The 243,290-nt window shown below is 42.4% G+C and overlaps 2 protein-coding genes across 3 annotated transcripts; one reads left to right on the top strand and one right to left on the bottom strand.

Moving 5' to 3' along the window:
• Positions 1-15,182: 15,182 nt before the first annotated feature.
• Positions 15,183-86,894, bottom strand: TDP1 (tyrosyl-DNA phosphodiesterase 1; the record flags this gene model as incomplete). 2 transcript variants are annotated; one of them, XM_079700226.1, is made up of 15 exons in its annotated part: positions 15,183-15,467; positions 22,240-22,348; positions 32,984-33,086; positions 56,853-56,960; positions 58,746-58,812; positions 60,801-60,849; positions 61,470-61,652; positions 63,735-63,813; positions 64,272-64,439; positions 69,537-69,629; positions 74,323-74,357; positions 79,221-79,317; positions 81,754-81,809; positions 82,992-83,035; positions 86,348-86,894. In XM_079700226.1, 15 exons carry the CDS (start codon positions 86,892-86,894, stop codon positions 15,394-15,396), a joined length of 1,812 nt encoding a protein of 603 aa, XP_079556352.1. In that variant the 3' UTR covers positions 15,183-15,393. The 2 variants fall into 2 exon arrangements, with proteins under 2 accessions (XP_079556352.1, XP_079556353.1); XM_079700227.1 differs by lacking the exon at positions 22,240-22,348.
• A 6,459-nt stretch (positions 86,895-93,353) lies between these two features.
• On the top strand, positions 93,354-236,514 carry EFCAB11 (EF-hand calcium binding domain 11; the record flags this gene model as incomplete). The annotated part of the gene is made up of 6 exons (XM_079701009.1): positions 93,354-93,428; positions 94,107-94,202; positions 97,883-97,928; positions 110,827-110,928; positions 111,797-111,887; positions 236,439-236,514. 6 exons carry the CDS (start codon positions 93,354-93,356, stop codon positions 236,512-236,514), a joined length of 486 nt encoding a protein of 161 aa, XP_079557135.1.
• Positions 236,515-243,290: the final 6,776 nt, after the last annotated feature.

Genomic DNA, 243,290 nt, shown 5'->3' with positions numbered 1-243,290 from the left:
GCTGGCAGCAGCGGTGGCGACTCCACCCCGTCCTCCGCCTCCCGGCCGCGCGGAGCCGCCCCCAGCACTAGTCTCCGCCTGCTGATGCCCGGCTCCTTGCTGGGCCACCCGGGGGCTGCGGCGCTTCCATCCCGGACGCGCAGATCCCGGGAGTGGGTGCTCCAGAGGAGGGTCAGGTCAGGTGCTTAGTGGGCCTGTGTGGGCCCCTCCAGGGCCAGAAGAGGGCGCTCCGTCCCCTTCAGACACATCTCGCCCCCACCTGCGTACCCAGCCCCACACTGCCGCTTCGGAATCACCAGCCCCTGGCATTTGGGAGTGAATATGAATACAAGAGGGAAAGATGCATGGGCATCTTCGAACTAAGAATTTCCTCGCCTCCCGAGAGTGACCCCAGGCTCAGAGGCCACCCACCTATACTCCCCAAGAGCAGAGAATAAAAAAAACACACTTCCGGGTTCCAATACATCTGCCATCAGAAGCCCTGATGCTGCTAGGATGCCTCTCCCACTCCTCTCCCGTTATCCACCCCTGGATGCCCCTCTTTTATCTAGCCTATCGAGGACAAGCGTTTTAGGTGGCAGCGCTTACAGGAGGCGCATGTGTATACACACTGGGTGAGTCCTGCAATTACTCCCCCATCCCATTTTATTGTGAAAAATTTCAAACATAAAGTTGAAAGAATTTTATAGTGAATAGCCTTATTCTCAACGAACATTTTACTATACTTGCTTTATTACGTATCTATCTATCTCTCTTGCCATCCATCAACCCATCTTGTTTGGATTCATTTTTTTTTTTTTTTTTTTTTTTGCGGTACGCGGGCCTCTCACTGTTGTGGCCTCTCCCCGTTGGGGAGCACAGGCTCCGGACGCGCAGGCTCAGCGGCCATGGCTCACGGGCCCAGCCGCTCCGCGGCATGTGGTATCTTCCCGGACCGGGGCACGAACCCGTGTCCCCTGCATCGGCAGGCGGACTCTCAACCACTGCGCCACGAGGGAAGCCCTGGATTCATTTTGAAGTAAGTTGTAGACATCACTACAGTCCCCCTCCTCACCCCACCCCCCAACTTCTCCCTGCATATTACTACCTAGAGTTCAATACAACCCTATTTACTTCCAGATTTTTGGGGGGAGGATAAAATTTACATACTATGAAATGCACACATCTTAAGTGTACCATTAAATGAGGTCTCGCAAATGCGTACACTCTTGCAAATTAAACACCTACCTATGCAGCCTCTCAACCAAATATTGTATGTCCCTTCCCAGCAAATCCCTACCCACATTCCTACAGAGGAAATCACTGTTCTGGATTTTTCCGCCATCAACTTGTTTTCACTTTGTAGAACTTAGTCTTGCTTAGTTCTAGATCTTCATATAAATGGAATCATACAGTTATGTATTCTTTTGTGTAAAGCACTGTATCTCTGAGATCTATCCATGTTATATGCCTTAGTAATCTGTTCTTTTATTGCTACTTTATTGTTTGAATATTCATTCTCTCCTTATTGATAGAAACCAGGGCTGTTAAAAATGTTTGCCATCATAAATAATAAAACTGTTAGCAACATTCTCGCACAAGTATTTGCGGATATATGTTTTCATACCTCTTGGGTAAATACCTAGGTGTGGAATTGCTGGGTCATAGGGATGGTGTGTATTTAATTTTATAAGAAACTGCCTAACATTTTTCCGAAGTAGCTATACCAACCAACAAGATACAAGTCTTGGATGTCCCACATCCTTGTGAACATTTGGCAGTATCAGTCATTTTAATGTTAAACATACTGGCGGATGTGTAGTCGTATCTCATTGTAGTTTAATTTGCATTTCCCTGATGACTAATGTGCTTGTTGGCCATTCGTATATCTGTTTTTATCTTTTGAAATATTGTAAAATCTCTGTTGAATATACATTAAAAGATTTGTTTCTCTTTTTTACTACTGAACTGTAGGGATTCTTTATATAGATCCAGGATACTAGTCCTTTCTCAGATATGTATCTTGGAAATATTTTCGACAAGTCTCTGGATTGCCTAATTGTCTTCTTAAAGATGTTTTCTGATGTTTATGTTTTTAATTTTGGTGAAGCCCAATTTATCAATCATTTATGTTTGGATCTCTTTGTGTAATAAGAAATCATTATCTCCCTTATGGTTGCATAAGTTTTATGGGGTTTTTTCCTGTAGAAATGTTATAGTTTTAGCTTTTGTACGTGGGTCAATGATTTATCTTAAGTTTGTTTCTGTATGGCGTGAGGTAAAAGAGTCGAGGTATATTTTGTTTGTGTGGCTGTACAGTTATTTGAGTGTCATTTGCTGAAAAGACAAAAGTGAATTTATTAGAGGAATCTGTATCCTGCTCATTATTTGTCCACCCTTATAAGAATACCACAGTATTTAGATTACTTGTAGCTTTATAATCGGTCTTGAAGTCAGGAAGTGTGAGTCCTCCAACTTTGCTCTTCTTTATCAAGATTTTCTTTGGGTATTATAGGATCTTACCATTTCCATAAAAATTGTAGAATCAGCCTGTTAATTTCATCAGAAAAAACCTTGTGAGAACTTGATTAGGATCGTGTCAGATCTATTTTAGGGAGAACTGACATCTTAATTCATGAATGAGGTATAGCCCTCAATTTATTTCAGACTTAGCAAATTTTCATGTAGAGATCTTGCACATCTTTGTAAATTCTAAAGTATTTTGGTTTTTTGATGAAATTGTAAATGAAATATCAAGATCCTATTTTCCAACTGTTTGCTGTAGTATGTAAAAATACAAATGATTTTTACAAATTAACTTGGTTCGTGCAACCTTGCTGAATTCACTCATTAGTTAAGTATTTGATTCCTTTAGGATTTTCATTTATTTATTTATTTATTTATTTAGGGCTGTATTGGGTCTTCATTGCTGTGCGTGGGCTTCCTCTGGTTGCGGTGAGCAGGGGCTGCTCTTATGTTGCGGTGTGTGGGCTTCTCATTGAGGTGGCTTCTCTCGTGGAGCACCAGCTCTAGGCGCACAGGCTTCAGTAGTTGCAGCACTTGGGCTCAGTAGTTGTGGCTCGTGGGCTCTGGAGCGCAGGCTCAGTAGTTGTGGCGCACGGGCTTAGTTGCTCTGCAGCATATGGGATCCCCTGCATTGGGAGGCGGATTCTTAACAACTGCGCCACCAGGGAAGTCCCCCTTTAGGATTTTCTACGTAAATAACCATGGCATCTGAAATAGTGTTTTGCTTCTTCTTTTCTGATATTTACCTTTTTTTTTTTTTCTTGTCATGCTGCAATGGCTAGGACCTCAGTATAATATTGACTAGAAGTGGTGGAAGCAAACATCCTTGTCTTGTTCATGATCCTAGGGGAAAGCCTTTAGTTCTTCCACCATTAACTACAGTGTGGGTTTTTCATAGATACCCTTTATCAGGTTGAGGAAGTTTCCTTTTACTTTTGTTTGAGTTTTTTTTAAAACATGAATGAGTGCTGAATTTTATCAAATGCTTTTCCTGCATTTAGTGTAACGATCATATAATTTTCTCCTTTATTCTGTTAATATCTTGAATTTCATTTATTGCTTTTCTAATGCCAAGCCAACCTTGCATTTCTGGGATAAATTCCACTTGGGATTTCTACTCGTATTTCATTCTTCTAATTCCTTTTGGGTATACTTTACTTCTTTTTACAACTTCTTACAGTGGATGGTAAGGTCACAAATTTTAGATCTTCTTTTCCAATGTTTGCATTTTTCAGCTATAAATCTCCATTAGCCCTGGGCTAGCTGCATCCTAAAAATTTTGGTATGCTGTATTTCTACATCATTTTGTTGAATACATTTTCCAATTTTTTCTTCTTTGACCCACAAACTATTTAGCTGTGTTAATTTTTTTTTTTTTTTTTGTGGTACGCGGGCCTCTCACTGTTGTGATCTCTCCCGTTGCGGAGCACAGGCTCCGGATGCACAGGCCCAGCCGCTCCGCAGCATATGGGATCTTCCCGGACAGGGGCACGAACCCGTGTCCCCTGCAGCAGGCAGGCGGACTCTCAACTACTGCGCCACCAGGGAAGCCCTAGCTGTGTTAATTTTTTAAGTCTGTTTTTAAAGACAAATTATAACATTTTCAATGTGGTCAAGTGAAAAAAATGCACATCCTAAAAGTTAAGAATTATGTTTTGTCAGACTTTCTGAGGATTTCAAGCCCAGGACACAGCTTCTCAGATAGTTCTGAGGGACTGCTCTGAAGAGGGAGGGGAGGAGCCAGGGTATATAGGAGTTTTCCAGCAAAAACCAGGTAGCTGGAACACCAAAAGATTACTGGTAAAGAAAACTGGGTATCTCAAGTTGATGAATTTAGTGCTTTTCTGTGTATGGGAAGATGCAACATCTGGGCTCACTGAAATCATTCATTTGATATGCACCTGAGCTATCTAGGGCCAGTATCCTGTTCTTTCCCATCCTGAGTCCCCTCAGGGTGCACCACTGGGAGTGGCTGCAGTGGCTTGATGGCTGCCACATCTTTTGTTTACTGATAAGGCAGGCAGTGTTTTTCATTCACAGGTCAGAGGACCATATTTGGTATGTTTCAGTATTCCTAAATTTATTGAGACTTGTTTTATGGTCCAGAATATGGTCTTAGTGAATGTACCATATGCATTTGAAAAGAATATGTATTCTGCAGTTGTTGGATGTAGTGTTCTATAAATGCCAATTACATCAAGGTTGTTGATAGTGTTTTTCAGATCTTCTGTCTTTAGTGACATTTGTTCTAGTTATTCTAACAATTATTGAGAGTATTAAAATCACCAACTATGATTGTCAAATTATCTATTTCTCCCTTTAATTATGTCAATTTGTGTTTCACGTACTTTGAAGCTGTTATTTAATATAAGCATTTATGATTATTGTATCTTCCTGATGTAGTGACCCTTTTATTTTTATGAAATGTCTGTCTTTATCTCTGGTAATACTCTTTGCCTTGAAGTTTATTTTGTCTGATATTAATCTGGTTACCACAGGCTTCATTTACTTAACATTTGCATGGTATCTTTTCCATTTACTTTTAACCTATCTCTGTCTTTATATGTATTTAAGGTGGATTTGTTACAGACAGCATATAGCAGTTCGGTATTCTTTCTTTCCATTTTTCTGGTCAGTTCTGACAATCTCCACATTTTAACTGATCAGATAAACACTGTCCATCACTTCTGTGATGAGGGAGATATCCCATATCTATGCTGTTCTATAAAGTGGTCCATCGTGGTGCTACTGGGCACTTGAAACGTGACTAGTACAAGTAAGGAACTGAATTTTTAACTTTATTTGATGTTAACAACATATTTAAATATCACATGTGGCTAGTGACTGCTGTATATAATTTATGATGGAGAAATTCTGGATTCTGTTCCTCTAAAAACAATACTTCTTAAACAGGCAGTAAACTTGGCTGAACTCAACTGCAAAATTATCTCTACAGTGGGAAGTATCTCAAATTCTAGTTCAGTTCTTTTAGCCTTAGCCACGCACGCACAGTTCAGCGGTCAGCCAGAGATTTGAGCAGAGTTTACAAACACATTGGGAATCCCCCCTCTGGCTCTTTCTTCTATTATTTTCCTCTTTACTCTCAGAGGCTGTAGATGCTCCAAACCCTGTACTCTGGATCTCCAAGCCAAGAAGACTGTAGCTTTCCCACTGGTGGTTTACCTGCCATGTGTAAACCTGACCTCAGACTAAAACCTGACCTCAGGCCCAAAGTGGTGAAAAGACAGGAAGCTCACCCAGTGGAGTGCCATTCTTTCAGTTGTTGACTCTCTTCTTTTCTGCCTGCTTTTGGTTGCTTTCAGTAGCTGGTATAAGCTCCGCCCCAGAGCGTATACTTTTATTTGTGAAAGAATTGGTTCAATAGGAGCCATTTGGCGCTGCCAGAAACCGGAAGTTACGTGGTTTCCCCACAACGTTTGATAATGAAATTTTCAAACATACACCGAAGTCGAAAGAATTTTAGAGTCGCAATCTAGATTGTACAACTGAATCTTTCTATACTTTATCATGTATCTACTCGTCCTTTAATACACCTTATTTTAAAGCATTTCAAAATAAACTGCAGACATCAATACACTTGCCCCTAAATACTTCAGTATATATATAAGTAGAGTTCAGCTCCTGATTTTTTCTTCTTATGTAGAATTTACAGACAATGCACATATCTGAGCTTGTACATTCTTTGAGTTTTTAAAAAGCAGCTTTATGGGGCTATAATTCACATTCAATAAAAATGACCCATTTGGTGTATAATTCAAGGGGTTTTGTAAAGTGTAACCAATGCCACAATCATGCTAGGAACATTTCCATCACCCCTAAAAGTTCCCTTATGCACTCAATCCCCTCTTCCCACAGCTGCACTTATTTTTAAGGCCACCCAGTTCTGCTTTGGGCAGGGGCTGGGTGCCACACCAAGAACAGGAACTAGAGACCCAGGGGAGAGGTCATCCACTGCCAAGTGTGTCCTGGAATGCCAGAGAAGACTGGAATGGCAGAGCAGAACCAGGGCTAGGCTGGGCTCTTCCTATGTGCTTCCTCCCAGGTTGTTTCTAGAGAGGTGTTAAGTGGCTGAGATCACAGAGTTCATTCCTCTCTCTTAAGGAAGATTCTGCCAGTCCAAGCACAAGTAAAGATGCCCATTTCTTGAGGCTATTGTGGTATCAGAGGCGTTCAGGAAGCAGGAGCTCCCTCTGTCTTCAAGAAGGCAACTGTAGGCAGTTCACAGATCTCTTTGCGCCTCAGTTTCTTCATTTGTAAAATGGACTTCCTCTCAGGGCCGAAGGGTCAACTCACATGTGGGGTTCACATGAACATAGACTCCCAACCCCACCCTCAGTCCCAACTCAGCCTCCACGAGGACCCCTCTTTCCCAGAGGCAGGAGGCAACATGGATCCGTGCTTTCAGGGCAGGAAGTATGTGGGTCAGCTCTGCAGAGTTGTTCAGGGCGCGTTTGAGAGCCTGGGTCCCCAGACAAAGACTCCCTTGAAAATAGAGCCCCCGCCTCTGGAATCCAGAGGCCTATCAGCCACCCTGCTGCACCCAGGACTCTTCAATCTACCCCTGTCTGTCAGAAAAACCTGCCTTTAGTAGTGGGTGACGGAGCAATATTTGTGGCAAGTAGCTAATTTTTCAGAAGGCATGCGTTTTATTTTTTACACTTGAGTTACCATTCTCTAAATGTCCCAGGGAGAGACTGCCAGTTTGGTACTTAACAAGAATCGTTCCGATTTACATCGGAAGGAGCTCCATTTCATTTGATTCTTACAACAATCCCACGAGGCAGGACGGATAGCTATTAGCCCCACATAACAGATGAGAAAATGAAGACTCAGAGGCATCACATGACTTGCCTAAGGTCTCATGGGTGGAGGGAGCACAGCTGGGGCTAGACGATTCTAATGAGGAGTGTCACTGCTCAGGCTTTGGTAAAACCTCAAGTCATCACCCAGGTGACCACCCGTCTTCATTCAGAGTGGGTGAACTAGCAAACCTGGGAAAGAATACAGTTTAGATCGTAACCCTGAACCCACTCACACAAATTGAAACAAAAATAACCTTACTTTGTGCTACACACAGATAATTTCTACTATCTTTCATTTAAAAGTGCTGGTCATGACACCCTAAATTGATTCATGATTCACTAAAGGGTTGTGACCCGAAGTTTGAAAAATCACTGCTTTAGCACACTCAAGGTACAAGGGTTCACTTATATAACCAGCTTTTTTGAGAAATTTGGATTTTAAAATTTCCTTCTTGGTTTCCTTTTGCTTTTATTTATTTATTGATTTATTTTAAAATTGAAGTATAGTTGATTTAGAATGTTAATTACTGCTATACAGCAAAGTGATTCAGTTACACATATATATCTTTTTTAAAAATATTCTTTTCCATTATGGTTTATCATAGGATACTGAATATAGTTCTCCGTGCTATACAGTAGGACCTTGTTGTTTATCCATCCTATATATACTAGCTTACATCTGCTGACCCCAACCTCCCAGTCCATCCCTCCCCCAACCCCCTCCCCCTTGGCAACCACGAGTCTGTTCTCTAGGTCCGTGATTCTGTTTCTGTTTCACAGATAGGTTCATTTGTGTCACAGTTTAGATTCCACATATAAGTGATATCATATGGTATGTGTCTTTCTCTTTCTGACTGATTTCACTTCGTATGATAATCTCTAGTCGCATCCTTCTACTTTTAAATAAAATCTGCATGCTTGCACACGTTAGTTAAGAACAAGGCATACTGGCACAATATTAATACTTCACCTAGAGAGACTTCTTGCTCTGGATTGGACCTCAGGCATCTTCCACTGGTCTTTGGTGAACTCTGCACCTGGCCCCTCCTCAGCAGGGGCAGTCCCTGATCTGGAGTGCTTGCATCATGGATGGACACATGACTCAACCTGACCAATCAGATGTGTCAGGGGACTTTGGCCAGCGCTGTTGGGAAAGAAGTATTTTCTTTTCTCTGAAATGACGAGCCGGATATAATATGGGATCCTGGAGCGTGCGGTGGTGGTGAGGGAGTGGGAATTTCAGCCTCCAGGTGGAGAGACCTTGCTTGAGAATGATGTCCAGAAACTGGAAAGCAGAGCTGAGACTTGAAGGTAGACTTGGTTACATTATGATCCTCTGGCATTTGCTAGACTCATGTTAAAAGTCTCTTTCATTGCTTAAGCCTAACTAATCTGGTTTCTGTAACTATAAAAGCATCCTGACGAATGTAGTCTTTCATAAAAATGTTAATAAAGTATTATTAAATAACAAATATTTACAGAGGCTTTTAAATTTTAGTGATGTCAATTATCTGAAGAAAACAAAATCAGCATTCAGCTGTCATAATGTTAATTTCTAAAGAACCTATGAACACAGAGCCACCCAGATCACGCACAGTGGCATCATCTGTGTCCTTGGGGCCACAAAGGGACACACACACATAGTTCTGTGACATTAAACCTTACTTTTCCCTCTTATAAAATGAGGTATAACCTGCCCCACATGTGATGATGTATATAAAGTTACTTACTATCATAACCCATAATAAATTCCCTACGGATGCAATTTCTCTTTTGCCTTTCCCTTCTGAGAGTCTCTTTGTGCGTATTAAGAAAACTGGCCATTGCAATGGGGCTCTCCGAAAACCTTGCTACAAAGGGAAGAGGAGAAACTGAGCCAAGTGCCTTCGACTGATTAACATTAATCAGACTGCAGTTTCAGTAGAGCTTCTGGTAGACCTTAAGAGAATAAAGTGTAATTTATAAACAGCAGTTGGATTCTGCGCCGAAAGACTTGCTTGGAACTCTGTTGTAAAAACTGGGCTACTAATCGTGCCCAGACTTGCAATGCTTTGGCCCCGTGACTACTCATCACCCCTCCTTAAATATATGAGGCGCCCTCATTTCAACACATCCCTGCTCCCCACTTCCTGGGCTGCCTCTTGCCCTCCCCCCTCCAGCATCCTCTACGCCGGCAGTTTTCTGTGCTTTAGATCTACTGAGTCAGTGGAAATGCCAGGTTTCAGAGAACTGAAGAGAACATACTTAACAAGGCAGTTTTCAGCCATTGATGTTCTCTCTTGAAAGGAACCGGCTCCACTGCCAGGTTCTGGCTTTAACACTGCAGTGGCTCAGCCCTGCACGCTAAGGCAGCATTTAGTGGCTGATTTTGTGCACTGCCAGCAGGTCTGTCCCGCCAACCATGCACTGTCACAGTGTCTGAAAGTGCACCTGGTTTTGTAGCTACAGCTACAAATCATGTATGGGAGCCCGCTCCTTGACTGGAGCATTGGCCACGCCTGCTGCCTGGCTCCTCCCAGCAGTCCTGCCTGGGTTCAAATCCCAGCTTTGCCCCTTGCCAGCTGTGTGACTCTCTCTGGACAAATCATCTTAGTTTCCCCATGTGTAAAATGGGGATAATAATAATGCCTCCTTGATCAGGTTCTTATGAAGATTCAGTTAGTTAATATGCATAAGTCACAGAACAGTACCCAGGACACAGCAAGTACTCAGTACTTGTGGGTCAGTGTTACTCCTCAGGGACTGGTGGACAGAGATGGGGCTCAGAGGTGGTCCCTGCCTCTACGCTGCTGTGTTGGCATCTCCCAGGAACCCGTTTTCTGGCCTCATCTTTTGTTTCTGCCTGTGAATCCTACTATGTAAGCAACGGCCACTTAAGACATATAACTTACTAGTTGATAGAAATTCAGTAAGAAATTGTACTGTTTTGTTTGTAGTACTTTTGTCCTGCATATTGCTTGAAATAAGTGGGCTACTAAACTTGGCAAACTCCGCAAAGATTTAATCATAATGGGATGTGACCTATGTATAACACGTGTTAGCACATCATCAAAAGAATTTTAGATTTAATTCTATACAATTGTTAAGCTAATTTATTTCTGCCAGTCACTGAGTTCCTGTACAGACTTCTGTCATTATACTTTGTCATTACAATTAATATCATTCATGCATCAACACAATTGCTACATTTTACAAATGTAAAAAAAAGAATGCCTACCTAACCTTTTCTTTGACATATTCAGTCAAAAGCAAGTATTCTCAAGGAATTCTCGAGGATGGGGTTAGTTAAAGCTCTAACTCTACAGTAAGGGGGGGAAAGTCAAAATGTCTTAAGATTTGAATCAAACACTTAGATCACCCAAAAATGGTTTCACAATGGATCAAATGATATTAGACATTGTTTCTTAGAAAGTGAATTTTTACTGTCATGTGGGAAAAAAAGTTGCAACAAAATCAAATCTAAGATCCTCATTTTAAGCATACTGAATCTGATGCAGAAACCATGTTCATTTGAAAAGTCATGTGATATTAATAAATTCCATTAAGGACAACTATGTAACTTCCACACAAGAAAACTTCCACACTAGGAAAATGAAGCTTGGTGCTGTTGCTCACTGTGGGATCTTATGGATGTTATTTAAGAGAAGGCTGGAGAGGAAGTGGAGAAAAGGGAACCCTCCTGCACTGTTGGTGGGAATGTAAGTTGATACAGCCACTATTGAGAACAGTATGGAGGTTCCTTAAAAAACTAAAAATAGAGCTACCATATGACCCAGCAATCCCACTACTGGGCATATACCCTGAGAAAACCATAATTCAAAAAGATACATGTACTACAATATTCATTGCAGCACTATTTACAATAGCCAGGACATGGAAGCAACCTAAATGTCCATCAGCAGATGAATGGATAAAGAAGATGTGGCACATATATACAATGGAATATTACTCAGCTGTAAAAGGAATGAAATTGAGTGATTTGTAGTGAGGTGGATGGACCTAGAGTCTGTCATACAGAGTGAAGTAAGTAAGAAAGAGAAAAATACCGTATGCTAATGGACGTATATGGAATCTAAAAAAAAGGTACTGATGAACCTAGTGGCAGAGCAGGAATAAAGACTCAGATGTAGAGAATGGACTTGAGGACACGGGGCGGGGGGAAGGGGAAGCTGGGACGAAGTGAGAGAGTAGCTTTGACATATATACACTACCAAATGTAAAATGGATGGCTAGTGGGAAGCAGCCGCATAGCACAGGGAGATCAGCTCAGTGCTTTGTGATGACCTAGAAGGGTGAGACAGGGAGGGGATACAGGGATATATGTATACATATAGCTGATTCACTTTGTTGCACAGCAGAAACTAACACAACATTGTAAAACAATTATACTCCAATAAAGATAAAAAAAAAAAGAGAGAAGGCTGATGTGAGGATTAAACAAGCATTTAAGTACAGGAGTTTAAACATAGGAAGAAGTCAGGAAACATCAGCTATTACATTATGTAGAAAAATACAGTCTCCAAATCAATGAACTTCTAAGGCTGATTTTTATCAACTATGGTTAAAACTAGGTCTCCTTTCCCAGGAGTATGAGGATAAAACATAATTTAAAAATCCCATCTCCCTCCCTCCCCCAAGAAAGAAGCTGGTGGCAGATCATTCCTCTCTTCACCAGAGAGTACCAGAGAAGTGAGGGGACATGGAATCCTCCTGCCTAAATGGCAAGTGACTTCCTTTAAGTCACCAAGTGTCAGGGTTGACAATTTCCTGCCTCCAAAAATTTGGGGAGGGTCTCTTAAATGCTTAAGCATTTAGAATACTGTTGAAATTCATTGTCCAATATGAAAATCTCATTTAGATTTTTGGCTACATGTCCATCTCTGTAAAAGGATGCTAGGTAAGATTTCAAAAGAACAAGATAAAACTTTTTAAGAAAAAGAGGCAGCGGTTCCTTTCGTCCACATGCAGAGAAACTCCTTACTCAGCAGATGAGTCTCCTGTATCGGGCAGCTTACGAAGAAGAGGGTGGATTCTTTTATACGGAAGTTTGCCCTCAGCAGGTATAAAGTCACTGGGTAAGTGTTTACATGAGATCTGAAAGGACGGAAGGAGGTGGGGAAAATGGATAAAAAGTGGCCCGCAGCTATGGCAGACAGAGGGGAGGCGAGGGTTTCCTGAGTTGGGGAGAAATAATTGTTGAACCCCGACCTGAGAATAACAGAAGTGGTTTCCTCCAACATTAACAAGTGTTTGGACTTCCCTGGTGGTCCAGTGGCTAAGACTCCGGCCTCCCAATGCAGGGGGCCCGGATTTGATCCCTGATCAGGGAACTAGATCCCACATGCCGCAACGAAGATCCCCCATGCCGCAACTACGACCCAGCGCAGCCAAATAACTAAACAAATATTAAAAAAAAAAATTAACAGGCGTTGATGATGCTTTTTTGTGGCACTTTGGGTAATTTAGCCAGTCACATTAATAAAAGGACCAGATGGGGTTGAACCTCTTGTTTTGTTGAACCTCATGGGATTTAATCAATCCCATGTTGATTACTCTTGAGGCATTACTTTATTTTCCACATGTGCTATCAACTGTGCCCAGAGAGCTCGTGGTACTGACCTGGTACTGCGCTGGCCTGGCCTAGCCCTGCCTCGCTGAGCCCATGCTGACCAGGGCAAGGGCCGCAGGAGGCAGCTCTCCGGGACTGGGCATGCACACCCACTGGGTACATGCCCCTTGACCTTGGACTTCCCTTAACTGTACCTTGATGTACCTAACCAGCCCATCCTACAGAGATTGTCTCAGCTTCCAGAAGGGCACTCTGGGTCCCTGCTGGGTCTAGGGTGCCGCTCCAAGCGTGGCTGTGGACCAGGCCAGCCTGTGATGAGTACAGAAAGTAAAAGTGAGCATTTAGAAACTTTCTTAGCAATCTGACAGTGCTGTGACATCCAAGCACCTGATCCTGTATCCTATAAAAGTATCTGTCCACAATGGATTGGGGGAAAATGGTCCATCTCCTCAGATACTGTCCACCACACTGCCTGGGAACCTGGGCCACCTGGAAGTACAGAACAGGCTCTGGATGCTGCCAGACCTGGGTTCAAACACTGGTGAGAGCACTTTCTAGAAGTGTGACCTTGGACAAGCACTTCACCTGAGTCCAGGTTTCCTTATCAGGAAAATGAGGATAAGCCTAATGACTCAAGGGTGTCCCCTGTACAGTCCCCACTCTGTGCAGGCACTTTCATGTCCTAACTCACTGGACAGTCTCAATGAGCCTCTGCAACGGGAATGATTATGACTCCATCCCTATCTTACAGGTGAGGGGACCAAAGCACAGAGAAGTGGTGGCGGAACTGGGATTCAAAGCCCGGCAGCCTGACTCCAGCTCTGGGCTCCGACCCACTTTGCAGTCATGTGGATCAGATGAGCCACATACCCGAGTCCGCTATCCTTTGACTGGCTGGGCCCCGAGCAGCCCAGGCTTCCTGGGTCCTGCCCGGAGCTGGCCGACTACTTGCGGCGGTTGTGATGCTCCCCTGATGCCTGGAGGCTGGCACTCCCCCCACGCCCACCCAGGACGGACCACTGTGCTGGTGGGAATCCCAGGTCTTTGACGGCAGTCCCCTGGACACCCAGCTCAGACTCCTGGGCTCCCGCTCTAGGCCGGCCCCACCACTACTACCAGTCCAGGGCACCTTCCCTGTTGCCTTCCAAGGCAGCTGGGCTCATCTGATACAGGGTCTGAATGCCCCTGAAGTAGAAGGCAGCGTGCGAAAAGGATTAAGCCTAACTTTTCTTACCAGTGGAAGAAACTGGTTAAACGAATTCAGTGGCTTTTCAACTTTATGTTTTTAAGCAGAATGCCAAACAAAAAGCCACCCAGATAGTATCCTTTAGAGAACCCAATATGTAAAAGTGGTGAAGGAAGGCTCCTCTGACCCGGGAAGGAGAAGGGAGGAGCCCCGGCCCCTTACCCACCCCAGCAGCTCTCTGATGTGAACATCCTCGGCCTCTGAGGAACAGTCTGGAAAACTAGCATCTTAAAAAAAATCTTTCAAAATTAACATTGAACTCTATTCTAAATTCTAGGATGAAGAAGCTGATGACAACCTGGAAATGAGCCTCACGCAGAAGAAAAAACGAGAAGGCTCTAAGTCATCTGAGGAGAGCGCGATCCTGCGTGTGAAAGGCAGGAAGATGCCCCTCACAAAGCAGGACACAAAGCAGGATGATGCTTGTCGCTCTGACCCAGGCAGCTGGGGCCTGGGGGACGTCCTGAACCTTTCTGGGCCTCAGTTCCCTCACTTGTGAATTAAAGGCACCCAATCAGTCCACCTTTCAGGGGCTCTTCTGAGTGAAATACTTGTGTGCTTTTGTATGATCCTGCGAGCTGTCTTTTGTGGACATTTCTGGGGATGGAGGAGACACCATGTACTGTGGGGAATGCGTGAGGGGCGGGCAGGTGGTCCTTGAGCGGGAAGGCAGCCAGCACGGCCGGGGGCGGGGGATGAAACGTCGTCTAAGGCTGCAGGGTGACGACGGTCAACACGGCCCACGGCGTCGGGGCAGCCACGCCAGCCGACACACCCCAGACTCCCCCCAGCAACCCCGAGACACACTAAGAAAGCTGAGAGAGGGTTGGGTGAGAGGTCACGTTCCTGCTCTGAGAAGTTTCAGCTGAATCCAGAGCACCTCTCCTGACAGAGCACAACTGACACAAGTCAATCTTCAATCCACAAGCGCCGACACCGCCCTGAAAGTTCTCATCGCTAGGAAGGTCATTTTACACCTATATATTCTTTTAACGTGGTGAAGTTTAATAGCTTTCATTCCAAAGCATAGAAAAGGGAATTACGAAAATATATAATTTTTTAAAGTGAGAATGTTAACAATGGCCATTAAAAGGATAACCAACATCTGTGCTTGAAAGCTCGACCTTTGCAAAGAGTTTTGTAGGGGGGCAGATAAAACACTAAGAAAAGTGAACACCCAGTGCAAACAAGGACATCCAATGTTCGGGGTTCAATGCCTTACACGTCAACTTCACAGTACTTTACTGCTCTCAGGAGGGAACCCACATGTTCCCGTGTGTATCTGGTGCTTTGACATAAGGAATGTTCCAAATCCAGGGCCGATCTGGGGGAAAAAAATATTACATAAGTATAATACTGATTTAAATAGGATTACAGAAAATTCACCCACCTGACAGGATAAAACTACTCATGGGCCGGAGTCTACAAATCATGAAGAGCCTTTTCTGAATCAAGCCCCGACGAGAGCCCTTATAGGTAACAGCTTGTAGTAAAGGTTCATGTTAAGACATGGGTGAGTGAACATGGGAGCAGGCTGAAGCCCGGGGTGAATGCTGGCTTGCCACTTAGGTTGACAAGTCACTTCACCTCTCTGAGCCTCAGCCTCCTTATGTGTATCTAAGTCTGGAGCTGCCAGGAGGATTAAATGAAATAAACCCGTGTAGTGCACAAGACGCAGTGTTCCACACAGAGAGAATGTAACAAATGAGGGCAGCTCATTTTCTTCTTTTAAGAACCTGCAGAAACCAACAGTGACAATGGGTTCAGTCAAAGGCCATTTTTCTGCTCTCAGCAGCTGGTCATGGTCGCACAGAGCCAAGACGCCCAGCGTCACATCCCTGAAATGGTTTTGTTCTGTAACTTAAGGCTAGTGATTGATAAGGCATAAAGGTCTCTGTATAATGCCCGTAGACCAACACTGAGAAAAGCAACATGCCTTGGAATGGTACAACGGAAAGGTGACCTGGGTTCAAATCCTGCCTTCATCCTTCTCTGCAGCCTGAAGAAGGCATGGGGATTTTGGCCTCAGGTTCCCTATCTCTGAAATGGGAAGTAATTACATTAGCAAACTCCCAGGATTATTGTGAAGCATGAATGAGAGAACATCTGTGAAAGTTCCTGGCATGTTGTAGGTGCTCAATATGTGTGAACTTTTCTTCCGTTTAACTGATGTTTCACAAATTGAAAAAATTGGAACAAATCTCTTTTACCACACATGGCTACTGCCAGAGTCAAACCATTTCAAAAAGAACCATAATAATATGGGTAGGGTGTAGGGACTTCCCTGGTGGTGCAGTGGTTAACAATCCACCTGTCAATGCAGGGGACACGGGTTCAAGCCCTGGTCCGGGAAGATCCCACATGCTGCAGAGCAACTAAACCCGTGCGCCACAACTACTGAGCCTCTGCTCTAGAGCCCACGAGCCACAACTACTGAGCCTGTGCACCACAACTACTGAAGCCTGAGCACCTAGAGCCCCTGCTCTGAGAAGCCACTGCAATGAGAAGCCCAAGCACCACAACGAAGAGTAGCCCCTGCTCTCAACAACCAGAGAAAGCCCACGTGCAGCAACAAAGACCCAATGCAGCCAAAAATAAATTATTTAATTAAAAAAAATACGGGTAGGGTATAAATACACTACAAGGATTAAAAAGAACCCCCCATATTATTGTCCTGAGAAATACAGAGGATGGAAGGGTTGCATGCTTATAGTAAACTGGCCACTTGGCAGGTCAGCTGAGATGGACCATCCGCCTGCAGCCCCTGGGGGAGGCTTTCTCCTTTTCCTGAACAGAGGCAGATGGTAGCTTGGAGGCCGACCTGGCAAACAATGGTATCTGCTGCTCCTTCCACCCAGCCTCGCTGTCTGTTTTGAATAATCACAGGGCGAGTGTGCAAATGGCAACTCCCAACAGGAAGTGCAGGAAAAGAATGCCAAAGATGGCAACAAGTTATCAGAACCCCGTTCTCTCCCCTTTGGCCTTGAGATGGTTTGAAAGCATGAAACCACACTTTCTGGTAATTAAGTTTCTTAAGAGGTAAGGGACTAGCAGGGCTGGAGACTTGACTCCCTGGCTACTCACTGGCCTTAAGAAAGCACGCACTCTCTTCCATTGGAAACACCATCTTCTGTGGCTGGACTTCCCCTTATTTACCTCTTTCCCTGCAAACTGCTCTGTTGGGCAATGTCTGCTCTGTTTCATCCCCCAGGCAGAAGACCCCCTGATCCCTGCTATATGAATAGCCATTCGAGAGATTCTTCACCAGTGCAGATCTGTGATACAGACACTTGCCAGTGAGGCTGTAACTTAAAGACCACCACGGCATTTACAGTGGACCCTTGAACAACTTGGGTTTGAACTGTGAGGGTCCACTTATATGCGATTTTTTTCAATAAATACACACTACACGATCAGTGTTTGGTTGAATCTGGGGATGTGGAACTGCGGATACGGATGGCTCACTATCGGGCTTGAGCATCTGTTGATTCTGGGATCCAAGGTGGGTCCTCGACCAATCCCTGGCAGATACCAAGGGATGACTATTCCTTTCCCTCAAATTTAGCCAACGATGACCAAGCGAGGACCTGGAAACCACGCTCCTGGCAAATCCCCCTGAGGCTCTGCTTTATAAATGAGCAAATGTCTGCACCTCCCGGACAGAACCTTTCCATGCCAGCTGCAAGGCCTTCCACTACAGTGGGGGAAGGCCACAAAAAGGGCCAAGAGGAAGGTGAAAAGAGGGGGGTTATGATTCTGTTGTGTTTTTACACCCATTACTACTGGAAATCAGCCATTACCACTCACTGGCTCAGATGAAGGCCTGTTTTAGGCAATCCTCCTAAACTGTCCCATGAGAGAACAACTTGCCTCACATGATACAGTCACATGTGTATATGAAATACTTGGTCGTGCTGGTTAGATGCCTGGTACTCCGCTAGCCAAACATGAAGGCCTCTCAAGTTTACGGTCCAGGGGGCAGGCAGACAAGCAGGCACGCCCTGCTGCTGGGATGCTGAACCCCACTGTGTCTGTGCAGCAGTTCCCTGACTGGGCTGATGTGGGAATTGCTGGCACGTTTTTCTGGGACCCACCCCTGGAGAGCTCGTTTCAGTAGGTCTGGGCTGGGGCCTGGCAATGTGCACCCTTGTCAAGTTCTAAAGGTGATCTTCACAGAATCTATGTGGGATCTGAGGCTAAAGGGGATGAAAAACGTCTTTTTTTTTTTCTTTTTTTTCTGGAATACGATGTAAGGATTTAAAACAGGAGAGGGAATGACCAGATGAGCCTGGCAGCAGTGTGGAGGATGGCATCCAGGGGGTGGAGCGCAGAACCAGGGAAATGAAAGAGCAGCACAGTCCGGGTGAGAGTCCGGGTGAGGGTCCGGGTGAGGCCTGAGTTAGGGCCACGGTGGGGGAGGACCAAGGACAACCTGGGGGGCATGGTTCCCTGTGTGTGTCCCTGTGGTCAGGGACTACATGCTACAGTGCGTGATTTACAGTGTTAGTGATTTTGCTTTGTAAAAGTTTTCTTTTAAAAACACAGTTCCTGTTGTAAAATGGGTTTGGGTATGTGTAACTTTTCATGGGAGGAGTAATATAAACTCAAGGAGGGCAAGGATTTGTGTCTGTCTTGTTCACTGATCTATTCCAAGCACCTAGCTGGTATCTGTGCACAGCAGGTTCTCAATGATATACCTGTGGGGAGAGAATAAGCAGCAAGCATAAAGCAGGTACCCCTGTAGCTAAGTCTTTGTTTTTGTTTTATTTGATCAATTTCTTGGTGTCAGGATGTGTGGTGGTCTCTTGTATCCAACTGTGATTTGTTCACATTAGTATATTTCTCTGCTCTTCTTATAGTCTCCTGACTTAAAAAATACTGAACAAGATCTTATATATGTTAAAGTGGCTTGAAAATCACTTATTCAAATGCAGTGCTTTTTTTTTTTAAATTTATTTATTTTCGGCTGCGTTGGGTCTTCGTTGCTGTGTGTGGGCTTTCTCTAGTTGCGCTGAGCGGGGGCTACTCTTCTTTGCGGTGCACGGGCTTCTCATTGTGGTGGCTTCTCTTGTTGCAGAGCACGGGCTCTAGGCACCCTGGCTTCAGGAGTTGTGGCTTGCAGGCTCTGGAGCGCAGGCTCAGTAGTTGTGGTGCACGGGCTTAGTTGCTCCGCAGCATGTGGGATCTTCCCGGACCAGGGCTCAAACCCGTGTCCCTTGCACTGGCAGGAAGATTCTTAACTACTGCACCAACAGGAAAGCCCGAAATACAGTGCTTCTGAAATGTTCTTAACCACTCAACTTTTCCAAGCACTGGTAAGATGCCTTTGTTTTTTTTTTTTTTTTTTACATTTATTTATTTTTGGCTGTGTTGGGTCTTCGTTGCTGTGCACGGGCTTTCTCTAGTTGTAGTGAGCGGGGGCTACTCTTCGTTGTGGAGCGTGGGCTTCTCACTGCGGTGGCTTCTCTTGTTGTGGAGCACGGGCTCTAGGCACGCGAGCTTCAGTAGTTATGGCTTGCGGGCTCTAGAGTACAGGCTCAGTAGTTGTGGCACACGGGCTTAGTTGTTCCGCGGCATGTGGGATCTTCTCGGACCAGGGATTGAACCTGTGTCCCCTTCATTGGCAGGCGGATTCTTAACCACTGCACTACCAGGGAAGCTCAAGATGCCTTTTTAAGGTGCACATGACTCCCCAGAATGTTGCTTTACAGGAATGGTGATATCTGAATCCCTGGCATTATTCTACATGCTAGTAAAGCAGTGTGGAAGGTAAAACAGTACTGATAAAAACAACTAAAATGTTCCAGTCTCTCTCGCATATGTCTTTCAAAGGAAATGCGTAAAAATTAGAAAACTCACTTAAACAATGGAAAACTTCTGCTTGCTGGTCACATAAAAGGACTACCATTTTCATTACATGGTCTAAGACACTACCTAGTTTTAAACTTTTAAGTTCTTAGGAATGCTTTTGCTAGCGGAACTGAGGGAACCTTAGGATAATTCTAAGGCTCCTCTATCTCTTCCATTCTTGCTTTTATAGTCCTTTGGAGATTAGGATTAAAGGGAGGGGGTGAAATTACAGCCAAGGTTCCAGGCTGTGGGTGGGAGGTACAATGCCTGGGGCCAGACCGCAGGAGGCTAAGCCTAAATAAGGCTGTCACAGTTAGTCCTTCCCACCTCCAACCTGTTTATTCAGGAGCACTCAGGTTGGGGGTAGGGGTGAGGTACATGAAGAGCAGAGAATGGGAGAAAAGACAGAGGTGCAGCGCAAAGCCAGAAGGGGGGCAGGTCACTGGGTCATGTCCTGGGTTAGGGACTGTCCTGCACAAGCCTCAGGCTCTTCTGAATGTCAGTTCATGGGGGGAGGGGGAGGGATGGCCATCAATCCACTGTTATAACTGAACTGGACATTTTAAATAACAGAAACAATGGCTAACCGAAATCAGCTGCTAACTCTGAGCTGGACGCTGGGTTAGATGCTTTCTAGACCATATCTCAGTCACTCTTCAACAGTGAGCTATGCACTCTCATGTTCTCATTTTGCAAACAGAGACACTAAGGCATAGAGAATACAAACCACTGCCCAAGGTCACTTAATAAGTTGTCAGGCTGGCACATAAACACGGCCTGGATCTAAAGCATCTGTGGGTTGGAGGGTGGGGAGGAGTGGTCATGGATTTCTTGAAATTCTGGTAATACCTCTTGCTAGTGAAAAATGAATGTGTGTGAATTTACAACACATTTAGAGGACTCAGAAAAATGCACACGGCTTGGAAGGAAGGGAACAAGAATACCTTCCGAAACAGCATCCACACGACTGATCAGAGAGAGATGAAGTCACCTGGGCGAGGCAGGATGAACTCTGTTAGATGTGCCAATACAATCTGAGAAATGGGTCCATCAGAAGGGCAGGTTTGGTTCACCACGAAAGCCAAAAGGGCGAGTGAGGGCGGGGAGGTAGCTAGAACCCAACCAGCATCGCTCAGGGAAGGAAGGGACCCACTGGGGCAAGGCTGACTCCATTAGGGAATCTGAGAGTTTGGAATATTAATGGGGTGGCATCATCAAAACTTACCAATCAAAAACCAAATTTTCCCTGTTCACATTCAGCCTTCACTCAAAAACCATAGATTACAATCTGGCTACCTGTGTAGGCCTCTACCCTCCAGGGGAAAATACGCCAGCCACAGTGATATAAGAATCCTCCATTTTAAATTAATAAGCTTGTCCCGATTACGGATCTTCTCCGGGGTGAGCTTGGTGAAGTGTGAACTCACCCCAAAGACAGATTTTCTGGGGCTGAGCAGAGCAGCCCTGCGGCCGGTGGGGCTGGGTCAGAGCTGGGATGAGGTGGTGCCCGCATCCCAGCCAGCCTTCCTCCCAAAAACGCTGGGAACCTGGACCAATACTCCACTGGCTTTCTCTTGTGAAAAATACCTGGTCACTGCGCTTGAAGTCCTCACCTAGCGCAGCAGTTCTCAGAGTGTGTGGCCTGGGGACCTACTTTTTAAGGGGGTTGGGGAGGGGGAAATACCTGTAAAGTCAAAATTACTGTCAACACTAAGCCATTATTTGTCACTTTCACATGAGTGTACAGACGCTACACGACCTGTGTGATAACACAACAGAGCAGCCGTGAGAATCCGGCTGTTAACCCAGATAATAAAGGGGTCTGCAAAAAAGGTAAACAATGCCATCTTCCAAACTAACTTGTTTTTGGGAGTAGTCATTTTATATATTTTTAAATATACAAATGGGATTATTAGTATCTTTAAATAAGTTAATAAATATTTAAAAATTTATTGGTTTTAATTGCTGATATGATACGTATCAATAGCTATAAAGCCCACGTAAACAAAAGCCCTTTGTGGTCCTCAGTAATAAAATGTAGAGGGGTTCTGAGACCAACCAGTTTGAGAACTGCGGCTCCGGTGGCCACATACAGGGCAGCAAAGGAGCCTCTGCAAAAACCTGCGCTTCCAGGGCCACCCACGAGCCAGGCTCCCAGGGAGAGCCCAACCCAATGGCTTTCCCTGAGCCCTGTTTGTTTCTGCTCTGGTACACACACCCAAGGTTTTCCTTCACTGGTGTCTCACCTTTACTTCCATACAGTTCTGGAGGCAGGTCATACGGCACGGGAAAGGAGGCTGCTGGCTCCTGGCTTCCTGAGAAGAATTTCTGTTTCACTCTGAAACTGTCCAGGCCCTGCAGACACAGAGAATCTATAATTGCATCTCATTTTCTGGAAAAAGATCGCAAGAAGCAATTATATTTTTATGATACTCACAACAAAATTCAGAGCTATTTTTGTTATTTCAGTGCTATTTTTGATATTCAGTGGGTCAAATATATTTACAACACTCCCCCAAATATTCTTTCTTAAAAATAAGAGAGGTCCAAAGGTCAGAAAATAAATTATAGCAAAGTTTGCAAAAGTCTAATAAAGGATATAAACACATAAGAGAAAAACAATTTTGGATGTTACAGCCCATTTCTACTAACCTCTGTGTACAGCAGCAGGTAGTGTGTAGAAGACACTGTGTAAAAATACCTCTGAATACTTTCGATATTGCTATCTACAGTCATGGGCTGCTCACTCTGGTGAAGAATGAAAGTTGCTTTCATGTATCGTGAAAGTGTCCAATACAATGGGAGAGGAATATAAAAGTGAGAACTCTTCAAGACCCGTCAAAATGGAAGGTTTATCCCAAGAACTCGAGAATAGGCTACTATTAACTCCGGATCTGAATCAGGGTGCAACTATAGGTGCCACACCCAGGCCGATGTACACACTGCACTGCCTCCTCACACAGGGCCTGCCCGGTAGTGGGGGTGCCTACTACGTCGGCTTTGCCCTCCCCAGGCCTCCACGCATCCATCATCTCCTGGCCCCCTTCCCGGATGATCCTGGCATTCTGTTTTTGCCTCATTCCTCTGGCCACCCATCCACGCACAAATCCACCCTTCTCATCCTAAATACCCACATATCAAACAGCGCTAACGTCTATGAACCCTCATAAAGAGCTACAACTACAGTTCTTCGGAAGATGAGGTAAGTGTCAGGGCTGTGTGGACCTGGGCTTTGGGCAACCTGAGTTGAGTCTCTGTGCTGGTATTTACGGGCTGTGTGAATGGCTCACATTTGCATTCATTCATCCCACACATTATTTCTTGAGTCCCTCTTTTGTGTCAGGCATGGGTGCCGGGCACTGAGTGCACAGGAGTCAGAACAATTATCATGGTCCCTGTTCTCGTAGTATGTACAGTCTAGTAGGGAGACATTAAACAAATGCATTTATAGAAGTAAAATAAATAACTACAATTTTTGATAAGCGCTATGAGAAAAACAGAGTCCTAGAAGAGAGAATAGTAGGCCTGTTTTAGATTTGGGGGTGAGGAGGTGCTCAGCAGAAGCCTCCCTTAAAAAGTGACATTTTAATTAAACTCTGAAACGTGAATAGTGTTTGGTCAGTTGAGAGTGGAAATAATAACGTTCCAGGGACTTCCCTGGTGGTCCAGTGGGTAAGACTCCGCACTCCCAATGCAGGGGGCCAGGGTTTGATCCCTGGTCTGGGAACTAGATCCCGCATGCTGCAACTAAGAGTTTGCATGCCGCAACTAAGAAGTCCACATGCTGCAACGAAGATCCCGCATGCCGCAATGAAGACCTGGTGCAGCCAAATTAAAAAAAAAAAAAAAAAGTTCCAGGAGGAGGGAACAGCAACTGCAATGGCCCAGAGGTGACAAAGAGCTTGCGTGTGCTAGGAACTAAAAAAGATGGTCAGTGGGACACTTGGCCACTTGTTCACTAGGCCTCAGTTTCCTCATTTGTAAAATTGGAATAATAACTTTCTGGATGTTACCATGTTAACGTTTCTTACTTCAACACCTAGCACAAGTCTTGGTGCATAGCTGGTCAAGCAATGTTGAGCTGCAAAAATGGGATTAAAGCACCTTCCCTGCTTACTTTATAGGCGTCTGCATAGAAGCAAATGCAACAAGATGCACAAAAGTGCTTTGTGCCAGTGAAGACCTACAGGAAGGTAGGGGTGACAGCACCAACCAAGATGGTGGTTAGTAACGCTGTGAAAGGCAACACGTGACAGACGCCAGGCACAAACTCTAGGCAGAAAGGGAAGAAATGACCTCTTGCCAGTGGCAGGTTGAGAAAAGGGTCTGTAGAAAATATTTTTGCTGGGCCTTGAAAGATTGATGTAATTTTGATAGAGAGCTGGCAGGGAAGAGCATCAGAGGGAGACCAGCATGACCAAAGGCGGAGCTGGAAAAGCAGAGCTGGCATCTCAGGGGGACAGCGAGTGAAGCAATGCCCAGGAGGAGAACCTGGGACACCGGAGAAGAAATGCAGAGACAGGCTGCAGAGGGTTTTGAAGGAAGCGGCTTTGGACATCTGAGGCTTCTGCCTGTTTATCTGGGCCCAACTTCTGGCCATAGTGACTCCGGATGGGCAAGTGGCCTGAGTCAGAGGTGCTGCGGAAGAGACCACCTTTCTCTGGGGAGCTCACCTGGCAAGGTGTGAGCCCTAAGCTGCCAGGGGGCGTCTCATGTCCTTCAAACGGAACTGGGTGTTAGAAGAACTGAACACTGATGACATGGCCCACGCCCCTGGATTTAGCCCTGCCCGAAGCAAGTTTGAGCTGGTTATCCTTCACTTACAACCCAGGGTGGCACAGGAACCCATTTAGAGTGTGGCCTTTACTGTGATATATGGTGAGGAGTTGCAGGGTTTTTGGTTTTTTTTAAAATTTTTTATTTATTTATTTTTGGCCGTGTTGGGTCTTCGTTGCTGCGTGCGGGCTTTCTCTAGTTGTGGCGAGCGGGGGCTGCTCTTGGTTGCGGTGCGCAGGCTTCTCACTGCGGTGGCCTCTCCTGTTGTGGAGCACGGGCTCTAGGCGTGCGGGCTCAGTAGTTGTGGCACATGGGCCTAGTCGCTCGGCGGCATGTGGGATCTTCCCGGACCAGGGCTCGAACCCGTGTCCCCTACACTGGTAGGCGGGTTCTTAACCACTGTGTCACCAGGGAAGTCCCGAGGTGCAGGGTTTTGAACAGAGAAGTTCCAGTGTAAAGGTGGAATGGCACAGACAGGAGAATGGATCGGACTGGGAGTTGCTAAAGACCGAGAGCTATTACAACAGGAATGCGAGATGGATTAGAGATGGTAACGGGGATCCAAGTATCATCACAACAAAAGATGAGATAAAAGTGAGGTGAATTTGGATGAGAAACGGAAAGACAGAAATGGATCTGAAAGAGACTGAGGGAAAAGATAGTAAAAATCAGAGCCAAAAAAAAAAAGGAAATGGGGGACGTCCCTGGTGGTCCAGTGGTTAAGATTCCACGCTTCCAATGCAGGGGACATGAGTTCGATCTCTGCTCGGGGAACTAAGATCTTGTATGCTGCATGGAGTGGCCCAAAAAAAAAAAAAAAAAAAAAAAAAAGAACTCGTGCCTGGGCAGATGGGATCCGCTGGGATGACTGGATGTGGATGGGTGAGTGGCAGCAGTGGAATGCCAGGACGTGGCTCTATTCGGTGAGTCAGAGAACATGAGAGGTTACAAAGAAACACCACCTGAAACAGTGTTGCCCAGCTGTGGCCTCCTGGGAAATGCTGAGAGCCCTGAACCCATGCGCTGGGCCCAAGGCAGGCTGTCAGAGGTGGTGCGGGGAGCAGGAAGGGGGGTTAATGTGGCAGCTCTTGTCAATTGTATTAGTTCTTCCAGCCAGAGCCATCTTTGGCAACAGAGGGACAATGAAATAGTTTAACCAGAATGGAGAAAAGAGAAAGTAAAGACTTGAAGACTGAAAGTTCTTGGGGATTTAGTGGCAGCATTTTTGACTCCGATTGTAGGAAAGAGAGCCCGCCATCTGGGGAGCAAGTGAACCTGGGGTTGAGCAGGGCCTGAGCTGGCTCTCAGCCCTGGGACAAGGGCAGGGATGCTCAGGGTACCTTCCTCTGGAGGAAGGAGTTCAGGACATCGATCCATGATTCTGAGATGGTCTGTGCATTATTCCCAAAGGTAGGAGGTGTTCTAGATACAAAGTGCTGGGCAGCCTAGTTGGCGCCTGACAAAGTACGTACTCAGTAAACACCAAAATGCACTGAGTTCAAAGAGAGAAAATTTCTATCTCCCTGAAATACAGATGCCTGAGGGTTTGGAATACAGCTGCTGGTCTTTGAAATCATTAGATGATCTTTCCTATATTGAGATTTTTCTGAACCTAAATGCATTAGTCTAATCTAAAAGTTAAATACACCTAAATTAAAGGGACAACTCAAAAAACATAATAAAACTGATAAATTGATGTTAAGACATTAAAAGAATAAAGTCTTCAATTAAACATTTATTAAGCACCTACTATGTAGCAACAACAGCCAAGTGCTGGGTACACAGTCAAATGTACCTTGACATTAACCCCAAAGCCCTTGCAAGTGTTCCTAATCAAAGGGAAAGCTACTGACTCCATGCTCTATGGCAAGTTAGGTTAATTTCGAAATGATGTGTTTATTGATTCATTCATTTAAAAGCAGCAGGAAAAAAATGGGAAAAAAATCAATATTCGGTTACCAGGGACTTATCAGCTTCCAGATCAATCCCAGAAGTTTCAAATGGCATCATAATTATGAATGGGAAGTGCTGGCTCTCCATCCACTGCAGTTTGTAGGCCACACGGCGTGTCCCTTCACACGGCCATTGGTTCCTGAGTGACAGGCCTGTATGACCGATGCGGGAAAGGAGAGCTGCTGGGTTTCTTCCGGCCGACCACCTCTGCAGCGTCTAAGACTGTGCCGTTCTGGGCACAAAACCTGACCGCTTGCAATGCTGGCCTCAAGTCAGCGTTCAGGAGCACAGAGATCAGGATGGCCCACTGGTGAAGGACAGAAGTGGCAATTCTGGCTGCTGCTAACTCAGAAACGTGGGCGTTTGGGACATGGAATTCTGCCTAAGGGCCACAAACGTGGGCTGATCTCAAGAAGCTGGATTTTGGATGCTGTCCAGTCAGAAGAACGACTACAAAACTGGGTGCTAAGTAACTCTTTGGCAAATGTGTAACTAAAGGTATAAAAAGACGTTATCTTGATAGTACTGAAGGAAGAAACCCAAAGAAAGGAATCACACTGGGCTTCATTTCACAACAAACTGCCTTACTGTCAGTAACTCTTTTAAGATCATGGCCAATACCAAAATTTTTAAGACATTAAATGAATATATAGGGATTGGCATTTGTAGTCAAGGCAATAGACTTCCATGGGTGAGTGAGAGGTAGCGTGAGCCTGTGTGTACGTTTTAGTTTGCACAGAACAGCTACGGGTGAGCTATTGCACACTGCAAGCTGCTCACGACGAGATTCGTGGGCACACTTAAGCGCCTACTGCACCCAACGCCCCTCGGACTCAATCCACGTCGCCTCTGCAGCCACTGTTTTGCACACGTGTTCTCCTCACAGAAAGGGGAGAGGGTACTGCGGGAACCTCAAGGGAGCGACACCGACAGACTTCACTAACAGCCTCCCCTGTGCCGCCCTCCGTGAGGGCAGCTCCCAGCCCAGTCAAGGAAACACACGAGTCATCGATGACAACACAGGGGACACAGGAAAAGCTCCGGTTCTTGAAGGCTGTGGGGCACAGAGGAGGGACACCTGGAGCAGAGATGTGAGAGGCAGGTGGGGTTAGGGGCCTCAGGGGGTCGTTCCTGCTACAGATTAAGGCTGCTGAGAAGGGTGGTATGGTGGCTCACTCTACATGTCAACGTGACTGGGCCATGGGATACCCAGGTAACTGGTAAACATCACTCTGGGCATCTCTGAGGGTGTTTCTGCACAGGGTTAATATTTGAATCACTGGACTGAGTAAAGATGATCCCCGCCAAGGATGCACCATCCAGCCAGTAGGGGGACTGAGTGGAACAAAAAGGCCGAGGAAGGGCTGCTTGGCTGGGATGTCTGTCTTCTCCTCAACTCAGACTGGGACGGAAAGCATGGGGTCCTGGTCCTCAGGCCTTCAGACTCGGGCTGGCCCACACCACCAGCCCTCCTGGTCTCCAGCTCACAGATGTCAGAGCTTGGGACGCCTTGTGCTCCAAAATCGTGTGGGCCAATTCCTCACAGTAAGTCTCTTTCTATGTGGATCTATATATCCTATTGGTTCTGTTTCTCCAGAGAAGGCTAAGGGGCCTGGTCCAGAATGAGAGGCAGTCGCTCTGTGTGGCTGGAACACGACAGGCCAGGATCGAGAGGGAAGAGGTCAGACCCGAGTAGTCAGGAGTCAGGCCGCAAAGGGAAAAGCAGGCCGGGCTAAGGAGTCATAGGATTTGAAGCAGGTGGGAGACACGACCAGATTCATGGTCTGTAGACGTTCTGGCAGCAGTGGGCTGAGCAGCTTGGAAGTGGCCTAGGAAGTGGGCCGGGAGGCAGGTCTGGTGGCAGCAGGGATGGCCAGAAGTGACAGATTTACAGGGTGCATTAGGAGTTGGGGACGACAAGCCTGGGTGATTAGACATGTGGGGGGAGAACGAGGAGTCGGGGATGACTTCCTACACCCTGAGCTGGGACAGTGGGTGAAGGCAAAGAGCGATTCATTCAGAATCAGAATTTTATAAGTGTGGTGTAGGTGATTAAGATGATGATTTTGACGGTATCTGTAAGGCCCTTCCCCTCAAGTACCCTCACATAATATAAATTACACTATAATCCTAAGGGGAGATAAGTTGTATAGATTCAAATTCTCTGAAAATTGGCCTGATGAGACCACTAACCCTGCTTAAAAAACGGATGGCTTGGGCTTCCCTGGTGGCGCAGTGGTTGAGAGTCCGCCTGCCGGGTTCGAGCCCTGGTCTGGGAGGATCCCACATGCCGCGGAACAACTGGGCTCGTGAGCCACAACTACTGAGCCTGCGCGTCTGGAGCCTGTACTCTGCAACGGGAGAGGCCGCGACAGTGAGAGGCCCGCGCATCGTGATGAAGAGTGGCCCCCGCTCGCCGCAACTAGAGAAAGCCCTCGCACAGAAACGAAGACACAACACAGCAAAAATAAATAAATAAATTACTAAACTCCTACCCCCAACATAAAAAAACCCCCAAAACCTGATGGCTTTCCACTATTCGCGTGGGACAAAGTCCACTCCAGCACGTCCTGCTTGCCACCTTCCTTCAGAACAGGGCTCCAGCCGCGTAGCCCAGGCCACCCCCCGGCCCCTTCCAGGCACGTGGAGCTGGTTGCCATTTCTCAAATATAACGTGCACTGTTCCCTCTGGCCGGGAGCCTCATCTCCCCTGATGGTGGGTTGAACCCCCATTCATTTTTCAAGACCCAGGTCAAATGTCATCTAAATGAAGCCTTCCCCAAGCCCCCCAGGCAGACTGCTCACTCCCTCTTCTCAGTCCTTATATTCTGGACCTACCGTGATAACTTGTGTCTGCTTCCTTAACTTAACCACGAGCTTCCTGAGAACAAAGACTCCATCTCTTCCTCCCTGTGTTCCCAGGAGGAACCAAAGAGCACACAGGAGGTGCTTACGGAGCTGACTGTACAAGAGATCACCTCAGGCGGCCAGATGTCCAATGACGAGCCGGGTGTGCACGCTGAGGACGGACAGCCGCTCCTTCACAAGCTAAGTCTCCTTCTGTGCTCCTAGAGCCTCAGCAAGATGACTAATGACCTCCTGTCATAGATCTTTGGGTTGCCCTCAAAGTCAAAACCATAAATGTTAATTCTGTGAGGGCAAACAAGGGTCTACGACTTTCCCAGAAGCTCCACGTAACAGTAAATGAAGCAGGTGAGTTATAGGAGCTTAAGGACAACGTCTCCTATGTTGCAGGATCCCCTTGAACTGCTTTCTGCAGATAAAACACACATCAACCCACTTACAGGTGAAACCCTCTGGCAGTAAGTTCCTACCTCTTGAGTGGCTTCCCAGCTCACAACAAACCCCCTTTTCTGGAAACAGGCCCCTACTGGGGGACAGGGTTGGGAAGGAGAGAGGCGTGCAGGGCAGACCCAAGCTTGCACAGTGACTGTAAATGCAGAACCCCTGGTCACAGGGCGGAGAAGCCATGTGGTGGAGTCACAGCAGGGGCGGCAGCCCAGAGAGCCCGCCTGCTGCCCGGGCCCCAGAGCTGGCCGGCCCATCCCTCTCACGTCTCGGCTGTTCCTCCCTTCCTTTGATTCCATGACACTCCCCCTTCTATGGGCCTATGTCAGCTCAACTTCGCATCTATAAAATGCACCTAAAAGAACTCGGACACCCACTTTGAGCCCTCTGGGTTCTGCACGCTCAGGCCAGGTGCCCTCCTCACATGTCTGAGCACCCAAGCTCGCACCTGGGACGTCTCTCAAACAAGGCGTCTGCTTCACTTCTATGACCTTCTTGCTCAACTCGACCCTTAGCTTCTTAGGAGGCTAGGTCAAATGCTTGTGTACTGTCCACAGGTCTCATCTCAGCACTTTGCTCAAGTCATTTATGATTTGCTAAAGGACACGACGATCCGCCCAGATGGGAAAAAGTCTGATAGCAAGACAGCGGCAGTGTGTGGGTCCTTGTTAATGCTGTGGAGCAAGCCTGCTGTAAAGCACTGCTCCCCATGGGATCTGCATGTTGAGACGCCATGGAACTGCCTGCTGGAGAAGCCACTGTCTCAGTGTGTCAACTACACGGGTCCCCCTGCTGGGGGCCTCGCTCTTGAATCTGCTGGCACAGGATGGGGTGGGGGGGCGGCGAGTCCATGTTTTAATATTCTTGCCTTATGGTCTTTATAAATAACTAAATCTCTACTTTACCTAGAATGTGCTCTAGTGGGACTCGCTCTTATTCCAAAAGTATAGAAATAATAGTCTAGTCTAGAGTCAATTTGGGGATTCTAAATGATTATGCCCATTCTTTCTCTAATGTACAGACAGAAACAATATTAGAGGTAAAAATTAGTAGCTTAGAAGGGTTGAGTGGTCCTGGAAGTGCAGTATACTTCTTTCCTAGCATCATTTTTATGATGAAGGATAAGGTCAGAACAGTTAGAAATGACTAGAATTTTGCAAATCCTGACATGAAAAGCCAAACAAGAGTGACGCGGAATTTATTCCTTTACTTAGGTGATTATTGGGAGCTAATTCTAGCCTGAGTTCGAAGCTACAGCCACTATAATCACACCACATGGCTGTGTGTTATTACCCTGGTGCTGAGAATCTCCTACCTCCCTGTGATACAGCTGAGAGATCACAGGAGGATCAGTTAGAGACGGAGGCTTGAGCTAGATCCACTCAGCGGTGGAACCTTAGGGAAGTCACCTCCTTGTCTACGGAAACCATCTACCGACGGGGCTGCGGAGGTGGTGATCTTTAGCTGAAAGCAGCATCAGGATCTGCTGTTTGACTCTATGGGAAAGAAACAAAAAGTGCTAGAATCTGCCCTCAGGAGAGGCCTGTGGGACATTTCAGTAGTGCAACCCTCTGAGACAGAGAAAAGGATGGATAAAGAGTGGTGAGGGCAGGAGAAAGGGAGAGGGAAGCTCTTCCCCAGAGCACGCGTGAGGAAAGGAACAGTGGGGAGGCCCGTCAGGCTGGGCGGGAGGGCAATCTCAGCTCGCCTTGAGACGATACCCACACATCACAGGGCCTGGATCTAAGTCTCGGGACAAGCACACAGCACTCCCCTGGCTAAGCCTTCTGGTCCAGTCCAAGTGGTTTGCCATGGGGCTGCATCACGTGTATGTTTAGCTCAACTAGAGCAAGTGGCAAAAACAAGAAAAAAAAAAAAAGCATTAGGCGTCACATGGTGTGGGCAGTTCCAACTGCATCCACCAATGAGTGTGTGCCCAGAGTGGGGTTGGGGGTGAGAGTGGGTACTGGGGACCCTGTGTGCCTCTTAAAGAGGGAACAGCTCTCTGGGCCAAGGGGAATTCTAGTGTTGAGAGAAACATACGGCTTGTAAAACCCAGTCCCTACACAAAAACTAGCTACTCTGTTGGGTGTTCAGCTGCAGAAACTGAGCGCTGTTCCAAAGCCAGGATGCAAGCTGGCTGTTCTGGTGCCCTTCTGGGGGGCTTCCCCGTGAGCCTGGTAACACACGTCCTCTGCGACCCCCGGGACTCTGCCTCTAGCAGATGCTGTGAGCTTCCCTGCCTCCCTCCCGGCTTGTGCTCACGCCATTCCTCCCACGAGGGTGCCCTTCCCGCTCCTCTCCACCGACCGAGAATCCTCAGCATCCTTCGATGCCCCCAAGCCGACCAGCTTCTGAAGGCGGTCTCCAGTCACCTAGAACAAGCCTCGCCCTTGGCTGACTCATCCCTTTGGTGACTTGTCACTTACTACCTTATAGTAAATTTTCACACGCTGGTTCACAATCTTCATTTAAAGGTTGTTATTAACTTTACCCAAAGCAATGCCTTTGATCACTAATCTGGAACACTCCTGAGAGCAGCGATCCCCTCACACCCAGAACAGTGATCGGTGAATAAATTCATCGGCTCGAGCCTGCGGCTGGGAGCACAGGCTCCGGGTCAGTGCACAAGCTTGCGACCTCCCGAACTCGGGCAGGTCATCGGGACTCAAGAAGAGAACATAGGGGCTTCCCTGGTGGCGCAGTGCTTGAGAGTCCGCCTGCCGATGCAGGGGATGTGGGTTCGTGCCCCGGTCCGGGAAGATCCCACATGCCGCGGAGCGGCTGGGCCCGTGAGCCATGGCCGCTGAGCCTGCGCGTCCGGAGCCTGTGCTCCGCAACGGGAGAGGCCACAACAGTGAGAGGCCTGTGTACTGCAAAAAAAAAAAAAAAGAGAACACAGACCCCCATTCGCTTCACTCATGACCAATCATCCCTCAAGTGTGCACTTACAAATGCTGATGGGAGGAAAAGGACGCCGAGCTCATAGGAGCGGATCATCAGCTGGGCGCCGTTCTTCTCTAACGCTCCCCAGGCGGCCTTGGACAGATTGGCGCTGCGGGGACAAGGACAGGGAGAGGATTGACTCAGTGAGGCGTTTCAGCGCGGGTCAAACTCCCACAGCCGCGAGAGCGACGGTCAACGCCCGAGCGCCGCAATCATGTCCGTTCAGCTTCTGGCAGAGCCCTGCATTCTGGGAAATGGAATGTAAATCCTGCTGTGCTATAACTCTCAAGGTTTATCCAACTGCTTGGTGAGAATGTAAATTGATACAGCCACTATGGATAACAGTATGTAGGTTCCTTAAAAAACTAAAAATAGAACTACCATACGACCCAGCAATCCCACTACTGGGCATACACCCTGAGAAAGCCATAATTCAAAAAGAGTCATGTACCACAATGTTCACTGCAGCTCTATTTACAATAGCCAGGACATGGAAGCGACCTAAGTGTCCATCGACAGATGAATGGATAAAGAAGATGTGGCAAATATATACAATGGAATATTACTCAGCCATAAAAAGAAACGAAATTGAGTTATTTGTAGTGAGGTGGATGGACCTAGAGTCTGTCATACAGAGTGAAGTCAGTCAGAAAGAGAAAAACAAATACCGTATGCTAACACATATATATGGAACGTAAAAAAAAATATATGGTTCTGAAGAACTTAGGGGCAGGACAGGAATAAAGATGCAGACATAGAGAATGGACTTGAGGACACGGGGAGGGGGAAGGGAAAGCTGAGATGAAGTGAGATAGTGGCATGGACATATATACACTACCAAATGTAAAACAGATAGCTAGTGGGAAGCAGCTGTATAGCACAGGGAGATCAGCTTGGTACTTTGTGACCACCTAGAGGGGTAGGATAGGGAGGGTGGGACGGAGACACAAGAGGGAGGGGATATGGGGATATATGTATCCGTATAGCTGATTCAGCAACTAACACAACAATGTAAAGCAATTATACTCCCATAAAGATGTTAAAAAAAAAAAGATTTATCCAACTGCTTATTAGAGTTAGCTTCACCCTCACCTGCATTTTCCCCTGAGGGCAGCTATTAAAATAATTATCCTTCCTTAGAAAGACCCCCACCCCAAAACCCCTTTCCTTTTCATGACCCTGCTGTAGCCCTAGACAGGAGATCTCATTTTGTTGTATATAAAGGTAGCACTTAAGAAAAAAACCATGTCAAGGAAATGCAAATCAAAACCACAATGAGCTATCACCTCAAACCTGTTAATGGCTATCATTAAAAAGACCACAAACAACAAATGTTGGTGAGGATGTGGAGAAAAGGGAACCCTGGTGCAGAGTTAGTGGGAATGTAAACTGATGCAGCCACTATGGAAACAATATGGAGGTTCCTCACATAACTAGAAATAGAACTACCATATGATCCAGCAATCCCACTCGGGGGTATATATTCTAAGAAAACAAAAACACTAATTTGAAAAGATACATGCACCCCCACATTCATAGTAGCATTATTTACAACAGTCAAGGTATGGAAGCAACCTAAGTGCCCATCACAGATGAATGGATAAAGAAGATGTGGTATATATTAGCGGTCCCCAACCTTTTTGGCACAGGGACCAGTTTCGTGGAAGACAATTTTTCCACGGACCAGGGGTGGGGTGGGGGGGTTGGTTTCAGGATGATTCAAGCTCGTTACATTTATTGCACGCTTTATTTCTATTATTATTACATTGTAATATATAATGCAATAATTATACAACTCACTATAATGCTGACAGGAGGCAGCGCTCAGGCGGTAACGCGAGCAGTGCTGAGAGGCAACTGTAAATATAGATGAAGCTCTGCACACTTGCCCGCAATTCACCTCCTGCTGTGCGGCCGGGTTCCTAACAGGCCACAGACTGGTATCAGTCCATGGCCTGGCGGTTGGGGACCCCTCGTATATAACACACACACACACACACACACACACACACACACACACACACACACACACACACACACACACACACACACACACACACATTACTCAGTCGAAAAGTTGCCATCTGTAACAACATGGATGGACATGGAGGGTATTATGCTTATGAAGTCAGACAGAAAAATATTGTATGTTACCACTTATACATGGAATCTAAAAGACAAAACAAACAACTATAAATATAACAAAACAGAAAGAGACTCACAGATACAGAGAACAAACTAGTGGTTACAGTGCGGAGAGGGAAGGGGGGGGCAAGACAGAAGTGGGGGATTAAGAGGTACCACCTATTGTATATAAAATACATAGGCCACGAGGATATATTGTATAACACAGGGAATAGAGTCAATATTTTATAAAAACTATAAATGGAGCATAATCTATAAAAATACTGAATCACTATATTGTATACCTGAAATTAATATTATAAATCAACTATACTTTAATTAAAAAAAAACTATGTCAATATAATCTTACAGAGTAGTATCTTAAGCTTCACATTCCCTTTTCTGCCTTTGGTTTTGGCCAGGGAGTGCTAATTTCTACTTTCAATCAAAAGAAAACAGCTCCAAGGGCACTAGATTGGTATTTGTATCCAGAAATAGTGCCTTTAGAATCATGTTTTATGTGGAAAGAGTTGTAGATACGGCTGAAAATCACACGATACAGCGGGAGGAAGAGGCTTGGACCTGACCGGAGGCACCCAGATGCAAGCAGGATGCCCAGGAGCGGAGATGAAACAGCTCCGAGGCATCTTTAGAAACTCTCTGCTGCAGCAAATCAGGCCGAGAGCTCTCACCCATCCATTAATCAGTGTAAACCCACTGGGACCATTTTTTTCAATTAGGCTCACCCAAATTCTATCTCATTTTTAGAATGGAGAGTAAAACCTCAGCTATTTAGACCCTTAAAGCCTGGCTTTGTGGATAACAGAAAGATTCATTAAAGATTCATTCACTGGGGCATCAACCACTCTCCTGAGCCAAGGGCTGCGGCTGTTGTGCGGATTGAAGTCAAGGAGAAACAGGCATCAATAAGGTGAAAAGAACGATCTGTTCAGCATTCTATGGGAACAGACAAAGAGGAGTATGGAAATCAGAGCTAAGGAAGCTCTTAAAGCAATTAAGCTATAACTTCAAAAAAAAAAAAAGGGTATTCACAGACCTCCCTACCTTCTTAAATGGACCACACTGAGGACAGGGGACCTTTCTTTGATGCCCAAGAGCCGCAATCATGAACATCACTACCGGTGATGTGTCACAAAGACATAAAATGCAGAGGAAGTGGGAAGTTGACAATAAAGTGATATGATGACTCTAGAAAAACAGCTTGCTTTTATTTCTCTTGCCTGTTAGTAACATAAAGTGACTGCCTGGGCCGAGACACAGGTTTAATGGCAAAACCAATCAGTGAGCGTGAGGTGGAAGCCGTCTTCCTATGAATAATTTTTCCAGCTTTCTAGATTATCGTCTTCCTGGTAACTCCCTCAACTTGTTGGCAGAACATTATAGGCGAGACGCACTTTCCGGAAGGCTTATTCCCACTCTTCCCTCACTAGCCACGTTTTCCTCAACATCCCAAGATCCGAGGGCTTATTCCAAGGTAAAGATCAATGGAGATCATGAGAACATCTCCTCAGACGGTTTCCTAATAGAATTCTAAGCATCTGGAACCTGATACTCTATCCTGAATAATGAGACTAAAAGTCTCTTGTAGGCTGTCTAGGTGATAAATTTTTATTCCTTGAAATAGCATCTTTGGTACTTCTTTACACTCGGAATACACTTTGGATCACTGGTACACAGGGCGGCCAGCACATGGGGTATATATTTGCAGACTCTGACCCGCCTGCTGTGTGTGTAGATGGGCATCCGCCAGTGTCTGGCAGAGGCACAGTGGCACCACAGGGCTGTTTATGACAAGCTTGTTTGCTCCTGAAACGCCAAAGGAGTTCCAGCTTCTCGTCTTCTCCATTCAGGACCCACGTCTACTGCCTGCCCTGGCTTCTTGCTGTGGCCACTATCGCCCCTCAAGCTCAGTTCTCCATGACTTCTGTCTCCTGCTGGCCTGAGCTGCTTCTCCCCCCAGTGCTGTGCTTTCATTCTGGGTACTGGATGTGCTTCATCACCTAAGAGCGTTGGGGTCTGAACTGACTTTGCATTCTCTGGGGTATCGAACATTTGTAAGTTGGAGAACCTCGGAGGGTAGGATTCTGGAGGTCCTGCATTGTACTGTCCATCAGAAACTCTGCCCAAGCCATTAAGAACGTAATGGTGAATAAAACAGTGGCTTCTGGGCTTCCCTGGTGGCGCAGTGGTTGAGAGTCCGCCTGTCGATGCAGGGGACACGGGTTCGTGCCCCGGTCCGGGAAGATCCCACATGTCGCGGAGCGGCTGGGCCCGTGAGCCATGGCCGCTGAGCCTGCGCATCCAGAGCCTGTGCTCCGCAATGGGAGAGGCCACAACAGTGAGAGGCCCGCATACCGCAAAAAACAAAAAAAACAAAAAAACAGTGGCTTCTGGGGGATGGAGGTGTGTATTAGTCACGGTTCAATCAGAGAAGCAGAACCACTTTGTGTGTGTGTGTGTGTGTGTGTGTGTGTGAAATATACAATGTATATAATTTACAAGAATTTGACATCAGGAAAGTAGCTGTGAGAGCCAGTAAAGCAGTCTGGGTAACGTTGCTGTCTTTGCCCTAGAGCCGCAGCTTGAGGTCTGCAGGGTGGACAGAAGCCACAGAGGATGAACACACAGCAGAGGAGAACAAGCCAGAACCACAAGCAACGAGCTGAAGCCACATATACAGGCTCAAACCATGTCTTTTCGTGCTGCCTCTGGCATTGAGGGTGGGGTGTCCTGCAGAAGCCGGGCCCTCACCAGAGCTAAACGCACATACCTGGCGAGGTCCAGGGTTAGAGAAGTTGCAGTAGGACCAGGAGAAAATGCAGCAATGCAGGGCCAGCTGCCACCTCATGCCGAGAAGGTGAGCCAGCCCAAGGTGACAATGTGTGGGTTATCACAACAGTGCACTTGGCATCTGCCCTCTAAATCCCCACAAGAATCTCCTTTGGGGCTCATCCTAACCAGAAACATACAAGAGAACTAACCGGAAACATACAAGAAAAGGGACTCTGCAAAATGTGGTTCAGCCCTGGTCCAGCCCAGAAAAGGGACTCTGCGAAATGTGTAAAACTGACACATTACAAAGCCTCCACAGGGTGGGATGTTCTTTTCCTGAGCCCCTGCTAAGCTGACCAACGGTCGGTTATTCAACTGGACAGTTTATGGGCCCCTTAATGACCAGGAGCTTGGCTGTGGTCAGTTCTCTGCCATGGCCTGCAGAGTGTGGCTGTAACTAGAGATCTGATTTCAGCCCACACTATGGGAATTTTGTCCCACAGTTTAAAGCTTTAAGGGTAGATTTAAACTAATAATGTATAACAGAGAATTCCTGAAAGAAAGCTCAGTAAAGCACAGGAATGCCACATAAGGGACACAGTGAAGAAAGGAAGGCCAATGCTGAGAACAGCTCCCTGGACCCCAAGTCAGGAAAGAGGGTATCGCCCACAAAGACACCCAAAGGCACTCCTCTTCCTCCTGGGCCTTAGCTTCTCATCTCTAGAATGAGGGATTTCAGCCGATGAGGCCAAAAATCCCTTTCCAGACAACAGTCTACAATGACTAGAGATGTCCATACTTGCCTCTAACTAATTCAGTCCCTCCAACCGCGAAGATAAAATCCATGATAACGTGTTGGGAAAACAGCTACGCAAGAAAGGAGAAGGGAGCAAGGAAGGTGATCTCTGGGCTGACCCTGCAACGGCATCTGAAAGCCTAACATCTCATAGCAGCAGCAGCAGGAGCCATTACCTCCAACCCCAGCCTGAGCACCGGAGCGGCTGACGGACTTTACTTCTAAGATTCCTTTGCAAGGTGTCTGAATCCCTGAGGATGACTGCTGCTTTGGGAAATGTGTCCTTTGATACAGCACTTCTTTCACGGTTGGTACCTGATGCTGGCAGTGGCTGCCCGGAGCGCAGAGATGCCTAACAGACCGAGCTTTTAGCCACGCATCCCGGAGGACGGGGGTGGGGGAGCAGATGCTCCCACAGACAGATGCAATAAACAGAACGTTGACAGTGGACGTGCGAGAGGATGGAGATGGAGCAGCGGGGGTGACGAGGAGGGAGAACGATCAACTCGAGCTCGTGCTGCTGTCACCCTGTCCTCAAACCCCACAGCTGCGTGCCTGTCTCTCTCTCTCTCTCTCTCTCTCATACACACACACACACACACAGAGTGAGTCACCTTCCCCTTTGCATTTGCTGTAGGTTTTCCCGTATTGTGCTTAAAATTTTTTTTTTTTCGGTACGTGGGCCCCTCACCGTTGTGGCCTCTCCCGTTGCGGAGCACAGGCTCCGGACATGCAGGCTCAGCGGCCATGGCTCACGGGCCCAGCTGCTCCGCGGCATGTGGGATCTTCCCGGACTGGGGCACGAACCCGTGTCCCCTGCAACGGCAGGCGGACTCTCAACCACTGCGCCACCAGGGACGGCCATGAAAAAATATTTTTGAGGAATACAAAAAGATATTCTCACTGCTAAGGATGTGAGTTGTATCTAGGTACATGCAAGGAAAGAATCTTTAATTTTGATGGATTCTGTCAAATTTCTTTCTAAAACTATTTCTTAATTCTGCCAATTATCCACTTTTAAATTGTCACTTGTCTTTTTTATTGATATACAGTGTGCATTAGTTTCCCGCTGCTGCTCTTACAAATTGCCACAAATTTAGTGGCTTGGAACAACACAGATCTTTGGTCTTACACTTCTGGAGGTCAGAGTCTGGAATGGGTCTTGCTGGGCTAAAACAAGGTGCTGGCAGCTTCCCTTTCTTCCCCTCCAAACCTGCTGTCTGCCTTCCACTCAAATAATATTCTTAACTGCCAAACCCCGTGGGCTTCTAGACCAGTGGTTCTCAACTGGGGGTGATTTTGTCCCTAGGGGACATTTAGAGGGTAAATAATGTCTGGGGACATTTTCTAGAGGCCAGGGACGCTGCGCGATACCCAACAATACACAGGACGGCCCCGTAACAAAGAACGACCTGGCCCCAGATGCTCAGGAGTGCCGCGGCTGAGCTACCCCTGTAGACCTCTCTGCTGTGCTGATGTGGTTTTCTCCTCCTGCCTCTGGTTTCCTTGGCTTTCTCTCCACTTGACTATTCTGGTTCTCTCCCAGCTCTCTGACTCAGCTTCTCTCAGATTTGCTGCTTTTTCCACCCCGAACTGTACCCTCTAAATTTCTGCTCTGCCCTTGGTTCCTTTCTCTTCCCTTCCACAGGGACTTTCCCACTCACCAACTGCAACCGTTACTTTAACAAGATGACGCTCGGACTTGTCCAACTTTGATCATCAAATTTCCAAATGGGCATCTGCAACCACAAGCTGGATTTCTCCACTGGGATATCACATGGTTACCCCAAATCCAACACTCCAAAACCCGAAAACTATCAGCATGCCTTCCCCTCTGAAAACCAGCTTTCTTTTGAATTCGATTCTGTCCACAATCTCAGTCAGGCTCAGAAATCTCAGGGACTTTGGTCTTGTCGGCTCCACTGGCAGCTATGTACAGTCAGATATCAAGCTTTTTTAACCCCTTGTAACAATCTCTTTGTCTTTCCAAGAAGATCTCCCTAGTTCAGTCCTTCCCACCCCAGATTTTAGATCCAAACAGATTGCCCTGTCTCTGGTTTCTCATTCTGTGTCTTCCTCCAGTGGCTCTCCAAGTATCAATGCATCCTTTCTCCTGAAGCACATATAAAGCAAATGTATAGCCTGGCATTTAGGAAACTCCACAGTCTGACCAAGTTTATGCCCTTCAATCTTCTTTCTTTCTTTCTTTTTTAAAAAATAAATTTATTTATTTATTTTTGGCTGCATTGGGTCTTCATTGCTGTGTGCGGGCTTTCTCTAGTTGTGGCGAGCAGGGGCTACTCTTCGTCACGGTGTGTGGGCTTCTCATTGCGGTGGCTTCTCTTGTTGTGGAGCACCAGCTCTAGGTGCGTGGGCTCAGTAGTTGTGGTGCACAGGCTCAGTTGCTCCGCAGCATGTGGGATCTTCCCAGACTAGGGCTCGAACCCATGTCCCCTGCACTGGCAGGCGGATTCTCAACCACTGCGCCTCCAGGGAAGCCCCCCTTCAACCTTATTTCACAGCATATCTTTTCATGACTCCCCTACCCTTAACTAAATTGATTTACCGACTGCCTCCACATCTTCGCAAACACCATTTCCTTGTCCACGATGCCTTCCACCCTACCCACTCCTGTGGATAACTGAGCCCTTTCTCCTCCAGCTCTTTCAAGTAGCTGTTGATGAGTATTCCAGCCCACAGATGTCTCCCAGGACTGAATCCTGCAGATGTTAGGTGGGCAGGAAATATCTAATTAATTTGAGAAAAGAGACTAATACACAAAGGCTTAGAAGATACAATTTATCAAGACTATTTTGTTCATTGTGGTTAGAGAATTAAAAACTTTTAAACCACAAAATCTAGGGAAAAAGTCTAATTGTTGACAAGTAAGCAGGAGAGGCACAGTAGGCCAGTGGGTGAGAGCAGAATCTGAGCTCACATACCTTTCAATCACAATTAGAGCCAACACTGCTCACCTTCAAGTTCTGTACCTGTAAGGTCTGGTAATGCAGCTGCCTCATAAAAGTGATGTGCAGATTATATCAGATAAGGTGTGCAAAGTCCCAGGCACATACATGATGCTTAATAGATACTACCTATTACCATAATTGAATACTTGGCTAAATTTATGGGAGGCTGACTCTGGTCCTTCTCTCTGGTGTGACTCACCAAGGAATGGAATCCTCCCGAAGGCAGGTCCATTTGGGCCTCCTAATCCTAGGTTATAGTGGTAGATGGGTCCAAATATCATTCATCAGATTGCTTCACTGATTCAATAACCCTATCACAGGGCTTCCCTGGTGGCGCCGTGGTTGAGAGTCCACCTGCCGATGTAGGGGACATGGGTTCGTGCCCTGGTCTGGGAGGATCCCACATTCCGCGGAGCCGCTGGGCCTGTGAGCCATGGCCGCTGAGCCTGTGCGTCCGGAGTCTGTGCTCCACAATGGGAGAGGCCACAGCAGTGAGAGGTCCACGTACTGAAAAAAAAAAAAAAAAAAATCCTATCACAAGTCCCCAAGGCAGAGATACAGTGAGCTTCTATTTTATTTTGTAAAGGATGTCAAAGGATTTTGGTCTCCTTGATACAGATATATGTCCCCCAATTTTCAATACAGATATGAGTGATAAAGTGCCAGGAACTTAAAAGCATGGTTAAAATTAAACCAATCCTGCAGATGTCCAACAATCTTGTCAGATTAAGCACCAAAAAGGACACATCACATCAGCTGTGTTTTGGGGGCTGGTATCTGATTTATAGATACAATGTATCAACAAAGAAATGCCAGCAGAAAAAGAAAAACGAAAATGATTATGACCCATGTTTTTCCAAAGATAAGCAAGAGCAGAGTCTAGAAGAGATAAGATACGTGGGTGTAGGCTTTTGCAAGTTACGATTCTGACAGATCACCAAACAGACTGAGAAATCCACTTGCAAACTCACTTTGTTTCTCAGTCACAGGCATGTTACGACCCCCTTCTGAATCTGGATCTGGAAGCCTAGCTTTCAGTCCACGGCACAGTCCAGCCTAGCGGTCAACTTAGTCTGTAAAAGAATCCATCTCTCTTCGATCCCACAAATTGAATCACACGGGCTTAAAAAGCCATCACGTCAGCATCCAGAATCCAAAATGACAAAAAACCCTGTCAAGCGGGATCAAAAGTTGCTTTTCAAATTTCGGGTCAAAACTGGTATTTAGAACACCATATCAAACAATCTCAGTGTATATTTAATAGTAACCAATGTGATAACCCCAAACGGATTGCTATTTCATTTTCTACTGAAACGTTTCATTATTTTGGTCCATCTCCTATAGTGGAAAGGCAAAACAAGAACTTGAAAAGAGCAACAGGTTCATAAGATTTGAGTTTTGGTTTTGGTCAGCTGTGACCTTGGGGTTACATCCTTTGGGCACCAATTTCTTTGTCTATAATATGGGTTTAACACCATCTGTTCACTTCACTGGGGTATAATGAGAATGAATAAAATAATCTAGGTGAAAGTGCTTAGGAAATTGTAAAGCATGGCACAAAGGAAACATTTGGAAAGTATTAATACTTAGAACAGATCCATGAAATTTTGTTAGAATAGGCTCTGGGAGGCTATCTACTGTAATATATTTTTAACTTTTTTTTTTTTTTTTAAGCCTGGAGAGTCCTTTGTTCAAAGGAAACATTTAAAGCAGGACAGTGAGCTCTGAAAGTGGTTTCCAGGACCCTTAGGGCTCCAGGGACCACGGCCCCAAACCACTGATCTAGTTCAGCCCCTGGTTTCCCACGTGGGGAAACAGCTTAGAAAACAGAAGGAGCTGTGGAGAGCAAGGGTGTGGCTGCAAGCGGTGGACTGTTTATAATCCAGGTAGCACAGAAAGGTCTGATGAATAGCCAGTATTTGGTCGACTCCCTTAGAGACCCTGAAAGGCTTTCTGAAGAAGATCCCTCCCTGAGCCCCCAAACCAAGTCTGTGACGTTGCTCAAGTCCCCCACCTTTGCCTCCCTGGGTCCCACAGTGGGGCAGCCTCTGGGAAGCTCACAGCCAATAGCACCAAGTACTGATGCCACAGAGCCAACAAGTGGTTTCCACAAAAACCTTCCGAGACAGGACAAGGGGCAGCCTCCTTGGGGTGAGCGACCAGCTCCACGAGCTTCGCCTGCATCTGTAACTTTCCCAGAGAGTTCCGTTCACAACCTTGCAGGTAACCCAATTCTTCCAGCTTCCTCCCGCCCTGCTCTCATCAGCCTGTTCCTCTGGATTCTTCTGTAAGGTTTCTATTGTGAACGCCCCTCTGCTTTTCCCTTCTGTGGCCACCTTTACAGTTCTGTGTCTGGAACTCTGCACCAGTCTCTCAGTAGTTTTCTCTGCCCCCATGCTTTATTTCCTCTATTCTACCCCATAAACCAATTCCAGAAAGAGTCATGGCTTAGAAGAAAGAGCCGTTCAAGGGCTGGTTCAGCCACGCCCTGGATGAGCAGCCTCAGCTCTGCAGCTGTTTCTACATTCATAACATACCTGCTCCACTTAGATCTCAGAGGGCACGGGGATGGTCTTATCATGGGAACAGTACATCAGTCATAAAGCCTTGAACAAGGACAGACACTATCAGTAACATTAGCAAAACACTGTTGGCGATCTCACTCCCTTGTTCAAAGGCATTCAGTGCTCCCCACCTGCGAAGCCTCAAGTCCTCTGCCCGTCAGGCCAGCGCCATAAGCCCTGCCCCATCCACCGGTCAGGCTGCCCTCCCACTCCACAGCTCTCTGTGCCAGCCCAGACCACCGCCCCCTCTGGCAGCGCCCCCTGCCTCAGGACTTCAAGTACATGATTTCTTCTACCTAATGTTCCACCTCGGCCTATAAAACACAAAATGTGCCACGTCCCAAAGCTTCCTCTAGTTATTTCATGCAGAAGTGATCTCTCTCTTCTCTGAACCACCACCCCTGCATTACTGCCACCCTAGATGCCCTGAACTGCCACAGGGTAAACTGTGAATTCCCCTGAACACACACACGTGTGCACACCTACCTACGTCCCGATCAAGCTCTCGGTAGATGGGCAGATCTAGTGATCAATATCCCAAGCTCAGGGACATCTGCAGGCCCATAGGCCCAGCATGGCACCAAGAATAGGTACTGAATGTGCATCTGCAAAGGAAGGGCAGATGAGCAAAAGACTGAATGATAAGGGACTTCAGAGCAATGTGGGACGACAGGAACATCCAGAAGATCCAGGCTCTAGGCGGCATGAATCACTATGCAGGGTGGCTGAGTTTGGTATGAACAGCGTAGATGGGCAGAAGCCAGAGGACTCAGGCGCTCGAGAAATCTGTCAGGTGCCCGGATGTTGACTAGTAAGTGGGAACTGATGACCAGCATAAAGAAGTGTTTTAGGAGCACCTGGAAGGTTTAAGCACTGGACCCTACCAAAGCCTGGCACAGACCGGATGCTCAAAAGACTAACAGAGGCAGGACACACAAAGGCTAGGAAAAAGCAGCATCAGGCCTCTCACGGCCAGCCATACTGCCATCTGAGCTTGAGCAGCAGGGGCCACAAATGACAGCTATGGCAGAAACCACAACCTTCACTGGGTGGGGGGTGGGGAAGCTATGGCAAAGCGATGGGTAGGAAGTCAGAACATTTTCGTCGAAGGGCCAGGAGAGAAGAGTCGGGGAAAGGCCTGGCTCCGCAGTGCTGGAGGCTGTTAGCGGGGAGGAAACACGATCTGACAAGTTGCTCTTAGGAAAGGGGGCTGCAGTGAGTTTTTGAGCTGCGTGTTCTCCCCAGAGACTTAGCCAGCAGTGCTGATCCTGAAGCAGAAGGCAACAGGGCTACACCAACTAGAACACAAGTTCCTTGCGGGCAGGGACCATGCCTGTCTTGTTCATCATCCATCACCAAAGCCTAGAGCAGTGTATGGCACACAGGCAAGAAATATTCATGTTAGACTCTCTGGGTTTGAATCCTAGCTCTACCACCTTGCCTACTGGGCCATGTTATTCAAGGTCTCTATGCTTTAGTTTTCGTATCTCTAAAATGAGGATTAGAGTACCTAGATCTCAACTGGGAGGACTAGATGAGTCAGCATTAAATGAGTCAGCATATAATAAGCACCACACAAGTATTTGTTATCATTTGTGAGGTGTCTTCTTTGGAAGCCAGTTCCTGGTGCAGAACTCCCAGACAGTACCTCGTCATCTCTAGCCACAGGTACAGCTTGTCACTAGCAATGCCAGCGTATGAAGGGTCTAGAGGCCCTAGGTTGGGGGTCTCAAGCTTTCTCCCATCAGGGATACTGCTTCAGGAGACTTGTTCCCACGAGCATGAAAAGCGGCATGTACTGACCTTGGTCTACTTGTACCAGAATGCAAGAAAGTGAAGGACATTGAATCATCTCTAACATATAAAGGAAGTCATTTGCAGACTTTCATACTAATAACCATTATTTGTCACCAAGTACTTGAGGCATACCAACCTGGAGCTGTAGTGCCAGGCAACCAAGCCTACTCCAATGACATCTATGAATATTTTTCTGTGTGATCCAATCTGATTTTTACCAAAAAGCTCAGACAAAGGAGCAAAAAGACTATTTGTTTCAGAATCAAAGGAACAGACATAAGAGAAACATTGCACAGCTATGTGGAAAAGCAGAGCGGGGGGAGAGTCTCCTTTATGTTTCCTCAAAAAGCCACAGTCGTTTTCTAGTCAAGCACTTCTCTTGTTTTCCCCTAAAGCGGCAGCACTAACATTTCTACTCATCCCGACCATCCTGCAATGCCTGTCTGTTGCTAGGCAACTGTAACAGGGATCGCTGCTTTCTGCCCACCCACAATGCACAGCTTTCATAATTGTTCTCACTGGGTTTGCCAATTACTCCTAGCCGCTATCTTCTCAGCCAAGGTTGCTTCTTCAAGCTCATCTTCTTGCCTGCTTGGTCCTGTGGTAAAATTTAAATACTGTATTTGTCATTATGCTCCAGTAATTCCATAACAGGCTGCCCATCAAACACAGGATGATTTCACAGTAGCAAGGAGAACTATAAATAGCTTTCCATAAAAGCAACCAGACAGGGCTTCCCTGGTGGCGCAGTGGTTGGGAGTCCGCCTACTGATGCAGGGGACATGGGTTTGTGCCCTGGTCCGGGAGGATCCCACATGCCGCGGAGCGGCTGGGCCCGTGAGCCATGGCCGCTGAGCCTGCGTGTCCGGAGCCTGTGCTCCGCAACGGAAGAGGCCACAACAGTGAGAGGCCCACGTACCGCAAAAAAAAAAAAAAAAAAGCAACCAGAAAAAAGCCAGCCAATAAAACATTCTAATAAGTTCAAGCTAAAGTGCTAGTTTTAAGTTTCTTTGAACATATTCTTCTAGCTGAATATACTTGCCTTGATTATATAGAAGAATTATGACCAGTTTTTAACTTAACCACATTGAGTTGAGAAAAGGCTATACCTATGGAAAATCTTTAGGTCACATACTACACATCCATATGTCATATAAACAAAACAGATAAAGTCTTGATAAGCTTTCTTGACTCCCTAGAGGACTAATGAACATAACCTTAATAATAACACGTGGTTGTCAGTAGCCAGTAAAAACCAAGCAGTTGACTTACATCATCATACATCATACCGTTTAATGGGTAACCTTCACACTTACTTCCTATCCTCCTCCTCTGAGCATTCCATAAGTGAGAAAAGGCTCAGATTAGAAATGACTTTCCCGGGGTGGTGGTGGTGCTGTGATGAACTGGGAGACTGGGATTGACATGTATACACTAATATGTATAAAATGGATAACTAATAAGAACCTACTGTATAAAAAAATAAATTAAATAAAATTAAAAAAAAAAAAAAGAAATGACTTTCCCAAAATTTGAGAGGCAAGGCTAGTAAGCGGCAATCCCGAATTAGGACATGGATCTTGTCCTAGTATGATAGCTGACTGGATAAAATCATCATCTGAGGTACCTGAGTTTGAAAGGGCTGATGAGGTTAAAGCTAAGAAACTAGCAGTAGTGGTTTGGGGTTGAGCAGGATGGCTGGGGAACAGGAGTGGGATGACAAACCTGCTCTGCATACCCTTGTTCTATGATGTGTGGATATAATTTATTTGAACAAAAGAGTTCTGAAAAGGGCGCTGATTCAAATACGTACTGGTCCCTAACCATATGCTGGGCACAGTGTTAGATGCTGAGGATAAAGGTGAGTAAGACCTGGCACCCACTCTCAAGCAGCTCATAATAAATTGAGGCCAATGGATGCCCAAAGACCAACAAGGGAGATGTAAAAGGACCAGGCAAGAGGTGCTTGAAAACACAAAGGGAAAACAATGAATCATGTCTGCTGAGCTAGAAGAAGTTGTAAAGGGGAAGATTTGAGACCAACCTTAAGGATAAGCTTAAGTTAAAAAAAAAAAAAAAGATAAGCTTAAGTGTTCTGGACAGTACAGAAAGGGAAACATACTTAAACCTGAGAAGCGGTCAGAAAATGAACGGTACTGTAGTTAGATTAAGAGGGATACTACACATTCATTCAAAATTTGCTGAGCCACTGCAGACCAGGTACTGTACTAGGTGCTATACTTAGTGGTCTGAAGGAAAACACAGACATTGCACAAAATTACCAAGTGTCAGGAAGAGCATTTTTGTAGGAAAAAAAGTATGGGAATTATGAATTCATTTTCTCTTAGAGTAGAACAAAAAGTTCTAACGTATGTAAGTCCAATCACGCAGAAACTTCATTAAAAATGGTTTTAGTGCAGACTTAGGTGATGTGGCAGCTCTATACGAAAACATAACCCAGGATCTATAAAAAAGGTTTTCAGTCAGAATCCCAATCACAACACATCATGAAAGAGAGGAAATGAAAACTTTGTGATTTTTGTGTATTTAAAAGGATAAATAAAACAGAAGATGAAAACTATATCAAGGCTAGCATTTTTATAAGATTTCAGTCCCTGATCTTCAAGCCAGTTTCCACATTTGTGAAATGTCAACTGGGTAAAACCAAGTCCCTATGACCAGGTAGCCAACATCCTCTACTTATGATGGGTACAGAAATGACCAGTGATAATTATGCACACACTATAGGAAATATGTGAAATACACTTCTAAAGTGATGAAGTTTTTTGGTTTTTTTTTGGAAATTAGATCTTTTAGGATCCTACTTATGTTTTTTCTTTTTTTGGTGTGTGGTACGCGGGCCTCTCACTGCTGTGGGCTCTCCCGTCGCGGAGCACAGGCTCAGGACGCGCAGGCTCAGCGACCACGGCTCACGGGCCCAGCCTCTCCGCGGCATGTGGGATCTTCCCGGACCGGGGCACGAACCCACGTCCCCTGCATCGGCAGGCAGACTCTCAACCACTGTGCCACCAGGGAAGCCCCCTACTTATCTTTTATAAGACTTATTATCATTCTTTTTAAACAACTCTACACGCCCTAGTATGTGGTTCTCCAAAGCAATCATGCTGCAGGGTTATTACCTCACTCCAATAAAGCTGCCTTCTTTGGCTCCAAATAATGCTAGAACGTCACTTCTTAAACAGCCTCTAGAGCCTGAGGTTCAGTCTTCTGAGTAGATTCAAGGGGCGTTTCCCTTAACTATGGAAAATAAACCTCAATTTTAAAAATAGTAAGAAATGATTTCAAGTCAAGGCTGGAGAATAAGATGGATGAATCAAGCTGGGTAATGAATACCAATGAGGCCAGTGGAAGGCAGAACTGGAAGACAGCCCCCAAGATTTCTGCCCCTGCCCCTGGTGTACGTATCCAGTATAATCCCCTCCCCTGGAGTGTGAGCAAAAATTGTGAGTATGATGGGATTTCATTCCCATGATTAGGTCACTAATCCCTTGACTTTTAAGTTAATCGAAAGGTTTGGGATAATCCTGGGTTGGCCTGACCTAATCAGGTGAAGCCTAAAAGGAGGGACTAGGTCCTTCCTGAGGGGAGATTCTCCTGTTGATTTTGAAGAAGCAAACAGCTACACTTTGCCATAAGCAACTAAATTCTGCCAACAACCAGTGAGTTTGGAAGAACACCCTGAGACTTAGAGGAGATCATAGCCCTCCCTGGTCAACACTTTGATCCTGTGCAGCTAACCCATGTCCAGACTCCTGACCCACAGAAACTGCAGGATACTAAATCTGCATTGTTTTCAGCCACTCAGTTTATGGTAACTTATTACAAAGCAACAATAGCCTTATACAAGGCCTAGAACAGAAGCACGTCTATTAAGAAACAATACTCGTTAATGTGCCATGTAAACTCATTGTGAAGGAAATTCCAAAGAGTGGCAAAAGGATTTGAGCAGTGGCGGTATTCTTCATAAAATATCTAGTTTCAGAAGGTGACCACCTTGAAGGGCAACACTTCTTTGGACGTGCAAATCTGGCTTATTAAAAAAAAGAAGTCTCGGGCTTCCCTGGTGGCGCAGTGGTTGAGAATCTGCCTGCTAATGCAGGGGACACGGGTTCGAGCCCTGGTCTGGGAAGATCCCACATGCCACGGAGCGGCTGGGCCCGTGAGCCACAACTATTGAGCCTGCGCGTCTGGAGCCTGTGCTCCGCAACAAGAGAGGCCACGATAGTGAGAGGCCCGCGCACCGCGATGAAGAGTGGCCCCCGCTTGCCACAACTAGAGACAGCCCTTGCACAGAAACGAAGACGCAACACAGCAAAAATAAATAAATAAAATTTTTTTAAAAAAGTCTCATTTTGGGCTTCCCTGGTGGCGCAGTGGTTGAGAGTCCGCCTGCCGATGCAGGGGACGCGGGTTCGTGCCCCGGTCCGGGAAGATCCCACATGCCGCGGAGCGGCTGGGCCCGTGAGCCATGGCCGCTGAGCCTGCGCATCCGGAGCCTGTGCTCCGCAACGGGAGAGGCCACAGCAGTGAGAGGCTCGCGTACCGCAAAAAAAAAAAAAAAAAAAAGTCTCATTTTTAGGTTAGAGTCAAAATTCACATTGCTTATCATCCATCTTGCTTATTACTGTTATAATTTTTTTCTGGGAAATCTGTTTTAGTAAAAGGTACTTATTCATCCCAAACATGAACATTAACATGGAGGGGTAATAGATCAAAGTAGTAAAGTGTCAAAAAAAAAAAAAAAGAAAGGGGGAGTTAAATGCATGCAGCTTTTGATGAATTTATCTTTCACTAAAATCCCCATTCTTAAAACATAATACAACTGCCACTTTGTAGATGGACTGTAAGGTTTGCTGGCGTTATCGTTTCATTTAGACTAGAATCCATGGTTCTCTCTACAACCCCACCTCATCACTCTGAAGTAGGAAAATGCATTAAATGAAAGAACAGCGGCACTCATAAATCAGTTGTTCACAGAGTTCTGAATTTATTCTCAAAGACGATACCATCCACCAGGAGAGACAATCTAGGGGATATTTAGAAAGGCATGGGGCATCTGGATGGCTTTCACCGTGACATGGTGGTTCGTATGTGAGGCCCAGGTTACTAAACACCCTATAATGCACAGGACAATCCTGCACAACAAAGGATTATCTTGACCAAAATGCCAGTTACTGCTCTGACCTCCCCGGCCCTCCAATCCCACTCACTCCAGCAATACGCACTTGGTTTCTCAATCACAAACCAGAATATCCCCAACTCTGCTTCTCTGCCCAGAACGCTTTCCCCCAGCTCTCCATCCACACGGCTCCCTCGCTTCTTCCAGGTCTCTGCTTAAATGTCACCATGTCAGTGAGGCCTTCCCTGACCGTCCTATTCATGAACAGCCTCCCTTCCTGACACAGGGACAGCACAGCGCCTGAGAGTGTTACTGGTTTCCTGGGCGCTTGGGGACCCTCTCTGTGCTTCAGTTCTCCCATCTGTAAAGGGGACTAACAGCCCTGTTGTAGGGTTGTTATGAGGAGTACGTGAGTGTATGTGTGTGTATGGACTATGTTTTTAGAAGAATGCCTGGAACTTAGCGTAAGCACTACGCTAGCTCTGAAAATCTAAAACAACCGAAACCAACTTGGAAATTAAGCTATTACCTAACTTATTATATTTAATGGCAAAACTTAATTTTGTTAACTCATTAGGTGACAAAAGTTGACCTAAGCTAACATGAGGCTACTTGTAACACCACTAAGGATGCTAACAGATAGTATATGTATCATATTATGTTTCCAGCTCCAAATACATCTTGTCTCAAGGATTTTGAGTAAAGGACTGTGCACCTAAATTATTCTTCTACTTTATTTTTCTCTAGAGCAATTATCACCGTTTGATACATATAAACTTGGTTTTTGTGTAACTCTCACCATCATAAGGTCAAGGATTACGTTTTATTATTGCACTCCCTGCACCTGGAAAAGTACCTGCTACACAGCAGGTGCTCAATAAATACATGTTGAAATGAATGCTTAAATTTTATGATGCCCAAAATACAACACAGAACATTTCTTAGGTAGAAGGAAGATTATTTCATGGAAGATGGTGACCAGTTAGTTGCTCTTTAACTCAGGAGAGAAGGCTTGGATCCAATTCATCTGTGTGGCAGTGGAACACTTGGTTAATGTGATGTTTAGTCCCTGTATGTTCCTCCCCTCCCAGGCACCAACCTTCTGCTCCACTCTTCCCTGACCATCCACAAAGGTTCAGGGTGTCCATGATCAGTTCCAAAGAGAACTCCAAAATATACCATGTGTACACCGACCTTCTGAGTGCAACATCACCAATAAATAATTCCGCTTGACCGTCCCACTATAATAAATCAGTCTAATCGAGCTGACCATTCTCCCACCGAAACCAGTTTCATTTCCTGACTTCTCTATTGATGATGGTGACCATCCCCCATCTCCCTACCAGCCACACCCCAAGCCCAGGACTCGCCTTTGAAGCATCTCCCACAGTCAATTACGCACAAAGTCTAGGCAGTGCTTTCACTGGTACAGCCTCCATCCTGGCCTTTGTTCGATTCCTCGTTAACAAATCTGTGCTGAGCGCCCCTCCATGCCAGGCACTGGAGGACACTGAACAAGACAGAAATGGACGTGGCTCAGAGGTGAGAGGGGAAGCCAGGGATCACACAAGCAACCACACTGAAAGGGAAACAACACAGACCACGCAAGAAGCCCAGGGCATATGGACACCCTGCCTGGAACAGAGTAGTGTCTGGAAAGAGCAATGGCTAAAATAAGTAATATGTGGACCATGAGCTGTTGGACAGACGGACACCAGGAGGCTGAGGAAGCAAGGAGAGTTTCAGTGACGTTTAAGCTGAGAGCTGAAAGTCAGTGCAGGCCTTGCTGGGTGAAAATCTACTTATGCAGAATGGTCAGAAAAGAATTACACTGCAATTACATAACACATATACAGCCAGCTCTTTGGTCCTAATGTAAATTCCATGGGAGCATGAACCTCTCATTCTAATGGTGGAGTAGGTCACACGCAGGGGCCACACGCACTGGACTATCACTAGTGACCCTTGTGTCAAGACTGTGCTCTTCCACTTCCAGTTCTTTCATTGTACTTTATCAGTGAATTTACCACTCTGAACTTAAAGCTGAACTCTTCTGCCTGCGGGTCAAATCACCAAGCGTGGCACCTCACACCCTCGTGGCTGCTGTGCAGATGAGGTGTCTGAGGCTCAGAGCGGTTAAGAAACTTGTTCACGGCAAAAGACTCGTTCAGGAGTAGACAGATCATCTTGTGCAGGACCGTCTGATGATGTAAAGCTCATACTCTCTCTTCTCTACAAGATGAGACGGAAGAGTGAGCTCCCAAGCACACGCACAAGTGCTCTTAAGGATGTGCAGGAGGGAGAGGCTGGCAAAGCCTCCTTGAGAAGAGGCCAGCCCTGAGCACAGCGCTGACGAGATGAGCAGCAGCTGGAGAGGCAGAGGAAAAGGACCAAGGCACCTGGAAAGGGGACTCCACGGGCTGCTGGCAGGATGACTTCAGGGGCAAAGGAGGCCAGCCCGGCTGCTGCTGGCAGTTCCCGCCAGGAAGTACAGGAGAAGCAAGGTGGAGATGGGGTGGCCAGAGTCTGAATGCCAACGGAGGACTCCAGACTTCAGCTTACAGGAAACGGGCGAGGATTCTGAACATGGGACGAGGAGGAAGACCCGTGTCTCTAAAAGATGAATGGTCATGGACAACGAGGACAGGTGGCCTGGGAAGAGGATGACCTGTGCGATGGGACAGCAGACAGGCAATCATTTCAGAAGTCCAGGGATTAGAAGAGGAAACTTTGAGACATTTGAAGGACCAGTAAGCTTTGATAGCTATTTCGAAAGCGTCCACGTGCCCACCTCAAGAATACAGTTCATCTCTTTCTAATGAAATCATTTCTGTGTCTGGCTTCTGACATCTCTGAGATTCTGAGCATCTCAAAGGCACTACGTAAAGTTTCTTATTGTTTTATCCTGAGTGCCCAGCATCCACAGGAGGAAGGACCTCGGTAAACGCTCCAAGGAAGGAAGGAAGAGCACAAGAGGACAGCTGGGCTTCAAGCCTGATGAGAGTGGGCAGCTGCCTCTGGGGCAAAGAGGGATGACGGGAAAGGAACCTCCTTCTAGATAGATGAGCTCGGTTTGGGAGATACGGTTGGAAACAAAAACAAAAAAGAAAGGAGTTACTAGTAGATGTCACTTATACTTGGGATCTGTACGTTCCCTTGTTAAGAAAGGGCTGGAGAGCGGGCTCTAAGTATGTTCTAAATTGTTATAGAAGTTACATTTCTCAGGTATCCTTTCATAAAACTGGAGTGCTATGGGGGCTTTTTCTCTTTTACATAACAAAGTAAAATGTGCTGCAATTTCTTTTGACCTGTCTTCACAGAAAACAGGAGCACTAAAACCATATCTTAATTAAGAGGCATTAGAAGGTAGAGCTGAAGAGTGCCAGTCGTGGAGCCAAATGCCTGGGGTTCAAATCCTGCTTCTACCACTTACTACCGTGTGACCATGGGCAGCCTTTTCAACCACTCATTTCTCCAAGTCCTCATGGAGCTGTTGTGAGCATTAAATGGATAAACGTACATAAAGCATTTAGAACAGTGTCTGGCATGTCGAAATCCCTGAATGAATGTTACTTGTTATCCTTTAAACATCTTGGCAAGTAGAGTTTTTGGTCTAGGTGCTCCAGAATAAAATTAGAAGCCACAGATTCACAAAGACAAATTTCAAATTCTTCAATTAACTTCCAAGTTATCATTAAGCCAGTCAGTATTACAGCAGACATTCACAGTACAAAACCACCACCAAATATTAAATGAATCAACTGACAGTAGACGCTTTCTGGACTTAAGTGCAAGAACACAGGTGCACTTGTCTGAGAAGACCTGTTCTGAAGGTATCTGAATCTGTTTTTGCTCATCTAGCTGCATGGACTCACTCAGATTCTCCCTGAAAGCCCCATGGGCTTTCTCAGCTCTGTGCCCTTCGACCCCTAGCTCCTCGGCTCAGATTCCCCTCCCAATCCACCTGGTTTACTTCCAGACCTACCTCGAGACCTACATGAAATACCGCTTTCTTAGCTTTAGCTGGTGGTCTCTCACACAACCAGACTCTGCTCCAGCCAGAAAATATGTTTCTAACACTGGTCCTTACACAGCAGAACGACGAGGGGCCAGCGTCGTCTCTCCCAGAAGCCCCTGCACGGCAGGAGCACGCCTCGCTCTTTTTCCCAGTCGTGCTCCCAGGGCTGAGCACACACTGTCGTTAAACTACGAAACTCAGCCCATAGAAAAGGATTACTCATGGGGTTAACTTAATCTCAACCTCCCTTAGTGCCCTTAAATGATAATCAGTAAATCTCATGCAACTTCTGTGAAGCACATCTATCCTTTTCACTCCACTTTGAGGAAAAACAATCCCCAAATTGTCTTTTCCAGGGAAACTAAAGAGAGGCTCAAGACTGCAACACAGGATTGGAGACCCGAGACTCCAGGCTGCGGACTGGCTCTACGGATCCTGGACTTTGAAGCTCCCACAATCGCGAGTCAATCCCTTAAAATAAAAATACCTCTCTGTGTATCTCATCTACTGGTTCCATTTCTCTGGAGAACCCTGACTAACATGGCAGCGTGAGAGGAATCGTCCCTTCCTTCCCAGGACCCAGCGTTTCCATTTCCATCCTACAAGGCCAGCCCTCCAAACAGCCTCTCCTCTCCTTTATCCCTGGGTCCCCGGCACCAGGATTTCCATCTCTGGTAACCCTCAAAGACCCACAGCAAGCACTCTTACATAGAAGACTTCGACACTAACATCTTGGAGGAAATGTCTACCCAACGGCAGGAGGGGAGTAAAAGAGATCACTTCTGATCACTCCGTGGATAAAAGGTGAGCTGCACGCTTTTGAAAGGTTAATTTCTTGGGGCACCTGTTTTCTCAGCCAAAAAAACCCATGATGCTAGACGAGAGCACTTTTCCCCAATAACTGATATGTTTCTTTATATTGCTCTGACCCTCTGACCCTATTTTGAGAAAAAACATTCTGCTAATAGTTAAGAGGATTTTAACTAAAGTTGGAAGAGGGCTTCCCTGGTGGCGCAGTGGTTGAGAGTCCGCCTGCCAATGCAGGGGACACGGGTTCGTGCCCTGGTCCGGGAAGATCCCACATGCCGCAGAGTGGCTGGGCCAGTGAGCCATGGCTGCTGAGCCTGTGCGTCCGGAGCCTGTGCTCCGCAACGGGAGAGGCCACAACAGTGAGAGGCCCGCGTACCGCAAAAAAAAAAAAAAAAAAAAAAAATTGTAGACTTCAAATTGGTGAACTTTATAGTACGTTCATTTTATCTTAATAAAGATGCTTTAAAAAAAACACAAAGAGATTTGATTGCTCAAGTTTCACTTATCTAAGAAGAAAATCATTAAGGAATACTAATTTTACTATGTTATTCTTCTTCCGTATTTACTCCAAATGTCAATTTGCCTAATTCCTATTTCTGAAGTATTAAATACAGAAGTAAACACAAACTTTATGCAAACCGTGTAAACATCTACACTTATAAGTAAAATCAGGCAATGATCCCTCTACCAAGGGATTCATGTCGAGGGCCTACTTTAAATAAGGCTCATATAAGACACACACACACACACAGAAAACTAATGACAATCCACAGTCACTTTTTGGAACCCTATTCAGTACTCTTAGCAGGAGTTACAAATACACTTGTAACAACTCCTCCCGTCAGGAATGTAAGAACTACGTACCTTGTGACAAGGAACCACGCAAGTTGACTGAAGTCTGGAGAGGGTCTCATATATGTCTTAATATGTGGCATGGCATTGCTGCGGCCTGACGTGTCAGCTGACCATTTGCTAGTGACGGGAAAGACACACATCACTAATTAGAAAACATAAATTGGTCACAGTCCTAGTATGAGGAAACTGCCTCAAAAGCAAAATCCTATCATCTAAAAAACAGTGAGTACATCGTTCTCTGTAATATGACCTGTGATATCTCCTTAAACTGTATTCGGCTAACAGCATAACACATGCTCATTTTAGAATGTAGGTACGTAGAAGAAAAACTTACCACCACCTACAAAAAGCACTGTAACCTTTCGTATGGCCTTCCCATCTTGTTATGAATACACATACATACACATACATATTATTTCTATTGTGCTTTTAACCGCATGTATGCACATCTGGTTTCCTTGAAAGCAGGAACTGTGCTTCCGGAGCACGTTACTGAGTACAAGAGGCTCACCAAATGCTTGTTGAAAGAAAAAAATACAAAATGGGAAAAATACAAACAGTATGAATATCAAAATGGAATGCTGAAAGGCAGGGGGACAATTCAGAAATATTCCAGTCAAATGCTGATATTCATATATCTGAGTTTGGTTTCTAAGTTTCCAACATTTTTAGGACTATGGTTCCATGGGAAAAAAATGACCTATATTATGAGGCAACAATCCTTACTTATGAATATAAGAGGATGGTCCCTCAAGAATACAGATTGCCTGCAAGAGTAAAATCAGGATTAGGGAGATTCGTTATTAGATTGTTACATTCACTTGTATGAAGACAATACTGAAAGGAGTTCAATGTTTAAAAATGTCCTCAGCAAAACCAAACATCTCCAAAGAAAGCATTAAAGAAAGGCTCCAGGATGAATGGTATACTGAATTAGACTGAAAGCTTTTTTTCTTTTTTTTTTTTTTTTGTTTGGCCTTGCTGTACTGCACGTGGGATCTTAGTTCCCCGACCAGGGACTGAACCCAGGCCCTCGGCAGTGAAAGCGTGGAGTCCTAACCACTGGACCGCCAGGGAACTCCCAGACTGAAAGCTAGAGAAATGTAATCTGCCTTCGTTTCTGGCGTCTGGCATAATGAATGCTTGTTGAAGCAAGTATGAAACTAGAACTGGCCTAGAACACGCAGGATGTGCAGCCACTGCAGCCAGAAGAGGGTGCAGCACACCCTGCTCACCTGAACACTCGGCCATTTGCTGACTGTTACAACAAGCCAAAGGCACCTCGTGCCCTGGAGAGAGTGACGTGGATTCTTCCCTCGGTAAGCCTGTGGTTTCACAGCGTATGAATGTGTAGACGGAAGGATGACATATTTTGGAAATATGGACGAAAATGCTGCTTATGTAAATTCGAAACTTCCCAACGTGTTCTTTTGTTTACCTTTTTCTCTCTATGCCAATATTTGACTCTTTGGTATTAAAAACCATTTCCAAGAAATGTTTAGAACCCTGTTTTAAATGATTTCTATCACTAACATATGCAGATAAAAAATATAGCTATATTGGGCTTCCCTGGTGGCGCAGTGGTTGAGAGTCCGCCTGCTGATGCAGGGGACACGGGTTCGTGCCCCAGTCCGGGAAGATCCCACATGCCGTGGAGCAGCTGGGCCTGTGAGCCATGGCCGCTGAGCCCGCGCGTCCGGAGCCTGTGCTCCGCAACGGGAGAGGCCACAACAGTGAGAGGCCCGCATACCACAAAAAAAAAATATATATATATATAGATATATCTATATATATATAGCTATATTATATAAGGTTCTTTTCTTTAAAAAAAATCATACTGACAAATAACATTCTTATTTTACCCTAAAGAAGCAAAGGCAACATTCTAAACCTATTACTTACTGAAAATAGGAATGGAGCCAATTCTGTTTCTCCGCCGTCTGGATGCTATAGGGAAGAGAGCCCCCAGCTTTTAAAATAAGAAAAATAAAAAAATGAAAATTACTGACTATAATTTGAGGATCCTTTGTTAAGAAGAAAATCTACAGCAAACAGTTGGAAGGTAAAAGAAAACCGCTACTTATTTCATCTTATGGAATAGTTCTTTGAAAGAAAATGGCTAAACAAACCTGCATTGGGTTTGCTCTCTCAATGGGGTTTCCTTTCTTAGGTATGCATGTCAAATAGTAAATGTTTACTATCTGAATAGAAAAAGGTATTTAATCACTGGGGTGGTAGTGGTGGTGGAAATTTAACATCCATAATAGCACAGATCTGAAATGTTAGGAAAGACCAGAGAATGAATCTCTACCCATCCTGCTGTCCTCATTCAGGTGAGACACCCTTAGCCACATTTTGCAAGATGAGGTCTGGTGTACCTGTTTTTTGCTCAAGACCAGGACACTCGGGAGAAGGCACACTAGGATAAAAACTTGGTTCTCCTGTCTCCTTCACCTTTTACACTGATATTTCCAAATAGTCTTTGTCCTATCTACATAGATTCTTACAAATGAAATAAAAGGATCACTAAATTAAAATGTTCAGTAAACAGTTACATTTTTAAAAAGGAATTCTAAAAGCCATAGTCCTACAAAGAGAACGAAGATACAGTTCCAAGTGGTAACACAATTAGAAGCCAATTTTTGTTCCTCTTTGAAAGGAAGAAAGTTCACTGTAGATTCATCAGTGACTTTCCAAACACGTTAGAACTTCTCCATAGTAATCTATATCCAAAGAGGGCTTTAAATTTCTGACATATCGAATAAGACATGTTGTATCTCCCACTACAAATTAACTAAGGACATAGCTGAGGTTTCAAGGACCAGTTACACAATAGCTTTATTGAAAATACCAAGTTCTTCCCTACTAAAAAACATGCTTTGAATGGATCTAGCCTATTAGAAGTACAGAAAGGAGGAAAAAGAAAAAAAAGAAGCAGCCAAACAAACCAGAAAATCACCATGTCCCTGAGTCTCAGTGAAGTAATTTTAGCTTGCCATTAAAAAGCAACAAATGGGCTAATACACTCCAAACCCTACTGAGATTTTTCTGGCAGGGTCACATGCAGTTTGATAAGCAATGAACGGACTAAGCTGGTCTAATTCAGAGCGCTCTGCTTCCAGCCATAAGCAAATGCCAATCAGACTTCCCCTTTTTCCAAGGCATTACCCTGTTTGGGTTTCTGGTTAATACCTCCTGAATGCACTATCTGGGGGGCTGCTGAATTCCAAATAAGTTTAGTGCCCAGCACTGACATAAGGGAAATAGAGGACAAGACTGAAAGATGTCTACAAAACAGTCCTAGGATTTACAGATGAAGCTCTTGCAAGATGAGATATATCAACTGGGTTATACCAAAGGTTTCATCTCAGTATTAAGCATAAGTTCCGGACCTTCAATATTATCTGTATCTGGGATTCAAATCTGGAAGAACCACACAGTACTTCAGGCAGGGGAGATGTGGGGAGAGAAAGGTCAGAGAAAGGTATGACACACAGCTGTAGGGGAAGCTGGTTTTATCTGGACGTCTTGTCTGGACAACCAATCTGCTGGTGGCAGAAGTGAGAACAATCTTATTGGTAGAAATATCAATCACTCAGAGCATTATTGTGAGGATTAAATAACACACAAATTGCCCAACTGCATGGCATCATCTTTGGAACACAGCACTGCTCAATATTACCTACTTTCATGATACTTATCTAGTTAAGAGAGAATAATCTCTAAATTTCTAACCAACACTTTTCTGGTCTCAAGGAGGAGGGCATTTTTATTACTTGTTTTAAAAAGTTTACCAGGGCCACGTATAACTGAATCACTTTGCTGTACACCTGAAACTAACACAACACTGTAAATCAACTGTATCCCAATAAAATTAAAAAAGAAAAAGTTTACCAGGGCATTTATGAAATACACACACACACAAAATACAATCGGGACAGTTTCCCCAACAATTACCTGGATATCCTTCTAAGCTGGTCCGCACGTTTTCCACTGAAGGATAGATCTAGAAAAAAAAAAAACAACAACACTTGGAATGTACCACATTGAAGAACTATTTGTTAAAAGGAATGAAGATTCGTTTTTAAGAAAATGAAAATCTCAATTAGAAATACCTAAAGACTTAGAAAACGTGCTTTAAATTTTAAACAAGTTCCCATCTTACTGAAAAAAAATAAACTTCTAGTAATTAAACTACAGAAAGCATTTATAGTCAATGAAAGAAAATTACATTTCCATTTGAGTATTTTTTTTCCCTCTGAAATGTCAAATTAACACTGAATTGAATGCAAAATTATTAATTCAAAGGTCTCTAAATTAATAATGCTTGTAATTCTGCTGGCAATGCTTTATCAAGTATTTTTTCCCTTGGCTTGACGATCTGAAGGAAGGAATGGAGAATTCGCAGGCTAGTCTGTGGCTGAGATGGAGCTCTGAACAAACCAGCAAGCTCCCAGCACCAAATGATATTAGGGCCACTTGATTACAAATGACTATGCTAAGGTACTGCTGTTTCCATCCCCAAACCACGGAATGAAACATCTCTCTATGACAAAGAGGACTTATTTGATTCTTCTCCTGGACTAGAGGATAAGAAAAGTGACCACGAGGAGGAGGAACACTCACCAGATGAAGAGGAACAGCACTTCCTGGGGCCCTGCTTTCTTTGCCCAGTGTCACCAAGCTCTCTTTAAACTCAGAACACAACCATTTTGATTCATCGGCCCCCATGGAGCCAACGCTTGAGAACTGACCTATTATAGGCCAGGACTCTCCTTTAGGTATGGATGAGGCATGCTCCTTCAGAAGCTGTGAGAGAATAAAAACGAACGCTACTGTTACTCCAAACACGTGAACAGAAATGCTGTGACAACTCAGAACATGGTTTTCCGCCCTTGGAATGCCTCGTTCACAAGGAAAGGCTGAAAATATTAGCGACCAAGTTCATACCCATGTGTAGTTTTTTTTCCTTCTTTGGGAAATATTTTTAAACACTGAAGATATTTTATTTTAATGGAGTAAGTGGACACAAGTATTCTTCTTCCAAAATTCTTTGATTTGTACTAAAAGCAAAAACAGATTAAGAAAAATAAAAAGACCCATTTTAGTAGCAATGTCAGATAAAGCACCAACCTGCCATACGAAATTAGATTCTTGTCTTGAAGTTGCAATGGTTTAACATACCTAAACAATACTAGGAGGTCAAGCTATTGTATATTTTGACTTGTATTATTTGAAAGAGGTTTAACTCTTGGGATCTAGGCAGCTGTGATGCTCTGTAAATAAAAGGGAATATATTTACATATAGATACATACTACTATAAGCACTGCAGAAGACTGACCTGCATTTCCTGCTTTGTCTGATATTTATGCAAAGCTGCAGAAACAATTCAGAAAATACTGGGAAATTTTATCCATTTAAACACGTACCGAGGGTCTTCCTAGAGGCTGGAGATGGCAACAACAAAAAAAAGCCGCAGTTCCTGCCCCAGTGGAGCTCATATTCTGACGGATGTATTGTCTAGTTTATATGTATTATTTTCCTTACCACAGAGTAGGCATTAATATTTATAAACACACTTCCCCCAAGAGCCCAAATAGTTCTCAACTTCCACCCTGGGTGCAGCATGGCACAGGAAACAGGACTGAGCCAACAACAAGACTCAGCTTCTATTTTGGGCTATTCTGGGCTCAGTCCTTGATCAGGTACATGACCCTAGCCAAGTCCCTGGGCTTCTCTTTACACCTCAGTGGAACAGACGTCTGATCACCCATCTTCCTTGGAATGCAGCTATGATGCACCACGAGTTCCTGACAGTGGAAAGTGGTCGCAAACTCCAAGATGCTACTCAGCTTTCAATAAGATTGGGACGCTGCACAATATGTGCCATCACCTGGCCGTTCTGAACCACTGGCCCACAGGCTAATACACACTAGTGCTTACCGAACACTCAACACATGCCTTGCATTCATTTCCTCATTTAATCCTTATGTAATTCTGTGAGGGAAGTACTATTATTATGCCCATTTTATGGATGTCAAGAGGGGTTAAGGAGCAAGGCAAGGTCACATGGCTCATAACCAGGTCAGGATTTGGCCCTGGGAGTGGGTATCCGCCCACAAAGCTGTGCACTTAGCCAGTATGTGGGACCCTCTCCACCCCAGGTCAAGACAGAAAGATGGTGGCTTCAAGACCTTGCCCGCTTTCAGCTGTGGTCTCACTTACAAAAGGAAATTAAAGTGAAAAGTTGTCATTGGCCGGGTGGAATTCTCACACAACATAATTTATGGAAAAAGAGGGGCTTTTAAGAAAGCCCCTTTAAGGAATTTACCAAGGTTGATAAACTGACTCCCAGAGAGAGGTGGAGAAAACTTTAAGCTTTAACTTGCTGGTTGTTTTATTTTGTTACAGATCTTTCTTGGCTTATTTTCATACCAGCAGCAAATGTCATTGCCATAATTACAGTTCTCAGGGCAATGGTTTAGCAAACAAATACATCATAGCTCAACTGTAGTCTTCACTCCACACTATTTTCTGTTCTTTGTTGAATTTGTGTTAAAAATCCTTGATGTGCTGATGAAAAGCTATAAAACTTATAAGAATAAAAAATCTCTATCTTTATTACAAGAAATAAAAAAACTAAAAATCCTCCATATACTTTTGTCATTTAGAATTGTTAACTCTACACCTATAAATGAGGCAAAATGTTAAAATGCAAGTAATTACTGGAAACTATAATTAGACAATCAATTATCAAGTGCCTACTATTTGCCCAGAATTGTGCTAGAGATACTATGAAGCTGCCTTCAAAATATACCAATTATAAATGAAAAAGGACAGAATATACATTAAATTTTTTACAAATGGTAAAATAGTAAAAATTCTGTTACCTTCCTAAGCCTAAAATGTCCCCAATTATCTTTTTGATTTCCTTGAAAGCGTCCCGGGGTTGAGCCAATAAGGTAAACACTAAAAAGATATAAAGCACAAGTTATAGAACATAGTAATTTGTGGACTCCCCAAATCACAAAATATGCATGAAAACTAACATTAAGCAAGAAATATTCTAAGAGCCAACCCACTTTCTTGAGATGCCTCTTCAGAGGAGTGACTGACACTTAAAATCATTTTTGAGCACATCAAGTAATGGGGGAACACCCACGGGGTGTGAGGTACCAGGCAAAGAGCTCAGCAATGTTAAAAGAAAGCTCTCCAGCTGGGATGGGAGGGGGTGGGGTGATGGCACTCAGGTGAGGGGCAAGATCTCCCGGCCTCCACTTCAGTGCCCGAGGACCAGGAGGTGCAGACAGTGACAGGCCCTGCTCTCATCACGTCCTGAAGGACAGCCATCTCCTGCCAGGCCCCTGTGTTCCAGACCTCACATGGCCCTCAAGGTAAGCACCCCAAGTTGCTAAGAGGCCACGTACTTTGTTTCTGAGAGGTCGTGCTCCTGGATGGTATCTATCCACTCCTTGAGGGGAGCGGCGTTATAAGCCATCAAGTAGCTGATGAGGTCAGCTTTAAAGTGTGTGGTTGATTCTCCAGAGCTGTGGGTTCCATGGACTATTCGTGGGTACAAGGGGCTCAACCATATTCTGGAATGGAAAAAAAATATATAACCTTTAACAGTCAGAAGCACAGCTGATCCCAGTGGTACCTCTGTATTGATTAGGCACTCACCCTAAGGAAGAGGTGAATTCTCACTACCTCTCTCCACGGTCGGTAAGGTCATCCTTATAAAACATGAAACAAATCTGACGGCACCACTCCAATGGTTCCCATCATATTCAGAATTATTTTTGAAAACCTCACTGTGAATTTAAGACCTAGTAAGACCTGGCCTCTGCCCGCCTCTCCCAACTCAGTCTCTCCATGCTCCCTCCTTCATTCACGTACCTTCCCCCTCGCACCTCTACATCATTTTTAAAGACTTGATGACAACAGTTAAGTGTTCTACTCGTAACTGCTACAGCAACTCCACACCACCAGCAGTAACCCCAGCAAGGTCCTGCCCATGCCTACGTCAATGTAGCTCTTCAGCCAAGTGGAAAGTAAAAGTTATCTAAGAAAAAAATGTATGTGCAAATATGTTTTCAATAAGCAAACTCATTTTCATATATAACATATGGGATATATATATCCCACATCTCGTGTCTGGAATGAGTACAGACCACATTTAGTCATGTTACATTAACACTAACCTCAGACTTTCCAATAATTCAGTAAAAAAAACTTTAAAGACATCTTTCATCAATTCTGTCACTGTACTTTGCCAAAGCTTCTATATCATACCCAGCAACGGCAAACAACCACAGCTAAACCCAGTCCTTCTGTGAAGTGGTCCCTCGTAGATTACAAAGAAGTATGGCTTCAAACTCCTTGTGCTGTTTCTTCAACAGCAAAATCAGGTTAACAGTCCTGCCTCACCAAGGCGCCCACGAGGTAATGAACAGGGTCTAACTTAAAGCAGCCTCAGCAAGTACGAGCTGTGTCTGCCTTTTTCCCCTTCTTGGGTTACTTCCACCACACTTCTACCCAACAAGCCAAGAGAGAAACTGCCCAATTCCTCTTTCACCCAGCAGCCCTCCAAGGAGACTAGTAAGGGGCAGGCTGTCAGGGCAGGAAGGATCCAGAACCACGAGGATCCTGGCTGTGCGTCTTGTGAACTCTACACGTTTCTAGCAGGGTGGCAAGTCACACCTTCCCTTCCCACCTCAAGGTGACCCCTCGCATGAGGGGTTATACTTGTGACCAGGACGGGAGTCCAGGCTCTGGACCTTGATCTGCTTCCTGGCTGTGTCGTTCTGGGCAAGCTCGACGACCCCTCTGGGCCTCCCTCTGACCCTGTGTGTGTAACGCGACCATGTCGGGCGGGCTGGCTAAGGTCTCTCCTCCCAGGAGCAACTCGGAGCCCACAGGGTGAGTGGGGCTCCTCCTGGGTTAGAGGTTCACTCATGAGAGTAGTTCTGGATGAGGAACATGACAGATGACGACTTTCTAAACCAGGATACCAAGATGCGAGGCGTTTTTAACATTTCATAAGATAAGAAGAGAAATCATCCTGGGCCAGATAATTTTAAAATTGAGAAATTAACAGGTAGACCAAGAAGCAGGTGAAAAGGATGGCTGGAACACATGTGGAGAAGGAAAGAATCAGCAGGGCCATGATAGGATGACTAGGAAATAAGATTACACAAAACAACTACTTTTAAATATTGGGCTGGCCAAAAAGTTCGTTTGGGTTTTTCCATAAGGTCTTACGGAAAAACCCGAACGAACTTTTTGGCCAAGCCAATATTTTAAAAAGTTACACCCCACGACATGAAAGTATCAGAGAGAGTAGAATCTAGACTAACCGTGAGATAACAGCACCTCTTATTCTGGGGTGGCCGGCAGAGGGAAGTTGGAGGGAGATTTCATACCCTTGGTACTTTGAGTTTTGAACCACGTGAAGTTACCTAGTCAATACATTTTTAAAAACATTTAAATTGTTTTTTTAAATAAAGGAGAAAAATGAACACCCGAGCCATTTACCCTTAATCCCTTCCCCATAGTAGCCAACCCAGATACGCCTAAGGAAACAGGCCTGGCTGCCTATAAACTCAAGCTCCAGAGGCACTAGAGACTGTGGGTGGGATTCTTTGAGCCATGGGAGAGCCAACTGGATAAATCCCTTTAGCTGTGTTAATTATTGTTCCCTCAAGAACAAGCTATGTTAATATCACTTCCTTTTTAGGTGGGGCTACATATGAGTCAGCAGTCCCAGAATGCAAGCCAGCAGCTTAGAAGCTCCTGGGGCAGCAAAGACCTTGTTAATCGGAAACTCGGTGGATCAAGAGCACTGCGAATATTTTCTCCCATTCTGAGCGTTGTCTTTGGTCTTGTTTATGGTTTCCTTTGCTGTGCAAAAGCTTTAAGTTTCATTAGGTCCCATTTGTTTATTTTTGTCTTTATTTCCATTTCTCTAGGAGGTGGGTCAAAAAGGATCTTGCTGTGATTTATGTCACAGAGTGTTCTGCCTAGGTTTTCCCCTAAGAGTTTGATAGTGTCTGGCCTTACATTTAGGTCTTTAATCCATTTTTTTTTTTTTTTTGCTGTACGCGGGCCTCTCACTGTTGTGGCCTCTCCCGTTGCGGAGCACAGGCTCTGGACACGCAGGCTCAGCGGCCATGGCTCACGGGCCCAGCCGCTCCGCGGCATGTGGGATCTTCCCGGATCGGGGCACAAACACGTGTCCCCTGCATCGGCAGGCGGACTCTCAGCCACTGTGCCACCAGGGAAGCCCTTTAATCCATTTTGAGTTTATGTTTGTGTATGGTGTTAGGGAGTGTTCTAATTTCGTACTTTTACATGTACCTGTCCAGTTTTCTCAGCACCACTTATTGAAGAGGCTGTCTTTTCTCCACTGTATATTCTTGCCTCCTTTGTCAAAGATAAGGTGACCATATGTGTGTGGGTTTATCTCTGGGCTTTCTATCCTGTTCCATTGATCTATATTTCTGTTTTTCTGCCAGTACCATACCGTCTTGATTACTGTAGCTTTGTAGTATAGTCTGAAGTCAGGGAGCCTGATTCCTCCAGCTCCATTTTTCGTTTTCAAGATTGCTTTGGCTATTCGGGGTCTTCTGTGTTTCCATACAAATTGTGAAATTTTTTGTTCTAGTTCTGTGAAAAATTCCAGTGGTAGTTCGATAGGGATTTCATTGAATCTGTAGATTGCTTTGGGTAGTAGAGTCATTTTCACAATGTTGATTCTTCCAATCCAAGAACATGGTATATCTCTCCATCTATTTGTATCATCAATTTCTTTCATCAGTGTCTTATACGGATAAAGAAGATGTGGCACATATATACAATGGAATATTACTCAGCCATAAAAAGAAACGAAATTGAGTTATTTGTAGTGAGGTGGGTGGACTTAGAGTCTGTCATACAGAGTGAAGTAAGTCAGAAAGAGAAAAACAAATACCGTATGCTAACACATATATATGGAATCTAAGAAAAAAAAAAAAGGTCATGAAGAACCTAGGGGTAAGACGGAAATAAAGACACAGACCTTCTAGAGAATGGACTTGAGGACATGGGGAGGGGGAAGGGTAAGCTGGGACAAAGTGAGAGAGTGGCATGGACATATATACACTACCAAACGTAAAATAGATAGTTAGTGGGAAGCAGCCGCATAGCACAGGGAGATCAGCTCAGTGCTTTGTGACCACCTAGAGGGGTGGGATAGGGAGGGTGGGAGGGAGGGAGACGCAAGAGGGAAGAGATATAGGAACATATGTATCTGTATAACTGATTCACTTTGTTATAAAGCAGAAACTAACACACCATTGTAAAGCAATTATACTCCAATAAAGATGTTAAAAAAAAAAAAAAAAAGATCACCGTGGCTGAGGCTCTTAGAGACAGTCCATCCCCAAGACCCTGAACCCATCGGAACAAGGCTGCATTTTGAGAAGCATATCTTAAGTGGGACACTTGGAAACTAGAACATGTTTGTAGGAAAACCATCAGGCAGTGGGGACAGGGGATCAAGCCACCTGCTATGGTGGGGAAGGGGAATGAAGAGAGGACGACACACACCTGGCTCAGGGAAAGGCTGTGTGAGGGAAGCGGCAGCTCTGGTGTTGCACGGCCCGGCCCACTCAGGTCCAGCAGGCCCAGAGGATGGGGGCTGGGAGGTTCTCTGTCTCAGCTCAACTGAAGGTCTAACTTGGGCTCAGTCAGAGCCCCAGATTAGAGTTCTAGCCCAGGCTGGGCAATGGTATGAGCAAGGGAATGAGGAGGAGGATGCAGGGGAAGATACTCAAACCTTGAAAGGGTGAGTTCCTTCTAACACAGGAAGGCAGAGACCTGCAGAATAGCTTAAGTGAAAGAAAGCGAAATTAAGGCTGGTCATAATGAAGCCTTATCGGGAAGGAGAACAAAGGGTGAAATGATTTGAACAAGTCCCTAAAATCCCTAAAAATAAACCTAAACTTCCTAAGGGAGATCAAAACCTAGATCTGGCATATATGCACCAAGGACAAAGGGTTAGTAATTAAAAAAATAATAATAATAAAGGCATGAAAACCCTTCATGTTCAATTCTTTTGGAGATTCACAACCATGTTACAGGCTCTAAAAAGACAGCCGTTTAGATTTGTTTTATGGGAAACTAAACTGACTGGGGGTGAGGCGACGTTTTTAGTGTACAATCAACCCCCAAGTTTTCTTTTGATACCTGTTGGGAAGTGGCAAGTAAAGTAGGTGCAGGAATAAGTGAGGACCAGGAAAGCTATCAGGAGGGTCTTAATGGAAAAATAACAGGTTCAGACCTTTCATTTTTCATCCACTTTCCTGCCTCAGATCCTTGGATCTACTTGGCTGTAGAGTGTATGTATGATGCCATTTTGTAAAAACTAGAAAAAAGCTATGGTGTATAAATATGTATGTTTACAGGTATAATAAAGGCAGTTATGGATGATTATGTTTTCAACGGTTAACACCGGCTACCTCAAGAGAGGAACTGGAGGGAGGCAGTAAAAGAATACTATCACTTTTTTTTGCACGTGTCTCTTTTCTGTGCCATTAATTCTGGGTTTTTTCACAATTAAACAACAGGAGAGAAAGAATAAATCGAATGTTCTCGCTTTTGACCTTTCTCAGCACACACAGTGACTACCACGAAATGAACGGAACCGTACAAACCCTTGTGTTTTCTGGTGCCAGTCGGCGTGAATGAGGTTGGAGGTGTGTATGACAACCCGGAGGCCTTCTTCGTATAGCAGTAGCATCATTTTCCTTTAAAAACAGAAAAAGGATCAAAAAGCATTAACAGTACTCTCATAATACCTTTCTAATGCAAATGCAATAGCTAAAGGAATTCTTTAAACTCTTATTACATTATCCCAACTTTGAACATTTAGCTTTCTTTTCTTCTATACATCATTGTTGTCAAAGTCTGCTTAAGTGACAAGTGGAAAACCACCTTCCAAAATGCTGAGTATTTGGTGGTAAATGAACTTTTGCTCCATCCCATCCATGTGGCCAGTCCTGGCACTTTAAACCCCTCCCCACACTGTAGTCTGGCTCCTTATTACCTATTCAGCATCACCCATTACTATCAGGGACAACAGGAATCTTCTTGTCCCATGTTTTCAGAGTATGGTCACAACCTCTTGCTATGCTGTGGCTACCTCACATTAAAAAAAAAAACTGCAACAGAATAAATTAGAAACTCAAGAGTATATTGCATATATTTAAGTGCTGGTTCGTGAAACTCTGGTTTCAGCACTTATCAGTACAGACACGTGCAGCAGACTGAAATGACAAACGCATTTCCTACTGTGGGTTGCAGTTTAAGTTTGAAACATGCTTCACTTTCAAGAGACTGATCTTTCTTCATACTCTATAGACACCAGACTTGTCACCAGCGTGTACCTGGGCTTGAGGTAAGTCTTCTCTTTTCTTCTCCCTTTACTCAAATCAGCCTTAGAGATTCCTTTCTTTCCCATGGGGCGTCCCCAGTCATCAGATTATTTCTCTTAGTTTAATTCCAGTGAGAGGGAGGGAACAGGACAGATAAGAGCTTTCCATCCAAAGCTGGAAGACCTAAGTACCAGTGTTCATCAGTCAGAAGCCATAGGACCCTATGTAAGTCATTTAATATCTCTGAGTCATTCCATGTCCCCTGAGCCTCAGCTTCTCACTTGTAGCATGAAGGATCAACCCCGTGTTCACTTCATAGGGCTGATGTGAGAATGAAATGCAGAATGTGTTTTGTTAAATGTAAAACACTCCAGGTGTACATTCCCTCTACTGCTTCCATGCCTTGCTTTACTTTGCCATCTACTTTCGGATGATTCTTGGCCTCCCGATGGTTTTCTAATTATTTCAGGAACCTAAATTCTCTCTCCCCCAACTAGAGATTCACTCAAGGCAGTAACTCTACCTTATTTCTATGGAGGCCAAAATGCTACTTAACATTTACTGATGGAAGTCAGTTTACACGTGGGGAAAAAATGAACCACTGGTTCTCTCAAATAAACAACATCCCAAATACTATCTCGACAGAATGGGGTTATTAGCACTAGAAAATACAGAAAAGACTATACAAACAGAGAATGAGATGTAGCTCTTGCCAGAACGAGAATTTAACCCAAGCTGGCAAATGGTAAATTAATGCAAAGCTGGAGAAATGACAGCTGTTGAGTCAATCTTCTTTCCATGTATGAGATGTGCTCCCTGAAATCTGAGCAAATTTACATACACAGTTGCCAAATTAGTAGCTGACTGTAATTAAGAATAAGCCAGTTATGAATTCATGATTTAACTTTTACAAATATTTCCATTAGTTAAGGCATCAATTAACAGGAAAATCATGCACTAATGTCAGTGAATCCTATCAAATAGCTTTGAGAACTAATCTAAGGGGAGTCATATTAAATCTTTTCATAGACAAAATGGCATGTCCCAAAAAGCTCAGAGTTAAAAATGGATAAAACATATAAAGAAATGAGGTCTTCCCTGAAGAATACTGACCTGCATATTATCTATTAAGCTATGGGGGTGGCAGAAGGGACATTTCCCCTATTTGAAGCTGTTCCTGACCAGGGGGAAGGCAAGCTAATGTCTGTGGAGCATTTATGTACCAGGCACTGCTTTAGAAGCCGCACAGAATGCTAGCACACTAAATCCCACCCAATCCAGAGGAGGTGCTATCATTCCCATTTTACAACTGCAGAATCCGTGGCTAGGAGAGGTCATGGGGACTATCCAGCTCCCCACATGAACCAGAAGCAGTGCTTATTTGGATCACACATGTTGGATCCTCCTCTCACTGTGCACGGCTTCCCTTGGGCTGGACAGGGCCGCAGCTACTTCATGCTACTGGGGCAGGACTGGGTCACATGGAGGGGAGGCCCTGCTATAGCCCGAAGAGGAGAGAGACTCATCCTGCAGTCTGCTCCTGGCTGCACGGCCACATCTGACGCTTCCCTCCCGCTGTGGATTCTCAGGGCCGTGGGAGGTGCCTTTGCTTCCAGCTCTGGGGGCCACCAAAGAGCTTCAGCATTCTAAAGCACTATGAGATAAGCCCCGGGCCTGCACAGCATCCTGGAAGCAGGGATGGAGCACGTTCACTGTCTCTAAGACCACCATGAGCTCCTGGGGGATGGGGCTGCAAGTAGTACGTGGTCACCACCCACCAGCTGACGCCAAGTGTGACCCCGGAGACTCCTTCAGAGTTACTGTGGCAGCTCCACTCTGTTGGGGGAGGGGGGACGCGTTCACACCTGCCACCAGGAGCTGGAAGGCTTTCCTTCTTTCCTAGCTCATGTGTTTGTCTTGCCTCTCTCACCCAAAGACTAAAAGCTGGAAGGACAAAAACCACTATGTCTTAAAACACTTTACATCCCCTCGAGCTGTGCTTCAAGAATATAATAGATATTTAATGAATAACTCTTAAAATATTTTAAAATGAACAACTGAAAGTAATTTCAAGGCATGAGTTCAATCTCCTACAATACTGACATTTTAACAAAATGTAAACTACACACATACTACAGAGTGAGGAAAGGGTCTATCATTACTTCCCTAGGCACTTTCAACTCTGAATGAGGAACTCTGCTGGGTTTAACCTGCAAAATGCATGTGTTGGAGGTGAAGGAAGAATGGACTTGCAAAGCGTGTGTGTGTGTGTGTGTGTGCGCCAAAGGAAACAGACTTAATTTTAGCAGTGAGGAAACAACAAAAGTAAATTAAGAACTTAAGCAAAAATAAACAGTTCTAGTCCTGTCTCCAACACTGGCTGGAGGAAAACTGCCTACCTACTTGGGGCCTCTAGTCTATAAAATGAAGACAAAGGACCAAGTAATTTTTTGAATAGCATTAAAAAAAAAAAAGGATAGCCCCGCCCCCCTCAAATGCCACTGTGTCAGATCTGGGCCAGCCCAGCACTCAGTCCCTCCACAGACCCAGGCTCTCCTATGACTCGCTAGCATATTAAGTGCAGTGTGAAAGTGCCCAAGAAACACTGGCTGCGGGCACAGAACATGTGCCCTGCACAGGAACCCCGCACTGCAGGTCTAGCAAATCATGCCCAGGATCCAAAACAGGGCTTGCTGAATGTATTCTGGAATCAGTAAGATATTTAGGCTAGGGTTCCAGCTAAGGGTGGGGGACAAGGATCCATCTGGTGCGACGCTTCACTGGCAGAATCTCTCCCAGGACGGCTGACTACTACTGCCGCCCATCAGTGTCTCCCACAGTGGTGCAGCTACAGGAGCCTAAGATGCTGACTCAGCCTATTCAGTGCTATTTTGTATCCTTTGCTGAAATTAGCATTCTGTGAGCTCTGTGCCTGATACTCCAGCTAGGTAGGTGCTTGAGGTCACTCTCAACAACCCTCCATTACACTAAAGTTACCAATTAGGGGTGGTTGGTAAATGCAGCAACATTTACACAAGAGCACCTAAAACCAGATAATGTATGCTTGATAGCTATCCTTTCACAAAGTGGCTCAGTGCTTTCTGCTCTGGTTCCTTTCTGGAGACAGACTGGGAAAATATAGCTTTAAGCTTACAAAGAGAATGACGAACATATGCCCTCGTTTTTGGTGTAATATGAGGAAAACAGTGGTCACTGAAAGACTCGGGGCAAACACTTCCTCCCATGAGATTCCTTGTTGCCTTACGGACAGATACCCAAAGGGACATGCCTGAAGCAGCAGGCTACCTGTTTCCACTGCTGGTCTAGAAGAAAGATAAGGCTTTGTCACTCTTTTGAGTGTGACATATTTCTAGAGAAATATGATTTACAAAAATACTGAAATCGAGGCAACCATGTCTTATTCTTTTCTCAGCTACAGAGCAATTATGTAAAACGGCTCCATTAAGCAGTAAGACTCAAATAAAACGGGAGTCAAGCTGATATGTATCAAGTAGGAAGTAAGAGAAAAGTTTCTCCTTCCTGTTGTTTCCAATGTCTCAGAAATTATCCTAAGAGAAATTTCTGAGATGTCTTGAAGCTGGGACAGGTACCAGCCTCTCAAGATGACAATTTCTTGTAAAACAGTTTTTCTTTCAATCACAGCACGGAGGTGACCCAACAATATTCTATTTGATGCAACTCAGAATCTTATGAAATTCACAAGACCTTCTTTAAAGTGGTGGAATCCACAGGCATGTGACTACCGCACGTACAGTCATGCATAACCGTGGACCACAACCTATCCCCCTCAGTCGGCTATAATGAACGCCCTCAAGAGAAAGCAGAAACCGCATCACAGATTCAGACTTTCATGTCCAGGGCCAGAATCCTGGTACTTGGTCTTAAGGCTGTTCAGAGACAACTCCTTTTCCTCTGCTTCCTAACTGATAGCTTTTCCCCCAGCAAAATCATCACATGTGAGTCCCTCTAAGGGCGATTTCTGAAGAGCATCCTTTGATCTATTAAACTCATATCCTCCCTCTCCCATTTCATAAAAACTGCTTACGTGTGGTGTGTTCCAAATGCAATATCCAACTTTGCCTAGGATAAAAAAAGAGGTCAAGTTACTTGTTTTTTAAAAACTCAATCATATCCCTATCTATTGAAAATTAAATTAGAAAAGATTCAGGTCAACTTTTTTTTGTTTTTAAAGTTTTTACTGCCCTCTAGTGGACAAGCCCTTGATCGCCAAAAGAGCTTTTATTTTTTAATTTTTTAAAAACATTTTTATTGGAGTATAATTGCTTTACAGTGGTGTGTTACTTTCTGCTTTATAACAAAGTGAATCAGTTATACATATACATATATCCCCATATCTCTTCCCTCTTGCGTCTCCCTCCCTCCCACCCTCCCTATCCCACCCTTCTAGCTGGTCACAAAGCACCCCCCTGTGCTATGCGGCTGCTTCCCACTAGCTATCTATTTTACATTTGGTAGTGTATATATGTCCATGCCACTCTCTCACTTTGTCCCAGCTTACCCTTCCCCCTCCCTGTGTCCTCAGGTCCATTCTCTAGTAGGTCTGTGTCTTTATTCCCATCTTGACCCTAGGTTCTTCATGACTTTTTTTTTGTTTTTAGATTCCATATATATGTTAGCATACGGTATTTGTTTTTCTCTTTCTGAATTACTTCCCTCTGTATGACAGACTCTAGGTTTATCCACCTCATTACAAATAGCTCAGTTTCGTTTCTTTTTATGGCTGAGTAATATTCTATTGTATATATGTGCCACATCTCCTTTATCCATTCATCCGATGATGGACACTTAGGTTGTTTCCATCTCCGGGCTATTGTGAATAGAGCTGCAATGAACATTTTGGTACATGACTCTTTTTGAATTATGGTTTTCTCAGGGTATATGCCCAGTAGTGGGATTGCTGGGTCATATGGTAGTTCTATGTTTAGTTTTTTAAGGAACGTCCATACTGTTCTCCATAGTGGCTGTACCAATTCACATTCCCACCAACAGTGCAAGAGGGTTCCCTTTTCTCCACACCCTCTCCATCATTTATTGTTTGTAGATTCAAAACAGCTTTTAGAATAGCATCCAGTGAGGTTCATTTTTTAAAAAACTTCTTTTTCATTACCCAGAATGATTCAATACATATTGCATTTTTAATTACAGTAATTAGAAGTGAGAAGCCTAATTTCTTTAGAAGCCAGAAAACTAGTGAAAACAAATGAGACTCTATGCAACGTTTTAAAATTAGATATTTGGCTTATACAGAAATACACACACAAAGTTTTCAAAGCATATTTAAAAGAAACATTGAAAGTGGTGGCAGTATTGAGACATTATGATGTTAAAAGTTTTCTTAAATTTATAACACAGAAGATGCTGAAAATAAATATATTAAATCCATTTTTCATGTTTTAAAATATCTTTACAAACAAATGGGGGGGGGTAGGTGGGGAAGTAAAACATTTTATCTAAAATCCGGTATAGCAAGACCTTGGTTAGGCCTCAAGATGAAAAAGTTAAAATAGAGATGTCAAGAATAGCTTACCAGCTAGGAATTCTGTGTATGGACACAAATCCTATCTTCACAACTATGTAGGACTTTGGAAAATACTTGAATCTCTATGCCTCATCTTTCTACTCTTTGAAATGAGGGTACTGTTAGGAGATTCAGGGAGTTGTTAGGAATGAATGAGAAAAGTACACATAAAATGCTTAGGAAAAGGAGCTGCACAGGGTGAGCACTCTACAAATGGAAGCAAGTGCTATTATAATCAAAGCGCACCCCTGCCCACTCTCTACAGGTGGGCCTGTCTGCTGGGGGCAGCAATGGGCAACTGGAATACACAGGTGAGGATGACATAGCCCGTCTTGGGGATGCTCACGGACAGGTGGCCAAGTTCACTACCATTGTAAACTCAGTGTTCAGGCTGCTCACAGACTGGCACACGTTTGTGTGGACTGGCCACAGAAGAGTGAGCAGGAAAGTGCATTTCATGTCTTTCTTTAAAAAAAAAATTAACGCAATGTTGTGTTAGTTTCAGGTGTATGGCAAAGTGATTCAGTTATATTGATACATACATATGTCTATTCTTTTTCAGATTCTTTTCCCTTATAGGTTACTACAAAATACCGAGTATAGTTCCCTGTGCCATACAGTAGTTCCTTGTTGGTTATCTATTTTATATATAGTAGTGTGTATATGTTAATCCCAGTATTTCACGTCTTTAAATTACAAAATGAGAATGAAGGCTGCCACTCTGTAAATTGATATTTAGCTCAGAAAAAGCAATGGTCAAAAAACTTGGCTTCTGAGTTTAGTTTTGTGATTTGTTGTGTGCTTTTGGGCAAGTCTAAGCACAAAAGCAAGGATTATAATTTCAACAGATAATATTTAATGGGTGCTTCTTTTTGGCAAATGCACCAAATTCTTTGCCCAATAACCCTATAAGATACAGTATTAGTAATTCATTTTAAAGATGAAGAAATGAGGCTTTAAGTGGTTAAGTGATGGGCCCAGAATGACACAGCTAGCGGGCAGAGAGCTGGGACAGAACCCAGGAAGTCTGAACCTGGACCACCAGGTGTGCAAAATGGGCAGTGTCAGCATCCACTTATTCTTTGACTTAACGTGACCCAGCTTAGTCAAATGACACTACGTTGCTAAAAAAAATCAAAAATTCATTTTAAAGACAAGATATAAAAGTATTTCAATAAGTCAGGATGGGGCAATCACCATGTCCCTCAAACTAGAGCTGGGAGCTTACGGAGGCTCTTCACATGAGGTTTGGAAGACAGGGCTTGTTACACCCTCTAGTGGCTGGCCTGAAGCACGCCACTAGGCATGCCACCACCTCTCCTAAACTTCAGTACATTTGAAAAACACTTTTTATTTCCATTGATTTTATCGCTGTTTTTCAGGATTCCCGTGTTATTTTATTTTCTGCCCACTATTAGTCTGATAAGTGCTATCCTACTGCAGTTTAACCTCTTCTGTCTTTGGAAACAAATGCAAAACAAGGGGATTTTAGGCAACTGCTAAGCAAAGGCATATCTAGTGTAGAAGGTGAGCTGCAAAACAGGATGGATAAAGAGATGGAATAATTTAAAACTCCAACTACATAAAGTACAGTGAGTTACATCACAGGAAGAATGTTGTGAGACGGGTTTAAAATTGATCAGGTTGAGATTTCTCACTGTTTTAATCTTTTAAAAAAATACACATACACACATAGATAATATTCTATAGCTAGAAGAAGTGATAAAACGTGAGTTGGAATTCTTTTACCTTGTATGGATGGAGGAAAAAGGATGTTGGGAGGAAAATGGAAAAGAAAAATAATGAGGTTCTATGTAATTCACTCTTGTCTCTGTACTGCAAGAGCAGAAATCCTAAGCCAATTTCACTAAGCTTTTGGCCAGGAGAGAAAAGGGCCATGAAAGAATCATTCATCAAGCTGCTCAGGAATGGACCGACCAACCTGCTCAAATAGGAAAAGGTGAGTATTACACCAGCCACTTCAGAACCACCACAGGAAGGAAATCATAAATGTAAACATTTTCTGAATTCCATGCTACCCCCTTGCCTCCCCTCCCCCGCCCAGTTTGCCTGCTTCTTACACAAAATGTCACACATAAAAAGATCCTTTCAGACGTGGAGTCTAAAACAGTGAGTCCTAAGGAAACTCCAAGACTCACTGGTCACACTGTATTTCCATGAACTGACTGGGAAGTATCAGGACAAAATTATGGGAATATATAAAGAAACAGCCTTTTCGCCTCTTCTCTGCTTTGGTCCCAGCAAACCAAGCCTGTTATGAGACCACTTAACGCCCCTCATTGGACTAGGATCACACGCAGCATACAATTCGCAAGGTAGTTTTCTAACAGGTCTGCTTCTGATCTATGGGTCTCCCCAGTATTGAGTGATTCTTGTGAAAAAGAACTAAGGGCTATGGGTGAAATGTCAATGGCAGCTAATGTCACAATAAAAGCTACCAGTTTTAAGCTGCCTTCAGAGAAAGAAACTGCCACTGAATTGAATCCAAAAAACCTGCTCAATAATGCGGAAACCTCCGTTTCCACAGGGACATGGACAAAATAGATACAACTAGAGGGCTGGCAGGTTGGGGAAAGATAGGGAACCCTTGATACACCAGGTACAACTGAAGAAAGTGAACGCTTGAACCTGAACGAGAAAACTAGGGGGACAAAATAGATGACTTCAGACACGAGAATCAGTGACACGAGCAAGGAGATTTAGTCTATGTGGCTCCAGAGTGGGAAAATTAGGACCAACGTAGAAGGCAGAGGAAGAAGATGGTGTGTGTCAACCTGGCTAGGCCACAGCACCCAGATATTTGGTCAGATGTTGTCGTGAAGGTATTTTTTGAGGAGATTAACGTTTCAATCAGTGGACTTTGAGTAAAGGAGATTACCCTCCAGAATGTTTGTGAGCCTCAGTCAGTCTGTTGAAAAGTGGAAAGGAAATTAAAAAAAAGACTGATTCCCTGCAGGAAGAGGGAATGAGTCTCCAGTCGGTCTTTGGCCTCAAAATGCAACATCAGTGCTTCTTGGGGTCTCCAGCCTGCCCTGCAGATTTTGGACTTGCCACCCTCCACAATCAACGTGAGCCAGTTCTTAGAAAATAAATCTCTGTCTACACACACACACACACACACACACACGTTATTGGTTCTGTTTCTCTGGAGAACCCTAATTACAGAGATATCAGGTTAACATAAAGGAAAATCATTCAACCATGAGGGCTAGCCACAAATAGGATGAGCTACCTCAGGAAGCGTTTAAGCCAAGGCTGGACAGATGTCTGTTGGTGATGCTGGAGAGAGGATTCCTGCATTAGGTGGGTGGATAGACTCAAGGTCTCAATTTCCTTCCAACTCTCAGACTACGCATGATCTCGAAGGGCAATGAGTAGCTTACCTGGCAGAGGGCAATGTTTTCGTAAGGCTTTGCCTGGGCATGAAGGTGAGCCTTTGCCTCGCGTTTGTCGCCATGCACGAGCAGGATTGGTTTCGTCCTGAAAAAGAGATCAGAAGTATTTAAAATCCATCATTCATGAAGCTGGACTGGCACCCAGTTAAGGGTCGCTGACCACCGCCATCTGTTTCTGGCCTGTGTGGTGACTGAGTAGGGGGCCAGCACAGGACAGTGACCGGTTAACCTTCGGAAACTGGTTACCTTTATAATGGAGCCCTGTGGCCTGAGCCTGAAGCTCTGCTGTGACCTGGAGGGGCTGTGACTCAAGAAAGTCCTCGAGTAATTATCTTCTTTGGTCCAAAAGGGCACATCGTCAGCTCTGTGTTAATATGTTTAAATTCAGATAGACTAAAAGATATACAATCATTGTTGTCTAGTATGATGCTCTTTTCTTTCCCTTCTCTTGGCCCAAACAACAGACCACTTCCTCACTAGCCGTATGTTAAACCCCTACTGTGAGCAAGGTCCTGAACCAGATGCCCAGGACACAAGTGAAAGGGCCCAGGCCCGCAGCATGTAGTTTCACTAATAGGGGGTGGTATTTCAATGCAACAGAGCCCAACGCACATTGAAAGTGCTCTATTTTTAAATTCAAAAGGACACTATAAAAACATTCTGCAGGGATAGATTAAAAAGGCTTTTAAAGGAACCACGATCTACGCTGGTTAATTCAAAGCGAGATAATCCTTAGAAATCAATATATCTTTATAAACTCTCCCAACAAAACAAAAATTGGATTTTTCTCCAACAAGCAATCAAGCAAGATGAACAACTCCCACAATTATCAATCACATGCAGAATGCTTCTCTGCCACACATGAAGGGACAACACTCAACTAAAAAGAAACAGAACAGAAAACGCACATCCAGGACTGATTCCTAACCCCTAAGCCTGATAGCCTTATTCTAACATGTCAGGTAAAATAAAACTAAGAAACACACCTTCCCGGTTTGTTTCTATTTGGAAAAAATTTTCTATTTTACAACTAGAAACACAGTACAGAGAATAATGTAAGAGATAATCATGCATCTGTTACCTAGAAACAATTCCTGTTATCAGATTATCAGGTCTTTCTTTTTTTTTTTTTTTTTTTTTTTGCGGTACACGGGCCTCTCACCGCCGCGGCCACCCAGCCGCTCTGCGGCATGTGGGGTCCTCCCGGACGGGGGAACGAACCCACGTCCCCTGCATCAGCAGGCGGACCCTCAACCACTGCGACACCAGGGAAGCCCATCAGGTCTTTTTAAAAAACAAAAGATTAAACATTATCGACAGAAGCTGAAGTCCTCATTAATTACTTCAGATTTACTGGTGTTCTAAAAACTATCACAAAAAGGCAGTGTGATGGTTAATTTTGTGTGTCAACTTCATTGGGCCAAGGGTGTCCAGATAAAACATTATTTCTGGGTGTGTCTGTGAGGGTGTTTGCAGAGGAGATGACCATTTGAATCGGTGACTCAACAAAGCAGATTGCCCTCCCTAATGAGGGTGGGCATCATCCAATACTTTGAATAGGTTGGTGAAATTATTTTCTCTCGTTTAAGCCATTGTTATTTCTACTTTTCTGTTACATGCAGCTGAAACTAATCTTACGTGTTACAGGTCAAATATGAGCCCCTGAGTGCCAAAGCTGCTTGGGAAATTTCAACAGTATTTTATCTATTAGTATTATTTTTGGCTGTGCCTCGTGGCTTTCAGGATCTTAGTTCCCCAACCAGGGATTGAACCTGGGCCACAGCAGTGAAAGCACGGAGTACTAACCACTGGACTGCCAGGGAACTCCCAGCATTTTATCTATTATTAATAATGAAGCTTCCCACAATCTGATGTGCTAAATGCACCATGGACTTTGAGGACCCTGACAACCATTTTCCTGCATGTGTATTCCTCCACCTTACTTGCTGTTATGGGATTCTGCCACGTCAATGTGTTAGAAATGGGACAGGTGGCATGTCACCATGGGATGCCATATTTATTTGGTTTGCACTGCCTAATATGAGGCAGACAGACTGAAAACCCATCACTTCCATAATCTGGGTAAAGGAAGGCCCTATGACCCCTGCATTAACTCCTAAGCTACACGAAAAATCACTTGTGAAACAGGAGAGTCTCAAAAAAAGAACAGCATTGATGTGCCCAGTGAAGCATGGCATGCTTATAGGTCGAGAACGCAGGTGGCAGTGACCTTTTCCTTCATATTAACATTGGACCTAAAATTCTTTTATTTGGGTTGAAATTTGTCCTAATCTACTTCTGGACAGAAGGACACGCTAAAATCTGTATTAGGAAGGCTTGTGATTAGTTCGAATATATCAAAAAATGCTGTTTTCCCAGTATAACTTAACGTTTTTACGATTTCAATAGTTCCAAAAGAAATATTCAAAGAAGATGCACGGCAGCTGCCTGAGAAACACAAATCTTGTGTTTTAAGGCTGCATTACAGTTATGACGTCATCCATCACTCTGTGGAACTCACCTGAACTCTGGTGGATACTGTTTTACGAGCCAGTCCACATCAAAGCAGTAGTTAAACTGGATGGGGGGAAGAAAAGAAGTCATGGGCAATTCAGAAAAGCAGTCTATAAGGAGAAGTGTTTGGTTATTGAATTCAAAGAAACTCTAATGATGAACTACATATATTATGTATAAACATGGACAATTTGCTACAATACTCATAAACAAACCTAAAATACATCTTGAAGGGAATACACCATTCAAAGGTTCTGAATTAGTGTGGGAGTGCCTGAGAAAACAGAAAATTACCTCTGCATGCTTTGGCAGCATTTGTATTTGTAAACTGAGTCTTTTCACATTATTTCTAAGAGTGTTCTGATTAATGGGGCTTATAAATTTATCCCTTTTCCCCTAGATGATTATAAAAAGGACTTTTGGAAAAGAACATTTCCTTTCAGCCTAACTTATGAGCTAGCTTTGTAAACAGGCATCTGCTACTGGACATTCACTAGGCTTATGACAATTACATCTTGATTACAGGTTCTGGACTAGACTTACCCACGGGGGTCCTCCCCAGGCCTGGGTAATCCCTGGACCTTCTCCTGGACATACTGACTCGATCTAGCCAGGAGAACGCACACAAATTCACCCCACATTCCATCTGGAGACCAGGATTCCCGCCACCAAGCAGAACATGGAGCACACAGAAAGCTTTGCCTTCTTTAGGCACAAGACCTTGTTCTATTTGCTGGAGAGCCTGGCACATTAAGGTGATTTATCAACGCAAAGGGACCAGCTCTGTCAGGCAGAAGAGTTGCCAATCAAACACGTCAATCAAACATGCAGACGTACCCACATCCATAACTTCTACTCACTTCTCTTTGGAGGGTGTAGGAAATTTCTCATTTACTTCTCTAAATCAAATCAAACTTGACATGGCCTTCACCTCTCTACCCACACTCCCAGGGAGTTGCACCAGAGTCCTGTGAGATTATTAGTGTCCCAAAGAGAAGTCCCTCAGGTTGGAATTTCCAGAGTGACTTCCTGGCCAGTCCTTATGGCCCAATCGAGAGTCAGAAGCCCCAGTGACCGTGCATCCACGTTCCAGGCTGATGGATCCCACAACTGCGGCGTTTGGTGCCAGCCTCCAGGTAAGTGCCATCTCAGGGACCCTGCACAGGACCGACCCACAGGTCCCACTGCTCACTTTCTTACAGAGTTATTTGCCCCTTCCGTCCAAAGAAAAAACTGTAAACTCACCTGAGCTGAAGAAACAAGTGTCCCAAATAGAGGAGATAAAATATCTGGGGAGACAAAACATTTATATCTAATTCATATTTTTGATAAAGACTATCTAGTAATAATAATCACAACTGACTTATTAAATAGTCACTGACGAGAATGTGGCTTAGAAAATGATGCACAGAAAAGGTACTACAAGGCTAGACTTTAATGTTCCAAAAATTCAAGAGAAAATTTCCCTGGGCTATTTAATAATATTTATTACGTATCAGTGTTATTTAACCAAACATAATGGAAAATCAACATCTACAACTTTAGTACTGGATGACTGGGCAATCTTACAAACTGCCAACAAGGACAATAACGATGGTGTCCTTCCTCTTTCCAGATCTCTTAATTTTTTACCTCCTTCAAGTGCTCATTGAAGTCTCTCGGCAGGAAACCTCCCCAGACTGGGACTAGCAAGACAGCTCTCTGGAGCCTGAGGGCTCTTGCTTCCCGTGGAGGGAGGGCAGAGGCCTCCGCAGCTCCAAGCTCATATTTCTAGCACCCAGGTCATCTCTAAGGAGGGCCCACCTTGCACCCACTCAGGCTTTACTTCAGAGAAAACAGAAAGCCATGTCTCTACACCCTGAGAGGAAGCACACAACCGTCATCGCCACCACCGATTATGACAGCCTCACTTGGACAAGACCCATCGGGTGCCAGGCCCTGTTCCTGGTACTTTCCATGTGTTAACTCTCACTCCTCGCAGCCATTTTCTGTCTGTGGGGGTCTGTACCCATGTTGTAGATGGGGAGTCTCTCCTTAGGGGGCCGCCCGTGGCCACACAGCTGGGGACAGGGAGGGTCGGGACTTGAACACAGACCTTCTGGCTCCAGCACTTCCGCTCTAACCACCAAGCCAACCCTGAGGGTTCAGACTGGGCTCGTTCACTTATTTGACCCATATTTATTGAGTGTCTCCTGTCTTCCAGATGTGGAGATAAATGCCAGGGTACAAAGATTTTAAAAGAAAGAAAAAGTCCTCTAAGGAAGCTCCTACCTTAAAGGGAGAGTTGCACAATCAAGAGAGAAACTGCAACGTGGTGCCCCCATTTTGCCCCCACTGCCACTCCTCTTTCTACCTTTCTAAATTTTATCCATTTTTCAAGGCCCATCCGAGGTCCCTCTTCCTCCATGAGATCTTCTAAACAACCTACAATTATGGCCTTTGCTGGAGTGGTACACCAAACGCTTAAGAGCATGCATTCTGATGCTGGAATGCCTGGATTCAAATCCCAGTTGTACCATCTGCCGGCTCTATGACCTTGGGCAGGTTATTTAACTTCTCTGCAGATCAGTCACCTATCCGAGGAGGACAACTGTAACATCTACTCATAAGGCTGTTTCGAGGATTAAAGGAGATAATCTACATAAAAGCTCCTATCATGTTACCTCTCCTTCTTCCATATCTTGGTACTAATAGCCAGTCTTTATCACTTTATTATATACAGCAAAACCTTGCATAGTTCTCTATTTCCTGTTTCAATCTCTCTCAAATAAAATGGAACAGAGATCTAGTATATATTTCTGTAAAGCACCTAGACATTTGCAAAAAGGAAAAATAAACACCTTGTAGAATCAAACTCTTTATAGTATGGAATTAAATATACCAACATTTAGACATCACGTAAGATGTAATTATACATTGGATATATAATTAAAACACTATTAACAGTGAACACAATCTATTCTTGAATGTGGGCAAGAAAGGTAATGTGAAATAAGGGTGAGAACATTTATTTTGTGTATCTGCCACGTGAATATACTGTGCCGGGCACTTCCTGTGTTATCTCCCTTTTTTCTGAATCCCCAGTTTAAAGGTGAGTGAACTGAAATTTTGAAGAATGTTAGGTCCTTTGTTAATTAGCAACACAGCAAGCAGGTGGTGAGGCCCTGTGTCTGGGATTCTAGGGGCCCTGCCGTTCTCTCAAAGGAAACCCTTGTTTCCTCTCTGCACCAAGTGTAGCAGGAGGCAGGGCGGTTCCCACACAGACCAATCCTCCACAGACACCAGCTGCGCGTCCTACGACTGAATTCAATTCTGACAGCATCCACCCGGAGGTGGCATCAGACCCCACAGGACTGCCCCCACCTCAGATGCCAGTCACAAGCCTGGACCCCTCGTGCTTCTGACCAACCGGCTATAAATTGGGGGTTGCCACCATCCCCTCCGTGGGCTCGATAATTTGCTGCAAGGCCTCACAGAACTCAGAAAAGCACTTTCCTCGCTAGATTACCAGCTTATTATAAAAGGATACAACTCAGGAACAGCCAGATGAAGAGATGCACAGGGTGAGGTATGGGGGACGGGGCGCGGCCATGCCCTCTGCAGGTGCGCCACGGCCCAGCACCTCCTCGTCGGCACCAACCTGGAGGCTGTGTGAACCCTTCCAGTGAGGGGTCTTTTACGGAGGCTTCATTACACAGGCAAGACTGACTAAACCAGTGGCCCTTGGCGGTGAACTCGACCTCCAGCCCCTGTGCCCTCCCCGGAGGTGGAGGTTAGGGCTGCAAGTTCCAGCTTTAATCACCAGGCTGGTTCCCCAGGCAACCAGCATCCCCCTTCCTAGGGGTTTTACAAAAGTCATCGCATTAACATACCCTCCACTCCGGTGCGGCTGAAAGGGGACTGTTAGGAATAACAAAAGATGCTCCTTTCACCTTTCATTACCTTGGAGCTATTTCAGGAACCTGGGACAAAAACCAAAACCAAACCCCAACTATAACCGGAGTGAAGTCCAAATATCTGTATACATCACAATATCACACAGATACTCCCTGGGGACTAACCACAGCAACCAAAAATCAGGGCACTTCTTGTTTTGCTTCTGCGCCAGGAACCAAAACCAGGCTTCAAGCAACGGTTCTCAAACTTGATTGGGCTTGTTAAAGGAGATTGCAGGGACAGGCTCCCAGAGTCTGGTGCTGGGAATCTGAAGAGGAGGCGGAGAATTTTCATGTTCCACAAGCTCCGGGTGGTGCTGACACTGCTGGTCCAGGGACCAGAGAGAACTATTGCTGTCAAGGGCTGGCTACTCGGTTAATAAAGTGTCAGCGACCGAGTTTAACCTTTAAATTACAAGTTAAGTAATTCTAAGCACTGTGCAAGGGGTGCCAGCAGGGTGACCTGCAGGACTCCGGGAGACACCCGCTGGCTTCCTGACCTAAGCAAAGTTTGCTGTCAAACGAATGCATCTGCTTGTCAAAATGGGTTTTTTTACCCCCTGAGAGAAGTTGAGAGGGTTCTTAAGAGATCCCTTCTAGGCTGCCCTCCTGTTTTTCAACGGGGAGCCCCACAAGTGCAGCTCCCGGACCCCCGGCTTCACTCACCCCTGATGTGGAGGGCTCCCGAGTTATACTTTGGCTTAATTCCGGAGACTCTAGTGAGGTAAAATTGGAAGGGGTTCCCTTTACCCAGCAGGTCCCAGATGTCCTGGCCTTCCCCTGACGTTTCAAGCCCGTGGCCGGCCGAGGGGCTGGGATGCCCAGCTCCTGGGACAGCACCATCTCTGGGAGAAGGGAGGCCTTTCTCCTCTTTGACCCCCGTGTCCTTAGGCTGCTTCTGCTGCGTCTCTGGCGGCAGCTCGTCCTCACTGCTGGAGAGACACCAGCCCAGGCCTTCCTGGGAACCGCCCTTCTGCCTTTTGGGAGGTGAAGCTTCTGAAACGGAATCTGTGTTGCTGAATTTCACGGGTGCAATCTTCCTCCTGTGGGCAGCTTTCCGAGCCTCGGAACAGGTGTACTTTGGCTCACTGGCTACTCCCTGCTCAGCGTGCGGGAGAAAAGAGGCAGATGGCTCGTCCGGTCTTGGCTTTTCCTCCTCACTTTCATCACTACTGGATATCGTCCACCTCCCATAATTGCCTTCCTGAGACATGACACTTCCTCTGGAAATGAAAGGTGGAAATTTCGTTATTTCCCATCCACCAGGCCACTGGCACACTCACGCTCTTGCTCTCAAATTCCGTGTCCTGAGCTTCTAGGACACATACAGCACACCTGACACTTAACCAGATGCCAAGACGTGTCACTAACATCAGCTGCTCCGTAGGTGTTCATGGCACATCACCACAATCTGCTGTGAGAACTTGGCAAATAAAGTGATGGCGAAAATCCCGCTCACCTCCTGCTTCTCTCCCTTTGTCTTTCCACCTAGACCTTGTTCTTAAATGCCTGAGGAAATGGCGTTGAGCCAAAGTCCAAAACAAAAATGTCCACTCTTAGCCCTGAAGCTTCCAACAGGTGTTTGGGGTTAAGGTCAGCTTAAGGAATTTCAGGAGTAATTCTGACTATGCTCATATTTTTAAGCTCAAATTGGAATTTATCACCTATTCTTCGCCCAAGTATGGAAGCCCAAAGGACTTCAGGGACTACTTCTTACTCCCCCAAGATAAGCTACTTACCATAAAGCTTAACAAAATCCTCAAGACAGTATCAAATGATCAATTCTATATATACATTATCTAGGGATGCTTCCATGAGGACCCAACTGACTTAATGATTATCTAATCCTAAATCAAACCACGAAAACCTGCAGAGAAAGAACTTGTACTAAAGCAAAACGTTACTTTGTTTTCTAAACCACACAGTTTAACTTCCACTTCCTTGCTCTCAAAAGAGGAAAACAGATGAAACTTTTGCTTTTCTTACCTACAAAATGTCACGAATTCAAGGGTAAAGGGCTATCTAAGTAGATTTCCCAAATAACTAAAGAACAGTTCCTTAGTGTGATTTAAAAAAAAAAATAGGGCTTCCCTGGTGGCGCGGTGGTTGAGAGTCCGCCTGCCGATGCAGGGGACACGGGTTCGTGACCCGGTCCGGGAAGCTCCCACATGCCGTGGAGCGGCTGGGCCCGTGAGCCATGGCCGCTGAGCCTGCACGTCTGGAGCCTGTGCTCCGCAACGGGAGAGGCCACAACAGTGAGAGGCCCGCGTACCGCAAAAAAAAAAAAAAAAAAAAAAAAAAAAACACTTTAGTACAAGACCCAGAGGAAAATCATAGGACTCAAGAGTCTGTGCTCACAGGGAGATCAGCTCCGTGCTTTGTGACCGCCTGGAGGGGTGGGATGGGGAGGGTGGGAGGGAGGGAGATGCATGAGGGAGGGGATGTGGGAACAGATGTATATGTATGACTGATTCACTTTGTTATAAAGCAGAAACTAATAAAAAAATAAATAAATAAATTAAAAAAAAAAAAAAAAGAGTGTGCTCAGATTGTGGACAGAGTGTCTACATGTTTGCTCTAGAGCGTAAGCAGGACCTGTTATGAGTGCAGATATAGGACAGACTGCAGCACGGCCCACACTCCTTAAAAAAGGCTAAATTCTGCACTGAAAGACTTGCAAATGAATATACTTTCATGTTTCAAGCTAAAAAGTGTATTTTTTAAGGCATCTATCACTTTGCACAACTTCTCACCTTTTTCAATTAATGACCAAGTCAGATAAGGTTTCTCCTGTAAATTACACATTTCAAGGACCTTTTAAGCAGAGTGCATGTAGACAATAATTTGACACGTTTTTCATGGCCCAGGGTCACTATTAAGCCCACCTGGCATGGACCGTGTTTTGCAGCCACAGCTGTAGGGACCACAGATGGATGGAGACACTTGCTCCTGTAATAGGGGCCCTAGACTCTCTCTAGGTCTTGTTTTCTAAAAGTTCTCTGTCCTTTCCCCCTGTGTTCAGCCCACTTCTAGGGGCTGTTTGAACTCTGAGTAGGTTTTTCCCCCTAAATTGTTTCTAATCCGATAAGGGTTAAGACACCACATAATCAAGCTTGTTGGAACTGTATTGTTACAGTTAACAGGATCTGAGAACCAGGTTTTCCCATGAAAGAGGTTAAGACAGACTCACTACTTAACACCTACTTAAACAGCTCAGTTTTTTGTTTGCTTTGACTGTTTTTTTAAAAACTTAAGTTCCCTTAGTGTTCCAGACTCTGGAGACTGCTATCACAATTCACTTTGGAGGAGCCATTTTGTCAGTTAGTTTGTAACTGAAAAATTATTTAAGAACAAAAGAACCATCTCTGGGAAAACTACCATGCTGTAAGCTCTAGCTTCCACTGAATTCTAAACCAGCTCTAAAGCTAGGCAATGAGTAATAGAATCTTCGACTGAGATTCCTCAGGCTGTTCTCCCTAGATTCCTGCCCCATCCTAAAGCAAAGAGAGGGTCTCAGAGTTTTTAGGTGAAAAAAGGGTTCAGCTCCCGGCCTGAGAAAAGGAGCTGTATGCAGACCTTAGAGATCACCACCACCCCTCTTCCCAGATCAATTACGTAAAAATAAAATGGAATTCAAAAATCCTGAGAACTCTAAAAGGAAAATATTTATTCGTCTTTAGTGACTGTGTGAGCTATTTAGGAGATTTCTAAATTTTTCAGTTTTATCATTATCTACACTTTCTAGAACCACATGTGGGGGTGGGGGAGGGGAGGACAGAGAATTCCCTCCAAAAAAGGACAAGTGGGTAAAAAATAAAGCTTTTAAAAAGACATTTATTTCCTAGAGAAAAAAAAGTTTTTGTCTTCTCTATACATGGTTTAAATTTTGGATCTACTCACAATCCAAAATGTGCCTGAGATTATTTACCAATTAAAGGCAAAAAAAACCTTTGTAATATGCTAATAAAACTGTAACAAATCATTAAGCCTAGCAGGTTACCAGCCTCTCTATGCAGTCAAAGCGCTTAGCCTGTTGAAGAGGAGCTGTTGGTAAACACCAAGATTAACCAGCAACTGATTCTACTTTGGAGGACTGGATCTGGTCTCAGGATCAGAATTTCATTTCTCTCTCACACAGGCCCAGATTCTCTGCATTCTCAGACAGCTTTCATACTCAAGTCATAGAGCTTTACAAGGATAGAACCTAAGTGTTCCTTCAATTGTTTGCTCACGGTTTGTCTTCCCTGGGCAGTGTCTCGCACAGCACAGGTCTAACACCACACTCTGGGTAAGTGGTGACACCAGGATCAGAATTACAACACAGGTGGGCTGACTCTGAGATCTGACATTCAGTGGGTCAGCAAAGTGCAGTATTTCCCAAAGCAGAGGTGACTGGGACCTGACATTAACATTATGTTATGAAAGTACCTCCCTTTCCCATTCCAATCCAATGTCTAATCACGGAGAAAGCTGTTTGTAGAAATGTCTCTATTCCTGCTTTTGAACAAATAACGGACTTTGGGCTCTTCTGCAGGCAGTAACACTTTGGTTTAACATCAACAGAAGGTATCTTCTGGCTCCATTACATTTACAATAACTGAAGTTTACTTCTTAAAGATAGTCTTTATGTAAAAGTGGGTTCAAATGAAAATATTAAGCAAATAGTAGTACAGATGTTGAGAATGAGACAAAACTGGGGAGGAAGCAACCGACCACATTACTGATATTTGGCAAACACTGCATTAAGCTGCAATGCCAAGGAGGGTAAAAATCTAAAGAAATTCTACCACCACATGCCAACTCACAACATTAGAGTGTCTATTAGATACTAAAAAAAGAAATTTGTGGCTACAAATGGATACTCCTCTTAAAGCTGCTGCCTCCTCCTCTCCCCCTACCATCCCAGACCCAGCTGGGCTATTTCTTTTATGTTTCCAGCTGACCCTTCTTATAGAGCTTGCAGACCATCAGGAGGGCATGGGGGTCAATCTCAACTGAGGCCAGGTGTGGCCAGTAGTGGGCAAATATGACTCCAATTTCAAATCCAGTCATTACTAGGTGGTAAATGTGCACTTAGGCAAGTTACTTAACTGCTGAGCCTCAACTTCCTCCTCTGGAAATGGGTGTCATACCTACCTCCCAGAGTATGTTCATTGGAAAAATATTTATTGAGCAGCTACTATGTGCCAAGCCCTGGGAATAAGAAATTAACAACATAGAAACAATTTGTCCTAGAAAAGCTTATATTTCAAGGAGAAAGGTACAAACTGACACAAACAAAAATAACCAAAAAAGCCAAGATATCTTGACAGATATTCATTATATTTTACAGGTATGAGAGAGTGACAGGGATGCCCTTACCTTCGACTATCCTGAATTTAACATTTAAGTGAGCCAAATAAAAGTGTGGGAGGGAAAGAAGAGTATTCCAAGTGAGGGAACCCAACCTGAAAAGACCAGAACAAGGTTGTAGTAACTCCAAAAACAGGCAGAAAGACTTGGGTAAGGAAGACAGGTAGGTGGTCCAGGATGAAGGGGGTGGGCAGGAGTAAGTTAAAGATCCTGGATTTTATTCTAAGAACAGTAGGCCCCACTGAAGGGGAGTGTACCTTTTAATAAGCAAGGGAGTACCTTGGTCCGATCTACTTTTTAAAAATATTACGTTCCCTACAACTCTGTATGGAGAATGGTTTGGAGGGAGACAAAAGTCGAAGTGAGGCGGCTCCTGCAGGGACTCTGGTAGCTCATGAAGGCGATCGGGATGGAGTGAAGTGGGCTGATTCCGGGGTACACTGTTTTCTGTGCGCTCACCTTTACCGGGCATACACTCATTTCACGCTCACAACTGTTTCCATTTATGGGGAGACTAAACACAGAGTTTAAGTGCCTGGCACAGAGTAAGCGCCCAACATGCTAGCTATCACTAACTCTCCAGACCATCTGCCTACTACGTGGAGGAGCCAGAATAAGAATCCGCGGAGGGGGACCCCTCCAGCAGGACTCTGGTCTCCTCAAGCAGCAGCTGCTCGCGCCAAAGAGGTACTATTACTGGAGGAAGCCGAGGCCCAGCAAGGGGACCCTACCTAGTGTCTTTACAGGATGCTCCGCTTCCCTCCGGATCCACCTCCAGCCCTGCGGGGCGCTCAAGAATTCGCCGGACGCCGGCTGCCCGCACTCCAGGCCGGAAGGAGCAAAAGCGCGGGCAGCTGCCGAACCCGCACCGGAGGCCTCGGAACCCGCAGCCTCCACTCACGTGAAGCCCCTAGAACGCGCAGCCACCTGGGATCCCGCCCCTCCGCCGCCACTCGCGCCTGCGCGCGCTTCAAACCCTCCAGCCGGCCGCGCGCGCGGAGTGGCCCTGCCCCTTCCCCTTCCGGGACGCCCGCAGCTAGGTCCTAAAGCCCTCCGGGTCACGAGGGGCTGAGGGGGCGCTCCCGCACGAAGGGGCGGAGAGAAGTCCTGGCCGCCTCCAGCTCCCCTCTCACCTCCTGGGCGCGTCTCCTAAAAGGGGGAGAGAGGAAAAGAAATTTCCCTCACTTCTCCCGTAGTTAATTAGCAAAACTCATCCCCTTTGCAGAGGTTCTCATAGCTTCGGACTCCCGGAGCTCGAGGTGTGTGTGTGGCGGGGGGGTGGGAGGGGGTGGGTATTTTAAAGGCAGAGGCAGGATCACCTGAGAGGTTCGAGGAAGCTGAGGGCTGAGACCGGTGTCCCGGGAGGAGTGGGTTCTCCTGGGGGAGCGGAGTGTAAAGCCTGCTGTAAAATAAAAGGTTAAACGAGCTCCCTTAGACTCAACCTCGAATGCCCGTTTCTTCGTTGAAAGAGGCGTGTGTGCCTGTGTGTGTGTGTTGCCTTTTTAATCTTACTGATTTGTCAGAAGAGAGAGGTGAGGTAAACTCCTTTGCAAAGCGGAACCCTCGCAATAGTCCTTGGCTTTAATAAGGATGTTTGCTGTGGAATTTGGGCTCAGTGCTGTTGATATTATTCTGTTTCCTTCACACCAGGCACCTCTCCTAGAGGACTGAATGAAATAACTTGGGGTAAACGTCCTAAGGGCTCACTTGGTTCGTTTATTGAAAGTCTGTTTTGTGCCAGGTACCGTGCTCAGTGCTAGGCTTGTAGGGAGGACGGAACAGACACAGTAGCTACCCTGGAGGGCTCGATTCCAATGACTTGCTGATCTGCACGGGAGCCCCGGTCTTGTTTTGATTGGTTTCTTTTATGCTTTGTTCACACTCTTTTTGTGTCTCCTATAATGTTTAGCATAGTTCCATTGATCAAAATTATCAAAAGTAATTTACTACAAGGTGTGGGGGCAGAAAATGAAAAGAATCATGAAGGACACGTTGAAACAGCACTTGGGTGAGTGGGATCCACAGCCGCGCGCCAGGAGTTAAAGGGACGAGAGGGGCGGGGCCAAGGCTGGGGCGGGCCTGGAAGCCCCTCCGCCATAGGCTGTTCCAAGGAAACGTTATTAAACAAAGTCTCTGGCCAATAGAGCTGCGGGGTCAACGCCAGTGGCTCACAGGCCGTCCAATAAGAGAAGACTTTGGAGGTACCCGCCCAAGTTCAGCTTCCTGAGCTGAGAGGAGTTTGGCGGGAGGTCGCTGCAAGCCGGGCGTAGGCCGCAGAGGTCGCGAGTTCAGCCGTCCCGACTCCCGTGTGGCTGTCGCGATGTTTTTCTCCCAGGCCGGGGCCCGGCCGCGGATGTGGGAAGCCAGCCAGTCAGAACACAAGAAGTGGGTGGAAGTAGGTGTCCGGAGGGCTGTCTCGGACTTTTAACCTGAGCCGGGACTTTCACTTCCGTCACCCCGCCTGGCTCTCACTCAGCTTTGTTGCACAGATAGGGGCTGGACTGTCCTTCCGAAGTGTCATGGTTAATGACCGAGGCTAGGGCTGCAAGGCTTCTGGATCCCTGTCCAGTGTTCTACTTCCAATTCCTTCTTTTCTCCGCGACATAGTCTGTGCATAACAAGCTGTAATCTCCATCTCTCCTCCCGCCTTTCAAAGCCAGCCCTTTTGCCTCACCTTCCCAATTCTAGGATTGAATTTTCGGTAGAATTTATCCGAATGGTTTAAAGGAATTAACCCAGCGATTAAGTCGTTTGCACTTTTGGGGGGGTAAATTTTAGCACATTAAGATTTTCTTTTTGTCCCTGTGGGCAGCATTCGGGATCTTAGTTCCCCGACCAGGGGTAGAGCCCGTGGCCCCTGCAGTGGAAGCTCGGACTCTTAACCACTGGTTCTCCAGGGAAGTCCCAGAAGATTAAGATTTCTTGAGGATTAAAATTAGGATAATGAAATTCCATTTCCCAGCCCTACTCTTGGCTAAGTTTTAGGTTTGGGATGTCTAAACTTAATATAAGTTAGTAATAATAGAACAAACGGTTTCTGTCTTATTAACTAAAGATATTTGCTGTTTTTTAGGTATTTAAAGCATGCGATGAAGAAAACAAAGGCTATCTAAGCAGAGAGGACTTTAAAGTTGCTGTTGTAATGCTGTTTGGATACAAGCCCTCCAAGGTAGAACTTTCTTTTGTATTTGGGGACTGGGCTGACAATACAATAGTGGATGGATTCTAAATAAAGTGCAGAGGGCTAGCTTAGGATGTTTATGAAGCAAACCGCTGCCTTTTGAGCAATTTCAGAGATGTGTCCAGTGCTGAATTTTACTTTTGTCTTAAGAATCCAACTCAGGAATGAATTAGAATCCATCAAGACTAAGTCACCAGGCTGCTAATAATATTAAGTATGAGATGCTAGCGAGGTTCCAAGAGGGAAGCCTGGGAGTAGGATGTTGTAACAGAAGGAATTCACAGAGGAAGTGACATGCAGGATTTTTTTTTCTTAAATTAAAAAAAAAATTTTGCTCCATTTAAATTATGAAAATAATGCATTTACATAGCCAAAAAATTAAAATGGTCCAGAAAAGTATAAAGTTGGGTGTAAAATCCCCTCTCTCCCTACCAAAGGGTCCCACTCCTCAGGAGTTACCATTATTAACAGTTTCTCGTGTATCATCCCAAAATTTCCTGTGTGTTGACAAACACGCCTAGCATTGTATTGAAAAGTGGGTGCATAGTATACCTATTTTATTTTATCTTGCTTTTTTCACTTCACAATAGAAGAACATAAAAGCACACACACCACATTAAAAAATAGTTGCTTAGTATTCTCTTTAGCTAGTTTCCTTGTTTTGGTCATTTCAGTTGTTTCTATTATTTTTCATTCCTACAAATATTGCTGCTGTGAGCATTCTCTTATAACTATATCTCTGCTTGTGAATATATCTCTGTGGAATAAATTCCTAGAAATACAAGTGCTAGGTACATTTGAAATTTTGTTGGGCATTGCTCTCCAGGAAAGTTTGCACTAATTGAAGAGAGTTGAGCTGAACTTCAGTGAATCTCCCATTTTAGTAGGACAGGTTTCCTGTGCCTCCTGTTCTTGTGCTGCTCCTCTGGTCTGTTACATCCATTCTAGTGATGGATCCCTCTTGTTAAGCTGCTGACCTGGAATTAATCAGGGGCAAGATCTTGGCCAGGTTTAAGAAATTCAACTGCAGGCATCAAACAGAGGGAGCACTCAGGGCTCTGCCTGGAATGTCGTCCCTCCTGCTGTTGTTAGACAAAGTGGCTGGGCAACTGCTTTGGCCCAATTGTTCCTTATGAGTGGGCTCTACCTGTCTGTCAGATTGCAGGCCCTGTAAAGCCAGGGACCACGTGATGTCCCACTTTTCTGTTCTTCATTATGCTTAAATGTATTACAACTTCATTGTTAATATGTTCTGTTGATATAAATATGTCCCATGAACCACCCAGGTAGGTTCAACTGCTAGGGGTTGCTTAGTTACTGAGAGGTTGACTATGGAGCTTCAGGGCTGGCTCCCAGAAATTGCAGCTCTCCTGTTAACCTGCAGTCATTTCAGCTGGAATTCCAGAGCAGGTCAGCTAAGTGGACTCAGCTTTTGAAACATTGAATTTAACCCAGGTTCATCTGGAAAGATATCTGGTCTCATTCTACCTTTATCACCTTTGGATCTACTTACTTGATTTTAACTTTAGAACATGTAAGTGAGGAATTTAATGACAAGTACAGAGATATGGTAACATACGTACATACACACCATCAAATTTAACAGATTTTTACTTTTGGTTGAGGTTTTGGATTTTATTTTTTAATCAGAGGAAATGCTTGTTTACTGCAGATCGCTAAACAGTGAAATACTGATATAGCAAATCACCTATACACTTAACAATCATTTGTAACAATCATGAAGTTTTACTAAGTGACACTTAATATATTCCCTCTGTGAAATTTAACAGATTTTTCCTCTTATAATAGGTTGAGGTTTGGGGTTTTATTTTTATTTTTTAATTTTTTTTGGTGTACATTGAACATTTATTACAACTAATTGGTGATGTGATAAGACGTGCTCATGTGGCCTGAATATTGGTCACAGTCACAACAAAGCTTAATCCAGCCCAGCAGATACAAATGAAAGTGTAAACTGTGAAGACATGTTTACATACATAGAAGTATGTAAAAAGTGACATTGAAACAACTGTATATCCTTAAAAAATGTAGAGCCCACTAGTGCTATTTTACCTCATTTAACTTGGGATTTTATTTTTAAACATTGCTTTTCAGCAAATGAAATATTTACTGAATGCAGGTCATGACGCAGTAAGGCACTAAAATAATAAATCACTTCTGCATTCATGAAAATGTTTACAGAATGAAATTTATTGTGTTCCCATTTAATAAAAGGAGTACTTGCTAGTTGCTAGAAATATAAAGGTGAATGAACATAGACCCTACTTTGAAATAGTTCACAGCTTAGTGTAGAGAGACTTATAAAACTCTGATAAATACTAAGATACAGAAGAGATTAAGAACAGAAAGGGAGGAGGGCAAGGAGAAGGGTCTAATTCTGTAGTAACTTTAATAGGAATCTGGGCATCATTTAGAGCAGCGGAGGTAGACTCTGATACAAAGTGTCTGGGAGTGCTTTGTGGTGGTGGGAGAAGTTATGCCTTGGTCATTCATGGTTGCATGTGGTGGCCGTATCAGAGTGATGTGACAACAGGACTGAAGGGATAAGAAAATAAGAAAATTCAGAAGGAGTAGGTTTGGGGGAAAGGCAGTGAGTTCAGATTGGGGCATATTAAGTTCGAGGAGGCTACAAGCACCCCAAGTGCATTCCTTTTTTAAGTGCTGTGCTGGGTGTTGAGGTGATGGTGGTAAAGATCTGCTCTCAGATTGTGCCACCTCCCTTAGATGTAGGAATCTGAAGTTGGGTGGAGAGGTGAGGGCTAGAGATAGATTGGGGATTCCTCACGGGTGGTAGCTCAAAACATGAGACCGAGGTGGCATTGCCCGAGAGGAGTATGTGGAGTGTGAAGGGCAATGTCCTGAGGGGAGAACATGGGGTTTACCCACATTTAAACGTCGTTGGGGACTCCATGAAGAAGATGCACTGGGAACTGGTTGTCTGGGAGGGACCGGAGGAACCAGGGAAGTGCAGGGCATGGAATCCAAGGTGGAGAAGCTACATCAGATGTTGCCAAGATTCTAATTCCATGACGTTTATAAAGCTCTCTTAACAATGTGGGAAAATGCTTATGTTTTAATATTTAGTGAAGGCAGGTCCCCGAACTTAATATACAGTGTATTCTCAAATATGTTTAAACATGCATGGAGGGGGAAAAAAAAGCTGTACTAGGCCTAAATGTTAACAGTGGTTTTCACTGGATGGCTGGTTTTTTAGATGTTTTTCTTCATAATTAAAAAATACGTTTCATGTTTTCTACATCATGTTACTATTACAGTCAGGAAAAAAATTTTAAATAAACCCATAGAGCCCATTGTAACAATTGCTTGTATTTGTCTAAAACAGAAATGTTACCTTTTAGGTTATTCTGTATATGTGACAGTCAAGTTAATTTTATATGATAAACTGTTTTGGTCAATGCAATAAAGTTTTGGGGGCCATTAGAGTCTGTAGTAGATCAGCATCTGGTATCTTATTAATAGAAGAGAAAAATGACTATTATAGCTGTCCTGTGATGTTACTTGTCTGCTGGATTCAACAAAGTTGGTTTCTCATAAAATACATTCCTTCCCCGCACCCCAGGAATTAAGAACTTGTACTGTGAAAACATTTGATAAAATTGTATAGCCTAGGCTTTTTTCTTTTCTAGATAGAAGCTGATTCTGTGATGTCCTCAGCAGATCCAAACACTTCCGGTAATGTGAAAGTTAATTTTTCGTACTCTTATGTAGACATTCATGAAACTACAACTAAGAACAAATATAGAGGCTATAAAGCATTATGTTTAAGCAAATCTTTGTTTTGTTTCTGATTACCCAAAAAGAACGAGGTTTGGTTCTTTTAATTTTAGTTAATTAATGTATTCATAAGCGTATGTTTATTGCAGGAAAATTTTAAACCACTGAAAAGCATAAAGAAAAAATGTTGCTGATAATTTCAACATCCCACGGATGATCTAGGTTTTCTGACTTGAGCAGCTGAGTGAGTGGAAGTGGCACTTCCTGAAATGGGAAGACTGGGGGAGAAGATTTAGGGTTTGGGGAGTGCAAGAGTTCAATTTTGAATATGTTGAGTTTGAGAGGTTTCGGCCAATGATGTCAAGGCAATTGAGCTGTATGAGTATGGAATTCAGAGGAAAGATCTGGGCCACAGAAATAAGTTTGAGAGTCATCAGCGTTTGGATGGTTTTGAAGCCATGGGAGTGGATGAGACCCCTTGAGGGAGAGTGTAGACTGAGGCCCGTAGGAACTATAACCATTAAAAGCCAGGTAGGGGATGAAGAGATGGCAAAGGAGACTTAGGAGGGGCAGAGAGGCCAGAGGAAAATCAAGAGTATTTGATCAAAAGCCAAGAGAAGTGACTATTCCAGGGAAGAGGTATGGTCGACAGCGTCCAACGCTGTTGAAAGGTTAAGTAGCAAAAGAACTGAAGAGAATCCGTGGAGCTGGCAACCCGGGGGTGTCGGGTGGTTTTAGGAAGAGCAGTGTCAGCACGTCATGGGGGCAGAGGCCAGGCTGCAGTGGTTTGAAGATAAAGGGAAAGTGGCAAAGTGACAATGTGAGTAGAAAAGTCTTTCAGTGGGTCCAGTAGCTGTGGATCAAGAGCTGTTTGCTTTGTTTGCCTTTTTTTGGAACATGAAGACGATGTTTCTAAGCTTAGCAGAATGATCTAGTGAAGAGGGGAAAGGCAGATGAGACAGAGAGATAACTACGTATTGTTTGAGGAGGTAGGGTCCAGAGCATGCTGAATTGGCTTTTCAAAAATTACTTTTTGGGGGGATGTAATTTAAGGCTTACAGAAAGTTGCAAAATAAAAATAGTGCAGAGAATAGCTGTATATCCTTTAGCCAGATTCACTTACTGTTCATATTTCACCCCATCTACCTTCTCTTCTGCACTTTCTGCCACTTCTCCATCCTCTCGCCGAGCTGTCCATAACCACAGCACACCCATCATACGTTTATATTGATACTTGTCTTTATCTGCTTTACCGTCTATATTGCAATGTTGTCACTTGATCTGCTTTACCGTCTATATTGCAATGTTGTCACTTGATCTAATTATGTCCTTATTAACATCTTTCCTCATTTAATACAGGAATTAGTCCTTGGTATCATGTCTCTTTAGCCTCCTTTAATCTGGGATATTTCTATAAACATTTTTTTCTTTGTTTTTTTTGCCTTTTTTTAAAAGAAGATGTTGGGGGTAGGAGTTTATTAATTAATTAATTTATTTTTGCTATGTTGGGTCTTCGTTTCCATGTGAGGGCTATCTCTAGTTGTGGCAAGCGGGGGCCACTCTTCATCACAGTGCGCGGGCCTCTCACTATCGCGGCCTCTCTTGTTGCGGAGCACAGGCTCCAGACGCACAGGCTCAGTAGTTGTGGCTCACGGGCCTAGTTGCTCCGCGGCATGTGGGATCCTCCCAGATCAGGGCTTGAACCCGTGTCCCCTGCATTAGCAGGCAGATTCTCAACCACTGCACCACCAGGGAAGCCCCTTTTTTTGCCTTTTTACAACATTGATATTTTTGAGGAAATAGCCCACCCCTCATGGTTTCCTTTTTTTAGGAACAGCCCTCATCTTGTGTTTGCATGACGTTTCTCTGTAAGTAGGTTGAGGTTAAGCACCCTCAGCCAGAATCCTATGTGGGTGATATGTCCCTCTCAGTGCGCCACATCTGGGGGCACACGATGTCTGTCTGTCTCTCGTAGATACTAATTTTATCACCAGTCAAAACATTGTCGGATTTCTCCATTGTATTATTTCTCTTTATATTTTCTTCCCTTGCAACTAATCAGCAGCCTGTGGAGAGACACGTTTGACGTTGCAGATATTCTGCTTCTCATCAAAATTTCCGCCTGGATTTGGTATCCATTTATGATTCTTGTCTGATCCAGTTTTTGCCATATGATTGCAAAGTAATGATTTTTTTTTTTTTTTTTTTTTGCAGTACGCGGGCCTCTCACTGCTGTGGCCTCTCCCGTTGCAGAGCACAGGCTCCGGACGCGCAGGCTCAGCAGCCATGGCTCACGGGCCTAGCCGCTCCGCGGCATGTGGGATCTTCCCGGACCGGGGCACAAACCCGTGTCCCCTGCATCGGCAGGCGGACTCTCAACCACTGCGCCACCAGGGAAGCCCGCAAAGTAATGATTTTATAATCCCTGTGCTTCTTTCAGTTAGCCCTTGGCATTTTTACTATAAGCAAGAGACTTCCCATCTTCTTGATTGATCAATATATCTCTCCTTTATCAGTATGGACTCATGAATTTGTATGTTTTTAATGATTTATAATTCATTACTATACTTAATTATTTTAGTGCTCCACTTACCACAGATTTGGCCATTGAGTGCCTCCTTGAGCTGGCTCCTGTGTCCTTTAGACTGGCTTGACTTTTTTCTTTTTAAAAATCTTTTTATTGGGCTTCCGTGGTGGCACAGTGGTTGAGAGTCCGCCTGCTGATGCAGGGGACACGGGTTCGTGCCCCGGTCCGGGAAGATCCCACATGCCGTGGAGTGGCTGAGCCCGTGAGCCATGGCCGCTGAGCCTGCGCGTCCAGAGCCTGTGCTCCGCAACGGGAGAGGCCACAACAGTGAGAGGCCCACGTACCGCAAAAAAAAAAAAAACTTTTTATTTATAAATTTTGGATTTACAGAAGAGTTTACTAGATTATTTTTTGGATACAGGTTTGGTATCACATATTAAACATGACTTTTCGACAATGTTATTGCTAGGAGAAGTTGTTTTTGACATACTCCCTAACTTGATGGAATTTCCCCAGGCTTTAAATTTCATGTTAAAAATTTTCACGCTTTCAAAGTATTCAAATGTTGTTTCTTTGCTGTTCAATTTAGGTTGTAACTTCTTGGTGAAGCCTTCCTTACATATTTTCTCTGGGTTTCTATGTGAATATTCCAGTCTATAAAGATTTCTGTCTTCTGGCAGAAGGATTTCCCGCATTTTTTGCATTGTTAGGGTTTCTCTCCTTTAGGAGTCCCCTGAGAGTCAGTGAGTGATTCTGTCTGGATGCATGTGTTACGCTGCTCTTGCTTATGTAGTGTTTCTACATAAATACGCGTAGTTTGCCAAGAGCATTCTCACATTCCTTATTCCCGGAGATTTTCTCCCTTATGTGTGTTCTTTGGTTCTGAATTAGGGATTTGACTTCACACGGAAGGTTTTCTTTCCTTAACCAGTTCTTTGATGTACAGACAGGTGTTATTCTGGAAGAAAGGTTACCCACGTTCTTTACAGGTGTAGTGAGTTCTCTGATGGAAAGGCTGACTTCTGAAAAAACCTTCCACATTCAATATCTTGAGTTTCCCCCCATGTGTATTATCTCACATTTAGTAAGATATGACTTATACGCATGTGTTACATTCATATGGTTTCTCTATGGGTAATTTGATGTACACTGAAGGGTAAATTCTGGCAGAAGGTTTTTCCGCCTTCATTACATTCTAAAGGTTTCTGTTGAGTGTGAGTGCACTGATATAAAATGAGGACTGGTCGCTGGCAAAAGGATCTTCCAAGTATGTGGTTGTTAGTTTCCTCCCCTGCCTTTTCTTTTTTTCTGATGTTTGAGAGAGGGTTGACTTGAGGCTGGAGATATTTTGTAAATTTCATGAACATTTCCTCTCCTTCCTGAGTTCTCTAATGCTTGGATTTGGACTTCCTGCAGAAACAGTTCTCACATTTTTGCAGTCATGGAGCTTCCTTTTAATATTAGTTCTGATGTACATTAAAGCTTTAGGTTTTGAATGAGGTTCTCTACATTCCCTTCATGTGGCCTATCCCACACCTGAGTTCTCTTATGTATAATGAAGACTGCCTTATTATGGGACATCTTCTCAAATTCATAATAGTCTAAGGATTGCTTCAGAACTGGAGTTTCTGATGCTGAAAGTAGGCTTCCCTTACGAGGACTTTCCGATTTTGGTGATGTGCTCCGGGACCTGCTCCCGTATGCACATCCCTTGCATTTAATATCAGGGATATTATAGGTACTCTCATATCCACTTCCCCATCAGATTAGGATGCTTCCTGTCACAGCATCTTTTCCTAGTAATTAATTTTTAAGTATATTTCAAAAGGTTACAAAGTAAATTAGTCATCTGAGAAATTCAAGGGAAGATTGGGTTGGAGGAATGAGATCAAAGTGTAGGTGCTTTGTACCTTGCTCCAGAATTACTGTGGAAGGGGTTTCCTTAGTCTACAAGCTTCCAGGCTTTTCCCTTCCTCTTCTGGTCCTGATATCAACAGCAGATTAACTTTCTCAAAGCATCACTTTCTTCATGATTAAAGGAGTAGACTTAGCTTCAATTCATGTCCCCTTGAAAGGGGAGACTCAAGACCACAGACCTCCCAGGGAAAGAGTAAAATAGCCATCTTAGCAGGAAGTCACTGCTGAACTCTGAATGCTGCTAACATAAAATTTGTTCATTAGGACTGTTAGTAGTGAACCAAGTTCAGACCAGCTCCTTCTTTTCTCCCTTTCAGTGACATGAGTCACATTTACATGTTATTTTTCTTACAGGAAGAGAGTTTATACACAGATTATTTTACCAAATATATTATCGAAGAGAGTTTATACACAGATTATTTTACCAAATATATTATCTCTCTCCTTAATGTTTTGATCTTGAAGAACTGAAAGGTTGGCCTTGGCTTTCTGGGAGCTATTTATTCAGGTAATCAACTTCCCACAGTTCTTCTGAGTAGCTGTGACTTGGGAATTCTCCCACTAGGTGTAGCTCTTCTTACATTCAGACAAGGTTGTGCCGTATCTCCAGCATGCAACCCCAAAGGACCGTCCACACACAGCCCATTTGCTGCCCAGCTTCCTGGGGGAAGGTCCAGACTCACATCCTGGATTGAGCCTGACTGGGCAGAGCCCTGACGATGCACACATTTCATACGGTACCTAAACCTGGATGCCCAGACCCTGCTTCCCAAGGTCTCTCTAAAAGGTGGGTCGTTTCTGTAGAGGTTCCTTGTGAAAATTAAAAAGAGTGAAAAGTTAAGACAAAGCCATTAGAAGGGTAGGATGTCTCAAGGAAAGTCACACTGGGAGAATTTGAGGGTAGCCAGAATGAGTAGCAAAAAGGTGTTAATGACATTTTTAATGCCTATAACTTAACAAGCACGTGAGTATCAGCAAAAACTGTTTAGGCACCAAGAACAAGGAATTATATTAATGGGAGGAAAAAAAAAATCAAGCCGCTTGTTTAAGGAAGCAGCAGATCAGTGTTGGGATTGGTTCCAATACACACTATTGCTACCTAATTTTAGAGGGTTTTATTTCTGTTCTCTAAGGGTATAGAACATTTCATATCTCCTCTAACTATAGAAAATGAAAGAAGTTTGCAACTAGAAGAGCCTAGAAAACAGTCATATATTTCCTTTTTTAAAATGAGGAAACTGAGCTCCAGAGAGGAACAAAAACTCTTAATCCTAGCATTTGATGGTTCTTTATTGGTTTATAAGATACTTTTACATGTGTTACAGTATTTATTATTATTATAGATAATAATTATAGCTTTGATTCCTTGAGTGTTTACCATGTGCAGACTCTGTGATGAGTATTATGCATGGATTGTTAAATTTAATACAACTCTATGTTAGGATTATCCCATTTTATAAGTTAAAACAGTCCTAAAGCTTAGAGAGGTTAAGTAATCTGTGCAGGGTGGCAGACCACAGTAGTGTAATCTCCAAGCTTACCCTCTCAACCATTTGATAAACCCTTCCCTTGAGGTTAATAGTGTCATGGATCATATTGATGCAGCTGAGGCCAGTCTTCATTGTCCTGGGAACTTAATGAATGAATGAGTCGAAATCAGGAGTGGGTCAGTACACAAAACACAAATCACAAGGTTCTGTGCAGCCTCTAGAGGCTGATGTCAAATTTGGTTCCGAGCTACTGAGTGTCCAGATCAAATAGGGAATCACAACCAAGTGCAGAAGTCAGCATCCGCACCACAGAAACTCCTTTTCTAGAGAGACATAGTTTTCCCCAATGTGGGATATTTCCCCCACGATGTCTCATGGAGGAGAGACTAATAAGTGGACACTGGTGTCCACAAACTGTTCAATAAATACAACAGTGAAGTCTGTAAGGCCGTTTCTTGAACTTTCTTCAGCATAGGTCAGTGGTTTAATGCCAAATGTGTCTGGGCAGTTCTATGAAGGGCAAGACCATGTGTGATCTCAGATGGTTTGACTTCATTGTGGGATAAATCGTAGAGCATTTTATATGAATACCAACAGCTATGATTTATAAGACTTTTGCTTAATCTGCCCAATGCACATCGCCCCACTGCATTCTCACACAGCTGTCTGTGTTTTTATCCCAGATCTATATAAAATATGCTTGAGGGAAAAAACCAGAACAAAGTATATCAGAATTTTGTTTCCACTGGGTGATTAGATCATGCTTTTTTCTCCCCTTTCTTTCTGTTTTTTTATATTGTTGCCCTTTCAACACACTGAACATATTTTACTTTCATACTTGGAAAAGAAAAGCTTTCCGGGAGCTTACTTTTAACCTGCAACTTTAAACAATGGAAAAATCAAAGAGATTGATTCATTACAATGGTGATGATGGACTGTTTTGACTCAGTCATGCTATCCAGGGTCCGTTTAATTGAAAAATAATTTGTGGATGATGAGGTTAATGGCTTTTATTTATTGCTATCTTGGCTGAGTTGTTTTGAGCCAGATAGTTGACTATAAAAGTATTCTTTTCCTAAATTTAAATGTCTCTTTTCTAGTCTTTTAAGTTATATTGTAAACACATTTTTTGTATTTGTTTTGTGTATATTTTGTTGTTTGGGGCTCCTACCTAAGGAACTGAGGCCATGGCATAGCAGGTGTAGCAGGCTGTTGTTTGACTTCAGATTTCACTTGACCTCTTTGTTCATTTCTATCAGCAGGAAACACATACACATTATACTTATCTTGAAATCATAGGACCATTTTGTGGTATCGCCCACAGATATTCCCCTCTCAATTAATGTATTTAATTCCCCATTTAAAGATGATGAGTAAGTTTCCTTGGAGGGGTAAAAAAGAATTAGGAGACACTGACCTAAAGACACTTTTTAAAAATGTCATATTTTATAGGGAAGATTAAAGAAGTATCGTCACTTCCGTGATGGCCAGATGTCACACGAACACAATAGACAAGAAGACCTGTAAGAGTTTCGAAGGGAGCGGCCCTCCCTTCCTGCCCGAGGTGTGGGCCAGAGCCGGATGTGGAAGGCTGGGTGGGGTTTGCAAAAGGTGGAGAAGCAAAGAGGAGAACAGGGAGAATGAGGGAAGGCAGATGCCAGCTGCGAGCTTGTCCTCCAGCTGCTGGTGCTGCCTGTGCTCTGCTGGTGCCAGCGTGGATGCAGAACTCCGTGCGAATTTAGACTTCCCTGCACAGTCCACACCCATGCAAACGTTGCCTGTCATGTCCTGGAGACTTTGCCGAGGTGTTTGTTAATGGCCCAGAGGAGGGGCTTTATCACTCACCACTCGCCCTCCATCACAGGTCCCTCCATCACTTTCTCCTCCTCCGCACAGGGTCTCTGCATACTAGCCCTGTGGGGTTTCTCCTACAGACCCCCTACCCCCAAGCGTCTCACCCTCTTCTCTCAGATCCCTGCTCCCCGTTTTACAGCGCGCCCTCTTGCCGGTCCCCGCCCCCCTCAGATTTGCAGGCCCAACGTGCTCCTCAGCTGTCCCAAGTCCTGCCGGAAACGGACCCCCCCCCCCCCCCGCGCCGCGGAGTGCTGCTTTCTCGCGCTGCCTCGGGGAGTGCGGTGCGCGCCGCAAGCCAGCTGCCCCCCAGCGAGCATCCCTGATGGAAGCTGAGAGTTGGAGAGGGGGAGGTTTAAGGACCAGTTTACCTGGAAGGAAGAGTGAAGCTTCCAACTCCAGAAATAAGGGATCGGGGCTTTGCACTGATAACGCTGAGGAACCTTTGAAGGGTTATGAGCAGGAGATGTGCATAATAAAAAAAGATGACGATTCCTGTCCACGTTTGGTAGGAATAAGGTTTCGTTGGTTTAGATTTCTCTATTCCACTGTAACCTGTTTTTACTCTTCCTCCTTTCCCTCCCAGTGATAGAGTAAAACTTGCTTTCTTCCATTAGGGTGGATTCTTTTCTCTTCATGCCCCTGCTCTTATGCGTGTAGCTGGAAGAAGATATCAGCCCTCTGAATTTACTTACCCATCTTACTGTGACAACTCACTGCTCCGGATGCCACGAAAGCCCTTCCGTCCATACAGTCTTTTTATGCAAACACATTCTATCCTTTTTTTTTTTTTTTTGTCCTGCATGGCCTCCAGAAGTCATAATCTGAATTTTATTTCTCAAACTAGAAAAGGCTTGCATTATACCTTTTAAAAGGCCACTTAATCCTTTTAAGCCCTCATTTTTAGGCATTTTCAATCCCTGGACAAATTAATAGATGGCCCAATGACTGTGAGCCCTCTCTTTTCTACTAAATCCAGGACCAGACTTCCAGTCTAAAAAACTTGGCGTTTTTATTATTTTCTCCTTCATTCTCCCAGATTTATTGCAGTTTCTAATTCAAGCTCACTGTGATAGCCAGAAACTAGATGACTACATTTTCAAGAGGATTTCTCTCTACGCACTGACCCTGAAGCTTAGAACTGTGAGCCACAAAAAAAAGAAGAAAAAAACAACTTTCGAGGAAAAATTTATATAGTTTTATTGGACTTTTTGAATATATCCACCCCTGTGGTGAAAGATGATTACCTTCCTAAGAAATTGCTTAAAAACAAAAAAGGGGGAAAAGATAACACTTCTCTATATGATATATCTGTATCACATGTATTAAGTAGGTTGGAAAGTAAAAAATATATATATTCATTATAGAACATGAAGAGTCCATTTCGCCAAGAGTAGTTTATAAAATGGAAGGGGGTGCTTTCAGTGATACGGAAAACGCACAGACTTGCAGAGTCTGGAAGGATTCGTAAAGATCGTTGGTCCCAGTGGCCTTTGAGGCATGATCCTCAGTCCTGTGTCCTGTGGGGGGCACTTGCAGAGGCACTGCTGGAGAGGGAGTGAGGAGCCCACCTCACTGCAAACCGAATAGCTTTGCCTTCATCTCTACACACTGGGCGTTCCTGTTTTAGAAAGAAGAACCTTTCCTACAGCTAAAACAAAGTCAGAAAACTACTGGTAGAGTCCAGCTACCCGGGCAACTTCTGAACACCTTCTGCAGATTAATAATGAACACAGATAGACACATAGGTCTACGTGGTTCCTGTTGTGATCTCAACGTGTAGCTACAGCAAAGTGTGTTTAGGTAACTTTTATTACTGGAACAGTATACAGAGAAGACCCAACCTCGTATTTGGAATTAGAATGTTCTGAACATACGTTCACTCCAGGGGTGGACATAGGTAATGCATTTCTCATTGCATATGAAATGTGGTGGCAGTAGAATTATGGAAAGTCTTCGTGAAGCGGTAATTTTAGGTTTGAATATTGTGACAGCAAGTGGAGCTAGTAGTAGGAACTCTATTTCTAGGCCATTGAAACAGCAGTAAAACATATAAAACTTACATTAATGTGTTTGCATTACAGAGCTGTAGGAATAGCAAACCTTTATGCCTTGGCTTTGGAAAGTGATCATACTACTACAACATGAGAGCTCAGCTGAATGGAAACTTCTCTGTCCTTTTTAGAAAAGGGACTTGCATGGTATTGAATGCATTTGTATGTGTTGCCATCGAAGATTAAGACAGGGGGATGGGAATGGGGCAGTGAGATATGTTTATGTGGTTTAATATTGACTTTAAAAAATAAGGTATACGAGCCTGTGGGAAAATAGTGTGAATGAACTTGATTACATAAATAGAGTTATTTGTATTATTAGATGGTTTCTTCTTTTTAAGTGGTAATAAACATATAGTTGAAATCCACATATATTTTCTCCTAGGAAACACTAAAGAACATGTGCTTTTTATCCCCCAAGATATGAAATAAAGACCTGACTACTTTATAGCCCCAAATATGGATGAGTTTTCTGAATATGTGGTTTAAAATATATCATTCACCACTCATGCACTTTTTTTTCTTGTGAATCTGAATCAAACATTGAACTATGGAACTGTGCTCTTTTTCTTATCGTTTCCCAAAATCAGATGCAATTAAATGAAGAGCGAATATTATGCATTAATTTCCTTTTCCTCTGAATTTTGTTTGTTTTTTACTGTATCATAGGTATTAAGAAATTGGGGTTTCTAAAATGACGATTTTGCTGGCTATGTGAATAAATAGAGACCTACTTTTGGGCATTAATTTACAGTTATAAGCGCGTTTAAAACACATTTTAATGCTTTTTGCTGAAAACTAGAAATAACGTCTTCCTATGATTTTATTTACTTATTCAACAAACGTGTGAGGAATGCATCCTACAAGCAGGTATCTTACTAAACACTGTGGATAAATTTTGACAACAGACAGTCCTTCCCTCAGTATGTCTCAGACGTGTGGCCAAATAGTTACCATGGGACCCGATGAGAATGGAGCTGCATCACTGCACATCCTCCACTGCCATGGGGGAAACACTAATTCCATACAATGTGTATTTATTGAGCACATGCCAAGCACTCCAGTAGGTGCCAGGAGATACGCCTGCTGCTGCTTTCTTGACTTTTGCTCTTGGTTGCCTCCGAAGCATCAAACAGCTAACATCTCCAAATTGCAACTCCATCTCAGCACCACCCCTATCCTGCTTCCCCTCGTCTTTCTCATCTCTTTAAATGACTCCTCAAACCACCTAGTCCTCGAGCCAGAACCTAGGGCTTATTCTTGACATCTTCTTTCTCATGCACCACATCTAACCCTCCATCTTTTCTGCAGTATGTCTGGAACCTTCCACTGCCCTCCGTTCCCGCTGCCCGCACTCTCGTGACCACATCTCTTGCCAGTAGGATCCTAACGAGTCTCCTTTTTTATATTTTGCTTTCTCCCCAGTCCTTTTTCAAAACAATAGCCAGAGAGATCTTTCCAAAATCTAAATCAGATCATGTCACTTCTGAGTTCAAACTTTATTGACTTCCTATTGCAACTGAAATAAAAATCAAATTATTTCCCGTGGCCCACAAGGGGCTGTGCGTTCGGGCCCCTGCCCACCTCACCAACTCCGTCTTCACCGCATTCAAGCCACTGTGGCCTGTTTTCACTTCTCCCACTCCCCACCCCATGGCCTTGGCACTGCTCTCTCCATGGCCTGGAATGCTCTTCTTCCCACCTTTAGCCAGTTGGTATCTTCTCATCATTTAGGTCTTAGCCTAAATATTACCTCCTCTGTGAGATCTCTCCTTCCCCAGAGTCTGCTCTACGGGAGGATTTCTGTGATGCGTTTTATACCCTCCTGTTTTCCCCTCGTTGCGCACGCCACAGTTTGTAATTATGTGTACGTTTGTAATTGAACCTGTGTCATCACTGTCTGTGTCACTAGACCAGTGACCCTTGGCACTGGAATCGTGTGTGTTCTCTTTTCCCCTCTATTCCCAGAGCTTAATGCAGTGCCTGGCACCCGGTGGGTCCAAAAGAGTTGTAAGAGAATCGTTTAAACACATAAAGATAGATGGACTTTTTAAATTTCTGAATCTTTAACTACAAATAAGAAAAATGTGGAAAATTAAGAAAACTATTTTCTACTTTTTAAAAAACCATCAGAACTATTTCGGGAAATGTGTATAGTTCAGTATACCTCACCAAAATATTCCCTTTTGGAAAGGGTGCAAGTTCTTAAAAATTAGCACGTGGTTATTGTGTGATTTGGGGCTATTTTTAAAACAGTGATACATTTTTAAATGGAAATCCTGACATAAAAACGAACTGCTCTTTTTAGATATTTAGGGCTCAGTTCACTAGAATGTTTAAATTCTTGGCTGCACTCTTTAAACCTACTACAAAGATCACATTAGAATTCATTTTAATAGACATTGTAAGCACAGTATCCAATCTCATATGATCACGCTGGGCTCTTTTATTATGAGAATCACAGGAAGCAGAGCCTGAGGCTGCAGAACAGTCATGGGACGTAGCTAAGGCTGGGGACAGTGCCAACGCTATTGTTTATGGAATGTTCTCTCCACCTTTATCTGCGGTATGCAGTTGGTATTGACTTTTGAGAAACTACTTCTTCGCCCCGATCTCCCAGCTGGAAAAAAACCTGTCGTAATGACATCTGGCTAGGAAAAAAGGGATCAAAGACGCATAAGGAAAGAAAATTATGAGACCTTATTTTATAAGTAGTTTCGGGCCTGTCTGTTAGATCTGTCAGAGGGAAGAGTGTCATACTTTTTCGAGGTCATCATCTTTTATCTCCGGGAAGAGCTCAGTGAGCTCCGAAAGTGTCTGCCCTTTCTGCCATCGATTGCTAATGTGGAGTCTACTTAGCTTTTAAGAAAATGTCTTTTCAGCTTTAGAGATCTTTATGAATAAATACTACTCACCAAAATTAAGATAACATTTGTCTGTGGTAGTATCACTTTCCGTTTATGTTTTGTTTCCTTCTTAAAGAGGAAGACAGTAAATTGTTTTTCTCCAACTTTCAGGGATATTACTTAAGGAGTTTTTAGACATTGTAAGGAAAAAGAAGGAAGCTCAACTATATCGGAATGAAATAAGACACATCTTCACAGCTTTTGACAGGCACTGTAAGTATCTTTAAAGTGTTTTGATATAAAAAATGGCTATTAAGGAACTGTGAATGGGAACATACTCAGTAACTAAAATAATATACTTGGAAGGTTATTTTACTGTATTCATTAGCTGTTACCTTAGATGTTGGTGTACATTTCTTTTTCTCCGTCACAATCTTCAATTCCTGACATTTACGATGGGTGAAATAATACCTACAGTTATATAATTGTACAATACTTATGATTTGCCTGCAATGTAATGGGGACAACAGAAGGGCTGGCCGTGCGGGGATATAGGTGAAGAGATACTTATGGAAGTTTGGGAGACCATGAGGCCTTTTTTTCCGACTCCTCCTTTGACCCACACATAATTGGAGAAATTGTTTTCCCATGCTGGGGTGGCCCAGAGGAGTAGCTTCAGACCCCCTCCCCACAGAACACAGGGTTGAAAGACTTGTGGAGTCCAGGTTCAGTATTTTGGCTTCTGTAATGGTTTTCCTCTAAATAATAATATAGTTCTAATACCAAGCAAGAAAAAAATGTGAATTTTGAAGAATGAATTATTTTGGCAATTCACAAAGACTTGAAGCCTAATGCCATTGTTGCAGTGTCTGTCCCTTAGTCCTTTACCTGGGACTCGGAATCAGCAAATGATGGGGCTGGAAGAAACCAGCAGGAGCATCTGGGGCTGTACTAAGGGAGAGTATTACTAGATTCTCAAATTCTTCCAACAAGACAATCTCAGATTATCTTATATGTAAAATCAACTATAAATTACTGCTTTTCTCCTAGTAATAAAGTCTCACGCATATGTTATGGCTGAAATAGCAGTTCATGGGGCTGATAGAAGTGTGTGAATGTTATGTATTCTGTTTTCAAATAGATCGTGGATATTTAACTCTGGAAGATTTCAAAAAAGCATTTAAGCAGGTGGCTCCCAAGTTATCGGAAAGGACTATTCTCGAGGTATTCAGGTAAGCTGCCAAAATCTTTATGTATACCCACCCCTTGATTTACCATTTGCTTTTACAAGTTTTCAGTTTTATGGAGAACACTCATTTATGCTTATTTTTACTAGTGAACATTTTCATCTCACAGTATATTGTCATGATCCAGGAGAGAATTTTTTTTTTTTTTGCAGTACGCAGGCCTCTCACTGTTGTGGCCTCTCCCGTTGCGGAGCACAGGCTCCGGACGCGCAGGCTCAGCGGCCATGGCTCATGGGCCCAGCCGCTCCGTGGCATGTGGGATCTTCCCGGACCGGGGCACGAACCCGTGTCCCCTGCATCGGCAGGCAGACTCTCAACCACTGCGCCACCAGGGAAGCCCCAGGAGAGAATTTTATAGTTAGCTATTAGTCCATCCACACCTTGACAGTGGGCTCTAAAGTGGGTGGAGTGCTTGCATACTAGGAAGGTGCAAAAATCATTTGTTAGTAGGGGTGGAGAAGAGCAGAAAGAAAGCAGAACTTCTTGGTATATTTATGTATTGACCAAACCCCCCCCCCGCCCCGAAGCTTTATTAATATTTAACATGGATGCTGGTGTTCTCCCATGGTCTGTATTTCATCAGACACGGGTTACAAATGGTCCTTGAGTTGTCTGGAGAGTAGAGTTGGGTTGATCAGTGGTGGCCCCTCCTTCGTTTGTTTTCAAAGTTATAGACCCATGTTGCAGTTCACACACACCTGATAAAGTAGATTTAAAGATTATGTTTTCTTAATAAACTAATTCTGACAAAATGGGCAAGTGGCTTAAAAGCAGTTTCCATTAGGAAACTGCAGATTGAAAGTGGTAAGAATAGTGTAAGCACATGCTTGCAGAGAAAATTGCAGAGTTGCCTCTTCTCTGACTGTTAACATGAGTTCCTCATCAACCCTGTTACCAGGTGTGTTAATTAGGGTTTCGTACAGCAGTAAGAGCCAGAAAACCCAAAACAACAAAGCTCAAAAAAGAGAGCAATAAACACAGGAGAGTCCAGGGCTGATTTGGTGGCAACATAGTTGTGAAGGACCCAGATTCCTCCTCTCTTGTTGTTTGGCTGCCTCAGCATTTGGCTTCTCCCTCTTGCTTCAAGATGGCTCCCAAGGTTTCAGCCATCACACCTGAATTCCAACTAGGTAGGCCAAAAGGGAGCAGAAGATATGCCCCTCCTTTTAAGGCTATCCATTATTTCTTCCTACATCCCAGTGACCAAAACTTAGTTCCAGGGCCACGAATAGCTACAAGGGGGAGGTGGGTCTGGAAAACGTAGTCCCTGCTTTGGGCACTCAAATGGAGTTTCTGATACTGAGGAAGAAGGAGAGAACAGATATTGGGGGACATCTAGCAGGTGTTCCCATGTGGATAAAAGTAATTTCGTGAAATCTGACCGGAAGCCAGCCCTACTCAGTAGAAATTATCAAGCAGGTTATTTGAAATAAGGATCTGCACTCACTGTCATTAACAGTGACATATATGAAGTTCTTCTGCTGCATCATTTGCAAGCAGATTATTGAGCAAGCTATTGAAGAGCAAGGGAGTTCAAGCCAGGCGCAGACAAAGTGCCTGAGGACAGTATTACTTAGGTGATTCCAGAACATCAAGACCTTTAAAGTATAGTAGCATCTTTGTGCACACTTTGTGATGAGAAGAGTAATGAAAGTCAACGTATTTCTACCACATGGTAGTGGTTTTTCACAAAAAGAATTACTTCATTTTACTTTTACAAAAAGACACGTGTCGGTCTTCCCTGGTGGCGCAGTGGTTAAGAATACGCCTGCCAATGCAGGGGATATGGGTTCGAGCCCTGGTCCGGGAAGATCCCACATGCCGCGGAGCAGCTAAGCCCGTGCACCACAACTCCTGAGCCTGTGCTCTAGAGCCCACGAGCCACAGCTACTGAGCCTGCGCACCACAACTACTGAAACCAGCGTGCTTAGAGCCCGTGCTCCACAACAGGAAAGCCACTGCAATGAGAAGCCCCTGCACCGCAACGAAGAGTAGCCCCCGCTCGCCGCAACTAGAGAAAGCCCATGCACAGCAATAAAGACCTAATGCAGCCAAAAATAAATAAATAAAACAAAATTAAATTAAATTTAAAAAGACAAGTGTCCAAATTTGCTGACCTTTTTGTGTTAAATGGTTTCAGGAGGTGCCCCCTTGTACCACATGTGTAATTTTGAAAAATCCACTTAAATATAGCCGTTCAAGGTACAAGCCGTCTTTTAACAGTGAGTGGAAAAATAACTGCTTCTCAAAAGAAATCTACGTTATTGGGAGAGCATTTTTGAAAATAGATATTTGGAAATGTGATTCTGTTTTAAAAAATGTGTACACCTATTGAAACCTTCATACCTGCATGTTTAATAAGTTAAAAATGGAATGTTCTAATCTGGTGAAAAAAAGTCATACAGAGTTTCAGTGGTTTAAGAGAAAAAAAAAACAATGGTCATGAAGAACCTAGGAGTAAGACGGGAATAAAGACACAGACCTACTAGAGAATGGACTTGAGGATATGGGGAGGGGGAAGGGTAAGCTGTGACAAAGTGAGAGAGTGGCATGGACATATATACACGACCAAATGTAAAATAAATAGCTAGTGGGAAGTAGCCGCATAGCACAGGGAGATCAGCTCGGTGCTTTGTGACCACCTAGAGGGGCGGGATAGGGAGGGTGGGAGGGAGGCAGACGCAAGAGGGAAGAGATGTGGGAACATATGTATATGTATAACTGATTCACTTTGTTATAAAGCAGAAAGTAACACACCATTGTAAAGCAATTATACTCCAATAAAGATATTTTAAAAAATGTAAAATATTTAAAGTAAACTCAAAAGAGCTTATTTTTATTATAAAGTAAATAAAACTCTTAGAACAGTTTCTGGTAAACAGTAGGAACTCAATAAATGTAAACGATTTTATTTTTAGTCACATAACTGCCCAGATAGTCCATAAAATTTATTGATCATCCTCTAAAAAAATAAAAATAAAAATAAATAAAATAAAAATTCAAAAAAAAATTTTCAGTGGTTTGAGAGCACAGGTTTTTTTTTACATCTTTATTGGAGTATAATTGCTTTACAATGGTGTGTTAGTTTCTGCTTTATAACAAAGTGAATCAGTTATACATATACATATGTTCCCATATCCCTTCCCTCTTGCGTCTCCCTCCCTCCCACCCTCCCTATCCCACCCCTCTAGGTGGTCACAAAGCACCAAGCTGATCTCCCTGTGCTATGCGGCTACTTCCCACTAGCTATCTATTTTACATTTGGTCGTGTATATATGTCCATGCCACTCTCTCACTTTGTCACAACTTACCCTTCCCCCTCCCCATATCCTCAAGTCCATTCTCTAGTAGGTCTGTGTCTTTATTCCCGTCTTACCCCTTGGTTCTTCATGACATTTTTTTTTCTTAAATTCCAAATATATGTGTTAGCATACGGTATTTCTCTTTCTGACTTACTTCACTCTGTATGACAGACTCTAGGTCCATCCACCTCATTACAAATAGCTCAATTTCGTTTCTTTTTATGGCTGAGTAATATTCCATTGTATATATGTGCCACATCTTCTTTATCCATTCATCCAATGATGGACACTTAGGTTGTTTCCATCTCCTGGCTATTGTAAATAGAGCTTCAATGAACATTTTGGTACATGACTCTTTATGAATTATGGTTTTCTCAGGGTATATGCCCAGTAGTGGGATTACTGGGCCATACAGTAGTTCTATTTTTAGTATTTTAAGGAACCTTCATACTGTTCTCCATAGTGGCTGTATCAATTTACATTCCCACCAACAGTGCAAGATGGTTCACTTTTCTCCACACCGTCTCCAGCATTTATTGTTTCTAGATTTTTTGATGATGGCCATTCTGACCGGTGTGAGGTGATACCTCATTGTAGTTTTGATTTGCATGTCTCTAATGATTAGTGATGTTGCGCATCCTTTCATGTGTTTGTTGGCAATCTGTATATCTTCTTTGGAGAAATGTCTATTTAGGTCTTCTGCTCATTTTTGAATTGGGTTGTTTGTTTTTTTGATATTGAGCTGCATGAGTTGCTTGTATGTTTTGGAGATGAATCCTTTGTCAGTTGCTTCATTTGCAAAAATTTTCTCCCATTCTGAGGGTTGTCTTTTGGTCTTGTTTATGGTTTCCTTTGCTGTGCAAAAGCTTTTAAGTTTCATTATGTCCCATTTGTTTATTTTTGTTTTTGTTTCTCTAGGAGGCGGGTCAAAAAGGATCTTGCTGTGATTTATATCTAAGAGTGTTCTTCCTATGTTTTCCTCTGAGAGTTTTATTATGTCTGGTCTTACATTTAGGTCTTTAATGCATTTTGAGCTTATTTTTGTGTATGGTGTTAGGAAGTGTTCTAATATCATTCTTTTACATTTAGCTGTCCAGTTTTCCCAGCACCACTTATTGAAGAGGCTGTCTTTTCTTCATTGTATATTTTTGCCTCCTTTATCAAAGATAAGGTGACCATAGGCGAGTGGGTTTATCTCTGAGCTTTCTATCCTGTTCCATTGATCTATCTTTCTGTTTTTGTGCCAGTACCATATTGTCTTGATTACTGTAGCTTTGTAGTATAGTCTGAAGTCAGGGAGCCTGATTCCTCCAGCTCCATTTTTCTTTCTCAAGATCGCTTCGGCTATTTGGGGTCTTTTGTGTTTCCGTGCAAATTGTGAAATTTTTGTTCTAGTTCTGTGAAAAATGCCGTTGGTAGTCTGATAGGGATTGCATTGAATGTGTAGATTGCTTTGGGTAGTATAGTCATTTTCACAGTGTTGATTCTCCCGATCCAAGAACATGGTATCTCTCTCCATTTGTTTGTATCATCTTTAATTTCTTTCATCAGTGTCTTATAGTTTTCTGCATACAGGTCTTTTGTCTCCTTAGGTAGGTTTATTCCTAGGTATTTTATTCTTTCTGTTGAAATGGTAAATGGGAGTGTATCCTTAATTTCTCTCTCAGATTTTTCATCATTAGTGTATAGAAATGCAAGACATTTCTGTGCATTAATTTTGTATTCTGCTACTTTACCAAATTCATTGATTAGCTCTAGTAGTTTTCTGGTGGCATCTTTAGGATTCTCTATGTATAGTATCTTGTCATCTACAGCTTACTTCTTCTTTTCCGATGTGGATTCCTTTTATTTCTTTTTCTGCTCTGATTGCTGTGGCTAAAACTTCCAAAACTATGTTGAGTAACAGTGGTGAGAGTGGGCAACCTTGTCTTCCTCCTGATCTTAGTGGAAATGGTTTCAGTTTTTCACCATTGAGAATGATGTTGGCTGTGGGATTGTCAAATACGGCCTTTATTGTGTTGAGGTAAGTTCCCTCTATGCCTACTTTCTGGAGTGTTTTTATCATAAATGGGTGTTGAATTTTGTTGAAAGCTTTCTCTGCATCTATTGAGATGATCAGATGGTTTTTATCCTTCAATTTGTTAATATGGTGTATCACATTGATTGATTTGTGTATATTGAAGAATCCTTACATTCCTGGGATAAACCCCACTTGATCATGGTGTATGATCCTTTTAATGTGCTGTTGGATTCTGTTTGCTAGTATTTTGTTGAGGATTTTTGCATCTATGTTCATCAGTGATATTGGCCTGTAGTTTTCTTTTTTTGTGACATCTTTGTTTGGTTTTGGTATCAGGGTGATGTTGGCCTCATAGAATGAGTTTGGGTGCGTTCCTCCCTCTGCTATCTTTTGGAAGAGGTTGAGAAGAATAGGTGTTAGTTCTTATCTAAATGTTTGATAGAATTACCTGTGAGGCCATCTGGTCCTGGGCTTTTGTTTGTTGGAAGATTTTTAATCACAGTTTCAATTTCAGTGCTTGTGATTGATTTGTTTATATTTTCTGTTTCTTCCTGGTTCAGTCTTGGAAGGTTGTGCTTTTCTAAGAATTTGTCCATTTCTTCCAGGTTGCCCATTTTATTGGCCTATAGTTGCTTGTAGTAATCTCTCATGATCTTTTGTATTTCTGCAGTGTCAGTTGTTACTTCTCCTCTTTCATTTCTAATTCTATTGGTTTGTATCTTCTCCCTTTTTTCTTGATGAGTCTGGCTAATGGTTTATCAATTTTGTTTATCTTCTCAAAGAACCAGCTTTTAGTTTTATTGATCTTTGCTATCATTTCCTTCATTTCTTTTTCATTTATTTCTGATCTGATCTTTATGATTTCTTTCCTTCTGCTAACTTTGGCGTTTTTTTGTTCTTCTTTCTCTAATTGCTTTAGGTGTAAGGTTAGGTTGTCTATTTGAGATGTTTCTTGTTTCTTGAGGTAGGATTGTATGGCTATAAACTTCCCTCTTAGAACTGCTTTTGCTGAATTCCATAGGTTTTGGGTCATCATGTTTTCATTGTCATTTGTTTCTAGGTATTTTTTGATTTCCTCTTTGATTTCTTCAGCGATCTCTTGGTTATTTAGTAGCGTATTGTTTCGCCTCCATGTGTTTGTGGTTTTTACGGATATTTTTTCTGTAATTGATATCTAGTCTCATAGCGTTGTGATTGGAAAAGATACTTGATACGATTTCAGTTTTCTTAAATTTACCAAGGCTTGATTTGTGTCCCAGGATATGATCTATCCTGGAGCATGTTCCATGAGCACTTGAGAAGAAAGTGTATTCTGTTGTTTTGGATGGAATGCCCTATAAATATCAATTAAGTCCATGTTGTTTAATGTGTCATTTAAAGCTTGTGTTTCCTTATTTATTTTCATTTTGGATGATCTGTCCATTGGTGAAAGTGGGGTGTTAGGTGAAAGTTGGGTGTTAAAGTCCCCAACTATTATTGTGTTTCTGTCGACTTCCCCTTTTATGGCTGTTAGCATTTGCCTTATGTTTTGAGGCAAATGCTCCTATGTTGGGTGTGAATATTTCCAATTGTTATATCTTCTTGGTTTGATCCCTTGATCATTATGTAGTGTCCTTCTTTGTCACTTGTAATAGTCTTTATTTTAAAGTCTGTTTTGTCTGATATGAGAATTGCTACTCCAGCTTTCTTTTGATTTCCATTTGCAGGGAATATCTTTTTCCATCCCCTCACTTTCAGTCTGTATGTGTTCCTAGTTCTGAAGTGGGTCTCTTGTAGACAGCATATTTATGGGTCTTGTTTTTGTATCCGTTCAGCCAGTCTATGTCCTTTGGTTGGAGCATTTAATCCATTTACATTTAAGGTAATTATCAATATATATGTTCCTATTACCATTTTCTTAATTGTTTTGGGTCTGTTATTGTAGGTCTTTTCCTTCTCTTGTGTTTCCTGCCTGGAGAAGTTCCTTTAGCATTTGTTGGAAAGCTGGTTTGATGGTGCTGAATTCTCTTAGCTTTTGCTTGTCTGTAAAGCTTTTAATTTCTCTGTTGAATCTCAGTGAGATCCTTGCTGGATAGAGTAATCTTGGTTGTAGGTTTTTCTCCTTCATCACTTTAAATATGTCCTGCCACTCCCTTCTGGCTTGTAGAGTTGCTGCTGAAAGATCAGCTGTTAACCTTATGCAATTCCATTGTATGTTATTTGTTGCTTTTCCCTTGATGCTTTTAATATTTTTTCTTTGTATTTAATTTTTGATAGTTTGATTAATATGTGTCTTGGAGTGTTTCTCCTTGGATTTATCCTGTATGCGACTCTCTGTGCTTCCTGGAGTTGATTGACTATTTCCTTTCCCATGTTAGGGAAGTTTTCAACTATAATCTCTTCAAATATTTTCTCAGACCCTTTCTTTATCTCCTCTTCTTCTGGGACTCGTATAATTCAAACGTTGGTGAGTTTAATGTTGTCCCAGAGATCTCTGAGACTGTCTTCAATTGTTTTCATTGTTTTTTCTTTATTCTGCTCTGCGGTAGTTATTTCCAATATTTTATCTTCCAGGTCACTTATCTGTTCTTCTGCCTCATTTATTCTGCTATTGATTCCTCTAGAGAATTTTTAAATTCATTTATTGTGTTGTTCATCATTGTTTGTTTGCTCTTTCGTTCTTCTGGGTCCTTGTTAAATGTTTCTTGTAGTTTCTCCATTCTATTTCCAAGATTTTGGATCATCTTTACTATCATTACTCTGGATTCTTTTTCAGCTGGCTGACTATTTGCTCTTCATTTGTCTGGTCTGGTGGGTCTTTGCCTTGCTCCTTCATCTGCTGTGTGTTTCTCTGTGTTCTCATTTTGCTTAACTTACTGTGTTTGGGGTCTCCTTTTTGCAGGCTACAGGTTCGTAGTTCCCATTGTTTTTGGTGTCTGCCCCCAGTGGGTAAGGTTGGTTCCGGGGCTTGTGTAGGCCTCCTGGTAGAGGGGACCAGTTCCTATGTTCTGGTGGGTGGAGCTGGATCTTTCTGGTGGGCACGGCTGCATCCAGTGGTGTGTTTTGGGGTGTCTGTGAAGTTAGTATGATTTTAGGCAGCCTCTCTGCTAATGGGTGGGGTTGTGTTCCTGTCTTGCTAGTTGTTTGGCATGGGGTGTCCAGCACTGGAGCTTGCTGGCCGTTGAGTGGAGCTGGGTCTTAGCGTTGAGACGGAGATCTCTGGGCGAGCTCTCGCCGATTGATATTATGTGGGGCCAGGAGGTCTCTGGTGGTCCAGTGTCCTGAACTTGGCTGTCCCACCTCAGAGGCTCAGGCCTGACACCAGGCAGGAACACTAAGACCTTTTTCGGAAGTCTGAGGTCTTCTGCCAGCGTTCAGTAGGTGTTCTGTAGGAGTTGTTCCACATGTAGATGTATTTTTGATGTATTTGTGAGGAGGAAGGTGATCTCCACGTCTTACTCCTCCGCCATCTTGAAGCACTCCCTCTGTTATGGTTTTATTTTCTCCTTACGTTTCTTTCTTGAGCTATATCTACTGATGTTTCATTTTGTTATTTTGCTGTATCTTGTTATTTTACAGTATCTCCCCTAAGCCTTTCTGTATCTACTTTCATCTCTCGTTTTAAGGAGGTGTTTGCTTTATTGGGGAAAGTAGTTTTTGAGGTTTTATTTTTAATGGTTGATTGCTTGGGAGCTGCTAATTATAGCTTTTTTCATGTAAATTAAGAAAGCAAGTTTTCTAACGAGGGATGGGTTTTGAGGAATGTTTCTTTCTTAAAGCAAGAGGTGATATCTTATGTAAAAAACAAAATTTGGTACTGCTTTATATTACCTCTAAAGGTATTTTTAAAAAGGCTTAATGTTATTAACTTTTGAGATTCCTTTCAGTATTTAAAACTTACAACGTTGCTTTCCACTTAGAGCTGATAATCATGACTTGTGTACCTGTGCACTAAAATAACTGAAACTAATAAATATCATGGATGACGTTTCATTATTATTAAGAAATTCTCTGGAAATTCTCTTGAAGAACTTTCTTTTCTTTTGTCCTACCCACTACAAATGGCAGAAGTTTAAGAGGTACGAGAACTGAGTAGTGCTGTTTGTCCAGTGGAATGAATCTGAGCTAATAGGCTGTTTCTAGCACTGAAAGTTTAAAACAAAAAACATCTTTTCTTCTTTAATACTAACAGAACATAATAAAAACTTTGTGGTGCTTTTGTTTTTTCTTAAACATTCAAAAATCTTTAGTGAATCTAAAAAGTAGTTAAAACTGTTTAACCTGGCTCTCCAACATCTGGTCCCCTTCCCAAACTCATCTTTCATTCATCATCCCAAATTCCTGTATTTCCCTTTGCCTAATGCTTGTTCCTTTGAACATGTGATGTGTATTTATGCTGCATTCTGTTGCTCTTGCCAGCAATGCCTTTCTCTACTTCTTACCTGTCCAAATTAGACCTATCTTCCAAGGTCCTGCTCAATAAATACACACAAAAAAGTCTTTTTTTCTTTACATTGAACAGCCTTTTCTCCTTTCTCTGAATTTTGATAGTACTATGGTTGTGTAATTGTTTCAATCATCTACTCAATAAACAAAAATACAGTATTTACGATTATCTCCATAAAATATTACAAGCTCTTTGAGTTTACAGATTTTTCTGTAACTTCCACTGTTCTCAGCATGTTGCCTTATGCATTCTAGTTACTTAATAATTGTTGGTCCATTGTCACTTACTCCAAATATGCAGTAACAGTAAAATCCTCACTTATAATTCTCTTATGGTTTTAATTTCTTATAATCTAGGCAAGAATCCTTTAAAGTGCAATCAGGAGCTTTCTAACCACATGTGGCTTTGCCTTCTATTTTTCTCATTCTACGTGTGATTTTTATGAATTAATCTCTGATGGCCTCTCTTTGTGTTTGTTTTTTTTTTTTTTTTTTTTTTTAAGAGACATTTTCAGTTCATGATTTAGCCCCAGCTGTTGTCAGGGAGCTGGCTTAGTGTGCTCTCTTGACTTCGCCCACCATCAGCACCCTGTGATATTTCTGGCTGGTGTTTTTCTCTGTGTGGGTATGTTTGCGTCTCCATGCCTAGGAGCCTTCTCCATCTCATTGTAAGTGCTGAGATTTGCACTTTCTTACTGCCTGTCAGTTGGCAAAAAGCTCTGGGTAGCTTCTTCTGCTTTCCAGCCATATGAAATGAAACATGGGTGTGCAGAAGGCCCGCCAGTGTCCAAGACTCTGAGTGCAGGTGGATTGCCAGATAGTAATGTAATGTGGGAATACTGACGTACCAAAATGCTCTCCAGTCTCAACTGGAGACATTTAAAGTGATATATGATATTTTTGGTCTAAGAATCTCATTCTTCGTATTACATGGGGATGGTCAAAAAACATAAAATATCTAACTCTCCTTTTGGGAGTATTAAAAATTGGTTGAGAATAAGAGCATCATGACTTATTGGATAGTATATTTTCATTGCCAGAGTGTCAGTGGGGTAGGGGCTTAAGAATGCAATTTTAAAAGGGAGTGATGGGTACCCTCTTGATAGAAAGATCACATATGCCTTTTATCACAGCTGTTGTGGGGGAAAGGGGCCTCATGAGCTTGGGTAATGTGAACTAACATGTTAATGGAAGAGTCTTTTAGAACCAAGGAGCCCAAAGGAAAGTGATATAAGATAGAATGTATTTTTCAAATCATTTGCATCTCTTTTGAAGTGTTATTCTTCACTGTGCTCTTTAGCTTCTTGTAATTCCTCTCTGCTGGCAGCCAACTTGTTGCATATTATTTTCTTGGACAGTCTCTAACTGGAGAAAGTTTCCCAGTCATTATTCCGTGCATCAGAATGATCATCTTATAAATGCAGTCAGGTGACCTCACCAAGATCGCAGTTATTATAGTGAGTACCTACTTTGGGGAATGATTGTTGATCTGTAAGTATCTACATGCTTCTGTGTATAGAAAAGTATAAGAGAGACTAGAAATCGTATCTGATTCTTTGTAACTATAGTAGATAGCTGTTACCAGCTGTACCTAGTGTGTGAGTGTAGTGACCAAATAGGTAGACTTCTTGAGTTTCCAATTTTTATTTCGTGAATTTTTGTATCTTCCCTGCAATGATAATGCCTTGGTTTTTACTTCAGTGTTTATGTTTCAGAATTTTATTGTCAGAGATTCCCATTTCTGTTTATTTTCTTGCATGTGATCACTGAATGGGGAATATGAATATGTGTAAGCTTTTCAAACTGACCTCAGAATTTCTCCTCTCTGGGGACTTTCACATGTAATGTGTTAAATACAACTGTACTTTAAAAATCCAGCTATAGAAATAATTATATGCTAATCATTTTAAGAAAATGTCAGTTTTTCAGAGGGTTCTTGACTGATTTTGCTCCATGAACAAAAACTATATCCTTGCATTTGAGGATGGTCTTTTTTTACTGGTATAAATTTTAGAATTGGTGATGCAGGAATTGAAGCTCAGACACTGGGCCAGAAAACAAGTAGAGAAGAATAATGACTTCATTACATAGATTTTCAAACAGAATGTGTCATTTTGGTTTCTTCAGTTAAGCTAATTAGTTCCTGTTAACAAGGATGTATTATTTGTTTGGAAGAAATATTTAATCTCTTTCACATTCCAGATGTCCAGATTTTGTAGTCTTTTCTTAGGTTAAACACATCCAGATGCAAATTCTATTCCTCCTTCAAGGCCCAGCTTTTAAAAAAATATTTCTTATCTTGAAAGCTGGCCCTACCCTACACCCTAGCCAACCCCTCTCTACCCCAAAAAGGAACTTGTCTCCTCCTTCTCCTTGAAACTCCTAATCTGTCATAAATATCTTTCTTCTTTATGCTTATACATAGGTATTTGCAAGCATCAATTATTTCTAGTTTTAGAATGTGAGCTTAGTATAAACAGGCACAAGTGGGATATTTATGGGAGTACAGAACTTCTGTAAGCACAGTTTTATATGTGTCAAGTAAGTGACTGAATTTTATATAAATGAATGGCTTACGTAGCAAACAGGCTTTCGCCAAAACCTCTCAGGCCTGCACTCTCCTCATCTCAGACATGAGGGGGTTGTGCTTCTTCTTGTTCCAGAACCAACTGGTGGGGTTATCTATCATGGAGGGTGGCATGGCCGTCTCCTTGATTTTCTCTGCATATCCCACATAATATTCAGAATCTCCCACCATGTGAATACAGATGTAATCTGTCAGTGTGACAAAGACTGCTCTCAAGAGAAAATTACTGGGCTGACAGCTCTCCAACCCTGGGTTTAGTTTTTGAGATGTCACTATAACAAGTGTTATGGTCAACGTTTCCAATTCCTCATCTACATATAAGGTAAAATACACTGTTCTTGCTGTAATAGCATGAGGACTATTTTTCTTTTAATCCAACTGTCACATAAGAAACTGCTGCCATGGTTTCTTTCTTATGGCCAAATGTTGCTAACCCTTTCAGTCATCCTTGAAGTTAGTGATAGGCGCACATCATGCATGTATTCATGCCATTTTCCTTTATAGAAAGAGGAATCTGTGTCTTACATTTTTCCTTTGTAGTAGATAGCTAACTTCTGGGTGAAAATTTTGATAATACTGTGTGTTGTATTTATAAAATAAAAACTTGTATTTAATAAAAGAAATTTTTATTTTAGAGGAGATAATTAAATTAACATTGTTTTAAGATGTCGCCAACAAAAAATAGGCTCAGCATTAAGAGTTTCACTACAAAGTTTCAGTTGTCCCCCTTAGATATAGCTTAAAAAATCAAGTCCAAAGGCTTCTAATGCTATGTTTTTATGTATGGCATACCGACCTATGAGTTTGCGACCTCACGTCTAGCCATCTTGTCTACTGTCCTCCTACCCATGCGTTCTCTTCCATCAGGCTGCTTTGAAGAGATACATCCTTGTCATTCAGAGCTCCAGAGACCAGCAGCATCAGCATTAGGGAACTTGTTAGCGATGATTAGCAATGGCTAATCTCAGGCCTCACTCCAAACATACTGAATCAGATGTGTTTAATGTGATCCCTGGATGATCCATATGCACTTATTAAAGTTTGAAAATCACTGGTCCACCCTCCTCGTTCAATTTTGGATAATGAGAGTAAATTAGCATTACTTTTTAATGTTACCTCTTGACTTCAGTAACTTTTCATCCCCTGCCAGATAACACCCAGACTCCTTAGCCTGACATACAAGGCCCCTCCACACACAGGCCTGGCCTGCCCAGATCAAAGATTCTAATCCACTATTCTGATTTACTTGCTGTGTTCTGATCCTATCTCATGTCTCTTCCACTGCCCTCTCTTCTCCTCTCCTGACTTCCCCATCCACATATCTACTGCTGTCCATTCCTTGAACTTAGCTGAACTCTCTCTTCTAGGGAGCCTTCCCTGATCACTCCAGCTCACAAAATTGCCTTTTTCTTCCTTAGAACTTCTGTAGCATTTCGAGAGTACTGCATCTAATAATACTAACGGCAGTAACACTGGCAAGTGACATTTGCTGAGTATTTACTATGTACTGGACCCTGGTCTGAAGGAATCTTCTCAGGAACCTCCTGGGTTAGGCTCTGTCTGTCCCCATTTTACAGATGAGGACAAAGCTTGGAGAGGTCAAAGGACTTGCTTGATGCTGCTGCCTGCTCAGTAACGGAACGAAGATTTGCTTGTGCTCTTAAATCACTGTAATATTCCCTTCTCACTTCTTCTAACAGTATGGACGTCCTGAGAGTAGGAACCAGGCATGCTTTTGCATCCCCACAATGCCTGCCATAAACCTGACTAAGGAAGGCATGTTCGCTCTGCCTGGAAGTGTTCTTGGTAAACCAGCTGCACAATTACATAGCTTTTCCCGTTCATATGAATTGGTTTGGTTTGGATTGTTACATTTGAGATTTCATTTGATTATCTGCACATAAATGAAAGGAACTATTTACAAAAATGTGCAAAAGGAAACTGATGCAACATTTTATTACATGAAACGGTAGCAGGCATTCCAGGTCACGTTGCTTTGATAGGAACCCTTGTGTTTTGCGTGTTGCCTTTGGAATTATATCACAATAGCGAAAGATTTTGCCAAATCAACTGGAAAAGCAAAAAATGTTTAAAATTGACAAATGAGGTTTCATCACTTTAGCTGGGGTGGGAGTGCTAAGCTGAATTTATAATTGTCTTCTTTACAAGGCAGGATTGTACATTGATTCACTTGTAAGACCCTTCTGATCGGTTGTTGTGAGTTTAGCATCATCTTTTACCATTTCCAGCTTGTCAGTATCGTCTGCTCACCTTCCCTCCTTGGTTGCAACCTGCTGCTGGAGAAGATCAGGGCAAAGTAGGCATTCAGTGCACTACAGGCTTCGAGTGGCGTCTCTCTCTTCCTACGCTTTCCCTCACCCTGCCTTTCCCCTGTTCCTAAGCAGACCCCAGGAGAGGCGGAACAGGCACTAATGCTGTTAACCATAACTTTCCCGTCCCTCCCTCCTGCCTGTCACTCACCTTTCCCTTCCCTCCCCCCAAAAGGACCAAGAATGGTACAATCTCAGGACTGGTTCCTAGTGGCTAAACATGGCTGCTGGACCCTCATGTGACCCCATCTTTCTTCTTCCTCCCCTGCTGTATCCTCCACATCTCCTACCTTGTCTTCAGCTACGACTAAGCCCCAAGAATGCTGACACCGCTTTCCCCTCCTTACCTTCACTTCTAACTCAAGCCTTGGGCTGAGCCTCTGTCCAAGGCCCCCGCCTTGGTTCTGACCTGCCCGCAGTCCTGTACTGCAGGCTCTTGAGTGTGCGCTCGTCCTTGCAGCTGCTCCTTGTCAATCTGAGACCTGGAGCGAGCTTTCCCTTTGTCTTCTTTCTGTGATGCATCTACCTTCTCCTCCAAACACACCACACTCAATGCTCTCCCTCTCTGTCTCCCAGCAAGTGTCATGTCTGAGAGATCTCAGAGCTCTGTGTCCACCTTCCTGGCTCCTTTTGCTTTGATCCCAGCTGTTTGCCTTGATTCTCCCGGCTGCCTATCCCGGAATGGAACCAAGTTCTCAGGTCAGGCAGACACTGCTGTGCCTACTTGACCAAAGTGTTTAGACCACCCAAATCCATCTTCTGTACACAGTTCCCCAGCCCTGGTCCTATGTCATTCCAGAACGCTTTCCTTTTCGTGCTGAAGTCGTCCAGGAGAATTTAGCTCATCTGTTTTCAGTTCCCTTTTTCAGGGATGGCAAATCGTTGAGTTGGCATGTGTGCTGTCACCGCCACCTCCTTATACCCGTGGCCTACACTCTTCTGATGAGACTCAGAATTCTTCTTGGTATGACACCCCAAGCCAGTTCACTAGCATGTCACACACCATGAGATTGACTTGCTCTCTGTCACATTTGTACCAAACCTTTCCTACTGCTGTGCATTGCAGGTGACCTTGCCTTCTGCTTCATGGACAGGGTCATGGCCTCTGCCTGAGTTTCCTCTTCACCTCCAGAGTTCTGTTTTCCTTCAATTCTGTTTCTAGTTTTTTTCTTTTTTTCTTTTTTCTAGTGCCTCCCCTTTGTTCTTGTCTCATCCCCTTCCCTTCTTCTAAGACCTTTCTCCATCAGTCACTCCCTCTCCTGTTTATAACTAACATCCCTGCCTGCAGATATACTTCAGTCTCCGCCACCTAGAAAGCTACTCCTCGTACCTAAGTTCCTCTAGGCTGCCCCCCCGTCCTTTTTCTAAGTTTTTATTCTTGCCAGCTACTCAAGGCACTCAGCACTCTGCCTGGGACCCTGTCCTTGTTGCTTGCTCCTTCCCAGCTTTTGTGACACCGTGCCAACCCAATGCCAGTGATAGCAGTTCCCATTCATTAAACACCTGCTAGTATTACCTTGCTGAATTGATGCAGTGATCTACACATCAGCTGTTACGCATACCTATTCTACAGGTAAAGCTGAGCACCTTTATTGCTAATCTCAAGCCAAACTGGACTTAGACTTCTCAATCATTTTATCTTTTGGTTAAAGAAGAAAAGTTGTAGGAAATTGACAAGTAATCAACTTTTTTTTTTTTTAAATTTGATGGCAGTCACGTTGCTGGTACTTGTTAATGGACAGATGTTTTTGCTACATCTCAAAATTGTATTTTTTTATTTAAGAATACTGCTGTCTAATAATAATAGTAGAGTAGACAAAATTTACAGTTAAAATATCTAAACACACTTAGCTTTAAGTATCATTCAAGAGTCCTGTTAAAGAACATGTATAGAAACAGCAATAAAAGTTATAAAATGCTTTTCTTAACCCAAGTCTTCTTATTGTTAAGGTTCCTGGTAATCCATTCATGATTTCAAATGGAAATCTTCTGTGCCTTGGAGATGGCATATCAAGGCTGTCATCCAAGGAGAGGAGGGGACAGTGGAAGAGTCTTATTCTTGTTTCCCTTTTTGCAGAAATTTAACTGTCTTTGCTGGAGAGAGAATATTCAATGGATATATGAGTGAAAGAATGAATGAGTAAATAAATGAGCAAAGGAATAGAATGAAGATCAAAGTTCCCATGTTGAAATTGTGCGTTCAGTGGGGTAGGGCAGCTGCTGGTCCTTAATTTTATCTGGGTCTGTTGCAAATTATCTGCTTTACTGGACTTTCAATTGCAGATTTAGAGTCAGAGGCTTTAAAAAATGTGAACTTGACTACCAGTTGTGTAGAGATTTAAACTGCTATCATCGTGAAATTATTACAGCAGTTTTAAACTCTTAGCAGAAAGCTTTTAACAGAACTCTGCTATCAGAGTCAAATTTAATAAATTGGATGGAACTTTCTTTTTCTCTCCCTCTTGTACATTGTCTGGTAGAGAAGTTTCTGTTGGTGAACAAATTTGTTCTAGTGTGGTGCCATTTATTCTGCCTGTTACAAACGTGTTATGACAACAAGTGGCTGGATGTACTTTTCAAAGACAACTTGTATCCACAAATTGGTTTGTTTTGGGAAAAAAAATTGGACTTAGTTTTTCAGGAATACATATTTTCACAAATTGATTCCTTGTACAGAAATCAGATTTGAACCCCAAGTGTTCAGTTGTGCTATCTGTACACCATCCATTGCCAGATGTGGTTCAATTAAACAGGAGGGAAAGATAAATGGCAGTAAATATTCATGTGTCACATGGCAGCATTCATCGCTAAGTCAGGAATCTTGATAGAAAAAGCTCAAATTTTTTAAAATGTGAAATTACCTCCTCAATTGTTTTTATTTCCAATTAAATTAATGTCTTATATAGACACTGTAGACTCACATAGTATTCAATACCATTTAGTTTGCTATCTCTCTCTTAGTTTCTAATTTTCATTGTAGTTCTTAGTCTTTGCTTTTTGAGTATGAGTTTATGGTAGAGTAAATCAGATTAGCTTTAGTGGGTAGATTTAGTTTTCTTTAATGACTTACTAAGCAAAATGTACCTTCTTCTTAAGTGAAAAAGCCAAAGTGGATTATTTTTTATTTGACTAACAAGGAAAGGCATTTCTAATTTTATTTAGTGACTGAAATAAATTACTTTAACATAAATTAAATGTGAAATATATGTATGATCCTCTTTTAATGAACAAAGCAGATTGAGAGCCAAGCAAATTTGTAGTTGATCTCTTTAACCAGTTGGTGGTGCTAAAAACTCTGATAAGAAACTAATTGGAAGGCGAGGAGGTTAACCTGGAGGCTTCCTTAATAAATGTTACTTTATTAATTTTTGAAAAATCAGTGCCAAAAATGTGCGCCCAAATTACTGCATCGTCTAAGCTTAGGAACCAAACCAAGTGTCTCTGATGGACGGCAGAATACGTTTCTAATAAACTTCTGTAAAGATGTCATTGGCTCCCATAGGGTTCACATATCGGAAATTGCATGGTTGTGTAACACTTGGCTCCATCCTGGAAATAGCCGTTAACCTGCTGACTGGGGAATGGAAGTGCGGGCCATAACGTGGGCTAGCACAGTAATTTAAGAAATATTGTTTTATATTATTACTACTTTTTTTTTTTTTTTTTTTTTTTTTTACTATTAATGGGCTTTTTAGGGGCTAGGTGTGTTTGTTTAACTTTGTTTTTTAGTGCCCAAGAAGTCCAGTAGAGCAACAGTCTCTTGCTTCAATGTGTCCTGAGATGCAGTCAGAAGAACACAGAGGCCTTGGAGTCAGGAACTCAAAGGTCTGAATCTATCAGTCAGATCTAACCAAAGTTGTTACTTGTGCTATTCTTGCTTGCAGGATCTTAATTCCCGACCAGGGATTGAGCCCGGGTTCCAGAGATGAAAGTACCGAGTCCTAACCACTGGACCACCAGGGAATTCCCCTACTTGTGCTATTCTTAAAAATATATACTTTCCACAATTATACTTTTAAATTCTGTACTGGCTAAAGCACCTAATTAATAGTGTTTTAGGGTTTTATCATCACGCTGAAGCTTTCTTCTAATTTGTTTCAATCTTCCAAACATAGAATATGCTGTGGAAAACTTAATTAAACTATCAGTCTTAAAAAGTAAAAAAAAAAAAAAAAAAACCAATAAAATGAACAAACAAAAAAACCCATTTGAAACAAATAATCCTAGAACTGATTTTTATAACATAAAGAATATTTAAGTTTAAATAATCTTCCTGTTACCTAGATAAGGGCTGCCTATCAATTCAGGAAGTCAGGTTTTTTTTTGAATATCCCTACATTTTTCATAACTATCACTTATATCAATTCTCTATAGCTCAGTTTTCCTAACTTGTAAAGCGGGGTTAATAACATCTTTTCCCCAGAGGTGGTGTAAGCTTTAGATGAGGTACCGGGTGCTTGTTGGGTGTTGTTTTCCCTCCCGTGAGACAGGGACTGTGCCTCCGTTACTTCTGAGCCCCCATGGTACTCCTGGACTCAGCCAGGGCCTTAGCACAGGAGGTCCCCTCTGTGTCTGATAACGCCTGGTGCCCCACTAAGGCAGAGCTGTTTCTAGTTTGTAAAGTTTCACAAGGGTTTTGTAGACTCACAGACTCACAAAACAGATACTCATCTAGTTATACCTGGTTTTCAGATATTTGCCTGTCTATCCCGGGGACATTTATGTGTTGGTCTGAATCTGCCTAAACATGTAAGATTGGGGAAGGGGATATAATATTTCTGAAAGGTGTAGCAGAGGTGTTACTAAGAGTTTGTTCATCCATCCATTTATTTGTTCCACAAAATTTACTGAGCGTGACTCTTCCAAAGATGAGGTCCAGGAAAGCGTCACCATGTCTCTGAGAGCTGCAGACTTCAAGGAGCAGGACGCAGGGCTTCCCTGGTGGCACAGTGGTTAAGAATCCGCCCGCCAATGCAGGGGACACGGGTTCGAGCCCTGGTCCGGGAAGATCCCACATGCCGTGGAGCAACTAAGCCTGTGTGCCACAACTACTGAGCCCACGAGCCACAACTACTGAGCCCACATGCTACAACTGCTGAAGCCTGTGCGCCTAGAGCCTGTGCTCCGCAACAAGAGAAGCCACCGCAATGAGAAGCCCGTGCACTGCAACGAAGAGCAGCCCCTGCTCGCCACAACTAGAGAAAGCCTGTGTGCAGCAACGAAGACCCAACACAGCCAAAAATAAATAAATAAATAATAAAAAATAAATTAATTATAAGAAAAAAAGAAGCGGGACGCTTCTCATTTGGTAGGAATTGATAGGCAGCCCTTATCTAGGTAACAGGAAGATTATTTAAATTTAAATATTATTTATATTATATCATAAAAATCAGTTCTAGGATCATCTGTAACAATTTTTTTTTTTGCATTTAAAACTCTGATGGTTTCGTTAAGTTTTCAAGAGCATATACTGTGTTTGAAAAATTGAAACAAATCAGAAGAAAGCTTCAATGCAATGGTAATCATAAAACACTATGACTTAGGCACTTTAGCCAGTATAGAATTTAAAAGTATAACTGTGTAAGGTATATATATATATATATATTTTAGGAATAGCACAACTAATATCTTTGGTTAGATCTGATTGATTCAGACCTTTGAGTTTTCAAGATACAGAATCATAGAAGCAGATGGCGGCAGAGACTTTAAAAATCACATCCACCATCTCTTGTAACATAGCTAAGAAAATGGAAGCTACCTGAACTTCATGCCTTACCCAAGGTTACACAGACCAGGGTCAAGACTTGGGCCTCCTGACTCCCAATTCAATGCCAAAGCATTAATTTTCCATCCTGACTTCTACAAGACGAGCCATTTTGGGTGTAAATAAAAACAAGTGTATGCTTGTTCAGCCTCAGTAAACTTTCATACGAAACATGGTGTATCATTTCTGCCCAGTTTATCAGAATGAAACCTGGCAGTTTCATTCGGGAGGCAGTTAACTAAGGTGCCCCTACGTACGTTTCAGAGCAGAGCAGCGGGAGGGAGCCCACGCCAGGTATGCAACATGCAGTTCTCAGCCAGAGCAGATGAGTGCCAGGACCGTACCTGACAGAGGCAGGCAGGGTTTCCATTCGCCGCCTGCCTTGCCTGCGTCTGGTTTCCTGCGAGACGAATGGCATTCTGTGCCTCAGGTGTATTAGTAATTTCTGAGTTTGTTCCCCACTCAAGATGACCTCATTGTTCTGTGCTTCTTTTCCATAATTATACAGTAACAGGAAAATAAACCGGCTCTGCATACAGCCCACAGCAGAAATCTTGTGCTCTTTATGTAAGTTTGATTTATAGACGTGTACCACAGAGCGGAGTGACTATGAAACATTCATCTTCCCATTGCTAGTTGCCATGGAAATCGAGTACACAGAGCAGTGTCATTCCAGTCCTGGTGATGCCTGCAGTAGTTTATTCCTTTGTTGTTCTCGTTTCTTAAGCAACTGCCCAGTATTCTTTCATCATGACAATTAATCATGCACACACGTTTTTATCTTTCATCTCAAATAGAAAGTACTAAAAATGTATGATAAGATTTGGGAGAATTTAAATATTCTAGGGGTTTAAATATGCATTTGTGATTTTCCCCCCTCAGTCCCATTGGAAAAATAGGTCATATTTTTTAAAAAGCACATATTAATGTACAGAGATCTCAATAAAGACAGCAATACAGAAATTTGAGGAGAAAGCATTACTACGCTAAGGAAATCTTAAGGAACTTCAGACTCGCAGGTCTCCCACTGTTTGGCGCTAAGTCTGTCTTTTGGGTAATGCCAACCCCAAAAAAGCCACTGAGCTAGATGTTATCAACTCTGCTTTTGGTTTGTTTTGTTAGTTTCTGTAGATGTTTGAGCGACCTACATACTTATTGGAGAGGTGTGGTAGATGTTAGAGTAGGGACCCTTTTTTCTTTAAAGGCTAATAAAGTTCAAGAATTTTTTTACAGATTAAGTAAAAGGAATTCTAGTTAGTCTTCCTCATTTTTTTTTTTTTTAAGAAACCATTTTACCCAGTTTAACCTAGCAGAGTTCATAGTATACACCATGCCCACCATTAATAAGTGCTTGTTGATGATCCACCTTCTTTTATTGGGTTTTATTTTTATTGGTTAAGAGAGCTTGTCTGGGAATAACTCTGTGTGGCTCTAGATCCTGCTCCCTTGCTTGTTGGCTGAGAGACCGTTGAAAAGTATCAATATCTTAACTTGCCTTGGTTTCCTTATCTGTAGAGTGAACAGCTATAAAATTAAGAAAATAAGGGCTGAGAGGGGGCTTCACAGGGATAATCCATGCAAAGGGCCTAGTTCTGTGCCTGCCACGGGATAAATGCTCAGGCAGGGGGGACTGTTCTGGTGGTGGTGACGGTTATTACAGTACTACTCTTAGGGGCTCGGACTGTTCCGGGGAGGCTTCCATACCAAGCCGGGGCTCTGTCCCCAGCATCCAAGTTCACAGATAATTGCCAGTGCTTTGTTTGACTTGGGCTGCAGGGACTGGGTTCATCTCAACACTTTGGATACTAGCATGGTAGCCTAGAGGTGTTTACAGTGGTCTTTTGATCTGCAAATGGAGAAGAGAAGGCTGCTGTGGTGTTGCCAATTTCTCATCTAAGACGTGGGCTTGTTTCTCATAACTGGCTGTGTGTGGGGTACATGGGAGGGCATGGAGAGGGAGTGAGCTGCCTGTTTATGGCTTGCTAGGGGAAGGTTCCAGCATTTGTCTACCGAGCCTGCCTCCCCGCCCCACACTCCCCCCCCCCCCCGTGTCATTCAGCAATGGCTGCAGCCTCCCTCCCACCTTCCTGGAACTGAAGTTTTCCAGACTGGTAGCAGAAGCATTCTTTGTTGAAATTCACTCTCCTTGGCAGTCCTCCAGGGCACACGGCAATGCCTATTTATATGATTCAGCTTTTGTTTCGTTAGCCTTGTATTTTGTCCGTTTTGCTTTGTGCAGTTCTTTCTCCCCACCCCCCAAATTTTTCATCTTTAAATCCCTTGGACTTCATTTCTATTTATTTTACTAGCTGGCTTCATAATGTTGCTAAAAGTTGTTTGCGTTAAGCTATCACAAAATGAATAGCCTTAGATTAATTTATCTTTTTCCCCCCTCCCCCGAGCCTGATCCATAGCATGTGAACTAGGTGCACTTTTCTTAATGATTAAAACAAAATGGTCTTTATGGTTTCCCCTTTGCCACATTCAAATATTATACCCCACCGTTCCCGGTTCTCTTTATTTACCTCTTTGTTTTTCCCTGGCTGCTTATTAGCAGGCTCATGCCAGTTCCAAAGAGATAGCAGTTTAACTTTTCTGAATATTGTGTTTTCCCCTTCCCTGTCATTCTTCCTGCTTCTCCCCACGTGATAAAAACTCTGGAGTCAGACTCTCATGTCTTCTCTGAGAAGCTGTCAACACCCAAGGTGACCTGGGCACTCAAGGGACCCCTGTATTTCTATGACTGCATTGGACACACTGTGTATAGCTTTCAAATCAGTGACTGAAATTTAGACCCTCCCTACATATTTGATAACGTTTCCAAATCCTCCCTGGGCCCCTGCTTGGCTGCAAGGTTCTCACCTGACACTTAATGAGCACCATGCACTCTTGTCTTCTCTTTGCACCCTGATCTCTAGAGGAGGTGTCTCTGGCCTGTGCTCTTTCTTTGTTTTGGAAACAAATATTTGTTGGCATCTACTGCATTGCAGGCACTGGGAATATATAAAAGTAAACAAGACAGACACCGCCCTGCCTTCTAGGAGCTTATTGTCTAGTTGGGGAGATAGGTGGTCAGAATCCAAGATGGTTAATCCTGAAAGATGACTACAGAGCACGGTGGGAATATACAGGAAGGCTGCTGACTGCAGGCTGGGGAAGGGGCACGGAGGCTGACTTCAGAGGGAGTGGTGGCTGATGGGAGACCTGAAGGGTGGAAATAGCCAGGCAGAGGAAGAGAGAACGTGTTCTAGGCAGAGTGTATCCGCAGAGGTCAGCAGGGGACACTGGCCCTTTGAATAACTAAGGGTTGTTAACTATAGCTAGTCTGCTGTTGAATATACTCATTTTTGTTTGCCTGGGTGGGTGAGGCCGGAAGGGTAAATGCAGAGTGATGAGACTGGAAAGGTACGCAGGGCCTGGGTCATGAATGGCCTTGTAAGTTGCTGAGAAGTTTGAACTTGATCCTAAGGACAACAGGAAGCCATTGAAATGTTTTAAGTAGGGAAGCAACAGGATCGGGGTTTGTGGTTTACCTGGTGTCTCCTATTACAGTGTGAAGAATAACCTCTATCTGGGTTGATCCCAGCGACCCCCGGCTCAAACTCACCTTCTTAACCCCACAGTGTGAGTCCAGCTCAGCACATCCAGCTTCTTACATTTTCCTGATTAACACAAAGGCTTGTCCCAGACTCTCGCTTCCCTTTTCTAGCTTCCTGTCTTGACGATCAGGACTCCACCTTCTCTCAGCTCCTGGCTGGTTCTTGCTCTGAAATGACTGTGTCACCTGGAATGTCTGCTGGAGTCCCCATACTACCATTGCCCAGAGGGTCCATTGCTTTGCCTACCAGCGTGGATTCCCCCAGGATTTGGGGATCTAGCCTGAGTTCATTGGGTTCCTTTGACCCCTGAAATTCATTGCCGTTCGTCCGACTGGCACTTCCTGCCCGGCCCTTAGCAGACCAGACCTGACCTGACCTGCCCCTGAAGAATTCTTCTAGCCCTTTTTCCCACCAGCAGTTGAATATTCCAGATATTCCACACTGATCCCCTTCCCACTCCCATATAGGACAGTAAATGTGGGGAGATGGATTGAAATAAGATGAGTTGAACTAGCTAGTAAACTTTGGGAAAGTTATTTAATGTCTCTGTGCCTCAGTTTCCTTACCTGTAAATAACAGATATTAAGAGAACCAACACCATAGAGTTGTTTGAAGGATCAAATGAGAGGATGCATGAAAAACACTCTGCTTGTCCCATAGTAGGCCCTCACTGTTTATTTTTTTATTTTTATTTTTTTTTACGGTATGCGGGCCTCTCACTGTTGTGGCCTCTCCCATTGCGGAGCTCCGGACACGCAGGCTCAGCGGCCACGGCTCACGGGCCCAGTCACTCCGCAGCATGTGGGATCTTCCCGGACCGGGGCATGAACCTGCGTCCCCTGCATCGGCAGGCGGACTCAACCACTGCGCCACCAGGGAAGCCCCACTCACTGTTTGTTAATGATTTTATGAAGGTGTCTAGACTGTCGGGAGAGAAAGAAGCAGGAGAACATAAAAGGATTTTGACTTCAGGGATAATTTGCCCCAGGCAAATGAGATTAATCTTGAAAGGGCCATGCCTCTTCACGGTGGGTAATCGAGAGATGATAGTAATAATACTACACCCTTCCCAGTCTGGGTAATGACCAACCTGGCTTCCTTTCAAACCTGAGGTTTTATTCTCTGTTGATTTTGTTCCAGAAATTCTCTGAATTTTCATGAAATTAAATTAGCTTTGCATCTCATAAATTATGCTTTATTCCAAAAGACAGTCATGATGTTTGCCTCAGCTTTGCATCAGTAGTTTGGGCCTCTTAGGACCTGCCTTTTCTCCTTTAATAATAGTGATAATAACAGCTAGCAGTTGATAAGGCAGGAGAAGACAACTCTCCCTATATATTGGTTTATTCCACAAATACTTGCTGAATGCCACGTGCAAGACACTGAGAAGGGTACTTTCAGGGCTACAGGAACAAATCAGACAGGGACAGTCTTTCACAGAGTGACTGTAAGTAGAAAATGGTACCTGCTGTAGAAGAACAAAGAGGCGAGAGGATTTAATTCCAGCCGGGGTAATCGAGGAACTTAGCAACTGAGTTAGGATTTGAAGAATCCCTGGAAGGAAAGCATCCAGGAGAGAGAAGAGCATGGACACAGAGTGGGTGGAAGAGAGTAGGAGATGGAACAGGAAAGGTAAGTAGACCTGAGGGTGTGATCTAAAGAACTAACACACACAGTGCTTACTATACACCAAGCCCCATTCCAAATGCTTTGCTTGTCTTAACTGTGACCCTCACAGCAACCCCACAAGGTGGCTACTGTTACTACCCCTATTTTACAGATGAGGGAACTGAGGCACAGAGCGGCCAAGTAACTTGGCTAAGATCACAGTAACTGATAGAATTTGGTTTTGACCCAGACATTCTGACTCCAGATTGGAAACAAATAGGCATACACGTCATGCGAGGGAGAATCTTCACCTTTCTTTCCCTTTTACATCTCTCCCCATGTGCTTTTGAATCTCTTTATCAGTCAGATCTACTACAGTTTATAATTTTGAAGGAATTTTAGTTAAGGGCCTTTCCAGTGCAATTTCAGTAGAATAAAGATCTGGACAGCATATAAATTTTCGCAGTCAAAAACAGAGCTATGTAATCTATGGCTATAAGCCTTTTCATGGCCCTAAGGCTGTGGATATATGAAAACACTTAAGCTAAATTGTACACCCTTTTTATAAAATTCCCTGATTTCTGACAATTTGGTCGTAAAATCTTTTGATAAAAGTATCAAAAACCTAATGGGATTTCCCTGGAGGCGCAGTGGTTAAGAATCTGCCTGCCAGTGCAAGGGACACGGGTTCAAGCCCTGGTCCGGGAAGATTCCACATGCTGCGGAGCAACTAAGCCCTCCCACCACAACTACTGAGCCTGTGCTCTAGAGCCCGTGAGTCACAACTACTGAGCCCGCGTGCCACAACTACTGAAGCCCGTGCGCCTAGAGCCCATGCTCCGCAACAAGAGAAGCCACCGCAATGAGAAGCCTGCGGACCACAACGAAGAGTAGCCCCTGCTCGCTGCAGCTAGATAAAGCCCGTACGCAGCAACAAAGACCCAACGCAGCCAAAAATAAACAAATAAATAACTAAATTTATTTTTTAAAAAAATCAAAAACCTTATACTTCAATACTATAAAATGTGGGTGCATTAATGGCAAAAAAAAAAAAATCTGTATTTTAGCCTGTCTTGAACTGTTTAAACATCATAATGAGAAACATTTATGGCTTAAATAATTGAAGTCCCTGTTTCTCAGAATCTGTATACTCATCTCGCCCTTTTGTTAGATTTTCAAACTAATCACGGAACTGACTGGCTTGAGCTTCTCCGTAACTCCTTTCTTCTCCATTGTGGGGTGGTGGGATGTGCACAAGGCTGTTGGTTAGTTGTTCAGGCTCGGATCTCATGTTACGGGGAATTGACTTAGGCAAGTCTGTTAATCTCCCTGGACCTCAGTTTCTTCTCCTAAAGGACTTATAGCTTTAAATACCTGGATTCTCTGTTTCCATACCTTTTGTTTACTTACCCTTTAAAGAAAATTATGATTAATAGCACAGTGAACTAATCGCCAGAAATGAAGAAAAGGGCAAGCAAATAATTTGCTCATCAGTTTCACTGATCATCATCAATTTCATCATCAGTTTCATCAATCACCATCATCAGTTTCACTCAGCATTATTTAACAAATATTTATTAAGCCCCTACCATGTGTACATGATACATATTTGTGTTTCACTGCCCAGCATTACTAATAATTACAATGTTAAATTCTCAGATTTACTTGGAATTTACCTTCTCTCAGTTTCCCCATTGCTAATGTACCCTTCATGGCTACATTATTCCTCTAGAATCTTATTCTCTTTAATCTTATTTTCTTATACCCCAAACAAAGCAAAACAGAAAACTTTCAAAGGGATCCTTAATATGTTGCAAATTATTATTAAATCATGTACAGAATTTTTCTTTCCATGTTTTCAATGTAAAGAAGCCCCATAAACCTACTGCTTCATAGGGAAAACCATAGCCATCAAATGTTCACATCTAATCCAGCTGGATCAGCTGACATACTAGGTTTAATGGTTTGCAGTGATGAATTTGTCATAGACTTGGAGCCTTCTGCAGGTTGTAAATTGCTCAGACTCTAATGCTGTGGAAAATTTACAGAGACTGCAATTAGAATAGAGTGTTTTGACTTATCTCAGTTGTATTGGGAAAAAAAACAAAAAACCCTGATAAGAGGTGTATCATCATAAGTTCATGTGACAAAAAAGAGTTATCGGGCAATTTGTCAAATATAAGATGAATAATAATAATGGCCAAAATATCTGTCATTTTTCGAGTGCTTTAGTGAGTGCTGGGCATTGCCATTATTTCATTCAATCCTCACAGTCATCTATTACTATTCCTATTTTACAGATGAGAAAACTGAGCTTAGAGAGGTTAAATAATGTTTGCAAAGTCACACAGTTAACACATAGCTGAAAATGTTTCAAGTTGCTTGTTATCACCTTCAGTTCATCATATTTAAATCAAAAGTCATCCTTGTCCTCAGGTCAGCTCTTTCTTTCTATTTTTGTCAGTGATACCACGATTTTCTCAGATTCATTCTCACAGCCATTGATTTTTCCTTTTCTGTCCTTGCTCTAAATCAAGTCGCTTTGCTTGTTCAGTGTCTTTGTGCTGTCAGCCCTCTTCCCATTACCCTAGTCCAGGGGTCTAGGCCTTACATCTAAGTGTAGAGGCTAAAGGCCAGAATTAATTTTTTATTGAAGTATAGTTGATTTACAATATTATATAAGTTTCAGGTGTACAGCGTACTGATTCAGTATTTTTTCAGATCATACTCCATTATAAATTATTACAAGATAATTGCTATAATTCCCTGTGCTATGCAACATATCCTTACTGCTTTCCTATTTTATACATAGTAGTTTGTATCTATTAGTCCCGTACCCCAATGTGCACCTCTCCTTTTCCCCCTCCCATATGGTAACCACAAATTTATTTTCTATATCTGTAAGCCTGTTTCTGTTTTGCATATATATTCATTTGTATTATTTTTTATATTCCATACGTAAGTGATATCCTACAGGATTTGTCTTTCTCTTTCTGAGTTATTTCACTAAGCATAATATTCTCTAGGTCCATCCATGTTGCTGCAAATGGCCAAACTTCATTCTTTTTTTTTTTTTTGTGACCGAGTAATATCCCATTGTATATATTTACCACATCTTCTTTATCCATTCATCTGTTGATGGACACTTAGGTTGCTTCCATGTCTTGGCTGTTGTAAATAGCGCTGCTGTGAACATCAGGTTACGTGTATCTTTTTGAATTAGTTTTTTCATTTTTTCCAGGTATATACCCAGGAGTGGAATTGTTGGATCGTATGGTAATTCTTCTATTTTTAGTTTTTTGAGGCACCTCCATACAGTTTTCCTTAGGGGCTACATAATTTACATTCCCGCCATCAGTGCACTAGGGTTCTCTTTTCTCCGCATCCTCACCAGCTTTTGTAAGAACAGACTTACCTCAGTATTCACATAGGCTGGCTACCCTCTGGCTCCTACTTTCTTCTGTTCTCACTTCCTTCGCGATGAACTAGTTACCTGAACACATCTTGCTGTTTTTCTGCGTGGCCCCGTTGTGCATGATAGCTCCTTTCTGGGATGTCCCCTCCCCTCCCCTGCTCTGTGAGCCCTGCTCCTGCCTCAGGTTGAGGTCGGGTTCCTCCTTTATCATGTGTTCTGATCAGTCCATTCCTCAGTGAGTATCCCCCTCTTCCCAGCGCTTGTTATGGTAGCTTCCCAACCTCTCATTTTGCTCTCAGTGCATGCTACCTGCCTTATATTGCTCTTCCTGTGTGTAATCTGTCTCTCACAGGTGCTCAGGGGTGGAGATTAGACCCCTCACGATCTTCAGAACATTGCTGTCCACCCCAAGGTGCAAGTTTCCATGTCCCTTGTGCATGCATGAGGATAGCAATTTTTATGGTCATTATAGCACATCTCTCACATCGAACTCAGTGAGTTAACAGATCTCTCCTTAATCCACCAAAGCCGTATTATTCAGAGACACGGTTCACTGGAAAATGGCCACGTGCATTCACAGATTGCTGTGGTCGGTTGTTTGCAAAAATGGCCACAACCAGCCCTCTCCCCGCCCACTGTTGGTGCTGGCCTTTGCAAAGGGGCTTGACTCTCCTGCCATCAAGAGGCATTTATTTCTCTCTCTCCGAATTTGAGCTGACCTTGTGACTTACTTTGACCCAAGGACAGAGGAAAAAGTAGCAAATCATCAACCTTGAGGGTGATCTTGGGAGCCCCCGCCCCCAAAGGACTCCATCGGAAGCCATACCTTTTGCCCCATTAGCCCCTGAGTTTTTGTCCTACTGTGTGCAAATAGGAGATGTGGTTTGAGATGCTTCTTTAACCACAGTCTTACTGCATTTTAAAGTTCTGCACTTCAGCAGAAAGGGGGTCTTAAAAGTAGATAATAAATTGTGATTATTTACCTGCTCTAATACCATACTTCTGTTTTGTCTCTCCTAATTTCCTGAACATAATCTTGGAGTCTCCCCTCCCCTTCTCTCCTACCCATTATATGGAAACAAGCTCTGTATTTGCCAGATAGCAAACCAGCTTTTCTTTGACAGTGTATATTTCACTTCTGTGCTGCTGCTGTGTCCCAGTAACATTTTCTTTCATGGAAAATGCCCATTGCTTCCAGGAATATATGATTTTTTTTCAAATGCATGATGTTTTAAAAGTGAAACTTCATTTCAGATAGAATGATCTTTGGTTTTATAAAATGGAATCTTTTTTATGGTTCTGTGGCTGTTCATCATTTTAAAACCTATTAGTTGTAACAGGCCAGCTTGAAAAATGAGGAGTTTTAAATTTCACTTGGAATACCTCACGATAGATTCTGAAACCGTGCCAGTAAAATTATGTTTGAATGATTCTTGAATTTTTTTTTTTAAGGGATGGCTTTCTCCTTTAAATGTGTATTCAGTAAAACACAGTTATTCAGCTTCTAGTAGACGTGTAAGAGAGCCGGATTCATGCATAACACAGATGCATTCATTGTTCGTGGGCTTTTACTCTCCTAATGATTGACCTAATGTGTTGTATCTCCTTTTTCTGGCTGAGAGAAGGAATGACATTTTATAAGCATTTTGTACAGTAATATGTTCATATTGTGTTTCACCTCTTACTGTTTCCAGACTACAAGAATACCTGCGACATACTGAGATAGCTCATATCATTGCTAGAAAAGTACAATGCAATTTGGATAGAAAATGTAATAGCTGTAGTAACAATATAATTAAATTTGTGCTTACTGTAAAAATAGTGGAAGGATTTATTTTTGGTTTTTAATGGATCAGACCAGTGTGATTAAAAATACGTAAAATAATAGCATTCACTTTGCAGTGGGATCAGTTCTCTAATATTCATCCTATTCCATTTTTTTCTACCCGCCCCCATTTTTAAGTAAACCCAATATTCAGGATTTTGAATTTGGTAAAATAGGGAATGCATTTGTTACATTCTTTGAAAAAGCCTTGAAATTGAGGGATTTTAAATTGAGCAGGCATATTTTTGTTAATTCATTAAATGGTTACTGAGGACCTACTGGGTGCCTGGTCCCTTCTGGGTCCCAGGGCCAGAGCCATGAACAAAGCAAACAAGGTCCCTGCTCTCAAGGAGTTCATAGGTTGGTAGTAAGAAGGCAGGCAATAACCGCGTAAGCAAACAACTTAACTTCAGGTAGGGATAGCATGCTATAGGGAAAGTAAAACAGGATAAATGAAAGAATGACTGACAAGGGGGTGGTTTTGATGGGGAGGGAAGGGAAGGCGTTTTGGGAGGGTCACCTTGAAATAAAGCCTAAATGATGAAAAGCTGATTGCCGTTTGGGAGAAGAGCTGCCCAGAAAGAGGAGAAGCAGTTAAAAAGACTCTGATGTGGGGATAAGCTTGGCAGGATTGAGAAACTGAAAGGCAACCAGAGTGGCTAGACTGCAGTGAACAAGAGGCGAGATCTGCAGTGAAATTTGAAAGGTTGAGGGAGTAAGATAATGGATTATTCATGGATGCTGCCCCATATGATATTGTATTATTTTATTCTCTATGCTGTGTTGTATCATACCATATCTCAGCATATTGTATAAATATTATATATTTATGTTTCTATACCTTGTAAACAGGGAAATGAAGGGTTAAAGAAAGATGTTCGAGTCCTTAAGATGTGTAGGTTTTCTGAGCATTCCCAGTATACAAAGTCATGCTTGTGGGCTATAGTATCCTTTCCTGGATCCTCACCATCTTTCTTTCTAATTATCAGTTAAATTCAGTTCAATAGATATTTTCTGAATCCATGCTGGGCACAAGAAACTGATGAGTCTACTGGGCAGTTACAGACTGATGCATCAGAAAATGTGATAGGCTTTCACTGGAAAACAACTTTCCTGCATTGTATCTATTATTTCAGTCGGTGGTCAGCTACCTTTTCTAACATCTTATTTACCCCTAGGTTGCAAATCATAACGTGTATTAAGGACCGAATATCTAGTCTAAATGTCAGTGATTTGTAATGTTAACATAGTCTTCATTTGTTCCTCTTCATTGGAGACACAAGACAAGAAAAAATATGGTATTTTGAGGCCTGCGTGTGCATCAGGCTAAAAAGAATTTATCATTTAAATACCTTTCTTCTGGAAGAAATAAGTTGTTAAAAATTAACAATTTAATAAAATATATATGAAAGTTTAAAAAATATATATTCTTTTAAATGAAGCAACACAGATTTGCAGACTCTGTTCTATTATTATGGTGATGATTCAGAGTGTCTGATTAGCCTAGGGAGTCAGGAAATAATACAGATTATCTCCTTTCTGTGCATCTTCAGACCATATGTAGTCATAATATACTGAATGAAAATTTCCACTGAATTAAACTTTCTAGTGATTTATAAGACATTGAGATGCATTAGTAAGAGCGGTTATTGAATCTTCCTTTAGAGATAATTAATAAAAAGATTTTTTTAAGGCAATAGTTTAGGTTTCATTCTAGCAAAAGTAAGTTCTAGAAGCCTTTCAATGGTTTGCTGCTAGTAATTCCACTCCTTGGATTCTTGTTTTGCTTTATCCTTTCTAACTCTCGCTGATTCTGTGGTTTAATAGATTTTCCTCCTGTTTAGAATAACACTGTAGAAGCCAGCACTACATTTAGTATCCATCTCCAGGCATGGACAATCCCTCTTCCCACTGGCTTGGTTCCAGGGGGTCTGGAAAAGAGCTAGCCAAGCCTGACTAACAGGGCAGGCCACTTCAGGCAGTTCTTGTAGCTTCTCCAGCTCTGCTGCTTATTCTCTTGTAGATGTACATGTGGTATGTAAGTGTGTGCGTGCGTGTGTGTGTGTTTGTGTGTATTTGAAATATTTGAGGCTGAAAAAAATATGTATGTTCCTCCCAGATTGAGAAACAAAACATTCCATTCCAAACTTGATTGAGAAGCCCACTGGGTAACCCTGCCTGGTTGCATTTCCCTTCCTCTGCCCCAGAGATAACCACTATCCTGAATTTTTAAAATCATTCATGTATGTCTTTATATTTTATGATACGGATTTATGTGTTTTAAATAATACATAGTATTGTTTTATCGTTCAAGCTTACATAAATGCACATTGCCTTTTCTCTTATTATATTTTAAAGACTTAGACCCCTTGATACGGGTATCTTTCAGTTATTTTCCCTGCTGTATAGTATTCTGTTGAAGCCTGAGGAGGTACAATAACTAGCACCCTCTCTTGCCATCTAGAATAAATTGAGAAATAGATGCAAGTGTTAGAGAGTGGTAGATAAAAATATCAGCTTTATTTGTGAGATAGCTCTCTTGGAGGGACAGGCTTGCTAGTATGCAGCCAGGATTAAATAGAAGGTTTACCCTTCTAATCACAGGCTGTGCAGTTAGCCTGGGACTCCCCACCTGAGCTCTGCCCCCATAGCCCTGGGGAGCAGGGCACTGTGTATGCCCCACACAATCAGGTGCCTCTTACAGAGAAAAGAAGAAGGGGGCACCAATTATTTCTCTAGGAGGAATGAGTGAGGAGGTGGAGAGAGGCTGGGAATGTTACTCCAAAGGAGGTCCCTCTGCATGGAAATAGACAGGGAGAAGGAAGTTTTCCCCAGAACATTTTTTTCTATTATTTAAGTGTCCCATAATTTATATATCCATTCTCCTGTTGATAGACTCATTTGTTATTATCACAGATGTGCTACAATGTCTCCTTGTCCACATGTGGGAGCTATCCTGTAGAGCACATGTACATAGGAGTGGAATGGCAGGGTCAGAGCCATGCTGGTCTGTAACCCGACTTGCTCCCTAAGTGGTCTTTCACATTCTCTCTTATCAGTGCATCAGAATTCCTTTCTATCCATATCCTCATCAACACTTGTTATCAAACTCTGTAGTTTTTGCCAAGCTGATGAGTGTGAAATGGCATTTTATTATCATTTTAATTTCCCCGATTACTAGTAAAGTTCAGCATCATGTCTGCTAGCCATTTGGGTTTCCTGTTCTGTCAATTGCCTATTTATATTATTGGCCCACATATTAATATTGAGTTGTCTCTTTTATGTTAATCTATAGGGGTTCTTTATATAGTCTCAGTACTAATCCTTTTTCATTTATGAGTCATAAAAAATTTTACCTGTTTGTGGCTTGTATTTTCATTTTTTTATTAGGGTATCTTTTGACATATATCTGGGATATCAAAAGACTTTCTCTTTTATAGACTTTGACATGTCCAAAGTCTAAAATTATATAGAGAATGTGGGTAGTATCACTTGAGCATACTAATAGGGTCTTGTGTTTTCTGTCTGTTGAAGTATTTAGATTGTCTTTGAACAACTGCTAATCTTTCCTATTTTATATTAGGCTGTTTGAACACTGTTTCTGCAAGATTTATGTTACTCTTCAGATTCTTTGACATTGTAGAATTTAATGCTTCATGTTTAAATCTTAATACTCAAATTATGATTTTTTTTCCCTCAGTGTAGTTAATAGTCTATACCATAAAACACCTCTGATCTACCAAAAAACAAATTCATCTACCACTTGGAAACTCTATGTGTGGAAAACAACTTTTTCTTTTAACTAATCCTATAGTAATGCTGTATTAATGCTTCATTCTCTCCTCAGAGCTTGTGGACATTGTTATTATCCAAAGGCACTTGAGTCTGGATTAAGTATCATGCTACTTATATAAGGAAATTACATCACAATTTTTCTAATTCTTGATAAGAATAGTTTCTTATAGGGTTATAGACACCAATAAAAAGATTCTTAAAGAACACTTGGTACAGTCTCTTATTTTACACATGTGAGTTTAAATAATCCACCCAAGGTTGCACACCGAGATGGGCGTAAAATCAAGGTTAAGAACAAGGTCTCTCAGCCACAGTGTAGTGTACTCTCCATGGCAGTGGTATCTTAGTCCATTTGGGCTGCTGTAATAGAAGACCATAGACTGGGTGGCTTAGACAACGGAAGTTTATTTCTCATAGTTCAGGAGGCTGGGCAGTCCAAGATCTAGGTGCTGGCAGCTTCATGTCTGGTGAGGTCCTGCTTCCTAGTTCACAGACAGCTGTCTTCTTGTTGTGTCCTGACATGGTGGAAGAGGCAAGGAAGCTCTCTGGGGTCCCATTTATAAGAGCACTAATCCCAATCATGAGGGTTCCACCCTCATGACCTAATCACCTCCCAAAGTCCCCACCTCCTAATACCACCACCTTGCAGGTTAGGTTTAAACATAAGAATTTTGGGAGAATAGAGACATTCAGTGTGTAGTATATATGTTATAGAATCATGGCTTTACTGTCTATTTTTATATAAAGTTAGTGTGTATTTTTACAGCTAGATTTCCTTGACTGATAGGTTTCAGTGCATTTGGCTTTTTTGTTGCTGGCATCTTTTTAGTTACTTAGCATCAAAAGAACTGTTTATCATACTTCCTTAAATTAGTTTTATGGAAGTAATGTACACTGTTTTCCTTCCTTATTTAGCTAGTGTTTACATGCTAGTCTTTCCAGCAGTTTGTATAAATAAGCTAAGTGTTAAGGTAAATTATTCCAAAGTGGCATATTTACTTAGTGCCAAAATATTATAATACCAAATGATATTTCCAAATCATTTGTATTAATTTACACTCCAGTCATCAGTATGTGAGAGAGTCTGTTGACCTGTATCTTCTTCAAGACTTGGTATTGTCAGACTTCTTAATCTTTTCTAGGGGAGTGGGCATAATAACTCATCATGGGCCTGATTTGTATTCCCTGATTAATAATGATTCATCTGTCATATCTCTTCATGTTTGTTATATATCTGTATATTGTCTATCTGTGTATTGTAAATATGTCTGTCGTTTTTACCCATTTTTTTTCTGCTGCATTTTCTGTTGATTTGAACCTGTTCTTTATATATGTTCTTGGGGCAAATATTTTGTCAGTTTACAAATGTCTTCTCCCAGTTTGTTGCTCATCTTTTCACTTTCTTCAGGTATCTTTTTTGAAATATAAATCAAATTTAATTTGAATTCATAAATTTTTTTGTAGTAGAGTGATTGTGTCTTATTTAAGAAACCCCTTATCTCAAGATCAGAGAAATACTCGTATTTTCTTCATAATTTTTAAAGTTTTGCTCTTGTAAATTAAGTCCTTAATTCTTCTGGGGTTGATTTTTTAGTATGGCATAGTGTGTGTGGGAACCTAATTTCACTTTTTTTCCATATGGATAACCAATATTTTCAGCTCTTTTTATTGACTGCCCTCTTTTCTCTACAGCTCTGCCATTCTGCCTTTGTTTATGAATTTTCTATTCTGTTTCTTTGGTCACTTAACCTATCCCTGCACCAATGCCACATTGTCCTCATAAAATCTTAATATCTGTAGGGCTACTCTCCCTCTTTACTTCTCTTCTGCAGCAGTGTATTGGTTGTATCGAGTCTTTTGTTTTAATTTCCAGAACTGGCTTATTGAGAGGCAAAAACCCTGTTCACATTTTAATTAACATTGCATTGAGTCTGCAGATTTTCTGGAGAATTGACATCTTAATGATATTGCCTACCTATCCTTGATTATGGTATATTTTCCATTTACTTAAGTATTCTTTAAAGCCTTTCAGAAAATTTTTATAATTTTCTACACCATCACACTACCAGTATCATCATCCTAATGATTACAGTTGTCACTTTCTAAAGCACTCTTAAGGGTTTCCTGTGTGCCAAGCCTCATTCTGTTACTTTGTATTCAGTCTTCCTGAGGTAATCCTAGTAATATGGGATATTTCACACAGGAAACTGAGGCACCTAGAGGTTAATTGACTTGCCCAAGATCCTACAACTAGTAAATGGCAGAGGCAGATTTCTAAACCAAGGTGCCTGGGTATAGAGTTTGTGCTTTTAATCACTACTCTATATTGCAAATAGGTTTTTCTCTTTTTGTGTTGGATTTATTCCTACATATTTTATAGTTTTTTATTAAGATATAATTGACATATAATGTGGTGTAAGTATAAGTTGTACAACCTGTTGATTTGATACATTTATATCTTGCAATATGATCACTGCCTTAGTGTTAGCTAACACCTCTCTCAGGTAACATAATGATCATTTCTTTTTTGTGGTGAAAACAATTAAGATTTAATCTCTTAGCAATTTTGGAGTTTATAATATGGTATTTTATAGTTTTGTTATATAAATAGTTATATATATAGTTTTGTATTAAAATGGTAGCTTTTGAAAATTGTTTTTTAATTACTTACAGAAACAATTAAATAGAAATGTAATTTATTTTTGTATATCAATCTTATATCTAGTAACCTTGTTAAATTTATCTGTAGATTTTTAAAGGTGTTTCTAAGAAGATTATGATACCAGTAGAAAATAGTAACATCTTCTTTCTTCCTTTCCAATCCTATACCTTTAATTTCTTTTTCTGGACTTAACTACACTGGCTAGTACTTCCAGTGTTGATAATATCTTGTTCCCAGACTCAGGGAGAAAGACTTCAACATTTTATCACTTACTTTCTATAGATGTTTTATAATTAGATCCTGTGTCAGATTAAAGAAGTTCCTCCCTAGTCTAGCACAAGAGTTTCTGTCAAGAATGGGCATTAAATTTTATTACATGCTTTTTCTCTATCAAGGAGATGATATTGGTTTTTTACTTTAGTCTGTTATGTGCTGAATGGCTTATATATATGTGTGTGTATATGTGTGTGTGTGTATATAAATGTAAACACAATTTGGTCATGCTTTTTTTTTTATACACGGTTGGATTCAGTTTGCTAATATTTTACTTAAGATATTTGTGAGTCTGTCTGTGTGTACTATCAGTACAAGACCATGTTAAAACAAGTTCACAGGTTGAAATTTTTGTACCCACTCAAGGTTTGCTCAGATTCAGGGTACCAGTCTAAATGAGGGCAATCAATAGCAATAACCTTTCAGAGATAGCTTATCATTTTTTCTTTTATTTTTCGTTTACTTCTTTGCTCAAGGCAACTTCCATCTTACCCTTTGGGTATCAGCTTAACATGGGAAAGTTATCCTATGAGATGATCCATGTTAGGCAAGCCCTGGATCTTGACTCCTGGCCTCTTCCCCCATGAAGCCACGAAACCAAAGCTCAAGTTCAGATATGGACCGACACTCCAAGGCAAAAGTGGCCTTGGGATGCTGAGTTTCCACTAACCTCTTTGGATTCAAGCTGCCTCAAGAATATAGCCTGTCCCCACTATCTTTTTAACTCAGTGCCTTTAAGATAGTTTTGTTTTAGTATCTTATTTACCATTTTTGTTTTTTTCAGTGGGGGAATTGGTCTGACTATCCAAAAATAGAAACTCACATGAATTATTAAAGACTTTTTCTATCAGGCTTTTCTTTCTAAATTCTCTTTTCCAGATATTGATTTTTTAGACAGAACATTAGATTTATTGGGCAGAACATTGGATTTATTAAGTTTTGGGGAAGACTAACCACTTACTTGTAAGAGATGATGAAAATATATAAAATTAGTGATGCATTCCTACAGTTTAGTGATTCTGGCATTTTAGTTGTGCTGTATCTTCTATTGCTATTTGAAGGATGTACCCAAGTATTTCTGACCACTTACTGTTCTTGTCTTGAATGTCACTTAGAAAGGTATAACAGCTAAATATTTATTTTTATGTGACGTAAAAGCATATTATCAGGAAATAGCGGTATAATTGAATGAACATGCCATTGAATCTCAACTTGTTTTTTTATCCATTATTTATGAAAAGAAACAATACAGTGTTTTCTATTTTCATCAAGATGTTATATCTAAAAGTCTCTTTTCTTGAACTTGACTTCCAGATTTATTTAAATGCATTTTTTACTATACTTATACCTAGTGTAAAGTAATTGCTAATAATAATCCATGTCTGAGTGTGTTGATGGGACCCCAGGACCACCACCAGCTTTGATGATTCGCTGGAAGGACTCAGCATGTAACTGTACTTTCAGCTATGATTTGTTACAGTGAAAGGATATGAAGCAAAATTAGCAAAGGGAAAGGCACACGGGGCTCAGTCTTGGGGAAACCAGGTGCAAGCTTCTGAGGGTCCGCTGTCAGTGAAGTCACACAGGATGTGCTTAATTCCTCCAACAAGTTTTGACATCATGTGTGAAATGTTGCCAACCAAGGAAGCTCATTAGAGACTCAGAACCCAGAATTTTTATTGTGGGATGATCACATAGGCATTCTCTGCCTGGCATGTACCAAAATTCCAGACTCCCAGAAGGAAAGCAGGGGTTCAGCATAAACCATATTGTTGCACAAAGAGTTTTCAGCACAGTGATCCACTCTTACGACTTAATGTTGGTGGGAGGCCAGCCAAGGGCCATCCTTGTAAGCAGTATGGCCATCAGGACAGCTATGTTAACTCTTTTCTGCACATGGAGTCATGACTAAAGTTTTTAAACCATTTACTGTGTGTCAAACACTGTTCTTTCTTCATTTCATCCTCACAACGACCATTTCTTAGATGAGGAACTGAGACACAGAGAGGTTAAGAAACTTGTCCAATGTTGCACAGCTAATAAGTAGAAAGTTAGGACTCAAACGCAGGCTTCAGAATCCATGATTTATCAAACACTTTATTGATTTTTTAAAATTATTTTCATTTTGTTCCACCTCATGGATAAGATGTTTTATACATTTCCGTACAGCTATGATTCAAAGAAATTGTCTCCATATGACCTCTTTTAATCTTCAGTGTTGTTTCATGGCTCTTAATTTTCAGATTTGGAAAATCATTCTAATTGTCATATGCAAAACTTTCCTGATCTCATAGGCTTTCCTCAGCCTTTCTGTTTCTAGATTAGAGGATCTGAATTCTTTTTGTTTTTCCATCTTCCTACAGAAGGCTTATCTGGTTCTTGACCACTAATTTTAGTTCCACTATTCTTTCTATACCTCCTTTTGGCATCTTCTGAGATGTAGCAATTAGAACTGCAAACAGGGAAGGTATCACTGCATCATGGTTTATGAACAAAGACAGGACAGCATTTTCTGTTTTATTTCCTTTCTTGTAATTCTCATTGTGTTAACCACATTGTCTGCCTCAGTATATTAGACAATGACGTAGGTAATAGTCTTTAAATACCCCTAGATGGACATCTGGGATATAGCTGATAACTAATATAGCTGATAGAGCTTGCCTCTCTGTAAGTCTACTTTAGATTATTTTTTTCTGATTGAAGTGAAGAGATCCACTGTTCACTATATCCATTCCCAAGAAAATACATTATAGCTTCAAGAAAAGTTTGAGTGTTAACACATGTGCTGAAATATGATACAGATGTTTAATGTCTTACTGTAATATTATTTTACTGTTCATAGTCACCTGCTTTTTTGATCCCTGCCTTAGCTTGCTTGCTTTATTCCATAACATCTGTTCCCAAGAATATATTTACAGTCTGTTGTCTTTTCTAAATTGTCGGTACGTACGTTAGAAAAAGGTTGATTTTTACTGGTGTCATTCAGAAAGTACCTGAGGATTCCTTGTTATTTTATTCTCAGTGTTATTTTATTTCAGTATAATACCAAAGTACTATTTTTACTGAAATACCAGATAAGTCAAGCTAGATGACTGAGGTGTGATACTTACAGTGCTCCTGGATAGGAAACAAGGTATTTCTAGTTTTAACTGCTTTAAAAGAATTGTAAAACTTTTAAACTACTACCTGAGGATAAATGTCCTTGTATTTCTATAGGCTTGGTAAAGCTTACGTCTATTTTGTTATGCTTATGCGGTCCCAAGCATCTGGTTGTTCAAGATTTGCTGCCTTCTATTCTGGGTCTTTGCACTATGGTTCCCTGTTTAAACATTGCATCATCAGAGAGGCCTATTGTATCCAAAGTGGCTTCACCTTATCCCTCCTTCCCCCCAACAATAAATCTCTACTACCCAGTTTTATATCATTTATGGCACTTAACCAATCTCTGAGACGATCTTTTTTCTTTGTTTCCTTACTGTCTGTTTCTTACACTTGACTATAAAGTTCCATGAGAGCAGCGATGCATCTATTCTGTCTTGATTCCTCTGGATATTCAAGTTAGCACAGAGCACATGGCCATTAAATTCTTGTCGGATGAATCAATGAATTCATTTATTAAAGACTACAGAAAAGTAAGTTATTTATGTTAGATATAATATTCGATCTTTACCAATTCAAGTGCATCACATTTTCTTTAAGTTTCTTAGAACTTGAGGAGGATGTCCAGACTGGCCTTGGATTTAGTTTCCTTTAATTAGCTAACTAAAAAGTTAATAACGTGTATATTTAATCTCTAGGCTTGATCAAGTTTTCTGATTCTTCAGACTCTGAAGATTTTGTATCTGTTATAAATCACGACATCTGCAATAAACCAGAACTCCTGCCAAATTTTAGGATACCAAATACATACTTCATTTTTTGTGTGTGTCCATTGGAAATATTTTAAACACAGAACAGCGTAGATAGTAATATAATGTAACAGTTGCATTTCAGCTACTTAGCTTTCTTCAGTCTTAACATTTGCCATATTTATTTCAGATTTTTTAAGAAATAAACTATTACACAAAGAGTTGAAAACCCCTGTGCATCCTTCCCTGATTTCTTACCCTTTCTCTCTGGAGAGAACCATATGATCTATATTTTGGTATTTATCAACCTTGTGCATGTTTTAGTATGACTGCATAGATATTTATTCACAAACAATCCGTTATCTTGTTTTGCATGTTTTCAGATGTTTTGTACATGGTGTCATACTGTATGTAATCATGACCTTGATTTTTTTCACTCAACATTAAATTTTTGAGATTCATCATAATGATACATAGAACTATTGTAGCTCATTCATTGTCACTGCTACATAAAATCTCACTGAAAGGTAATTCTGCATTTTATTTATCCATTTTCTTGTGGATGGACATTTAAGTTGTTCAGTTATTCAGTAATTCAGTTAACTGTGCAGTAGGTTTTCTTGTATCTTTCCATCTGTACTCATGTGCAAGAATTTCTCTAGGACAGTATCTTACAATCTCTTTCATCTTATTGCATTCAGAGACAATGAGAGTATTTATAAAAGCACATTAGGTAAACAGACAAGATGCTTTTAGCTCAAGGCAAACAGCCTGCCTGCCCAAGAGACTTTGGAGCTCAGTATCTCGCCACACCTGCAAACCATCTGTGGCAGAGTTTGGGGGAAGCTATCTTCTAGAGCAGGAGTCTTCGTATTTCTCTAAAAGGATTCTTTAAAACTATGCATTTCCTTGTGCGTTTTTAGAATGATAGCTAAAACTTTTCAAAGTAAGTTTAATGGTTGCAAAGCATATAACTTCCAGTGTATTATAAACACTGACATTTAAAAATAAAGCTGTTATGTCACTCTTAAGTGTATCAGGTGGAACTTACATACCACAGTGATTTGACAGTCGTTATTTTTCTTTCAAAAATGTGTGAACAGGGCTTCCCTGGTGGCGCAGTGGTTGAGAGTCCGCCTGCCGTTGCAGGGGACGCGGGTTCGTGCCCCGGTCTGGGAAGATCCCACATGCCGTGGAGCGGCTGGGCCTGTGAGCCATGGCCGCTGAGCCTGCGCGTCCAGAGCCTGTGCTCCGCAATGGGAGAGGCCACAACAGTGAGAGGCCCGCGTACCGCAAAAAAAAAAAAAAAAAAAAAAAAAATGTGAACAAGCATTTAAAATTATGTGAAAAAGTTCTTTACCAATTTGAAATTTTACATCCTTTCTTTTTGAACTCATATTTCAATTTTTCTTCCCCCACTAAGTTTCATCCTAATGTGATGTTTTTTTCATCTTTTTGGCTTTCACTGCCAATATTGTAAAGTCAGGTTTATTAAGGTATACTTTACAGACTGTAGAATTGTCCATTAATAGTTGTATCATAGTCATGTGGGTTTTGACACATGTATACAGTTGTGTAACCAGCACCATAATCGACATATAAGATATTTCTTTCCCTTTCAGTTCCCTCCCTATACTCCCAGCCTCTGGCACTACTGATGACGATGATGATGATGATAATGATGATTTGCCCCTATGTTATTGCCTTTTCCAGAATGCCATGTAAATGGAATCATATAGTTTGTAATTTTTTGTCTCAAGCTTCTTTCCCTTTACATAATGCATATGAAATTCACCCATGCCATTGCACATATCAGGGGTTAATTCCTTTTAAATGCTGAGTCACATTCTGTTGTACAGATGTACCAGTTTATCTGTTCACCAGTTAATGGACACTGGGTTGTTTCCAGTTGGAGTGATTATGCATGACACTGCTATATAAACATTTGTGTTCAGGTTTTTGTTTGGATATTTATCCTCATTTCTTTTGAGTTAATAAGTGTGATTTCTGAGCCACATGGTAGGTGTATGTTTTAATTTTATAAAGAAACTGGGAAACTTTTTCTGAATCGACTTTACTGTTTTGCATTCCTGCTAGCAGAATATGAGACTGCCATTTGCTGTCCATTGTTACTAGCACTGGGTATTATTAATTTTTTGTTTTGTTTTTGTTTTTACCCATTTCTAATAGGTGTATAGTGGTATCTCATTGTGATTTTAATCTGTACTTCCCTAATGACTAATGACTTAAACAACTGTTTCTTGTTCTGTTCACCATCCACACCTTTGTAATGAAGGGTATGTTAAAATCTTATGCTTACATGTTAATTTTCTTTTTTTAAACTACTGAGTTGTAAGAGATTTCTGTATATTCCAGATACAGGTCCCAGTCTGTGACTTTCATTTTCATTTTCTTAACAATTTGCTTTCAAAGACAGAAGTTCTTTATCTTGATGAAGTCCAATTTATCAATTTTTTTATGATTCATGTTTTTTTTGGTTTTATCTTATTCTTTGCCTATGCAAGTGTGATGTTTAGTTTTATGTGTGACCCTGGCTAGGCTGTGGTATCCAGTTTTTCATCAGACACCAGTCTAGATGTTGCTGCGAAGATGTTTTCTTCTTTTTTTTTTTTTGTGGTACGCGGGCCTCTCACTGCTTTGGCCTCTCCCATTGCAGAGCACAGGCTCCGGACGCGTAGGCTCAGCGGCCATGGCTCACGGACCCAGCCGCTCCACGGCATGTGGGATCTTCCTGGACTGGGGCGCGAACCCATGTCCCCTGCATCGGCAGGCAGACTCTCAACCACAGCGCCACCAGGGAAGCCCTGCGAAGATGTTTTTAAGATGTGATTAACATTTAAATCAGTAGACTTTGAGTAAAGCAGAGGACCCTTCCTAATGTGGGTGGGCCTCATCTAATCAGTTAAAGGCCATTTAAAAAAAAGAGAGACTGAGATTCCCTGAGGAGGAAGGAATTCTGCCTCTAGACTGACTTCAGACTTGAGAGACTGTAATATCAACTCTGTTATTTTGCCTTGATCTATTTGTCTATCCTTGTGCCAATACCACACTCTCTTAATTATATGGCTTTATAATAAGTCTTGATATCTAGTAGTATAAGTCCTAGAGCTTTGTAATTTCTTCAAAATTATCTTGACTGTCCTTAACTCAGTGCATTTCCCTCTAAATTTTCAAGCTTACCTTCTTAGCCACTATGTTCTACTGCTCCATAAGTTTTATTAGCTTTCATTTTAATGAAATAGTCAAGAGAACCAAGCCGATTGACTCCAAAGCCTATACTGTTAACAACTACACTAGCTGCCTCTCAATAAGCCATAGAGTTTATAGACAGACATAGCTGGCACTTTTTTTTTTTTTTTTTTTTTTTTTTTTTTGCAGTACGCGGGCCTCTCACTGCTGTGGCCTCTCCCGTTGCGGAGCACAGGCTCCAGACACGCAGGCTCAGCGGCCATGGCTCACGGGCCCAGCCGCTCCGTGGCATGCGGGATCTTCCCGGACCGGGGCACAAACCCGTGTCCCCTGCATTGGCAGGCGGACTCCCAACCACTGCACCACCAGGGAAGCCCCAACTGGCATGTTTTTATCATTTGTTTTAAGTGATTAACATTTTTTTCCAGTTTATTATTTCGTTTCCACTGTTATTTTTCAACTTATTATAAACCACCTTCAAAAGAAAAAAAAAATGGAAGCCAATTCTCAGTTTAGGATCGATTTGAAATATGGTAAGAACCTTTGACTATGAGGTCAATTAATTTGAGCCCTTTCATCTGACTGTGCAGTCCAGTATTCAAGAGAAAGGAGTCATACAAATAAATATTAAGAAGGGTATACTTGCAAAGTTTAGATTAAATAGAACTTGAAAAGTATTATTAGGCCAGATGTGAAAGAGGATATATTAATATTAACATGTGTACCCATACACATCTCTGACATTTCTGATAGAACAACTTTGTTCCAGAGAGTTTATCCATAACAAATCTTACTTAAACTTATTCTGTAACTCTGTAACATCCCTATGTTACAGTAGGCGAAGAATCATCACTTTTTTCTTTTTACAATTAGAAAAGCAAGACCTTATACGATTATGACCAGAGTAAGTCAAGCTGAATATCAGGTAATCCTGTGTCATAAACCCGTCCACACTCTACTTAGAAATCATTGTTTTCAAGAATAATAATAGGAACAAGAATCTATATGAGCCCAGCAGTACAAGTTAGGCTACAAGTTAGCTTGGTTTGGTAAAGGTAAAGTGTGCTCTTTGTGTTCTTCAAGAATATTTATTCAGACATATATGGAAAAGAAAATTAAGGTATATGTAAGTAATTGATGTGCTTGGTTTTTTGTTTCTTGGTTTTCTGGGGGAACTTTTTGTTTTGGGCAGCTTCCCATAGCTAAATAAATTAAATGCATTGTAGCTCATTGAAAAATAGAACAAATTTAAGTTGGGTAAGTGAAGTGGTTTCATAGGATTATACCACAGTCAGTATTATAATCACTACAGTAAGATGAGGAAGAGAGCAGACCAGGTGCTTTGGTCCTGAAAAAACCAACATCTGGAAGAGCAAAAGTCATAAAAGGAAAATAATAGGAAGTGACCTAAATTTCATAAGAGATGTCTTTCTAATGTCTTTAAATACAAAAGAAAGAAGTAAGGCAGAGTAGACTAAGAAGAAAAATAGTCATACGCTATGAGCCTGTCCACCAGAGCTTAACAAAAACAATGGAGAACAGAGAAACATGGGGCTAAATATTGAATACAATAGCTATTGAGTAGTGATCAAAGGACAGGAAGATGGGGGAACATGTTTTGACAGAAAGAAATGTCAAAAGAAAGCAGAAAGTACAGTTTAGGTCAATTCAAATGAGGTAAAGGAATAGAGGAAAATAATACCAAGTAGACAGTATTCTAGAATAATGAATGTATATCCTAATGTTATGCACATTGCTTAACAGCAAGCAATTTTGTAAAAAATGAAAAAGGAGGTACAAAAAGCAATTAAAGGAAGTAAGAGACATATGCCTTGTAAAGTAATCAGGTACAAGGTGGAAATGAGAAAAGCCAAGATGAAAAGTGAATTTAGATCTTAAAGAAGGTTAAGATAAATATTCACATTTTTAGATTGTCTCTTAGGTCAGTTTTAAAAAACAGACACTGGGTTGTAATAATCATTAAATAAAATAACTGCCCAGAGTAGACCTATTGATTGCTCTAAAAAATGTTCTCCATACTCTTTGTATAAAACATTGAAAATAGATTTAGATATTCATATGGTTTAATATTTTAAGAAAGTATATTTTAATTCAGTATGATAAAAACAAATCTGTGAAAATGATTCTTTTAAAATATGATTTAGGAAGGCGTTTGGCAATGATTTCCATCTTTCATTTTCTTATTTTGGATATAGGTTGTTGCTTTGTACATATCTAACCTTATTTAAAATATGTAGACAGTAGGTAGCATCCAACATGTTTGTAAAGTTCAAAACTACCTTTATGTAAATAATAGCTTCTAAAGGCCAGAAGACGCATTTAAAAATAAGCAAATAAACTGATGCAGCCCGTATTCAGCAGTGAAAATAAAACATTTCCAGTATATGAATTTAGATTTGACCTTGTAAACACTGAAATCATTACAACCCCCAAATAACACCACAGTTACCACAGGGTTCATCTGGTGAAAGACGACTGTCTCAAAATATTCTTCAGAGTCTGTCCCAACTGCAAGCTAGAATTTTCCTCCTATCTTTTTTTTTGCGGTACGCGGGCCTCTCACCGCCGCGGCCTCTCCCACCGCGGAGCGGAGGCTCCGGACGCGCAGGCCCAGCGGCCATGTCTCACGGGCCCAGCCACTCCGCGGCATGTGGGATCTTCCCGGACCGGGGCACGAACCCGTGTGCCCTGCACCGGCAGGCGGACTCCCAACCACTGTGCCACCAGGAAAGGGAAGCCCCTTCCTATCTTTTGAAATAGAGTCTCAAGTCTTTTTCCTCTGACCCATGTAGTAAGTCATCAACATTCCACAGTGTTGGAGAGAAGGCACAGACTTAATTACAAATGTAGAACCAATTGAACAGAAAATGGTAATAATCAGGCTCTTTTTATTCCTGAGGTTTGGGTCCTGAATGTTGTTACTCAGGGTATAGCGTAGCAGAGCTTTCTGTGAATTAGAGTTCTTCCTGCTCACTGTTTTGGGAGTGATCAACTAAAGTGCACAGTTGGGCTCTCAAAATAGTTACTCAGTGACTTAATATGTGAAGGGGTGCCTTTTGAGATACTCTTTTTTTGAGATAGTACTTAGAGTTTACCCATCGCTAAAGCTGAGTACTTTTATTTATTTTTTAACATCTTTATTGGAGTATAATTGCTTTACAATGGTGTGTTAGTTTCTGCTTTATAACAAAGTGAATCAGTTATACCTATACATATGTTCCCATATCTCTTCCCTCTTGTGTCTCCCTCCCTCACTCCCACCCTCCCTATCCCACCCCTCTAGGTGGTCACAAAGCACCGAGCTGATCTCCCTGTGCTATGCGGCTGCTTCCCACTAGCTATTTTACGTTTGGTAGTATATATATGTCCATGCCACTCTCTCACTTTGTCACATAAGCTGAGTACTTTTAATTAACGCAGCAGATCAAAACAACTGCCACACCCTTTCATAGAGTAAAATGCCATATCATGAAATTTAAGACACCATTGATTCTAGAGCACCCTCATATCATCTACCACTAATGAAAAAAAGTTCTGCCCATTAAACTATGACAGTGCTAAGATACCAGTTATTGTAAGATGCACCACAATTTTAGAGATTCTAAATTGTGGGGAAAGGTGTCCTGATTATAAATGAAATAAGATAATGTGCACCTTAAACCCTTAACAAACATTTCATAGCCACCTGGTTCTGAATTGTTTTCAGATTTCCTGTGTTAAATGTTATCCCCATCCAGTTTGCTTTACTCTGCCTTTTAAAACCCTCTTCTTGGCCTCATTCCCCTATTTCCCTAGATGTAACTTTGATTTCACTCAGAAAGAATTTGGGATCTCCCCGGAGAGGTGGTCTCTAACCGACTCAGTTACACATCCCTCCCTGACCTATCCTAGTCTTGTGAGAGGATGTAGACATCAGGTGTGGATACTCACTAGGCTCATTTCTTGCCTTGTGAGCAGGACTGGGCGTCAGGGCATGAAGACCTAGCTCTAGGGCCATGATCTCTACATGGTAGGGCCATGGTAGAGCTTTCATTCTGAATTGATTGGGCTCCTTCTAGGTGCCTGGCGCTGTGTGGGTGCTCTAGGTAACTTACTGCTGCAGGCAGGGAACTTGCAATCTGGTGGGAGAGTAAATGCATAGCAAGGGACTCGAATTTACCTAGCTTCAGCCATGACAGGTGTTGCCAGGGGATAACGTTCCTCTTCACCTCCTTCTTGATCTCCTGTCCCCCTCTTATTTTTCCCCTGACCCAATTTACCCCTTCATGATATCAAATGAATATAATCTACCTCACCTTGCAGAGAAGTCACTGAGGGATTCTCCACCAATGGGCTGCCTGCACCCATGACCATACTTTGACCAGCAAATTACTCTAATCCAAATCAGCCGCCCCAAATGGGAGTTAGAACAACTCATTGTAAAGATGACGTTTGATTTCATTTTGAAGAAATAACATGTCAGAGAGGCAGGCCCAGCACCCTCTGACCTTAGGATGTGACCACCTGCTTAGTAGTACTATTCCCCCCACCCCTCCTCCTCCACCACTGCCAGTACCACTGCTACTGATGATGATGATGATGATGAGAAAACCCACCCTGAGCCCTGCATCACCTAAGCTCCAACTTAGCCAAGCTTCTTGCAAGAGTGATCTGTGCTTGCCATTTTCATTTACCCCCGGTCTCTTTACTTGTCAGCTCAGTGCAGCATGGCTCTCACCTCTGACAGCTCTACTGAATAATTTTGCTGAGTTCACCAATAAGCTCCTAACTGTCAGATTCAATGGATAATCTTAAGTCTCTGACCTCTTTTCAACATTCAACCCTGATGACCGCTCCCTCTTTGAACACCCTTTTCCACTGATGTCTGTGACAATCGTCATTCCTGGGTCCGGTCCTACCTAGGCATCCCTTTCTATCTCCTTCACTGGATGCATCCTCCTTCCAATATTCTCCTTTACACCAGTATACTTTCTCTGGGAGATTTCGTTCACAGCCTCCACTTCCACGTGGAGGACTTGCAGTTCCCTGCCTTGATCTCAGTCCTGTTCTCTGAATTCCAGACCCATGTCTTCACATCCTACTGAACTCCACGTGTTGTAAATGATTGATGTTGTCTTTTACCTCAGAACTGCTGATCTTTCTCTTTTCTTGTATTACTTTTCTTGGTCCATGATATGGCCATCTACCCAGTTACCCATACCAGAATCCTCTAAATCAACTTCTTCCTTGACCACTTATACCAACTGGTCACCAGATTTTGGGTATTCTACCACCCAAGTCTGTCTCAGGTTTCTTCCTCCTCACCATCCTTGATCCAGGCTGTCATCGTCTGCCATAACAAATGCCACAGATGGGATGGCTTAAACAACAGACATTTATTGTCCCACAATTCTGGGGCTAGAAGCCTGAGGTCAAGGTGTCAGCAGGGTTGGTTTCTTCTGAGACCAGTGGCTGTCTCTTAAGACCCTGTCTCCAAATAGCATCACATTCTGAAGTACTAGGAGCTAGGACATCAGCATAGGAATTTTAGGGGGACGCAATTCAGCCCATAACACGTGCCCTTGTCGTCTCCTTACTAGCTAATTGTGTACCCTCCTGATCTGTTTCCCTACCTCCAGTGTCATCTCCATTCTAACGTGGCCTCCATTCCACCATCAAGAGATTATTCTGATTTCAAATATGAGCACATTACTCTCAAGGCTTAAAACTCTTCAGTGTCGGGCTTCCCTGGTGGCGCCGTGGTTGAGAGTCCGCCTGCCGATGCAGGGGACACCGGTTCGTGCCCCAGTCCGGGAAGATCCCACATGCCGTGGAGTGGCTGGGCCCGTGAGCCATGGCCACTGAGCCTGCGCGTCCGGAGCCTGTGCTTCACAACGGGAGAGGCCACAACAATGAGAGACCCGTGTACCGCAAAAAAAAAAAAAAAAAAAAAAAAACTCTTCAGTGGCTCCGGATTATATAGATTGTCCAGATTCCTTCAGGTGGTACATCCTCATTATCTGCTCCAGGCACCTTCCCACTCAGTGTGTGCGCCAGCCACTCTGAAATAGCTGAAGTTCCCTAAAGGTTTTGGACCTGCACCTCTGTGCCTTTGCACATGCGGTGTCCTGTATCTGGAATTTTCTTTTTCTTAACCCTACCTCCCTTTGTTTTACCAACTCTAATTCATTTCAGACTCCACGTAGGTAGCACATTCTGGAGGAAGTCTTACTTCAGAGTGACCAGGAGGAAATATGGCAAACAGCAAGAGTACAAGCTGAGGGAAACTTGTTAACATGTGAAAAAGCCTCTCGTTTATTTGAACTCAATGAAAAAGAATGTGTTAAATGTAAGCTAAGTTAGTTGTGATAGACTTTTCTCATCCTATGGAGCCCCTGAAACTTTCTTAAAGGACAGATGATAAAATGTATATCTTCCTGGGCTTCCCTGGTGGCGCAGTGGTTAAGAATCCACCTGCCAATGCAGGGGACACAGGTTCGAACCCTGGTGCGGGAGGATCCCACGTGCCGTAGAGCAACTAAGTCCGTGCGCCACAACTACTGAGCCCGCACACCACAACTACTGAAGCCCACATGCCTAGAACCCGTGCTCTGCAACAAGAGTAGCCACCGCAATGAGAAGCCCGCACACCGCAACGAAGAGTAGCCCCCGCTCGAGAAAAACTAGAGAAAGCCTGTGCACAGCAACGAAGACCCAACACAGCCAAAAGTAAATAAATAAATTTAAAAATATAAAATAAAATAAAATGTACATCTTCCTTTTCATCATCTATTGATACTTAGTCAACAACTTAGGACCCAGCTCATCATCTTTCATCACTTCCTAACATCGCCCTCCTAAGTTAGGAGCCCTGTCCACAGGCCTGTAGTGAAGTACACACGCTCAGCAGTCTCTGGTCTTCAGCCCTAGACACACAGTAACAAGGTGGCTTTCCTCCAGCTTTTCTGAAAAATGAGTACAAATTGCAAGAAATGCAGTACAAATTGTGAGCTGTCAGTACATTAGTAGTGACATTAGGAAATCTGATGGAGTCAGAAGGAAAAGGTGTAAATTGCAGGATAATAGAAAGGGGAGGTCAGTCTGTTAGTAATGCAGGGAATGTGATGGACTTAAAGAAAAGGCATAAATTACAGGGTAATATAAAGAAGAGGTCAGTACATCAGTAACATAAGGAAACTGGCAGATTTGGGAAGAAAAGGTGCAAATTGTAGGATAATGTAAAGTAGGGGCTTCACTGTAAAGATGAGCTTACATCATATCAAGGAAGCTTGCTGGCCATGCAGACCGTGGCTAGAACTTTCAGTATTCTTATAGTTCTGTCTCACAGCAGATCTTTATGTCTTTTAGAATTATTTATTAATTTCTAAGGTGATATTACAGAGGAAAATTACTGTTCTTAGTAGAGACAAAAAAAAAAACGGAGTCAGAAAGATTCCCTCAAAGCCTCTGAAGTCCTGAACCTGTAAAGCACATATTTGTCAGCTGTAATAAACAAGTATCTTTTGGGGGACCCTTTCCTGCACATTGTCACACATTCCTCCACGAGGCTCTGTAAATATGATTGTCACTTCTGGGTTCAAGATAGAATTTAAAACAATCATGCCATTAAAAACGTTTTAAATAAAAATTTTAATTGAAGTATAACAGATAATGGTTGACTATGGGAACTCTATGGACTCTCTTGTTTCTACACATCTTATGAGTAAGGCACTGACTGCTTTTTGTTCCACAGTCTCTTTTCAAGGACATTTGTATAGTGAACATCCTTGGAAAATGGAGTTAGTGGCTCCTTCCAGAACAAAAGGCAGGCATGCTGGACTCCATAAGCTCAAGGTCCCTCTTCTGTGATGCAGCCCTCTGTGTGCACAGGCATCTATCTGAGCCCATCCACACTACCCCGTAGAATCTGGGGGACAGGAAACTGATGCAAATGTGTGATGCTCGTGCTGCTCTCTGTGCCATGAGTAATGAAGTCCTTTGTCTCTGAACCAATAGACCTGGATCTTCTGCCAGCATCCGTGAAACTGTGGCGAGCTACGTAGCTTGCAAGGAGGCTGAATTCTCCGGCCCTTCGCAGTTCTTAACAGTTTTATCAACAAGGATGGGATGCTGACAGTGACATGCCCCCCCGCCATATTGGGTGGGTAGAAAGTTCTACCCATTTCAGACAGCAGCTGTGTAGACAGACACCTATTCTGAGAATGCAGGAAATTTTGTGACTGCTGTGGGCACAAACCGAGAGAATCCTTAGAACTTCTGTTGACTCTTGGGAGATGAGGGGCAGGGCACATAATGCCTATTAAGGAAGAATGGCAACAGCTGAGACATCCTAGGCTCTGTGGTGCCAACTTTAGATCCATTTGGAGATAAAGGTCTCCAAGTTTTTGCAGTGTTTAGCCAAAGTAAATAATACACACTTGAAGGTCCATCTTTGCAAAAAATTATTTTGAAGAGCAAGGGAATGATAAATTCAAAGTTTAAGAAAGCGATTGCTTCTGCAGGCCAGGCACGGGGCTAAGATTGGGAAGGAGCGCACAGGTAGCTACACTAATATTGGAAATTTTCTAGTTCTTAAGTTGGGGTTGGGCTCACGGGTTTTGGTTTTATTATCAAGCTTCATAATGTAGCTATTTGTTAACATATATTCGTTTGTGTGTATCAACTATTACACAGTAAATTTTGATGACCAGCTTAGGGAAATTTAGTTTATAATTAAAATTATTGGATTGCTATGAATGGCATAGCATCTGTTAGATTTCTATATGGATTTTGGTAGAGGATAATGTCTTCCCTTGAGAGCCCTACCACATGCAACAGGAAAATGGTACATCTCTATACCTTTGTGCGAGAAATACTGGAGAGGTTCAGTGGTTTGACCTTTCTTGGAGAGTGGATACATCATGAAATTTTTGCAAATTAAGTGCTCTCATATTTGCCTAAGCTAGGACCAATTAAGAGTTACTTTTAGCTTGATGTCTAATTCTAGATACTGTTCTTTTTCATTATTCCTAAAAACAGACTGTAAACACTTTGTATGTTTATAGTACTAAGAGGGCATTACCCATGCATTTGGGAAATTTGGGGAAGTATTATATGTACTCTACCAACTTCTCTGTCCAAGGGGAATGGAGAAGTCTTATTTCCTTTCCTAAGTCTATCTCCTATCTAGTCGAGAGACAGAGAGAGAGAGAGAGAGAGAGAGCAAGAGAAAAGCAAGGGCCCTTCAAGCCTTTCTCAGGTGGCAAAACTCAAGGGAGAATTTTGTCCGTGTCCCCCAAGAATGACTGCAGCTGCTTGCTGACAACCCCACACAAGACCTCTGGGAGCTCTCCAACCCTTCTCTAGCTGACCTTGAGAGTTAAGACACTAGATTCTTTGTGAGGTCACCCTTAGGTTGTCATCATACTACCGCTAAATATTTTTATCACCTACTGGAGACTAAATGCTTTTCATACTTTGTTTCATTTACTCTTTTCAGCAGCCCCAGGGTGGCTGTTATCATCACCCCCATTTTGTTTATTGAAGCAGGGCTTAGAGAGAAGTGCAGTAACTTCATGTTCCCCCAGCCAGAATGCAGTCTGTTTGTGGATTCTACAGCTCATGCTTTTAGCAGTGTGACAGCCTTGTCATCTCATCCATTAATTCTAACACTGTCACGTGAGCATACAGAATGTTTTTATCTTATGGATATCAGAATGCCAGAGGGTTGTGGCGATAGGAAGTTACGTAGTAGGGACAAGTGGGCAAGCTCTGTGGCCTGCAGGCAGGAGGGAGACTACGTTGCTGAGATCCCGTTACCCCTCTTTTTTAATGAATCTTATACTTTTTCTTCTTATCAAAACCATGTCGTCGGTATCTGGGTGGTTGATATTTTTGGAAAAGCTGGAGGTAACATTCCGAAAGTATAAGGAGGAGCGACAAGCACCTTAGAAAGATTTTTATTTTGCTAAACATGGTGATAGTTCTTTCAGGTGAGGGAAGGAGACAGGGCATGCACACCTTTGTTTCTACGAGAAAGTAAGCTGGGTGCGAATCGTGTTTCAGTCTCTGGTATTCTGGTGAAAGCTCTGAATGCTGTTTTCCCCCTGATCTATAACTGGTCCCTAGGAGGGAAGTCAATTACTTGCCGTGAAGTGGGCTTCAAAGGCAGGGTTTGAAGTGTCTTTCTTTATCCTTAGCTTGCAGATTTATTTTTAGTCGGCTACTGAAAAAATAAACAAATACTTTAATCTGACTTACAGAGCACTGAAAACAAGGAACTGCAGCAGAAAGATAGCAGGAGGAGCCTGCCCCGGAGGGTGCCTCAGGCTGGCAGCACCTGGAAGGCCAGTGCTGGGTGTTTATGACTCAGGAAGAGAACCCCCAGCTGTAGTGTTTCCAGGAAAGAGTTTGACAGGAGTCGGTTCACTCCTCAGCTCTATGGGGTACTTTTATCTCGATATGTACTTATGCATGCCTTCTTTTGGTGGAGCTTGATGCAAAATCAAAATCTCCTTGTCGTAGGAATATCTCAGATCATAAACTTCCTGAGGACCACACAATCTCACGCGCAGTGACGGTTGAAATATAATGCACGATTCGAAACGCAGGCCACTCTACTACGTGCAGGTCTTGGAAGATGATCAAAAAGAAACCTTTCCTTTTGTTTAGTCCTTCTGAGTTTCTCCCCAGGGATCAGGCTCTTTGAGGCAGTGATCAGATCGTACACTGTTGATCCATCAGTGAAATGGGTGTTTATTGCACACTTACTATGGGCTTAGTACACAGTTTTCCCTTTTGGAAGTGACAGAGTATAGTCCCCAACTAAGAACGGATTGGTTTCTAAAGTTTGGGAAAGTTGAATCTGGAGCTTGGAGTGTAGTGCCCCGACAATGTAGTAAACTGCTGCTTAGTTTCCCAGGCTAGCCCACCAGCATCTTTAATCCCTAGAGCAGGGGACCCCCGCCCTAATGTCTGTGGGCCTGTTAGTGTTAAAATGCCGAGAGAGGAGGAGGGGGAGCCCTTCCTCTGCCTTTCTGGGCTCTGGGCTCATCCTTTCTTTCGTGTCCTCCTCCCTCAGGGGTCCCCAGAGCCCCCTGATCGCACTGCTCCAGGATCACCTGCTGCCTCCTCTCCCTTCCCCCACCCCATCCCAACTCTCATTTCCTCCATGTAGCTGATCTCAGTCGGCTCTCAGATTACACAGTGAGTTTTGTGCCTGACGCCCTGTGCTGTTGGCATTTGAACCTGGGAGTCTGAAGTTTACATAGGCTAAGTGTAGGGGGTGTGGTAGGTGGAATTCAAAAAAAGGTGTGGGTCCTGTTTGTTTAGGACAATTATGCATTATTTTTTTTAACATCTTTATTGGAGTATAATTGTTTTACAATGGTGTGTTAGTTTCTACTTTATAAGAAAGTGAATCAGCTATACATCTACATATATCCCCATATAATGATGCATTATTTAAAACTGTTATTAAAATTTTTTTAAACAGTGTTCCTCACTGATGTATTAGAATGACTTTATAAACTGGAGTTTGGCAGAGGGGAAGGACAAATAAGGGTTACTGGTTAGTGAAAGGTTTGATAACCTTTTGTTCTCTGTATATTTTATCTCAGTTTAAAGAGATTTCAAAATTCAGAATAAATGAATTTTCACTTTTTTAATGAGAATTGTTTTATTACCATTTTTACTTGTCTAAATAATACAAAGCTATACTGAATTCTTCAGAAATCTTGCCAAATAAGGCGAAATATATAATATTAGAAGATTTTAACCCCAGGTCCTTTCTTCAAAATAGTAACCAACTAGATTTTGTTAATATTCACATAAGTATTAAAGATGAGCATATGCATCCTCATCAACAAGCATTTATCCTGTGCAGGGTGCTTCCTAGTTGCTGGGGATACAGAGAAATAGAAGGCATACTTCCTGTCCTCAGGAAACAGCATATGATCTATTTGGGGAAAAAAGGCGAAAACATGGAAAATAAATAGTAGCAGGTTATTCACTGTCTGGTTCCACCGGGTAAGATGAAATAAGCAGTTCAGAAGAGGGAGCAGTTGCTGGGGTGACGAGTGGTCCTGCAGAGGATGGGAGAGGCTCAGATACAGCAGGGAAGGGTAGGGCTCCCCAGGCCACCAGGTAACTTTGCTTTTGCAGTTGCCTTTTATTCCATTTTCCCTAAAATTATTATTGAGCATATTGTTTGATTCCAAGATTTTCTTTGTTGTATTACAGTTTCCTGTAGAATTGTTAGGATTTGGTTATATGGATCACTTCCGACCGTTTGTTATTTTCCAAAATTTCTGTAATGATTTCCTATTGTTCTTTTAGAATTGTTTTATAATGATATAATAATATAATTCTAAATTTCTTTTATAGTGATGAAGAAACTATTGCCAAAAGCAAGCTAGAAGATAAAAGTATCAACAGTTATATTTCTTGTGAAATAAATCTAGGAACCATTTCTTATCTGTAGGTGCTAAAGACTGTTCTACCTACACAGTCACTATTTTTCAGCATCTTGAAGTGTTCCAGACTGTTCCTCACTGCTGTCTTGGCTTGACACATTCACATATGAGAATTTCAGAAAACTGAATCTGACTGTGATCAAGTTGGCAGAGTTCTTCACTGCCTTTATTTGACATTGATTTGTTGGATTATTCTTTAATTAGTAAATTAGGAGTAAACATAAAATTTTCCATTTCAGTGTTACTTCTTCCCTTTTAGTTATTTCCTGTTCTTTGCTCTCCATTTCTTTCCACCGAGCCTGTGAGTGCCCCTCTTTGGCCTGTGAGTTCATTTTGGGTAGGAATCATTGAATCCCTGGAGCTTTGGACAGTGCTCAATAAATGTTTAGTGAATGAATGAAAACAACATTTCACATATGATTAGAAAGAAATAATAGAGATTAGGTATAAATACATGTGTATGATTTTAATTTTCACATTTTTTAAAACTATCTTATTAAAGCAACTTCCTGCTAGTTTTACCTAGTCAGGAGCTAATCTTGATTTGAAGGAGGTAAGATTTGTGAGCCTTGCAAAGAACTTTTGAACATAGGTTATTTTGTGAGACAGACCTGTTATCTGTGATGTATTAACACTTTTGAGGATGTGGATGATCACATTTTAAAAGATCTTTGGCTTCCTCTTATGCATAATTAAGTTCTTTTCAGAACAACTTCTACATTGTAGATTCCACTTGTGTATTTCTGACCAGTCAACACAACTACAATTTGATTATGATTACTAGCTTTTCAAAGCCTTCCTTCATTCCCCAGCAGGCAGCTTCCTGTCAGAATTCATTTCGCATTTGGAAAATCTCTCTCTGACCCACAGCGTTCTGGATACAATTCATCCTTCACATACTTGAGTCTATCCGTTCATTGTCATCCATCCTTAGCTCTTCAGATGCCAAAAGACCATTTTGTAATTGGAGTGATAAGATCACCTAAAACGTCAGGGGAGAGAAAACTAAGAAGAATATATAAAGATTTCTGTTCCATTGATTTTCCTAATTAAAAAAATGCTTTTAGTGTGTATCTATTTCTGTTATTATAGTTTAAGAAATTGAAGTAATAACTGTTATGGTTGGAGCAAGATCTGCTGTCTACATTCCTTCAATCTTTATATAATTTAAATTGAATTTTGGCAGAGCTGCAGTAAATTCAGTTCCATTTAGCAAACATGGAGATGCTTGTGCTGGCCCCCCCATTATGGTGGTCTCTACAAGAACTGCCCTTTAGGGCTTCCCTGGTAGCGCAGTGGTTGAAAGTCCACCTGCCAATGCAGGGGACATGGGTTCGTGCCCCGGTCTGGGAAGATCCCACATGCCACGGAGCGGCTGGGCCTGTGAGCCATGGCCGCTGATCCTGCGTGTCCGGAGCCTGTGCTCCGCAACGGGAGAGGCCACAACAGTGAGAGGCCCACGTACAGCAAAAAAAAAAAAAAAAAAGAACTGCCCTTTAGTTGCAATAAAGCGGGTGTGAGAGAGAGTGATCCAGATATGGTTGCTGAGGAAATTAAAATTCACTGTGGAAGAGGATTAGGTTGGTATCATCCAAGAAGGATTTCATGTTGGATCTTGGAGAAGGCAGAATATTTGGCTTACAGAGGGGAAAGTCATTCCAGGTATGGGGCACTGAGGTTGGCTTCAGCAAGGCATGTACTGGTCCTTGGACAAGGAAGGGGCGTGATGAAAAGGATCTTCATCTGGCCTCAGGCTGCAGGATGTACCAGAGAATGATGATCTGGTCCACTGGAAGCCATGGTAACTGACTAGGGCTTAATCGATGAGGTTCCAGAGTAAAGGACATGGACATATGAAGGGAAGGTCAAGTCTTGGGAATGTTACACAGAAAGAATCTGATAGCCTCAAAAGCTGATTGGATATTGCGAAGCAATGCCAAAGCAATGCCAGTTAGCTCCTGGGGCTGGGGAGCCTGTGTGAGTGGGAGAATCATGGTCGCATGTTAGCATAAATGGAGGATTAGAAAGAGAAGCAGACCAGACAAAACCTTGAGAGGATGCCCATGATTAGGACGGAAGCCAGGCAAGGAGGGGTCAGAGGAGAGCCAGGAACCTACAGTTTCATGGGAACAAAGGGAAGACAATGTTTCAGGAAGACAGGGTGAGCAGAGAAATCAAAATATAAGAGGTCTGAGTTTGATTTTGTACCAGAGAAGGACAAAATGTTGACCCTTGAGTAACCTCAGGAAAGTGGCAGGAGTAGATGCCAGATGGCAAAGACCCAGAAAAGGGAGAAGATTTTGTATTATTGGTGAGATTGTAAGACAAGATCCTTCCTTCAGTTATTTCCAGTGATAAACCCCTTTGAAGGAAATCTGCTCCTTAGCTGACTAGTGTTATGTCACAAAATTCCAGTATATCATTAATACCTGTAGCTCTAAAATGTACCTATTTCCAACTGTAACCCCAAAACATTATTTTTACAAACCATTTAGAGATAACAGTTTTATTTTCTTTGATTCTACTCTTTCAAAATTTTGCTTATCCCTCTTGGAGATTTATTTCTAGGTCATTGATTCAGATTCCAAAACCGGTGTTTTCTGTAAGCTTATTTTATGCCTACTAGAGTTGAAATTCAAACATTTTCCAGCAGTAGCAACTGAAATAGCTTCAAAGACATTTTTCACATCCACCTTGTTTTTTCCTTCACTGATTGTATCTTTTCAAAAATGCCCCAGATTGATAGCTCCTAAGATATAGTATGCCTATAGTAACAACAACACAAGCTTTTTAGAACTGAGAAATATTCTTTGTTCTTATTCTGGTTCATGAAGATGTGCTTTACTCCTGAGAGGAACCGATCAAGAAAAAAGTAGGTAAGAACCGGAGTCACAGGACCTAGATTCAGTTCCCTTCTTTGCTGCATGATGTTGGGCCAATTAGGTCTCTTGAATAAAAAAAAAATGTCGGAATCCGTGAATATACTTTATCATTTAACTTAGTCACCAAGCCTACCGTACGGTGTGATTCCACATTTGGAGGTGCTTTGCTAATGGTGGAACATCATCTGTTCCTTCATTTGGCTGACTCTCTTTTCCTTCTAACTTCATGTTGTGTATTTTCTGGTATACAGCCTCACCCACCCCCCCACCCCCCAGCAGCCAGCACCCACGGTGCAGATCAGGTGCTCAGTAAATATTTGATGATCGAGTAAATGGGCTGTACTGTATTATCGTCCACCCAGGTGGTGGAGAACCATGGGACCAAGCATCAGAAGCAGTTATGAGTGTAAAACCATGGAGATCTCCAGGTCCCACTCGCCCGCCTTCAATATTTGAGTTTCGAGAAATCGGCCTTTGCATCCATATTTAAAAATAGGTCAGGCTCATATGAGAAGCACTGGTCTACCCTCTATGAGTTCCTGAAGGTCACAGACTATAATTTCCATCAGTTCATTCCCAAACCCTAGGGGAATTTCTGGAAGAAATTAGGTGTACAGTAAATGTTTGTGAATAAATGAATCTTAATTTTGAGATCAATAATAAGTGAGAATAAAATGCCCTTTCTTTTGGCTACAGATATAACACCTCGACACTTTAAATACTAATTTATACTACCCATAATAAATTATATTTTTCAAGAAATGAAATAGATTGAGTGCCCAAATCATCAGTTCTGATAAATTCAAAACTCATAGTTTGTTACCTAATAATTGTGGCTAGAACTACGGTGCTTTATTTGCTTAATTCTTACAACCTAGTGATAAGTCATTTGCTTTCATTATTACTTGCCTTGCCATATACCTTGTTTTAAATTGTCTTTAAGACACAACGCATCACTCTCTTTTAGTTATATAACTCTAGTTATATATTTTAAACTATAGTTTCCTTTGGGGGGTGGTGATGTGAGGCAAGGAAGGAAGTAGAACCAGCATTAACCCCTCATTGCCTCACAACCTGCCATCGTGTGTATCATATTTCTGTGCTCCAGAGAAAAGAAATGGAATTGGTTTTTTTTTTGTGTGTGTGTGTGTGTGTGGTATGCGGGCCTCTCGCCGTTGTGGCCTCTCCAGTTGGGGAGCACAGGCTCTGGACGCACAGGCCCAGCGGCCATGGCTCACGGGCCCAGCCGCTCCACGGCATGTGGGATTTTCCCGGACCGGGGCACGAACCCGTGTGCCCTGCCTCGGCAGGCGGGCTCTCAACCACTGCGCCACCAGGGAAGCCCTGGAATTGGTTTTTCACTAAGAAAATTATGCTGTCCTGAATACAAAAACCTTCTCACTAATACCCTCTTGATCTGTGTCTTAGGTATGAATTTTTGAGTAACAAATTACCCTGATACTTAGCAGATTAAAGCAATAAATATTAATATTTAGTGCCTCACATAATACCTGTGGGTCAGGAATCTGGGAATGGCTTAGCAGGACTCCTGTCCTCTCATGAGGTTACACTCAAGATGTTGGCCAGGACCGCAGTCATCTGAAGATTTGACTGGGGCTGGAGGTTTCACTTCCCAGGTGGCTCCTTCAGACACCTGGCAATTTAGTGTCTTGTTTGCATGAGGCCCTCTTGTCAGGGCTCTTTGAGTGTCTTCACAATAGAGTGACCATCAGGTGTTTTGTTGGTGACTTTATATATGAACTTTCAGGAGGACAAGAAAAAGGTTGCATCAGTAACAGTTGTAAGCTTAAATGTGGGTTTAAAAAAAAATAATCTCCTCCCTCTTGCGTCTCCCTCCCACCCTCCCTATCCCACCCCTCTAGGTGGGAGATGCAAGAGGGAGGAGATATGGGGGTATATGTATATGTATAGCTGATTCACTCTGTTACACAGCAGAAACTAACACACCATTGTAAAGCAATTATACTCCAATAAAGATGTTAAAAAAAAACCTAATATTAAAAAAAATAATAATTTAAAAATTAATCAATTAATTAATTAATTTAAAAAACAACCAAAAAGCATTTTTTAAGTGAGCCAGGTATCAGGTGTTTACATAATTATCCTATTTCGAATAAGTTCTCTTTCAGTTCTTCTCCATCATCCCCAGCCTTCCCTCTTCATGGAACTTGCTCACATCTTGATTCCAGCACTCACGTATGTTGTCACACTTGTTGGTCCATATCTGTCTGTCCCACTAGACTGGAAGTGCAAGGGGCTGAGCTGTGACTTTCATCTTTGAATCTCAGGTGCTCAAGGCAGTGCCTGGCCCTTAGCTGATCTTTGTTTGTTGTTAAGCTTAACAAGCCTTATATACAACTACGTACCATTGTCTTCTTTTTCTCTATAAGATTGTGTAACTTGATTGAAGCCCTGCAGTTAGTAAGTGGCAGAGTTTGGGTTTCAAAGTCAGGTCTATGTTTTGTTCATCAGCATAGATGGTGTTGGGAAGACTCTAGTAGGCACCTGTGTTGGGAGGCCCACGTAGCATCCTTACAGATTTCACCTGGGAGAAATTCCTTGGGCGGTATCTCTGTGTTTACCCAGAATGAATCACTGTGATTTAAGAGAGATTGCTAGAAGGAGACAGTTTGTTGATTGAATAAAAGGCTATTGAAAATCAACTGGCCTATTATATTTGGGCTACAAATGAATTTTTGGTGTTAACCTGATGTTCTTTCATCTCTAAGTGGGATGCAAAAAGTTTCTCACACCTAAAGTGCTAATCTTTAGCACTTTAGTGCTAAAAGGGAAAGGGAAAATCTCCTTTCTCTTTTCCCATTTTTTCCAGGGATTCTACCCTGGTTGATTCAAAGGAATCAAACATGATATTTAGATATGAAGTTGGAGCTCAGTAAATGAGGAGATTGTCTATCTGACCCCCTGACCAAACTGATCACTACTAAGAAGCCTCCTTGCAAGAGTCTAGGTCCTAAACTAAGGGAGTAGTGGAAGAGTACATGCATTCAAGTGATGTTTTACATGTAAATCACCATGGCGACAGGATATGAAAGGTGGGGGAGTTGAGAATGGGCCCGAGGCCCCGTCCTGGGAATCTGAGTGAATGGTGGCTCCATTCAGTGTGACGGGGACACAGGAGGAGGAGCAGGTGTGGGGTTTATGATGATGTCAACTTGGGATGTGTCTGTGGGACAACCAGGGAAGGTGTTCTGTCTAGAAATGGGCATCAAGGTCAGATGGCCCCATGAGAGAGGAGTTGTCAGGGTATCTGGGAGAGAGCCTAGGTCTTAGATGCGTGTCTGTTGATGGTTCATGGACTGTTGGTGTAGAAAAGAGCCCAGTGGCACAGGCAGCCTTTCTTGGCTGTGTTGTTCTGTTGGGAATCTCTATAGCTATCATTATATCTCAACATCCTGGATGGACTGGGGAGTAATGAGTGAACTCTTGCTTGTAGATGTAGAAGGGAGCTGCCACATTGTCCTGGACGACGAGGGCTCATCTCTCTGCCAGGTCGCCCAGAGGCTGCTAAACGGAGCTTGCTTCTACTCATGATTTGGCAATCTTAAATACCTCCTTTTTTTTTTTTTTTTGGTTTGGTTAGCTTTCAGTGTTGACTGTATCTGTTTTGAATTGTCATTCATTTTTCTTTTTAAAAGACAACCACAGGGGCTTCCCTGGTGGCGCAGTGGATGAGAGTCCGCCTGCCGATGCGGGGGAGACGGGTTCGTGCCCCGGTCCGGGAAGGTCCCACATGCCGCGGAGTGGCTGGGCCCGTGAGCCATGGCCGCTGGGCCTGTGCGTCCAGAGCCTGTACTCCGCGGCGGGAGAGGTCACAACGGTGAGAGGCCCGTGTACTGAAAAAAAAAGACAACCACAAATTCATGTTTTATTTTCTTGGGAAAATGCTTCTAATAAAACTGTAGCTTGGGAAAAAAAAAAAAAAGGGAATGCCCTGCAGTCCAATGGTTAGGGCTCCGCGCTTCCACTGCAGGGAGCATGGGTTCAATCCCTGGTTGGGGAACTAAGATCCTGCATGCCGTGCAGTGTGGCCAAAAAAAAACTATAGCTTGGTTTTTCCATGTGGGTGTTGATATAGATGGTTGTAATGAGACCTCTTTGATTAGTCACTTATTATCTGATTCTATGAATTATTTTAGATGTGCTCTCTCTCTCTTTTTCTTGATCCAAAGAGTTATCTTGAGACATAACATACTTAGCTTTTACTATATTCTATAAACTTTCCAGCTTATTCTCTTTTTTGTGCTAATCTGATAGCATAATTAAAATGTCTGACTTCAGTTCTTTCCTTACAAATTCTGCCTAACTCTTCTGTCTTTGATTAACTGAAATCATTCCTATATAAACAAATAACAATTGCAGATTGTATTACCTACAGTCCTGTCTTATGAGAATTTAAGTGCTTCCCGTTTGTTAAATTATAGTCTTAAAAAGACTACCTGTGACATATTTTGTCATTTTGTGTGATGCCAGTAGAAAACAAAGGCTCACTTCTGTGTTTTTATTCTTGTTACACCTTTTATTTAATATTCATTTGAAGAGCCAGTGTGGCAGGTAGAGTGGGGACAGGCTTTGGATTCACACCAACTTGAAAATCTCAGCTCTGCCACTTCTTAGTGGTGCAACTCTGGATAAATTGCTTGAGTACTTCTCTGTGCCTCAGTTTCCTGTAGGTATTATAAAATGAAGATGATAATATTTGCCTCACGGATTATGGACATTAAGTGACACAATGATAGTTACATGCTTAGCACAGTGCCTGGAACATAATAGGTGCTCAATAAATGCTATCAATATCTATTTTTATACAGTAGAAGCAGCTCTCTTAACCAGTTCAGCAGCTTAAAGGAAGCTTCCAGTCCCTGTGCAGAGCCGTCTAGTGGATGCCCACAGCATGTTGAACAGTTGTAATTGGAGCCTTATCTCTAGTGCCCTCATGTACTTCTCCAACTGTCTGAGTTGCATTTGTCCCCAGACCTGTTCTATGTTGTTTGTTCTCAAACCTATTTATGCCAGTTGAACTTATAATTGTAATTAGGTGATTTAATTAAACATTAAGCAAACAGGACCTAAGTGCAATCCAAAAAGACAGTGCTTTTTTTTTTTAACTTGTATGCATGTACATTTGTATGTATGTATTTAGTTTTTTGACCGTGTGGCACGTGGGATCTTAGTTCCTCGACCAGGGATTGAACCCATGCCCGCTGCAGTGGAAGTGCAGAGGCCTAACCACTGGACTGCCAGGGAAGACCCACAGCTGCTTTTTCTATACAGAATAAATTTTGGAAAGACTTAATAAAGGTAACTCAATAAATTAAAGAAAAACTTCCAAGGTACCTCGAATAGTTATTTTCATGGAGACAGAAAGTAGAATAGTGGTTGCCAGGGACTGAGGAGAAAGGGGGAATGGAGAGTTATTATTTAATGGGGACAGTGTTTCAGTTTTGCAAGATGAAATGAGTTCTGGAGATGGATGGTGGTGATGGCTGCAAAACCATATGAATGTACCACTTAATACGACTGAACGAAGATGGTAAATTTTATATGTAGTTTATTAAATTAAAAAGTTGTTTTAGGGCTTCCCTGGTGGTGCAGTGGTTGAGAGTCCGCCTGCCGATGCATGGGATGTGGGTTCGTGCCCCGGTCCGGGAGGATCCCACATGCCGCGGAGCGGCTGGGTCCATGAGCCATGGCCGCTGAGCCTGCGCGTCCGGAGCCTGTGCTCCACAACGGGAGAGGCCACGACAGTGAGAGGCCCGCGTACAACAACAACAACAGAAAAAAAGTAAAAGTTGTTTTAATCTGTCACATTAACTGTGGGTGAGATACCTGTTAAGGATTGGTGGAATTTAAAAAGCTAGAGGAATTCCACATCTAGGTTGTTTTCTAGTGGTCTTTAAGTTTTCTTACTTTCAGGAAACCAAAATCGGAAATAATAGGTAATTCTAAAATTTTAGGTGTAGTTTATGCAAGAAAGAGAACAAAGCACGCTGATCCATGGACCGGTTCTCGAAGATGAAGGCTTTGGCATAGATCAAAATATCAGAGAATGAATGCATGTTTATATTTAAAATTTAAAATTAAGTGTTTAAGTTATGTGTGTGTCTTAGATTGGGCTCCGGGGAAACAGGCTCTGAGATGGAGATTTGCAGGCAGGAAGCTTGCTGGGGAGTGAGCAGTCTTGGAACCAGGCCTGGATGGGAGTGAGAGAGGCAGGACTAATAGAAGGAGAATTGAAGCTCAGGCCTCAGCCAATGGCGTGGGGATGCTAGTGCTGACCACCCTTCAGAGATGTGGCCGAGTGAGACAGTTCGTACTGTCCTCCTGCACTGACCAGACATCAGGTGTGGGCTACCCCCCAGCAGAAGTGGGCATCACCTTGAGCAAGGCGACTTCCTTTGGCTGGAAGTGAAGCCCGAGAGGTTCTCACCTGTGTACTCTCAGCAGGTGACACTTCCAGTTGGGGGATGTGGTGGTCCCCAGCATCCACAACTGGCTGTGTCCATTTTTTGCATGTTTCCCCTTTTCAACAGATTTTTTTAAATTGGCTGATTGACTTTTGGTCCAGATGGCTTCAGATAAGAGCATCTTAACTGCTTACGCATGATCTTCTGAAGGTCTCACTGTGTTTGATCTTTACATACGCCAGTTGTCCCATTTGTGATATATTTGGGTTGGCCCAAAAGTGCGTTCAGGTTTTCTGTGAGATGTGGAAAAAACCCGAACGCACTTTTTGGCCAACCCAATAGCAAGCCTGCGAGGCTTAATCACAGTGGATACGTGTGTGATGTGTTTGAAGCTCAAGTGATGTTTGGGACTCCATCGACTTCTAAATACTTTCCAGTATATATTGGGTTGGCCAAAAAGTCCTTTTGGTTTCTTCTGTTAAAAACTCAAATGGGCTTTTTGGCCAACCCAATTTTGCAATTCATGAAACCTCCGATTTTTGCTTCTTAAATTTTCCAGACTTTTTTTTGGCATTTGATGATTTTTTTTCCTCCTTTGGTCCAACTCTCCATGTTTGTGCCAAAGGTCACCTTCCTTTCACGTCCTGTGACCTGTAGTTCTTTATCTGCAGATTCTTCAGTTACTCTTCCATCTGCCACAAGTAACCATGGACTCCCGCTCCCCTTACTTTACATCTTCCATTTAGACCTGCCTGTTTATCCTGATCCTCAGGCTCGACATAAATGATGGCCAATTTCCAGGATACCTCACTTCATTTTTAAATATACTCTTCCAGTCCTTAAAACAGAAGTCCTATATATGTGGTTGTGTTTATTTTTTTTTCCTTTTACCTTTTTTTTTTTTTTTGCGGTATGCGGGCCTCTCACCGTCGTGGCCTCTCCCGTTGCAGAGCACAGGCTCCGGACGCGCAGGCCCAGCAGCCATGGCTCACAGACCCAGCCGCTCCACGGCACGTGGGATCCCCCCGGACCGGGACACGAACCCGCGTCCCCCGCATTGGCAGGCGGACTCTCAACCACTGCGCCACCAGGGAAGCCCTCTTTTTACCATTTTTAAGTGTATAGTACCATAACTTTAACTATATTCATATTGTTGTACAACCAATTTCTACAACTTTCTCACTTTGCAAAAACGAAACTCCCATTCCCCCTCCCTCCAGTCCCTGGCAACCACAGTTCTCCTTTCTGTTTCTGTGAGTTAGACTACTCAAGGTACTTCGTATCAGTAATATCATACAGTATTTCTCATTTTTGACTGGCTTATTTCACTTAGCATCATGTCCTCAAGGGCCATCCACATTTAAAAGGAATTTCCTTTCTTTAAAAGGCTGAATACTATTCCATTGTATGTATATAACACATTATCTATTCATCTGTTGATGGACACTTGGGTTGTTTCCACCTTTTGGTTATTGTGAATAATACTGTTATGAATGTGAGTGTGCAAGTTTTTATTTTTAAATACAGGTGTATATATATATATATTTTTAACATCTTTATTGGAGTATAATTGCTTAAATACAGGTATATATTTTCGTTTCTGTCAGCTTGCTGTGCCCCAAGTTGTAAATGCTAAAGAGGGAGTCTGAGTCCCTTTGCAAGTGTGGCCATAAATATAGCACAAGGATACTACGATTACCCCATGGTGTCTCATTTTCCTTTCGAGTTTTGGCACGTGCTAGCCTTTTAGTAAGAATACTATTCAGTCTCGTTTCTACTTAGCCCTTCATTTAGCCATGTTTTGTTGTTTCCTTGGTTTCAAATTTTATCTCTTTATGCGAACTGGGAACTGAAGCCTTTCATTTGACTTGTGATCTTGTACATTCTGGAAGCTCATACATGTAATTGTGCAACAAATAAAGCAGCTGGAAGAAATCTTTCCTGAACAAAACCCAAGTGGGGCATTTGGGTGCCAGCCAAGATTTCAGCAGCTACAGAGGGAGATGTAAAAAGGCTGCCTATATTACAACAACAACAAATCACTTCTGGCCCCATAGGAATGTCCTTTAGGTAATGATCAAATAGAGGGTAGGGACCTTTACACATTTAATTACCTGACCACAAAACAAAGTATTTACTGTAACCTGAGGTCTCTATACCAAGTTGATTACCGTGATATACCTGAAGGTAGAACAGCACTGTGACTCCGTACACTCAGCCATAGGGGGAAATTCCAAGGCTGCTCAGTCTGAACCTGGCCTCCTGTTAAATTGCTGTGTGGTCCTAGGCAAGACGCTGTGAGTTTACCTTCCTGGGGTTCTATTCCTGCAACCAAAATTCAGAACTGTAATGTGAATGTAGCCACTGAACAAATAACAAATAAGAAATGAAGCCCTGTGTTAACTGCCTGTTTATAGAGAAGAAAGTTTAATGTCCTACAGTGATCCAATGAGTCAAATTTCACTGGACATCTTGAAAAGATTGGTTATTTATTTTATTTATGTATATACATATACATCGGTCCAGGTTGACACATATAAAAGCAAAAGCTTGGACTGGAGGTATGTTTTTAAAAATGTAAAGGAGGGCTTCCCTGGTGGCGCAGTGGTTGAGAGTCCACCTGCTGATGCAGGGGACACGGGTTCATGCCCCGGTCTGGGAAGATCCCACATGCCGCGGAGCGGCTGGGCCCGTGAGCCATGGCCACTGAGCCTGTGCATCCGGAGCCTGTGCTCCGCAACGGGAGAGGCCACAACAGTGAGAGGCCCACGTACCGCAAAAAAAAAAAAAAAAAATGTAAAGGAGCATCACAGGCTTTTAACCATTTATCAGTTCATTCAGCCAACATTAAGGAGGACCTGGGTCAGTGCTTCTCAAACTTTTGGTGCATGAGAATCACCTGGAGGACTTTTTTTAAACACGCCTCCTGGTCCCCATCCTCAGAGTTGCCCATTCAGTAGATATTGTGGCAGGGCCTGAAAATGTGCATATCTAGTAGCCACAGTCCCAAGTAATACTGATACTGCTGGTCTACAGAACACACTTTGGGTACCTGAGTTCCAGAGACACTCAGAATGCCAAGGTGAAGAAGGCACAATCATGTGCATAGGGCAGATAGGATTATTATTGATAGTCTATGGTGTGGTCATGTTAATCACATCATGTCACGCTGTGTGTGCACATATGTGTTTTAAAGGCATTTCAGAGCACATAGCACATGCAGAGGCATGGAGAACTGAAGCCACATGACATATTCAGGGACATGGAGTTTGTGTTACTGGGGCAAAGGGTACATGGCTGGCCAGGGGGATTACAGTTGCAGCTGGAAATAGGGCTGCTAATCAGCTAACAAGATAAGATTAGTCTGGATGATCCAGGTGAACCCAGTATAATCACAAGGTTCTTAAATGGGGAAGATGGAGGCAGGAGAGTCAGAATTAGAGAGACTACAGTGTGAGAAGGACTCAGGCCAACATTGCTGGCTCGGAAGTTAGAGGAAGGGGGCCATGGGCCAAGGAATGCAGGCAGCTTCTAGAACCTGAAACAGGCAAGTGAATGGATTCTCCTGTAGAGCCACAGAAAGGAATGCAGCCCTGCTGACACCTTCATTATATCCCAGGGAGACTCATTTTGGACTTCTGACCTCCAGAACTGTAACATAATAAATATGTCATTTTAAACCACATGCACACACAATTACCTGTTTTCCATTATTTTCCAGGTTTTTTCTATCAAATGAATAGTCAGCCACTCATCCTTGTCCAAAATGGTCTATCATTGTGAAAAATTGGAATACAAAGACATTAACAATAAAAGGGCTTTATAGAAATAGGTTTTCTTATTACAGAAACAATGCATGCTTATTATGGAAACTATAGACAAAAAAAAAAAAATGCACAGAATCCCACCCATTATTTAGAAAATCACTGCTAAAACCCCTAGAGACTAGCTTCTCAGATCCTTCTCCGTGCCTATGTGCATTTTTCCCTACTGAAATAGGGTCATGCCATGTGTGTTTTGAAAACTAGTATAATTTGTTTAAGCAGTCTTCCAATTGTCTCACATTTGCACTATTCCAACTTAATTTCCGTTGTTTGACATTTACTCTGTTCCCGGTAATCCCCTGTGGCTGATGCCTAAACTAAAAGGTGAGGAAGAACCCGAGTCAGCCAGGGAAAGATGGCAGGCCGGAGGGATAGACGTTCCAGGCCAAGGGCACTGCAGGTGCGGAGACCGTGGTGCCTGGCAGGAGTGGAGAGCCGTCCGGTCAGGCTGGAGTGTGGAGGGGGACGGCTGAGGGGTGTGGAGGCTGGAGAGATTAGCAAATAAAAAGAGAAAAAGTCCGCAGCCTATCACCAAACGGTATACTTTGTTGTTTGCACCAACCTGATTTTGACTAAGTTGTTTTTGGAAAATTGCTGTCAGTCAAGTTATCTGGATCTGAATTAACAGGATTTGGGGCCTTATGCATCCAGTAGTCTGCTGGAGCCGCTCGTGCAGGCCCTCAAGCCAGCTCTGCCCTGATGTCACCTTGGTAGCTTGAAATCAGCAAATGCTGCAAATCAGGAAATTTTTCTTTTTTGCATGACAGCCAGTTCCCCAGCACATTGCTAGATGTGGCTAAGACGGAAGAAGTCCAGAATAAATGCCCTGGGTTTTGGTGTGGGACTCGAACACTAAAGTCAGATACCAGGGCCAGGAAGCATTCACTTTGGAGTCAGGAGGACCAGGGTCTGAATCCTAACCACCACTTTCCTGCCACCTCCAGCAGAGTAATTAACTTCTCTAAGCCTCAGTTTCCTTACATGTGAAATGGGGTCACTAATATTTAACTTGCAGATTAGTGATAAAAATTAAAACTTGAGAGACAGAAGCTATTATGATTATTACTACAATGAAGAAGGAGTATGAGGGCATTAAGTTCATGGGGGTTTTTTTTGTTTGTTTATTTTGCTGCACCTTGTGTCATACGGGATCTTTGTTCCCCAACCAGGGATCGAACCCGTGCCCCCTGCAGAGGGGTTGCAGTGTCTTAACCACTGGACCGTCAGGGAAGTCCCAAGTTAATTTTTTTTATTACGTGAAGTTTGAGTTGCTTTGAAGGCTTTTAGATTTAAAAAATCCTGTAATAACAACAACGGTAGCTAACATTGTTGAGCATTATTAACTATGTGCTTTTTACATGTGTTATTTCAAAAGAAATAATTTACATGTGCTAGTCCTCAAAAGAACTCTAGCGTAGATACCAGTGATATGATTACTCCCATTCTGTAGCTGAGGAGACTGAGGTTTAAGTAAGATAACTTTCTGATGGCCAGAGAGCTGCTAAGTGCAGAGACAGGACTTGGATGTGAGTTTGTCTGAATTCAGAGTCTACATTTTTAAACTGCATATGGGGTCTCCATTCATCAGAGACATCTAAGCTAGATGGTACCCGTTTATGAGTCCTGGGAGTAGTTGCCGTCCTGGGTCTGAGTGGGTTACACCCGAAGGGTCTACAGAGTGAGAAGAGGAGAGGGCAAGGATGCAGCCCCGGGCAACACTGGTTTTTAAAAGGCAAGCTGAGAGTTTAGAGCAGGAAGGAAGGATCAACCATTTCAGATGCCACAGGGCAGAGTCATAAAAGGTAAGAATTAGAAAGGATTCCTTGAACTGGGCAAGATGAACAACATCGATAATCTTAACAAATGCAGTTTGGTTAAGGTAATGGTGGCAGAAGCCAGGTTGCTTTGGTCGAGGAGTGAATTGATGGCGAGCAAGTAGAGAGAAGTGGCGGAAACGACTTTTTTTTTTTTGCGGTACACGGGCCTCTCACTGTTGTGGCCTCTCCCGTTGTGGAGCACAGGCTCCGGATGCGCAGGCTCAGCGGCCATGGCTCACGGGCCCAACCTCTCTGCGGCATGTGGGATCTTCCCGGACCGGGGCACGAACCCGCATCCCCTGCATTGGCAGGCGGGCTCTCAACCACTGCGCCACCAGGGAAGCCCGTGGAAACGACTTTTGAACAATCAGCTGCTAGAGAAGTAACTGGGAATCTAGGGAGATATTTAACAACATACATGTGTTGGGAAGGAATAGTAAGTATTGATAGAAGTGAAGGTATAGGAACACGATGGAAGGAGCCCAGTGCCTTAGGAGGTGGTTGGTGGGATCCAAAGCCTGGCCGGAGAATTATAACTGGACTGATCTTGAGTTTGGGTCGTGTGGGCTGGGTGTGTTAGGAGGAATGAGGAGGCAGAGAATTGAGGATACTGGTCAGTATAACTACAGGCTGGCCTGTGGGCTCTAGGCTCGGGAGAGGACAAGTAAAACTGGACGGCCATTCATAGACTGAGAGAACGTTAAGCGGTCAGGGTCCTAGGAGTCTCAGAAGATGTTGAAAGGAAGTTGGGAATAAATGAGCAGTAGAGTCGTAAGAATGGCGAGTTATCCACAGTGAATGGGATCTTGACACTCAACCGTTCATATGCAGAGAAGTTCTGGATAGTTGGCAAGGCCCCTGGTCTTGCCATTAAGTTCAGTTTTTGAAGCAGAGTAGAGGTGACGGTCATCAGAATTGAGGAGATCAAGGGACTCAAGGCCTAGAATTGTGGTTGGGGCCTCACACTGGTGTCCTTCATCTGATAAGAGTGCGTCTTTTTATAATTCTTTGTTATTAATCCAAATGTTTATGTCTAAAGAGGTCTCCCCCCTTTGGGATTAGCAGATTCAAACTTTTTTTTTTTTTTTTTGGCTGCGTTGGGTCTTTGTTGCTGCGCGCGGGCTTTCTCTAGTTGCGACGAGCGGGGGCTACTCTTTGTTGCGGCACAGGGGCTTCTCATTGCAGTGGCTTCTCTTGTTGCGGAGCACGGGCTCTAGGCGTGCGGGCTTCAGTAGTTGTGGTGCGTGGGCTCAGTAGTTGTGGCTCGGGGGCTCTAGAGCACAGGCTCAGTAGTTGTGGCGTGCAGGCTTAGTTGCTCCACGGCATGTGGGATCTTCCCAGACCAGGGCTCAAACCTGTGTCCCCTGCATTGGCAGGCAGATTCTTAACCACGGAGCCACCAGGGAAGCCCGATACAAACTATATTATGTATAGAATGGATAAACAACAAGGACCTACTGTATAACACAGAGAACTGTATTCAATATTCTGAGATAAACCATAATGGAAAAGAATATGAAAAAGAATGTATATATGTGTATAACTGAATCACTTTGCTGTACAGTAGAAATTAACACAACATTGTAAATCAACTATACTTCAATAAAATAAATAAATAATAAAAAATAAAGATGTCCCTCCCAGTTGGGGTATAAACACTCCTCTTGGGGAGTGACATGTTCTTTACTTGGTGGCCGGGAAATCTGATAAAATCTTCAACTTTTTCTTAGGAACCTCTTCCTGGGATTGGTAGGGGAAGAATATAAAAGTCCTAGATTCATTTTTTCTCCTTTTGGGAAATGTACAGCTTACACTTTCTGAAGAAGAGTGTTAATACTAATAATAATAGCAGCTGTCATTTGTTAAGCATTTGCCACATGCCAGCTACTGGGCTAGGCACTTTACGTAGATGATTCTTTACAGCCTTATAACAAGATGGGTACACGTTCTCTAGCTGTTTCATAGTTAAGCGCTCTGAAGATTAGAGAAGTCCCTTGCCCGAGGTCAGTCAGCTTGTAAGTGACGGAGCCAGCATTCAAACCCAGGCCTTCTCCCTTCAGAACTCAAGATCCTAGCTTCTCAATGGCTGAGGATACCTAGGCCAGCCTCGTGTTGGACTTCAGCATATTCCTGTTTGTGAAGGAAGAGGAAGGTAGTCACCCTCAAGATCCCTTGTCCCAGAGATGCACCATGGGAACTAGGGCTCCTGGATGGCCTCCATCTCCCCAGTGCCCACCCACCTTCAGCCTGCTTCTCCTCAGAGCACAGACTCTGTGCCTTTGAGCATCCATCACCCCATACAGTGCTGCTTTCTCACCACAGTACCCCTCACTGCCAGGGCAGCATGAGAAGTCTTCCCAAAGTCCCCCCAGAAGTTAAACCTCTGGCCTCTTCTCGCAAGAGAGCTGAGGAATGGCAGGAAAAGTGTTTCATTCTATCACCAACTCTTGGAAAATATTAAACAGTTGTTTCATACAGACACATTACTATGATGGGAGCTTGACTGTTCAAAACACAAGGAGGTAGTTATGCTGATATGGAATCTTTAGTTCAAGAATTACTCAGAAAAGTATAACCACTATGGGGAACAATATGGAAGGTTCCTTAAAAAACTAAATATAGAACTACCATATGATCCAGCAATACCACTCCTGGGCATATATCCAGAGAAAACCATAATTCGAAAAGATATATGGGGCTTCCCTGGTGGCACAGTGGTTAAGAATCTGCCCGCCAATGCAGGGGACATGGGTTCGAGCCCTGGTCTGGGAAGATCCCACATGTTGCGGAGCAACTAAGCCCGTGCGCCACAACTGCTGAGCCTGTGCTCTAGAGCCTGCGAGCCACAACTACTGAGCCTGCGTGCCACAACTACTGAAGCCCACATGCCTAGAGCCTGTGATCTGCAACAAAGAGAAGCCACTGCAATGAGAAGCCTGCGCACCGCAACGAAGAGTGGCCCCCGCTCGCTGCAACTAGGGGAAGCCCCCGCGCAGCAACAAAGACCCAATGCAGCCAAAAATAAATTTAAAAAATAAATAAATTTCTTTAAAAAAAGAAAAGGAAAGATACATGCATCTCAATGTTCGTTGCAGCACTACTTACAATAACCAAGTTAGGGGAGCATCCACTGACAGAGAAATGGATAAGGAAGATGTGTACATATATACAATGGAATATTAATTAGCCATAAAAGAGAATGAAATAATGCCATTTGCAGCAACATGGATGGACCTAGAGATTATCATACTAAGTGAAGTAAATCAGACAGAGAAAGAGAAGCATCATATGATATCACGTATATGTGGGATCTCATAAAGAAAACGATACAAATGAACTTATTTACAAAACAGAAACAGACTCACAGATCTCGAAATCAAACTTACAGTTACCAAAGGGGAAACGTAAGGGGAAGTGATAAATTAGGAGATTGGGGTTAACATCTACACACTACTATATATAAAAATAGATAACTAACAAGGACATACTGTATAACACAGGGAACTCAATAATCTGTAATAACCTATATGGGAAAGAATCTGAAAAAGAATGGAGATATATATATATATAACTGATTCACTTTGCTGTACACCGGAAACTAACACAACATTGTAAATCAAATGTACTCCAATAAAAATTTAGAAAAAAAAAGAATTACTCAGAAAAGTAATATAAGAGGTATGCAAGGAGAAGAAAGCATTCCTTGTGTAACGATAAAAATGAGTTACTGAATAGGAAGGACCACCTTGAAAATTAATACTAATTTGCTACTAAGTTAATATGCTATTTGCTGAAAGCTATTTTCAGGAAATGATACCTTGTTCTGTGCAGGCCCAACTCCAACTTTCATATTTAAAAGATGCATTTATCAAGGTCTCATACTTGGATGAACTCCTGATGCGTATTCAGAAGGTACTGATGGGAGAGAAATGGATGAGCACACATCTTTAAAACTGTAATATGTTGGTCATTTCTTTCAACTTATATTCACTGACCAGATGAAGGTTTTTATTCGACCCCTATCTGCAAGAGTATAAGAATAGTTCACCTTGTCTTACAAGACATAAAACAGCAAAACAGTGTTGTTTTACTTTCAAAGTTAGGTACGTCCCTAAACAATATCAATTTGTATCAAATCCCTGACCCTGTACTTCCCCTCCCCCACTGCCTTCTCCAGCACACACAGTGCAATACACAGAGCTAGCAAGAGGTAAACCTGGCCAGTACACCCCAGAATGGTCCAGAAAAATACTCCTCATCATGGGGCCTAAGGCCAGAGGGCTGATACCCAAAGCCGGGTCCCAGAAATAACAAAAGTGAAACCAGGAGATCAGGTTCCAACCAGGACTTTCTTAAGGCCCAGGTATCAACATCTAAGGGTTGGATGGGAGGAAGCAACTAGAAGCCCAAGAGCAAAGAGCAGAGGGGTCAGCCATGCAGGAGGTGCTCAGGCTGGATTTCCAGTTGGGAGGGCCAGTGCTGGACAGCAGTATCACCAGCACCCAAGCTGGCTTGCGGTCTCCTTCCTTGTATTCATTCATCTGGCCCAGCAGTTCTGTAGTGTGATCCCCGGCCCCAAGGGGTCTATGAGGTCCAAACTATTTTCAAAATGCTAAGGCACTGTGTGCCTTGTCTCACTCTCTTGACATTTGCATTGATGATGCAAAATCTGTGGTAGGTAGCACTGCATGAATCGTTTCACCTGTTTTTAGCATAAATCAAGGCAGTAACACCAAATTGTACTGATAATCATTGTATTCTTCACCACTTGCCCTCACAGCTAAAAAAAAAGTCAGTTTCACTTGAGTATCCTTGATGAAGCAATAAAAACTTGTTTTATTAAATCTTAATTCTCAAGTGCACGTTTTTAACATTCTGGGAAGTATCCATACTGCATTTCTGTCACACGTGGAGGCACGATGATTGTCTCCAGGAAAAGCTCTTGCCCAGTTAAGTTGAGATGTAGACTGGCCACTGTTTTAATGGAACACTATTTTTATTTGAAAGAATGACTGACAGACAAACTACGGTTATTTAGACTTGAGTACTTGGTCGACATTTTCTTAAAAATGAACGAAGTGAGCCTGTCATTTCAAGGAAAACAACTGTGACAGTATTTGTTGCCAACGCTAAAATTCAAGCTTTCAAGTGAAAATTAAAATTGGGGAAACTTATATCTGCCACTGTGAGCTTGACAGTTTCTCAATACTTAAAGACTTTTCTGATAAATTCAGTGGTTATATTAACAAATGTAGTTTTTAAAATATTGTATAATGAAATGTGTTAACATTTAGAAGATAACCAATGCATGATGTTACAAAATCATGGTTGGGTAAAAGATCCATTGAAAATAGAAAATACACCAAAGGATTTTAATGTAGCAAAGTATGAAAAGTTAATTGATATGATTTCAAATTATACATTGCAGCTAGCCTGTAAGAAATTACCACTTACTGAGTTATGGTATAATATCAAAAGCAATATCTACAGTTATATGAAAAGACTATTAAAATACTCCTCCCTTTTCAACTACATATCTGTGTGAGGCTGTATTTTTCTTTATATACCACAATCAGAATGCCACAGAGGGATTTCAGAAGCAGATAGGAGAATCCAGCTGTAATGTATTAAGAATTTTAAAGACATGCAAAAGTGTAAAATGATTCTCTTACCACAATTTTTTGGTTTGGTTTGGAAAGTTTACTTAGTTTTCATTTTAAAAATTTATGTTAAAACGTAATTAACTTATTTTTAAATGAATTAATCTTTTAAATTTTTCTCAGTTTTAATTTCTAGTATGGTAACAATTGATAGATTTAACGCACGTAAACAGAAGCCTTTGGAGTTCTGTTTTTAAGAGTTTAAAGGAATCCTGAAGGCAAAAAGTTTGAGAACCACTGGTTTAGTACATAAAGAATACTTACCATGTACTGGGCCTGCGCTGGTACAGGGATAGTATGGTGCACTGGACAGACACGGGCCCTGCCCTCAGAGCTAGCAGTCACCCACAATTAAACAGATAGTTCCCATAGAATGGGAAGTGTCATGATAGGAGAAGCACAAAGTGATATGGTAGCACCTGGCCCTTTTTAGGGAAGACTTCCAGGAGGAATTAATGTCTCTGGTGATGCTTGAAGGATGAGTAAGAGTTAGCCAGGCAAAGAGAGCTTGATTGCTTTGGGTATATGGAAAAGCATGTGCAGAGGTCCCCATGTGAGAGATCATGACTTCACTGCAGAAATAAAAGAAGTCGTGTGTAACAGGAGCACAGAGTGGAGGGATGGTGAGATGTGAAGCTGGACTAGAAGACAGTAGCCAGGTCGGGAAGGGCTTTGTGAGTGTGTGAGGTGTGAGGACCTCCCCCTAGGGGAATGGAGGATCCCGGGGGAGGGGGTTAAGTCAGGAGAGTGACTTCAGATTGCATTTTAGACAGATCTCTCTGGCTGTACAAAATGGAGGTCTAGAGGCAGGGAGACCGGTTAGGGGTCACCATGGCAACCAAATCAAGAGCTGATGGAACCTGGGCTAGGGTATGGCCCAGGTTTTGGAGAGATGTGGACAGATTTAAGGGAGATTTGTGTGACGTTTACAGATCGAGGTAAATAGATTGGGTGTGGTTAAGGAGGGAAGGGTAGGCATCAGGACTAAATTTAGTTCATTTGTATCATTTTTTTAGATTGCACATATAAGAGATGAACAAATGAACTTATTTACAAAACAGAAATAGACTCACAGACATAGAAAGCAAACTTGGGGTTACCAAAGGGGAAAGTGGGGGAGAGGGATAAATTAGGAGTTTGGAATTAACAGATACACAGATACATGCTACTATATATAAAATAGATAAACAGCAAGGACCTACTGTATAACACAGGGGACTATATTCAATATCTTGTTATAACCTATAATAGAAAAGAATCTGAAAAAGATTTTATATATATATATATCTGATTCAAGTATATATATATATATATGAATCTGTTTGTTGTATACTTGAAAACAGCACAACATTGTAAATCAACTATACTTCAATTAAAAAAATTTTTTTTTACAAGACTGAATTTAGGTTCCAGGTTTAGCACCTGGGAGTAATGATGACACTCACTGACAGAGGGAAAACAGAAGGTACAGGTTGTAAAAGGGGGAGGATGTATTCCATTTGAGCCATCTCCGAGCTATCCAAGAGGAGATGCCCAGTCAGCATTTGCATATGTGGTTCTGAAGCTGAGGAGGAAGAGCTGGACACGAAACATAGATTTGAAGAGTGTGCAAAGTTGGCCAGGAAAAGTGCCCAGAGAATTAAGAGAATCCAGAGACGATGTGGTCATTGAGACCAAGGAGAGAGAGGAAGAATGAGGGGTCAGTGATGACCAGTGTTGTCAAGAAGTCAGTGAAATGATTCAGAGAGTCTTCTAGATGGAGCAACAAGAAAGTAGTTGTTGAGTCATTGACTGTATCCAGAACAGTGTCTATGGAGCGGTAGGCTCCAAGAGCTGGAACAGTGAGGAAGAGGAGAGAGGAGGGGGTTGGTGGAGGACAGGAGGGGAAAGATAGAAAAAGGTGTGATGGGTGAGTGGGGGGAGAGAGAGAGATGTTGAGATTTGAGTTATTGGAATTCTATGGGAAGGAGCCCATAGAGAGAGAAGGTTGAAGATACAAGAGGCAAAAGGGGAAATCAATGGTGAGGCTCCAGAAGACTAAGGAGGGAAGGGGATTTGGAGAACAGGTGGAGGGAAGCTATGTCTCCAACAGAGAACCAAGTTTCGGTTAAGGCATAGGGTACAGTGAGCATTAGCTGAAGAAGATGTAGGATAGTTTAATTGGAAACGGGAGTTCCATGGTTCCCATTGGAAAGGTTTAGGAGGAGAGTAGTGGGAGTTTGGATCAAAGGAGAAAAAAGGCAGAGCAGTGTGAGGAAGAAGACAGGGAAGACAAAGGCTAGAGGGGCTCACCAGAGTGGCCATATGTGAGGAGACAGGCAGGATACACAGAGTGGCCAAGTAGAACAGTTATGTGAGGAGACAGGCAGGATACACAGAGAGCTGGATCTTATTTTAGATGTTGGTAATTTAATTACAGATATTGGTAATTTAATCTTTTCTTTTTGCACAATGATGCATTTGTATCACAACCTAAAAATTACCCTCTATAACAGTGATTCTTTTTTTTTTTTTTAACCAAAGCATTTTCTGGCCAATTCAAATTATTCCTGTGTGTTCTGTTGTTTAATTTTATATTCACCAGGTTAAATCTTCAGCTATGCTCCTGACATTGAGTTCCCCATGTAGAAAAATCTATTCATTATGAGCACATTTATTGCTCTATTGAGTTGTCTATTTAAAACGCAGAGAACCGAAAATTAAATGCAATGCGTTTCTATTTTGGAAAAAAAGTGGATGAATGGGTACTATTTTCTTGAATACACCGTGTTTGTCTTAGATAATTAACAGTCCAGATTCATAGTCTAACAGATGCCAATCCTTGCTTGTTTTGATACTTGTTCCTTATTGAAAGGGATGCTTCCTAAGACTTATACATGCCATGTTCTGCATCAGGGGAAATGATAAGACAGATGTAATGGAGACAGTTGCTTTTGGGGCACAGCTAAGCTAAGTGATCAACAGAGACATTGGTCTCCAAAATCTATTTCTCCGAGGTTAATTATGCAAAGTATGAAACAGTTTCTTTGTTGAAATTGTAAAATAAAATATCTCAAGTAACTTCAGTATAAGATTAAGCCATTAAATACTTATAGATTCCAAGTTTACAGCCCTCTACTAAATATTAATTGTATTTAAGACTTTGGTGTTTGTCCCAGATACATTCTTTAATGACATATCCTAATTTCTCTAGATTTCTAATTTTAGTAAATGAGAATATCCCTGTGTTGTGTACATATAAGTGTGGACTACAGTACAGTACAAGGGCACTGTCAAATGAGAAATCTGCAGTTAATACTTAGTGGATCTGCCCAGGAGGTCAGAGTTTATTTTTTTATTTCTTCCCGGTGTAACCCCCAAGAGGCCGTCTGCTCCATTTCTTTTTTTTTTTTTGCGGTACGCGGGCCTCTCACTGTTGTGGCCTCTCCCGTTGGGGAGCACAGGCTCCAGACGCGCAGGCCCAGCGGCCATGGCTCACGGGCCCAGCTGCTCCGCAGCACGTGGGATCTTCCTGGACCAGGGCACGAACCTGTGTCCCCTGCATCAGCAGGCGGACTCTCAACAACTGCGCCACCAGGGAAGCCCTGTTCCATTTCTTAACATGTATAGTGGATTCTCCTGTCAATATCCAGGCTGGGGCAGCCTAATGGAGAGAGCTTTGTCTTCCATGCCACCTAATCCCATCCGGCTCCCAGCCCCACCATCTCTGTTATAAACAGAAGCCCCTTCACTCTCTCTGGGTGTCTCATGCCTATTCTACTTGGATCTTCATTTGTTCTGACTTGGCCTCCACTCTTTCCCTCACTCAGGCTTTCCAAGGACATCCTTGGAATCTTTCTTTCATTGTAAGTGAACTTTCCTGCATCCTTAACTGAGTGGTAGAACATTGCATCTTCCTTCTTGCCTTAGCTGACATTCAGCCCTTCTTCAAGAGCTTTGCCCAGTTGGTCTTTTGAGGGAACACTACTTCAGAAGCACAGTGCTGTTTGGAAACCAACATTTCCCACCCTACGGTAGACCCTCCCTTCTTGATCATCCTGGATCTGATTGATTGGCTTTCTGTGTCCATGGCACTGTCATCCATCAAGCTCCAGATCACCTGCATCACATACAGCCTCTTTGCAAACTCAAAGCCCTGACATCATCCTGGGTGCTACCCACTACTTTAGATTTTCAGTTCCTTTGCCCTCTCAGTTCCAGTGACCTTTGTCTCCATTACTTTAGCTGACTGCTCACTTAGCAGGACCATTGTTTGGTCCTGGTAATGTCTGGACCATTACCAGGAAGTGCACCATTTCTAAAGTCTCACATTCAAATAACTCTTTTCTGTGAGTCAGGACCTCTGATACAGTATTGAGTGGTAGGGATGGTAGTGAGCATCCATGCTGTATTTCTGGCTTTTTATGCAAATGCTTCTAAGTCTTTATATCACCATTTAGTATGATATTGCTATAGGGGTTTGGTGGAAGGAAAAAATTCTTTATATTCCAAATCTGCTCAATTATTTCATTTGTCAATAGATGTTGGGCTTCTGTGAATTTTTTTTTTCCTACACATGTGAAGTTCTCATATTGTTTTTCTCCCTTAATGTGATATTTACAGCATTACATTTTTTTTCTCCTCCATTTTTCCTCTCCTTTTGAAACTTCTTTAATGTCAGAGCTTTCCCTCATATCTTCTCCTTAATTTTTTTCCCCTTATATCTGTCTCCTTAATTTTCCTTTCAGTTTTTCCCCCTATCTTTTTTTTCTCTCTCTCTACTGCATCCTGGGAGATTTTCTTAGTTTTGCCTTCCAGTTCATTAAATCTCTCTTAAGCTGTATGAAACTTGCTACTTATATTTTTTCATTACAGAATTTTCTCTTGGTTTCTTTTCATTTCTACCTCTTTTTCTTTCACACCCTTCTGATTTCACAGTCTTGTTTGATAGCTATTAGTCCCTCCATTATGATGACTTTGAGGATTTTAAAAGCCTTTTTCAGAGTGTTCTATTATAGCTACTTCCTCAGATGTGAATTGTCTCTTTTGTCAGAGTGCATTTAATCATGCTGCATATCCTTGCATATTTTGTAGTTTTCTTTTCTTTTCTTGAGAGCTTACCTCCCCTGTGGATCTGCTCTACAAGGGTTCTCTCTGAAGGGTGGTTTTGAGATTTCCTCAATCCCAGACCCATGAATTTCTTAGCTCTGAAACAAGTCATAAATTAAGCATGGCTTGGGAATCCTACTACAGGGACGTAAAAATTTCTGTGCCCACGTGTGATTCAGACTCAGTTGCTAGTGAGATATATGCATCTTATCTTCATTTCTAGTCACAGGTAAATGTGGGGTCTTGGTCCTAACCGAAAAAAAATGGAACTCTTCTCACCCCACCCTACCCCTGATATCTGTGAGGCATATTCAGTCCCTTCCCCTGTGCAGATGTAGAAACCTCAGACCCCTCCAGTCTTTCTGGCACCTGCCCCCACCCCATCCTCACAATGGCCACAGCGTCTTAGTCATCACTTAGCACCGTGGGCTTATGATCCTTTTCTATTCAGAGACTTTCCTGTCTTGTTTTTGAGAATGGTTTCAATCGGTAAAGGTCCCAGCAGAAAACAGAGCATCACTCAGATACTTAAATTCAAAAGATTTTAATGAAGAAACTATTTACAGAAGTATGCACAGGAAGAAAGAATCCAACAAGGTCATTTGAGGTACCAGGGACTAGGAAGCTGTCACCACTCCCAGTCTGAAGGGACAAGGGAGAGAATGTTATTATTGGAGGCCAGGGACAGCTGGCGCTATGGAGGAGGGTAGAGGCTGAGTTTGGAGGGAAGTAGCCACTACCAGAAGGAAGACCTGAGGCAGGGAGAGAGCAGGAAAGAAATACCCCATCCTCTCTCCCCCTCTTCTCCTATCTCTTGCTGGTAACTTCTGTTGGCCAAACCCAGATGGAAGGCACCAGCAAGGAAGCCCAGGTAATAGGGCCCAGAGGGGCACAGAACAAGGCAGGGAATGGATTGGAGGGATATGAAAGTAGAGAATAAATAAATAATACAAAGCTTATGTGATTTTTTGGTTAAAAATTTTTCATTTGTTATTTCCATATGTTGCAGCAGACTGAGAATTTTCAGCAAGTGTTTACCCTGCCATGTTGACCCAGAAGTCTAATAATCCCTTCTCCAACCTCTTACTCAGCTGAATCTCTCATTCGGGCGCACCCCTAACGTTTGCAGGGCCTGGGGCAAGGTACAGACAGAAGCCCACATGCTCTATGTCTACAGATATGAAAATTATAAATCAAGGTAAACTATTAGGTAAAATATGTTTTATCTTCCTACCTTGACAAATATACTTTCATCATGACTCGAAGGCAAAGCTGTGATTTGGAACTCATCGGTTCCTGGGGGATCCACGTGGGGCACTCATGGCATGGGGGAGAGCTGGCCTCTGTCCCCGGCTCCGCTCCAGGTGGTCAGGACCCTCACATGCACTTGTGTGGACACTCAGCCCTCACATCCCACCTTAATCCACATGACCTACAAACAGCCACCCTTTGGGTGGACCCTCAGGAAGAGGCCTGCACAGGCACTGAAAGCGTGCTTAGGGCTGCTTGGGTAGGGAATCCTAGGGTCCCAGGTACCTGGAATGGGGTCTGAAAGGTGGAGGATGTAGGATGTAGGGGTGGGCACATCTTGTTCATCTTGCAGACTCCTTTTGTGGAGAGGGGTGCAGCCAGAGAAGGGGCAGAACAGAGCCCTCGAAAATTCAGGGCCCACGGCAGGGTCCCCTCTGGCCTGGGTTTAGTGCTGGTCCCATAGCACCTGATCTTCATCTTCATCAAGACCTCCAGTCCCTTCTCTTCTCTCTGTTTTTCTCAGACTGTGAGCCTCCCTGCCTGGTCTGGGTCCTCTGGTCCATCACGCTCTCAGCAAGGCCCTCAACTTCCTAGCCCCCTTGTCCTCCCATCATCCGTACCCGGCTACCCGAGTCTCCATCTTCCTGCTTTACGCTCGGCTTGGTGAGGGCCTGCCCTGTGAACAGTATAATCCGTATACACATCCCAGTTGGACCTCTGGACCACCAGCTTCTTCCTGGCTCCCCCGAAACATTTTCAACACTTCACCAGCCTTCTCAGGCTCCTGCCCCACCCCTTCTCTGTCACTGTCATCAAAGGGCCTCGCTTCCCATTTCTCTAAGAAAATAGAAGGCACCAAAGCCACAGTGTCTTTTACTTCCTGCCCCCTCTGCAGTTTCACTGGACACTGCTGACAAGGATGGTGGGGATAAGGATGGAGGATAATGGCTAACTTTTTCCACCCTTAAGCCCCAAGCCCCACCTGCCGCCAGGACGCCTTCCTCCTGTCACACAGGTGAAGGGGCTGCTTCCCCGCCCCCCAGCCTCTGGCAGATCCTTCCACCATGACTTTGGATTCTGACCCTTCCTGCTTGCTGGGGACCTAACTGCATCCGTGATCTCCTCTGTCTAACACTCTGCCTTTAAGCTGCAGTCACTCCTCTGCCTCTCATTTCCAAATCCCCTCCAGTCCATGGTGGTCTTATTTCTGCCCCAGTAACTCCGCTGAAACCTCTCCGATCAGGTCCAACAGTCACCTCTACTGGCTAAAGCCAATGGGTACTTTAGTCCTTCTGCACAGTATTTGACACAAGTGAGCTGGCCTTCTAAACATGCTCATTGCCCTTGACATCCATGCTCTTCCTGCTTTTCCGGGCAGCTTTCTGAGTCTCCTTCCCTTCACTGTTGTCTTTTTCAGAGCTCTGCCCTCAGCTGCTTCTCTTCTTATTCATTAAACTCTCAGCACTGACCTGTGGGTGCTCAATCCATCTCAAATGATGTATGCAAATCAGGCAGTGGTTTCAAATTCAAGCAAGGAACTCAAGTCTTTAAAAGTTTAAGCAAGAAGGAGCAAACTTTTTGGAGGGATACACATTTCCAATTATGAATGATGTATTACTTATTGGAACTGGAGTCCACTGAGGGGGAAAAAATCATAATAGCTTATTTCAGAACTAACACAGCTATACGTTAGCAACAGAAATGATGTCCCTATCTTATTAGAAATACAACAAAGAGATAACTTAGCAGCTGTCTCCTGCACTGTCATTTCATTTTGCTCTGTAGTTCTTGGCAGAGAATCTAGAAAAGAAAAAAAAATAATTAAGCCACACTGTGTTCTCCTAGACTAAATGAGTTCTGCTGTTCTGAGAAACAAATCTTAAAAGGCAATGTATGTTCCATGATTATTAGAAATAGAACATTTTCAAAATTGTTTTTTTTTCCCTAGAGACATGTGATTAAACATTATGGCCTTTTCCCTTCCAGCTAAGAGAAACGTCGTAAAGTTTCTCTTGGCTCCGTATTCCAAACCCAGAACTCGAGGGCCAAACATCAGCCTAGGGGCCATAATTAGATCTTGGAACCCACTTTGAAAAAAGAATTCCACAGAGAACTATTTAGGGCCCTCTTTTCATTGAGATAAAGAGATGCCACATGTAGAGCATTTATTTGTTATTCATTCATCATTCATTCCACAAATAATTATGTTAATAGCCACTTAAAGTCATCTTAGAATGGGTATTATTTAATGTGCAGGAAGATGCATGGCAGAAAGAGACACTGAGTTTATTTTTACTTTATTTGGCCTTTACCTGCCAAGGTTTCTTTTCCCCACCTTCAGAATGTGTTTGCCAGCAGGACCTACTTTGCCTATGTGTCATATTATTATATTCCATCTTTCCCTGTTACAGTCATTTTAATAGTGATTTACATTATGGTATCTTTGTGCTACTCTGTACTTAAGCAGAGGGAAACTCTTACCAGTCCAGGGAAAGAAGGAATTGTCAAAATTAAATCAGAAGTCAGGGTTCCACTGCTTGCTGATTTGTACAGTTCACGTTTTTACAACCTAAGTATGAACTAAAACAGTGCTATTACGGCCACTTTAATTTTTATCGACATGTCTAAGAAAATGAATATGGCTAAAAGGGAGATAGATGAGACGTGCAGATTTCGTGGGAAACATTATTAATGCTCTTAATCTTCTGGCGTTACCTAGGGGCCCAAGAGAGCACAAGGCAGAATTGAGTACAGTCCCAGCCAGAATAAGAGCCCAATGCATGTTAGCCTAGGAGTGGAAAAGCCATTGCCTGCAGCGGTAACATAAATGTATGACTTAGGCTGGGTGGGAGATCACAGGCAGTGGTGGGGCTTTGGCCACCTGGAGAGCTCCTAAGTTGCCTAAAGGCATCCATGTTTAACAAATTGAAAAACACTGTGCTCGCCAAACAAAAACATGTCTAGAGATTCAGTACTGTCCCAGTCCAAGTGTTAGATCTCTGAAGTATGCCTATCCCTTGCTTTATTTCCTCCATTCCCCTTTCCACATACCCTCTTTCACTCTTTTACTTCCCACCACCACCCACCCTGTATCTCAGACTGCTTGCCACTTCAGCCGAGAGCTGCAATCATAAAGTTTCTACCTCATTTCAAAGAATATCTAATGTCCATTGACAGATGAATGGATAAAGAAGATGTGGTGGGTATACATACATGCACAATGGAATATTACTCAGCCATCAAAAAGAATGAAATAGTGCCATTTGCAGCAACAGGGATAGACTTAGAGATTATCATACTAAGCAAAGTAAGTCGGAAAGAGAAAGATAAATACCATATGATATCACTTGGAATCTAAAATTTGACACAAATCAACATATCTATGAAATAAAAACAGACTCACAGATACAGAGAACAGACTTGTGGTTGCCAAGGGTGGGGGGTGTGGGGGTAGAGGAGGGAAGGAACGGGAATTTGAGATTAGCAGAGGCAAACAATTATATATAGAATGGATAAACAACAAGGTCCTACTGCATAGCACAGGGAACTATATTTAATATCCTATGATAAACCATAATGGAAAAGAATATGAAAAAGAATATATAACTGAGTCACTTTGCTGTACAGAGGAAATTAACACAACATTGTAAATCAACTATACTTCAATAAGATCTAAAAAAATAATAATAACTAACGAAATGTGCCTGGGTTTGCGAGTGTTTGTGTACATATTAACCAAGCATCATTTAAAACACTTTTTAAAACTTTTCAATCTTTGTTAGCTTTTATATTATATATATATAATACATGTTCTTCATTTGAAAAGTTCTAACAGTATAGAAACTAAAGTAAAATGAGTTTCTTCCTTTTTCCCCTCTGCCAATCCTATTCCCTGGATAAATATTATTAGCTGTTTGGTGTATATTCATCCACATTTTTTCTGAACATATAAACTAACATATACATGCACATACTTACACACATAGATTATGCATAAATATAATATTAAACTACTGCATACCATTCTGCAACTTGCTTTTTCATATAATACATCACAGACAAATTTTCATAAGAGTATGATTATATCACATTCTTTGTAACAGCTATTTATCAATATATAATAATTTACTTAATCAGTCCCTATTAGTGACGTTTAAATTGCTTCTAGCTTTTCTATTTTTCTGCCTCCAACTCTCTCCAAGGATGTGTGATAGCCATCTCCACGTTCAAAGCCAAACTCCTGATCTTCTCCCCCATACCTGCTTCCCTTAAAGTTTTCCATCTTAATTCACGGAACTCCATCCTTTGCGTTGCTTATGCCAAAACCCTTGGAATCATCTCAGGCTCCTTTCTCTTTCTCCACATCCGTTATGTCACCACCAGCTCGGCCTCCCAAGTCAGCTCCATGCTTCTGCCTTTACCCAACAGTCTGTTCTCAACCTGAGGGATCCTTTTCAAATGTGCAGCAGGTCAGGCCATGCTTCTGTGGATTCTTGTCTCACTTGCATAAAAGCCAAGGTCCTTACACTGGTGGACAAGGCCTTAAATGATCACCCCCACCACCGCCACCCCCCGCCGCCATGTCTCCCCCGCCCATACTCACCTATAGTTCTCCCACTGTGGTCATGCTTCCCCAGCCATACTCGCCTTCTCACTTTTCTTCAAACGTGCCAGGTATGCTCCTGTCTCGGGGCCTTTGCACATGCTCTGCCTTCTGTCAGCAATGCTCTTCCCCCAGATATACACAAGCCTGCTTCCTAACACTTTCAAGTGTTCAATAGTCTCCTTCTCAGTGAGGTCTTCCTTGCCCAGGGTATTTATAAAGAACATTTCCCAGCCTTCTCTAGCCCTCTTCTCTGTAGTTACTTATCACCATCTAATGTACTTTACAATAGAGGTTACTTTTTTGTTTTGTTTATTATCTGTCTCTACCCCTGGAACATAAGGAGGGCAGGAAATTTGTCTGTTTGGTTCTCTGTGGAATCCTCAGCATCTGGAAGAGTGCCTGCCCCACAGTAGGCTGACAGTAGCTACTTGTTGAATGAACAGATGCTATGAACATGTCAGCTGTGAACGTCCACATCCATGTTTATTTGCTCGCATGTGGGGCTGTCTCTTCAAGGTGAATTATTAGAAGTGGAATTGCTGAGCCAAAGGGCATGCTTATTTTAAATGTAATAGGTATTGTAAATTGCTTTCCTTAAAGGTTGTACATTTGGTATACTATATGATTCTTCTTGTAAAAAAAAAAAAAAGATGTATTTTAAAATAGAACTTAACCTGGATGTAGTGGTGAGGTTACAAGTGAAAGGGACCTTTTAATTCAGGGATCCTTCATCTGGAGTCCATGAACGTAAACTTTATTCAGCATCTTTTTAAAGATATTCAGCATCTTTTTAAACTGGAAATGTTGCCAACAAAGCACAGTCATTTTAACAGCATCTGTGACTTTGTCACTAACAGAAGTCACAGATATTTTTGTATCATAGTATAAATGTTGCGGCTGTCTTGAATTTGTTCACCCTCTTCACTGCTTTGGAATCACAGTGAATCCTCCTTCCCTTGAATCCTCCCTTTCCTTTACCCACCACTAGTTATTTGTCTCGCCACTAGATCTTGTTATTTAATGTGTTAATAAAGAAGCACCTATAATACCTTATTGCTAATTTGTTTTTGTAATACTCGTATCTATTTCAGTATAATTGGTTTCATTTTATGCATTTAAAATTAGAGTCTTTATCAAACTGCCACAAGAGTTCATGATGCAAAAACAGTTAAGAGCTCTGTTCATTGAAGGGGCTGCTGTTCATTTGAAGGAGTAAGTTAGTCATACAGATAATCATTAGGCATTTTATAAAATTAAAGTGGCGCAAAATTTCAGTACCAGAATAGAAGATACACTAATATTCATGGCTATCGTGTCTTTCATTCGTTCATCCAATGCTTATTTATTAAGTGCTTCTATAGGCAGTGCTCTGTGTCAAGAGTTCTGCAAATCAAAGATGAAGATCTGCTCCTTGCTTATGCTCACTGGGGAACGTTGAAAATGACTAATCCAGTGACGCACATCAGAACGGTCTACCCAGAGCCTTTCCATCCTTGACTCACTCCCCTCCTCTCCCCACCTCTGCATGTTGGAGAGCTCGGGCCTTGTTCCTGGTTTTCTTCTCTATCCACGTTTTTTCCCTACGTGATCTTATGCAGAGTTACAACACCTAAATGCTGGTGATTTCCAAAGTTACACCTTCGGACCAGATCTTGCCCTAAGATCCAGGCTCATCCATACTTACCATCTCTACTTGAGTGACTCATGGCATCCCAGACTTCACATAATCAAACATATTTCTCCCTACTATTTCAGTAAGTGGCATCACTATCCATCCATTGACTCAAGCTAAAAATTGCCCAAGGGTCTTCCTTGAATCCTACCTTCCCTTTACTTGCCTCCCCTTATCCCACATCCCTAATGCAGTTCATCAGCAAATAATATTGGTTTTCTAATCATAATACCTTAATTACAGTGCTATTCAACGTGTGGTCAGCAGATCAGTGCTGGTCCATGATGAGTTAGGTATAGACATTGAGAGTAAGCATTAAAAGCTTTTACAGCAGTTTGAAATTGTCATGATGCCACATTCGCAATGGCAGACTCATCTCATTGAACAGGGTATAGACGTCTTTAGTTCTGGCAAGCTCAAATGGTGAGTCATATGTGGCGCAAGTTGTGTAATAAATAATCCCGTGCAATAGGACAATATTACAGTATGTGATAGTTTATGATTGGTTTATCAGCTGTATTCTCAAAGTGTATAAAAACCTGTGAAGATGTAAGCATTTCTTTTTATAACTTATATTTACAAGTTTTCATTTTTAATCAAAAATTTTCATTTTATTGTTTAACATTATTAGTTAATTAAGGAAATAAAATTTATGTTGATTATTTTCACCCTCAATTTACAGAAGGTAAAACAAGCCTCACTGGCGTTTTTTGTTAGCTTGTTGGCAAGGAAACACTTGTCTTTTCTGAATGTGGCAAGAGTGTAAACCAAATGGTGAAGGTGGAAGTGATTCTAAAGTAACAAAGGCCCAAGAGTACATATTTGTTTTCCTCAAAACTGTGATCCCTCACATACTGAGTTCAGTTTATAGCTGTCATTGATGTTGACATCCTAAAAGCATAATGTTCAGTGATTTGTAGAGACATACTGGCTATGAAGCAATGGAACCTTCAAAACATATAGGGTAGGGCTTCCCTGGTGGCGCAGTGGTTGAGAGTCCGCCTGCCGATGCAGGGGACACGGGTTCGTGCCCCGGTCTGGGAAGATCCCACATGCCGCGGAGCGGCTGGGCCCGTGAGCCATGGCCGCTGAGCCTGCGCATCTGGAGCCTGTGCTCCACAACGGGAGAGGCCACAACAGTGAGAGGCCTGCGTACTGCAAAAAAAAAAAAAAAAAGAAGCAAGTCAATTTGTCACATTAAAAATTTTAAGCATTTATGTACACTGTGTTCATTCAAAGTGTGCCCATAGACATTTAATATGGGGATTCATTTTTTTCCCTCAAAATGAAAAAAATGTTACAAGTGTAATAGTGAGCCTATACTGCATATTAGTTGCCTACATACATACTTTCAATGAACAAACAACATGTACAATTTTCATACTTTTTTCCTTATGTATATTTTGGTAATATTTATTGCAATATAATTTCCTGTTGATTGAACTAGTAGTACAGAATCTTGTAAGTCTTTTTATTTCATTTTTCTAGCGATTTTTATTAAGTTTTACAAAGTAGCAGTTTGCAACAGACTGGAAAAATTTTTTTTTTTTTTTTTTTTTTTTTTTTTTTTTTTTTTTTGTGGTACGCGGGCCTCTCACTGTCGTGGCCTCTCCCGTTGCGGAGCACAGGCTCCGGACGCGCAGGCTCAGCAGCCATGGCTCACGGGACCAGCCGCTCCGCGGCATATGGGATCCTCCCAGACCGGGGCACGAACCCGTATCCCCTGCATCGGCAGGCGGACTCTCAACCACTGCGCCACCAGGGAGGCCCTGGAAAAATTTTTAAAGTGGTCCTTTACCAAAGAGAATTAAAGCAGCACTGCCTTAGGGGACTTAATAGAAAATGAGGCTTTTCTTCAAAACATACCCTCTGAAAAGAATTAGTTCTCTTACGAAGTCTTTCAAACTATCAGACATGTTCTCAGTTACTTTATTTTGAACAAGAAAAGAGTGTTGAGCCTGAAGCAGCCTCAGTCAGTGTGAGTTTTTGATGCTTACAGAGGTTACCTGATGAAATTGGCAAATAAAGGAGGAAGGAAATGTCACACAGATCCAGTTCTTCTGCCTGATGTTATAAACTCATAACTGCAAATACTGGCTGTCATTGTAAACAGGCCTTTAAAGATACTTTAAGAGCAATCTAGGGCTTCCCTGGTGGCGCAGTGGTTGAGAGTCTGCCTGCTGATGCAGGGGACGCAGGTTCGTGCCCCAGTCCGGGAAGATCCCACATGCCGCGGAGCGGCTAGGCCCGTGAGCCATGGCCGCTGAGCCTGCGCGTCTGGAGCCTGTGCTCCGCAACGGGAGAGGCTTCAACAGTGAGAGGCCCGCGTACTGCAAAAAAAAAAAAAAAAGCAATCCAGTAAGTGGTTACATATTAGAGATCACAAATATACATCTCAGATTGAATGGAAAAGAAACCCAAAACATACATTTTATAATGTTATGCAAATAGCGACCAAGTGGCTTTAGGTAAAAATTTCTAGTGTCAGTACCAAGCATGGAATTTACAAAGTCCTGTTTTCCAGACAACTTTAACAGATGTGAAAATGACATGACCTGGAAAACAGAGTTGATGTCTCTAAAAGTGGCTCTGGTGATAATGAAAACATTGATATGAAGGCGCATGTCAAGAATGAATAAAATTGTTTCATGAAACGTGATCATGGAAAAAGCAGCGTGTGTTGGTTATTAAGCTCTTGTCTCTCAGCCTCAAACCCACCCTTCTCTACTCTGCATGGTGAGGCTGGGACTAAGACTCTGAAAGCCGCATTTCTCCTTTACCAGCTGCCTCTCAGCAGGTTCCATCTTCCCAACGTGCAGAGGATGCCTGATGGCTGGAGAAGGGAGCAGCAGTGGCTCTTTCCTCCCTGTCTCCTCTCGGTTCCCAGAAGGGTCACTTCATTCCAGCACCTGCTGTTGGTTCTCGTTTCCTGCTGTTGGTTCTAGTTTCCCACTGTTTCTCACCCTGGACCCCTCAGAGACATCAACCACAGCTCCCAGAGGGTGGGCTCCAGCTTCCCAGGACCCTCCACCAGCCTTCTAGGTCTACCTCAGCCTCTTCCCTCTGTTTCTTAAGCCCTGATGATGGTAGGGGCTTCATATACTCATAGTTACAACTTTTTTTTTCTTTTTAATAACTGCTGTGTTTCCCTTTTGCCTTGTAGTCCTCCAATACCTGTCTAACTATTTCTTAGGTTAAAATCTCTCTTTTAAAATAACTGTTGTATTTCTGGACTGGATTTCCTGACTGGATCCCAGCTGATGTACTAGCAGTGGCCCCAGCTGGTCTGACAGTGGTTTGGTTGTGTCCAGCCCTGAATACAGTGCTGAGCAGCTTGCCAGTGGGAAGTGGTAGTAATCCATGTCGTGCAGTGGTATCGTGATTAATCAGATCACCCCCAGGGGTTGATGGTAATGGAGTGCCTACTGAAGCAAGAAACTTGAGGCTGCTGCGTGTACCCATCATTGCAGTAATGATGACGACTAAGAGTGGGGAATGGGGTGGCTATTTCTGCCTGGATGTGTATTTGTAGGAAAAAAAAAAAGACAAGTTCGCATCTTTAAACACTGAGGTCAAGTCACAGATGGCAAATCTCAAATGATCCCACCTCTCTCCATCTGCACTGCACCATCCTACCTCACACCATCCTCATTTCTCCCCTGAAGTTTGCAATAGCCAGCTTCCAGTCCTTCTTTCTGACAATCCAGTTTCTATATGGTGACCCAAGTGCCTTAAAACCAGCTCCTCTGCTTAAAACCTCCAGTGACATCCTATTGCACTTAAAATCTAACCTCTTCAACCTCATCTCAAACTGCTTCTTCTCAGTTGTTCTAGTCTTTCTAGCTCTTTCCAGCTGTGGGACTCCCACCTTTACAGTTCTCTCTCATTGGAATTCACTTCCCCAAGCTCTCGTATGTGACTGGTTCCCTTCAACCCTTTCCCCTTGTAAATATGTCATCACGGGTTCATTTCTTTCATAGCACTTACCGCAATCTTTGTAGATCTTTTTTACTTCCTTGTTCATCTCCCCCCTACCAAACTGCACTCCATTAGGGCAGAGACCTGTCTGTCTGATTGGCTACTGTATTCCCAGGACGCTGCTCCAATGCCTACCACATAGTAGATGATCAATACATATTTGTTGATTGAATGATTCTGAGAAATAATTTTTCCTCAATTAATTTATAATTTTAGTTATGAAGCATTTCAAGCATGCAGAAGATATCATAACAAACACCCAGGTACCTACCAACCAAATTTAACAGATTTTGACATTTTGCCATATTTGCTTCTGATTGTGTTTTCTTCTCTCTCATTCTCTTTTTTAAAATAAATGTTAAATGTAAAAGAAATGTGTCCTTTTCATCTAAGTTCAAAATTATTAGCACAAATTATGCATGGTATTCTCTTAACAATACTTTTAATGGCTGTAAGATCTGCCTCACCTTCAATCCAGATATAGGTAATTTGTGGGGGGTTTTTCCTTTCATCAGTCTAGCTAGAGGTTTATTAATTTTACTGATCTTTTTAAAGAGCCATCTTTGGTGTCATTTATTTTCTGTATTATTCTTCCATTTTCTAGTTCATTGATTTTTGCTGCTGTTATATTATTATTTCCTTCTACTTATTTTGGTTTACTTGATCTTTTTATGGCTTCTTCAAGTAGATGTTTCCATCGTTGATTTTATAGCTTTTAGTCTTTTTTTCTTTTCCAATGTAAACATTTAAAACTTTATATTTCCATCTAAGCACTGCTTTAACTGCATTCCACAAATTTTGTGTTTTCATTATCATCCAGTTCAAAATAGTTTCTAATTCTCTTTGTGTTTTCTTCTGTGAACCATGGGTTATTAAGAAATATGTTGCTTAATTTCCAAATATTTAGATATTTTCCAGATTTTTTGGTTACTGATTTTTTATTTAATTCTGTTCCCTTCAACTCCTTTAAATTTATTGTAAGTTTTTTTATGTCTCAGGATCTGTCTTGGTGAATGTTCCATTAGAAATGGAGTGGAATGAATATCTTTTAGATGTCAATGTTTACTACCAGAGGAGTATTAAAATAACCAGCTGTAATAATAGATTTGTCTGTTTCTTCTTTGAGTTCTCTCAGTTTTTTGTTTCATGTGTTTTTAAGCTCTTTTATTAGGTATATATACATTTAGGATTATGTCTTCTTGATTAATTGATTGACTCTTATTATTATGAAATACCTTTTTTTCTCTGATAGTATTCTTTGTTCTGAAATGATATTGGGATAGCCATTCCTCTTTTGTTATCTTTTTTTATTCTTTTACTATTAATTTATCTATGTCTTTATGATTAAAGTGGATTTCCTAAGGATGGCATACAGTTGAGTTGCTTTTTTAATTCATTCCTGACAATCTCTTCTTTTTAATTAGAGTGTTTATCCTATTTACAGTTAATGTAATTATCAATAGGGTAGGGTTTAAGCCTGCCATTCTCATATTTATTTTCTGTTTCTTCTATTTGTCCTTTTTTTCCCCTTCCTTTCTTACCTTTATTTCCAGGACTCTTCTTTCCTTTGTGTAGATCCAATTTTCCATTCTTTATAATTTTTTTATAAGCCTAAAGAACTTCTTTAAAATTTCTAGTCTACTGGTGACAAATTTTCTCAGTTTCTGTTTGTCTGCAAACATTCTATTTTACTTTCATTTTTGAAGGATATTTTCTTTCAGCACTTTAAAGTTATCATTCTAACTGGTTTCCATTATTTCTGATGACAAGTCAGTGGTAATTTTTATATATTTTTTTTCTCTGAACATATGTGTCATTTTCTCTGGCAGCTTTTAAGATTTTGTTTTGTTTGTTTTCAGCAATTTGATTATGATGTTCCTTTTTATAGTGTTCTTTATTTATCCTGCTTAGAGTTTGTTGAGTTTGGATCAGGGGTATTCTAGTGTTCACCAAATTTGGACAATGTTTGGCCATCATTCCTTCAAATGTTTTTTCTTCTTCCCTGATACTCTGGTACTCCAATTACATGTAAATTAGACCACTTTGTATTACCGCACAAGTCACTGATGTTCTTTCCATTTCACTCTCAGCCTTTTTTTTCTCAGATTCAATTTGGAAAGTTTCTATTTCCATTTCTTTAAATTCACAAACAGTTTTTTTCTGTAATGTCTAATATGATGTTAATCTCATCCCATGAATTATTTGCTTCAGATATTATACTTTTAGTCTCTAGAAGTTCCACTTGGTTCTCTTTTATATTTTCCATTTCTCTCTTCATTATGTTTATCTTTTCTTTAATCCTGGAGCATACTTATAATTAAAAGTCCTTGTCTACCAATTCTGTCATCTTTGTTGTTTTTGGTTCTCTTTCTTTTGGCTGATTTTTCTCCTGTTTATGGGTCACATTTCCTTACTTCTTAGCATGTATAATAATGTTTTTATTGGATTCCAGACTTTATTTTATTAATCTTCTATTGCTCTGTGACAGATTATCAGAAATTTAACAGCTTACAGCAGCCTCTGTTTTCATCTCACAGTTCTGCAGGTTATAAGTCAGATGTGCTCACTTGAGTTCTCTGCCTAGGGTCAAGGTATTGGCTGGGCTGAGTTTTTTTTTTTTTTTTTTAATTTATTTGGTTGCACCAGGTCTTAGTTGTGGCTGGTGGGCTCCTTAGTTGTGGCTCACTGGCTCCTTAGTTGCGGTGCACCAGCTCCTTGGTTGTGGCATGCAAACTCTGGGCTGGGCTCTTATGTGGAAGTTCATGGGAAGAATCTGCTTTCAAGCCCATCTGGGTTCTTGGAAGCTTCCTTGTGGCTGTGGGTCAGAGGCCTTCGTTTTCTGGCTGGCTGTCAGCCAGTCTACTCTGCACTCTTAGAAGATGCCTGCATTCCTTCTCATGTGGTCCTCTCCATCTTCAAAGCAGCAGTGGTGTGTCACATCCTTCTTAACTCTTTGAGTCTCTCTGATCTCTTTTGCTTCCAACTGGAGAAAGTTTTCTGCTTTTAAGGGCTCATGGGATTAGATTACGCCCGCCTGGATTATTTTACCTGGGTTATTTAACAATCGTGGAAATGATCTCTCATAACATTCACAGGTTCTGAGGACTCAGGGGTATGGAATCTTGGGGGCCATTCCTAGAACTTCTGCCTACCACAATTATGAATGTTATGATGTTGAGAGTTGAGATTTTGATGTCTTCTTTTGAGTATCGAGATTAGTTCTGACAGGTTTTAAATTTACTTGCAAATGGGCTTGATTTTCAAGGCTTGTTTATAAGCTTTGTTTGTACAGTTGATTCTTGAACAATGCAGAGATTAAGGGCACCGATCCCCTTGTAGTCAAAAATCCATGTAGTGCTATCCCTGCCTCAAAAAACAAAGGAATTGAAAGATGACTCACCCAAGGTCAGGAAGCTAAAACTGTTTGGATGGAATCAGGTCTCAAACCCTAGTTCTTTTGATTCCACATATTGTGATCTCTAAGCAAACACAAACTTTCCCCCACACTTGATTAAAGATCTGTGAAATGAAAATACAGGTATTATATTTATTGAAAAAAATCCATGTATAAGCGGACCCATGCAGTTCAAACCCGTGTTGTTCAAGGGTGAACTGTATAGTTTTAGAGTACCCTTTACAGCTAATTTAGCCCCACTCCAGAGGTATGGCCTTTCCAGTGTCTACTCAGTAGCCAAGGTGTGCAGTGCTGTCTCCAGTCTCACTAGCAGGAACCTCAACAGGTACAGCCCTGTGTGAGATCAGTGGTTGTTCAGCTGTCTCATCCCTGGCAATTCCTTCCCCCAGGTTTTTGATTCTCACCCCTGCGTGTCCTCAGGGAATCCCATGCAGATTTCTGGAGCTCTTTCTCTGTGTGGCTCCTTCCCCATGGCACTCCACACCTCAAATTCCAGACCCTCAGCCACTCCCAACCCAGGTACAGCAAAGGTTAGGGTGAGGGAGCTGTCCAACCCAGGTGCTGGGAATTTGGAGGTATGTAGTTGGAAGAGAATTTTAAAATAATTATAAAAATGACTAAAAGTCTATCTTGTATTTATCATCATGTCTCTACAACTCTGACTAATCAGGTGATAAAATACTTGGGATGGGGTGGGAAATGGGACTTTTGTTGGCCTACATGCTAAGCAATGGCTGAGGTTACTTTTGAGTTTTAATAATACCCGTGTAAACTTTAAATTACACATTATTATGTATTTCTTTTATTAAACAGCTAAATGTGCTTATTTTGAGAGTACATTTCTAGCAGTAGCAGTTCAGAATCATTTGGACTGGCTTCAAATATAGTTTGTGTTTCCATCTCCTGTAGTATAAGAAACTCCCATGTTTGAAGAATAGATTTGGTATAAACAATGATAGCACAGTTGTTGTGAAGATAAAGAAATAATGTGAGTTATTAAAGTCTGTCATTGTATGTGACCACTTAAGAGTTTTACTTTGTGTTTACAATGTAAAATAGTGAAACCAAGTAGGAAGTGTGAGGCATCGTATTTATGTTTGTTAAGTGTAAGGTTTAGTTTACACCTGAACTATTTTACAGATTTCAATAAAATTTTGTAAAATGATGTTTATTCTCCTTTTTACATCGTTAATGGTTTGTTTTGAAACCAGAGAATAAATCAAGAACATAATGATTATTGCTGATTATTACATGATTATTGCTGAAAATAATTTTGTCATACAGAGAAGAGAGGTGTTTAAGAAATGACAGGCTCCTGCTGTCAACTATGTTAGGTGCTCTGTGCCCCAGACTCTGACCTCTGTCTCCTCAGCTCAGTAAGACCGCCATCCCTGCTTGAGTTTCCCTTCCCTTTACCTCAGTTCTGATGGTACCTCTAGGCAGAAAGCCAGGATAATTATAGGGCTCTCTTCACTTGTTTTTCTTCACAGAAATCATAAGCCCTGCTCTCTGCTGTCCAATCTCTGAAAGCCACTTTAAAAAATGTATCTTTGGGGATTTCCCTGGCAGTCCAGCGGTTAAGACTTCACCTTCCATTGCAGGAAGTGCAGGTTTGATCCCTGGTCGGGGAGCTAAGATCCCACATGCCTCGTGGCCAAAAAGCCAAAACATAAAGCAGAAGCAATATTGTAACAAATTCATTAAAGACTTAAAAAATGGTCCACATCAAAAAACAAATGTTTAAAAAAATATCTATATATATCTTTCATGGTTTATGGCAGAAGGGCTACTCTGGTACTCTCCAAGTTTGATTTAATTATTTGTGTATATTTCTATTTCCTGGGTTAGCCTACGAGTTCCATAAGTGTAGGAGCCATATGGTATTAGAATTCTCCAGAGAAACAGAAACAATAGGACATACACATATAGAGAGAGAGATTTATTTTAAGGAATTTGGCTCACACGATTGTGAGCTGGCAAGTCTGAAGTCCACAGGTAAGGCTGCAGACTGAAGACTCAGCCAAGGTTTCTTTTCTTTTCTTTTTAAATTTTATTTATTTATTTATTTTGGGGGCCACACCACATGGCATGTGGGATCATAGTTCCTTGACCAGGGATGGAACCCACACCCCCTGCGGTGGAAGCTCAGAGTCTTAACCACTGGAGCGCCAGGGAAGTCCCTCAGCCAAGGTCTCTATACTGCATTCTGGAGGCAGAATCACTTCTTCTTTGGGAAACATCACTCTTTGCTTGTAAGACCTTGAACGGATTGGATGAGGCCCATCCATGTGGAGGGTTATCTGCCAGACTCAAAGTCTACTGATTTAAAGGTTAATCACATCTAAAAAATTAACCTTCCCAGCAACATCTAGACTGGTGTTTGACCAAACAAGTAGGCACCATAGCCTACCCAAGGTGACACAAAAAATTAACCACCACACAAATACTATTCATTTTTATACCCCCAGAGCCTAGGGTGGTACATAGGAATTAAGGACTAACAAATAAGAGTCTGGGAATAAGGAAGTAATTTTGGAAATAAGGCTGCAAGTAGAGGTTGCAGTAGCTCATGAGAGACTTATGTTAAGGAGTTAACCATATTGTGTGGGCAGCGTGGGAGTCTTCTGTTTTTATGAGGGAAATTGGTGATGTAGTCTGTCTTGATGGCAGCATAGAAACTGAGGTTTAATGTGCAGAATCGTGATGATAGCTGGGGGAAGAATGGCAAGGACTGGAGGAAAGCAGTGTCCTGGGGATGGAAAGATCATGGCAGTAGTGGGACCAGTGGGAATGGAACAGAGTGCCTGTAAAGAGAGAGGAGAGAGGCAAATAATTAATATTTTGTTGGAGAATCAGCATTGAAATTTCACTTAGTTTCTTTGTCTCCTTACCACAGAACTTCCTGAATACTTTAGAGAGAGCTTTAGAAAGATGTTAACAAAACTCTAAAATACAAACATACTATTCTTTTTTAAAAAAGAAAGAAACTTATTTCAACAACTCTACATTTATACGTATAATGTATTACTCTGCAAGAACAGCTGTTAGGTTTCTCTATGGGCTCTTTCAGTCTTCAGCCATGTGTAATCACAGGGTTTTGTATAGTTGTAGTAATGTTAGGTATGTCATTTCATATTCTACTATGAGAAAATATTAGTTTATATCTACATGGCATCACATATATTATTTAATAACAGAAAAGCTTTACGGTACATTGATGAGCTGTAATTTACTGAGCTATATTCCTTTTGTAGGACACTTGGATTTCCTACTGGGTTTTTGCCATTGTAAAAGATGATGGTAGAGATGGTTTTCTACCTAAAGCATTTTTCAACATCTATGCTGCAATATAATTGACATGCAATAAACTGCACATATTTAAAGTATACAGTTTAATAGTTTTTGAGATGTATATACTCTTGAATTATCACCACAGTCAAGATAATGAACATATTTATCACCATCAAAAGTTTCCTTGTGGGCTTCCCTGGTGGCGCAGTGGTTGAGAGTCCGCCTGCCGATGCAGGGGACACGGGTTCATGCCCCTGTCCGGGAAGATCCCACATGCCGCAGAGTGGCTGGGCCCGTGAGCCATGGCCGCTGAGCCTGCGCGTCCGGAGCCTGTGCTCCGCAACGGGAGAGGCCACAACAGTGAGAGGCCCGCGTATCGCAAAAAAAACCCAAAAAGTTTCCTTGTAACCCTTTGCAATCCCACTGTCCTACCCCTTCCCATCTTCCTGCTTCCTCTTTACAGGCAACCACTGAACTCTTTTCTGACACTACAAATTAGTTCCCATTTTTAGAATATTATATAAATGGAATCACACAATATATACTCTTTTTTTTTCCTCTGGCTTCTTTGACTCAGTCTAATTACTTTGAGATTTATTCATGTTATAGGGTGTATCAGTAGTTTATCCCTTTTTAATTGCTGAGTAGTATTTCATTTTATTGATGTGCAACAGTTGACTTACCCATTCGCATGTCGATGGACATTTGGGTTGTTTTCGGGTTTTGGCTGTTGCTAACAAAGCTGCTCTGCACATTCAGGTACACGTCTTTGAATGGATATGTGCTTTTTCTTTTGGGTAAATACCTAGGAGTAGAATGAATGACTAGATTATATGGTAGGTGTAGGTTTTCCAAAGTATTTTCATTCCCAACAGCAGTGAGTGAGAATTCCAGTTGCTATACATCTTCCTCAGCACTTGGTCTTTGTAAATTGAGCTATTCTTTAAGGTATGCAGTGGTTATCTCATTGTGGTTTCCAGTCTTATGTTCCTGACAACCAGTGATACTGAAAATCTTTTCATGTGCTTATGTTTCATCTCTATATCTTCTTTGGTGAAGTGTCTGTTCAAGTGTTTTGCCCAGTTTTTAGTATGTGGTTTACTTTCTTATTATTGAGTTTTGAGAATTCTTTATGTGTTGCTTTATCAGGTATAGGCTTTGCAACAGTTTTCTTCTAGTCTGTGGCTTGTCTTTTAGTCTCTTAACAGTGTCTTTTGAAGAGTAGAAGTTTTTAAAATGTGTTTTCTTTGGATAAATTTTCAGAAATAGGATTAAAAGGTCGAAAATAGCTTTTGTGTGTGTGTGGTTCTAGTTACCTCTTGTCAGACCACTTTGGGAAAAGTATGAAACACTGTTGTTGAATAATAGTATGTTCCCTGGGGGCTTGCCAACTCTGGTCTTTATCAGTTGTATTTGTTTGCTATTTTGGTAAGTATAAAGTGTTACATCACAGTTTTATTGCACTCCACTCACCTGGCAAGTTGAACATTTACTTAAATTTGGTATAGTTAAAATTTTTCCTTTTGTAACTTTTGGCCATTTATAACTAGAAAATTTGAGTTATTCTTACAGATTTGTAGGAGCTTCCCTTATAATTTAGATGCCTAAACACGTGCAATGTTTATCACAAATGTTTTCATATCAATATTTACCTTTTATCTCAGTTTTACCTCCCCACCCCAGCTGCCACTTATTTATAATTTCTCCTATTTCTTAAATAGTAAATCTAAATAGCCAGTTGGGATAAACAGATTATTCTGTTTTGTTCTAAATTTGGGAAATTGCATGTTAAATTTTTGCTTATTATAATTTTATTATGGTTTGTAGTATGCAGTAGGAGTCTAAGTTTATATACCTGAATATTATTAAAGAATAACCTCAGGGGCCTCCCTGGTGGCGCAGTGGTTGAGAGTCCGCCTGCCGATGCAGGGGATACGGGTTCGTGCCCCGGTCTGGGAGGATCCCATATGCCGCGGAGCGGCTGGGCCCGTGAGCCATGGCTGCTGAGCCTGCGCATCCGGAGCCTGTGCTCCGCAACGGGAGAGGCCACAACAGTGAGAGGCCCGCGTACCACAAAAAAAAAAAAAAAAAAAAAAAAAAAAAAAAAAGAATAACCTCAGGAGTTCTCTTTTCTGTTGCACTCAGATTGTCATATATTAAATTCCCATATAACTTATGCCCTATACCTAAATTCTTTACTTTTGTTCCATAGATTTCTGAAGTCAGCAGCATACTTTCAGTGTGGTTTGCTTTATGACATAATCTGGTATTTCCTAAGACAAGTTCCCCTTTATTGTCCAAATTAATCTCTGAGATGATTTTTAGAATTTTTTACATGCCACTAATATCTGTATATCCACTAAGAACAATATCATTAAGGCTTTTGTTTAGTTTTCACAAATTCAAAATCAAGCGTGTATGTTATATTTTACAGAATTCCCCTTGAAGCCTTCTAACATACAACTAATTATGCATGCCAGCAAAGTATCTGAGGGGTAAATTAACTATATTATAAAAACAATGTATTTCGGGGCTTCCCTGGTGGCGCAGTGGTTGAGAGTCCGCCTGCCGATGCAGGGGACACGGGTTCGTGCCCCGGTCGGGGAGGATCCCACATGCCGCGGAGCAGCTAGGCCCGTGAGCCATGGCCGCTGAGCCTGCACGTCCGGAGCCTGTGCTCCGCAACGGGAGAGGCCACAGCAGTGAGAGGCCCACGTACCACAAAAAAAAAAGAATATTTCTTTTTGGTTACCTTCCATTTTGCTTCACAAATTTTTCATCTTTTGCCCTGAATTTTGAGAGCCTTTAGCATTCATTCATTTTGTTGCTCAGGCTCCTGTAGACTTCATGTTCTCTCTGGTCTCAGCTCTGTCTCTAACCTGTTCGTTTGACTTTCCCCTTGATTTTTATTTTTCCAGTTAGATGCTCTATCAAATCAGTCAAAACTCGAATCTTCATGATGCTCCAGGAGCACTCACTGTCCTCTAATAGTTTATCTCCTCACCATTGCTCAAAACTCAAGTTGACAGCTATCTATGTAACATTCATTAAAAAGTATTTTATAATGAAATTCCTCTGATTTTGATGCCAGTGCTTCTCTTAAACTCAAAGTTTGCTAAGGGCTCTTAAGTACAACCCAGCATCTGTGGGAGAAAAACCTAATTAAGAACTTTAATGGAAAATTTTCAAACGTACACTCACTGCATAATTTTGAAGCACTAACATTTTGAAATGTTTTTGTGCTTTCTTTTCCCAGCCCTGAATGAGTGGAATGTTCTCTGTGCTGTCCTGTGGCACTCTGGGGAGGACACTCAATGTGATGTCATGGTCTAGGGCATTCCAGGTCCAGGTCTTCTTCAGCCCGTAACTCTGCACGGCTGTGAAGAGCTTGGCTGATTGTACAACAAAGTCATCCTAACCCCAGAGTTTATCCCATATTCCCACATACAGTGAGAACAGTCTAGGAGTTGGAAATGAGTCGCAGAGTCTTGCTTCTAGTACTACATGCAGTGTGTATGTAGCTTTGAGCTGTTTGTATTCTACAACTTGGCTTTTCTTTCTGTGTAAAATAGGATCCATGTGGATTTCTTTATGATCTCAGAAAGCACAGAATTACTATTAGCTGGGCATGGGACTGTGCTGTGAATCAAGAGACCTGGTTTTCTGGCCTAATTTTGTTGCTAGCTGGATAGGTAACTTTAGGAAAGTTGCTTTACGCTTCTGAGCCTCAATTTCCTCATCCATAAAATGGCAAGAGTGGGTTGGAAAAAAAAATGGGTTGGGTGATTTCTAAAGTCTCTAGAAGGAAAAAATGCCTGCACGCTCTTATTCTGGGGAGGGGGTGGGAATTTGGAAGCATGATAGGCAGGTTAGACCCCGCCTCCATCCCAGGGTCCCAGAGCCCGTGGGGCTGACAGGCGGCAGATCTGAAGCCCTCATCGCAGCAGCCCACTCCACTGGGCGGGGCGGGGGGCAGGGGTAGGGGTTCAGAGAAGCGACAGGGAAGAAAAGAAGACATGAAGCGTTCCCTCCTCAGGGTGTTTGTTCTGTACGGTCCTCCAGAGATGAGAACACCAAGCGCGAAGTTCAGACTCGTTTTATCCCTGCGGTTTGATTCAAACTAAGAAAAGGGTTCTGTTTGTTTTCTCTCCCCGCTGGGAACTGTTTTCAGTGAAACTTCCATACGCGGGATATATTTATTGCTAAAGAGTGTCAAGTGTGCCGAATAGTCAGACCATGCAGTCACAGAAAGAAAACTGCCGCGGAGGAATGTGCGCCCAGACGGCGGCACCCGGGACCCTCCTTCGAACACACTTGTTTCTTTAACAGCTCTGTCCATAACATCTTTCCTTTCATTCCTTTCTTATAAACTCAAATAAGCCCTCGAAGTGCTAAATGTTTTTCCTTTGCTGGCCATCACTCGCAGCATGATTTTATCAAACATGAATTTTCCCTTAGCTCGCGGTTGCATGCAAGGGGAAGCTGGCAAAATAGAGAAGAGGTGGTTGTGTGGAGGGGGGCGCGGGGGGAGCGCTTGTGCGTGTGTGTGTGGCGGGGAAGAGATCTGGCTACAAAAGTAACAAATGCTCCTTGTACAATATTTTGGAAATAGAGAAAGGTAAGAAAAAGAGAATAAAAACCAACCACATCCCTAGCAAATCAAAGGTAACTGTTGTTAATATTTTGGTATTTAGTCTTTCTTGTTTCTCTCCATGTTTTTGTTAAGTGAGTTTTAGATCCCATGCTTTTCAGTCATTTTGCCATTTTCACTTTATAAATAACCCTACAATCAACATATTTGTTCACACTTTTAAGTTATTTCCTTAGGAGAGGTTCCTAGATGTGGGAAGACCATACTGGGTAGTATGAACTTAGTTTTTCATTTTTAGGACTCCTGATTCTTCTTACCAAATTGCCTAATTAACAAATGTAACTGCCTCTTGCAGCATCCGCCCCTCTGTGCTCTCACTGATGATTGAATGTTATTTATTTTTCAAATCTTTGATAATCTAGTAGGTGGAAAACAGTATCTCATTTTTGGTTCTGTTTCCCTGATTGCTAGTAATATTGAACGTTTTCACATGTTGATTAGCTCTTTCTATTCCCTCTTCTGTGAATTATCTATCCATGTCATTTACCTCTTTTCTATGATGAGAATATTTACCTGTTTCTATTTTTATCACAACTGTTATTCCCAGTGTGCTGTTTTCCTTTTATTTTATGATGACTTTTTGATCTGCAAAGTTTTAAGTTTTCATATATTTCAAACCTGTGATCTTTTCCTTTGCAATTTTTTCCCACTGCTTTTATACTGAGAAAATTTTCCTCATCTAGAGGCCAGGTTAATATCCACTTCCATTTTCTTGGTTGCTTTGAATTTTAAGATTGTTTAGTGCTTTGGAATTTAGTTGGGTATTTAGCATGGGGTGATGATCTAAACATTTTTGTTTGCAAATTGCAAGCCAGTTTTCCCCTTATCATTTGCTAGATAAACCCTATTTATATATAATGTCTTTTTTTTTTTTTTTTTGCGGTACGCGGGCCTCTCACTGTTGTGGCCTCTCCCGTTGCGGAGCACAGGCTCCGGACGCGCAGGCTCAGCGGCCATGGCTCACGGGCCCAGCCGCTCCACAGCACGCGGGACCTTCCCGGACTGGGGCACGAACCCATGTCCCCTTCATCGGCAGGCGGACTCTCAACCACTGGGCCACCAGGGAAGCCCTATATATAATGTCATGATTATCATATTCTGTATTGAGTTCTTTTACATCCTAGGGGACCTTTCCAGGCTGTGATCTACTCTCTTCCCTTATTCTTACACCAAGGGCACACTTCTTCCCCCCAGTTCTTATAATATGTTCTAAAACCTGGTATTTCTTGTTTTCAAACTGTTCTCAGCACTTCCTGCCTGTTTATTTTCCAGATGAATGGTAGAATCATTTTTGCAGAGTTCCAAAAACCTCCCTGTGGGGTTCCGATGAAAATTGCGTTCAACTTATAAATTAATTGGGAAGAATTTGGCATCTTTACTACACTCAGTCTTCCCATCCAGGAACACACATATGGACATTTAAAAATATCCTTTTGTAGGTCTCCATGGAATTTTGTAGTTTTCTTTATATAAATTTAACACATTTCTTATTAAGGTATTTAAAGATAATTTTATATATGGGGTGCATTTTTTAATGGAATCTTTTCCCCCTTTAGTTTAGATCCACTATTTTTAATATCACTTTTTCCCGAATGACTGCCAAGTACTGACAGGAATCTAAGGGAAAAGCATATTTGTTTCTTTTCAAGCTTATAAACTCAGAGATTTAGAAGTAGAACCGACCTTAAATAAAACTTGTTTTTATATATGATAAAACTGGGATCATGAAAAGTCAAATTTCTTTACAGATCATGTAACTTATTAGAAAAGTAGCTAAATAGATGAATACTTCCAAATGTCCATATTCTTTGTGTTGAGGACATATGAAACTTAACTATCCAAAACAAAACCCACTATCTGCCCCCTTGTATTAATTTCCTATGGCTGCTGTAATGAATTACCCCAGACTTAGTGACTTAACACACATATGTTAGCTTTCCATACTAGAGGTTAGAAATCCAAAATGGGCCTCCCTGGGCCAAAATCAAGATGTCAGCTGGGCTGCATTACATCTAGAGGCTCTAGGGGAAAATCCATTTCCTCTCCTTTTCCAGCTTCTGGAGGCCACCTGCATTCCTTGGCTCATGGCACCTTCCTCCATTTTCAAAGCCAGCAGCTTAGCATCTTCCAATCTCTCTCTGACTCATTACTGAGTCTTCTACTTACTTCCCTCTTCCACCTTTAAAGATCCTTGAGATTACATTGGGCCCACCTGGATAATCTAGGATACTCTCCCATTTTAAGGTCAGTGGCCTTAATTCCATCTACAACCCTATCCCCCTTTTCCCATGGAACACAACCATACGTTCCAGGGATTAGGACATGGACATCTTTGGAGGGCCATTATTCTGCCTACCTCAGCAAGGATGAACTTTCAAAATGTATATTTAAGCACATTAGCTCTCTCCTTGAAGCACTTTGGCAGCTTCCCATAGCTCTTTGGATTATAACCAGAATCCTTAAGTGGCCCACCAGGTCCTGAGCAGTTTCATTCCATTCATCCTCAGCCTCATTGGGCTCCATGCTCATCTCCACTCTGTACTCTGGCCACATTGCTTCTTCCGGTTCCTTGAATGTACTTGCTATCTCTTGCCATGAGGCCCTTGTGAATGCTGTCCCCTCTGCTGGGCAATTCGTCCCTGCCCTGTACTTCACCACCTTCTGTCTCTCCTCCAGGGCACTTAGCACACTGGTGCTTATACTTTCTTGTAGGAGTATTTAATTCTCTCCCTGGCTGAACTAAAAGCTGCAGGGAACTCTATTTCTTTTCTGCTCACCCCTACATCTTCAGAACGTAATGCACCTTGTCCATAGTGGCTCTTAGTGTGTGTCCGATGAATAAGTAAATGAACTCAAGAATCTGTTTCTCAGAAAAAGCATTTTTAGTGAGTGTGTTCATTGACACAGCTATAAAAGCAAAAAGACTGGGGCATTTCAAAAGTCCAACAAATAAGGGCTTCCCTGGTGGCGCAGTGGTTGAGGGTCCGCCTGCCGATGCAGGGGACACGGGTTCGTGTCCTGGTCCGGGAGAATCCCACATGCCGCGGAGCGGCTGGGCCCGTGAGCCATGGCCGCTGAGCCTGCGCGTCCAGAGCCTGTGCTCCGCAACAGGAGAGGCCACAACAATGAGAGGCCCGCATACCGAAAAAAAAAAAAAAAAAGTCCAACAAATAAGTCAATTATTATAATTCCATTTGATAAAATCATATACAGCCATTAAAAATGGAAATAATAAAGACTATAACAATGGGGGAAATGCTTATAGCACATTTAAAAGAGCAGAATACAGAATTTCTTACCCTAATCAGAAAGAAAAGTGCTACAATGATCATAGCAACTGGTTTAAGATCATGGGATGGTAAGCGATATTTCTTTTCTCCCATTTCCAAACTTTCCTATTCACATGTTCATACATACAGCACATGTTTCTTGAATGCCAGTGTGGGCGTCAGGCACTGCATCAAGTCTCAGAACAGCACAGTGAACAGCATGTATGTGGTCTCTGCCTACTGCAAGTTTACAGTCAAGTGAGGGGGAAAACTAGTAATCATATAACATAGGTGGTCCAGTATTCATGGACTATCACTGTATTTGAGAAAACATGGACTCCTTTACCACATGTGCACCATAGGCTAAAGAAAGTATTTGTAGTTTGGGTTCATCATCATCATGGCACTAAAAATTTTAATTGAGGGGGAAAATTGTAGGAATAGACCCATTTCCTTTAGTCTTTAGGCTTTGAAGGAGATTTCCTAAATTGTCTTTCCAGCCCTTAATCACCACTTTACAAGACGTAGACTGTACATCCTACAAGGAAAACATCTGGGGAGGTGATGAACTTTTCCTGGTTACCTTAGTTCAACCACAGCAAAAAGATGTGTGCAGGTGGTCATGAGGTCACCACTGATGCCTGCTCAACACAAACTCATTCCCAAACAGTCAGTGCGTCCTCTGCACCCAATTCGAGGAAACTGGAAAAAACAGTTTTCCCAACATAAATTTTCTTGTTTTCATCTTCTCATATTTATGTACTCTATGACTGTGCCTCTGTGCTTGAGCATGATGTAAATACTTAATTGGTTTAATAAATATCCTGAAATAGCCTCGTTGAGTTGTTACTAGAAGGGCACAAACATTTTACCTCACTTAGCCAGCACAGATCAACACTTAGTATCTTTAATGATGATCCGGATCTTTTTTAGTGGCTGAAATACTCCGTCATCAGTGATGTGGCCCTGCCTGTGGGCAGGAGAGACTAGATAATGGGTAGAAAACGTCACGCTGGTTGGGACCAGTAAGTTGAACCCCTGAAATCAGTATTGCTGTGGCCGTTTATGGGAGAGTCCAGTTTCTTCCCAAGGCTAAGAAGGGCCCCGCCCCTACCCCCCAACACACTCCTAATGTCCCTTGGTGATTTACACATTACTGAAACCCTCCTTGAGCCAGCTTCTGTTCTCAGCCTGAGACCTCCGAAGGCAAATGTCATGCCAGCTTCCGGCACTGTGGTCACCCCGCTGGAGAGTGATTCTCAGTGCTGAGCGGGAGGGGAGAGGCCCGTCAGGATTGGGACAGGGGGGTGTCGTGTACTTTGTGAGACCTCATTAAGCGGGGTGCATCCCCTCTTCTTTCCCCATCCCCATACCAACCTTGGGAATTATTAGTTCAGGGATAGAAAAGGAGTCCTGTTTTCTAGCTGTTGTGTGAAGAAGCCCTTCCAGGTTCCAGTCCTAAAATATCCCCTCTGCAGTTGCACTTGGAGTCCCTTGGTCTTAGCCTAGGATTTGATTAATTTGGCCATGTTCATTCTCTTTGCATTTCATAATTTTCTAAACACTTGCCATATGCCCTCTGAACTTTCATCTCTTTCCACTGAAATTCTATTTCGACTGAAATTCTAAAAAAGCCCTCGTGGTTATTCCATTTGGTGTGACTTTGTGATTATAAGTGGGCTTTATTAATAGGCTACTTCTGATAATCTGAGGGAATTGTTTCATTATGAAGTGTTATTCATTTTTTATGTTGCTTATTATTGTCCACAGACCCAGAGGTTTTAAATGCTGAGAGTATGCTGTAAACAAAAACATAAATAATTTATTGCAATTATGAAGTAAGGCCAGATTTTCTATTGGCTCAGTGATGCATATCATTGAGAACTGGCCTGAGATGTAAAATCTTATTTTCCCTAGGGGATTATTTAAAACTACAGTGTAAGCAGTTAAAAATCTTAATTTTTGTAAATTCCTGTACTCTCATTTAATGAAAAAAAAAAAACCACCCTGACATGATAGAATTTTAAAATATTGTTCCTCTACCAAGCTATATAGAGTTAATCCCTTGGATTACCGTGAGTCTCTGCTAGCACAGTATGAGAATATCTTTCAGGATCTGGCTGTGCCACAGTCCCTGGGGTGACTGTCAGGTCCTGTACACTCCTTTGAAATGTGAGTGCTTTTAATTAGATGGAGCAATGGATATTCTTTGTTTCTATATTATTATATTATTATCCTTCTGTTGCCAGAACTCCCAGTCCCGTCTCATTGCAAGGGAGGCTGGAAAATGTGGTTTAGCTACGTTCTCAGGAAGAGAAGGAAATAAGTTTTGTTGAACACATAGCAGGCTCTGCCATGGAAACAGACTCCAGCCATTCCCAAATGGATAAATGGATAGTCAATGATCCCAGCTCCTTTTCCTACCAACCTGTTTATCCCCACCAATTTGAAATAAGCAAACAAAAAATTCCACAGTCCCCCATCATATATTATTAAAAATATATTCTTCTCGAATAAGCATTATCTGACAATTGGTGTTTTCTGACTCCGAGGAAGTATGCTTTTTAAAAAAGCAAGCTTCCTCTCTGACAGTGGCTGACAGCATTATTAGCAGGGCATTTATAAATGGCTCGATGTTTATAGTTCATATTTCAACTTCAACTCTATTTGTTGCATTAGCAAAATGAAGCTTATTAAGCTTTATTCTTTTAGTCCGTCTCTCCAAGCATCTGAACCCCCTAATACTCAGCTTTCTTGTCTGGAAGTATGTAATCTTTCCTACATTACACTTGAAGGTTCAGCTCATTCCTAAACCTCCAATCAAGGATATGAACCTGTTGCTTTCAGAGAGGCCACGTCTGTTCATGGAGCCATTACGCCATCAGTTAAAGTGGTCAGAGTTCATTTTATTGCCTCCTTTGTGGAAGAACTTGTAGTGTAAATGCCTGTGTTATTGAAAACATAATTTTCCTCATCATTATGCTTTCTTTCTAGCCAGATCATAACCTGCTAGAAATCTATTGAGCACAGAGTGAAAAGCTCTTCAAAATAGCTGTTCTTAAGAGATTAAATGATTGCCATCTCTGTCCCATTTCTGTTATCTCATAATCAAGTTCAAGATGATACTAGATATCTCAGCTGAAGTGATTATCTATTTGAAATAGAAATGGCTTTATCTCCATTCATATTTCATACTATTGAAGGCAGGATCATTTTTTTCCCCATTTACATTTATATATCTTTATGGTTCCTCTCACTGTTGTGGCCTCTCCCGTTGCGGAGCACAGGCTCCGGACTCACAGGCTCAGTGGCCATGACTCATGGGCCCAGACGCTCCGCGGCATGTGGGATCTTCCCGGACCGGGGCACAAACCCGCGTCCCCTGCATTGGCAGGCGGACTCTCAACCACTGTGCCACCAGGGAAGCCCTCAAACTACTTTTTAAAGGCTAAAAATGGCTAACGGGGGTTGGCTTGCCTTTTTAGACTTCCAGTACAAAGACACTAGTTGTAGATTAAGATCCAGCATAGATTCATCAAAATGTACAGCTGTATCAAATCTTAGCAACCATAGCCGAGCAGCTTGACCAGGGAGAAGCTTGAGATTGACAGCTGCTGAGACACTTGTCCAGGGTCACCTAGCCTCGCCAAGACGAAAGCTCACTCCTAGGCCTTTTCTGGTGGATCACACTGCCTCCCTGCTGTATTCAGAGTAAGCCTCTTACACAGATATGGCGTGGGGAGAGAACGGAGGACCTAGTGACTCAAAAGTACAGGAACCAGATTTTTTATGATTAGCCCAAAGAGGCTCACTTTTGTTTTTGTTCTTTATCCTTAAAGCTGTCTGATCCATGCTATTTTCTTCCATCACAATTTCTCTTCCAGAGATTCAAACTGAGAAAAAAGATCATGTCACTATTTATTAGCAGTTCTGCTAAAACACTTGATAGAGGAGGAATATGAAACTCTTTGCCAGAAATGAGACTTTGGGCTATATGTTGATTGCATTTATCCACATGCACACAAGCAGTCAATAATCAGGCGTACTGAAAGTACATTCTTTCCTCCTTTTAAAATATCTCTAGCTTTACATAAGACTCCTCATTTTAAAAACCTAGTAAATAGGAAAAAGTGAGTCATTATTTATGGTTAATCACTTTTGCCAGCTGTGACTGCATTTCACATCCATTTTTCTTTCTTTTTTCTTTTTCTTGGACTGGAGAATCTATCCTGTCACTCTTTAGGGAAAAACCATATCGGTCCCATCAATACCTTCTTTCAGCACATAATCACAGTAAGCCACTGTAAACAAAGATTTTTGTTGGGTTACAGCAAGAAAGTAACTTCTTTAGAATGCAGAACTGTGGAGAATAATCCAGAATCTTGAGATAGCACCTAAAGAGAAAAATCTGAGTTATTTTAGGGTTTCTTTCAAAATGGAATAATTATTTCAAAAATATTGAATTTATGAGTGTCTACTCTATGTCTACCAAGTTCCAGATATTATAAGGTTTAGAAAAGATTTCAGATGGAATACCTGGCATGTCAGGACACTTTTATTTGCAAGTACCAGGAAATCCATTTCATACTTCCTTTAACAACCCAGGGAATTTATTGGATCAGGTGACTAAGAGTTTTGAAATTGGGCATGCTTCAGGCCTGGTTGATTAGGCTCCAATTCACTCTTAATTTTTCTGATTCTTCCCTTCACTGTGTATAGCTCCATTTTCAGGCTGATAATTGACAATGAAAAGCAGGTGCAAAAATTTTTGGATCAATAGCTCATAGAACTGTTGTGGACTTTGTACTCTTGTGGTAGGAAAAGGACCATTGTAATACCGTGTCACCTCTGCATCCCACCTGAAAGAGCTTCTCCTTTCTCAGCTCGCAAACAAAATTCCCAGGCTTCATTATGGTTGACCCAACTCTTTACCCATCAGCAGTAGTCAGGGGAGGAATGCCATGTACTAATTAACCAGCGAATCCTTAAACCAGTCACCACACTAAGGAGAGTGGGATTAAATCGGTTGGCTTAGGCCAGTGGGATCCCGCTTCTGGAGCTTGGGGTGGGGACCCATCCACCCAAATCACACAGCTGCTGAGTAGCACAGGGGGTGGGGGCATAGATGCTGGGGAAGTAGCTGACAGCATCCACTGTGTCTTTCATCTCTCATCAGGCTGAGCCTGATCCTAATGAGGCCAAAGTTTTGCCTGGCTTGTGTCATTCTTCGTTCCTGGCCATCCTTTTATCCTCCACAGTTCATCCTAAATGGCCAATTCCACCACCTGCCCACAGCCAGTCCATAGCTGTACCTCTGCATCCAAATGGCAGAAGAACTCTCTTATATTGAGGAATATATTGTCCTCACCTAAAGTCTAATAATACCATTTATTGTTGGCAGGCTAGATAGTATTAAGTAAGACATGCATATGATACAATGAAGAGAATGCTGCTCTCTTTTTCTGGTTGACTTTGGCATTTCAACTGCCTGGAACTTCAAACTTCAGAGCTCTTCTTAAAGGGAATATTTAATTTGCTCTAAAAATCATTTTCCAAATAGAAGAAACTGATCTGTTTCAATAGTGAGTTCCCTTTTACTTGAATGAGAATCTGATGTGACATGCTGTTGATGATGGCAATTTAAATGCCCCGTGAGAACTTCATCTCTCAAAATAAACTTTTCACTGTGTCAGCCTGGGATCTCTCTGAAAGCAGAGCTTTGGATGAGGGCTTACACTGGAGGTTGCTTGTTTGGGGCACAACCTTGGTGTGCAAGAGCGGAACAGGTAATGAAAGCAAACCGGCGCAAGGACCTCTTACCGCGGTTGTTACTTCTGTGAGCGACTCAGTCCCACCAGAACCTCCCATGAGCCGAGAGAACAACCTCAGAGGGACCGAGGGAAAGTGGTTATCCATTGACGCCTGTCCCCTCATTGGTCAAGGGTCACCTAGGGGGTGTTAACTCCTTTTTTCATACTTCCGGGCTGTAAGGGTGAGGCCCCGCCCAGGTGATTCCAGGCAATCCCAGGTGAACAGCGGGAGGTACCTGGTGACGTGAGGCACCCCCAGCAAAGGCTGGAGCAAAAGATGGGTGGCGAGTGTGTGAGGCGGGGCACGAAGGGGGTGCAACACACACTAAAGGGAAGGCATCTGCCAGAGCCGTGTAGGAACCTGCAAAGGACCAGAAACCATCTACGTGGCTCTTTTGTCTTTCCTGGGTGTCTGAATGGCTTTTCTTTCTTTCTTTCTTTTAACATCTTTATTGGAGTATAATTTCTTTACAATGGTGTGTTCATTTCTGCTTTATAACAACACGTCTCTAAAAAGATAAAATTAATAAACACATCACCGACTGAATTGCTGTCGAGCCCTGCAGGACCCTCATCAACAAAGAGGCAAGCATGCCAGTGGGGAGAGCCGGCAGGGTCCTCAGAAGAGAAGGCTGCTTGCGGGCGGAGCTGTCAGCATTGCATCTTCAATTGGCGGGTCCTCTCATGCCCAGCAGGGGCTCCTTGCTTGGAGGGTAATTTTTACTCTCACTCTTCAGTCAGTATGACGGCTTTGTCCCTAATATAATGGTAGTTCTGACTTTCCTTTAAATTATTCCGTAAAGAATCAGAGAGAAAGAGGGCCTCTCTCCCTTTTCCCTGCCCCCAAAATTCCACTCAGAAAACTTTTCTCATTTACATCTTTGCCTCCACATTAAATTTCTCATTCATGTTTCAGGTGAATCAAAGGCGGTGTCAACTTTCAACACCCCGTGTAACTATCACAGTCACTCAAAATAATTGCTGACTGTCAGTGTATGTGCTGCGAACACAGATATGCCCGCCACTGGCTCTGTTAGCACCAGGAGAAGGCAGAGCTTGCCTTCTTCTCTGGGCTCCATTCAAAACCTTAGTGTCAGCGAGGCAGAGTGTTGAGGCAATTATCTGCTTAATCTGTCCAAGAAACGTGTACCTCTCTGCCCCGAAATCACTTGTTTAGAAAAAAGGAAAAAAAGTCTTTAAAGCAATTTTCTAGTAAGTATAGATTTAGCTGGAATGTTCCAGAGAATTGCCTCCAACTTTGGCTCCTCTAGCTCAGTGGTTTTCAATCAGGGATGGTTTTGTCCCCCCAGGAGACACTTGGCAATCAGGGGAGACATTTTTGACTGTTATAGCCAGGGAGGCTGGGGAGGGCCAGGGGAGAGTCCTACTGGCATCTAGTGGGTAGAAACCAAGGGTGCTGCTAAATATCCTACAGTGTGCAGGACAGCTCCCACAGCAAAGAATGATCCAGCCCAAAATGTCAACAGCACCGACACTGAGAAATCCTGCCCTAGCTGTTGAGGATTTATACATAAATAAGGTCACTTGTTTAGAAAATTCAGACCAAAAAGAAAAATATATTCCTTCCTTCAGTTCAAAAAGAGATCAATATTCAAGACTATTTTAAGCTAAAATAACCCATAAGACGAGTTTGTGTTTAGCCTATAATCTTCAACTTCTGCCCAAATGAATATAGGTGTTTATAAGATTGCAGTTATATATAGTTCGTATTCTTGTTTCTACCTAAAAATGTCACTTTTATAGTCTTTACATCATTTTAATAGAGAATATTCCATTGTTTCAATTCCTCTCTCTTCGTTTCTTTCTTACCTTCCTTCTTTCCTTCTTCTTCTTTTTTTTTTTTTTTAAAGTAACTTGAGCAAAAGCACGCACTCTTTGAAATCTGGCTCTGGGGACCTGGCCATGGGGCACTCTTGAATTAATATTTTTATTTTTTTAAAATTTACTTTTATTTATTTATTTTTGGCTGCATTGGGTCTTTGTTGCTGCACATGGGCTTTCTCTAGTTTAGTGAGCAGGGGCTACTCTTTGTTGCGGTGCGTGGGCTACTCCTTGTGGTGGCTTCTCTTGTTGCGGAGCATGGGCTCTAGGCACACAGGCTTCAGTAGTTGTGGCTCGCGGGGTCCACAGTGCAGGCTCGGTAGTTGTGCTGCACAGGCTTAGTTGCTCTGCAGCACGTGGGATCTTCCCAGACCAGGGCTTGAACCCATGTCCCCTGTATTGGCAGGAGGATTCTTAACCACTGTGCCACCAGGGAAGCCCATCTTGAATTATTTTACAACAAAAATTATTTTCAAAACATTACAAGAAATTGTTATGATGTAAATTTACTACTTGTGAGAAACATTTGCTATTTATGTATTTTTAAAATTTAAAAACAACCTACGTTTTTCTTTAGAATGTAATATTAGAGCAGCATTGGTGCTGAGCTTAATAAAAAAATTCATAGTGTGAAACCCTGGCTCCTTCAAGGTGGGGGCCACTTAGCCTCTAGGTCACAGGAACATATCTAGTCTGGGCTAAGTCCACACTGCATCACAAAAGGAAAGAGTATCTCTGGGCTTTCTATCCTGTTCCATTGATCTATATTTCTGTCTTTGTGCCAGTACCATACTGTCTTGATTACTGTAGCTTTGTAGTATAGTCTGAAGTCAGGGAGCCTGATTCCTCCAGCTCCGTTTTTCTTTCTCAAGATTGCTTTGGCTCTTCGGGGTCTTTTGTGTTTCCATACAAATTGTGAATTTTTTTGCTCTGGTACTGTGAAAAATGCCAGTGGTAGTTTGATAGGGATTGCATTGAATCTGTAGATTGCTTTGGGTAGTAGAGTCATTTTCACAATGTTGATTCTTCCAATCCAAGAACATGGTATATCTCTCCATCTATTTGTATCATCTTTAATTTCTTTCATCAGTGTCTTATAATTTTCTACATACAGGTCTTTTGTCTCCTTAGGTTTATCCCTAGATATTTTATTCTTTTTGTTGCAATGGTAAATGGGAGTGTTTTCTTAATTTCACTTTCAGATATTTCATCATTAGTGTATAGGAATGCAAGAGATTTCTGTGCATTAATTTTGTATCCTGCTCCTTTACCAAATTCGTTGATTAGCTCTAGTAGTTTTCTGGTAGCATCTTTAGGATTCTCTGTGTATAGTATCATGTCATCTGCAAACAGTGACAGCTTTACTTCTTTTCCGATTTGGATTCCTTTTATTTCTTTTTCTTCTCTGATTTCTTGGGCTAAAACTTCCAAAACAATGTTGAATAATAGTGGTGAGAGTGGGCAACCTTGTTTTGTTCCTGATCTTAGTGGAAATGGTTTCAGTTTTTCACCACTGAGGACGATGTTGGCTGTGGGTTTGTCATATATGGCCTTTATGATGTGGAGGAAAGTTCCCTCTGTGCCTACTTTCTGGAGGGTTTTTATCAAAAATTGGTGTTGAATTTTGTCGAAAGCTTTCTCTGCATCTACTGAGATGATCATATGGTTTTTCTCCTTCAATTTGTTAATATGGTGTATCACATTGATTGATTTGTGTATATTGAAGAATCCTTGCATTCCTGGGATAAACCCCACTTGATCATGGTGTATGATCCTTTTAACGTGCTGTTGGATTCTGTTTGCTAGTATTTTGTTGAGGATTTTTGCATCTATGTTCATCAGTGATATTGGCCTGTAGTTTTCTTTCTTTGTGACATCTTTGTCTGGTTTTGGTATCAGGGTGATGTTGGCCTCATAGAATGAGTTTGGGAGTGTTCCTCCCTCTGCTATATTTTGGAAGAGTTTGAGAAGGATAGGTGTTAGGCCTTCTCTAAATGTTTGATAGAATTTGCCTGTGAAGCCATCTGGTGCTGGGCTTTTGTTTGTTGGAAGATTTTTAACCACAGTTTCAATTTCAGTGCTTGTGATCTTTGATAAAGGAGGCAAGAATATACAGTAGAGAAAAGACAGCCTCTTCAATAAGTGGTGCTGGGAAAACTGGACAGGTACACGTAAAAGAATGAAATTAGAACACTCCCTAACACCATACACAAAAATAAACTCAAAATGGATTAAAGACCTAAATGTAAGGCCAGACACTATCAAACTCTTAGAGGAAAACATAGGCAGAACACCCTATGACATAAATCACAGCAAGATCCTTTTTGACCCACCTCCTAGAGAAATGGAAATAAAAACAAAAATAAACAAATGGGACCTAATGAAACTTCAAAGCTTTTGCACAGCAAAGGAAACCATAAACAAGATGAAAAGACAACTCTCAGAATGGGAGAAAATATTTGCAAATGAAGCAACTGACAAAGGATTAATCTCCAAAATTTACAAGCAGCTCATGCAGCTCAATATCAAAAAATCAAAGAACCCAATCCAAAAATGGGCAGAAGACCTAAATAGACATTTCTCCAAAGAAGATGTACAGATTGCCAACAAACACATGAAAGAATGCTCAACATCGTTAATCATTAGAGAAATGCAAATCAAAACTACAATGCGACATCATTTCACACCAGTCAGAATGGCCATCATCAAAAAATCTACAAACAATAAATGCTGTAGACGGTGTGGAGAAAAGGGAACCCTCTTGCACTGTTGGTGGGAATGTAAATTGATACAGCCACTATGGAGAACAGTATGGAGGTTCCTTAAAAAACTAAAAATAGAACTACCATACAACCCAGCAATCCCACTACTGGGCATATACCCTGAGAAAACCATAATTCAAAAAGAGTCATGTACCAAAATGTTCATCGCAGCTCTATTTCCAGTAGCCAGGACATGGAAGCAACCTAAGTGTCCATCAACAGATGAATGGATAAAGAAGAGGTGGCAGATGTATACAATGGAATATTACTCAGCCATAAAAAGAAACAAAATTGAGTTATTTGTAGTGAGGTGGATGGACCTACAGTCTGTCATACAGAGTGAAGTAAGTCAGAAAGAGAAAAACAAATACCGTATGCTAACACATATATATGGAATCTAAAAAAAAAAAAAATGGTCATGAAGAACCTAAGGACAAGACGGGAATAAAGACACAGACCTACTAGAGAATGGACTTGAGGATATGGGGAGGGGGAAGGGTAAGCTGTGACAAAGTGAGAGAGTGGCATGGACATATATACACTACCAAATGTAAAATAGATAGCTAGTGGGAAGCAACCGCATAGCACAGGGAGATCAGCTGGGTGCTTTGTGACCACCTAGAGGCGTGAAATAGGGAGGGTGGGAGGGAGAGAGACGCAAGAGGGCGGAGATATGGGGATATATGTATATGTATAACTGATTCACTTTGTTATGAAGCAGAAACTAACACACCATTGTAAAGCAATTATACTCCAATAAAGATGTTTAAAAAAAAAAAAAGGAAAGAGCAGAATCTTGCTTAACAAATCAGGATGTAATGAGACAAATGCTAAAGCTCATGGTGATAAAAGTAATTATAACCACTTATCTGATGAGTCAAAAAATGTTCGTATTTTAACAGATATGAAAACTATCGGAATTCAGCTGAATGGGCAGAGTCTAGTCCTGCCTGAAATTCTCAGTGTATCCCATTGTCACCCTGGGTCTTCTGCCCTTTGAAGTCCAGAGAGTATTGCCTGGGACTCCCATTCCATATCCGGTGGAATTTTAAAGCACTTCCTAGGTTGTTGCAAATTTCTGGAAGGCCTGTGGCTCTGAGTTCTCACCTCTCTAATTCAGTTGAGGGTCATCTTACCGTACCCCACTTTTGTTGCTCCCTACTGCTCCCGCTCAGACAGAACTCATCTCCAGTGCCGAACCAGCACACACTCCCCAAATGCACCATCCCCCCTTAGACTGTGTGCCTGTCAAGCCCTTGGTGAAGATAAAGGAGAGGTTATAACACGCAACACGAACAACTTCGGAGCACACAGTAAACGTAGCAGTTAATTAAAGGACCTTTGATCACTGGGGCCTTTTTCTTGGGCCAGTTCCCATCGTATAGCATCCCAGCCTCCTCCCTACCCCTCAGTAGCCCTTCTCCCTGCATCCTGTCTTATCTTGCTCATCATCTCCTTCCTCCCAGATGGTCCTATATTGTTCATACTGAGTTACACAGAGCAGTTCAGCTGTCTTGAGTCCGTACTCCCCAAATCAATTCCAGCTCTCCCTTTGCATCTCAAAACCAAGCAAACCAAAAAGCCTTTATTTAATTTAACTGGATTTACATGTCTAGAAAGCAGTTATTGTTGTTCATAGCAATTTATTTTCCTCTCATCCATCTGTATAAACTTTGTTCATTCCTTTAAAAAGACAGTTGTGAAATATAAGCCTGTAGGTATGTGTGTATATATGCGTACGTCTATATCTATGTCTATAGCCACATGTCCAGTAAAAGAGCAGTTAGTTAAGTGGCTTCAAGTGCTTGGACTTCAGCTACAGGGCAGGTTAGACACAGATGTGTCCAGTGCTCTTTCTTGGTTTCCAGTTTCCAGCTCTTTATCTCTAAATTGTTCATCCTGACACTCAAGGGGTTCCTTCCATCCATTGCTCTACTAAGCCACCTCATCTTTCAGAGTCCATGTCTTACTTGGTCTCTCTGTACCTGGTCTGTATTTACAAAATGCAGTCGAGCATGGAGACCACAAATGACCGTTCCTTATTGGTCCCTGAGTGATGGCTCCTAGGTGCCTTCTTCAGTGTGTTATTATTTCTCTGGCTAGTATTTTAGACTCTATAAAAACAGTGATGATATACTTTCTTTAATCCCCCCAAACCTCCTGGGATGCAGTAGATATTCCAAAATGTTGTCCACTGTTTCCCCAGATTCATTTACTCCACAAATTCATTCACTCTGCAAACATTCATTACCTGCTATGGGCTAAGAGGTGGGGACACAGCAGCAAACAAGAGAAAGTTCTTGCCTTCCCAGAGTTTATTTCTAGTTGGAGTGACGGTGGTGGAATATTTCAGTGCCGAATGTATGTTGGTGACACCAAGACAGCACACTCTAGTTTCATAAGGAGAGTATACTCCTTTTAGGGTTAAACACTAAACAGAAACAATGAAACGTTTTACCTAATGACGTTTTCTTCATCTCCTCAGCACACCACTAATTCTACCCACCTGCCACATCTGCTCATCCATTACATGGTGACTTGAGTGTGGGTGCTGTGAAACTTTCCTTCTTTGGAATAATTCCGTCTGCAATGAAAAACAGTATTTTAGCTTTTAAAATTATAGCTCTGAAATGTGAATTTCCTTTTCATTCTCCTTGAGATGACCATATATATATGTGATGAGGAAGAAAAGTTGAAGACAGTATTTTACCATGTCTCATTCTAAATATAAACATGATGTTCCTCCATTCATTATAAAAACGCCACTCCAAGCCTTATGAATAAACTTTTCCATTTTAATACCTCTTGGTTATACTGTGCCCATTTTATGATGGGAAGCTTTGGCAAAGGCAGCAAGAAAAATAAGAAGTTAATGGAATTACAATAAAGTTATTTACTGAGAAAATCAGGCAAAAGGATTTCCTTTTCTACAAGCATTCAGCATCTCAATAAGTGAATAAACACACACACACACACACACACACACACACACACATATATATATATCAGAAACCGTTTATTCTAAATATTACTTTTCTAGGTTATCCACTTAACTCACCCTATGAGATTTATAGTTCAATCATACCAGTTCAGAGTGGGAAGAAAAAAGGCCATTTGTCTAATCCAATTCCTTGAGAAAAAATACGTAGGCAATATTAAGAATCTTCAATTATCTAATTTAATAGAAGGGATGATTTATACTCTGTAATCAGTAACATGTGATACTGATTATTTCTAATCCCTTAGAAGAGATCCGACATTCTGCTTTGGGTCCTGTATAGCATGAAATCGTCATGTATATTTTACCAAAAGAAGTAACAGAAATAATGGCCCCTACAGTCTGCAATCATTTTATATGAACCTACTGCAACATGGTGTTGCCCTGGGGCAGAGAAGTAGGGATTTTCTCTACTTCAAAAGAATGAAAAATTATTATCACTCTATCCAGTACCATTATAGACTTCAGAGACTTTGGCATGAAATATTCAGAAAGTTTATTTTAGAATTCAATATTTTAAAAGCCTGCTTTAAAGCTATTACAGTGATTAGTGGCTTTGTTACTTGGGCCAGTCCTTGCTTTAAAAAGCCCTATGTCATGGTTAATACCATTTGCTGTTTCAACAAAATATAATTTGCACCAACCCAATAAGGCAAATAAGGCACATAATGCATTGTCTTAGAGTGCCCCCCAAAGAGGAATTGGGACCACAACTCATCAGTTATCTTTGAAACACACTCTTAAACACTGCTTTCACTGGTAGCAGTTGAATGTATTGCGTATGCCATGATTTTGTCCTTCTGCTATGTGTTGTCTTAACCAGGTGGAATGGGTGCCATTCCTCTGCACCCTGTTCAAGGAGCAATGCCCCTGTCTCAGTGGCTCTAGGGACACACATGGACAACCCAGCTGAGGCCGCCCACACCCTCCGCTGACCAGCCAGAGGCTCACATCTTCACCTCTCTCCATAAGAGTCAGAAAAGCTTATCAGGTGTTTGTGAGGAATTAACCAAGCTTCCGAGGCCATGAATGAAGCCAGTGAAAACTTCCGGAGTTTGAGTTAGCCACATGGGAATTGCAACACAACCGCTTCTCTCTGGACCATCCTATGTACATAGGGAGACATGTGGAATAGAGTATAGAGCCCTGGTTTGGGAATTTAACAGTCATGATTTGAATTTCAAGTCTGGTTACTTACCAGCAACATGATCCTTCAGAAACCACTGAACCCCTTTAGGTTCAGTGTCTGTAAAATGGACCCATCCTGGCATCTGTGCACAGATTCGATGAGACAGTTGATATAAAGACAGTGCGAGGCAGGGTGTCAGTCACTGTTCCCATCATTATTATTTACTCCCAAATGTTTTTCTTATCTCTTAATTCTTTATTCCACACTTCTGTTGTGTAATGTGTGAAAGGAAAATCAAAATGGAGTTGGTGTTGCTAAGAGAGTTCTCTAAAATGGAGCCAAGAGACCATTAAGGAAGTGTGACTTCTGCACATCAGAATCTTTTGTCCTGATGACGTCATCCAGAACACCTTCCAGAAACGCAAAGTATTTACTGGACCCTTACCTTAAAACAACGTGTGATTCCTCAAGGGCAAATCTTTTCTAACTTGAGTCAGAGTCAGTCACAGATTTCACCAGGCAACTTTTAACAACCCCGTGGCTTTTCGTCTCTTCCTCAGAACACTCTTTTGGGGTTACCCGAATTTGTATCTCCCAAATTGTAATTCTTCAGACCCTGAATAAACTCTTTTCTTCTTTGCAGCCTCCTGCATTGTTTATTTGGTTGACAAATGCATGTATATTTATTGATACGTCACAGAAAGAATTTGCAGGATGACTAGAAAAACAATCACTCCTGCCTTTCTTAATATAACCTGTGTATTTGATGACATTCCTTTAAATTTACTGAATATATTATTTCTGTAGGTTTTAATAAATAACTTTTCCTTTCCTTCACACCTTAGGTATTATCAAGGAAAAAAAAAGATAAGCATCAACCTCAGCCTTCAAGTAGATAAAATAGGTGCCTCTCACATAGACATGAAAAGAAATGAAGATTCTGATGTGCTCTTGATGCATAAGGTGAAACGAAACTAACCTGTAAATAACTTTCTGTTTCATTTTCCAGGGAAGTAGATCAAGACTCAGATGGTCACGTCAGCTTTAAAGACTTCGAATATGCCATGAACTATGGACAAAAGTAAGCCTAACTATTGTGTGCTGCTTTTGGCAACCTGTGGGGAGACCAAAATAGATAGTGATATATTTAGATGTCGAATCCCACTCTACCGATGATGTCATGCTGCATACCTTCCGTTACTTAAACTCTTCATCATGGTTCTCAGATGCTCACAATTGCTTGCACTGCCACTGGGATGGTCCCCAACCCCTCCTCTTTACTCTCAACCCCCGACTCCCCCCGCAACGCTGCCAGCCAGGATGCTCCACTCATCTACTGGTCCGTGCCACCCTACCCACAGCCTCCCTGATCCTCAGCAGTTCCTAGTGTCAGGAACTGCCAGTGGTACCGGTTTCCTTCATGCATTCAGCTTTGGTTGAACAAATAATAGCATGTACATGCAACTGAGTGTTGACTGCGTTCCAAGCAATGAGCAAGGCTTTTGGAAAACAAAGTTAAGACTTCTCTAAGACAATGTATCCTTAGTAGTCATCAAAAATTATCATTGCAAAAATGGCCCTAGGGCACTGGCTGTGCAAGATGGAAAAACCAGATTGAGCTGACATTAGTATAAGCCTTCTCTAGCTGCATACAGAGGAGGAACAGGGTGCAGTAAGGATATCGGAGGCAAAAGACTTACCTGCAGAACCCATTAGAATGGCCTGGGCCTGGGGTTCCTGCAGCAGAACAACAAGCCCTGGGCTGCCCGGCTGCCCTCTGCTGTACCCTCCCTGGTTCTGGGCGGCTCTGCCCTGCAACAAGAGCCTTAGCCATCTGTGTTCCTGTCCTGTTTTCTGCCCATCCATACCTGGGATCCGGGGACTGCTGTCCTAGAACAAAAACTGTGACCCTGGACATTCAGCACTTATTGTAAATAAATACTCCTATCAATACTAGTATTTTATCTGTAAACGTTCAGAATGCTAAACATTAACAACACTGTGAAAACATCTAATATAATTCAAATTTTAAAAGTATTAAAGGTCAAGGAAATATGTACATTTGTCAAAGAGAAACATTAAATAAGCATCCTTCTGACACAAAGTATTAGCAGATAAACTTAATAAACTGTCATAAGTCAGAGGAGCCTAAAGAGACATAACAGCTAAGTGTAATTTGGTGTTCTGGAGGGGATCCTGGAATAGGAGAAAGGACATTAGGTAAACACTAGTGAGGTATGGCCTTTAGTTCATAATGCTATATCAGTATTGGTTCATTAATTGTGACAAATGTACCACACTCATAGAAAATATTCATCCTAGGGGAAAGTGAGTGAGTACATGGGAACTCTTTATTCTATCTTCACAATCTTTCTATAAACCTAAAACTATTCCAAAATAAAAAGGTTGTTAAAAGATAAAGTCTTATTCCAAAATTAGCATACTAAACACTATCTAAAATGAAGAAGACTTTGAAAATCATTAAGAAGTACACATGAAACATTATTTCAAGGACAAAGTGGATCCATGGTATCATTGAGCATCACGTGCGTTTTAGGATGAATTGTTCTGGCTGATGAAAAGCCCTTTCTGACTTTGGGTAGAGTTGTATTCAGCCAGTATTTTCATCATAAATTGAATAGTTGAGTCATTGGTCCTCATCTCAGTACATAAATGATACTGCTTTTAGATGTTTAAAATATAAAAATTAGAGTAATCTACCAACAAAATGCTTACATTTCAGTAATTGCCAGAATACCAAAACCTTGTATTGCAATCACTATTTGGACCTTATTTCTTCCTGTAAACATGACGAGAGAGGGAGAGGTCACGTCCTCCTGTTGAGTGGCAGGCAGGAGGCCAAGGTGGGAAGAGCTACTGGGCAACTGCCTTGATCCGGGATTAGTCCAGGGTGTCTTCGGTCTCAGTGAGGTCTCAATGACAGAAACCTACCCAGACTAGCTTAGACAGAAAAGGAATTTACTAGAAAATACTGGGCTAGCTTATATAATCCAACATAGGAAGGGCAGTGGTGCAGCCGGATTTCCAGGAAAATGAGAACGAGCAACACAAGCACGTCCGGACTCTGCCCCCGTCCCATGGTCACCGCAGCCTCACACCATTCTAAAAAGGAATTGGCCCGTCATCTGTGCAAGTGCAAAGACCCTAGAAAGAGGCTTCAGTTGGCCCCTGGATCAGTCAACTCTGATTCCTCTTGAGGGTATAGGCTTGGTCCCTAGGCACTCAGCCAGGTATGCTGAGGGCTGGTCACAGGAGGGGAAGTTGATAAGAGCTGGGTGGCCATCCCCTGTTCTTTTTTAGAAGAAAGCAATATGACCTGGACCTTCTCTAGGAGGGAGAGCACCTCGAGGATTTGATGCTTAGGAGGGCCCAGGCTCTCAGGGCAGAGCACAGACCAAAACAAGGGGCAGTGAGAAGCTGCTCATGTCACCTTCCCTCCTTACCACTCCCTCTACACTCAGTCCAAATCCTTGTCTTGGAAGCTTTGCCCCAGCTTCTCACTTCCAGGCCCCTGCCCCACCCTCGTCCCCAAGCCACATGATGCTGTCTGCAGTGTGACCCTGTTGGTCTCCCTTCAGTTGCATGGCCCAAGGATGGGCATCTATGCAAGCTGATCAGCTCGGTCTCTCCCCGTGGCAGACCTCAGGAATGAGAGTGAGGGAAGCGGAACAGCACTTCTCTGGCCGAATGAGTGTTTATGACTCAGGCGAGGGGCAGACGTGTTTGCCACCATGTGGCCTGGAAAACCAAGGCAGCTGGTTTGCAGTGAGAGCAGAAAATGAAACAGGCACCAAGAGGGGAACAAGAGAGGAGCTAGAGAAACGCATGGTACTGGATTTCTGATTAAAGCTTATACACAAGGCCCAGTCATAACCCTTTGGGTCCTATGAGGTAACTCTGTATCCTTCCAATAAATCTTTCTGCTCAAGCCAGCTGGAGTTGCTTTCTGTTATCTGAAACCAAGAGAACCCTAACTGTTACAAGCATAGAGCCAAGGACAGATACTAGGTAACATCAACATTTACTGGGGCAGCAGAGAAAACAGTCTTCTAAATAGACTAAGAAGAAGCAGCCAAGATGGAAGAGGAAGCTGTCGCCAGATCTCTCTCGCTGATACCTCTGCCTCTACCTGATCTTTCACTATGACCAGCTCCAGTCTTCCCGTGTGGCAACAGCTCTCTCTCTCGGAGATCACCAGTGATTTCCAGTGGCCAAACCCACGAGCCCCTCTCGGACCCCATCACACTTGTCCTTTCTCTTGGGTCCTTCTCTCTTTAGCCTCCATAGCACTGCTCTCTCGTGGTATTTCTGTGCCCATTCTTCCCTGACTCTCTTTTCCTGTATCTTCAACTATCTCGTAAGTGTTAGTATTCTCCAGAGTACTCTCATTGGCCACTCTTCTTTTTTTTTTTAAATAAATTTATTTTTATTTTTTTGGTTGTGTTGGGTGTTCATTGCTGCGTGTGGGCTTTCTCTAGGAGCGGCGAGTGAGGGCTACTCTTCGTTGCGATGTGCAGGCTTCTCATTGCGGTGGCTTCTCTTGTTGCAGAGCATGGGCTCTAGGTGCACCAGCTTCAGTAGTTGTGGCATGCGGGCTTCAGTAGTTGTGGCACACGGGCTTAGTTGCTCCGCAGCATGTGGGATCTTCCCGGACCAGGGCTTGAACCCGTGCCCCCTACACTGGCAGGCAGATTCTTAACCACTGCACCACCAGGGGAGTCCTTGGCCACTCTTCTTGATCAACACATTCTCCGAGGATGATTTCATTCTCTCCCAAGACTTCAGCTATCACCTTTATGGGTGTGACTCCACCAACCAAACTTTATCTTTCATCTTGATCTCTGCTGCACCCAGACCTGTGTTTTCATTTGCTGGTTGGACGTTTTCACCTCAACCCAAGCTCACTGAACTAAAATCAGACTCATTGTTTTCTCTGATTTCCAAAATTGGCTTCTCATTCTGTGTTTTCTATTTCTGTTAATGGCATCCATCCCATCCCCCACCCCAAACTCTCATCTGAACCAGACACCTAGGATTTTCTTTCAGATCTCCCCCATCCTCCTTCACTGTGACATCCAGTCAGTCACGCATCCTTTGAGTCTGCATCTGCAAAAACTTTCATGACATTTCCTTCCATCCATCATGATCTCTTGGCCCATGTTCTTATTCCCACTCCCATCCGTCCATCGGGCCATATGTTCTTCTATTCGTTGCTATAAAGATGAGTAAAGCGTGTGGTGACAAGTAAGAAATAGACCCCACTGTCATGAAATTTAGTCCAGCATGTCAGTTATCTTCTCAAAGCACAAATAGAATTGTTTTTTTTTCCTCTGCTCAAAAGCTTTAATAGCCATCTTTTCTATTGGGTCATGTCTAACCCTTAATGTGCCATTCAAAGCCCTCTACAGTCTTGTCTCCACTTGTCTGTTCAGCTTTATCTTTCACAACTACCTCTACCATACCATCCCACAACCAGGCAACTCACACACACACATACAAGTCCCTTAGCCTAAAAACACCAAAATAACAACTAGATCTTTGCCCCAAATAGAAAATTAACAAATAACCTTGGAATTCATATCTGATGAGGTAATAGGAAAATACACCATAAGATAAAATTCCATTTAAAAAAAACATTGGGTCATCTTCATCCTAGTGAATTTGTTTTTTAATTTTTATTGGAGTGTAGTTGCTTTACAATGTTGTGTTAGTTTTTGCTGTACAGCAAAGTGAATCGTATACATATATCCCTCTTTTTTGGATTTCCTTCCCATTTAGGTTACCACAGAGGATTGAGTAGACTTCCCTGTGCTATACAGTAGGTTCTCATTAGTTATCTATTTTAGGTATATTAGTGTCCTAATGAATATTTTTCCTTCCCCATTGTCACCTTCGGGGGGGAAGGGGGCTAATTTTGCTGGGTATTTTGTATTATTTTATTTTATTCTTGAAAATTGATGAGATAGACATTAGCATCCTCTCTTATAAATGAGGAAACCACCTCAGAGAGTCTGAGTAACGTGGCTCAGGCCAGGTGATGGTGATGGATGGAGTGTCAGGGTGGAGATCCAAACCTGTCAGCCTGACTAAGAATAAATAACTGCTATTATGCTACATCACCTCCAGTGGGAAAATCATCTATGACACTGGTCCGTATTCTTTGGCCACACTTCATTTTTGATCCAAAATGAGTTTATCCAGATTCATTGGCCATCCCAGGTCAAGCTTCTATCACATGGTAGGTATTAAATACTAATTCCCATCTTACACATCACCAAGCTTAATCCAAATTACATTGGGTTATTAATCAAATCCACTTTCAAAAGACAAAGATTTGCCACCAGAGACAATATCTTTTAAAATGTGCTGCCAGCTCTAAAGGCGATTTTCAAAGAGGATTTCTAGAAATGCTCTGAACAGTGGAAGCATTTTTGAAATAGATGTGCATCTTCATTGGGCAACACTCACTTATGTGTGTAAATTCTAAACCGTAGTTTTCAGCAGTCACGGTACTTGGGGTTCACGCTTCACTTACAGAATTGTAATTTAGGGTTAATAAAAACGGTTGCTTTCCTTTTTCTTGTACCTTTTGAGAAATCTGTTTAGAACTGCGGAATTAGACAGTTAAAACCCACACAAATGGAAATGTAATGGCATTAGGGATAGCAGCTCACAAAGTGACCTTTCTTACAAAACAAATTTAAATTGGCTTGGCCACGTGGATTCAAAAGTGGCTGAAAACAATTTAACATAATAAAATATGGAGTGTTCAATCTAAATTTCTCTTAGATTGCTAAATTGGTAAAATGCTCAGAAGTGTGAATCAAAAAGAACATTATTCTAACTTCACAGAAAATGCAGATTAATTTATATGAAGACATAAACTGAAATCCAAATATACTCCTTATTTTATGATTTACTGATCCTTGGCAGGGGAAAAAAACTTCAAAGGAGAACAAAGCAGTTAGGTTTGCTGTAGTATATTCATTAGGAAGAACAATTTCAATAATACTACATTTTTACCAAAAAATTGACCAAGGGTCTGGAAGTACATCGCAAATATTATAATAATAGTCACTGTAAAGTAGAAGCCAGGTTTGGTCATCTTCTTTGTTTTAAAGAAGGAAGCCAACCTTGACTTTAAATGATGTTTCTAAGGTTAAACATGGCAGAAATAGTGCTTGAGTCAACTTCTTTACCAAGCGTTCTCTACTGCTACCTATATTGGACTGCTTGTGGGATGAGGTTTATTCATTGTCTTTCTTCTTTTTTTTTTCGGTACGCGGCCCTCTCACTGTTGCGGCCTCTCCCGTTGCGGAGCACAGGCTCCGGACGCGCAGGCCCAGCGGCCATGGCTCACGGGCCCAGCCGCTCCGCGGCATGTGGGATCTTCCTGGGCCGGGGCGCGAACCCACGTGCCCTGCATCGGCCGGCGGACTCTCAACCACTGCGCCACCAGGGAAGCCCCATTGTCTTTCTTTTCTCCCCCTTTTTCCCTTCCCTCCCTTCCTCCCTCCTTCCTTCCTTTCTTTCTTCCTTCCTTTCCTCCCTCCCTCCCACCCTTCCTGCCTTTGTTTCTACTATCCCTGTCACATCCGTAGGTAGAATTACATACACTGAGCCATCCAGGGTTCTATCTGACCTGCTTTTTAACGGATGTCCTTGTGTCAACAGATTTCACCCCCGCACTACAAATAGAAACCAAAATTCCAGCATACTTCATGTATTTTATCAAATATGAAAACCTCTTGGCCATTATCTCTTCAAACACTTCTTTTATGACATCCTTGAAGAGAATGTCCTCTCAGAATCCAGTTACACGTATGTTATGCCGCCGATG

This window comes from Hyperoodon ampullatus, assembly GCF_949752795.1.
Source record: "Hyperoodon ampullatus genome assembly, chromosome: 3".
Lineage (NCBI taxonomy): Eukaryota > Metazoa > Chordata > Mammalia > Artiodactyla > Ziphiidae > Hyperoodon > Hyperoodon ampullatus.
This window is presented reverse-complemented; position numbering and strand designations above follow the sequence as displayed.